Source organism: Aythya marila, assembly GCF_965140915.1.
Source record: "Aythya marila genome assembly, chromosome: 3".
In the NCBI taxonomy this organism is placed as follows: domain Eukaryota; kingdom Metazoa; phylum Chordata; class Aves; order Anseriformes; family Anatidae; genus Aythya; species Aythya marila.
This window is the reverse complement of record NC_139044.1, coordinates 17,340,901-17,627,079: the sequence shown is the minus strand read 5'-3', so window position 1 is coordinate 17,627,079 and position 286,179 is coordinate 17,340,901. Positions and strand designations below refer to the sequence as shown.

At 44.3% G+C, this 286,179-nt stretch overlaps 5 protein-coding genes and 1 pseudogene across 7 annotated transcripts; 4 read left to right on the top strand and 2 right to left on the bottom strand.

Annotated features, from left to right (window-relative positions):
* Window positions 1–240: 240 nt before the first annotated feature.
* On the top strand, window positions 241–72,450 carry XDH (xanthine dehydrogenase). 2 transcript variants are annotated; one of them, XM_082756546.1, is made up of 37 exons: window positions 241–806; window positions 29,865–29,922; window positions 31,743–31,839; window positions 33,037–33,145; window positions 34,154–34,280; window positions 35,122–35,183; window positions 37,020–37,088; window positions 37,816–37,884; window positions 38,293–38,379; window positions 39,613–39,754; window positions 40,365–40,457; window positions 41,150–41,301; window positions 41,975–42,068; window positions 42,899–43,008; window positions 46,705–46,889; window positions 47,407–47,581; window positions 48,158–48,247; window positions 48,896–49,065; window positions 51,549–51,672; window positions 52,212–52,331; window positions 53,832–53,928; window positions 55,910–56,034; window positions 56,759–56,892; window positions 57,330–57,417; window positions 58,042–58,128; window positions 59,547–59,738; window positions 60,238–60,383; window positions 60,930–61,011; window positions 61,637–61,732; window positions 62,188–62,316; window positions 63,345–63,419; window positions 64,352–64,404; window positions 64,826–64,940; window positions 65,634–65,699; window positions 67,415–67,603; window positions 68,108–68,275; window positions 69,229–72,450. In XM_082756546.1, the coding sequence occupies exons 3-37, from the start codon at window positions 31,802–31,804 to the stop codon at window positions 69,277–69,279; spliced, it is 3,909 nt and encodes a 1,302-aa protein (XP_082612672.1). In that variant the 5' UTR covers window positions 241–806; window positions 29,865–29,922; window positions 31,743–31,801; the 3' UTR covers window positions 69,280–72,450. The 2 variants fall into 2 exon arrangements, with proteins under 2 accessions (XP_082612672.1, XP_082612671.1); XM_082756545.1 differs by lacking the exon at window positions 241–806 and adding an exon at window positions 24,099–24,285.
* A 16,193-nt stretch (window positions 72,451–88,643) lies between these two features.
* EHD3 (EH domain containing 3) lies at window positions 88,644–116,794 on the bottom strand. The gene is made up of 6 exons (XM_082756544.1): window positions 116,291–116,794; window positions 110,690–110,866; window positions 106,807–106,904; window positions 93,397–93,809; window positions 92,168–92,332; window positions 88,644–90,679 (listed from the first exon to the last, which is right to left on the bottom strand). Exons 1-6 carry the CDS (start codon window positions 116,515–116,517, stop codon window positions 90,152–90,154), a joined length of 1,608 nt encoding a protein of 535 aa, XP_082612670.1. The 5' UTR covers window positions 116,518–116,794; the 3' UTR covers window positions 88,644–90,151.
* Window positions 116,795–119,725: 2,931 nt separating this feature from the next.
* Window positions 119,726–130,889, top strand: LOC309877084 (calpain-14-like; annotated as a pseudogene). Its single transcript has 8 exons — window positions 119,726–119,733; window positions 120,853–121,034; window positions 124,342–124,531; window positions 125,157–125,205; window positions 125,959–126,133; window positions 126,849–126,914; window positions 129,986–130,174; window positions 130,692–130,889. The product of its transcript is annotated as a calpain-14-like (transcript).
* A 12,126-nt stretch (window positions 130,890–143,015) lies between these two features.
* On the top strand, window positions 143,016–209,974 carry GALNT14 (polypeptide N-acetylgalactosaminyltransferase 14). The gene is made up of 15 exons (XM_082757180.1): window positions 143,016–143,239; window positions 166,341–166,510; window positions 179,835–179,933; window positions 185,488–185,555; window positions 187,293–187,358; window positions 189,057–189,178; window positions 192,178–192,265; window positions 192,948–193,032; window positions 193,809–193,912; window positions 196,870–196,996; window positions 199,213–199,305; window positions 200,609–200,692; window positions 201,628–201,772; window positions 207,409–207,528; window positions 208,101–209,974. The coding sequence occupies exons 1-15, from the start codon at window positions 143,108–143,110 to the stop codon at window positions 208,257–208,259; spliced, it is 1,662 nt and encodes a 553-aa protein (XP_082613306.1). The 5' UTR covers window positions 143,016–143,107; the 3' UTR covers window positions 208,260–209,974.
* Window positions 209,975–238,259: 28,285 nt separating this feature from the next.
* On the top strand, window positions 238,260–278,098 carry CAPN13 (calpain 13; the record flags this gene model as incomplete). The annotated part of the gene is made up of 20 exons (XM_082758165.1): window positions 238,260–238,496; window positions 246,597–246,666; window positions 247,470–247,588; window positions 250,013–250,146; window positions 251,893–252,067; window positions 253,025–253,093; window positions 254,060–254,145; window positions 255,528–255,602; window positions 256,428–256,594; window positions 258,654–258,802; window positions 261,928–262,088; window positions 263,243–263,279; window positions 264,377–264,439; window positions 265,496–265,553; window positions 266,533–266,600; window positions 268,158–268,226; window positions 269,225–269,303; window positions 272,171–272,287; window positions 276,158–276,213; window positions 278,072–278,098. The coding sequence occupies 20 exons, from the start codon at window positions 238,260–238,262 to the stop codon at window positions 278,096–278,098; spliced, it is 2,016 nt and encodes a 671-aa protein (XP_082614291.1).
* Window positions 240,194–241,471, bottom strand: LOC309876448 (heat shock transcription factor, Y-linked-like; the record flags this gene model as incomplete). The annotated part of the gene is made up of 3 exons (XM_082756719.1): window positions 240,194–240,269; window positions 240,515–240,588; window positions 240,944–241,471. 3 exons carry the CDS (start codon window positions 241,469–241,471, stop codon window positions 240,194–240,196), a joined length of 678 nt encoding a protein of 225 aa, XP_082612845.1.
* Window positions 278,099–286,179: the final 8,081 nt, after the last annotated feature.

Here is a 286,179-nt window from a genome sequence, read left to right as displayed (position 1 = left end):
GAGAGTCTTGTGCCGGTTACCGAGCTGAGGGCACACGCCTCAGCGCCCCAGCGCCTGCCCGCGCCCCGCCGTCCCGAGGCGAGGGGCGAGCCCCGTGTGGAGCCGGGGCCGAGGCGGGGCCGCGCTGCCCTCAGCCTCCCCTCCCCGGGGCCGGTCCCGGTGCCGGTCCCGCCCGTCTCCCTGCATTCCCTGCTGCAGCCCCCCCGCCCCCGGCAGCCTCCTCCCCTCAATCCCAGCAGTAGCGGCGGCTCCCGGGCTCGGCTCCCCGCGCTGCGGCGGCGCTCGGCGGCGGCTCCCCCCTCCCCAGCCGCGCCGCCATGTTGGGCTGCCGCGAGCTCGGCGGCGGCTCCCGCGTCTGAGCGAGGCCGGGCCGGGCCGCAGGGCGCCGGGCTGAGGGTGGCGGCGATGAGGGAGGGAGGGATGGTGCCCGCCGCCCCTTGGCGCAGCATCGCAGGAGCGTGTGGAGATTAAACCTTCGCCTTCCCTGAAGCGCTGACAAGCCTCGGGAGGAGACCCGATGAGCATCAGGAGCAGGAGGAGGAAAGGCAAAGCTCCCCACGACGGCACGAAGTAATTTTTGAACGAAGTAATGCTTAAAAAAGCCCCCCCAATGCAAAGCGAAACAGCCGTGTCTGGAGAAGTGCGCCTGAAGCAGCTGGAGCAGTTCATTCTGGATGGGCCGACCCAAAGCAACGGGCAGTGCTTCAGCGTGGAGACCTTGCTGGATATCCTCATCTGCCTGTATGATGAGTGCAATAACTCCCCGCTGAGAAGAGAGAAGAACATCCTCGAGTATCTGGAATGGGGTAAGTTGGAATAGGTGCGTTTGGTTTGGGTGCGTGTGCCCGTGTTGGTGTCTGCTTTGTGTTTGGCATTGATGGGTGAGAGGGGATTGAGTCTAACGGTGTGTTCCTGTGAAATGTTGTCAGCTGAACTGCACTTGAACATGGTGCTGGTGGTGCTGACAAGAGGTCCCTATTGGTTATTTGTTTCTGAGGTGTGTGTGTAAAATGGACTTTATGTTTTTGGCATGGCTCAGATTCTGGTACGTGAAGTGTATATACCCAGGTGTTGGGGTTTGTGTCCTGAAGGTGGTGGGAATAGAAAAGGATGAGGGACCAATTCTGTGATATTTGGAGACCAACAGCTCAGTAGGCAATCCTCGGTCTGTTGTCTGGAGTGAAAATGGGGATAAATACTTAGTTTTCTTTAACATAGTAGCATTGCTGACTTAAGGAGGTGAAATTGTAAATCAGAATGAAATGGTGTCCTCCCCATCCTCCATTCCATTCTCTTCCTTAGTTTTAGTGCAACATCACGGTATTTACAAGTTCTAAAGAAGAATGGTTGAATGACAGCAGTCCAGTTCTTCTGAAGTTGTCACAGAACTGGCTGGCTTCATTTTTTCCTTTTGATTCTTTTTCCTCCTTCTACGTATAGCTGGCAAAGAGAAGTAGCAGTCTGCCATAAGAGCCTTGATGCTAACCCTTACTGTATGTGACCTTCAAACTTCAAGTCTTGCTGTACTTCTGCGTTTCCTTTCAGAAGTATTTCTCACGTCTGGTTTGTAATAAATGCATCTGGAAGGCGACGTTTTCTTAAAAAGCCCATTTTCCCACCATAGCAGGCATTTGATGAATGGGCTGTTTGAGTCGTGTGTAATGAAGTCACCGAGGAAAGACGTTGTTTTGATAACTGATCTGACAACACGAGGCGTGTGTGTGTTGTGTGCCTGCTCCTTAATGGAGTCACAGTGACATCTAAAGGACATCTGACTCTGTAATTACGTTTCTTACACTGTTTGTAGTGCATTGCTTTTTGTTTTCTTCTTATTTAAGGGAATGGTCTGTAATTAATACATTCTAGCTAAGGAAGAAGTAGTAATAAAGGTACTTCTGCAGAATCTCCATACACAAACTGTTGTGTTATACGGAAGGTATGAAAGGCTTGGAAAATACGTTGGCTGACAGGATTATTTGAACGTGAGAGTGTAGTCTGTAGAGGAGTTGGCCATCTGACTAGCCTGTTCCCTGGTGTAACTGTAACCTCACCACGTGTCTTTTTCCCCAGAGGGGAACTGGTGGAAGTGGTTGATGACAAAGAGGCGAGATGTGGTTTTCAAGTCAGAATCACACCGAGCACTGGTGCAAGCGGGAGGCAGGCAGCCAGAAGTTGTAGTTTCTGTCCTCACCTCCATCAGTCTCAGTGCTTTCAGCTCATATTTGTTTGTTTATTTTTTCCAACTTCCCTACTTGAGCAGTAGGGAAAATAATGCCAGTTTTACCCCCAGGGAGTTCTGAAACCTCTTAAGTTTTGAATGTGCTGTATTAGTTTATTTCTCTTATCAGTGAACTAAAACTTGGAATATTCTGGTGGGTGTCACTCGCCGTTCTGGACCGATGCGAGTTTATGCCAAACACACATCTGTGTTACTGCTATGAGGAGTTGTCTTTGAGTGTATTGGAATTGATCTTGAAATGATAGGAACTTGGATGTTTGTGGTTTTATAGATGACAGAATAGAAATTTACCCCTAAGAACTGTTAATCTTCTTAAGCTTAAACTGCTTTTTTAAAAGAGTGATTTTATTCTTTTTTTTTTTTTTTAATGTGTAATTTGTAGCTCTTTGGCGACCATACACTGTTGAATGCAGTGACAAATGGTGTATTGGTACTTGTCACTGGTGCAGTGTAGAGGTAGGGCTGTTTTGGTTTTGCAGAGTTTTTCGATTTCTTTTTTTTTGTTAGTGGATGTATGTTTTTGTTTCAGCTCTTCTGGGTCTTAGATATTACATGCCTCATTTCTTGTGAGACTGGATGTTCATAGCACAAGGTGAATTTTTGGGCGCAGGGGATTAGGAGCTCCCCTAGCATGGAAAAGCTGATGTGGGGTTAGTGCAGTAGCCACCTGACTGCTGCTGGATTGAGGGGAATGAAGATGTTTTGTGCTGTAGGCCTTGCATCTTTTTAAGACTGTTTTATGACTAGTTCTAGAAGTAGTCCTATAACGTATTAAAAAGAATAAGCAGGGTAAAACAGGTGGGCGTCTGCACTGGTTTTAGGTATTTTGTTTTTGGGTTGCTGTTGCAAGCCAAACTCAGCAAGTGGCGAAAGTGAAGTTTCTGCCACGTGACTGCGCTTGACTTTTTGGAGGTTTTCAGTCTTCTTGAAATGCTTGAAATGAGTGTGGAGTATCAGCTTGATTCCTTTGTGGGTTATAGTCCGCATTGATTTTAGAAATCCTTTTTTGATGTAAAGTCATATTTACTTTAGCTGTCTTTATTCCTGATTTGTTCTCTGACATACTGCTGATTTGATATTGTTTATCATGTGTAGGATTTTCTTTCGGAGTCCCTGCCCATGACAGGGGGTTGGAATTAGCTGATCTTTAAGGTTCCTCCCAGTGCTGTTCTGTGGTTCTATGCATGTTAGATGTGAAGATGCCTGCAAAGATTGCCCATGTGTTTGAGCTCTGAGAGTTAGTCAGGGAGACTGTGTCTTGAGACGTTGTGAAAGGAACCAAACCCCTAATCCTGGCTTGTACATGTTTGATGGTAGTTCTCACTTTTATCTCTATTGACAGTTGTGTTTGTGATTTGGAAATGGGACTGGCTAATTTTAGTGACTGGAGCTTACTGCAAGAAGCTATTCTGTGTTCCAGGCGTTTTGCTTTTCCTTTCCTGTGTGTGGGGTTTGCCTCCGTTACTCAGGTGTGTGAGGGGGTAAATGCATGGTGCTGAACTCAGCCTGAAAGAAGAACATTGTGATGGAAAGGAGCTGCAGAAATATTTTTGATCTAAGAAAACTCCCAAACTCCCTTTACAGTGGCACTGATTTGAAAAGATTTTAAAAAGAATCAAGAACAATATTGCTCAGTTTTCCATCAATGGAGAAGTTGAGAGAACTCTTCACCATATGTGAAGAGATGGAGTAGGGAAGGTGGAGGCCACTGTGAGTAGTGGGAGATCAGTGACTTGGTTGCGTCTGTTTTCTTGTAGGTAAAATGTCAGCAGTCCTTTAGCACGTTTATTTCTTTGCGTTTTCTCCTCCTCTGGTATATGAATTTCACTGCTCTTGTTTCATCTCTATCAAAACTGAAATTTTTTGGTGGTACTGCTGGTATGGTCCCGGACTGGACTGCTGGCATTGCTCTTACACTTCTGTCATTCGTCTGCACCACATCTCTTCTGGCCATTGAAATTGCGTTAACAAACTCTTAGGAGGTTAACGTATTGAATGAGCATGGTGGAAACATGTAAAATTTTACAAAGCCAGTCTTTTACCAGGGGCTTTAATTACATAGGTATGAAGGACAGTAAATCAGATCTGTCTGATTACAGGTCTTGAACAAGTTCCAGTTATCGTGGTCATACAAGCAGCATTCGAGTGCCTCAGTAACAGCTTTCTGCCTTCTTGACTCAAAATGTATTCCATGGAAATTAGGGACTTCTGTGCAGAACATTGAAGTTAGAAATACAGACGTTTTTTTCTAGTTACTCGTGACCTCTTGGAGGCTCCAGAGAGCTTCCAAGCCAGAGGTTAAAGACTGGTGAGCTGGCAGACTCATCTGACCTGCTGGGGGAAGGAAGGGGGGAAAGAGAGGTGGCCCATCTTGTCGGTTCGTGTTTTGTTCGTGGCTATTATGGAGCTAAACTAAAGAAGGTTTGTAGGAACAGTCTCCAACTCTGACAGTGCTCAAAGCGGTCTGCAGACAGGAGTGCAGTAGTAAAGGGCTGAAGTTTTTTTTTCTCTTTGTTTTGACTCAAATAACTGGAGATACTCTGTAGTTGGAAACGCTTTATCACGTATTGCTGTTGCTTGGATTTTGGACAGTGTTCTCTTGTACGGTCCCAGACAAACAGGTACGTTCTGAGAGTTTTACTCTGGAGCTCTGGACCATTGTGGATATTCCTTTATCCAGTGGAAAAAAACTGCTACAAAGACGAAATAGGCAACATTTTTGAAGTCCAAAGAAGCATTCCCCAGTGAGATCCCCCAACTTAACCCAACTGTTTTATGTGTTTATGCCCACGTTCACTCACCCTGAACATGCAATCACAAGCTCAGCATGGCCAAGTGGGATATGCAGGTATCTCTAATCAATATCTGGATTATATTATCTGGCTTTCAGGCCTTTGAGTAGCAGGAGGATCTTCTCATGCTCTTTGGTGGCCAGGACAGCTCCATCTTCACGATTTCTTTGCTGTTAATGTTTCCTCTCTTAGTTCATTTCTGGTGCTTAATTAAAGTTGTAACTATGGAGCACTTTCTTATGTAGGTACCACGCAGCTTAAATATACTGATGTGTTTAATAAGCGTACCACAGCTGTGCTGTGGGTGAATGTACCCCATCAGTCTGTACGTTTTGTTCCTGTGAGGAAGTATCCCAGAGGCAAGTTTTGCCAGGAAATGTTCTGCCTTGCAGCTGTAATTGACTGGGCTTCACCAAGGAGCCTGAGACAGGTGGGTCCTGTTTTGGTCTGGGTTTGTAGGGGCCCAAGGTACTGGGAAAGAGGGAAAGGGATCCTGTGCCAGCTGAGTGAGTTGAGATGAGGAAAAAGGCTTGCTCCCACAACTCTGTGCATTTTAACTCCTGTTAGAACAACAAATCCTGTTCCAAGAGTTCTGTATTCTTTATGGGTTCTGTTGGTTGGTTTTGTTTTTAAAGAAGGCTGGTGTGCTTAGCTCTTGTGTCTTTTTTGAAATTTCATGCGTTACCATGTGAGGCAGAATTTTCCCAGGTCAGCCACCCAGCTTAAATTGTGAGATCTTGTTGAGGGCAGGAAGGAAGACGAGAGGTCCTTCCAGTGCCCAAGGAATAACGTGCTGCTGGAAGAGTTCCTTCATGGGGTCAGTCACATTACAATTAAAAACGAAAACTGGAAGAAAACACAATCAGTTGAAAGCATTATGACTAGAAACCTGAGTAAAGTTTGAGTAGTTAAAATCCTTGATGTATCTGTATTTTAATCTGGTCTTGATGCATAACAGGACCTTTCCTTTCGTTCTTTGAAGTGATGCTCAGTTTTGAACGTGCCCTTAACATCACTGGAGGAGTTGCTGCTTTCACAAGTGTGCCCTGTGTTGCATTTTTGCAGGTTAACACAAATGTAAATAACTGTTTGGTTCAACTTTGTGTTTGCCTCAGGCCAGTCTGTCCTTTACACGAGTAAATAGCTCTTTTTACTAACTGAATCAGGCTACTTTAACAAATGTGTGTGTATTCTCTTGTTCCAAGTCACCTACTATGACAGCCAACTGCAAATAGTATCAGGGTAGGAGTGAAGCAAAGTGAAACTGTGTTTGCACAGTGATCAACTGAGTGAGAAGTAAACAAGGATGGTGGAAGGGATGCCTGGATTTAAAAGTCAGGAGAAAATCTCCAAAGGCAGAGGTGATCGTACAAGGAGAAATAGCCTGTCTGTGCTCCAGTATGAACGATGGGATCCTGTGCTCCCAGCTTCATCCTAGCCCTCCATCCTTGCTAGAGTTAGAGGGGGACAGCTCTGTGTCCTCGTGGCTCGAGCACTCCTAGTAGTGTTTTCCCACATCGTTGCCAGCAGTGTAGACAAACTCACAGTTTAGACCCATCAGCAAGGAAAGCTGAATCCTCTCTTATTTTTCTGCTTACTTGGGAATGGCTGGGACATGCTGAGAGCTGAGTGCAGACCATCCGGATGAATTCCTCGTCACCCCTGGTTATTCTTGCACAATGGCATAACCTCCCTGGCTGGGGTTTGTCTGATGCAGTATTGCAGTGGTAGGGAGTAAACCCAGCTATAGGGGCGTCGTGGTTTTCCCCTGCTGGTGATTCCTGTGGCAGGTGTCCTCCTCTCATTTTGCATGAGGCAGAAGTATGTGTATGCATTTGTTCTGTTTGATCCCTGTAACTCAGTCTAATAAAAAGCATTACGATCTGCTGACTCTTTGAAATAGTTAGCAACTTTGTTCATGTCTCCAAGCTAACAGTCTTTCCAGGTCTATCGGTGATCAGACAATCATTTGATGCCTGAATGTGTAGCATGCTGATAGATGCTCTCCGTGAAGTAGTTGCTTTCCTGCAGGCCTGAGTTGTTAGCTAGATCAGACTGCTAAGGACTTGTTGGCTAAGGGGTGTTCTATAATTTTTCTCTCGTACTACCTACTGTGTTCACAAGTGGTTACTTGGCACGAGTGTTGCAACTCCATTAAGTGTTGGTTTGTTGTTTATATCTCCTCGCTTTCTCTGGGGGCCCAAAAGATTTTTCCAGAGAATTGTGCTGTTTGGGGCTGTTCTTGCAAAAAACCTTCTATTTGATGATGACTCATTCGTATATAAACAGGAGAAAAAAAACCAAACAAACAATTAGTATGAGCTTCATCAATATTGAATTGTGGATGAAATGGATAAAATGTCTTGAAAAACTAACTGGGACGTGCAGCTCTTTTGAAGCTGTGTGGAAATTCTGCCATCTCTAGTTAAGAATGACAGTGGGCAGAGAAGTCTTTTGTCTTTTTGCTGCCTCCAGAGCAAGGAAAATGTTTTATTTGTATTACTAAAACTTATCTCTAGGATGGAGTAGCAGAATGTAAATAGACAAGATAAAGCCCTTCTTCCCCAGTGCCTCCCACTCTCTTACCGTAACAGTGAAGTCCTTGTTGGAGGGTTTTTTCTAGTCTCAGGGCACTCCACAGTTTTGCTTATAAGCAGGACTGGGAAAAACCAGTTTACTTTTTCTGTAGTGTTCTCTTAAGGATGATCTCTCTGTCATTGAGGCTGGTTTGGGCAAAAAGGTTCCTAAAGGCAGTGCTGTGAAAGAACAGTGCAGTAGTTTTGCCACCCTGTTTGAAATCCAATGTAGTTATCTTAGCTGTTAGCTACGTTTTTTGCTTTTAAATTAAAAAGGGTGACTTTGAAAGAATAGCAGAAGTCACTCACTGGAAGAGAAGGGGAAAGAAAAGGATAGAAAAACCTGTACCTCCTTTTAGATGGCTTTCTTATTTGCTTTGTGAGGAAATCAGGCCAATCGTGTCAATAACAGTCACCTAATGTTATTGCTGAAATAACAGCCGCCTTGTTTCTGTGGTGTTTTTAACTCTTTGGTTTTCCAAAATAGAGAGGAACGTTCTTGTCTCATTCAAGAAACTCAATGGTTATGCTGGCAGCTGTATCAGAAGATTTCAAGAAGAAATCTTGTCATTTACGTAACCTGTTCAAGAGCTCACGCTGCTTGTCAGAGAGGGCTCATTTTCTGCAATGGGAATTTTTTTTTATTGTGTCTGTGTCTACTTATCTTCTGATTTTTGTTCTAGTGAACAATTTAGTTGGCTGAATATACTTTTTATTTCAGGAAACTAATATAACTTTATGTTGTTTCCCAACATTATGTTTATATTTTGCAATGTCTTCACAAAGTATGTAGGAATAGCAAAAATATTTCTTGCAACATAGGAGGGTTGCTGTTAAACTTGCTGGTAAGGTGTTTGCTTGTTTGTTTCTTTCTTAAATATGTAGTTCTGCACTTTGTGAATACAGCGTGATAGATTCTAACCGTCCCTTTTGCAGTAGGGTAATAGGAAAGTTTCACTGGGATGACTGAAATTTTTGCGTAGAGAAATATGGTTTTCTGTTTGTACAGAGAGATGGTTTTGGTTAATTTACTAGTCAAATTCTCAAGTGGTCAGTCTTTGGAATGAATGAAGACTTATTACTAGTAATCAGGAAGTCGTGCATGAGGTCTGGGCAGTGATTTTTAGTTATAAGCTGCTTATCAGGGAGAGAATTCATCTGGTAAATTGAAGGGACTAAAAATTTACCTTTCTTCGGAAACTGTGTTTTTCAATGCTTTTAATCTCTTCATGTTTTATCTAACTTGAGAAAATAATGCTGCAGACAAAATTCCTGCGTGCTGTGATATTTAAAATTAAACACTATTTGTAATCAATTGTTAAAGTTTCCTTGGTCCACTTCTTGTTTGTCTTTTTTTTTTTTTCTACCAGAAACGAATTCTGGAGATTGTTCCCAGATGAATGATTACCTACTTAAATCTCTTAGTGCTGCCTTGTCACCAAATTACCATACCACTGTTTCCAGGAGATCCATGAGGACTTCCTGATACACCTTTCAAAGTTGCTCTCATCTTATTTTAAAATAATCTTCTATTTAATTCTTCAGGTACAAATAGTTTCACAGAGGAGAACTATGAAAGACTGGAAGCTTTTCCAACACTAAATTTCTTTGCCTCTCCTGCCATCTTGTGGGATTTCGGAGAACATTCACTGTGCTTATTGATATCTAAGATAGTGTTTTTTTTGTGGTCCCACTAACTGCTGAGCAAAGGAAACACTGAGTCTAGCTGTACGCTGTCCTCTGCAACATGAGTTTGCCCAAGGGTAAGTGATTTAAACCAGCTCTGCTATACATGTTGCCTTACTGGCAAAATCAGGTTTGTTTGCAAGCTGTTTTTGTAGGAAGTGATTTATAGTTGTGAAAGATGGAAGATTTTCCTAAGCAAATCTGGGTCCAAGGCAAACTTTGACTTTCTTTGTAGAAAATGCTCTTCTAAATTTCCTCTAATAAAAGTAACCCCCCAAAAAACAAACAAACAAAAAAACAAAAACATTAAAAGTAATATTTTAGAGAGCATGCTCTATGACTAGCAGCTGAATCTGTATAAAAATCTCAGTAGAAATATTTCTTTCAATCCAAGTGCAAGCTAAGCTAGGCTGAGAGGTCCTTCTGTTAACTGGCTTTGAAGTTGGGCTGCTGAACAGTTTGGGAGAGCAGTGGTGGAGACGTTCGTAGATGAGCCACAACAAGATGCTGAGAGAGAGTAACTCTGGCCAGTATGGCACACTCGCTCTTCTCCTTTGATTCACCTGCTGCAGCAATCCTGTTACCTGTCCACAACAGTTATTGTAACAGAAGTTTTTCATGGATGTGATTTGTTGACACTGTCATGACACTTCATTAATGGAGGAAGGAAATAAACTCAAAACTGTCTTAAATTGTTTCAGATTACAGTTGACTCTGCACCTGTTTGTAAACATAGATTTGTAGGGTAGTCCCGGGTCTGTTATTTCAACACAGCACTGTTACCTGTAAAATCATTCTGACTGTAGTTGTTTATATTAAATAAATCAGGGAATCAAGTATGCGTAAACTGCACTTGCAGGCACACAATCTCAGTGTTAATGTCAGTAGGGCTTTATTTATTATACCTTGAACAGGATTAGAGTTCTTCAGGGTGTGTAAGTTGTTACAACTATAAGGAAAAGCCTTATATTTTGAGCTTGATGTCTATGACCAAAGATTTTGTTAGTGCAATTCAATGGCTTAAAATTTTATGTAAAATGTTTGAGATCAACTTTTAATCTTTGATCTTAAACTTTAACATTCAGATGTCATCTTGACCATGCCATAGTTGGCTCTAAAGTAAATATACATGAAAAGCCCATCATTGTTAACCAAAGGTTAATCTAGTATGACAAGGAAGAACCAGTATGCATCTTTCAGGTAGCAGCACATATTTCTGGAACCTAAGCTGAAATAAATCATTGATGTTAACCAGACCTGTGAAGTCCATACCGATGACTGTTAGGTTGTGAATATTATAAAAGGAACAGACCTTTAGGCAGAATTTCTGAAGACTGGAGAAAAAAAGGTAAGATTTAGGTACAGAAGAGCCAATGTAGCAGTTAGGAAGAGCTCCAGCTACCTTATAGGAATATGCAAAATACCAACTAGGAAATATGTACCTGTATTCGAATCAATGCAGCTTAACCACAAGATACTGTTTCTGAAAGGGCTTTCCTTTACTTTTTTTTTTTTCCTCTAATTTGGCTTTGAACCAGCAGCAATTTAACTATGGCTTATCATGCTGCAAAGAGATATTTCATCATCATCACTTTCCAACTATTAGGCAAACAAATTTGGAGGTTAAAATTACAAATAAGGGTTTACAAAGGTTGCACAATTGCTAATGCCTGGAGTACTGTGTGTAACTGCCCAGTTCCACAGCCTTTTGTGAAGGCTACCAAGGTTTTGCAATTTCTACGAGTGGTCTTTTAATAAGGTCCAAAGTCAAACCTTCAAAGGAGATGGGAACATTTATGGAAGTAACACTCTTTGTGATGGGAGTGTTCCAAGTGTTAAGCTCTGGAGTAGAATTTCTTTGCAGGACAATTCCTGCTGGACTGCCCTGCTTATTTCAATGTAGTTCTCATTGTCTAGGAAGAATTATGAGACGACAGGGCTGGGGGCTGACTCCCTTTTCCCTGAATTTATGTATGTCAGCTGTAACTATAAGGAGCACTCCGAAGCTGGCAGATGATATTCTGTAATAACAACACTGGACCAAATGATTTACTGATAAATGGGAATATAGGACTGCAACAGAAGTGCTAGATGATTGTGGGTAATGTCTGGAAAATATAGTCAACTGAAAAGTTTGCAGGACAGTGGAATGATGAGCTCTCGCTGCTCTCAGGGCTCTTTCCTTCTGCCTGTTGCTAGATCAGCTAGTTGACTCATGGAATTTCTATGTATGGAAAGCAGTGAACATAAGAAAAGGTGTCTTTCATCTGTGTTCCACCACAGATGGGAGTCTGAGAGTTGGAGATAAAGTCATGGGAATTTGCTTAATTTAGCTCTGCAACATTGCAAAGCTCAGAGTCTGTTTTCTGGTAAACAATGGAGAACTCTTTATTTTTCTTATGACACTGGAATAAATGAAATTCCAAGATACCAGTTTTGGCTGTAAAGCTGTAATACAAATTTCAAAAAATTAATTGGAAGATGTATTTTAAAGTAGTAGAAATAGTGGATGGTTTTGTCAATTAAGAAAAAAAAAGTAAACCAAGAAAGTCCCCTAGCCCAGATGCTGTAAAAATGGGAATACTTATCTCTGAGGATGGGGATTCCCCATCTATGGGATAATTATTTATCATATATTCCCACTCTATGGAGGTTTACTGACCTCAACCTCAGGGAAGTCAGTGGTGGTAAATGATTCAAGAAATTTTCTGACTGGGTCTGGTTGTCCCACCAGAAGGATTTACTGTGGGTTCTTTATCCTTACAGTTGTGATCTCAGCCTCCTTACTGTGTACCTAGGCTTCTTAGGAAATGCTACAGGGCTAAGAAATTGAGAATAGAAGTGATAAGGTAAATCTAACCTAAGCATAAAGGTTTACGTGGGGAAGCTTAGCTGTGCCAGAAACTCTTTCTGGGACATCTAGGTTGTATTATGGAAATAAGTAGTGTACTAAAACAAAACAAAACAAAAAAACTATAGAAGGAGACCAGTAACTTTGCCAGAGGATGGGAAATTGAGAAAGTGGTGAAGATAATGGGCAGCTAGATCATCAGTGGTCCATAAAGTATCAGGGCTTAAATTGACTAATGAAAGCCTAAAGGTAACTGGGACAGAAGGGACTGGAATAACACTGCCACCTTTTTGGAGACTCTAAACTGAGACTAGAGGATAAAACAATCACTGGGCAATTCTTGTACACACTCGAGGCAGGGACTAATTTGTTGGGAAGGGATTTGATGCTGAAATTGGGTATTCAGATAGTAAGTTGTCAGACTGGAGTAACAGTTTCAATGAAGTTATTGACAGAAGATGATGAAAAAGAAATAGACCCCATAGTGTGGGTCAAGGAAGGAAATAGAGGAGGAATTAATATCGCTCCCCTGAGGATAGATTTGCAGGAGGGACATGAGGCAATAAAGCTTAAGCAATACCCTATCTTAACTGAGGGACGAATTAGTCTTTAATCAGTCCTTTTATCTCTGATTTAAGATAAATTATTGGAGCCATGCAAGTCTCCCTTTAACACTCCTGCCCTTCTGGTGTAAGGAAGGCTGCTGGTTCTTGCCAACTGGTACAGGATCTATGAAAAATTAATGGGGTAGTGTGGAAGCGCCACCCTGTGGATCCAAATCCATGATGAGCAAGATCCCACATGAGCATAAGTGGTTCACTGTGACAGATTGAAAAGATGCCTTTTGGGCCTGTCCAGTGGACCCTGTGAGCAGAAGCATATTTGCCTTTGAGAGTTAAGACCCTGAAATAGGATAGGAACAACAATATAGATGGACAGTTTTACCTCAGGGGTTCCCAGAATCACCAAATTTATTTGGGCAAGTTTTAGAGCACATTTTAGAGCAATTCTGACCTCTGGAAGGGCTTTTACTGTTACAAATATGTGGATGATCTTTTTATTATCAGGACAGATATCATGAGAGAAGAAGGGAAAAAAATAAGGGGAAGAGGAGAAATTAAAGTTTGGTCAAATTAAATTGTACATACATGGTATAGAAAAGCGTCGAGTAGTTTGTGAATCTGTAGTACTCACCAGTGAGGAAATAGGAGGAATTAAGCATTGGGTAATAGGGAATATGAGATTATGATTTACTTTTACTGTGTGCTTCTCTTCACAGGACATCTGCCATTGCAGTTGCGAATAAATTAGCTTCACAGAAGACACTGTCAAGAAAATCATTGAGATATTTCTCATAATTTACTGGGACTGACTGTAATTGCTTGGGAGGGGAAAACACCACAGAGCCTTTCAAAGTACTGGATGTATTAGGAGCACTTTGTTTGAGAAGCTGACAATAAAAGAAGTTATATTTAGTGAATATAGTTATGAGCCATTCCATGATGAAAACTCACTGTCCTATAAACAGGAGGGAGGGGAAAAAAGCAGAATCAGAAGTCTAGGTAAGATACTAAATGTATATATCCCATAAATCACATAAAGCTCTCTCATTTCTAAGTAGTTTAAATGAGCTGCTTCAGAAGCCAGTACTGTTTATTTTATTTTATTTATTATTGTTTTTATTTTTTTTTAAGTATACTATTTATGATTTTTCCATGCACAACAAACCTGAATGCCTCCTCACAATGTGCTTTTAAGCCTAGCTGGACAGGTGTTGGGGTCTGTTAACTTGCCTTAAACAGAAAGGGAAACTTCTTTTGATTTAGTGTGAACACTAATTTTTGCAGCAGCAAAAGATGCCTGAATGAGTGCTAGATAAGAGAAAGCCAAATAGAATACATTCTGTTCTTTTAGCATGGTTCTTATGAAACAGCAACGGGATCTATTCAAGAAATGTCTTTGAGGCAAGCACCTGTTATCGCTTCTCTGGAAAATGAGTGGTTCTTTGAAAGACCTAGATTACTCAAAGAGAGAGAAACCAGAAGATTGCTGAGAGGAGTAAGACTTACACTCTTAAGATAGTTAGGTAGCAGTGTAAAACGTAAAACTGAAGGAAATGAAAAGATACACAAAGGAAGCCTTAGGAGCCATCTGCTCCAGCCTTTCCTTTCTCGTAAAAAGAAGCTATGGAGCCAGATAGAAATCTCCAGGTGACTAACCATAACCATAGGTGAGATGTCTGACTGTACAAACACTGACCTCTGCTGAACTTACTGCGGATATATGTTTTGCAGCTCGGGTATATCAACACATCTGAGTGCAAGGCTGCCAGACAGAAAGCCCTGTAAGGTCACATTCCCTCCTGGGGCATTGTTCAGCCCAGGCTGAATGCTGGGCTGTGCGACTGGCTGCAGAACTCTTGAAATACAAAATAGGTCATTAAATAATTGTCTTCTGACTTAGTAGAAGAAAGCTCTAGACCTGTTTACGGTGTAAATCATTTGTTGCACCTTCTCAGAGACCATCTGTGATAAGTGTTGCCTGCCTGGCTTTTTTGAAGTGTGATTTTTACCCTATTTACCCATGATGTCATCTGGAATAATTTCTTCTTTCACTTGAGGAAAGAGTGTTTTGCTGTCCTGCTGTAACTACTAACCAATTGTCAGCTCTTCATTCAGATGATCCTCACAATCAAAGATGGTTATTTAAAATAACGTGTGAGATGCAATATTAAACTGATCAGCAGTTTAATGGTCTTTAAAGTTTAATGATTTTGATACATCCTGTATATGGAAAGGGAACAACAAAAATTTGGTTGGATTTTTCAACTTGGAGCAAGTGAGGAGGTTTACAAGGTCTCACCAAACAATCTGACAAGAGGTTCTTCTGCAGTCGAGGAAATTAATATTGTCATTTGGATAATGATGTTTAAATGATTTAATAGTACTCAAAATTATGATTAGTCAGTTACAGTAGCATGGAAGCTTTTTGCATTGTGGTATATGATTGCAGAGATTTTACATATCAATATATCAAGTGAATATATGAAGTGCTGCAAAGATTTCTGAAGACTTTAAAATAAAAAGCATACAATGTAACTGCTACTTCTCAGATCACAAACTGAAAGGACAAAAGAGAAAACAAGTTATGTGGATTATTTACCCTGTTTATCTCTGTTACCATGTTTCAGATTGCTTTCACTTTTCTCAGTGGAATAAATAGAGCAAAGAACTGTTTTTCTTTTAGTTAAGCATTAGTAAGTCTATAATGAAAGACTGTCAATAAGTGACTTCTGTATTTTTTTTCTATTAGTCCTCTGTAGGCTGTCCATATTTGAATAAAATCTTGCTTATGAGACATTTATTTTTCTCAGTGCTTTCCATCATCAGTTTAGGAACTGGAAACAGAAAGGACAAAGGCAGCTGAGGTATGTTCTGAATGTCCCAATGTAACACTTGTCAATTGCATAAATGGATTTTGTAATCTGTTGCCCTGTTCCTTGCACAGTGTGGATTAAGTTAATTATTTATAGCTTGTCAGGGCAGCAGTTTAAGAGTCCTGTGTAACGCAGAAGTTGAGTACGACAGGAAGCCATCCTGCCCCGACTGGTCAGTCAGGGTAGGGGCTAGAAGAGTTTAAGTGATAGAGGTGGAATCATTTAGAGATATATATATATATATATATATATATATATATATATATATATATATATATATATATATAAAAAATATTTTTTTTTCCCAAAAGAACAAAATTACTTTCCCATTTGTCCCCTGAAATAATTTTTCTCATGATCATGAATTTTTCATTGTTTAAATGTTTGTGTTGCCCTTGTCAAGCTCTTTCTTTTCCCTAGCTTTAGATGCCTAGCACTGTCTACAAGCCTGTTATGGGCTGTCTTGAAATAGCAAGCACTAACAGAGTGAAGAGACCATCTCAACAATTTTAATGCTTAGTCACTAGATTGAGTGCCTTGGACTGAAAGGAGGGCGAGATCACATTATGCTCAGTATAGTGTATATACTCGCTTTACATTACTATTTACATAAACAGTGGAATGTGTTTTTTTTCCAGTTCCTTCATCTTTGATAATTTATACTTATGAGAGGATTTGCTGCATTTCAACTTGTCTCCACCAAGGCTTTGGGTGGTAGAGCTGCCATCAGTGGGCAGTCAATGATATCTCATGGCTGGCAGTCTCTCTCTTGGTTGTAGGCTGGACAGAGCAGGGCAGGTGAGGAGACAGCCCTACTGGGTGCCTTGCTGACCATCCCCGCCTGCCCCTCACTGGGCACGGGGCCCAGGCACTGACTGCTGGGCCCTTGACCCTACCAGTACTGCTGCCGATCCCCCCAGCAAACTGAGTTCAGGACCCGCTCCCTTTCCTCACCCAATAGGGACGTGTTTTCTGTGAAGTTGCTGCTGCGTCAGGCGTTCACTGATTAGCAGACCCTGAACATGGAATCTTTTTTTCCCCCATTAGTTTATCCTGAGCAGCATGTCATCCTCCTGCATCGAAACGTCTTCTGACATCAGTGCGGTTAAGAGATCAAGGGCAATAATGTTTTTTCTCACAGGCAATGCTGACACAAACGTTGTTTATGCTGCACGTTGAAATTTAGGAACAGGTCTTATAAATTCAAAGGCAGCATTAATAATGGTACACTCCATGCCTCCAAACTGGAAAGGAATCAATTTTATATGTAATATATTTTTTAGTTGTTTTAGCATAATAGCATCACCATGAAATACAGGTAAGATATGTAAATATAAATTAAACAGCTCAGTTTGTCTTAGCAGATTGCAACATTATCTGTATTAGTGAATACAGCTATTCAGCACTAGTCATTCAGTAATTCATTAACACATCACTGAATTGTTACAACAGAATAGTCTTTGAACATTCTGCTCTTGGTAAACTCTCCCTACTCACCAGATTATGTATTGTGGAATAAACTACTCTATAGCTGTTTCTTAGTCAAGAAAACAAAACATTTCCAGGAAAATTATTACTATTACATTGTCTTTTCATATTTATGTAATTTTCATGCCTTCCAGATCAGTGTGGGAAAACATTCAAACATTTATTTTATTTACTTTACTTACTTTTTATTTACTCACTTTTTATTGCTCTTTTATTGCATCCTTTTTGCTGGGACATCAACACCAATAAGTGTAAACAAGCTGTATACATGTTAAATTTCAGTCAACATTGCAGACAATTTGCATTCAGATTCTGATCTCAGTGAAACCAGGGGTGGTTTCCCACTAAGTGGAATTTTTCAGATATCATTCAGTGTTTATTTAACTTCTCTCCCACTGAGTCCGGTGAGAAAGCATTTGAAAATTTCACCCTTGGTGTCATCACTGTTTGTCCAGCTGTTTGGCCAGGTCATTTAACTTTTCTGTACCACAACAATTTCCTCCAGAAGATGAGAGAAAAGTCTAAATCTAGCCCTTTGTTACCCACATGAAAGTGGAGTGTGTAAAAAGACGGGTTTTCTACGAATCTGCCTTTGAAAATGATACTTTTATACACTTAAAATATTCTAAAAGCTAGGTATAGACTATATAAACAATTAACAAAACTGGAAATGTCCTTTTATACCAAATAATGGATGTATTCGTGGAAAAATGGAGATTACTCAATACATGACTCCACTCCATAGATCAAAATGGGGCTTTGAAGGTCTGTTTGTTTAGGGCTGCATCTCATAGGAAGAGACAAATAGGGTAAATGAATCCTGCCTTTAAAGGATAAAATGTAGCTTCCAAAGGGAGTCCAGTGAAAGCCTGTCTGCCATCAATTTCTGCTGTTTGTGAAATCGTCGTCATCGTGTATGAGACTGGTTTCCATTCCTTGATCTTACGGGTGTTCTACTGGACTGGGGTTCTTCTCTCCATCTTTGTAGCTGCTTTGTCTTCCACAGGGTGGAAGTGGTGGAGCAGAGCCTGCTTTGACGTACTGCTCATCCTGCTTTTCTTAGCTATCCTCCTTATTTTGGGACAGTGGGACCTACTCCCCACTGCTGTGCCGCACCATCACTTATGAATATGCAAGGTTAGGGGAATTCTCCACTGCAAAAACACCTATTGCAGAAACACAACTTTGTTTCCCATGGGGAATAAAAGCCTTTTGTATCTATTAAATCAAAGTGAGTAATATTGGCTGTCTGACCACTTAAACTTTAGATGCTTTGGCCAGATCTGTAGGATCTTTGAGAAATGACTGCAGAGGCCTCAGGTTTACTCAGCAGAAACCAGATAGATTTGTGATTGAACTTTCCTACGTTGTTAGTAACACAACTAGCAGCAAACACCTAGCAGTCCATTATCAGGGTGGATAATCCCAACCTCAGTAACCATTAGAACACCTTTCCCTTGTTTTGGGGAAAGTCGCTTTGAGAAGTCTCTTACATACCTCTTTATAGTTTATCTTAGTTTTGTTGTCATTTCCTCAAGTATTTTCTGAGCTGTGTTTGGTTAAAAACCATCTTAATGTCTAAGTTAGCAAGGCTGTTAATCATGTTTGCATCCAAAATACTTCAGCAGTGTTCTGCTGAAAGAAGAAATCTACACTAGCGATAGGTGTCTGCTTTAGTCATGCTGGATGTTTTATTGCAACAGCTCTGAAGATTCATTTGTTATTGGCAAATCACTCATAACCTTATTTTCCCTCCTTGAACTTTGTGAAATACCTTCCTGCCATAAAAACTGTTAGCTCTTCATCATGTGTTTTTGGATATAAGATAATGGAGAATACAAAAATAAAAAAATAAATAAATAAAATAAAATAAAATAAAAAGAGGGAAACAATATTCATTTTAAAATGGAAAACCACTCCAAACCAAAAGAAAATTGGTTCGGATTTATCATTAGAAGGTAAAATGGTAGTCACAGTAAGTGATCAGAAATATTTGAGATCTCTATTTCAGCATGCAAAAAAGAGGAAGAACTGTAATAAAGGGAATAATTAATCATTTTTTAACTGCCTTCTAAACAAATTAATGAAAATTGGAGGTAGTTTACGTTCTTGGACTTGAAGCAACAACTTTCAGCTCTTGCAATTATATGCATAACATCATATTATCCAGTTTGTAGACTGTTCAAGTTTCATTTTGAAAGCAGTTAATGTTTCTTTCATGGACTATTTCTTTTGGAAGGTAATTCTTCAATCTTATTGCTGATTTTAGGGCCTTGGAAATTTTCACTTCAAATCATCCATGATTTAAGAGGAGTCAACACAGCCTGGGAGGTAAAAGCCGGCCACAGTGGCTAGTTTCAGACAACTAGCCTATTTCAGTAATCATCTATTTTGCAATATACCTGTGTCTGTCATCTTGTATTATACTGATAACAAAGCCCTTCTGAAATTTTCTTGGCAACTGTCTTCTCATATTTGACTGACAACAAGTCATCTAGACTTGTCTGGTCTAGACAGGTCTACTGTTGAAAACTGTCAGTCATCTTAAGGGTAGAAAGCATTTGGGAGCTAGAAAGCAGTCAGAGCGTAGGGCACTACACGGAGTCTGTGTCTCTGTTTAGCCACGGTCTTTGAAGAGGCACACGCCGACTTGTGCAGTTGGAGACTGCTTGTGAACTTTTGGCATACAAATCCTTTCTAGACAAGACAGTCGAATGTCAGGTTGATCCAGGCAGCCTTTTTTTTTTTTTGTTAGCAAAAGCTGTGAAAGGTTTCTTGTCTTTTGAACAAACTGTCCATCAAAATGGTGCATTCTCAAATGAGAAGGTAATTAGCAGCAATATACACATGCCAGCCAGAAGACTTGTAGAGATAGCAAATAGTTTTATAGTATATTAGTATATTTGCTTAGGTTTTCAGAACAGGTATCTGAAATTTATCTCATTGTACCCTGGAAGCAAGAAAACTGATCGGTATTGTGTGAACTACTGATGAAGACGATGTTGATGAAGGCAAGGAATCAGGATTACAAAAACCTGCCTGAGGAGTTGCTTCTCAGGTTACCCATCTGAAACATCTTTTGACCGACACATTAGACCTGGGTTATGAAAGAAAAACTGCAAATGGATTGAAACAAAAGAGCTTGCTTTGCTAATTGTTCTGAAGACTGGTGACAACCGGTACATTTCCACAGGAGGCAGAATTAGCTAAGTTTGTTCTCCTCTTAGTGCTGTCAGAGGAAGTCAGACTAGGAAAATAACTATAATTAAACTCCACCCATCATCAAATGCAGGTGAAGAGGTCGTAGTTCATGAAATGCATACATGCTATTATAAAGTATCCATACAATTACAACCTGAACACAGGACAATTAGTGATTCACAAGTAATGAGCTAGTATCCTCTCAGAAACATCGGTGAAGTTCTCTAGTTTGATTTGTGACTATGATCTTTTTTTTCAGACCTGTATCTGTAACCAGAAAGGAATTTTAAAATGTCACTTCAAAACACATCAACATTGCCATTTTTTTTAACCTCTAGAAGTCCTCTTGAAAGAGTAACCAATACACTACTTTCATACTTGTATGGTAATTTTATGGATTTTTTTTTTTTTTTTTTTTAAAGTCTACTGCCTGTATGAAGATCCTGGGAAGATTGCAGTTCTTTGAGATCCTTTGGGAGACTTGGCTAATGAAGTGCAAATGTCCCTATAGAGTCAGATCAAAAGTCCATTTCTTTTAAGAGCCTGTCTCTAACAGGGGCCAACAGATCTCATAAGAGAAGAAGAGACTTCCTTGGACAGCATTCTTTACCTTAACATTCACAGTCTGTAATTAATACATCATTTTTTGTTTTTTGGTTTTTTATTTTTTTTAATTATACAGAGAATACTCATGACAAAGCAACAAAATTAATCTTCATCAAGTAGAATATATCGTATGTAAAGCCCCTAAGTAATCTTACAGCTGACGCTAGATTTCAGCAGGTGGTTAGACTGCAGAGGTCCTGAGATCCCTGAGAACAGGATACCAGTGCACGCTGCCATGAGGGATATCTGTACCAGCTGAAGAGAGATTTCCAGATCTAAAGCTTTCCAGCTTTCGATACATTGGGCATTGCATTATAGACCTGGGAATTTCTTCTTTTCTTTACTATCTACTTTTCCAAACTGTTCCTCATAAAGGCCTCCACAAAATCATCTTGATTCTTCTTGCATCTTCTTCAGAGCTGAGCCTGTCTTCCATCCTGTTTCCCAAAAGAGTAATGTGTGAACAAAATAATAAACCTCATCACTTCTGGGTAATCCTCTTCCTCATTACCATGACATCTGTTTGTCATTGTGCTTTTATGTGTTTACTTAATTCTGGTGGTGAACTCCTTAGGTAGTAATGGTGTTTCTATAAATTTCAGTGTCTTTATTGAGCTATGCATACGATCATCTGCAGAAGAGATTATCATTAGGATTGCAACAGCCAGATCTGCAGAATTGCAGAATGAGTCAGAATGAGAAAAGCTAGCTGCTTTTTTTCTTGATGATGTAATAATATATCAGCTACTCTCTGAACTTTTTACTGAGTTAATGAGAGCGTGGGGAATTCTGAACCTCTGCAACATAAGTAGCTCTCAGGTATGAATGGGCAAAGGGGTGATTTCTAAAATGGGAAACCTGCTACGCTTTCACTGGCTGCCAGGTCAGAATACTTTGTCTTGTAAGCAGTCTTTGTTTTTGACAAAAGTTTTTATTTTTATCTAACTTAAGGGATATCTATGCTAATGGAAATTTTCTTATGATACAGAAGTTTGCTGAGGTGTGATTTTTTTTTTTTTTTTAAATTTCTGGTAATCCTCTGTGTTGTTTAGAGCAGAATTCTCCAAATGGGCTAAGAGACTTCAATAGGAGATGCCTATACGTTCTAGAGTTATTTAGAGAACCTGGAAAATTCCTCTAAAAGGAGTATAGCATTAGCTAGAGAGAATGAATTGATTTGGTTTTCTGTGATCAGACCTCAGAGATGAGGTCTGAAGCTTTATATTCTCTGCATGTAGATGTCACTGTCACACATGTTTGTCTTTACATTTCGCTTTGTATTACCTGTATAGTTGGTTGATGGGGTCAAAAATAAAACCTGACAATGGTAAATCCAGAGATTCTGTTAGTGGCTTAAGCAGCATGGGATAGTTTAGCTCTATTAGGCTCTCACCATGGCCAGGTGTGGGATTCCTTAAACAAGTGATGGCGTATGATTGCAAGTGTTTCTAAGTCTACGAACAACATCTTGCATTATGGAAGATACAGATTACGAAACCACTTCCATTTGATTTTGATGTTAATGCTGTAATGTCTAGTTGCTCCAGGATTGCTGTAACGTGGTACCTGTGGTTATGAGTAATAATTGATATTTAAAATATTACAAAACTATTTAAAAGTATTAAGGCTGTGTAGACTAATTTTGAGATGGGCGCTTGCTATGTGAGGGTTGTTCTTGTAAATCTGCATACAGATAGAAAGCAGAAGAATTGAAGATTTCTTGAAGAGAAGTGTTATTTATCTAACGCTACTCCGGAGTGGGAGATGCCAAACAGTAGGTGTCAGCACTGCTTCAGTTAGGCACAAGCTCCCTGCAAATGAAGAGTAAGGCAACCAGAGTTAAGCACAAGTTTGCTGTGTGCTAGACTTTCAGCAAAATGAGTACCTGTAAAGAAGTGCTGAGACAGTGCCTGACACTTGTTACAAACGAGCTTTCTGGAGGAAGAGCTGGACAGTAGACCACATGAGTTGGAAGATAAAAGCTGGTATAAATAATCTGTTCTCACTCTGACATATTTCCAATATACTGAAGGAAAGACTTTCTGAAAATTGTAATTGAATTAGGTTTTGTTATCTAGCGAATTGACTAGAGAGGTTTCTCAGAGGGAGACTTAATTTCCAAGGAATATTAAGAAAAGTAGAAAATCAATAACAACTAATGAGACCTAGTATGCTGAAGAAGGAAAACAAAGACCCAGAACTCGGACTGCAGCAGATAGGATTAACTACTGTGCTAGGAAACTTCTGTTGCATTTTGGAATTGTGCAATTTCGTGGTGTGGTTTTAAACTGGAACTAAGTAATTAGAAATCTTATTCATGAAAATGATGTATGTCCTGTCTACGGGTCTGTGGACGATTCTGCAACAGTTTTGGGGGAGAAAAATCAGGAAGATTTAAGCAAGGAAAAAAAAATGTGGTTGTATAACCCATATGAAGCCAGAAGAAACCATAAAAAAAGGAAAAGAGAGGACACAAATTCTTCATTGGCTTTTCTGTCTCACTGGAGACATGCACCTGAATCCAGGATGTGATGATTAAACCACAAAAGGTAAGCACAAAGGCCTTTAGAGCCCAGTGAAAATATTATGATTTCAGCTCAGTGCTTCCTTTTAACGTGCTGAACCAGAGGTTCAGCTCTCTAGAATTGTTTTTAATCTGAATAAGTACATACCTGTGGGAATTACATCCTTGAAGGTGGGTAGCACTGTAGCTTTAAAAGTCTAAGATAAAATGGTCAAAGAGCCTTTCAGGCACTCTACTAAGTTGATAAGGAAGTGCTCTTACGAGGAAGACCTCACCGTACTGAATGCCAGGTGGATGGCTATGCACGGAGAGAAGGCAAGAGAGGGTTTTTGTCGTCAATACTCAGCGGAGAGTTGGGACACCCTTCTCCTCCACCTCTGCAAGCATTCTCTCCGGACAATGCCCCCCACCCAGACTTTGCATTGCGTTGCAAAATGCTGGGACTTCCTGGCAGCTGCTGCGGTGGCACCCTGAGTATCCCAAGCTTGGCAGCATAGCCCAAAGGGAATGCAGCTGGATCGTGAGTCAAGTTGATCTGTTGCTATATAAAAGGGGGCGGGTCACTTTGCTTGTTCCAATTCCTTTTCTGTTATTGCTGCTGCAGAAGCACCAACCAAAAGCAGCTGGCACGCCTCTTTGTTGGCCCTTATATAACGTGGGGCTTCACAGGTTACTTACGGAGAAATAAAGTCAGACGGTCTTCAGACAGACTCATATTACTTGTCGTGTCGCTGGTGCTCACTTCCCTGTTAGGTGTAGGGTTGCTCTTAGGGGGGAGAGGGGTTGGTGGTGTCCGTGGCCCTATTTGAGTCAATTTTGGAAGGTGTGCAGGATGGCGCCAGACGAGACAGGGGATGAACTTGTTTTCTTTGTGAATGGTAAAAAGGTAAGGAAGATTCCAGCATTCTTAGCTTGCTCCTTGATGGCTTGCTGATTACTTATTTTTCTAGTCTTCTTTTCTTCCTCTGAAGTTCTCTAATACCAGCAAAATTGCTATGATCACTTCTGAATATTAAACTGTCAAGGCTACTTACACTTACTGCTTTGCTTATTGGCTTTTTCCCTTCCTTATCTTTAGTTTTTAAATTATTCAGAGAGCAATATAATGTTCCTTTTACAGTTGAGATTTGTTGGCAATAATTTGCTGCAGTTCTGGGGCAACTACTTTTACTAGAAATATTTTCAGTAATTACAATAGATCTGGAAAATGCAACTCACATATAAGCGTCTCTATAATTCATATGTTCAGTAAGTAATTTGGCATTTGCCTTTAAGAAGTGACCTTAGGAAAATATTTATCCCATTTCCATTTTAGAAGCTAGAAATCTTTACACTCTAAAACCCATTACCTGATCCTGTTTTGCATATATCGAAAACTCAAGTATCACCCAGGTCAGCTGCAGACAATTCCCCCAGGAGTCGTGGTGCCTGACAGGAGGGTGGGAGGTGGTGCCTGCACACACTGCACACCTTTCAGCTTTTTCTCTCCAAATCTCATTTCTCTGCAGCTTTTAACAAGTCAAGACTACCTCTTTTGAAGTATGAATACAAGTTCTGAGTTTAGCCCAGTGTTAATCTTGCCCTGCCTCTTTCTTCTTTCCTGATACCTGGGTGGAGAAACTTGTGCAGAGCAGCTGGTAGCAGAGAACCTGGGGAGGGGAGAAGGTTGCATATCTGCAGTATAGTTTGAGGCCAAGTTCGTGGACGTTCCTTGTGCCTTCTTCAGGGGTAAATAAGATGCAGAACTAATTTTGGGCTAGAGAATTAGCCTTTTTAATCCCTTGAGGGATCACACGCTATTTTTATTTGGTTAAAAAGCTCTGTGCGCTGCCGTGAAGACTGGGACAGGATTCCTATCAATTTTGCTTTTGTTGATCTTGCCTTCTAATTTAATCGTGTGTAAATGTGGATTAGATTGTTGCTACGATCAGGGTGTTTTAGTTCTGAATTTGGATCCCAAGCTAGACTGGAATTTGAACTTTCCAAGGTTTTGTTAAAAAAACAAAACAAAACACAACTTGGAAGCACTGGAAAAAACCTGGGACATTTGATGTCAAAGCCTTGTTTTGTCTAATTATCAATTGCTAGCTGAATAATGAAGTTTGCATAGTATAGATTAAAAATTAATCCAAGGTCTCTTTATTGTAATACTGATGTAGAAGTCAGCCCTGGTTCTGAGCTTTTATAAAGGAGACAACTCCTGAAGCTTTGGTTGCACATTTCAGTAATGGTTCATGTCAGTGTTAACTGACTCTTCAGCTGTTAATTGTTGCCAAAAGGATGTTAAAAAGTTGAAGCTTTGTTTTAATTATGACCAGCTAATTGTGTCTTGTAAATGAGATCATGAAACAGTTGCATAGGATGATGTATGAATTTTCTGCTATGACAGGTGATAGATTTACCATTAATTTGTCTCCTTCTCTTTCCGTGAAGGTTTTAGTCACTTCAGATCCCTCCCTGTGAGCCCAAATTTTCAGAGTGAATTGAGAGCTTTTTTCAGTCTTACAACAGGGGATTGCCACAATCATCTATGGCAATCCAGGCCCTATCAAAGGCTATACTGTCATGTTTGGTGGTGGTTTTTGTATTTTAAGTATACTCAGATGGAAGAGAACTGTTCTTCTGGTGCTAGACGAGCTTTAGTTCATAACCAATACGCTGCTCATGGCAGCTACGGGAATGTTTGCTAACTCTTCATATCCAGAGATAGCTGGTGCTTCAGCATCAGTGATTGCTTAAGTATTACAGGAGCATTGCTCTGTGTCTATCAGTAGAAAAGTCTGTCTTCCTGGAAAAGACTCTTGGCTAACTCCTGGAAAATGTGTTGCAATCAGTAAAGCAGAAGAGAGACGTAGCTGCACCACGCTGGTTTTGTGGAACGCTTACAGATGTGGGGTGAGGCAGAGAAGGGGAGAAAGAGCAGGTGTGGGTCCTGAAGGCTGTCAGCTGAAAACAAACCTTTCCTTTCTATCTGCTCTGGCTATGTCCTGAAGTTAAAGAACATGTTGTGAATGTCGTCTTCCTTGGTGCTTTGTAGCAGTTTTCATGGAACCACAGGTCCCTGTTTACAAAACCGCATTGGAGCTGGCCTTGTGAAGAGTGAAAAGGTTTTATCACGTTACCTTGGCAGTCCTTGGTTGGAAAAAAAAAAAAAAAAAGATTAAAAAAAAAGGCAGGAAACCATAAGCCATTAATACTACCAGCAGTACCAGCTCGTTCCACATGTCGAGACTCTCTCAGCATCATTCCCTGCTCGCTCATGGGACCGCAGTTCCACCTGATCAGAGAGGAGGAGGAGGCCCAGAGCCTCCAGTGACTTTGTTTTATGGTTCCTTTTTTGGTTGTGCTGCCAAAATCATTTGAGCTATGCCCCCAGCAGATGAACGTCCAAGAAAGATAACAGATGATTGGACTCATTTGGCAATACAGTCTGTGGCAACAAACATGGAGTTTGCTGGCACACTTCTGCCTGTGAGAGATTGTGATGAAAGGAGGTGATCAGGAGCTCCTAGGCAATGCTGCTGAAACGCCAGGTAGCAAATCAGGGTATGGATCCACGTCTGGAGTCCTGACCAAGTATTCCAGTCAATTTGCTGGAGAGACTGAAAGCATGACCAGTGGGAAAGGTTACTGCTGTGTGTATTTGTGGCAGCTCTGCATTGCTAATGGGTTGCTGATATTCGTATGCATTTATATTACTGCCGTAGTACAAAACTGCACAGTAAGAGGAGGTTGATAAGACAGGGACTTTCCTGGTAGCCAATACTACTCTTTTGCATTAGCCCGGTCTGTCATGTTGTCAGGAAAAAGTCTCAGAAGAGCCGAATACCTCATAGTCTGGGTTGTTTATTTTAAGCACCTCTTCGCTGGGAGTGAAAGTTGACACACAACTATCACAAAGTTAACTTGGTTATATTGCCTGTCTGCAATATGATGGAAAACAGCACATACAGTTTACAGGAAATAATGGCAATTCTGGTTTCATCAACTGGAAGGTGTGTCACACATGTAGCATGTAATTTTAGTTCAAACATGCTCAATATTTGTATTTCTATCCTGAATATTAAGGGGGGTGAGGGGAATGTCTGTGTTGGAAACCACATTAAATGTCTTCCAAAGACTGTGGAATTTTGATTTCAGATGGAAGTGTACAAAATACAGGTATTTCTCTCAATCCATTCTCTGCCCAGCCTGTATTTGTGCTTGGGATTGCCCCAGCCCAGATGCAGCACCTTGCAGCTGGCCTCGTTGAACCTCATGAGGTTTGCACAGGCCCACCTCTCCAGTCCGTCAAGGTCCCTCTGGATGGCATCCCTTCCCTCCTGTGTGTCTAATGAATGTCCTCCAAGCTCATAACCCTTACCTCTGACCCCACGTCTCTGTCAGCATTGCAGATTCAGAGCTACAGTGGAGTTGTCTGAAGTTAGTGCAGTAGGAAACTGGGCTGTGAGTGTGAGCTATGAGTGTGGGGTGTTCATAATGTTGTCCTGCACAGTAGGAGCCACTTGCTGGTAAGGTTGATCCAAGGTTTGGCTATGATGGGACTCAGCACATGCTTGAGTACTTCACTAAAAGCCCATGGAGCTGAGTGGCTGCATGCTTTGCTGAACAAAGACTTAGGCTTGTGTTTTACTGTGTGTTAAAACAAAAAAAAAACTCTGTAAAAGGAACAATTTGCCAAAACTTCAGTTGCTCAGTTGGAGTACGTAGTGGAATGTTCTTTGAAAACTTTCAAGAAGAATTCTTGAGAGGCTTTCTTTGATCTAAGGATAGCATTGACGTGAATATTCTTTAAATATTCATCTGGAAAACTGTTCTGAAGGTTTTTCTCTATGCCTGGCTATCTTGGGAACTGGTTTGAAACGGTTTGCAATGGCCATTGCTGCAGACCTCGGGAAGGAACTCAACTCACAGTGAGGGTACAGATTTTTGGGGAAGGCTTTTAGCTTGGGAAATGTCTGTGAAAGGCCAGCAGTTCATGGGAGCCTAGGAGTCAGTCACAGGTATTTCTGTTGGAATTACCCGCTCGTGTCTATTTACTGAACTGATGCAGGGGGACTTATGTGCTTGCTCCGAACTGAATGGTCACGAGAAGACCAATACATGCTCTTACTAGCTGGTATGTATACAGGAGGCAAAGGTATGAGACCGTACTGCTTTGACTAGCAGCAGCACAAGTGCTGCGTGATTTACTGGAAGGCATCCCCGAGACAGAAGGAAGAATTGTTTCCTTGTGGATTATCCCCAGTGCAGAAATTAAATGTACAGAAACAAAACAGCCCCCCCGTATTGTGCCTTGTAGCAGCAACTGTATTAGATGGCTATAAAAATGCAGATTCAAGTAGAAAATATGAACCTTGTCTCTTGGGACTAGTCCTGTCACGTGTCAGGGACAAAAAATGAAGCAGTGCAGAGGGCTTTAAGCAAGAAAAAAGGCTTACACAAATGCCTTCTCTTTCATTTTGCCATTCAAAACTGGGAGCAATTAATTTATAGAAACAACATGTGCCAGGGTGGGATTTGGGTTAAAAGCAGTAGGAGGACTTGCAGTGTGTGAGAGCTGAGAACACGTGCTCCTGTTCTGGCACTCGGTGAATTTGGAAATGATTCTTACCTTCTGTTAATAACAGTGGCGCAGGAAGCCAGGCTCTGCAACTCGCGGGCAAGAGCAGACCTTCGGTTTCTGGCCATGGAGCAAAGGTCAAAGTAAAATCTCATTTTATATCTGATAGTTAACTGCTGGTAGTGTTGTTCACGAATGGATGAAGCCGACTCAAAACCTGCAAAGGAGATTTGTTCTTGGTTAGGATTTCATATTACTTCCTTTTGGATGTCAACTAATGTATGTAACACGAGTACATTTAACGCTGTCAGGGATGAAAAAGAAACTAAAGGCATTTGGTACGTGCTGTCTGACCTTTGGTACCTATAATAGGGTTTCTACTCTGCTTTTTACTTTCTTTTCCTGTACAGTCTGTTACCAGTTGTGCTTCTGTCTGTTTTCTGCATATATTCTCATTTTCTCCATCTCTTCTAATAGTAATAAGTGGAAGGGTCAGAGGTCAGCTAAGCCTGATCAATAAGGCTGATACGCAGTTTGTGGAGATACCAAGAATTCAAAACTCAAGTCCAAAACACTGCTCTTTCTTTCTCTGCTCACAAATAATTCTGCTTGCTATTTTTGGTGAAGGGTTTATTAGGGGTTGCCTTAGTGGGCCATGGCTGAAACACTCAGACCTACATGATATGTTTACTTTTTTCCCCTGTCTCAATAAATTCGAGGCATCATTGTGTCTGGACACATGTAACCAACATTGCTGAACCAAAGAAAGGGGAGTTTATCTGTGATTCTACTCCCTGCTTTGGAAAAGAAGTTGAAGAAACACTAAGCTTTCTCCTTGCAAGTAATGTATCCAGCTGTGTTGTAAAGTCTTCCCTGTGTAAAAAGTCTCTCCCTTCTTGCAGGTCGTGGAAAAAGATGTGAACCCAGAAACAACTCTGCTAACCTATCTAAGAAGAAAATGTATCCAATGTCAGAAGAAACTGCAGAAGGCGTTAAAAGCCTATAACATTTCATAACTGTTTGTTGTTTAACTGTGCACAGACCATAGGAGGGAGTGTTCTGCATAGCCTGGTACTATTTCATTCTAGAAAAGATTATAGAAGGTATTCCAAGCTTGTAGAACAGAAAAATACTTTATGTAATACTTTAAATAAACCTTAAATAATTTGTTAATACTTTAAAGGGCAATCTCTCAGAATTGCTAGCAATTGGAAGATAGAAATGACTACAATATTGAAGGAAATTTTTATGTGTTTCACAAAAACTGTAAAGAATTTTCTGGCCAAAACATTACAGCCACTTGAGTTGGTTGCAGCATCATCCAGTAATTTGGATATTGCTGGATCTATTATATCCAATAATTTGATTATCCCATGGAATGTGTATCATAGGGAAGGCTGAGGTGATCCAGAGGTCTGCACTTGGAGTTAAAAGTTTCAACCACATGCTACAGGCATGTTTACGTGAAGAGATGCAATCAATCATGTTTCACTCCTCTGAGATGCTGCTCACACATGACTCAGATTTGCTTCAGGAGCTGGGTAGCTATTACTACGATGACGAGGCTGGCTACACTAGATCTAGTTCTGTCGGTAGAGTCATTCCATATTTTCTGAGTTTTTGTTTGCCCAACTGGGAGTGGACGTGCTCTAGACTGCTCATGTCTGTGTTGGTGTATTCTTTAAAAAGAAGCATGCATTCTTACTCCAGCTTTGCTGCTATGCTCTAGTTTTCTGGGATATAACTCATGCTCTGTAGTTTCCAGCAGAACTATCAGCAGCCCTGTTTTATCTGTTTCTTGGATAGATAAATAGGGAAAAACAAGCCACCTGTCTCCTGTACCTATGTGTCTTTTTCACTGCTAGACCTTTTGTGCCTAAGCTTGTTAATATTGGATGTAAATAGCTTCAAAGGAAATAATCAGGACTCTGTTTAAATGTTCTGATCTTGTGCACGAGCATTCTGATGAACTTATTTTGTAGATGTCTTGCTAGTGACAGAGAAGAAGTACTTTGAAAAACATGTTTTATTGAGGCAGATAAGCACTATTACCACAAAACTTTGGGTCACACAAGAAAACTATATTTCTGCTGAAGTAGGCATGTAGATTCATGAACATAATAGCTCTGGCTCCCAGTTTCTCTCTCCTGCAGTCTTATGGAAACCGGGCTGCTGATTGTGTTCTTAGAGGCCATTGCTTGAGAAGCCACTGTAAATGGGACCAAGAGACATGCTGCAGTGGCCAGGCTCTTGAGATGCAGGTAGTTTGAGAGCAGTTCAGGAGCAGTGCCCTTGTCAGTTGTAAACTCTGGCCTACAGCACTGTGTGATTGCCCTGCTTGGGCTCCTTCCATGTGGCAGGAATCACCAGGTATAGGAAGAAGTCAGCCCCCACTGGTAAGGGGTGCTGAAGATGTCACCGTGTGTCTCAGGAATGTGGCTACATGCCCGAGCAACTCCTGCTCAGCTAAGAGCTTTGTCTCCCATGTCATTGCCTTTTCTGAGTCAAATGGAAAGTGAGAGGTGTTGAAGTTCAGAAATCATTGTTTATTCTGAGTTTATTTGATCACGGGCTGCTTCCTTATCAGGGCTTTACAATATTGATCTCAAAGCTCATGTTGCCAGCATTTTGAGTCTTCTTATGTCAAGTTAACTTATTAAGCAGGAAAAATATGAGTGCTTTGTTTCCAGCAAGAAATTGTTGCTGAGACTTGATTGACAACTGTGTGAGCAGGCTTCTGCCAACACTCTTCTTGTTTTCCTTGATTCCTGTATTCTCAGTGGGCCTATGTGGAACCAAACTAGGCTGTGGAGAAGGCGGATGTGGTGCTTGCACTGTTATGATATCCAAGTATGATCCGTTTCAGAAGAAAATCATGTATCCTTTGCAATCTGGACTCCGACAGAGTGTGAAATGAAATGGGGATAGTTCCAGGCTCTTGACATATCACTGTTTTAAAAGGTGTTATATAATGTATGCTTCTGCCAAAACATCATTTTTCATTTTCAGAATATAGACTCAGAAGGCTGAGACCAGAAGGTATTTTTTTCCAACAGCATTGTACAGTGCTGATGAAGAGCATTTCTTCTTGCCCTGAATTATCTAAACTTACTCCAGTGCAGTCTATCTGCCTTTTCCCAACTCAGAAAATGTTTATGTTCCATTCTTGCAATGCAGTATAGCTTTTTTGCTATGCTGACCCAAATAATGACAAAATCTTTACTGTGACTGTATTACTACAATAATCTGGTTTCTCTATGTATTCATTATTGTGTGGCAGCCTTCAGAATGTCTATTTCCTGAGAAATAAATTTTCTCCTCTGTTTAAATCATGTAAGAGTGAAGCAGTGAAATCAAACCAAAAAGAGAATGTAGACAGGATGGAGCAGAGGTACGGGTTTGTTTTAGTTTATTTAGTTTACTTAGTTTATTTTTCCTGCGGGGAATAGAAGGCCCTGAAATGTTGGATATACTTGTAATAATGCTGCTTGGAGATACTTTAACTTGGGATTATCTAACTTAATGGATACAAGCAATATGACCTTTGATAGGAGCTTTGATCTTTAGGGTCATTATTTCTGTCTTGACAGAAAAGAAATACAGCAGCTAGCTCCTGTAAGAATTTTGCTGGTAGACTGGAGTTTTTCCTAATGTGTCATCTAGAAATGTTTTTTTTTTTTTTTTAATTATTATTTTTACGTAAAAGATTAAGTGATCTGTGCTTTATGTATGTTTTTGTGCAAGTGAGTGTATGCCAGGTGTATAACATCTTGGTATTTGTAGTCTGTCCTCATAAATTACTTACATTAGTTCTGTAGCTTAACATGAGATGATGATGTTTAAATTTCTAGGTCAAATCCTGTGGTACATACTCAGTTTAAATTTTAGATGAAGTTGATAAGAACTTTGGTCGAGTAGGTACCATAGGATTTTGCTTCTAATACATTCAGTACATCTATTTAAGTTCTCCAGTCTAGTGTCACAGTTTCTGATTACTCTTCAGCCCTCCTGGTTGCCCTTTTCCTTTGCTGAGCAGCACCGTTGAATGAAAATGACCTTAATTTATCATTTTAGCCACCATACTGCCAATGCTTGCCTCTTCCCCATCTGTGCCCTGCATCATGTAGCTGTAACTACTGTTGAAGGCATAGGAAACACAAAATCCAGATTGCATCCAGTCCAGGTAAGCTATTAATGTTGATTTTAATTGTTAACCTTAGAACCCTGTATACTCACTTTCTTTTTATTCTACTCAGTCATGTTGCAGTGTATTGGGACCTTTATCATAATGTTAAAGCAAAGAGACTGTCCTCATGATCAGTCTTTACTTGCAGGAACAGCTAAGGGACGGAATCAAACTCCCTTGTCAGTTCTAGAGCTGTTACGCCCTAGCAAGTTAACTGTTGCTATCCTGGCCAAATTGCTAATGCTTTTGTTCTGGGGCTTTACTTAGTTCACATCTTTTATCAGAAACTGGGACAACTGATGTTGTGCTGAAAGCCTATGTAATGACTGTGAGCCAGGAAATCTGCATTAGGTTTTGGCCCTGCTGCAGTTTTCCATGAATGACCTTGGTTTCTCGTCCTGCATAGTTAGGAACCTGCAGTAGTAAGAAGGAATGAAAGGAACATGAAGTCTTGCTCTTCCAGCAAGGTGTTCTAGTGCACCTCTTAGGGAAGCACACTTCAGCATTAACAGAGATATTGCTCCTTTAAGGGAAACTATGATTCACCTCAGTTTGTACAGCGGGTAGGACTTGTACCAGTACTGTCTGAGAAAGCAAACAACAAAGAGAAAATGTCAGACATGCATAAACGAATGAGAGAGAGTCAAAACCTTCTGTTTTCATACCTCCCCTGAAGGCTCTTAACAACTGAGCTTTGAAATAGAGTTAGTTTTCTATCATGGCAAAGCTGAAAAACTCCCAGTCTCGTTGGAGGCTTACAGTTATTTTCAATTACTCTGGGAATTTGAAGCCTAGATGCAAGCTTTTCAGTGTGCTCTCCTCTTTGAAGTCTGCTTCACAGACTAAATGAACATCTAGTTGAAGAACACCTTAGCTCTTCCTGTAAGATTTCTGCAACATCTCTGTTTAATTAAAAAAAAAAAAAAAAAAGAAAAAAAAAAAAAGAAGTACAACTATGAACTCATTTTGATATTACAAGCTGATAGCTGCTGTTACTTTTCCCAGGAGAGAATAGCAAAAAGTCATGGGTCCCAGTGTGGCTTTTGCACTCCAGGCATTGTCATGTCCATGTACACATTGCTTCGGAACAAACCTGAACCCAACATGGAAGACATAGAAGATGCTTTCCAAGGTAAAACCCACGGTCATGCAGAGGTGCAACCAGTGCTGCTTTCATAACAGCTGTTTCACCAAACGGGTTGGAGGTGCACCTTCATTTAATGTATTTCATGAAAGATAGACAATTGTTATGAGGTTAAGAAATAACCTCATATTCCCCTAGAAGACCGATCAGGTGCTATGAAGTAAACAAAAATGTCCTATGGAAAGTCCCACAGAAGCTCATTTTGTGTCCTTAAGCAGTGGCAAGTGGTCTCAGGACTTCACTGAGCTTAATGCAACAAGTATGTGATCAGTGCCTTAGAGGTTTATAAGAGCCCTCCACATCTTGTGGAGGTAAATTCATCACTAGGACAAGAGCTTGCAAAGTGACAGAGAGCATTTGGGCCAGCCAGCCTCAGAAAAAGGACCGTGACAGCAATATACATGATGGAGTAGGGCAGAATCTGACTGTCAAAATTACCTCAGAGGATCCTGTTAATACTGAAATTAGAGAGCTATTACCAGGTTTCTGACAGTAGCCTAAAAGGAAATCAGATGCAAAAGAATCAATCTGTTTGCAGTTCAGGAGACTGGGTGGTTGGTATGCTGATTAGACTTGCACAATTGAGGTAAATGAATACTGAATAGGGCAGAATGTTTTTTCATTAAATTAATTTCAATTTAAAATTTCAGTGACAATGGGTGGTAAGATTGCTGCAAAAATTATTTATGAAATATTCCTCCTCCTGGCTTTTTCATTAGCTTTATCTATATTTGAGAAGCTATGGTGAGAAACAACAGAACGTTCTACAAGAGGATAAACATTCAGCTTAATAACGCTAAGGACTTTTCCTTTTGCTCTGGCTATGCAGGAAACTTGTGTCGGTGTACAGGATACAGACCCATTCTGGAGGGATACAGGACATTTGCTAAAGTAAGTGGCTTCAGATAGCGTTCAAAATATTCTGGAATTTTGGCTGTCTTTCTCTTTGTTAGTAAAATACAGCATGACCTGAAAAGGGGAGGAAAATATACGTGCTGTACCCCAGCTCCAACTTTGGACACACTATATGTGGTTTGTACATTGAAAAAGTAGGGATGATTCACTCACTACAGTTTCTCAAAGTTCAGTGCTTTAGTAAGATCCACCTGATGGTCCCTTTTTGGATCGCAAGTAATCAGATGCTGTAATTCTTTTCTGTAAGTCTGAAAACCTCATAATTGCTGAATAGTTGCTGGTGATCCCTGATGTGGAGAAGGTATAAAAGGGTGGTGCATGAATAGGAACAGACTGAGGGGAAATTTGATCAGACAGTTGCTTTCTTGAAAGATCACCAGCAGAGGTGAAGTAACTCTGGAAAGAAGTTGAAGTCACAACTATATAGCTCTTACCCTAAATTATTCTACTGTATAGGTGACAAGTGAAGCTTTGCCAAAAGTTTTCTCTAGTCCCTTTGTTCCTAAAAGACTTCTGGAGGCTGTGAAGAAAATTATTCACTAGGTACTTCTGTGATCACTAGCTACTCATGGGGCTACGTGGGTATTATATATCAAAAGTAAAACAGAAATTAGAGTACTGCCCATTAATTTCAGCTCATTATCCAGAATTAAGCTCAACATAAGAGAATACAAGCAGGAGTGAGATACGTTACAAATGGTTGATAAACCCAGTTGATATAGTCTACTTGGATTCCCAAAAGTCTTTTAACAGTGTCTTATCAAAGCCTTTTAAAGAGCATAAGCAGCCATGGGGTAAGAGGCAAGATCTCTGTATCCATGAAAAAAAAGGCAGGAAATGGCAGGTAGGGGAAAGTGGTGTGTTTTTGAATGGCGGAAGGTCACTGATGGAGTTTGGCTGTTGTAAAATCCCAGCCTGTTGCGTAAGCAAAGCTGTTTGAGGTATTTCTGAATGTGCTGGGAAAAAAAGTGCAGTGGTGTAAGGAAACAAGTTCACTGATGATATCAAGTGGGTTTGGATAGAGAAGATAGGAAGGGATGTTGAGGAATTTCAGCAAGACTTTATGAACCTAGAGTGGTGAAGAGAATGGGATACAAAATTCAGGGCAAAGTGATCCACAGAGGAAAATGTGGGGCTCATTTCATGTATAAAATGGTAGGCTGTGAGCAGCAGACTGTTACCATGCAGAAAAATGATCTTGGAGGTGTAGTAGATTATTCCGTGGAAGCACGAGTACTCACTGGCAGTCCAAAATAAATAAATAAATAAATAAATAAATATATATATAGCAAACAAAAGAGAAAACACTGTTACACCACTGCATCATAGCTCTCTTACACTAGAGTGCTCTGTGCAGTTCTGATCCTCTCATCTCTAACAAGGTATAGCAGAAATGGAAAAGATTCAGAGAAGTGGAATGAGGATCACAGCTACAGTAACCTGGCTTCCATACTAACACTGAGTAGACTGGGACTCCAGGCTTGAAGAGAGCAGAGTATTGGGTGTTGTATATACTCACCCCTTTTACTCTGCTCTCTGCACGTGCCTTCACAGCTGCAGCTGGACCAGAGTTGCTGACTCAGTTGTTAGGGTCTATCTGCAAGAACAAGAGGTCAGTACACTAGAAATGCCCTTGCCATCACACTGCCTTCCACAAGCAAGGGGAAACAACTACTTGCTTGGGACATCCCATCTCCCATTTCTGGTTTGGAAGTAGAAAATATGAGATTAATTTATCTCAAAAGGGAATAAAATCTGCTTAATTTCCTTAGAATCTGTGCATTTTTCTCAGAACTGCTTTTGTCCCCACAGAACTCGAGTTGCTGTGGCAGAGCAACCCATGGCACAGGATGCTGTCGTAGTAAGAGGGAAAACAGCATGGTAAGCTGAATTAAAGAAGCCATAAGCTCAATTTTTAATATTAGTAGACTTTTTATGTAATAGCCATTCTTCTAGCCCTGCTGTAGTACAGGTATTCAGAGATGTCTGAACTATTTTGCATGTTTGTCTTGGAAAAATACTGCTGTACTCCTGAGTGGCATGACTGGCCATCATGACATAGCTTTTAAAAGAGTGAGCCATGTTCTGGATCTGTGAGGTGAAACACCATGGTGACAACTGTAAGAAATGTGTAAGAAAACACTTCCAAAAAAACAGTTAACTCTCTGGTATGATCTTTCTCAAACTTCATAGTCTAATGATGAATGATTTAATGACCATTCCAATAAATTGTTCCATTGGATCTTCTTAGCATATCTGGAGTAAAAGGGCTAATTTTATGTACTAGTTGAGGTACAAATGTTGAAGGGATCAAAAGAAGGAATCCTGACATAAGGTAGTAGGAATGTAAAATGAATTTAAGAAGGAGAGAATAAAAAGAAATTATTTCTTGGAAAACTCCAAGGAATTCTTATGGATTATGGTTGTGTGAAATACTTTAGCAATTAAGATTACTTTGAGTTCTTGCATCAAAATGGTTTATTAGTGAAAAAATATTACCGAAAATTTCTCTTACCCAGGGATTGATAAAAGGAAGGAATGTAACTGTAAAAGCTGGAATTTTCTGACTTTGTGCAGAATAGCTGAGGTATACTTGTTTCTTCTTCAGAATGGGAGTTGTTGTGGAGGAAAAGCCAATGGTCCAGGCTGCTGCATGAATGAAAAAGAGGACAATGTGGTAAGGTGTTCCTTAAAGTACTTTTTGCCTCTTTCTCATGTTTTGGAACCTAACTCTGCTTTGCTCTGTGTCAAAGTCTACTGGTTGTAATTTAGCTTATTTAGCTTTTATGCTGGTATTAACTCAGAAAACGTTCCTTTGTCATCTAACATGCCAATGTGGAAGTGATGACGCTTGATTAGAAAAAAAACCTGAGTGTGTTCAGGTTTCTGATCACACATACTCTTAGCAGAAAAATACAACAGGGAGAACTTAGAATGCTGGTCCAGGTCGCATCTTTTCACTGTTTGCCATTATTTGCTGCATGAAATATTAAGAGGTGTTTGATTGGAAAAAGGAGTGAGTTAGTGTTACATGTAGATAGATTTCTCCTCTACCTACTATTAGTTTGAATTTTCTCTTTCATAGACAATGATGTCTTCCAGCCTATTCAATTCTTCTGAGTTCCAGCCATTGGATCCTACACAGGAACCAATCTTCCCACCAGAGTTAATGGTAAGTTAATTCCAAAAGACCAAGTATGTTGTTCACTGGCTTCATTTTTCCATGCGGAGTTTGAATGTCCCCAGGGTCTCTGTCCTGAGGAAACAGTAGTGCAAAAAATGGCTGCCAATAAAAGAAGCAGCATGGGCATAAACACTTCCCTCTTTATAAAAAGACCTTGTCAGCCAGAATGGCTTAAAAGATCCTGAGTCTTAAATGTCTTCCCCAGCTGTTTGGCTGCCCTTGAGTGCTCTTGGGTTGCCTTCCTTTCCAGTCACTGCCTATCTGGGGATGGAACTGTTGCTGACATCTGGATTTCAGTTTACTAGGTCATCTGTAAACCTTTATAGTGAATACAATCACATCTGAGCTAATGACCCGGTAATCCACTTTCAGTGTAGGGAGAGAAGTAGGAGCTATGGGATATAACTGAATATATTTGAACAAGGTAACTTCTTGAAAGCCCCAACTTCCCTCCGCTAAGTATAGCAAGAGGAAAAGCTGAGTGGCTTACATCAAAAGTTAGGTAAAAGACAGCTTCTTTCCATGTTTAATTTCTGTCTTTTTTAGGGTAGTATTCCCCAAAGAAACTGTTATGTAACGACAGAATTGTTCCAACCAACAATCATTTCCAGTGCATGGTTTGTTTACAGCTTCCTTCATATTTAAGAAGTGAAATCTCAGTTATTAATTCTGCTGTTGCACCCAACTCAATCCAGCCAAATGGGTCCTGAGCTACAGCACTAGCAAGCTCTCATGACACTGTAGCCCAATATATATTTAGCCTGAAGTAGGGTCCCTACTGTTTCTTCCCTAAAAAGTTCCCCTGTCTAAGAGTTGTTGTTGGGAGACAGCTATGTTAGTCTGTTTTCTTTGGTCACAAAATAAAGGAATGAAAAAGGGAACCAGAATCTGGCCTTATTACTTCTGAGATGGGTGAAGCTACCAGTATCTGCCACAACTCGGGGATGATGGAGCGTGCTGGCAGAGAGGTTGGTAGGGAGAAGTGGCAGCAGGATGCACCTGGCAGAATCAGGAAGGAAAAACTTTTGTCAGCATGACAGAGACTCTTGTCAGTGATAGTGGAAGAATGGAGAATGGCTAACTGATCAACAGTGTGGATATCACAGGTGCCTGTCAGTAACTTGACTGAGAGGGAGCCTGGCCTGGTATAGGCATGGGCAGCACATGAGAGATTCTTGGCTTGATGTAGGGTTTGAATACCATCTGAACTCATTTTTGCAGAGTCAGAAAAACAAACAGCAGAAGCAGCTGTGTTTCAAAGGTGAACGTGTAATGTGGATCCAGCCTACGACTCTCCAGGAACTGGTGGCCCTCAAATCCCAATACCCCGATGCCAAGCTTGTTGTAGGAAACACAGAAGTGGGTAAGAGGAAGAGCTAATGCTCTTTATCAGCAGTTGGAAAACTTTAAAAAGTTTACCTCGACCTCTGAGCCTTTGTACTAGTTCTGTGGACTTCTGAGAAGGGGGGAGTGGCACAGTATAAAATTTCCTTGTATTCAAAAGAACTTGCCTGTGAAACCTGTGTTTTGCAAGATGTTCAAGGAATAAACTCTTAGACTTGAAATCTTGAATATTTTCTCCCATAACATATACTTCTGCAAACATGAGGGGTGAGAGAGTTAAGACATACTGAGTAATTCTGTTATTCTGAACAATTAATCCAAAGACAGTCTCCCATAGTTTTCTGCTTCATTTCATACATTCTTCTTTCCTGAAGGATTATGTACAACAATAGGCAGATAACACAAGTGCTAAATAGTGTATTTAAGGTTATTGAGAGCCAAGAAAAACTTCTCTAGAACTTCCTGATATTGATAGGAAACAACTCTTAGTTTCTCTAAGACCGTACATGATCAATGTGTTAGATGGTCAGTGAATCGACTCATTTATAGGCCTGCTGCCATTTCACTGGGAAACAATTTAGGCTCTGTGTCACCAATATGTAACTGAAGGAGTCTTACTTTTCATTAAGGTGTTGAGATAAGGTTAAAGAACATGTTGTATCCGGTGATAATAGCACCAACATGGATCGCTGAAATGAACGCTGTTCAACATACTGAAACAGGTGAGCAAAAAAGAGGCAGAATGCCTGTTAAATGGGTGGGGATTCCCACAGAATAATAAAGAGGGTATGAAGGAAAACCCCCAGATTAAAGACTACTTTCTATCTCCGTTAATATTTCTCCCACGCCCCTGCAAGTGAGTCAAGTGAGTCCTATGTATAAATAATTTGAGAATCGAATAGAATTTTCAATGGAAGGTATTTTAAACATTTTTATCTCAGTTTGTATGGTGTTTTATTTGTATTGATTGGGTTAGTATTGGGTTTCAATGAGCAATCTTCTTATTTAGAAATATTTTAAAATGAGTAACTGGGGAAAAGAAACTGGATTTCACAGTCTGTGTGACTAAGTTATGTGTTGTATTTATATTTGTGGTGGAAGCAGGTCAAACTTAGAAATAGAAGTAATTGAGCTGCTGTAGTACATGGAGCCATCCTACAGTGAGGCAAAAGGGTGGTGGGTGACTGTCATATGAGAGGCAATACCAACATGAGCTGTAATTTAAAAGCGAATTTCTTCTGAGGATGTGATGTTTACATGCAGTGCATAAAAAGTGCTTCGAGTGTCTTCTCCAAACCCTTACTGCCTAATTAAATTAGTGGCATCTAAGCTTTGTAGACACGGTTATAACTGTCCTCCCATATCTAGACTTTTGGGAGAAGAAAAACAACACTTTTCATTTGTGTGTTTACAGGGGTCACCTTTGGCGCTGCCTGTACTCTAAGCTCAGTAGAAGAGGTGCTGAGAAAAGCAGTTGCAGAGCTTCCTTCTTACAAAACAGAGGTCTTCAAGGCTGCCCTTGAACAGCTACGGTGGTTTGCAGGGCCACAGATCAGGAATGTTGCAGTAAGTGATGTAGGAGTATCAAGGACTGGAAGTGAAAGCTCGGTCTGAGGAGCTGGCCTCCCTCATCCAGCATTGCTGTGCCTGGTGCTCCACATATAAGAACTCTGGCAAAAAAAAAAAAAAAAAAAAAAAAAAAAAAGATTACACATAAAACAACCCTGGGAATTGACAGCAACATGGGGTCTCAGATGGTGTCTGTGCTGCAGTGATATCACAGATTCAGCAAGCAACGGCAACATGGTGGATGTGCAGGTCTTCCATTACTGTTAATGGGATAAGTGGGGGAAACTGTAGAGAGGTTTGGCTGTGACTTAACCAAAAATATGTTTACAGAGCTGGAAAAAAAAATAAATCGACATTGTTGAGCATATGTGGTTTGAGCATAAAGTAACTCCAATGCATTACCCAAAGACTGTTCCTAAAATTGTTTCAGAGAAATGTTAGTTTTGATGGGACAGCAACTGGTTTCAGGGGTTTTCTACTTTCTTACTTCATTAAAGGCCTAAAATTGTTGAGTGAGCAAAAAGAATATAAAGGCAAACTCAAGCCTAGCTAACCACTAGTGCCTGAAGTGTATGTATGAAGTGTATGAAGTAATGTAGGATTACAAGAAGTTATTGTTGTATCTCGAGTTTCTTTTAATATTTATTTAATGCATTTTTGGTCACTCTAGGCTCTTGGAGGGAACATAATGACAGCAAGCCCAATCTCTGACTTAAATCCTGTGTTAATGGCAAGTGGAAGCAAACTGACCCTGGTATCAAATGGTAACTTACATTTTTTTATGACGCTGAGGTAGATGAAATAGTCAACTGTCCTTTCCTATGCATTAGGTCAGGTCAGAACTTTAAAATGCATGTTACTAATACATAAAATATTCTGTTTGACTTTATAGGGTTTTGCCCTTTTTACATTCAAGTCTATAGACTTAAGGCTGGTTTCCCAGAGAATTTTGAACTAGAATGAATCTCTAGTACTGTGCATGCACTTACAGAAACATCCTTGTGAAGAGCTGGTTGAAGGTGTCTATTCATGAAAAAAAGGCATATAATTGTTTCTGTCACTATCATACTTTGATACTTGTGGATTTTTTGAGATAAAGGTTAAAACCTGTATTGTTTTTTGTTTGTTTTTCTTTGAAGAAAACCAAATGTCTCAATTTGTAGTTGCTCTTAGGAAGATTTTTTTTTCATAAAGGATCCATTTGAGGAGCAGACTGACTGCTCAGTGACAGTCTCCTGTGATGCATGTATATGCAGGCTAAAGAAAGAGGGACTTTCATTGAAATGCTGGAAACTGATTCTCTTGGAGACTCAGCTTTCATTAGATAATGGAGGGAGAACTTTGAGAGATCACTTTTCATCAGTTCCTGTGCAGATAAAACTTCATATGTGCACCAAAACTGTCATAAATTACATCAGGACCAAAGTAAAGCTGAGAAAATCCTTCCTAATTTGGTGTAATTGTGTGGAGAGAAAAAAAAAAAAAGATATATGAAGAATCATTTGTGTAGGCCGAAGGCTCTTTCATGTGTACTGTTGTCATTCTTCATCCAAGTTAGTTATTCATCTGCCATTGATCTCTTCTTGCTCTGCAGAAGGCAAAAGGACTATCACGATGGATGAGAATTTTTTCACTGGATACAGAAAGACAATAGTGAAGCCCGAGGAAATACTTCTCTCTGTTGAAATACCCTACAGCAGGGAGGTAAGCTTGTAGGAGAAGATTTCATTGTCCATGGAATTAAAATGTTATTACCTGAATGTTAGTTTCAGTGTTAGGCACTTTTCCTTGAACACCGATCATGAAATGCCAATGTAGACCCAAGTGGATCAGCGAGCAAATAAATTATCTGGTGAAAAGCAAGCAACGGGAACTGGGCTCTCTGGTAAATACAGTAAGCCCAACTTTTTTCATGCAAGAAATATAAACTTCACCTTATTGTCTATGGCTTTTTGAGCACATTCAGTAGTGACTAAAGATGCCAATGTGATGTTCTCAGAAGTCTAAGTTCTGTTTACAAAATAGTACAGCAAAGATGCTAGCAGTTTGTGAAGTAAAATAACTTTAAGGTTCCTGAAGTTCCTGTTTCATTTCTGTGAAATGAAATGGGGGGGGGGGGGGGAAGGAAAGAGAGAAAAGTGTGGGGATAAAAGACAACTTCTCTTCTGCATCCTTGTCTTGCAAGCCTGAAAGCACTAGGACTGATTATTATGGCATTTTGCCAGTGGAGACTTGCAGCTTCAAATGAGCCTGCAAAACTTCTGTCAAGTAGAACAATGAACATTCCTCTTTTTTAGCAGTATGAACCATAACTAATTCAGTCTTTAAGGCAAATAACATCAGACTTTAGTTTGATGCCTGTGAAGGTATTTACCTTTTTAGAGCTTGTGACTACAATTTATAAGATGCAAGGATTCACAACGTAGTAACACATTTCCTTTATAAATGGAAAAATCCATTTACCTGAAATGTTATCCTGTTATGGGATAGAACTAATAAATCCTTTGTCTATCCTCTATATTTGGTATCTAAGCATTAAGAGAACAAAGGTATTTTATTGATGGTGTTTTTACATCTATTTCTGAGTGATTCTTCTTTGATCTTGTGGTAACTGCAAGCATCTCTTTTTTTTCCAAAATGAGAACCACATTTGAACGAGTCAGTGTAAAACACCACGCGTCCTTCCATTTATATAACAGTCATATGGCAGTTTCACAAGAAACAATAAATGTTTGCCAGCAGAGCAGTGGCATGATCTGTAGGTTATGTGCAGCTCATTCATGTGAAAAACTAGAACAACTTTTGAACTCTCTACTTCCTGGCTGATCGTGCTCATCAAGCATGAAACTAGGGAGACTGAAGTTCTTCAAGGGATGTCTGAAGTTGTTGACATGTGGCAGACAGTGTTCTGGAACCGTGATTTTCTCACAACTGATGTGTCAGCACATAGCTAGAGATGATTTTTTGGTTTGTTTGTTTGAAACTAATGTTACCTCTTGCATTGATGTGACATCACACAAGGTGTAAGACTGGCCAAAAACCAGAATTAGACCAAACCAATTTAGCAGATAACAATATTTAGTGTTACTGTAGAGTAACTGAGTTTATGGTAAGCTTTATCATAGTGAGACTGTTAAAGAAGAAGAGGCTACACATTTTTCTCCTGCTAGTCTGTCTGTCAGATATTTAAGATCTTCAGAGAAGAAAGATTGTTGAGTACTTACAAGATTGCAACTGAATGAGAACAGCATTTGGAAAAGGAAACAGCTCAATGAGTTAAAGTATAAACAGGTTCCAGAAAACTGCTTATCTTTTAGTATATAACAGGGCATTCCTAGAACAGGGAAGTTTTTAACATTCTTTTTTTCTCTTCTGGGCTGCTAAAGCATTGCCTGTGTTCCAGGTAAGGTTCACAAATGTTAGACACGATTTGCATTGTTATTCACTTAGTGACTATCATTTTTTATTATCCTTTACCTTGCATGCATATTTCTCTAGCACGTTTTTCACTGTTATGTAACTTCTACGGTAATAGTATTTTGTGTCATGAACACACTTGAGCAGTTTTCAAACAGAAGCAGCATTAACACAGTGACTGCATATGTCTCTCTTTAAAAGAAGTCTTAAATTTAACCTATTGTTTACTCAGTATTGCCATCAGGTTCATAGTATCACATTCTTGCTCCCCCGCAGACAGAAAGAGGTTGTGTAGTTTACTTCATCCTTTAAATTAGTATCCTCCAACCTTCATCCATTATTGACCTCTATTCTGTGGTGCTGGATTGAAAAAAATTCACATGGAAATGTTTTTGCAATTATGAGTATTGCCCGTGAGTCTTTCAGAGCCTGAGCATTTCTTAATATGCTCCTACTTGGTGTTGCCTCTTGGCCAGGCAGGGATTCATTTGGAGGCATCAAGAATCTGAGTCACTTGTCTTTCCTTTGAGATAGCTAATACCAGAAGCGTTCACGGTGAACATTTAGAAGGGACATGCTCTGTTGTTTTAGCAAGAAATGGGGCAGACATGGGCAGCTGATATGATGGCTACATAACCTCCTAGTGAGGAGGAGTAGTGAGTGCCTTTTCTCCCACAGGACTCTTTACCAGGAAAACTAAGATATCTTATGAGGCATGGAGGCAAATTTTGCCCTCATGTTGCAAAAGCTGAGGTGTGTAGTAAGAACACGCTGCATTTTCTCCTCTTTGAAAACTAATTACTTTAACAAACGTAGTGGCAGAATGTCCTCATTGAGAGGATGTTATTGATGTTATTCTGCTATTATCTGCTGGCTGTTCGCTCATTAGTTGAATTTAAGGAATTATATACAGACTAGTTATATTTTCAGTAACGAATCTCAGTGCACAAAACTTCCCTCTTGTGAAGCTGTTCTCATTGCCAATGATAGAGGAATTATTCTTTACAGGAATGAGAGAAGTGTTATCTACTTCAGATGAGAGTTAATTAATGGAACAGACCACTCTGCTCTGCAGAGTCACTTGGCTAAGCTATTCAGGAAAGAACTTGGCAGCAAACTGTCCACAATGGCCATGCCAAGACATCAGATCTGATTTCTCTCCTAGTCTGCAGGATGCCTGAACAGGAATTTTGTGATAGTCTGCAGCACAGGCAAGGGGAAAAACTGACGTTACTATGACTCCAGATTGACACCATCACTTGATGTGAACTGGTGGAGTGTTAATCTCAAGTTTACTACACTTTTGATAGGAGAGCTGTTGATTTTTTTTGTGAGTTGTATTTGCTGGTGCATTTTGAAGAATTTTCTCTCTCTGTGGAGACCAGCAGAGGATTCAGAATAGTTACTGAGAGTTGTATTTTTAGTAACAGACTGATAATAAGTAAGGTACATTCTGGAACTGTGAACGATTTGTGATTATTGATTTCAGTTCCTATAGAGTTTGAAGACTTCTGAAAGAGCAAGAAGAGAAGGGGTTTAGCGATCTGAGTTTTACTGATGAGGCTTAGCAGCTTTGAAGACAGGAACAGTTGCTGAGGAATAATAAGCTTGTATAGGTACTAAAAATCTGTCTTTGTTTGTCTCCTCATAGCATGGAAAAAAGTCTGCAGATCTCTGTCAAAACCCATTTTTCTGAACAGTCCTATCTTGGGTAATAATCACTGGTCTAATACATTAGACTTAATTTTTGAATCATATTAAATTTGGACTCAATGATCTTGAAGGTCTTTTCCAACCTATACGATTCTAAAATGTACAACAGTGCCTTAAAACACATGCCCTGCTTGGCACTGCAAGGTGAATCTACCTGATACAGTTCCCTGGAATAGCTCATCCACATAGGGATATGCTAAAAGCTTGTCTATATCCGTACTCCAAACCATGCCAAGATGGGGAGTAAAGAAATATATTTTTGTCTCCTAGGGTGAATACTTCTCAGCTTTCAAGCAGGCTTACCGTCGAGAGGATGACATTGCCATTGTGACCTGTGGGATGAGAGTCCTGTTCCAAGCTGGCACTAGCCGAGTGGAGGACGTTAAACTAAGCTATGGAGGAATGGCTCCTACAACAGTCCTGGCACTAAAAACTTGCAAAGAGCTCATTGGCAGGTAGGAATTTTTCTGCAGTAGAAAGGCTGGCTAGTGGAACAGTGCTGATTTTTACAGGAACAGTTAAAATACCCTGAATCATTCTCTCTTACAGTACCCAGAATGAGAAAGGGGGAGAATTGTAGGTGCACTTCTGTAGCAGTCTGTTTTGTGTGATACCTTTCTTCTATCCATACCCTTTACCCTCAAAGATCCATATTGGTCTCTTATTCACAGAGATTCTCTTGCTAAATGCACTTACCTAATGAAGTGTGCAGATGGTAGATGTGGATATGGCCTAAGGAACTGATTTATTTTTTTTTGAAATGAACTGAGAAATCTGCACCTTTAATAGCTTTGTCGTATTGTTAGAAATGTATGCTAGTCCAAGATGAGAGCAAAGCTGACATGTACCCTATAAACAGAGATAGAGCAGGTAGGCATCACAAGATAGATTGTGGGGCAGCCGTGTCAGAAGAGTTAATCTGCCCTGTTAATAGGCCTGAGAAGAGGCTGTGTCACCTGTGTTCTCTTGCAGAGACTGGAATGAGAAGCTGCTGCAGGATGCCTGCCGCTTGCTGGCAGGTGAGATGGACCTGTCACCCTCTGCACCTGGTGGGATGGTGGACTTCCGACGCACACTCACACTCAGTTTCTTCTTCAAATTCTACCTGACTGTCCTTCTGAAACTGAGCAAGCACCACAATGGCCCTGTGAGTGTTGCTGGGGAAGGACGAACTGCATGTGCAGTCTTTGTGGGGAAAGCATAGGGAGAGTTCACATTCAGGAAGACTCAGAGCAGAAAGTGGCCATGAAAGGATTTTTTTCCGATAACAAACTCCATGATGCAATAGCTGCCAAAGCTACTCTGCTGATTTCCCTGTGTGACAGGGACTAGTGTGTCTTCCTACTTGCTTCCCCTTGGCATCTTCACCTTGCTGTAGGAAGATGCTGATCTGTGGGCTCACAGGAGGATTCCTGGAGTTCTCCTTGAGGGTGCTGTAACAGCTCTAGTAGGTCTATGACTATTGTTTGCACAGAGCCTGAACACTACTTGCTTTTCACCTGGTAAGAGATGGATTATTTTCTCTGCAGGTTGAGCTTTGGGTTCTGCTGTACGGTTGGTGTGGGCTTCTGCCACTTTGTACCAACAACCTTATTCTCCTTTGTGGGCCACCATCTAGGAGGGGCTTCTGTGTCTTACTAAGGGAAAGAGAATATCCTGGATTACTGGGGAACGTGAGAAAGGGACTGGCAGGAAAGATAATTGTCTTTAATATTTTTGGCAGAACAATCTGTGTGAGCCTGTCCCCCCAAACTACATCAGTGCTACAGAGCTGTTTCACAAAGATCCCATTGCAAATGCCCAGCTCTTCCAAGTAAGTAGCAGTACCTGCATGACCTTTTCTTTAGCTCAAACGATTGCTATCTTGTTGTCTCTCTGAGTATAAACAATACATGAACTTACATAATGCCATTCCTGAGGCTTGTATTTGGGTCTCAGTCCCTTCATTGCTTTAGGATAAAATGTTCTTTCCTGTCACTGTCCACGACTGCTCCTGACTTGTATATCTTCATAAAATTTGCTGTAGGTAGCATTTTCCTCCTGCAACCAGCTCGATACACAAACTGAATCTGCCCTCCTGCTTTCCACAGTTAGTCTCTTTGCATCTCTCAGGCTTCAGATTTGGGATACGCATCTCCTTCCTTATTTCTGTGCTAATGACCTGTTCTCTTTAGCTTTGGGATTAGAAGCTAGCTGCAGAACTTGAATGTTTTTTTATGAGCTGCCATATCAAAGCTTTCTCCTCCCTAGCAATTTCAAAGAACTGTGTCCCTTTCACTTCATTCTCTGCAGCCCAGTACGTGTAGCCAGTCCATCTCATTTATCTTCCTTTCCCAGAGGACTGAGTGCCTGTTCCCTTATACATCTCACTAGGATGTCTCACCTTGCCTGTTGTTCTCCCATCAATGCTTCTGTCCCCTGCACTATGAGCAGCAGTAATCAGTGATGTGTTTTACTTCAGGAAGTGCCAAAGGGGCAGGCAGCTGAGGATATGGTGGGCCGGCCTTTGATGCACGTCTCAGCAGACAAACAAGCGTGTGGAGAGGCTGTGTACTGCGATGATATCCCTCACTATGAGAATGAGCTGTACCTAACGCTGGTGACTAGCACCAAAGCCCACGCTAAAATCATGTAAGTGTTGCTCCTGAGTTTCAGATGTTGCATGTGTCTAGTGCCTGCTGGGTTAGAAAACCTGTGGAGTTGTGGATAAGGGAAAGGTTCTTGCGTTAGCGAGACCTCCAGTTCATTGCACATTGTTACATGGAGGTGAGGTGTGTGTTACAGCTGCCTTGCAAGTCTGTATTAGTGGGGATTAACAACAAACTCAGAGCTTTGTTGGAGCACAAAGGTCTTGGCCCTAGGCAGCCTTCTTACATGTCCTATCACTTTCTTATACTCAAACACAAAATTAAAAAAGAGATGGGTGGGAGAGCACCACACTGTCTTAGGAGATGTTTTAATCCCTCACCAGAGCATGCACCTTTTCTATGCGTCTAAAAGTTTAGCTTGAAATGTGCAGTTCTGCCACAGCACTCCTGGTAGTGTCTAGTCCGATCTGTGTACTGTCTTCTGCGTTTTGCCTTGCACTATGCTTGCTTGCCATGGCCGTGCTCAAGCCCTCTGCAAAACCGTGCTGTGTGAGAGAGATCCAGTTGTTAGATAGAGAGCTATTTGTGCTTGGCTGTAACAAGGTGGTTAGGTCAACATTTGGAAGTTTAGATGTCTAAAAACATCTCGTCCATAGAGAGAATGACTGATGGAGAATTTATAACTAAGGTGACTAACAACCTCTAAAAAGTCTGTCTTGGCAGGTAATGTCTTCTACGTTCTTTGTATACATTTTAATGCTGTTACACTGCAGTACTGACTTACCCCCACGCAATCCCTAATTGCACGTGCACTGTGGTGGTTCTTCAGGCTCCCACCTGCTTTGATGTGGTACACTCTGCAGTGCGTTGCCTCATGAGAGCCTCAATAGCCTTGTGTTGTGTCATTTGTTCCCTAAGCAATACTTCCTGCCTGTTTAGGCTTCCTGCCCAGAGGTTTCCCACAGTGGTCTAACACAGGACAGGCAGCATACAGTGGTCATTTATGCACAGGTGTAGTAGTTGACTCCCAGATTATGAAAAAATTATTCTGTCATCATGGTTAAATCTTAGGTGTTGCAATTTTGGCATTGATGAGTGCCAAAAACATATAAGCACTGTTACTATTACCAGTGCAGGTGGGGCAATAGAGAAAGCATCACATCTATGCCTATGACCACAATGTGAATTATTTTCTAGAGGTTGCTATGCGCATTCTCTTGCACCTGCATTGCACATTCACGTTTCAAGCTAAGTCAGTGTCATTCTGTAGAGGAAGTGGCAGTATATTTCATCAGGTGACAGAAGTATCTCAGCCTATGATTACGTTGGCTAAAATATTGACTTTGAAAACTTCACTTCAAATGAGTCAGGTTTTGACTACCAAATGTAAGTTATAAATTATCTGCCTCTATATTATGAAGGAAATGGATCAGGGGATTCTTTCTGAGACATTGCTGCAAAAGTGCACAAAAGTGAATTTTCCAAAGAAAAACACCATTTTCTTCAGCTCCTGTTGTCTGTCCATATGAGGGAGTTCATCCGCACATTTAATGTCTTTTTTTTTTTTTTAAATAAGTTTGTAGAACACTGGGGTACATAAACAACTACTTTCAGGCATAGTTTGTATCAGAATTTCAGATAAATCCAAGCATGCTGGAAAAAATTGCCGCAATTTAACAGAAGACAGTAAATCATTCAGCAGACACGAAGCCACAGTTCTTTCTGCAACAGATCTCTTGTAAAGCCAGCCAATTGCATAGCTAATGTTCACAATATTGCATAAAGCTGGCAAGTTGTTTGTATTGTAATTATGAAGAGCTCCATATAAAAATATAATGCACTTTTTTTCCCGTCTTGCTTGTCACTTCTAAATCTTTACATGATTATAGCAGACAAACATTTTCATTAGATACCTCTTTCTGATTACCTAAAGAAACCTTACATTAAGTTGTTTTTTTTTTTTCTCTCAGAGCTTCATTGCTCTTGCACCCTTTTAAATACCCTGCAGCTTCATTGTGATTAATACTCAACTTCTCCCAGACTCACAGCCACATTTTTCTGCAGAGGTGAACAAACCATAGATAAATCTGCAGTCAAATCTTAGGTTTGTCAATATACAAGGAGGAATCTTGCCTTCATGAAATCATGTTAGCTAAGATGGCAGTGGAGACATACCATCACTAACACAAATTTCTCTTTGGTAAAGGGTGTCAAGAGATTTTTAGTATACGTGACAATTGGATTAAATTCAGGTATGTCTCGGGGAAAAGGTGTATGATGCAGTATAGTCCAAAGCAGCAGGTTGGTGATCAGCCTGACAGTCAAGATTCAGGTTATAATATAGTTCCCAAATGATTGTAGTTGCCTTTCTGCCTTGGTCTTACATTATATTGATATGACAAACTCCTCTTTTGCATAGTCAGACTTTATGGAGTCAAGCCTGAAGATTTATTGGTATCTCATATGCACTTACAGAAAGAAAAATGAGGAAGAATAACTGTCTCTCCTTCCTCTTTCTTCCTTTAGTTCTATAGATGCATCTGAAGCCCAGAGCGTTCCTGGGTTTGTGTGTTTTGTCTCTGCTAAAGATGTTCCTGGCAGTAACATCACAGGCATCGCTAATGATGAGACTGTCTTTGCTGAGGATGTGGTATGTGGTTAAAAAAATAACTGTTTTCACTTACGCTGTCCAGGAGATAAGACTTCGTATATGGTCCAGTGAAGTCCTCTGCTGTGTACAGAGACAAATTCTGACTGCACTGGAGTCAATAGAAATCTTGGTGCCAAATTCAGTAAGGCTTGCCTCATGCCCCTCTTCTCTAGCTGCATTATTCTCCTCTAAGCTGCAGACTGCTGTGCAGGCTTACACTTGTTCAGTTAATTTCCAAAGTTATTTGTGATCAGAGTTTACCTTGACCAGTTGTGAATAATTATGTCTGTATTCTGTGCAGACATCTCTTACACAGTGAAGACAAACATGCTCCTCAGAGACACCAAAAAACTCCAGTCTGGCTACTCAGATAAAATTGTACTATTCCTTGCTCCATTCAGAGTTCATTTTACATAGACTGGTCCAATCAAACAGAGAAAAAGTTGCAGAAAAGGATGATTGCAAGAGAATTATTATGAGTTGTTCAGCTACTGCACATATACACAGTAAATGATGGTGGGTCTAAATCTGGCTTGCAGGTCACTTGTGTTGGTCATATCATCGGTGCAGTTCTTGCAGACACACAAGAACATTCCAGAAGAGCAGCTAAAGCTGTGAAGATTAAGTATGAAGAGCTCAAACCTATTGTCACAATTCAGGTAAGATGGCTCATATCTGCTTCTGCAGTTACCTCAGAGCCCTCTGATATCTAATTAACTTCTCTTTTCTCAGATAATTATTTAGCCGCATGTTGTGTTAGTCTTTATGATGCAGGTGCAGCAGGATATGGATAGAAGGAATAATTTATATATTTAAAGAGGACACACCTCCTTTGATATGGTACTGATTAGGAGTATATTGGCTCTGTATTACTTAATGCTAAAACAAATAAACTCTGGGAGATACATTGCACCCTTCACAAATTTGTTTAAATTAACAAGGTTAGTGCCAGTTACGTTTTTATCCACAGGTGCTTGCTTTCAATATTGTCTGGTATAACCTTGCTGGCTTCACTGGTATTTATTCATTCTTTTCTCATTTACAACACTCAATAAGAGAGTGCAAAGAAGTCCCCTCTAGCTCAGCCACAGCACTGTTTCTTGGAGATTTGTGCAGACCGTTTGTAAAGTTTCTAAAGCTGATGGAATTAAGTTTGAGGAGTTACCTCTGTTGTGAATATTTCTACTGGCTGTGTGGATCCTTAAGTTGGTCCTCTCAAAGCTGAAGAAATGCATGTCAACAATTTGTAATTATTTTGTGCCTTTTTTTTTTTTTTTAAAGCATATTATTTGTTGACAAAGTTTCTTTGTGAGAGTGAAAGCAAGTGGTAATATCTAATACAGGATTCACATGCAGAAATTGGGAAGAAAGAAAAAGTATGAAACCAGAGAGAAATTAGAACCGTGGAATTCTAATCAGTTTTTATACAGGTCAATATTTCATACCATGTAGTTTGTAACGTGCATTGCATTCATGCAAGTACAAAGAGTCCGTGCCTTGTCTCGTACAGACAGCAGTGCTGTCATCTGTGAGCAGAAGCTTTGATTTGTTTACATGACAAGATTTACAAACATTGTGCGAGAACTTTTCCTATTCTGAGGCTTCTATCTGCTTATTCAACCTGGGAAGATGAGACTAGAGCTAAAAATGTGTTGATTTTTGTTGTTCTTTGATCGCTGTTTTGTTCTGTTTTAATTATGGAAAGTTTTTGTTTGGCAAAAGCAAAATGCATTTACAGAATTTCTATAAGGAAGCTTGTGATTTGGCTCAAAAGTGAACTATTCGTGCAGAACTTCTCACTCCATTTGGGAGATTTAGTTTCCTCCTCTTTCTTTTCTTTCTCTCTTCCCCCCTCTTCAGACCATGAACTGTAGTTAACACATGTTGCAAGTCATAACTCTGGTGGCTATGCTCTGGATCCATAAGGTAAAATGGATCAGAAGAAACAATCTAAGATTATTCAATAGTTTATTGTGGATTATTGTGAAACTGCTGTTATGCCAAAAAAAAAAATTACTGTCTAAGTGAAGTCATTTGCCTGTTGCCATAGTTACTGTCTTAAACTTGTGCTTTTTATCTTAAATATTTCTACTCCAGTCAAAAGAAGCTTTGCTTTCAGTGTGCTTCCACAAAAATGTCATTGTGTCATTGTTTCCTAGGAAGCTATTGAGAACCAATCCTTTTTTAAGTCTATAAAGAAGATTATTAAGGGAGATGTGAAGAAAGGGTTTGAAGAATCTGATCACATTTTGGAAGGTGAGAATAAGTGTTAATACTTTTACAATAGGATAGTCTGTGACAAAAGAAGTGAAGCTGTCAGCCCCGTTTCTATGCATATGATACCAAGCTCACTCAGGTAAGGCTTGCTGGGCTGAATTTCACATTAAATTTCAACTAACTGTTTACATACAAATAGCTCGTGAAAAATTTAATTTCAGTTTCAAAAGGACTTGGATGCTTTCAGCTATGCCCCTGTAAACCCCGTCTTCTAACGTAAGGACACATTTTTCTTGAGCAGTTATTCTACAATGTGATTCTTTTTCCTGAAATGTATCATGTAGAAGCTTTGCCCTGTCCAATCATAGTCTAGTCTGAATCTTGGAGACTATCAGTTTCCTTAGTCCTGATATATAACTGTGTCTTATTAAAACAGGACATGCATGCTTCTGAAAACCTGATTCACCAACTTTGGTGGCTGTAGGTATCATGAAGAACATGGGAACTCCTTATAACACTTTTTGAATGTTGTTTGTTGGCCTGTTTTTTCGTATGCTCTTGTCTCATGCATCTGGAGTCTGCTGGGGAGGTTACAGAAGCATGGATAAACACCGCAATTCTCAACAACTGTTTAACCCTGTAAGGATTAGGAGGAAATAGTGCCAGAGATGTGAACTAGAATACTCTGTCAGATCCATGTTGTGTGCCCATGAGAAACAAAGGGTAACTTGCTTGGTATATAGCACTGATCAGCAGCTTCCGTAAGGAAGAGTCACATACATCAGACCTTCTGGAAACTATGTATTTATAAAAAAAAAAAAAAAAAAAAGAGGGTGTTACATCCCTCTTCCAGATCTGAAAACAAAGTTAAGTAAGGCACACAGATGAGGCCTGGTATGAAGAGGTTATTCCTAAAGAAAACAGAAGTATTGTCACCCTTACCTCCTTGTGGGAGAAGGAAAGAGCTGTTTAACTGAAAGACACCTTTCTAGTTCTGTTGCTTGCTGCATTTTGCTGTGCATTGCTGAGACTTTTCTCTGCAGTCAGCCATTGGCCCTGGCATTTCAAGGGTGTCATAAACTCTCGTTTACTGTTCCTTAAGGAGTGCTATATTATATAAAATGAAATCATTGGGCCAGGCAAGGCAGAAATTGTTCTGAGCTAGAATATGAGATTATTAAAAAAAAAAACCCACAATACTGTGCAAATGCCAAGCCTACCCCTTTGAGCAAACAAGGGAAAAACCCTTCTATGTACCAGAGTCTACATCCCAGAGTAAGCATAGTCTCACACAAGTGTGCATTTCTCACTGAGGTGCCTAAAGAAGGCAGCTATTTTGTTGTCACTAAGTTGAACAGGAGAGGAACAGCATCTTGAGAACTGCTCTGAAAATTATTTTTTGTGGCAGCTGAATAGGTCAGGGCTGTAACTGAGAAAAAAGGTTGATTCTGAGACATAACAATATGTAGCATGACTTAAAATTGCACCATCAGCAATGCCAGATAAGATGTCCTGGTACAGAGTCATGTGCAGCAGCAGAGAACTGATCATGAGTTAGATCATCTTAAGGCATTTGGGGTTTCTATTTTTGTTCCCCTATTTTAAAGTCTGTAATCCTGCATTTGATCTGCTCAGCTAGACTATGCTTGATTTATTTTTATCCTTTATGTCAGTGGTGTTATCAAGGCAGTCTGAAATGCACCGAAGTCTAAATTTTAAAGGATGCTAGGTCAATGGTGTGGGGGTGCAGGCTTATTTTTGAAACGCCAGCCACAAGTGCTTCAGACTGAAGATTTCTAGAAAGTGGCTGTTGCTTATTTGTGTTTTTTGTTTTGGTTTGTTTTTTTGAGATGAAACGGGAAGTGCCAGTTTTAGAGCTTAAGATATCCAGTGCTGGGCAGCATGAAGGATTCTTGTTTAACACATCAAAAGAGCAGTGTTTTGCTTACAACAAGTGGTGGGCAACTTCTTACAACACCAGAGGCACCTTACCTATGGGGCATTTCTTTCCATTTTCTAGGAGAGATGTACCTTGGTGGACAGGAGCACTTCTACCTGGAAACACACTGTACTGTGGCTGTGCCAAAGGGAGAAGGTGGTGAGATGGAACTCTTCGTGTCAACCCAAAACTTAATGAAGACACAGGTACTACCTCATTGACCTGATACCCAAAACACTTTTGAGTCTCAGTGTTAGAGTAGATAAACAGTTGCTTTGCAGTTAGTCCTAGCTTGCCTTGTTTGTGTGTGGGGGGGCACTTAGGCTTAGAGGTGGGTGTAGGATCAAAGTCCACATCCGTCGTATTGGTGTCCTGAATCCACTTCCAGGTAAGAGATTTCTCTTGGCAGCACCTCTCTCTTCCCAGGGATTACGTCCTTAACCCTTGATGGTGAAGCCTGGTTGTTGGATGACGTGTCAGAAAGGGAGGGGGTGCAAACCCTGCCAATACAGACCAACTCTGCCATTTTGTGGGATAGGCTACAGGCACTATGGGGTATCTTTGTCCTGTTTACAGACTGACTCACCAAGACTATCCAAAAGCCCCCTAACTTAGTGAGGAGGATGGATAGAGTGGTACAGATGTTAAATGTTGTGCTAAATGAGACCCGTATCTTGGTAACCTCATCTGCTGCAAGTCTTTCTAAATCTTGTGCTGTTTACTGAAGGACTATATGCTATCCCACCTCAGAGATGAAATGATGGGCTTATGGGTTCCAATTGCAACTAAGTTAATTGCAGGACTGATAGGACCTGGAGCAGTAACAGAGTATTTCCACTATTACAATGGCTGCAAAAGGCAACGTGTTTGTGTCTGGTTCTTAACACCAGGACAGTTCCATACATGCTCTGCTGTCCTGTTTTTCTTCAGGAGTTTGTTGCTAGTGCACTGGGAGTCCCATCAAATAGGATTGTGGTTCGAGTGAAAAGAATGGGAGGAGGATTTGGAGGAAAAGAGACTAGAAATACCATTTTGACAACTGCAGCGTCTGTGGCAGCCTTCAAGTAAGTTTCTATGTGGGGAATAGGACTTTTTCCTTTCACTTCACCTGGTCTAGGCTGCCTCTTTTTGGAGCACAATCTGCACTGGAGCAGACACTTCATGGCTTTTTACTGTATAGCTTGTAGCAAACCCAAGATTTCCTAAAGGAGGCGTATAATGGTCTCTGAGCTGGAAGAAAATGAACCTGTTCAAAAGGACTAAGCTTATTCAACAATGTCAGCTTTTAACAGAAAAGGGGGGGGGACTTTTCTGTTCTTGTGTTACATATATATATGTACTTTTTATGCGTACACACAGCAAGATATACAATCTAGGCAATTTATCCCTAATGCAGATAGCCATTGCCACCCTGAAAAGACTCTGAAAAGATTTGAGTATGTCTCTGTAGGAACTGTACCCTGCAATTCAGGGTTTGCCTGATAAATGTATCCTTTAACAGAACTGGACGCCCAGTAAGATGCATGCTGGATCGAGATGAGGACATGCTTATAAGTGGTGGGAGGCATCCCTTCCTCGGAAGATACAAGGTATGCATACACATGAAATGAATGCATGTCTTCTTGGTGTCATTTGAAACATCAGAGAGCAGTAAGATATAGCAATAAACTTACTGCTCTGATTGTTTCACTGCTGATGTCCCCTGCAGCAAATGGATCTATCAGCCCAGTCACGGCATTCTTTCTGTTAACGTCCTTTTGCTTCCTGAAAAATTCTGCTTCCTGTAGCAGTACTTTTGGTTTGGATGGTTCCCCTCTCATGACCTCTGTGTGAGTACTTCCCTCTTCTTCCAACAAAGAATCTTCCCCTTGTGGACAATCACATTGATCTTAGATGGCTCCCAATTGGTTTAGAGTATTGTACTCCTAATTGTCTTAACTTTCTCCTTCCATTCCTTCTTCAGTCCAAGTGCTTTTATTTTTCAAGGCAAAAGATCTGTTAAGGTTATTGTGTGTTAATGTGTGGCTGTGACAATTCGCCTTTATTTTCAGAAGAGTTTTCTGGAGCAAGATTAAGATGCATACAAACACTCTTTACTGGGAAGCTTCCTCAGTAATTACTTTTTTGTCTGCATAAGGTCCATTCAGTTTTTGGAAGGAAGTACAAAACCACATTCTATAGAGAAGACGTTACTGACAATATTCTCTTGACAGGTTGGTTTCATGAAAAACGGGAAAGTGAAGAGTCTGGAGGTGTCATACTACAGCAACGGGGGCAACTCTGCAGACCTCTCTTATGGTGTAAGTACAAGAAGTTTTCTGATAGTTAACTATGTAGAAGATACGTTTCCCTGCGTAACCTTTTTCTCTGATTTAAGAGAACTTACCTACAGCAATGCTTACACATCCTCCACGCTGACATGATTGTAAGCAGATTCTGATGAGTGTTGTAGCTTCTACAACTTCTGTCTGAGCCAACCTACTTGTCTTGACACGTGCCACACAGTTTTTATTGATGCCATAGTAACTTGCATAGGGCAAAAGGGTCAAGGGGGTTTGCTTTGCCTTACAGAAGACTGTTATGGAAAACTTACTGCACAATACAAGATGGCTAATACTCCCCCAGCTTTGGGGAAAGCTAGTTTACTGGAGTAAGAAATGCCAAAGTCAATAGCCTGATCAGGGCAGGCTGCCTAAATCAACAAGTTTGTTAAGGAGTGAACAAAGCTAACAGAAGCTCAGCATTGGAGTTCAGAAGCAATAAGGACAAGGTTGGGCCTGATTTCAGAGTTCGTTTTCAAGAATTTTTGCACTGTTCAGTAGAAAATTTTATTTTTCTGTTGTGTGTGTCCAATCCATTAGCCTAGTGTCAATCATGCTCACTTTAGTTCTCCTTCCCCAGTCTGCTGAGTCTTTGAAAATTTTCTGCAAAAATGAATCCATTTCAGCGAGAGAGGACTGCAAGTACTAGAGTCACGTTTGACACTAGCAATATGCTTGGTGCTGTACAGAGAGGAATGTCAGGCATTTGTCTTTGCATAAACTGTGGGCGTGGCTGGGAGTACATACACATGCGTTGTCTGACTGTTTGAATTAGGAAACTGGGAAGTGCTCCAAGTTGAAATAGATTTGAGATGCGCATAATCTCCTCCCTGCTGCTGGGAACAAAAGCCAGAAAGAAGATCTGGCCCTTTCTCAGTTTGGACAATTAGTGGACAAAGATCTGAAATCTTGTGGGTTAGATGTAGTTATTGAAAATATTTATTTGCCCTTACTACTCCCGTAGCCCAGCTGCTGAGTCACTTGACATCAGCAATACGTCTTTTCCAGGAACAAATTACTCTGTATATTTAAAAGAAGATTCTTGAGCTTCCAGGCGGGTAATGGCATTTAGTAACAGTTTGTCCCAGCAAGAGCCCAAGGCCAACAAATAACTTTGAAGCTCAATCTGTTCCAGGACCCTAAATGTTAAGAGAGAAGTGTGCTTATCTTCCTTTCTGTCAGGAGAATGAGGATACTGCTTGACACTCCAATACAAACAGGAAGGAGTACTGGCTGCACCTCAGTGCTCATTCATGTTAACTGCAGACCTGTGGGATGCAAGAGAAAATGATTCTTGTATTGCTTTGCACCTTTCCAGGCTGTCTTTGGCAGGTGATCAAAAGTCTGACATGTAATTCATGTAAAATGTATATATCCCCGTCCCTTCTCTTCACCAGGTTATGGATAGAGCCCTGTTTCATCTGGATAACTCCTACAACATCCCCAATGTTAGCAGCGTGGGCACTGTCTGCAAGACCAACTTGTCTTCCAACACAGCTTTCCGTGGCTTTGGAGGCCCCCAAGGAATGATGATTGCTGAGTGCTGGATGAGTGATATTGCTCAGAAGTGTGGCCTACCACCTGAGGAGGTACAGATCCCCTGACACGTTTCAGGGCAGTGCTGCCTTTGAACAAGCTCTGAGAACTGGATAAAACCACAGAAAATTATGAAGCATAAGAATTTTTTGCTTCATTTTCTGCTGAGTCCTTAGCAGAATCTCAGGTTTTCTCTTTGATAGTCACATTATAGCTTGGTTCTTCCTTCTAGCATCTTCTGCTTCCTTATATTCCCTAAGTAGCCTCAATTGTGTAATACCTGTTTTAACAGTAGGTATTCAGAAAAACCCTAAAGGTACTAAGCACCTTAATCTTACTAACAATATGCTAACACTTTCTCTTGAAAGTTCCCAGCCTTAATGTCTTCCATTTTCCTGTAAACAGATTTGTGTCTGTTAATTCTACTGCTCTGTAGAGTGAGCAGAGGAGGAAAAACTAGGAACCAATGTTCTTTTGATGACATCCATTAAAAGGACCTAGTTTGAAACATTAAACTTGGCACATCCTTTACATGTCTTTTTCTTTGGGAAGGTACGGAAGCTCAATCTTTATAACGAAGGAGACCTCACTCATTTTAACCAAAAGCTGGAGGGATTTACTCTACGGAGATGCTGGGATGAGTGTTTATCAAGCTCTAGCTTTCATGCCAGGAAGAAACTTATTGAAGAATTCAACAAGTAAGTGTTCTGCAGCTGTGGTGTTACTGGGTGTACCTGTTGCCTTCTAACTTCTGGTATTCTCTTAGCAACTTGAGCGATGTGAAGTTAGTCCATGTATTTGCAGACTGACTTCTAAAAATTCCTCTTTTTGAAATTCCTACAGGCCCATTGTGTGAAAAAAACTTTATCAGTGGTGTGGTGGCTTAGATGAGGCCTAACATGACATGGTTTTGTAAGGGAAATGTAGCAGAGGAGAGATGTCTGTAGAATCTAGGCTTTGTTTGTCTTTTCATATGACTGTCTTTCTTAATTGGCTTGTATTTATAACTAGGTAGCTAATAGTCAATACAAGTGCTTCTCTAATGCCTAGGAGGCCATCTTCAATTCAGATTTCTTCCTGTACCCATAAACAAAGCCATTCTCTCTTAAAAATTACTGATTAACTCCAACTGTGTTACATTCATGTATTTAAATTCTGCTTTGATACCCAATCTGTCAGAGTGATATGGCACTAAATTTAAATGAAAGCTTCATGACTATACAAAAAATACTCTTTCCTTGCAGGCAGAATCGCTGGAAGAAAAGAGGAATGTGCATTATTCCTACCAAATTTGGCATCAGCTTCACTATCCCATTTCTGAACCAGGTCCGTGTCATTCATCTTTTCAAGTAGAGGAGATAGATTTATGATGTCTTTCCCAGACCCTACTCCCTTTGTACTTAACCAGAGCTTTTCAGAGAAGTGGTTAAATCAGTTAAGAAAAAGCACAAAATTTTTGAACCAAAACGAGCAACGCAACAGTTACAATTTATACAATCCAAAAAAAAACACCACAATGCAGCTATGTTGTTACTGTATTAATTTCCCTTCCTGTTCTCTCTTCCTCAGTGGTGGAAATACTGTGACATTGAAATATGGTCACTGTCATTCATATGTTTAACCTGATTTGATGGACTGTCAGTGGTGTTGGCAAATTCAAGTGCACAGTGCATCTCTGTTTTACAGGAGAGGTTTGGGTTACTTCACCTGTTTTCTCAGGTGAAAATACTGGCTGAGGTTTGCCATGTCACTGGAATTTCTGTTGAGCTGGTGACACTAAACCAAATTCACCCCAGGTGTAAACTAGTGGCTTTAGTTACTCGAAAGATCAACGCTGGTCTAGTTCCAAATTCATTCTCTCTGTAGTTTTTAACTGGACTCTGCCAAGCACTTCACTACTTCATTTATGATGACACTTGGAATAAACTTGGAATGATATTCCCTTTTATAGGCTGGAGCTCTGGTCCATGTATATACAGATGGCTCTGTGTTAGTTACACATGGTGGGACTGAGATGGGTCAAGGACTTCACACCAAAATGATCCAGGTAATAATGAATTTGGACTTAACCGCATGAGAAATATTTTCAGCTAAATTATACTCATTTTATAGCATTGCCTCAGACATCCTGACACCTCTTTTGTAGGCATGTGTAGGGTAATAAATCATGACTAATTCCTTCAGCAGCAGTGCTAGGTTTCCAGAGTATTATTACAGCTGAGCAGGAGAACTAGAATCCTCATAATTTTAGCTCTTCTTATTGTAGATAATACAGCTTATGGATTGGCAAAAGTGTATATGTATCTACTTGGACAGTGTCTGTGAAGGGCAAACTTGATTTTCTGGCTAGCTCTCAAGCACCGGGTCAACTGATACCCCAAGAAAGATGAGATTTAGTACTGGAAGAGGGTGAAGGCTGCAATGTGGACCCTAGCAGTGTAGGCAGTGAATGATCATGCCCTCCTAAAAGCCACTTACCAATTGTTTTCCTTTGTTCTGCAGGTTGCTAGCAGGTCACTGGGAATCCCCACCTCCAAAATTTACATCAGTGAGACCAGCACAAATACTGTCCCAAATACCTCCCCAACAGCTGCATCTGTCAGCGCAGACATCAACGGAATGGCTGTCCATGTACTGAAACCAAGTTATTTAAACAGTTGGGTCATGAGCTGGGACTCCAGAAGATGAAAGTTGATACATGTTTATCTATAGCTTAAGGAAAATAAAACATTCAAAAGGGACTTGCAGGCAAAGGATACCTCCTAATTACTGCTATAGCTACTGGGGGTGTTAGATAATGAATGACCATAATTTTTTCCTATTTTTATTTAACTCTCTCTTTCAGACTTTTTGTAGTCATAAAATACTGTTTCTGTGATTACTCAAAAACAGAACAAAGCATCTGTTTAAATGGCTAGCTTCTTAGTAATTAATGAGACCTTATCTATAACAATGTATTACGCTACAGATACTACTTGCAGCTTGTTTGTGGGCTGTGCTCCAGAACCAAATACCTCTAAGTGTTAAACACTTGGAGCAAATAGCCTTCTGTGGCAATGGCATGGTTATGATTGTCCCTGACATGGTGTGGAGCTACCAGTGCATCTATTTGCAGGGTGTGTGACACTTCCATTGAAAAGAGGAATTTAGTCTTGTTCAGTCTCTTGCTTGAAGAAAAGAGGATAGATAATCTCAAAAGTAAAAAAATTAAATTAAATACTCGTGGCTTGATTCAGTAGATTGGGCTCTGCACAGCTTGATTCAATAAGCTGAATTTTGGCAAGAATATTTTTTCAGTGTTATTGCATCATCTTGCTGCATATGGCAATGTGTCCCACTATGACTTGGTGCAGGTAAAGTTGCTGCACAAACAAATGGACTTGTGATGTTATGCGTCATGGTCCGGCAAGTTCTGTGCTGTATTTGGGATTCTCCTCTGCTATCAGCAGAGACGATCTGTTTTAAAATCCTATTCAGTCAACATTTCTCCTATGCAGCAAGCCTTCTGTTAGTGAACTTTGATCCGTTTTATGATATGCCAAAGTCCTGGAGGCAATATTGATTTAAACAGAAGGTTCTTTGAGACTGGTATTACACTCTTAATACTATAGGCTGACTTTTCAAGTCTTCTAATACTGCTTTTCGTTATTTGTTTTTAGAATGCATGTCAGACCATCTTAAAACGACTTGATCCAATCAAACAGTCTAATCCCAAAGGATCCTGGGAAGACTGGGTAAGCTGTCTGTATATGTCATGGGACAGGTGGGCATTGTCACAGGTTGTTTGCACTGACAAACCCTGTATACAAGTTATCCTCCAGGTCTGCATCCCACTAGAAAAGATTTGAGGAAGAACAGCAAAGCAGAAACCTGGCAAGGGAAGTAATTAAAGCTGGCAAGGGTTCATTCCCACAACATCACCTGTGACTTTAATACGGAGATTTCCCCAGATCCTGGGGCCTGCCTATGACAAACTTTATCAAATAAGTTTTGAGTGGTTACATATATCTATGTAGTCAGGCTCCAGTCCCTGACAGGAAGAAACCTAATTTGTAATGATGGGATTCTGTGACAAAGATGACTTTGAGTTACCAGCCACCTTCTGTAGTGCTTCTTGGCTGTGATTTAGATAATTATAAATAACCTATAAAATATACCTATAAAACCTATAAATAACTTATAACCTGAATAACTCTATAATCTCAATAACAAGAGATTGGTGTGCTGTAACACTCTAAAACTATTTTCAATAGCAAGCTTTAAAGATTTTATTTCAATAGAAGCTCCTCTTCAGAGGAGGAGCTTCGATTTTGTGATTTGGATGTCAGGACAGGATTTCTCCTGGCCTCAGTGAAGTCAAGGAGACTGATAGTGTTTAACCTTTGTCTCTGAGCTTCAAAGACTAATCTGTTGCTGAGAGACAAATAAATAAGTCTTACACCTCTGCTGCTATACCTTGGTAGCTGCTGACGAGGCTATCTGGGGAAGCAAGATGATGTTTCCCTTGGCAATGTTGGTGCTGCGTAGTGTCACAGCTGTCTGTCATTGGACACCTTCTGTTCGTGCTCTCCTTGAAGTGTATTTGGGAATGATGTATTTGGGGTAGCTGTTTTTCCAGGCACTAGTTGGACTATTATTGTTTTCAATTTCTTATTCTCTTTGGCAGATTAAAACCGCCTATCAGGACTGTGTTAGCCTGTCAGCCACGGGGTTTTATAGGTGAGTGAATATTCACACTACAGAGACACAGTTCTTAGTTGCATCCAGGGAGATTCTGGGAGGATTTACAGCCCTAATCCCCCTGTCACCGTTCTAACCCAGGGCTGTATGCCCTTTGCTGCCTAGAATCATTGCAAATGACCTCCAAGAAATGTTCAACTGCATTCAAAAAGCAAAGGATTTGCTACTGGATTTATGGCAATGAGTCCATAATACTCACCCTAAGATCTGAGATTCGTTGGAAAATAGCTAAAATAGTTTCAATAAGGTTTGCGAATACAGGGCAGCTTTAGGAGATTTCTATTTATAGTTGTTTATGCTTTTCACTTCTGCATGGGTTCGATGGAGGAGGTAAAACACGAGTGAATAAAGATTTTAATTTGTGGAATGAAATGTGCTTTTGTTTTTCTTTTGTGTCAAGAATTCCTGACCTTGGCTACGATTTTGAGAAGAATGAAGGGAAGCCATTCTGCTACTTCAGTTACGGTGTTGCTTGCTCTGAGGTTGAGATAGATTGCCTGACAGGTGACCACAAGGTGAGGGGATCATCAGTGAAATAGCCTTTTTTTGTTTACGTATAAGAAACGTTCAGAGGGAATTAGAACAAATAGTGGGTGTCAGCCTGTTCCTAGCTCAGTCATTGGTCCAGCGTGACCTTCACTGGATTTCTTAACTCCTGTGGTCCACAGTGCAACAGTCCATAAAGTATAATAAATTGAGAATTATCTGACCTGCAGGGATACTAGGAGGCTTAATGAATGATTGCAAAAGTTATTGGATTTGCTTATGTAAGAGATATCAGCGCTGTGTTAGCACAAAGGAACAGCAACGTAAGAGAATTGAGTTAATCATTAAAACTAACACTGGGATCTTTTAAGGGTGAAAGAGGGAGGGAGAAGAGGGGGTTGGGTGGGAGAGAGAAGGAGAGAACACGATTCATTAGCATTTGGCCTAATTGGCTATGCTTAGGTAAAGAGCACTGACACTGGCAGTTTTAATTAATGCAGATTGGGTCTGATGGATCTTTAGGGAAAACTGCAGTGAATTCCTTGGTTTTACTTCAGAGATGAACTCCCTTCAAAAGATAGTATGAAGAATTGAGCTTGACATAGATTGTTGAACAGTGGCCAAGTGTGGATACTGGTGGATGCATTACGCCTCCTCGTATAAAACCATGGTGTGCCAGTTTCAATGTCTGTGCCAATTTATTCTTTATTTCTGTCTTTTAGAACGTTCGCACAGACATTGTCATGGATGTTGGCACCAGTCTCAACCCAGCCATAGATATAGGACAGGTAAGTGAAAGAGTGTCACTAATTTCACTGTGTTAAAGTGATCACATTACCCTCAGGCTTTTCTAGATGAAGTATTATCCCACTCCAGCTTGTACATTTACAAACAGAATGTTTTAAACTTAAACTGGATATCCAGAGATGCATTTTACGATGGTTATGAAAGTTTGACCCACAGTTAACTATGCAATAGGCACATAATTTTGTAGGGAAATACCTTTTTAGTAGTAGTAGTATTGGATATAAAGACTACAGCGTATTCACCACTTACCACTACACCAATGCTTTTCAATGTATACCTCACCTAAGAAATTAATCCAGAGAATATTAATACAATGGAATAACCTCGTCCTAGGGCCATCTTCTGCTATGTGGCATGTCTAGGATAAATCCCACACCCTGTTTCTATACTCCGATTTGTCAATGTCAATTCCCATTTAATTAAGTGAAAGTTCTTTTGTGAATAAAGAGTTGGGGCAGTTGTTTCTGTTCTCCAGCTAGTGCTGTGCAGGGATCTCAATAAGAAGTTGGACGAATTACTTAGCTTGCAAATTTTCAGGCAGGTACAAATGTACTTTTGTATTTTGTACAGTAATAATCACAATGAAACTACCCAGCAAGTAAAGGTAATAAAAACAAGGTTGTCTGATATACCGAGAGGTCTATCTAGACATTTGCACCTGTTTACCCAGGCAATGCTGCCTTGCTAACTCTAGGTGTCAGTACAGTGCAACTCAGTGATGCTGCTGCAGGAGTTATTTCCAGAACTCAAGGTGCATTGAAAGCAGCATGTTTTCGGAAAGAGACTTTTTTTTTTTTTTGGAAGTGGCCAAGGGGAAATGGGGCTTTTCTGTCTTCTCAGCATATTAGATTGGGGCTGGGAATAAAGATACGGGCTATGTGGAACCTGTCAGAGAGATGGCGGTTTCCTGTGTCCTTCCATGTATCACTGCAGAGAACCTTGGGGACAAAAGTTGTATGGCTGCAGGATTGCGAGCACATGGAGCTGGGTTAAGGAATGTTTGTGCTGAATCTTTAGAGTAGTCTGTTTGTCAGATCTCTCAGTGGGCACAGAGAGCAGAGCTTCCTCATATAGGGCTGTTTGAGCGCATCCTCCTCTCGTAGCTGCTTTCCTTCTTTTTTTTTTTTTTTTTTTTTTTTTTCTTTTTCTCCTAAAATTTAGAGTAGAAAAGTTATGCAAAGAAGCCTTTAAGAGTTGAATGGATATGGGAGTGTTATTGCATGGGTCTGTACTGGTAACTAGAGAATATGCAGTACTCAGGAAAGCATTCGTACTGAAATAGCAAACATAAAATAGTTTGTTTTCAGATAAGTTTACTTCAGTCCTTTTGATCTTCTTTGAATTATCAGCAAGTACAATTCATTCGGTGCTTATCTGCCTGTGAAGGAATCAATATTTTGGTATTGATTTTTTTCCCCTTGTTTCATCAAAAATATCCTGTCCTGCATTTACAGTATATGTGCTTGCTGTATAGACAGATTGCTTCATCTGCCAGGAAGATGCAGTCATATCTATATTGGGAACACAGAAGTTGCATAAAGGTGCCAAACCACTCAGCAGAAGGGACAAGGGTTTAGAGACAAAAAATAGGTATTTAGCTAGGAATGGAGGGTTGGAAACTCTGGCTGAAATTGTCACTGCTTGTTCAACAACAACAATGAAAAAAGAGTGTAACCTTGTTTGGATGTTTTTGTAGATAGAAGGAGCGTTTGTCCAAGGACTTGGGCTCTTCACCATGGAGGAGTTACGCTATTCCCCAGAAGGGAACTTGTACACACGAGGGCCTGGAGCGTACAAAATCCCTGCGTTTGGAGACATCCCAACAGAATTCTATGTGTCGCTCCTCCGTGACTGTCCAAACAGCAAAGCAGTTTATTCATCCAAGGTATGCTTGCAAGATCTTGCAGGCCTCTTACTGCTCTAGACTTCTCTAAATGTGTGGTAAAGTAATGATGCATGTGTCAGAAGAGTTGATTTTGTTATGCTGGCTTTACTCGTGGGTCAGGATGCTTTTCTATTCCTTACCAGAAACATGTACACTGCTGTTCATTGTACAGAGGACCAGAAGTAGTCTGCACATTGCATCCCTGATTGGCCAGTAGAAAGAACTGAAGCAACATTGCTGTGCTAGAAGCTCTCCTCTAACAGAGGCTGCAAGCCTTCCCCTGCATGCCAACACCCTTGCTGTCATCTCCCAAAGCCCTGATTACCTTTCCCTGGCAGCAGAACCACCACTGTGAACGACATTTCTAGTAGTACCATTTCCCCAGGTCTGATGCACCAAGATCTTGTGTCTAGGGCCTGCTCATCTTTCTGTTAGCCCCGTTAGTCTCTCTAGAATCAGGACTGTTTGGGGCTGCAGCCTCAATCTTGCTTATGCTCTGTCTAGGCTGTGGGAGAGCCGCCTCTGTTCCTGTCTGCCTCAGTGTTTTATGCCATTAAAGATGCCATCTACTCAGCAAGGAAGGAGTCCGGCCTGACTGAACCATTCCGGCTGGACAGCCCTGCCACCCCAGAGAGGATCCGCAATGCTTGTGTGGACATCTTCACGAAAATGGTAAAAGCTTCTGGTTTCATAGTCTGCTCCCTGACCAGCTTGTTCTGTGTGTGCTAGTCACTGTGGCTCAGGTCTGGGATTAGGGCAGTGTGGGGGAGCTATGGCCCTACTTAAGCATCTGGTTTTTATTTCATGAGTATTATCCTTCACTTAACATGCCACCAAATGAAAGACAAATCCACTGACCAGCACCATTTGGGCTGCCATTGCAGGAAGGGCTGTCACATAATATTTCTGAAATTGTGGTTCATCCTCTTAAGTGCAGTCTATAGAAAGTACTGACCTGTCCTGCTGCTCCTGACCCTCATCTTTTAGGGGATCACAACTGTTAACGCATACAGCAGGTCTACTGTGTGATTTATTGGCCTCCCTCCAATAGGGAGAGCAAAGAAGTGTTACTGGAAATGCTCACTTCTGCTGGATGTTATGACCTTGGGAGTCTCCTTAGAGGGTGTGGGCTTCACCCGAAGGAATGCAAGATTTAACACTGTCACCATCTCCTCATGGGTTTATTCTCTGTCATAGTGCTGCGACAGGGCTGCATAGGATTATGTCCTGCACAAAGTCCTTCTGATTCCTTTGTGACTCCAAAAACTTCACTGTCTGTTCACATGGGCATCCACCAGGCTTTTGTCAGCTTGAACCCTGCTGTTGTTAACAGCAAAGCCTGGATACCTTGGTTCTCCTCACCAAACACCTACATCGCTGTCTGAGTAGGAGGACTCAGAAATAACTGTGAGAACGAGGCCTCCATCTAGAGCCAGGAACAGCCTTTAGCAGAAGTGCCACGAGACAGACATCTCTGTGTTTTGAAAGACCAATATCTGAGCTCAGATCTGAGTGGTACAGAGGCACTTAACCCAGAGGAAGCATGGTGGGGCACACTGAACTAGATCAGAACCTTCATTTGTTGTTGCTGTTGCTTACTGTATTTTTTTTTCTTCTCTTTACAGTGTCCTTCTGCTGAGCCAGGGACCTTTAAGCCATGGTCTGTGCGTGTGTAAATGGAGAGTTTGCTCCTCAAACTCTTCTCGTGAAACTGCCCTGTGGTCCCTCCATTGTAAACCCAGTAGGACTATAATGAGAAAAAAAGAATCGGTGCTCATGTGGCTCCTCTATTTTGATTCATAGAGCTTTCACGTTTAATTGTTCAATCATTGGTTCCTCTAGGAGAGAGGATTGCTGCCAGATTATAGCTGTGATTTTTTTTTTTTTTTTACTGTGGGGAAAAGAATACACCTTCTGCTGTAATGCCAGGAAGGACTTAAATGCATCAAACCCCCCAAAAAAAAGTCCTCTTGCGGACATGGGGAAAGGCATTAGGGGCACTGAGGGCTGGACCCTATCATGTTGCCTCAGCACACACAGCTAGCTATATATTAGAGGAAGATGAGGAATTTTGACATTAGCTAACTGTGGAGAAGGTCTTACATGTGTAGCAGCCATCGTTCAGAGGGCAACCCTGAAATGTGACTGATAGCCGATTTATCCTGTTATATGAGGATTGCTTTGTCTACAGCAGATCTGTAATGATTTTTTAGTTCATGTGCTGCCTTATCTTCTCCAGTTGAAGACAAAAACGAGAGATACCAAGACTTCCAGCAAGATGCTGATTCATTCACATGTTCAGCATTTTTCCTCTTCATCTTTCCTTCATTTTTTTAAATAGCAGAGGAAAGGACCTTGGAGTAACAAGAAGTTACTGATCGTTGTTCCCAAGGCAATTTATACCACCCTGGGTGAGGGAACAGGACAAGAATGGACAAAGCTGTGGGATTAGTTGGCTCTGTGTGTCCTCTAGGAATAAATTCCTTGCTTTCATGCTGTGGTCTTGCTGCATTTTCAAGAAAACTCTTAGTTTTGCTGAATGTACTGGAATTGGGTGTATTGCTACATGGATTGCTTGTCCAAAAATGTGCTAATGATGTGATGACCTCTTGTCTTTTGAGTTCAATGTGTTTTTAATGTTGGATTGAAGTCTGGGCATCCCTCTTCACAGGTTTTGTTACTGTCAGTACCACGGTGACATCACGTTTTCTCTAGATGATGCCAGCCATGTACTGCAACTGCTCATCACATGCAAACTTTTTCTATTTCTCTGGCCCACAACTCTATGAAAATGTTATATATTTTTTTTTATTCTAACACTCCTAGGGACAACAAAAATATGAGGCAATAGGATATAACTTAATTGTCTTAAAGGAAATTTTGCTTACATACATCCTGCTTAATATTGGCTGCCATCTTAGGACTTAACAATGTATACAGAGTTTGAAATATTTTTTGAAGCACTCCAGGGCATACAGTTTGGAAATATGTATAATATTTCAAGCTGAGAATTATATCTAGTTCTACCATCTGGAAAAAGAGCATTTTTATATTCCAAGTTACAGGAAGTATTTTGTGCCTGCTGAACTTGGTATCTAATTGTTTTATTAATTAAAATAGATTATGGGTGTTTCTCTACTGATCAGGTAGTGGGTGAGAACACATTCTTGTTTTATTCTGAAAGCTGGCAATACGTTAAAAAAAAAAAAAAAAAAAAGGCAAGAACTCTTAGAAAAGGAAAAAAAAAAAAAAAAGTAATCACTTGTGTGCCGGAACAGCTAGCTATTGGAGTCTGTGTATTCATTGTCTTTGTCCAGGAAGGGATGCAAAATACCAAGTCTGTGAGGTAGATAGGCATCAGCACTCCCTGCATTGTTCCACCTCACGAGATTGTTGGATGCGCTCATTCTACCCAGGCCAAAAAGAAACAAAAAGGGACTGTAAAATGTGTTAGAGGCAAAGAGTGTGACACCAGTGAGCTTCCAGCATCATTTAAGTGTTCACAAAGTGTCGCTGACAGGGAGCACATCCCCTGTGACGGGATGTCACCCAGCAGGATGAATGTGCTGTTTATCTGCTGTGGTTCTGGCAGCACCTTTTTCATGATTTCAGAACGGGTTTGTGGTATCTCACATAGCCATGCTGACTGCCTAGTCAGCTGAAATTCTTTAAGGATTTATGTAGTTTCACTTTTCTTGCTCATTTCATGCATTAATCTGATGTATATTTGCCAAGTTATGTATTTATGCAGTGGTCAAAGCAAGCTAGTTCAGTGCAGGCCTTAGCCTGTGGAGCCAGTTCTGCTGCAATATCTGTGATCCACAGTTTCAGGTACCAGTCTTTGCTCTCAGGCCCACCTGAGCTTAGGGCCCACTTATTTTACCCTTCCACAGCCACTGGCTGTCAGGAGGAAGAAACGTCTTCCTTTTTGAAGACACTGGAATTGAAAGGAGATGGTATCAGACACCAGTGTTGGGGAGTGGTATAAAATCAAGGTTACAAAATAATCTACAGAAACTGGTTTTGAGGGTAAGGTTGGAAACCAGTGGGAATTTACAGAGATCAATGTAACACCTGGGTGGGCTATGTGAGCACTGAGGACCCTGAAGAATATGAAGCTGAGATTTTCATTTAATTTTTCTGAGTGTCTTAACATTTCATACATTGCTTTTCCAAGTGTCAGATAACCCCAGGGAAGGACTGGATCCCTTTGTGTAGGGCTGCAAGGAAGAGATAATACTGACAAAGAATAGTCCAACTTAAAATGTGGTCTGTGCTACTAAACTGAGAACAACTCTACTATTTTTAGTGCACATTATTGTCCTCTGATAGATGCTCTGTCAGATTTCTTGATGCACATCTCTCTGCATAGGATTTCAGCTTGCAGTTGCTGATGGGAAATCTACTTCTAAAGATAAAATATTTCTTTCCTAGTACTTTTCGGTGAAAAATAGTACGGATGCATGGCTAATGTTATGTATAATTGGAAATCTGCCCTGCTTCTCTCCTTCCAGAACTGTATCCTTGGGAGATGAACCATCTTGTTAGACTGTAAATTGTAATGTGCAATAACAACATTTAAGTAATCATTGCAGTAGCTTGATAGTTTGTGGGAGGGCTAAAGGAGGTCATCTGATCTGATGTCTTAAATAACATTAATTGCACATCCCACTAAGAGAGATGAAAGCTGATCTTCAGTAATTGTTTAAGTTCAATTATAATTGGCAGCTTTCGCTATCATTCTTCAATGAACATAGTCAAATTGGTATCTCTGTCACATGAATGTGCGTGGAATTTTCTGTGAATGTCACAACATTACAAAATAAAACTAAAAAATATCCTGGAAATCAGTATGCTACAGTAAAAGTCCGTCACAATTTGAAAACAGGACAACTTCAGATCATCCTTTGTTTTTAACAAGGATGGACCCTTCTCAGAGGCTGCAAGGCAGGTCAGCTCCATGGCTGACAGATGGTGAGGGTGTTGCTCACCATCAGGTTGCCAGGCAGTACGCTGCTGGACTGCCTCTCTCTGGGCCATGCTGGCAGTCAAGTCCAAAAGAAAGTAGGGTCCATGGTGCTTCTCCACCAGGAAAATCTTACAGTAGCCACGTCCCGTTTTTACAGGAGGATAGTGATGCATCCTGATGCTTCTAGCCACCTCTGCCGGGCCCATCAGCTTTTGAAAAGGTGGCAGGCACTGCACAACGTAGGCAGTGGAGAGCCTGCCTGCACCACAGGCTGTCTGCATGGTGTGACAGGTACCTGGTCTAGATGGCTGTGTTCTTAAAGTGCAGCTAGTGAGTGCTGGCAAAAACTAAGCTTGGCCCATTTAAAACAGCCTTGTAAAGGGGAACCTGTTGTCACTCAAAACTTGTTAGTGGAGCAAGCATCATGTTACATTCCCGGCGATCTTTTAAGTCTGGACATGCTGGAGATGTGGGGTCATAAAATAGGAAACAGTCCACACAGAACAGTTATGAGCAAATGACAGGCGAGGCCTGGACTTCCCAGAGCATGAAAGGTTTGGGAACATCACCAGTGGTTCCCCAGTAGGGTCTTCTGCCACCTTGTATCATCTCACCTACGTTTGTAGAGTAGATGGGCCTCCCCACCATGCAGTTCCTCAAAAATAGGTGTGCAGTTCCATAACTTATCACTGGTGGGCCTGGTTTTGTCCCTTTCCCCCTGGAAATCTAGTTTAAAGCCCTGACAATCAGCCCTGCTAACTCATGGGCAAAAATCCTTTTCCTCCTAAGGGAAAGGTGCGAGTCAGTAGGCTTCCCACCTCCCACAGCTGTGCTCTCTGCTGTCATTATGGTACTGGCATAAGGGTAGGGCACACCCAGCAGCCTGACACCCGGGTGGCAGCAAGTTCCCCCTGAACCTCTGGTAGGCTACGTCAGCTCTGGTGGGTGCTGAAGCCTTTGAGCCTTCTTGCCGGGTGGTCACCGTCACTCCTGGGGCAACCTGGCCACACTTCAGCACCCTTCCTGCTCACCCTGCCAGCACTAACAGCTACACCATGCCCTATTTGCCTGCTCAGTTCACTGCCCTTCTCCTCACTCGTGTACCCTAGGGGGTGCCTTTGAACAACTGGGGGTGTGGGGGTGCTTCCACTGAATGCATCAGCCCCGCTGCCAATGGGCTCAGCCAGTGACTGTAAGATGGTGGCTATGCCCCATGTGAATAACCTGCTGGGGCTGCTTCTGGCTCTACCAAGCCTCATCAGCTACCTTCACCAGGGCTGCCAGGTCCTGGTCAGCTACCTTGAGCGGCCTGGATGCAGGAAACCCTCTGCACACCATGATCCTCCCCTACGCTGCAGAACGTGTCTGCACCCGAATTGGTCACCTCAGTGAGTGCCTTTAAAATGGCAGCTCCTTGTTTTTTTTTTTTTTTGTGGAACTGGTTCTTAAACAAGTGCTTTGCTGGTCTACAATTTTGCGGTCGCCATCTCCAAGGGGGGTTGTCGTGGCCCCTCCGTCGGTGTTTCAGTCGCAGCCCGGCAGGTGCATCGTGCTGAGGCGATTTTTGCTTCCCTGTGCAGCCGCTTCGTGGTGCCCTGCTCCCAGCAGAGGGACGGGCCGGGCCCGGCGCCATGACTGACGGCCCCGTCAGGGCGGCTCGGTCCCGGAGCTCAGCGCCTCGGCTGAGGAAGAAATTCTTCACTCTGAGCTACCGGGAGCTTCCCATTTTATTTCTCCTCCAGAAGCTGCTGCCATCCCTCACCCCTGAGAGTAGGAGGGCTTGCGCCTTCCACCTGTTGGAGGCACGGCAGCTTTGCTCGACTCGCTGCAGAAAGCGCTCACTGAGGTGCTTTCCTGAGGTGCTGCATGTGAAGGAAGGTGTCCGGCATCAAAGTGAAATAAATCTTATTAGCCTTGGCGGCCAGGTCACCCAGAGAACACTGAACATGGTGAGGGAAGCCTGTAGTGGAGCGCTGCCACAAGCCAGCAGCCCAGCACAGGGCAGGCTCTTCTCCACTTATTCCCATTTCATGGGGTTATAAAGAAGTGTTTTTTGTGTCACTGAGCTCGCTAGACTGCTAGAGCTGACAGATGCCCAGACCCTGCTTTCCCCGGTTGTGGTGTTCAAACACAGATCCTGACTGTAGCTTCGTGCTGTGCTGCAGGTCTCTGCTAAGGCAGCGCTTCTGGTGTGAACTCCTCAGCTGCTGCTCAGCTCAGCTGAGGTGAACTTGCAAGGGGGAAACACAGCCAGAAATATTTCGAGACCAAGCAGTGGCAAATTGGTTTGTACATACAAATGCACAACTCCCTGCAAGCAACGGCCTTCAGATCTGTTAATTGTTTAACATCAGATATTAAACTATGCCAAGCAAAGGAATTACTCTCCACAGGTAGGGTTGATTTAGGAACCCAAATGACATTAGCTTCTTGCATCAATTTGGCATATGAAGTTTGTTTGTTTGTTTGTTTGTTCTGAAGGAAAAAAATCAAAAAGCAAACAAAGGCCAGAGAACAACAACAACAACAAATAGGTAAAAGCACATAAAAGGAATCAATGGCAGTTGCTTTTATTTTGTCAAATTTCAGCTTTGCTTTGCTCCTTACTTTTTATCTTCTTACTGCTAGTGTGAAGAAACCATAGTGAGTGAAGAAACCACTGCTCACGTGAAGGCAGAGCTGAATGCCTCCCTCGCTATATACTTTTGGTAGTAGCACGTGTCTGGCTCATCTGCCTGGTGTGGGCATTTGACAGCCTTGGGGGGGATCCCTAGTTTGATAGTTTCTTGTGGGTCCTTGGGAAGTTAAGTATTTTTCACTGATTCAGGGATGCTTCCACACAGGGAGATAAGCTCTTTTCAAAATTAGGAAGAAGGGGCAGTGGGAATGCAGGAGTGACTGAAGCTATCCCAAGGTCACCTTGAATACACCCAATCTCAGACCAACAACATTTGCAGCATACAGGTAGGCTTTGCCCTGTATTGTCAGGGACTGGAGGGAGCAGGCATTTTTCAGGCAGCAGATGGACTGGTTTACTCAGCCCTGGCCCCCTCCAGCTCCCTGGTCCCCCCATCTCCCCACACTGAAGCTTTCAAGCGTTACCTGTAGGCTTGCTAGGCTTTCCTCACTCTTCTACTATGGGCCTCTTAGAAATGGCCAACAGATTGCAGTCTGAAAGGCGTCCTGCTCCATCTTGTAGGGGGGCAGCACCGTTTTAAGGCTAGAGTTTGAGCCAGACAGGAAAATGCACTTGCATCTCACTATTTAACACAACTGTACAAAGGAATTAAGGAATTTATTTGAAGTTTCAGCTCTAAGTCCTTATTTAGGAAAACTCTTACTGCTAAGAGTTTGATAAAAAGTTATTCCCTGATTCTTTAAACCAGTAAAAGGATCGCTTAATTATGTCCAGATTAATTAGCCCCACTGATGGCTCAAGCTGGGTTGCCTTGGGCTTAGGATTTTTTTTAATTTTTTTTTTTCTCATAGGATGCAAATGCTTTGGAGATACTCTTCTATGTCAATAAACATTCTTGTTTTGAGCGTTCTCACATTCCTCCTACACTTCAGAATTTTGCAGCGCATTGTTTTGCGTGACCATGACCTGACCAAAGCACTGTGCCGATCCACCTCCATTGTTCCTCCATGTGCCAGCCTCTGTGGTGCACGTGTGTGAGCAGAGGAAGGCAGATCCTGCTGCCTGCTTGTGGGAAAGTGTTCTTTTTTAAGTGAGGGTAAACACCGCCTAATTCAGCAAGAGATATTTTTACATTGGAAGCAAAGGAAAAGCAAAATAGGAAGCTTTCTTTTCTCCTGTTTTTTTTTTTTTTTTTTTTTTTTTTTGGAAGGCTACTGTTTGGAAACTTACAGAGGACATCCAAGCTGGACCAGTCACTGCAGAAATTTGGGGGCAGCCAGGGGAGGAACGAGCTGCCCTGCTCCTAGAGCAGACAGTTGTGGGGTGAGCAGATCTTCCCAGTGCCCCAGGCTCACATCCATCTTTTCCAGCACTCGTAGCCAGTGCTGCTACTGAGACAGCAGTGCTAGGTTGGTTGGTGGTGGGTTAGGGAGGTGGAGGGTTGGGTTGGAAGCAGCACACTGGGTTTGGGCAGGTAAAGCAAGCAGGAGACAGCCACCATCCTATGCAGCAGCAGCATCCTGGGACTGGTCAGTGCTGGATCAGAAAGGGAAGGGAAGGGAAGGAAAGGAAAAAGTTCACATCGCGTCCAAGGAGTGGAGCAGGTAGGACAATGTTCAGAGGGGTTGTAGGACTCCAGCGCTTCCTGTTTTCCTGTGGGCAGGAGCTGTGATTGTCACATTATTCAGCTTCTCATCCTGGGAGGAAGACAGTATCAGGCTGCGCCGGGGCAGCAGGATGTTTATGTGACAGACTGAGTCAAGGTACTGCTTTTAATACTCTCTGGAGCAGAGTCATTGGGGGAAATGTACATTTTAGATTATATTTGTTTTTTTTTTTTTTCTTCTTTTTTTTAAAAAAAGGAGTCATAAACATCCACAGTGCTTTGCAGCTGCCATGCAGGCCGCACAGCTAGCTGCCAGCACCGAGTGCCTTCTTTCTAAAGCCACTACCTGAGAATTGTCCAAGGTGCCGTGAAGCATTGTAATTTACTGAGGGTTCACATGGTTAGTGACGTTCAGTTAAGAAGCTTGGCTTAATTACTACATCAGCTGTTAAACTGGTCATTGTCTGCGGCCACACAAGCACCACACCGTAGTAGGGAGGGGACTGAGATGGGACTGGGGTCACAGAAATTGTGAGGGGCTGGAAAATCCTGGATTTTCCCTCACAATTTCTTTCTCGTTTATGTATGAAACACATATGTATGTATGTCACCCTGTCTGTTGTGTTCCTTAATATCATGTTGCTGAGGGTGGGACCCTCGGCTGGGCATTGCTGTCAGCCTGGCATCTCTCTCCTCGTGTCAGAAGTCCTTTCCCTTTTTTGGGACTCACAGCTGGGGTTACAGCTGCTCCCCATTCAACACTTGGGCAGCTCCTGTTGCCCCGACACTGACCTTAGCCCAAATACTGGGTTCAGCTGTCTGTGACTGCTCTGGACCCATCCTAAGGGACACCGGGATTTATGTGGGGAGCCAGAAGGCTGAGGCTGAAACACATGAGGGGTGTTTGAACCTCCCAAAACTGGTGCAGGGGCAGGGGGCTGCAGCAAACCCTGGGGAATCGGTGTCATCTTAGCCCTGAGATGTCTGCCCATTGCTCCTGGCCTTTCCCACGGGAATAATGCCGGGTTGCTTGCTGAGTTTTCTTGGTTGCTCGTTCAGCATCTTCTCCAATACTCGAAGATCTCTGCTGTTGGGGTGATTTTTAGGGAGAGGCAGGCTCGGGCTATCTCCACACCTGGCATTGTGGGATCTTATTGCTTATGGGTGGGTAACATTTCTAGGAACTTGGGAGAGTCTGGTCCCAACTGTGTCAATTTGTCAGAAGTGGCAGGGGAAAACAGGTTTAAGATCTGTTTGGTTTACTTTTTTTTTTTTTTTTTTTTCCCAGACAATAACCCACCAAATATTCCCAGGTCGTTTATATTTAGATAAGGCTGTGCAGTGTCCTGTGAAAGGAAAGTGACACATCTGCTGCTCTGGGGGCAAGGCAGCGTGGGACAAACAGACCTGACTGAAGCGAGGCACGGGGACAAGAAATTGGTGCCCCGGATGCAGGAGGGTGCCTCAAACACAGAGGCCCTGTGTGGGGACACCCACCCGTCCAGGGCCAGGTCTGTGGGGTGGAGCTCCCTCCCGTCTGTGCAGTGGGATGAGATCTCTGGATACACCCTCCCCTGTGTGCTGCCACACTCCTGGAGACCAAGTGCATACTTCAAATGTCTTTGTGGGAGCAGCCCGGTGTTGCTAGGTACGAGCAGAGAAATTATAAAAACAACCCCACTGTTCTGTTGTTGTTTTTTTTTTTTTTTTTTTTTTTTTTTTTTTTTTTATTGCTCATAGAGTAATTGCAGAGCCTTTTGCTTAACAAGGGATTGGTTATGAGGCAAGGAAAAGCTTCTAATTCTTCTTCTTCTTCCTCTTCCTCTTCTTCTTCTGCTTCTTCTAATTCTGCTTCTTCATTTCCCATTGACCATTGCTCTTACCTAAAGCCTTGCAGCCGGCTTTGCCGCTGGGAGCAAAGACGATGAAGGCTCTGGAGAGGCCTGGTGGTGGAGCCGTGGTGTTGGGCTCTGCCCCACACAAACTGGCCCCTGGGGGAACGGCACACGTCGCTTCTTTTTGTTAAGGGTGGGCAAGCCAGGAAGGAACGGGAGGTGGTAGTGGAGCCTCAGTGCCAAAACAGGATTTTTAGCAGCTGGGCAGTATGAGCTCCTCTCACTGCTGGGACTGATTCGGGAGTGCTGCCCCAGCCTTGGACCTTCAGGTTTAACTGGAGCACTGCAATGCCTCTGAAAACCTGTCCACAGGATAGTTTGGCCCCACAGGCTGATTGCTGCAGTACATTCCCACTCCTGTTTTCCCTCTGGGGCAGCCCCTTTGTGCAGAGCGATGTGGGTGCCCCGTGAAAGCTGCCAGTGCTGGCTGCACCCGAAAATACTCCTGCTCTGAAGGGGAGAGTTGGGTCCCAGCAGCTCAGCTCTGCCTTGGGTAAGGTGAGCACTGTACAGGCACTGCCGGCTGTGGGCACTGCCACGAGAGAGAAGCAGCTGTGACAAACCTTCCGTTTTGATTTTCATCTGATTCATAAAAGCAATGCAATCGCAGCTCTTTGATACATCAGCATTCTGGGGCAGACCCGAAAGTCTCCGTTTCACCATTTTGCGGAGCAGGGACTGGTTTCTATCAGCGTGAGACTTCCCACGGTTACAGGACACTTCCCCATCCTCTGAGGGGCCAAGGTTTTTCTGAGGTGGTTGATTTCACATGAGAGAAACAGGATTGATTTTTTAAAGGAGAAAAAAAAAATAAAAAGTTGTACACTTCTCAGGGAAAACTGTCAAAATCTTTATGTGCCATTAGGAAAGGCTTGCTGGGAATTGAGCGAACCAAAAGCTTTGTGTGTCTGATGGAAACAGTGGCAGTAGGGTGTGGGGAGTGGGCAGACGTGTCCTCCCTACATAGCACGTGTTGTCAGTGTGTGGGAGAGCAAAACCCACGATGGTCCCATTTTACTGTGCTGCAGGAAAGCTCAGTGCCTGCTGTTGTGCCGAGGTTCCCTGCACACTGCAGGGCTTTTATTTTTTATTCTTATTTTTTTTCCAGAGTGCTTCCCAAAGCCCCAGAAGGGGATCCGCCCTGCAGCAGGCTTTATTCACTGCACCTCCTCGGGCAGAAGCCCTGAAGCATGCACAGGAGGAGGGCCCATGCTCAGCCAAGCACTGATGCTCACCATCAGGTGGGGGCTGTTTTGGGCTGCACGCCCTGTCCTCTGCTTCTGCAGCACCCTGGAGTGGCTCCTCCTGCCCCCAAAGTGAGCTGCAGGCAAAAAAAGGGAGGCAAAAACGTGGGGAGCAGGGGCCAGGAATGCATCTGTGGGGCTGTGGTGGCAGCAGCATACAGGAGTGTGGGGGCTGGGAGGGATGACTTCTCCAGCACTCTCATTTATCTCCTCCTTAGTGAGCCAGCTCAAAGGGCAGGACGCAACTCCAAGCCCGAGAAATTCCTTGTTTTCTTTTGCAAACACCTACCTGAGAAGGATGCAAAGCTTAACGCCACTTCTAAAAATATTCGGACAAAACAGATTTTCTGAAACAGTTCTGGAAATGCTAAATTTGGTTGTTGTTTATCTGGGGGGGGGGGGGTCACATCTGCTTTATTATTTTTTCCCCTAAGGCAAAGCAGAAGCAGTGTCAGTACCGACCGCTGCTCGTCCTTATCCTTTCTGCTGCTGCACTTTGAAGAGCCCATCAATAATCCTACGGGCAGCAGCTTTGCAGGGAGATGGCCCCACAGAAAAACAGGAATCCCTTATCGGAGGGCAGGAAATTCTATTTTTACACGGGAGTTCAGATTAAAAATAAAAAGGGAAGATCTGCACAGGGCTCGCGGGCTAAAATTAAACCTTTATATTCTCCTCTCCCCTGCTGCTCTCCGTGTGGAGCCGGCAGCGATGCATGCCAAAAGGAGGCTGCTGGCGCTGGCTGCGCGTGGTGGGCTTTGCCCTGCTGCAGTTAGCACAGCTGAACAGCTTTATGAGCGTGCATTAATTAAAGCACCCTGAATCTCTGCTGGTGGCACCTTGCTCATTCTGCTGGGGAGCCGCCAGCTCCTTCCAGGCTTCCCTGCCCTGGCTCTGCAGAGCTGCACCGTGTCCCGAAGGCCTTTTTGCTCGGCTTGCAAAAAACAATTAGACCATACCCAGCGAAGTCACCCTGCACGGGGTGGCATCTCCTCGCTGATCACGCCGATGTTTTTTTTATCCGTGTGCGGTTTATGCACGTGGGTCATCTGCCGCCTGCCAGGGAAAGCCCCTTGCAGATGCAAATGGGAAGCAGGCAGGTTTCTGAGCTCAGCTGGGGGCTTTTCACGCTACCGGAGTTTCTGTGAGAGATGCTGTGACCCTGCTGGGGGCCCTAAACAGCAGAAAAGGGTTCTCGCTGATATCCCCTGCTTGCTTCATCAGCCAGGAGCGTGCATTTTGGGGCTTGGAGCACAGCAGGTTACATTGACACAGCCCCGAAAAGCAAGGAGTCACCAAATGGCAGAGAGAGGGATGCAGGAGGTGTTCGGCTAGGATAGCACGGGCAGCCTGGGTGTCTGTAAGCCCAGCAGCAGCTCCTGTGCTCCCCCGGTGCCACCAGCCAGCTCTGGCCACGCAGTGCCCCTGCACAACACCAGCTCCGATTTCTTCCTTCTGAGAGGGAAAAAGCCAAAGCTGGTCTGAGCGTGAGGACCCAGAAGTGCTCTCCTGCAGTAAAACTTTGCTCCGAGCCTTTGGCTCACAGCCTCCTTCAAGGCAGGGAAGCCCAGAACTAACAAAGCAGCTCAGGGCAGCCTGAGGTGGCCAAATGGCCACCAGACAGAGGCCCGGCTTGCCAGGTGAGCGAGGGTTTGGGAACAGAACTGTTTCACCTGTGCTGCCCTGCCCCTACTTAGCACGATCACAGGAAGGTTTGAAAAGGGAGGAGGGTGCATTTTTTTTTTTCCTTCCCTCTGTAGAGAGCCAGGTTGTGTGGAGGTATGAGTGCTAAGGTAAGATGATTAACTGGCGGGAGGAATGAGGAGGAGAAGGTGTTTGGTGCTGGTTTTTTTGGAAGTACTTCACAGTCCCAGGCTGGAGTGGGCTGCTCGGTTTGTTGGTTGTGGTGCTTGCCGTGCTGTTGTTTCTAGAAGTTAGCCCTTTATCACTAGCAGGTGGTGTGGCTGCCTTTTCACTTCCTTGGCCTTTTTAGTACCACTTTTGAATTTTAATGCCACAACATCATTTTCTTCACCTGTCTTCTTACACACTGAAGCAGGTATGCAGCAAGAGCTACTGCTGCCTTTGCTAGCCTCTGTGGGCAAGAAATTAAACTGTGCTGGGCAAACCCATGTGTGAATAACTGTGTGGTTCGCACACAGGTGAAAGTGATTGTCTGAAAGCATGAGAAATGCAGGTGTGAGATCCGTGCTGCACTGTGCAAGCGCTCTGCGAGTACTTGCTTCGGTTCCTTGCTGTAAGATGGGGTGGGGAAACTTGATGTGAAGAAGTGATGCAAAACAGTGTCTCTTAAAAAAAAGCCCTGATCAGAAGGCTGCTGTTCCTCCAGGGGGGTGTAATCTATTTCAGTTTTCACACTTCAAAATTAGCTTGTTTGTGCGTTTAAAATTTTTGATTTGCAAAACGTTTCTTGGATGTTTTGCCTGCTTGAAATCAGTTTCACGGCTGTGCGGGCTGCTCCTGGCTCTAGAGAATTTGCTGGTTGTGCGTGTGGCTGGTTTCTGCCTCCGCTTTTCTGAGCGACAAGTTATGGGCTGGATGAAAAACAGCATTTTGAAAAAAAGAGGAAAAAAGGCACTTTTACTTCCCTTTCTGGAGTGGACTGAATTGCAAATTGATTATTTTAATGAGAGGTGACTTCAGGGGATTAAGTGTTAAAACCTAATGCGTGAATCTGCTAATTGTAGGGAGAGGTACCACTCATCAGTGCTTAATGTTGAATAAAATGCATATAATGATTTTTTTCTTTTCTTTGAAGAAGAGATATTTGTGAGAACATTTATCCAGAGGTGCTTGTGAGCGTGTTGGAGCTGGATGACCTTCAAGGTCCCTTCTCTGATAAAACCTTTGGGCTGGGGTAGGGGCAGGGGCTGAGTTCTCCAGCAGAAATCCCTCAGGTAGGCCAGCATTTAGGAGGAAGGGTCCGACAGCAACGTGCTCCTGTCTGTGATGCAGCCTGTTAGGCACAGACCTGCTGTGGGACTTGTAGTAGTGTAAAAATACAGCATGAGAGAGGAGAGGGGTCAGGAAAGGACTGGCGGTGTGTGCAGAAGTCACCCAGTCACCCCTAAGCAGTGGTGGACGTGAGCTGTGCATCTCACCTGCTTCCCAAGTGGATGTGCTTGGGTTTTGATTTTTGCTTTTGGAGTTGGTTTCTGCTTCGTGTTCAGCCATTATGCAACACAGCATGTTCGGGGGAGGCCAAGTAAACTCTATCTGCTTGCCCTTCCTTTTACCAGAAGGTTGAGAGAGTTGATTTTTATTAAAAACCAACAGAACAGAAAAAGCTCCTGCCATCCTGAAACAAACCAGGAAGCTCTTATCAGCCTGCCAGGAAGGCCTGCTGCTTTGTGGAAGTGTTACTGGGCAGGCATTGCTGCCTTCATCGCTTGTTTGCAAAATAATTTATTGTTTTCAGATGGGTGTCAAATCTTCCATGCAAAGCAGGGAAGAGGCCCTAAAGCTGCGGAGGGTGGCTGTAGGAGAAGAGGGCTGAGGGGAAATACCATGGGACAGGATTTGGATTATCTCCCTACATATTTTTACAACGATAAGAATTTCATTGTATTCTGTTGTAAGTTATGATCCTGTTTTTGTTCCCTGTTCAGATCAGGAAACAACAAACCGATGTCTTAAAAATAATAAAAATAAAAATAAAGCCTAATCTTCAGTGACGCGGTCAGTCAGCAGCAGTAACCAAGGGATTCGGGATGATGTGTGATTTCTGAGTCGTTACCCTATAAAACGCCGTGTGCTTTTATCCCCAGTGTGTGCGTGTCTCGGTGTGTGAAGCCACCCAGCTCTTACAACCTGTCGGAGGGGCTCAGCTGCTGCTCTCATCCCCTGCTTCTGGTGTGCCCCTCTCTGACAGAGGGCTTGGTAATGTCCAAAGAGCGCTTAATTTAAAACCATGTTCCTCTGCAGCGTCTCTTGATTAAAAAATAAAATAAAATAAAAGTGGGGTGGAAGAAAATGATTGCAGATGGAATCTGAATCTCCTCGCCCCAGTCACTGCCTGCCCTCCCTGCAGCAGGCCAGGGAAGTGAGCGCTGCTGTGGGCATTTCAGCAGCAGGGCTGGCTCAGTCTCATTGCAGGCAGTGGTGGCACGCTTGGAAATACAGATATGCTTACGGGCTTCTTCAAATCCCCTTCTGAAAAATATCTTTAAATACAAATATCGATTTTATTCCTCTCGCTTTTAAAATGGTAGCCGTAAAACCAGAGCTCTGCGTAAGGAGGTGAGGATACCAGCGGTCAGTGCTTGTGGAAAATGGGGTGATTCCCTGTTCGAGCCTCTGGTCAGGCCTAGCTGGAGCACTGACACGAGGCAGGGTGTAACAGCTGCACTCGTGTGTGAACCCATTATTCCCTCTGTGTGTGCGCTGATCTCTAACAAAGCACCTGAAGAAACCCCCCCCCGTGTGCCCCGTGCTGCCCTGACCCTGGCAGCCAAACCAGGGCTCTGCTACCTGCCTGCAGCGAGGCGCTGGCGACCTGGGGATGGGAGCGGGGCTGCCTGCACGCGCCCTGGGCCGTGGCCAGTGGTGTGTGGGGAGCATCGCCTCGGCTTCTGTCCCCAGCAGCCCTCCTGGAAGGAAGCGGTGAGAGGCCGTGGGGTCTGCCCCTCGCTGTGAAAATAGCGAGGCAGGCTCTCCGAAGGGGACTGCTGGAAATATTTGTTGCCTTAGATTATCCCGAACAGGGCTGGGGTGGAGTTTGCCAGAAAGGACGACGTGTCCCCGTTTGTCACGTTCGCAGTTTACGATCTCCTGCTCCGCGTGGCTTGTTTCTCCCTCCCGTGGAGGAGATGCCTGTGCCTCCTGTGTTATACCAACCCCTCCTGGAAGCACGAGCAGCCTTCAGGGAGCTCTGCTTCCAGCAGCCTGCTCACACACTGCACCCTGGCTGACTTCCAGCATCTTTCTTTCCTCCTACCACCTCATCCCACCTCCAGGTTGCTGCAGCTCCCCTCGTGCCTTTGGCGGCAGTTCCCAAAGGTTGGGGTTAGGAACAGCTCCTGCTGTGTTGTTTTTGGGGTCCTGCCAGGGGCTGGCTTTCTCTGAGGGCCAAGAGGACAATGCTCCATCAATTCTGCCTGTCTCGGAGGGTCTCGCTGTTGTTTTTTCCCCCCAGCACAGGGTGGATAGGGGGCTGTACTTCCCCACTTCCCTTGCGGGAGGAGGAGGGCAGAGCGGCCTGCGAAGAGGAATTGCTACGAGCAACCACAAACAAAGCCTGGAACGGCTCCTCTCAGGTTCTCCCAGGAGCTTTCAAATTCTGACCCGGGGCAGGGAAGCGCTGCCAAGACTGCGATGATACGCTGCTTGGAGCGAGGTGTGTAAATGATGAAGGGGGAGGGAAAAGCCTCGGCTTTGCCAATCCATAGGCCGCGGGGGGGCTGCGCTCTGCTCTGTGCTGTCCGAGGCCTGAACGAGCATCCTCCCGAGCGTCCTCCCTCACGGACACGGGACTTGTAGGACTGAGAAAGTGCTGGAGCTGAAGGGCTGGGGCGATTGAACCAGCAGGGCCTGAAGGCAGGCCTCACTGCCTCAGCAGCTGCTGTTCCTGCGAGGTGTTTTCAGAGAGAGGCACCATGAATGTCGCAGGGTTGCACAGACAGCTGCAGGCCTGCTTTGATGGTTATTGAGACTGTCAGAGGCCCAAGGACTGTGGTCCTGGACGCTTAAAGGCACGTGCCCCCTGCCACAGGCCTCGGCTGAGGCATGTGGGAACCAGGGGAAAAAAAAATAGGTCCTCGTGTACAGCAGTGTTTGGTCCCTGGGAAGGATGCAGCCATTTTTAGGGTATAATTTGAGCCGTGGTTTCTTGGAAGGCACGATGGCCATCACCCTCCTCTTCCCATTTGGCAAAAAAATCCAGGGGAACTTTAAAGATAGTTGGATGTGAATGCTGGTGCTTATTTACCTGATGCAATGGGCTGCTTGTTCCATTTAAAACTCTCTCAATGCTTACAGTGTTTGTGCTCCTGAGCAGCGCAGGGAGCAGTGGAATGGGTGTGCCGTGCTGAATGCGAGCCATGCCTGCTGGGGCTTTCTTCCACATGGGCAGAGATGAATTGTTTCAAATTACGTTCATCCCACCTTAAATAGTGGCTTTGATACTTTGTCTGCGCTGCCTGAGGGATTTGGGAAGCTACCCAGTGATTGACTTGCCTGCGCTAGCTTTGAACTCATTAGTAGGTCAAGTTTCTAAACCGAGCCTTGTTCTCAGCCTGTGTAAGGAGAACAAAAACAGAAAGGTCCCTGAGCGCAATGGAGGAAAGGGAAAAAAGATGCTGCGCTGTGAAAAATCCACAATAGTAACGTGGATGTTGTAATCGAGCTGTTCCTCTCCTCAGCGCAGTTCTCCACAAGTGTCTCCAAGCACACACCTCTCAAGCTCTGAAGGATGTGAGGTCTTAAAAGCCTAAGAAGAGGTTAAATAGTTAATTGTGTCCCTTGATCTGTGTAAAGATGGAGTCACCAAAACCCTCCTCCTACAGCTGTCCCTATAGTAAGAGAAACACTGAAATAATAGCAGAGGAGAAAGTTATCAATGAGGTACTCTTAGATGAGTTTTGGAGAAGTTTTTCCCCAGTTTCCCCTGGGCGTTGTTGGAACGATGTCAATCTACGTAAGACCAAATCGTCTGTAACTGTGTTCCCCAGCCAGAGGCTGTTATCATATGGACAAAACATTAGGGAGCAGCGAGAGCAAGTTAAAGAACAGTTTCCAGATTTAAATCTGAATTTCATTGTTGTACGAAAGTTTACCTCAGAACTTAAGATGATGGAAAAACTGATTCTGACCTTTTATGTTTGATTGCAAATCCCTCTGAACGCCAACGTGCTGGCCAACTTCCAGCTCACAGAGGTAATGGTTCTTGTTAGACTACACCCCTCCTGAGGCTTTATTCAGTGAATGTAGTGTAATTACTGCCCTTCCCCTCATATATATGGTTGCGTAGTGCTGTTCAGCCAAACTGTCTGTCCACAGTGGAGATCTTCATTTTAATGAAGTCCATAGAGCATGCGTGTTCAGATTTTTTTCTCTAAATCGTTCCCAGAAAGGAACAGAAAGAGGGAAGAGCAGCTCTGCTTCCGACTGGAAGAATGGGTTTGTTCTGACCTTGTGAAAGTTCTGCCTGAGGACGGGCGGAGGGGGGTGTGAGAGGATCAGAGTGATCCCGGTGTGTTCACGTGCTACAACCCCCTACCCACAGCCGTAAGCAAACGCATAGGTTCCTCTGTACAACTTCCTGGGGAAACCTCGTTCAGTGGCTGAGAAATGCACCTAGAAAAAGGAAGCACCGCTGGGCACACGCAAACACTTTCGAGAGCGTGGTTCTGTGACCTGGCAAGAACCCCGCACAAGGCTGCACAAACAGCCCGGAGTCCTGGTGTGCTTAGGAAGTCATCATCTTTCCCACGTGTGTGGTGAGCAGTGCGAGGTTACCCTAATAGTCTTAACTCCAAATACGAGAAAGGGGGTGGGGAGTGATGGCGGCTGCAGCTGCTGGCTGTGGAGATGGGCACAGAAAAATGTGCACCTATTAATGGGCATACTATAGGCTCCTATTTTTTTTTTATTATTATTATTTTTTGCATAGAGAATCTCATGATACTCGAGTTACCTTTTACTTCCTAAAGCACTTAATAGGATTGAAATCTTCTGTATGAACTTGTCTGAGTATGGCGGACTGTATGTAAATGGCACCTCTGGAAACAGCATCTCCAGTTGCTGTCCTGCTCCCTCTGCTTTGAGATCTCATGTGTTGCTGCTGACCCACAAAGCAGTCATATTGAGTAACTGTCACTGAAATGCTTCTGGTTTTGTCCTCTGAGATGACCAGGGAAGTTCCACTCTGACAGTGCTAAGTGGGTTTTGAACACGTGCTGGAGGAAACCCCCCTGCACAGTGCTGCGGTCTCACTTCGTGCACTTGACCTGAGCTGTCGGAGTTCCAGCGTTCGCTGATGTGCACACAGTGCTAAAACTGGGGCAAACTGGATTGAGAAGACAGTCTGCTGATTTCTCTCTAAACCTTTGTTTGTTGCCTTGTGCTCTCCACCCTACGATTTCCTCCCTCTCATCCTGTACAAATGCTGAATGGAAACTCTGCTCACACCCTCTTTTTCCAAGTGCTTTCCCAGGACTATTCCAACTGCTCTCACTCACCCAGTGCATCTCCCTGTCCTTTTCTGGGAATAATGACCACCATATGTAAAGAAAGAGTGATGAAGACAGAAGTAAAATTAAAACTAGCAAGATTTAAGACCAAACTTTTTTTTTTTTTTTGGGGGGAGGTGTTCATTCTAGATCTTGATGAATCTGTAGTATTTTCATCTGCGACTGGCAGGAGGAAACTCAGTACATTCCTTTTCCTACCGAGGTACTTGTTTAGATGTTACCTCTCCACTTCTGTTGAACAAGGTGAACCTTGGGTACAGTTCGACCAGCTACAGCAAGTACAACCCACGCTTGTGAGCAGACTGCCAGAAAAGGAGATGTCTGCAGATGCTAGCCAACCGTTCAGCACTGCACACCAGGCCAGCAGGGCAAATCTGTACACACGTTTGGGAATGTGCTAAACTCACTTTGTTGCACGCAGAAATCAATTTTGTCTTTTCAGCTGTATTTAATTTTGTTCTGTAAAGAAATAGACAGATCTGGCCTTTCTTTTTAATAATGTTTTAGGATCAGGGTACAAAAACGGTTAATGTATTAATTTTTAAGACAAGTGATAAATGTAATGCAGTAAGCACATCCTACATACACAATATATTTCTCTATATAATATGAACACAGATATAAAATAAGTTATACTTGTATTGTTTTTTTCATCACAGTAGGAGCTCAGCTTATATAAAGTGACAACAGGAATTGGAACAAAATGCTGCTTTAAAGCAACAAAAAACAGAAGTGTCCGTGCAGGGGTGTGTGAAACAAAGTAGGAAATCTAGGTATTTCTGCCAAAATGGGGTCTTGAAAAGAGAAATTTTATAGAGCATTCAAGAGACGGGGAAGGTCTCTTGGCTCAGGGTAGAGGTTCTGAAGGGGATGAAGTGTTACTGTGTGGTGAGGAGGAAGGTAGATGAAGGCTGTTGATGTCTAGGTTAAATTTGTGGGGGCACAGGTAGCAAAGCATGCTCTGCCCACTGTGTTGTCTGCTCTCATGATGAACCATCTACCCGACAGTGCTGTGTTCTGTGTTCTCGTCTTTACAGTAGGAATGGGACCCAGTAGCTTTCACTGCACACAATGAGTAACCATCACTTCACAGGAATGATGAACAACACCCTTGTTCAAAGGCTTTTGAAGGAGAAAACACTATCCACTTGTGAAACAATCAGTGAGCCAGGGGGTAGAGTCCTGGGTTTCTCCCCTTCCAGCCCACCTGATGCCTGACTCTAGTATATTCTCCTTCTGTTTCACTCAGGGTGGTTGTTCTCTCGGCTATACTTTGACAATAAATCACCACCAGGGAATGGATGAGAGGTGCAGGTGCTCGGGAATTCCTAGTGCCTGTCCCACAGTAAATAACGAAGAACTCAAGATGTCCAATTGAGAGCCATTTCAGATTGCTTTATTTTTTTTAAGGACAGGGAAATGCTTGTAGAACTTGTATCTGACAGTGAACTGGATTCCTAAAATTCTTAACCCAGGGATTCGAAATTTGGAATTTCTTATTAATTAGGAGGTACTCCTTAGTCTGGCCAACAGCTTGGAGACCTTTTTGTGGTTTCTTCTTTGCTATCAAGGATCTGTCTCATTAGGTTTGCAAGACCAATAAACAGCACAATGTGCAGTCAAAGCTCAGGAGTGACACTGGTGGTTAGCAGATTTCTATTAGTGCCAATTCCACTCTCAAAAGATGCAGCCCACTTGAGGTTTTCTTTCTGTCCTGCTTACCAGGTTATCCTAGTCTCAGTGTCCTTTCTTCACCTTCATGTTTACAGACTACACATTAGAAAGCAGGGACATTACACTGGAAGAGTGAATTGCATATCATCATGAAGAATGATTGGACTTTTTTTGTTCTGCTTTAGTTTTTTCTTCATACAGCAAAATAGGTATAAATTGAAAGGTGACCTCACATCTAAAGGTATAATTTAAGTAAACATGTTTTTCTAGATCTTTCTCCCCTCCCTTTCCCTCTCCCTTGCAACCCTGCTTTCATTCTGTTATTTTCCTTTTGGATGGAGGGAGGAGATGGGAAGGTAGCTCGTTTGGCAGCTCATGACCCTCCAACTTGACTTTAATGAGATGATTTGCCAAGGCAAACTCCTCATCATCCAGCATGCCATCTTTGTCAATGTCAGCCAGTTTCCAGATCTTTCCCAGCACTGTGTTGGGCAGCTTAGACCTTACCATCTCCTTCTTTGCATTGGCACCAGTTATTTTGCCATCAACGGGTGAGAGCGTATAGAAGATCTCATCATACATGGGCTTGTCCCTGGCCACCACCCACTCAGCATCATCGATCCCTTCGCCAGCGCCTTCGCCGTAGCCATGGCCGAAGGGGCCATGTAGCGTGCCCTCGAAGGCTCCTCCCTTCACCATCTGGGTGGGTCGCTGGGACTCCTCCTGGCGTACGAGCACCATGAGCTGCGCGATGTCGTTGGCCAGCATGTCCTCCACGGTCTCCAGCAGCTTGCTCTTCAGAGGCTGGAACTTGCTGAAGTCTTGGGCCTGCAACTGATCCTTGAAGTGGGACAGGGGAGCAAGAGGTGAGTGACACGGTTGTGCACAGGGCAGTAACAGCACAGCGTGGGCTCTGTTTGGCTCAAAAAATCTACTGCAGAGGAGGAGTGGGGAGCACAGCACTCTCCTCCGACAGCCCTGTTCCTCAGCATGCAATAGGGTTTCCCTGGCTGGCCATGCTCTCACATACTCTTTAAGTCCTGCAGAGAACAATCTCCCCTGCTCACAAAGTGGGGCTGGCATGGCACAGAGAAGGGAAGTGATTTACTCCGATTTACTCCAAGACCTGGATGATGGCCATATGCGAGTAAGACTTCCTTTCTAGGCCATGTACAAGTGTTCGTGAGGACCAAATTGTTCAAAGCAAGCTGGTTGTGCAGCTCTTGCTGCACCTTCTAACTGGTGCTCTGCGCTCTGGTAAAGAAGTGCCACTTTGGCAATACACTGTTTTACAGGTAAATCCCTTGCTATCATGCAGTACATCTTTCAGATGCCATAAAGACAGTAGAACTTCACAGAATAACTCATTTTTTGTGGTTTTTCACAGCTAAGCAAAAGTGGTTTGAGCAGGGACTGCAAAAAATTCTCTTTTAAGAGCTGTAAAACAACCTACCACTTTATCCTTCACCCTACCGATTAAATCCAGTCTATTCACTCCTTATGGAGTGGTGTAATTATTTTTTAAATATTTAAACACATTTTAACAAGCAGTGAATGGCATTTTCTGTTGGATACACTCTGCAGATCTCATTCCAAAGAACTTAGGTGAAATACATTTTTCTTAAGAAAGATGAGCAACTGCTGTATTTCCATAGGAGCTTATAACGACTTCAACAGCTAGTAACTGCAACGAGGTTTCTGCTTGGACTGAAGCCACAGAGCAATGTAGCCTTGCCCAGCATTGTTCGAGTATACAATATAAGGCCCTGATCCAAGGTCCTCTGAAGTCTTTGACTTGTATGAACACTGAATCAGGCCTCAGCTTTGCAGCTCAGAAAAACTGATTCTCTGCCTAAAATAGATAGGGAGCTTTAAGTTTTCACTGCTTCCTTCATCCCCAAGTCTTTCTAGAAACAGAGTGAAGTAGAGGACAAAAAGATACAGCTCCTGAGGGGATGCATGTATATAGGCTTCTGGAAAATGTATTTTTTTATTTAATATAGATTAGCAGTATCCTTAGGTCTAGAAAATCTGAAAATGAAGCCTGGACTTAAAGAAAAAGAGGAAATCATTTGTTGTCAAATGCTGTTTAGGCAAAGACTTGAGAAATGAAGGCAGCTGTAGTTTCGCATGAGCTCTATGTGCAAAAAAAATGTTTACATGTGTGCCTAAACATGGCCTGCACACAGTTCAAGGCTCACCCCAAGATTACAACAGGCCTTTTGCACAGGCAATGATAATAAAGGTCTGTACTGTGGCTTCTGTCATATTCCCTGCAGTTATTCTTTCTTTGTATGTTTGTGCTCTGGACAAGACGCCACCACTTACCTGCATCTTTCTCAGGTTAGGGAAGTCTCCTGGTGAGATCTGATGCTCCCGTTCAATGCGGGCATAAATATCTCCCAAGTTGTTAACAAGCTCTTTCTTTTTATTGTCTTTCCCAAACACGGAGGGCATTTCCTTCTTTAGAGAGCTGATGATGTAGGCATGGACCTGAAGGGCATTACATGATATGGAATGAAAAAGACAAGTGCTAAAGAACACATCATGGTCTTCCCAACAGACAGTACCTGTGTGTAGGAGTCAACCCATCTTGTCCCATCCCGAGGAGCAAGCTTAGCTCCTCAGCTCGCCTCTATCTGCTGATTATCACTCTAGTGCTAAGTGCTGCTCAGCTGTGTCCAAACATACAGACTCTGGAACTCCAGATTTTGTTTAACGTGGGAATGAGCCTTTGACTTACAAGACACTATGCTATTGAGTACTCTGTACAAGGACTGTACAGAGCCAGAACAACCATTTTCATAAAAATCAGTTTATATTATACTTCCTGTTAGCACTGGTGATGCTGGAAGGCAGAATCTATTCTAGTATCCCCAGCAGAAGTGACTGATGGCAGTGAATTTTGTATGCAATATTGTGACACATCTTTATTTTGTGGATGAGGGGGTGGGGGAAACTTTTTCTCTTTCATAGAAAGCTTTTGGGCATCTTTCAGTCTCTCTTTCTCAGTTATTAGGGGTCTGTTCCCAGTGCTCTGGAGAGCTTAACTCAGCTCATTCTAAATAATCAGAAATGCAATTTCTGGCAGTGCCCTTGATATATACCTGTGTGTGTATATTTCATGTTCATGGCAGGCTTATCTGCCATTCTTGTCACTCTCTGCATCCATCTAGGTTTCTCTCTTTAAGGCAAAAGACCTCCAGACTCTTACTTCCCTTGGTGTGTGATTCTGACACATGGAATTGGTTTTAATTCTGAAGTTGCTAGCACAGTGCAGCTGCTTTCTGCATCCCCTCAAGTGCTACCTTCTTTGATCTGTGAGCAACTCTTCACTCAGGCCTGTTGTGACTGCTGCACCAAGCAAAGGAGGTACAATCTTCCTTGAAGTGCATAGGACAAACACACACTAGGCCTCTGAGTGAAATAAGAAGGGGAAGAGGAGAAGTAGGATCCACCAGCTGTGCAAGCTAGACCAGCCAAAACCACTTTCCCATACCCTGTATACTGCGGATGGCCCAAACTGAGTGTCCGGGCTCTCCCGTGCCAGTACCCACCTTGGCCAGCCGTGCCCGCTTGATGAGGTCGTTCAGCTTCCTTAGGGCTGCGTTGCGGGGAAGGCTCTGGATATCCCTGAACAGGTCCTGCTCCTCTGCCTCAAACAGCTTTCGGTTGTCAGGGATGAGCAACGGGTGGGACCAGAAGGAGCCAATGTAGACCCTGATGACCTCAGGAGTGTTGACAATCTTTCCCAGGGACCACATAAGGGCACCGTACACCCTCATCAACTGCTGGGTCTCTATTTGGTCAGCTTTGTTGAGAACAACTCTCATCTTGTCCTCGTGGTTCTTCAGGGCCTTGATGACCTCAGAGAATTCATCTGAGATGTCCAGCTTGTGCGCATCAAAAAGAAGAATGATGCGGTCGACCCGCTCTGCAAACCACTCCAGGACAGCAGCAAAGTCGTAACCTACAAGGGGTGGAGGAAGAGCAGAGAGACACACGCACAGGTGTAGCGAAGGCTGGTGGTCATACCTGCATCATGCTGTCTGAGGGTAAGCTCGCAGAGAGAAAGCTTTCCCCCGGCAGCTCAAGTAGCTTGATAAAGTGAACAAGAAACCTGATTCTTTGCCACAAAGAGGGTAGAGAGGGAAGTGCTCTTCATTATGAAACATCTAAGACTTGCACATTTAAGGAAGGTTCTCATCTTCTCCAGATTAAGAGATCACCCAGGAAGTCCTGAACTCATGCTACAAATGCTTCGTTCAAACGTACATCTTAGCAGTTTGCCTATGTTCAAACAGCTACTGCAGAAGTCTTGCACATAACAAGACAGGGACGTCTCATTTCTGAATTACTGGCCATCAGCAAAGCCTACAAATGCAGCAGAAAGCTAGATAATTAGTATTTGCATCCAGACTGGTTTGAGATTTGTATCTCTACTGCTTAATAACGCTCAGGTCTAGTCTAGTTGTGTGAGACTGTCCCATGCAATTCAAAGCCCAGGATGCAAATCACCTGCCATAGCTGAGTAATCATCCTCTCACATCTGCTGCATGTGCACGAAGCAAAATGAATTGTTTGCTTTGCTAAGTACTTGCTACTTAGGCAGCATTGCCATGAACAGCAGAGGTGGACTCCAACTAAACACACTAGTTTCAAATTTCATTACTTCAGAACTAAGGATAAAGGCATGATAAATAATGTGCGTATGTTTTAAAAATGACAGCAACAAAATAACCCTTTTTTCCTAGCTCTGTGGTGTTTCTTCATCTTTTTTAAAGCCTCATCATGAGATTGGTGCTCCCTCTCCACTCTTTTAAGTCTCTCCTATACTGTGCAAGACTTGGGGTTATCTGTGTTGCCAGAGTGCTGTCCTCATTAAAACACCCGTACTGGTTCTGCTTTGCAACACAGCTTTTTTCCTGGTGGGCAGGAATCATCAGGACAGATCACGTGCTATTTGCATTCAAATCCTTGAACATACTTTTTTCTTCTTAGCTTTCATGAATTAATGTGTAAGAATTAATTCACTGCCTTCCCCCTCCCTGTTTTTCTCCCTTTACCCTCTCATCCTTCCTAAAGCACAAGTGATGCATCCCGCTCTTTAGGTGAGGGCTATGGAAGGGAGGACTGCAGAGCTCTGATCCTGATTTTTGCCTTTTCCATCTTGTGACTTTAAGCAAATCAGGGTGAAACCCTGGCTCTGAAGTCAGGAGCAAAGCCCATGTGAACCTTTCTCTTCAGATACATAAATTCATGTTAGCTGTTTGCTACTAAGAACTTCTTTACGTGCTAGGTACTATTACTGGGCTGTGTTTTATCTCGGTCATAGTTCGCTCATAACAAACAAACAAAGGGGTGAAAGAAGACAAATGTGCTCTGGAATTTAAACAGCTTGCCCTGCTTTCTTCCATGGGATCCACAGAAATCAGAGAGCAGGAAGCCCCTGGCCTGTCACTCCATTACCATGCGGTGGTGTCTTCTCCAGCAGCCACAAGTGATACTGGTCCCCAGCTCTTCACTCACCTCACACTTGATGCTGAGAGCTTCAGATAATTCAGCTAATGTTACCTTTATGGGAGACCCACTCAACACTCAATAAATTATGTTTTTACATCCTGTCCAGTCCATGTGTCTGATCTCACACGTTCTCATGAATCAGACTTTATAGTTGAAATAAAGGTGGTTCTGCTTGCTTTCAGATGTCAGCAGTCTTCTAACCTTAGATATTTTGCCTGTAAGGAGCTCATCTCCGTGGGTCTAACTGCATAGCTGTTTTAAAGCTATCCTTATTTCTTTTCTAAATTGCACTAGGCCATGTTGGCAGCAGAACAGCATCAATACCAACACCTTATCTCACTTGGACTTGGTTCAGGCTCTAAGTTCTCCCTCTGAGGAGATCAATGGATTTGCAAGGGGGGAAAAAAACACTAACTTTGCTAAATGTTGGATGCACATCTGTACCTAATGGTCAGTTTGGCTTGGGCTGTGCTGGAAATCAGTGGCAGGATAGCTTATTCTGCATATGCAGCCATCTAGCTTGCTCTTTCACCACAGAAACAATTAGTGTGACTTTGTTCAGAGAAGTTGGTGCATTTAATCTGATGAAGTCTCCTTGACTGGGATGCTTTTTGTCAAGCTGGCATGTGTTTGAATTGCACCATGACTGCTTCTCCTAGCCTTTCCTTGGAAGATCAAAGGAGAAACTGAGTCATACTCTCTTGGGCACCTAGTGATGTTACAGTGATGTCCTGTCTCAGGTCAACATGGATGGCTTCCCTCCACCAAGAGTAACAACTGCTGCTCTTCAGGGTGTTTACCAGGGGCTGGGATGAGGTGGGGAAGGTGTCTGCACCTGACTCTCAGCACAGCTTTCAGTGATTCAGTAAAGGTAGGGAGCCCTCTGAAAAGAGGAAAGAAAAAGAAGTGGCATTGTAGTTTTGGTATTAGCTGAGGTCTGCCCGTTGATCTGCCTGGTTCTTGGGATTTGTCTAAAAGGATCTTTAGGTGCTTAGCTCCAGTGATCTGCTGACATTAAGATGTGTCAAGCCAAGATCTGCAGCAGCACTTCAGGCATCCGCTCTCTGAGTCTCTATTTCCTATCCACAGACAAAAATGTTGCTCTACCCAAGAGGAAAAGGAAATTAATATCTGCTGGGATCTTGGTATGTTCCTAGCTGCTACAGTAACATACAATGTGTGTAGAATGTCCTTGTAGACTTCATCAAATGTCTAGATGGATAGGCAGAGCACCTTTCTTTCCCAGCTTCTTTGTGTGTTTAGAGATAATCTGCTGACAGCTGTCCTGCACATCTCTATTACAACAGAACAAAGCCCTAAGAAGTAGCAAATATTGATGTTTCAGAGCAGTCACAACAGCATGGGCTGGCTTACATCCTGTGCTGGGAAAGAAACCTAATCCCCAGACACTCCTTGCATGTGTCCCACTTTTGGCACTTATGGGAATGTGTGAGGCCTTTCCTCTTGGTGCTAAGCAAGAAACTTCTCTCTGTGTGCAACTCTACTTACATGTAGTCTGACAAGAGGGAAGGGCAGGCGGGACGGACCTGTGTTTACAACCATCTACTTGGAGTCAACTCTCAGAGCTCTGTGATGGTATTTTCCCACACAGACAGCTGCCTAGGGAATTCCCACATGGGAAATTTGTAGGGCTGACTTTCTTGTTTTGCTTTTAGCATATAAAAGAACAGATTTGGAGCAGAGAAGCATTTGGATAGCAGGGAGACTGGGTATAAAACTCTAAGGGGAAGCAAGCTTTTAGTGAAGATATTTAAAAGTAAAGTTAAACTAATATTTTAATGTTTAGTTCAGAGGACTTTTCTATAGCATAGAGAACTCAGGATGTTTTGCCTGGCTGAAACCAGAGCTGGAACACCTGAAAATGCAAGGCTCATCCTGTAACTAAATTTAAGCATTATAGCCTCACTTCGTATTATTTTGTCCATTTTTTATGTTGCAGATTTGCAGGACCTGACTCTACATTCTTCTGGCAGTTTATTTCAGTGTGAGGTTAGACCAAGAACTCGTCTTGACCTACCGTCAAATTAGGAGTTTTCTGCCCGGAGTGTCCCTCTTGATTCGCAAAGTTGAGTTAATAACTCTGCGGATGCGTTATGTTTTTTTGTGCCCTATCTCGTTGTTGTAGAGCGTTGCTAAGGCCTCTCACAAAGGCAGCCAGATTTGGCAGTGTGTCACTGATGGGCGAAGCTATCCACATACCACAGCAGTTTATAGTGAAGTTAAATGGCATTTGGGAAGCCAACTGCTTGCCTAAGTTGCATAAATGCAGAAGAATTATTACAGGGATGTTCACACAAAATGTGAAGGGGAAAATTTTCTCTTCAGTAATTCCTGGTTGTTTGTGGTTACACTTCTGCTGTTGAAAACCAGACCTATTTAAACGTGCCTTAATATCGCTGATGTGGATTGTTTCACAACCTCCAGAGAAGGCTGTGAAGGAAGAACACATAAGGACATGAACAGAAAATGAATCCCATCTATGCAGTGCTAGAAGAAATGGGCAAGATGACCGTACCATTTCCTTCCATCAGATATTCTTTCACGGGGGTAGATTTCATTCTGGCAGCATGAGAAGGATTCAACAGATTTAACACAAAGCTGACAAGTCAGATGACTGCCAGTAGATTCATCCTGTAGAGGAAGCGATTTTCTTGCAGACACCCTGACACCTAGACGCTGCAAGGCAGACTGTGGCTTTATGAATACTTGTCTGTGTGCTGCTGGAATACCTGGCAGCAAGTATTTAACTAAGATACGGCAGGATTATGCAATTACTTTTCTGTCAAGTCAGACAAAGAATGACACAGTCTTTACGTTGACTCTGTGCAGACAAATGATACCAGACCCAGCATCAAACCTGCCTGCCTGTAACATTTTAAAGCCATTTAAACCAGCAATGAGTGCTCATGTAGTAGCTCAGCATTGCTTTTGGCTGATGGTAAGCACACCACTGAATTGCCTGTCTCGTGGAACTATGGGCACAGACCCTGTGGTGGAGGTCAGGTGGGATGGAAGGAGGAAAGTAAGATGAAGAAATGCTGAAAAACACAAAGCTGCTTTTTTAAACTGTGCCACTGCTGTTAGCAACTTACCTCATTCCTGGTGAGTTTAGTCCCTGGGAGCTCCCTTCGTACTATCCACCTAAATCTGGGGTGTTCCAGAGACTGAAAGCCCACTAGATCACAGCCCTCAAGACAATGTGATGGTCAGGTGGAGGAAATAAAGGGAGGAAAGGAGGAGGAAGGGCTACACGAAGTGAGTAGGACACACAAAGTGAGTGGGAAGCAAGGCAGGGGTGGCTGTTGTGAGGCTCAGGGAGGGATGGTACAGGTGTGGGTGACAGAAACCGAAGCAGGGGAGAGTAGAGAATAGGGATTTGGTTTCTGTCAAGGTGAGGAGCTGGTGAAACCAGCAAGGAATGGATTAGAAAGGACGATGAAAAGCAAGGGATGAATGTTGCATTTATCTCACTGCAGCTCATCCTAAAGCATCTTTGTGAAAAAGCTGCTTCCTTTCTGGGAGTGGCTGCCTTCCAACGGGATATAAAGAGATTTGTGTAACGCGTGTCTGTGGGTGTGTTGGGAAGTAGAAATTCCACAGGATGAGAATACTTCTATGAGCGATATGTCATAATTTCTAGAGCAGGTTTCTAGAGCTTGCTGATTAATTCTGCCTTTGCCTATACCTGAAGAAATCATCTGTCTTAGAGCTGGTGACTCACAGCAATAGGAGCTGCATCCTCCTGTCAGGGCTCTGCACGTCCTCTCCCTCAGTACCAAGAATTAGTGGAAATGTTACATCCATTTCGGAGGCTTAAAGGTTTCCAAAGCAAAAGTAAAGGGACTCAGCTCTCCACAGCAAATCTGCATAATGTTCTCAGCTAGGAAATGTGGGCTGGTGTCAAATTTCTAATGCTAACATTTACATTAATAAGTGGAGTGGCATACCAGGGACTTTGGCTTTCATGTTGTTTAGAGCAATGGTTTCAAGGTTGAGAAGAGACGAGGAGACTGACGAGGCTCCTGCTTTATGTCAGTGCAAGCTACATGAAATCTATCTCACTAGACAAGTTCAATTCAGGTGGACTAAAACTGATGAAAACATTGTCCAGAGCCAAGACTTCTTACAACTGTAAGCTTCTGTGTACACACAACAGAACTCTTCCCCTTTATCCATTACTCGTTTGTATCTTTGTTATTTCATGGAATGCTAGGGATTGGAAGGGACCCTGAGAGATCATCTAGTCCAATCCCCCTGCTGGAGCAGGAACACAATTTGTGACAGATGGACTGAGCATCTCATGGCATCTAGGCCAATCCTCAAAACAGCCCACAGCCAGATTTTGACACCTCAGGAGGTATCTGAATCCAGGCTAGGTTTTCCAGAGATACCAATTGTCCAGAGCAGTGCTGATGCACAGACTATAATGAAAAACCTCATGGAATTCTGTCTGTGTCCAAACACAAAGTGAGTTCTCAGGACACTGCAAGTGTACGTGATGTGCAGAAATGATGCAAACTGAGATACTGATGGGCATGACCCTCCTTCCTTAATAAAGGAGATCCTTAGGGAATGTCTGGAGTGCACAAGGGGCAGACAATAAAATGTACAAATTCAACAGTTCTAAAAAAATCAAACTTTTTTGGTTTAAAAATAAAAAAAGAGGACTTGCCAGATATTAACAGGAGTTAAAAGAAACAATAAATAAATAACATAGACCTTTCTATTTCCACGACTAAATACTTAATCTCATTTCTTTTGCATTATTTTTTTCTTCCAGTTCTGGAAATGCAAAACAAAGCAGTATTTCCACCCTAAATCATGAGGACAGCTCCTCTCTCTCCACATCTCCCTCAGACAAAATGAACTCGGTCTCCTCAAAAAAAACACATATATATAGTCTTGAGTTTTTGTTTGCATCCTGCTTTCAGGTTAGATGAGTTAGTCATGCTCGTGGCTTCAGATATTTCTACAAATAAAAAGGGACAGATGCGTGCAGGTTTTCCTTACATTTTTGTCTTTACAGGAAGCCCAGAGCTATGTCACTGTACAACTATGTGACTGCCTTTCAGTGGGACAGCGTGTGTGTGAGACTATGCTAAAGTCTGGGAAGTTGGCAGCGTGGCTGCTGTGCTGTAGTCATGGAAGTGGACTGCGAGGCCACAACTGATCACGCTGCACTTTCACCCTCCTGGGTGGAGTGAAACACAAATAATCACAGGGGACTGTTATAGCAAATGCTTGAAATGCCTCCTTTTTAGATGCTTTCAGGGTATATCATGCTGTTCCCAGAACACGTGACAAAACTCTAAGGTCTTATCTAACAAACTTAATTTCCTTCTACCCAGCTGGTTGACCAAAGCCAGTTGATGTGATCTTACTGGATTTCAGTGAAGTATTTGATACTGTCTCTCACAGTATCCTTCTGGACAAAATGACCAGACTATAATTAGATAAAAGCATAATAAGATGGGTGAACAGTTGGCTGACGGGTCGGGCCCAGAGGGTTCTTGTAAATGGGGTTACATCAGGCTGGTGACTTGTCACTAGTGGGGCTCCCCAGGGCTCCATTTCAGGACCAGCCCTCTTCAGTGTTTTCATAACCGATTTGGATGAAGGACTTGAGGGTTTTTTGAGCAAGTTTGTGGATACCAAACTGGGTGGAGTTACTGACTGTCAAGGGTGGGGAGGCCTTGCAGAGAGATCTGGACAAATTAAGAGAGCTGAGCTGGGCAATCACCAACAATATGAAGTTTATGAAGAGCAAGTGCTGGATTCTGCACCTGGGAAGGGGCAACCCTGGTTATACGTACAGACTGGGGGATGTGATGCTGGAGAGCAGCCCCACAGAAAAGGATCTGGAGGTTTTGGTCGGCAGCAAGCTGAACACGAGCCAGCAGTGTGCCCTGGCAGCCAGGATGGCCAGCTGTACCCTGGGGTGCATCAAGCACGGCACTGCTGTCAGTAGAGGGATGGGATTGTCCCACTCTGCTCTGTGCTGATGCGGCCTCACCTCAAGTACTGTGTGCAGTTCTGGGCACCACAGGATAAGAAAGATATAAAACCATTGGAGAGCATCCAGAGGAGGGCTACAAATATAGTGAAGGGTCTAGAGAGCAAGACACGTGAGGAGTGGCTGAAGTCACTTGGATCGTTCAGCCTGGAGGAAAGGAGACTGAGGGGAGGCCTCATGGTGGTCTACAGCTTCCTCACGGGGGGAGCGGAGGGGCAGGTGCTGAGCTCTGCTCCCTGATGACCAGCAACAGGACCGAGGGAATGGCTTGAAGCCACAACAGGGGAAGTTCAGGCTGTGTATCAGGAAAAGGTTCTTAACCAAGAGGGTGGGCAGGCGCTGGGACAGGTTCCCCAGGGAAGTGGTTACGGCACCAAGCCTGACAGAGTTCAAGAAGCATTTGGACAACGCTCTCACACACATGATCTGATTTTTTTTTTTTTTTGTGGTCCTTTGGGTACCCAGGAGTCAGACTTGATGATCCTTGTGGGTCCCTTCCAACTTGGAGGTTCTATGGGTCTATCGGACCCTAAACGTTTAATGAAGTGGGAGAACATCATTCTATGATAACATCAGTTCTCTTGGTGCTTGCTTTCTCTTCCAACTATGGCTGTTCAAAACACAGTCTGAGAGCTCTGCGATTGCCCAAGACTGTTTGTTATTCGTTTACATTTTTCCTTTCACTGTCAGGCTGGTAACTGAATATCCCAGAGTGAAGCTACTGGTAATCGGGAATTCTTCCTTCCCAAGAGGGAGAACGAGGCTAGTATGTTTTCCCTTGGCTATGGGAAGCCTGGGCTGCATCACAGTCAGCAGATGGAACTGGGTGGAGGGCTGGAAAAAGGCTGGAATAGGCTGGAAAAAACATGCCCTAATGAGAAAGACTTGAGGGTGTTGGTGGATGAGAAGCTCAACGTGAGCCAGCAATGTGCGCTTGCAGCCCACAAAGCCAACCATATCCTGGGCTGCATCAAAAAGGAGTGGCCAGCAGGTTGAGGGAGGCGATTCTCCCCCTCTGCTCTGCCCTCATAACACCCAGCCTGGAGTACTGCATTTAGCTCTGGGGCCCCCAGCACAAGAAAGACATTGAAGTATTAGAACAAATCAAGAAGAGGGCCAGAAAGATGATCAAGGGACTGGAGCACCTCTCCTGTGAAGACAGCCTGAAGGAGTTGGGATTGTTCAGCCTGGAGAAGAAAAAGCTCCAGGGAGACCAGGAACTTTTCAATAACTAAAAAGGGAATATTTGTCAGCGGGTCCTAGTGATAAGACAAAGGGGAATGGCGTTAAACTAAAAAAGGGTAGATTTCAGATTAGACATTAGGAAGAAGTTCTTTAATGTAAGGGTGGTGAGGTTCTGGAACGGGTTGCCCAGAGAAACTGTGGATGGCTTGGATCCCTGGAAGTGCTCAAGGCCAGGCTGGATGGGGCTCTGACCAACCTGGTCTAGTAGTAGGTTTCCCTGTCCACGGCAGGGGGATTGGAGTTAGATGATTTTTAAGGTCCCTTCCAACCCAAATCATTCCTTGATTCTATGAAAGAAAGCTGCTGGGGAATGCCACTGACAGTCCTCATCGCTTGACTGTGACCTTGTGCTCACTGCTAATAACGCAGGAAAGGGAGGAGGTGACAAACAGCGGGTGAAGATGAAGTGTTCAGCATGTATTCAGGAAGTATGACCCTCAAACAGGGATCAAATACTATTTGGCAATGGCATTGTTTAACTTGGCGGACTTGGACCTGCTTAGCTCAGGGCATGTGTAGGTCAGGACTGATGGTTAGCAGAGTTTGTGAAGCTCCTTGCCCAGGGATGCACTGCTACTGAAGTGCCTGAGCTGCTGTTACCAGGTGGCTCAGTTAGCACAGCAAACTGCACGAGATGATGAATTATGAGTAAGTCCTAGCTCCTGTCTTGGCTCTGCTGTACTGAATGACCTGAGGTCCTCCCCTTTGTCCTCACTTATTTCAGTACCGTTCCTCCCTTTCTCATCTTCCATCCCAGCAGGATGGTGAGGGCTCATCATGTGACACCTGAACAGTGCTTTGCAAACGGATAGCATCTGTGCTGTTACCAAAATCGTCCAAGTAACCCAGGCTCTGTTGCATTGGTACCTACAACTCTCTCTCCTATGAGAAATTCCACAGCCTGCTGTTGCCTTATGCTCTGCTGCAGACCATAAATGAAACAACCAACTAAAAAGGGACCTGGAGTGAGGGACAGGGCAATCTGATGACATTCTGTATGTGAACGAAGTACGTGATAAAGACTAGAGGAGAAATGGTTGCTCTCTAGGCAAGGTGAGTACAGAAGCAGTGATGGGGAGGATGCTTTGAGCAATGACATCCTGGGAATACTTCTCACCAGGCTTGTAAATGTAAATCTGTGTATCCTAGGATCTAGCTATTGTACCCACGGTACCATGGGTGCCTCTCACAAAGGATTGTACAAGTCACAGGAGCAGTGCAGGCAGCTCCTTGGCTACACCTTTTTACCAGAATCTGAGTGCAGCAAAAGCTGCGTCGATGCTGGTGATCTCATTGCGTGTGCTGGAGATGTGGATTTCAGATGACAGCTTGCATCCCCCTTCACTGCTTGACAGGCCCAGACCTGCAAGTCTGCTCGCAGGAAACAACACGGGCTGCTCCGTGTGGGGAAGATGGCACATATGATCACGTAGTGCTGTCCTGGAAGAGAGCCAGGGCAGAGTTCTGCTTCTGCCTTACGTGGCTTTCCTTGGAGGAAAGTTTGCCATCCGTTTGCAAAGCCCAGCAGCTGGCTGGACGAAGCTGCCTGCTGCTAGCTCCAACACTGGCGCTCAGTGCTGCCTGCCCACTGGGGAAGGCACTGCATTTATCTGTCACGGTAATTTTTACTACAGCAAACAGGCAGTGAAGTTAAGTCAGCGTAGTCCAAACTGACGAGGAGCTTCAGAACCTGGCCTTGGCCTCTGAGTCATTCCTGGAAAGACAGTTTCCTTGCTCCTGGTCCCTGAAGCATGGACGCAACAGGGCACATGATGAGCCCTGATGGATTGCTAAGCTGGCACTGTATAGATTAATTAATGTTCTTAATAGGAAAAGAGACAGACTTCTGACGTTCCCATCGAGAGGAATTTCCTATTTTTAGACATGCTGCTGGTTCACATGGGATGGGCAGGGCAGGAATGCCTGCCATATCTTCTGTATTTGTACTTTCCCTCTCAAATTTATGACAGAAAGCTGCTTTGCTACCCCTTCCCTTCCCTGATTCTCACTGGCACTCTGATCTGAGGGTCTTAAAACATACATCCTACTGGCAAATAATGGGGGGAGCAGAGCTACCCTCCTCCCAACAGTTAAGGAACTGGGAGGTCTCTTGGGAAATCTCTCCCAGGTTTTGCGACATTCCCAAATGAAATCTGAGCAGGCTGGAAGGTAGAGAAGGGCAGAAGCATTTTGTTGCATCAGCAGTTTTTGGCACCGTCTTGTTTTCTGTCTAGAAAATGCATTATTGCTCTGTCTGCCTCCGAAACCAATCTGCTGATCAGGGCAGCTGGCTTGCAAGCCTAGTGGCAAATGCACCAGCCTCACCACTTTCTGTTTCTCTGCCATGACAGGCAGAAGGCGAGCACTCCCTTTCAAACACTGGCTTCCTTGAGAAAAGCTTAAGCTAATCCCTGGCAACAGCCCTTCCTAAATTTAAGCACCTCAGCCCTCTTCTGACTTTCTGCTCCCTGGGCTGGATCCCCTGCAGACAGAAATCAGTGGAGCTCTCCCAGCTTCAACAACGTTATGTTGATCTAAACCGGATGAGGAGCTTGTCCTCTAGCTATTGGAAAGCCACCCGATGTGGCCCACGGAACCAGCTTCGGGCTGTCCTGGCTATGTGTGAGGGTGCAGTGAGATCCCACCTAACCTGTACTTTGGGCTGCTCCCAGATGCTCAGGGAGGTGTTTGTTGCCCTGGGTCAAAGTGCACCACCCGTAACTTTCCTAACAGCACACAACTGCGTACCAGCTGTGTTCTGGCACTGCTGGTATTTACTGGTGTAGCCACAGGAATGGGACACCAAGGCAGCAGTTGTGTTTTGTTTTTCTTAAAGAAAATGAACAAAAGTGGTTTTTCCTAAGCAAGTTTTCATCACAATAATAGTTCCAGAGAGAACTGTGCGCTTTCTGTAGCTTTTTTTTTTTTTTTGACTGAAAAATGTTTATACCATATAAACTTTGATTATCTCTGCTTTGAAACATTTTCTGTTGAAGGGAAGAATGCTTACATACCTCTGATGAAGGTGTGCGCATCTTGCTACCTTCTGACTGTCTGGAAGGAATTCATGATCTCCTAGCAGTGCTAAGACCCATGTTGGAAAAGCTTAATGTGAGTCTTAACTAACTCTAACTATCTTTTATAGCTTTATTGATGCTTCTTTAGTTGAGCTCCCTACGGTGGAAGATCCCAGTAAAATGAACAAGGGCTGGCTCTGTACAAGGTAGTTCCTTGATTAAAGAGAAAAGGAAGTTTCCAAGAGCAATTTCAATGCACAAGTGAGTTATAAAACTGAATCAACAGAAATCTTATGGGACAGAACACTGAGATACGGGAAAGGCTTCAGTACTTTTGAGTAGCGCCTGTGCTGCTGAAACTTAATTGTGCATTGCTAATAGGCAGTGTGAGTGAGAACTGATCTCCTCAAACTCAAACGTGTGTGTCGTCATCATGTTTTCACTACTTTTGGCTTCCTTCCACTAAAATGCTGTACAGTTATCAGGTTTATCTCAGGAACCTGTGAGAAATGTGAGCTATGCCACCATCATCCTACAGAGTAAGGAAATGACTGCGAACAGTAGGTTCAAAGTATGGAGATGTTGCCCACTTCAGAGGGTCACCCTGAGCCATTTAGGAACTTGGAGCTAGTCATTAGTATTAGTATAAAAATATAATTTAGTATCCCCACTATTTCCAGATTTGCAACTGCAACAAGGAATGTGAGTGCCAGCTTAGCCCTTATCCAGTCCAGCACTACATTCAGGAAGCGTGGGCACTGTAAGAAACCTGCGAGGCCGATTGGAAAGAAATCAGGTTGATTGCCATGCAAGCCTTGCCTAGGGCTCATCAATAGGTCGCTGAAAGCAATTGCTTCTGCGAAGTAGACAGGTATTATTTGACACTTTCTGATGGAAATCTGTTCTACTAGGGAATACCAAAGAGATATAAGTATTGCTGACACTGTCAGCAACCTTACCTAATAGCATTTAAATTCTCTGTGGCAGATAGCAAATTAAGTTCGAAGGAACATCAGTAGTCATGGCATCTCTCTGAGAGGCCCCGACTGTTGTTTCTGCCTAGAATTTGTACAGCTTCAGAGGAAACCCACATAGTCCATTCAATTTTAACTACCGTGATTTGGAAAAGAACTGAACTTGGGACTTACCTCTGCTAATCCTCTGCTTTTCTCCAGAAAGGATTCCCGGTGTATCAATGACACTGATGCTCTCTAACACAGGGTTAGGTAGCTGGGCACATACAAACCTGTGCAAAAATAATTCGGTTTAAAATAAAACCAAAAAAGTACTCGTGATGCATTGAACATTACAGGCAACATGGGACAATCCAGGCTCTGATCTCACAAGTCTTCAGTTAGAATTAGTCTTGATTTAAATAAATGAAAGAGCTGCCAGAACTGAGCACTTTCTCTGATTATTTTGGCTTTTCTGGAACATGAGTCTCTGTCATGACCTATGATATGAGTCATTTTTTCTATGTCCCCAAAATTGTGAGAAAAATAATTCAGAAATCCACTTTTGTTTTTTTTCTGTTCATATTTTAGCAAGAAGTGGTATTTCATTTTCTTCATTCTGCTGCAGGGACGTGAACTCAAATGAATTGAAATAACTCATTTAAATAAATCAAAGTTGTAGGGTTTTTTTAATCTACTTTTAAATCTGGTCTTAGAATGCGTGCTATTCTTGCACCATGGAAGCCCTAAAGTCTGAGCAACATGAGATCTCAGAAACCTTAGTCTGTCTTCCTGCTTCAAAGCAGATGTTTGTCTGAAGTGTTTGTCAAACCCATGATGCAGATTCAACAGCCTTTGCTGGGACTCTACTCCATTTCTTAATTATCATTACAGCAAAATCTTTTTCTTAATGTCTAATCTAAATCTCCCATGCTGCAATGCATTTTAGTCTCAAACACAGTAGACAAGGTTTATTTTTCCCCTCTTGCAGCAACATATACCTATTGTTATTGCATCTCCCCTCAGCCTTTCCTCTAAAGAAAACCAGACTCTTTTCCATCTCTTTCAGTTCCCTGTAGCTGCCCTTCTAGTTCATTTTCCAAGTCACAGAAGGCCTTTGCAGCTTTCCTTCAGATTCTTCTCAAGTTGTTCCACATACATCTTCTGGCACGATGTGGTACTCCAGCTGTGGCCTGGCCAGTAGTGACCAGATTGGATGAATTGCTCCTTCTCTCTTACATAAGACATTTCTGTTTGTATGTCTCAGGAAGGTATTTACTTCTCTCACAGAAGTATGACACTGTTGACTCACACTAGGTTTGTAATTCACTCACTCGTCTCCCCTCCACAGCTCCATTTCTGTGCAATTCCTCTTCACCTAGTTGTTCACCATCTTATGCCTACACAAATCCCTAGCTGAGAAGAGCACTTTGTGCTTATTCTTAGAGGGCTGCAGCTCATCTCTTTCAGTCATTGCTAACAGCAAAAACATACCTGCTCGCATGGCTCCTGGTTGCATTTTGTGGACAGCCTTTTTGTGACAGCATTCCGAGCAGCTATAAATATACGTGTGTCTATGTATGTATGTATATTAATAGGCTGGTGTAACACTGAGGCATAAAAAATGGTGCTGTGGGAGGAAGCAGAACCACAGAAGGACCGGAGTTGACATAATGGCCACTAGATGAGTCAAGGCAGCCAGAGCCTCTGCTGGTTTCTGATGAAATCCCTGCAGCAGTGAACTCCTCCACAACCTCACCCCAATTTTTTCCACTTGTAGGACTCTAAGATCATTTTGACAAGAATGAATCCTTGTGGGTCAGAGAAGTGCCTTCATTCCTACACTATCGGATATTTCAGTGCAAATATTTCAGCCTCTTTCCACCATCCACAGCTTGACAGGTGGCAACAGGGAGCATCTTTGCACCTTGTGTAGAAAAGGGGGCTGGCTTAGTTCTCCTGATAGGTGCCAGCCTTAGCAGAGAACAAAGGCTCCAGAGGTCACAGGCAAGGGGATCTTCCATAGGTTTCTCTAGGGAAAGTTCTCCACAGGAAACTGCAGATAGAAGGTCAGAAGCTAGCTTAAGAAGTGCATTCTGGCTCTGTTGGCAATGTTCTTAAGGATGCTGTCTTCCAGCTGTCCCCACAGAACTGCAGATACCTCAGGGAGCATGACCCAATTCTGTCCTGGACCGCACTAAGGGATGCATGTGGTGCCAAACTGTCCTTTCATTACCCCTACAGGCAGAGTATGGGAGTGAGGAGGAATTGTTATCCATGATGTCTCCTGTTGCAGACAACAAAAAAGCAGAAACAACTCTACCTTAGCTCCCTAAGACAGACAACGAGGGTTGGGAATAATTTTGCAACCATCAACCAAGCCAACATGATACCAAAGCAATGGCTGGTATCCCTGATTTTCTCTGATGGGACCCCTCCAAAGCTGGGATACTGCCAGCACAGCTGGAGTGAGGAGAACAAGCCCTTCTCTCAATGCCTAGGAAGCACCTGGGGCAAGAAGAGGGGGGAAAGGAAACAGGGTCAGAGCATGGTACTGCAGAGCTGTCTCTTTTCATCTCAAGACAGCTTGTCAGCCCCATCTCTGCACAGAAATCATTACACCATTCTTTTTCTGTCTGCAGAAAAGGGGTTAATTAGCTGTCATGGCTACTCTCCACATTGCTAGCAGGACTGCACTTCAGCTGCTGCTGAATCCCTGCTGCGCCCCTCTGCCCTGCCGTCCTCACGTGGAGAAGGAGGAGCAGGAGGAGAGAGCGATAGCACAGCATGATGCAGCGAACTAGGCTAACAGATACATAGCAACACCAGAGATCCCTTGTTGTATTAGGAGCAAACTGCATTCAGGATGTGTCCATCAATCCAGGTGTGCTTGCTTTTTGCACTCCATGCCTGACCTCATTACTCCTGAGGTTGCTTCTCTTCTGCAGTGAACTGTCGGCCAGGTACACGTGTTCCAGGCCTTGCAAGATGTTGAAAACTGCTGAAAATCTGTCTAGTGAAGGACCATGTTGTAGTATTTGAGCCTGTGTTGTGATCAGATATTGCTTCTACGGGCAGTGAGGCTCTCTGCATGGCAGTAACTCCAGCTAGGTCCCTCTTCTCTCATCAAGCTTCTCCCCAGGTCTCTCTGCAGGCCCATGCCCTTGCCTGCCTCTCTGCAGCCTACGCTGGCATTCCTGTGGTTAGAGTTGGTAGGGGACGAGGCACTCTCTGGACAGACACTCCCAAAGCCTGGAAGTCAGAAAAGGAGTCCAAGCCCAGCTTTCTTGGTCATTTGGCTGAACAGTTGGCCGTGTCTCCCACCCTGTGCTAGCAGGGAAGGCGCCAGTGACAGGTGTAGTCAGTCTGTTCCCATTTCCCTGCTGTAGCACAGGCTGTGCTCCCCTAGGACATGGGTGTGTGCTGCTGACTTCCTGCAAGGCCTAGATCCAAAATTGGATGGTTGGGTGAGGTCTAGGGAAGGGAAAGGTTAGATTCCTGATGTTGTGGAGCTACTGGTCAAAGCCCCTGGACAGTTTCCTGTAGGAAAGAAGCACCTTCAGAGCTGTTACCAAAATATACGTAGGTTACATGTATATGGCCTCAGAATGCAGAGACATTCAAGTAATTATGAAAGAAATGCAAGAAAGCAAAGATGTGCGTGTTGTACCAGTTCCACTCTACCGACTTCACTGGCTGGGTCTGGTTGGACTCTTTAGCTTCAAGGAACTGAACTGACTGCAGAACAGAAGCAGCTAGGAATATAAGAACAAGGGACAGTGAAATGTAATGGAGAGTATTTACCTCTGGACTCCTACAGCATGAACGTGACAGGCTGGGCTTTATTCTTTGTTTTGTTTGTTCAGCTAAAATGAAGTTTTGGCCCACTTTTTTAATCTGCCCTTCAGTGAGTGACTGATGCATGCCTGGTAGGACTGGGATGGCTTTGTAATTGCCACGTGGATGGGGAAAAAGAAGAGGCAGAAGAAGAGTGTAATGCCTTACCCGTTTAAATTGCTAGCTATGCTGCTCGTTAAGTTTTAGCCATATACTCCAGAGCAAGTTTTTGATTACTGACCTGTTCAAAAAGGCATTGCCAAAGGCATTGAGTTTCCTGAATGGTTTTTTAGGATCCACCACCAGTGCATTTCCAGGAACAATTCCTTCCACATCTCCTTGCATAACCGCTATAAAGGAGTCAGTTGTAGGCTCTGGTCCAATCCTCATTCCTGGGAAATCCTGCTCCAGCAGGTACCTGTAGGTGAAAAAAAAACAAGGTGTGAGCATGACACGAGATCTGCCTAAGTCCTAATTGAGTTGTCCTGAAGATCCCAGTGAGATTACGTAGCTAAAGAGTATAGATCCTTTCAAGAATATTTTTAGCACTGTCACTGATTTTTTTGATAGGTGTCACAGTAGCTTTTCTACTTGGAATCTCCACTTTTAAAGCTTTTACATTTCAGGAGGATTAAAACTTATGAGAAGATTACAGCTGCTGGCAAGGGATTCTCATCATGTTTAATCGTTTTGTGTAGTTTAATCTTCAAGACATTTAGAACAAACTTAGCTTAGTGAGGTAAAAACAGCAGTTCACTGCTATCAGAGAGTTAATCCTGAAACCTTACTGGCCTTTGGTGCCGATATTACTTCACTGCTGCTCATTTCAGCAGAAAACTCATCCAACTGATGTGCTTAGCCCCCAGTCCAAATCAGTCACTCAAAGGCCAGCTTCTCCTCTACTTGGCTGTTGAAGTCTCCACTCCTTCCTGCACACTCCTGTAGCACAGCTCAGATTTGCTATACAGAAAAAGGAAGTCTGGGGAAAATGTACAGCCTGCTGCTGGATGGGGCAGGCGTGCTGGTGATACAGGATAAGAGAAGGCAGAGTTGCTGAATGCCTTTTTTCTGCAGTCTTTAGTGATAAGACCAGCCCTGGGATGGTGTTGGATCACCTGGCCTGCTGACAAGCTCTGGATTGTTACCTGTGGAATGTGTGACTACCAGGCTGTAAGAGTTAGTGTTGCTTGTTGACATCAGATAGCCTCTTCTCTCTGTTAGCCTCTTCCTCTTCTGTTACTTTAACCTCATTTTTATGATGAGCCAGAAAGGTAAACACAAAACTGAAAGTGATGTTAAAAGCGGTTCTGGGGGAGGGGAAAAAGGAGAGGAAGGGAAGGAGTGGTGATTCTTGACAACTGAGATCAGCATATGCAACAGTCAGCACTGGTTCACTCACCTGAGTCTTATCAAAGTTCCTACGTGAGGGACTACAGGACCTCTGCTCTGGCTTTGTACTTTGCTTTTGGTCTAATCTTAAGAGTGATATACAGGTGAGCATTCACCTTACCTATAACAATGAATCTTTTGAGTTCTCTCCTTGCAAATATTAGAAATAAAAGAAGCAGGTAGTAATAACAAGCATCAAGTGCAACAAGTAAGGTGCATTTGAAAAACACCTTACTCCATGTGACAGGTCTCAGCCTTGCTGAGACAGTAACCCACTTATTTTATAGGGGTTTGAGATGCACGTGCAATGACACAGCTTTTGAGCAACAGGGAAAAAAAAAAAAAAAGCCTGGGGTTTTTGTTTGTCACTTACAGACAAGGCTTCTGAGAAAACCCAAGCAAAAGTGCCGTATATAACAGTCCTTATCCAGCCAGGCTGACTGAAAGAATTTTATCACAGCTCCACTGAGCTCATGTTTCAAAGCATTTATTTCTTGTATACAACAAAACAAATCTCAGCAAACATCTCAAACTATGAGAAAATGTTAATTGACTAAATGTGCAGCAAGCAACATGAAATCAGAGATAAAGATTGGCACTGTCTGGTATCACAGCCTCTGTTTGAAGTCAAGCTTCTCTGGGGGTTTGGGTACATTGTGCAGGAGGGCGTCTGCGGCACTCAGCCTCATTGTACAGCAGTCAAACACAAGGGAATTATTGACACTTGTCTGGGGAGGGGGAGGCAAGCTGCTGCTAGGCAGTGACAGAGGCTGCCTCTGCTAACAGAAGAGCTGAAGAACACGTGATTGTTCCATTTGTGGGGTTCCTGGGAGAGGACAGCAAACAATGACTGTGGGAGACACCAAGTGAGAACAAGCAGCAGCTCCAGAGCAGTTTCCCCAGGCAGAGCAGCGTGCTTCACTCTGCGCTGGGTACGCCATCAGAGATCTGGGGAGCAACCTCTAACCAGGTTAGGAAGGTTGTGGAAAGCACCAGGCAGGAGGCAAGCATTTATTTACGGCCTATCTGCTTTTTGGAGAAGCATCTGGAGCCTGTATCTGATTAAGAGCATTGCTCTGCTTGCCCCCCTCTCAGAGCTGTCCCCGATCCTGCTGAGAAGGTCAAGGGGGAAGGGCGGAGAAGCTGCACAAGGGCTGACCCGGCATGGGGCATCCTTCCCACCAGGTTTGGAGTAATGTAGAGCAGTCGGGCTCTCCAGGCAGGAATGCCTCACAGGATGTGGGGGAGGGAGCCATTTGCTAGTGATGAGTCACGGAGGAGCCCTGCAGGATGCTGTGGCAGCAGAGGTGATGCATGCCGGAGAGGATGAGGAAAGGGAAGAAGGGGAGAGGGGGAGGAAGTGGCGAGAGCTGCCCGGTGGAGGCCAAGATGAAAGGTTCAGGGCCACGCAGGGAGGTGACAGAGCTGCCCAGTGCACACAGTGACAAGCAGGCCGGAGAGGCCAGGACATGTAAGCCATTAGCTGTACGGGAAAGGAGTGGCTACACTGCAACAGCAAACCACACTGACAGTCAGTAGAGCTCGGGCTGGCTTGTTTATTTTATTAACAGGATGGCTGGACAGAAGCCAGGATTATTTTTAGAGAAGATCACAGAATCTAAGTGAATTAGGGGAGTAATGTTCTGTCCTGCATTCCCATCCTCTTACAGGAAAGCTTAAGAGCAGAAACATTAGATGCAGGCTTCAGTGGCATCCTGCTGTCCCAAGGAAGTTAGCTGCGAGATGTTCCCAGGCAGAGGTGTGGCCCCGCTCCCAACACCCAGGCCTTCCAGAGCCCAGCCCTGCAGAAAGGACTTGGCTAAAAGGATGCTGACAGAAACGGGAGCAAGGAAAGGGGATATTGCAGTACGCAGGAGTGGAGAACTGTCAGTGTCACTCACGCTGCATCTCTCACACAGCAAAACAAGGCTCAGCTCCCCGGGTCTCTACAAGGAGAGAGCACAGCATTGTTTAGCCCGTGTGCTGGTCTCACTTCGCTGCCTCTGACCCACGCAGCTCACCTCCCTCCACCCCCTCAGCCTCCAGGAATGTTTCTCAGTGCCCTTGACTGCTTTGCTTCTGCCACTTCCTCCTGACAGGAGGGCAGCCTCACCACAAGAAACTGCACCTAGGTGCTCTCTCCAGAGAGGTTCTGGCTATTTATTGCCTCAGAAGCTTGTGTTTCTTCCCTGCTTTGCCTCAGACTCCACAGGAACAAAGGAATGAAACAAACCCATGTCTAGGATAGGTGAACAAAGCAATGTTTTTGTTTTAAAATGGTGCCCTGGGATTCAGGTGCAAATTGAGATTGAGTTCACTTCACAAGTGTTTAGCAGCACTAATCAAAACCTGTAAGTTGCATTGCAGTATGCACAGGATGCAAGAAAGGAAGGGACACATAGGGAAAGATGTTAAACGCCTCTCATCTGGACAACATTTTATGGAAGAGATGCTGAGAGATCATTTCGTGTTTCACCCTGGTACCAAGCCATACCGGCTGTTTCCCCTTTTACCTCCTCCTCCCTGCTCCTAGCCTTTAACTCCTACTCACCATCCCATGGTAACTCTGGATGCTAATCTGCTGTTTATCCCAGCTGCCTAATGACCAGCACCTGCAGGCTCATGCTGGAAGCCTATCACAAGCAGCACAGCTTTCTGGCACCTCCTGCCTTTGTTTGGCTGGGAACAGGCTGGAGTGGTGGGCCCTCACACTCCTCCTGCTGTCAGAGGCCCACGGGTTCTTCAACAGCTCAACTTTCACCTTCTTAAGCACAATTTTAAATAGAAAGAGCCTCCACCTTCCTGCAAATGGCTTGCTCATGGCCATTTTGCACTTCTGCAGAGCACCAGCTCCTGGTCACTTCTGCCTGACCGTAATCCCTGGGTAAACGCATCCCTATCTGTGCACAGAGGGGCTGGGAGACGAGGGCAGAGGCTGGCTGAAGGAAGGTTCCCAACAGCTTGCTGAGCAGAGAGCTGAGGGCTTTCTGCCTTCCCACAGAAGTGAGGGCTCAGCTTCTCCTTTTGCCTGGAACATGGTTTAAGCAGCCAGACTTCTGAAGAAAGCTTCAAAACGAGCCCAGGCTTACAGAGAAATGAACAGAAGGGGGCAAAGGCAGGGAGATTGCTAACAGCATGCAGGTGAGACTGCAGGGAAAAGCTGATGCTGGCAATCCAGAAAAGGATTTGGAAGGATGCTCTAGTTACACAGCCAGCAACCTCAGGAATGGATATGCAGCAGCCTCCTCACATTCAGGGAAATCTCTGCTCAGGAACATCATTAACTGGAAAGGCAGAAAGAGCCTTTCAAATGGGTTTGGTAACAAGTCACAGAACAAAGATTTAGGGTGGAACCAGACAGCTATGCTATACGAAACATTTTTTTCATTTTCAGAAGAGCAACTCCCTTTCCAACCACATGTCAAATGCTTCTGAGGGTCATTCACATTCCTTCATCATATACCTGAGCTGCTAACACGAGAAAGGCCTTGTCATTGCTAAATTTCATTTGTCATCTGCGTGTCTGACAACATAGCAGAAATGCATGCTTTTCTTGGTCCTGAGTGGTGCAATAAGTAACAGGAATATTACACAAAAACACCCTGCCGTTTCTCAAGGTCACTTCTGGAGGGGCACTGTCAATTTGATTCACTTCTCTCTAGAGCTCCTTCCTTCAGCGAGAAGTGCCGGCAGAACAATGGGACTCGCTGCTTGTGGCCTCCGTCCAGATTTACACTGGGGTAATTCCGGAGATTTCAACACAGCCACACCAGAGTTACGCTGGAATTTAACGCTAAGCCCATGAATCACGTAGGAAATGCAGACAGCACAGCTTCAGCTATGATCCCCAGAGAAAGGCTGCTGCAAGCTGAGCTAGAACTGTCTGAACAGAGATCCCAGCAACAAAGTCCAGCTGGAAAAGTTTAACCCTTTTACAGCTTTGTATCAGATCTGCTGCTGGCAATTCAGAGCGAACTTGCTGCTCCCACTATCGCAGCACATCAGGACACAGGTCTTTCCTCCACAGGCACATGCCCTAGCACACGTGCTTCTCCAGCTAGGATCCCCGTGCTGCCTCTGGGCACAGTACAGAAAGAGAAAGAAAGGAGAGACGCAGGCCAGTACAAACCCAAGAAGACACTTCAAGTTTTCCTAGGTGGTTGCCACAGTGCTTGGGCAGCAGGGAAGTTAGAAAAAAAAAAAGGTCCACAGGGGGATACCTTGACCTGAGCAATGACAGGGGTTCCCCTCTTTGGGGCTTTCCACAGCTTCACACTCTGAATGATGAAGAGGGCCTGAAGTGACTCATTTCCCCACAGCAATGCCCTGCCCTGGGCTACTTCTTGCCACCCTGACGTTTCACCAGGTGCCTCACCCACCCCGTCCTCACGAAGCAGAGCCGCTGAGGCTCCTGCAGGGGCAGCCTTCAGACCCCAAACTATCCACACGTTACCTGATGAAGGTGGTCTTCCCCGTGGAGTACTGCCCCACCAGCAGCACCATGGGCTTGTTGTCGAAGTCGGCATCCTCCAGGGCAGGCGAGTGGAACTCGTGGAACTTGTAGTGCTCCTCCAGGGGCAGCAGCTTGGTCTTGTAGAGCTTCTTCAGCCCCTCGCTCACCGTCTGGAACACCTCGGGGTCCTTCCTGCGCCGGTCGTCGGTGCCCAGCCAGCTGAACATCTTGGGGCCGCCCGAAGCCAGCTCCGCAGCGACAGCCGGGGCCGGGGCCGGGCAACGCAGGGCAGGGGGCGGTGCGAACGGGCTGCGGGCAGGCGTTACCCTCGCATAGCTCCCTCAGCAAGGCTCCAAGCGGCCGTTAGCGGCGGTTAACGGCTCGGCGGGGCCGCCGTTGGGCGCCGCTTCAGCCCTGCGCCAACGGCTGCCGGCGCGGGCATGCCGCGGGGACGGCGCCCTGTGAGGGGAGCGGCGCGCGGCGGGCGGCGGTTAAGGGGGGCGCCCGCCAGGAAATGGGCCGGCGCCGGAAGTCGGCCACTCCTGGCAAAGCGCCGCCCGTGCTCCCCCAGCGGGTGAAGCCGCGCTGGGCGGCGCCATGTTGAGGCGCTAAGGGGTGGGAGAGCCCCGCCGGGTGCAGCGCCCCCTGGTGGCGCCCCCCCCCCCCCCCCAGTGCAGCAGGGCGCTGCTGCCCGCCCGCCATTTTAGCCCTCGTCTCCCTCGCCTAGAAGCAAACGCCCGAGTGGGCAAACGTGACGGGGGAGCCGCTGTTTCTGAACCTGAATGTGTCCCTGCCGCCCACAGCAGCTCCCTCAGTGCGTGGCTTGGTCCTGAAGCACAGCACTTGCTCAGGCTGCCCATCAGCACGTTGTGTTCAGTCACTGTTAGCTGAGCTGCACCTTGCAGAGCTGGTGTCCAGCAGGGTGGCTGCCCTCTGATAGCCAATGCAGGTTGATAGGGACGGTCTTGAATCACAGAATCATCTAGGTTGGAAGAGACCTCCAAGATCACCGAGTCCAACCTCTGACCTAACGCTAACCAGTCCTTCACTAAACCATATCACTCAGCTCTACATCTAAACGTCTTTTAAAGACTTCCAGGAATGGTGGCTCCACCACTTCCCTGGGCAGCCTGTTCCAGTGCCTCACAACCCTTTCAGTGAAGAAGTTCTTCCTAACACCTAACCTAAACCTCCCCTGGTACAGAGGCAGTCTGCACCTGGGATAACTCACTATTTATCTAGGTGAGACAGACAAAGTAGCCACTGTCCATGTTCTTTTATTCCTTCGCAAATTAGGGTGACAGGAGAGCTGAAGAACAAATGGTGCTGTACTTGCCTGTGGCTGGGCTTGTCCCCAGGACTGCCCATCTGTAATGCCACACTGCCCTGCTTTCTTAGCTACAGCTGGTCCTCTGGGATAAAGCATTGCAAGTTAGGAATGTTTCCTGAAATATCTCCAGGCAGCTTTTCACTTGAGTTTCTCCATCAAGTCCAAGAAATGTGGCAAGAGGCAGTTCTGGAAGAGTTTCCACCATGTCAGGGGTCCCTGCCCTTTCCCAGCCATTTGTGTCCAGCACAGGCTGGGAGGAATTCAGCTCTTGCAGGAGATGAGATGCAGAATTGCACTAAAAGTGGCTGATTTTCACAGGGGAACACTAAGGTACACATGGTCCCTTGTGCCTGCAAACAGGTACTTGGCCTTACTGTTGAATGAGAAGAGAACAAAGAAAGGGTAATAAAATAGTTTTCACTGAACGTGTTTCTCCTTTCTTGGCAGCTAGGGACCCTCCTAGGAATGACAGGATTTATGTGTGCTTTTGGGGTCCTTATTTATGCATCTGATTGAAGATATATTTTCACAATTTTGTGATGGGATGCATTTGCACAGATAGCTCTTCCATGCAGCTTGACTGTTTTCTTTTTCTGGAAGAAAATAGCAAGTTGACTGTATCTTCTGAAGGTCAGGCTCTTCTGCTTCACTGCCAATGCCTAAAGCTAGTCTGAAATCAGAATTAATATTTTAAAACGTCTTTAAGATTCATTTCCCTCATTACTTTATTATTTTTTAAAAATATAAATAGACTGAGATTTTGGCTTTAAGAATTTGATGAGTTATTTCTAATGAAAATTCCTGAGAAAGACCCTGTAGAAATTGTTTGGCAAAAAATCCTTGTTTTGTAAGAAAAAGTTGCTTTCATCTTCTAGATAGTTATGCCATTTAAGGAACTTTGCTCCTCAGAGGCTGTTCTGAGGCTCCATATACAGCTGTACACTGCTGCTAGAAGCCATTGCTCTTCAGTGCTTTCTTGTGATATTCTCAGAGCTGACAATAGGTCAGGCCAGGAAGCCTTTGATGGCAAATTTCCCCAGACCACCTTGATACCCTTCCCGAATGCAGGGAATGTGAGAGAAATGTGAGCTTTTATTTCTGAAATACGCCACCATATTTAAGCAAAGACTTTAGGTTGTACCTGCAACTGCACATTTCATAATGTGTGTTAAGAGACTAACAAAGATTAACAAAGCCTAATGCAGTCACATTTTCATTTGACCAACCAGTGGTAATTTCTGCAGTTCATGTTCTGCTGTATAGTGAGAATGGCTGTAAAAGGTGGCACTCCATTGTTCCTTCTGCTTACCTTAAAATTTACTATTTTGCACGCAAATATTTGTTTTATTCCACACAATCAGGAGCAGCTCCTCAGCCCAGATACAGATTGCCTTGTTAAATCAGAGGAGCTGGGCTGAGCTGTCAAATGCAGCCTGCACCAGTGTTGTCTGAGATAAATCCTCTCACAGAGGGAGTAAGTGCCTGTCAGAGAATTCCTTGATGGTTCCGTACTTTTACCGAAAGTGAAGAATTTCCCATGAATTCTTCAGATTCTTATTTTAAGACTGAGGAACCAGCCAGTTCATAGTACCTAAGATGATGAGCAAGATCAGGGGAGATCATAGGATAGTGATTTATTGGAAGGAGTTACATTAGATGGCAAACATACTAAGTAGGGTAATGTGCAAAGAATAGAGGATCAAATCCATCTAGCCCACCAGTTCACAGCTTCCATCTAAAGCTTGTAACCTTTGTCTGTTATGCTTGGCTGCTTTCCCTTAGAAATTATGAAATGTCTGGAAGAGACATGTACACACTCTGCTCCACCCATGTCAGAGGACATGGTGGGAAACCGTGTTTATATATATTGCTGACAGTCTAGTTCAGTAACATTGCTGAGTGGAGTAAACGTGATTTCCAGGTATATTTCTTCATATACTGCTGTGTCTGGGTCCTGCTTGTACACAGGACGGAGGCTAGGCAACAAGCAGAAACTTAAAAATAAGATATGTGTGTGCGGGTTCAAAACATATAAAGTAACTGCATCACTGACTCACACACACACAGCCAGAAATTCTGGCTCAGTTTCTTAGAAATAAGGCTACATGTTCAGGTAATTTAAACCTCCATTTTTGAAGGCATAATTTTTTCATACTATCTCTTGGTTTCAAAGCTTATTTGTAAGATTTAACTGTTTTACAAATACCAGACTGAGGTATGAACTGGTAAAAGGGTTGCAACGATTTTATCAGGCGTTGTGGATGTCCTGCACATGCAAAAAAAAGTCAGATCTCAAGTATTTGCTCTTCAGTATAGCTCAAAATATGTCGATTGCCCACTGGTTCTTTTCCTGGGGAGCAGCAAAATGAGGATTTCTTCATAAACACGTGCTTTTACTGTCTGTCTTTATGAAGTGCTGTCAGTCTCCAGGCCTTTTTTTTCCCCTCTCATTTTTGTATTAACTATATCTATCTGTCCACTGTTCATGTTGTTGTAGCTCTGAAGGTCAATGGCTATAAAAAAAGGCAAGGTTTGGAGGGAGAGACAACACTTTTCATCTGGAGAAAAAGTGTACACGGTGTTAGGCACTTAAATCCTTTAGCTTTTAAATTTCTAATGTACAACAGAAAATAAAATTTTTGTTTCCAGGGTTATATTTTGAAGACTTTTCTTTTGTTTGCCCTTGAGAATCAAGCCTTGTGGATCACTGGTAGAGTGGTTTTATAACAAATGAGTGCTCTCTGTGGGAGGACAACATAATCTGTGTTCGTTGGATTTCTCACTGCTGGGTTTCTCACTAAGAATACTTTCTACACTGGAATGTAAAGCCTTGAACACACAGAGATCGGTGCTAGGTTACAATTAAATAGAGCCCCACTTCTCCTGTAGGCGCCATCCCCCTCTTCTGACTAAAGAGAAAAATTTTAAATCCACAATTTACTTCTTACACTTCATGATCAGGAACTCTTATGGAAAAGACACACCTCATCCTAAAAAACAAGGAGTTTCCAGCAGGACTGAGCAGGGCAAGACTCCTCAAGGGAAATCTCCTCAAAGGAAGAATTTATCCCTGCCAGATATCTTATGCAGATAGCGCCATGCCTTTGCTGCCCTCCCTGAATAAAATAAAATAAAATAAAATAAAATAAAATAAAATAAAATAAAATAAAATAAAATAAAATAAAATAAAATAAAATAAAATAAAATAAAATAAAATAAATAATAAATAAAGTCACCTGTGCTCGTTTCAAAAGCACAACCCATCTGCCCAGCAGAACTACCAGGCCTTGCTGGAGATGTGCTTGAAGAATAAACCCCTGCTCACAGATGAGAATTTCCCTGCTCACACGAGCTCTATTAGAACAGGAACACTGTGAAAGAAACTGCAGAAATTTACAGTGAAAGAGGCTACACGTAAATGATTTTCAGAGGTCTCATGTAAGTGGGTGATCAAACAATAGCCAGTGAGTAGTGTTAGCATTGAGTGAACTTACTTTTAGACTTTAATTTAGGCAGGCCTTAATGCTGTCAGAGATGACACTTACAGTAGCAGCTGTAAGTTTGGAAGTTGGAGTACATACAGGTTTATAACTGTGTTTGAAGCATTTATTGTCAAGAAATAGAACCAACTTCATTCAGCTTAGATCCAGTAATTGTTGGAGCAGGCAGGGGGAGCAGGTGAAGGGAGTGGGGTTGCTCGTGTCCCTGGTACAAGCGGCGTGCCAGCAGTTCTGATGATCCGGTGGTGATTTTGTGATGACGGTTCTCATGGTGATAATTCCTCTCCCAGAATTCACGATTTTGATATTTTAGAAAATTTCTGAGTTTCTAGACAGTTCTTAACCTTCGGCCCCTGCCCCTTTGCCCACGTACTGTTGTGATGCTGGAAGCTGTTACTTTCACAGGCAGCGGCAGGTGCCTTATCCCCTTGCTGGTCTGTTCTTTTTTCTTACTTAACTGTTTAGTCTAATCTTTCTCGGACGTGTGGAGTGTTTTCCCAGCCCCCAAGGTTGAGCTTCTGCTGTGACTAAAAACTGACCTTCAGTGAGTTGTTTTCAGTTCTGGAGCATCTATATTCATCTTGTGCCTGTTTTTCTAAGGCCTTTCCTGCTATCAAACTGTTGAACTGGATGTCACAACAGATGCTTGGTATCAAGCTCTGAGCAAGTTCCCATAACAAATGGATAGCAAGTCTTGCTAGCCAGGACAGGCTTCTAGCATGGTTAGATAAGGTCTGTTAGCTCTAGCCTGTTAGTAGGAATGGTGATATTGTTCTTACTGAGCTGATGAGCAAAACATTGATAACCCAATCATCCTGAAAGCAATGTATGCAGTCATTTGAGAGTTTCAGGCCCACATACTCTTTACATTCCTGTGTCTGTAAGGAAATACTGCTGGCAATAGCAGATAGCATCTCCCAGCTAAGCCATTTTCTAGTTAGCAGATTCTGTCAGATTTATCTAGTTTCTTAGGGACAAATTTCTCATAAACTCATGAAAATCAATAGGAAGGTAGAGGCACGTTTACAAAATAAGCAGGAGGGCTTGGAAATAGCAGCCCTGGTTCTCAGGGTTTCAGACAGAATTGTGTCTTGCAGATGGTTTAAAGTCAGGATCTTGCTGGCAGAGCATGAATGCCATCCTCAGGTGCCTGAGCTGAGATATGCCGGTCTCTGAGGCTGAGAGAGCTGAGACAGCATAGTGTGTTTGGAAGGGAAGGTCAACACAAGTCCTGGCCTCTGCAAAGGCCTTCAGGTCTGTCATTGTGTCCCTCCATGCCAGGTATATTGGAATGGGCTTGAAACCTCCTCTTTCTTTCAGCCCACTGTTCTGCTGCTCTAAAACTGCTGTAGGAAGGCTGCCTTTTGCTCTGATGCCAAACTTAGCCCAGCAAAGACTCTCTGAGGACGGATGCTGCGCATCCTTCAGTCCCTTTGCTGCAGAAGAAAACGTTGAGATCATGCTGTTTGGCCTGCAGGCTTGTAGCTTGCTGGATCTGTGACTGATGGCCTGCAAAACGAGCACCCAAATTCACCAAGGATAGGAGCCGGTGTCTAATTACTGTCAAGGCCTTTTGAGGGGTTGCCATTTCTCTGCTACCGCCTGAAGGGGAAGCCAACAGTGAGAAAATTAGCCTGAGCAATTTGTGTCTCACAAGAGTGAAATGAAAGTTTGATGCTTAGGTTGTTGATTTGATCCAAGAGGCATCTGTGAGGGGAGAAGAATAATAGCATAATTTCTGCCTGAACGGTTGGTCACGAGACACGCTTGTCAGGGCAATAGAAACTTCTTCAGCACATATCAGTTAATCTGTCGCTTGATGGTTGTTCAAATTAGGGAGACATTAGCCAGGTTAGCAGAAAGTTTAACAGTTACAGTCTGCCCTTGAAGCCTCTTTGACTGAAACTTGTCAACAATAATGGAGGGGCTGGGCTGGCAGCGCTGAAGGGTTGTCTTCTTAGATACTCATGGACAATCACACTGATGTGTCTGAGCTCCACTGGTTTATCTGAGACCAAACTCAGTGTAGACCAAACACAAATGTGTGCCCAGGCCGCAGAAGGAGTGTTTGCATCATTTACTTTTTTTTTTTTTTTTTTTTTTTTTCATTCCAGACTCGAAATTTACTGCATCTCTCATCTCATGAGATTGCAGCTCTGCAGACAAAGATTTACTTCAAGATCAAAGAGATATTAGTGACTTGTTTTTCTCTCTTTTTTTTGGTCATGTGCTTCCTAGGCTTTGCGCAGAACTCTGGTATTTTAGGATGCAAAAAGAAAGCAACTGGATTTCTGCCAAGGATTGATGGGCAAGGAAACTCCTTTGTCTACATATGTAAGATTTTTTATACAATATAACATTTTGGGTGGAATATTGACTGTACATGTATAAATCCTGGCATAGAATAGAAGATACACACACCCTTATTGTTTTACTTTGTGTGGTGTGGATGAAGCAATTGTTAAGATGGGACAAGCTCAGTAAAAATATTGACAAGCTTCTAGGTTGGATTGGAGGTTTGAGAGGTGTCTCCACCATCTGAAACCAACACTCTTTTCTGTTGCTTTTCTGTCTGCTACTGCCTCAATGAAGAGTGGCCATGTACATTTGGTCTATAATGTTGCTGCTTGACAACTGAATGGAGACTACACAGAGGCAGGAAAATCGGAGTCTTGCAATCTTCACACCTGAGACTTAGTGGAAGTGCATTCTCTTCTCAGCTTTACAGTTGGAAAAAAACATTTTTATACCATGTTACCTGAGGTAGAAGAACATACTGGCATCTCCAAAACAGGTAGGGCAGGACCAAATTGGTTCTTATTAAGTTTTAATTTTACTTTAAGCCCTTGAATACAAAGTGCAACTTTGCCTGGAAAATCCGTTGGAAATTATTTTTCTCATCTGAAAAAGTGAATGCTTTCAAAGGAAAAAGGGAAAGTTTTTTTTTTTTTTTTAATAGTGTAATTTTATAGACAACATAAAAAATGTGTAATTCCAGTAAAAAACAATGTTTCCACTGACAAGTTGTTCTTGTTAAATTTGTTATTTAAACAAATAGTATCCAAATGAAAAGATCATGAGAGAAGAATTATAGAACAATCATGGTTTGGTTAAATAAAGCACATATCTGAATTGTCGCATTTTATATTCATGGTTCATTATAATTTTAAAGACATCAGCACAATAGCACTTCTGGTATCTTCATGGTGCTCTGAATTTAGCTGGCAGGTCTTGTTTTTCTGCCAACCACGTTTCCATTTGTCTTGGCACGGAGAACTGCTGGTGCTTGGTGGCCCTGGAAGCCCTGACATTCCATCAGGGCTGCAGTAGTGCCACAAAACCAGCATTTTGAGAGGAAACATGTTGGTGTTTTCCACTTCCAGGTACATTTGCTTCCTGAGGATTCAGGAGGTCTTCAGAAATCCTCTGTCATGCTTTGTTTCACAGCTTTAGATAATTTCCACAAGGTTTCCTTTGGCAACTTAGCAAGTGGCTAGGGAATATCCTGACCTGAAGGGTCATCACTCTGAACCAGTCTGAGCATATGCCTTAGTTTGGCCCTTCTCTCCAGCTAGGCCCTATCCATATTTTAATCCAGACAAAAGTCTTATGTGCTGGCAGAAGTCAATGGGGCTTGAACACATTTTCCCAAATTTAGTCTTGCTCAGCTCTTGCAGCCTGCAGTTGGGAACTCCTTCCCCAAAAGCCCTGCTTTGCCTAATTTCGCTATTTAATATTCTTTTACACCTGACACACGCTTCATTTTCTCCTCCATCTGGGTGAGGCTGATGAGTTGGATCTGTGGGTGTCAGTACCTCCCACTGATCTAATGCAGCCCTCTCCCAAGACAGCTCATCCTGGGCCCACTGCTAAGCAACTCTTCCTTTCCCATTGCTTCAAAGGGATGTTCCTCGTAAGGGAAACATGATCTTGTTCCTTTCCCCCGACAGTTCTGTCACATCGTGAATGGGTTGAGGTGGTTGATGATCACCTGCCAGTGAATGGGGTGAGGAAGCTAGTTTTATTTTTTTTTCAGTCTATAAGAATGTGTTTTGGGGAACCCTTTTGGAGAAGGTAAATGCTAAGTGATTCGTTCCAAGTCATGCAAATGGTCTGTCTGAATCACATTGTTTTGTGGCTATGCGTTTTTGTTTATAAAAGCATCTTCTAGGCCTTACCACATTTGGAGCGTTGCGAATGGTTCTCATCTTCCTATTTTTAAACAGTAAAAGCTCACACTGCAGTAACTGTTGCTAATTCAGGCCCTTGAGTTTAAATCCTAAGGTTAAGGATATAAATGAAAGCAAATATATCCTGGGGGATTGTCCTCAGAGCAAGGAGTTTCATTCTGGGAATGTGTAGACAAATTCAGTTTTTATCTTGGTAGAGGTACCTACGCTGGGGTCTTACAAAACCTTTAACTTGTTAAAGCATTCAACCATTCACACAGTATGCTGAAAATACTGCCTTCTCTCTTTGGGTTGTCTTGTTTAGAGTGGTTTATTGGGACTAAGAATAAGGCAACAAGTCATAACTGATGGAATTTGTTAGTCATAGGCTAAAATAATCTAAACATGGTAAAATTAACAGAGCAGGGAAAAGTCCTAGTTAATGTTGAGAGAAAGATTGTACAGAAGGAGAGAAACTTCAGTTATTTTCACTTGGTAGCATTAAAACAAAAAGAGAAATTTCCTCTGCAACAGTGAAGAAAATCACTTTGGAGACTGAGCTTTCAAGGTATGGTGAAATCCTCAGGCAACATTTGGCAAGGCAGAGTTATTAAAGAACCTATCTTCTGACTATAAGCCTAAGAATATATTGATATATTTTTTGTCTAGACTCTATGGCTCCTATGAAGATCTGCAGATTGGGCAAATTTCAGACACCTTTGTGGATTTCACAGGTGGTGTTAATAGAAGGATCAAGCTTGCAACAGCTCCTCCTGATCTGAGGGATACCCTGAGAAGTGCAACCTACAGCAGATCTCTCATGGGCTGCCAGATTTGTTTAGGGGTAAGACTTAGTGTGACATCAAATGGTTTCACAGCTAAAAGCCTTTCCAGATATGTTTGCCTCTGCTCGGCTAGTCAGTGTTACTACTATAAAGTATCAAAGTTGCCACATGTGGTTTCCCGAAGAAATCACATTCTCAAGGTTAAAGATTGAACGTGGATTGGTTCCCTGCTGCCCTCAGCTCCATTGTGTTTAAGAACTGGTTTATCTATTGAAGAGTCTCTATTAAATAGGACCTATAATTTTCCCATTTTTAGTAAATAAATTTTCTGATTGTACAGGTGGTGCACTGAGACACAGACTCATTGAATAAGCTTATAGCCAAGACCAGAGAGGGGTGTGGTTCAGAACATAAATTCAAATCTTTGCTCCCAAGCCTTATGCTAATACTTCAGCTATTGGGAAGCCCTTAATCATAATCTAACCTAGACTTTTTAGAAGTGAAAAAGACAAAGATCCACAGTTTATGAAAGGACCCTTGCAATCATACTCCCAATTCCAAAAATGCTGCAAAATATGGCTGTTAGGAAAAATGTGTCTGTTAAGAGCTCAGATGTTTGTTTTGTTTTGCTTTTGCCATTCAAACCATTCTACATTTGCTTTGAGGGTCACTGCTTACACAGATGCATGTTTCTGAGACTGATGTGAGTCTGCTGTGTGAGTAGAGATAGAAAAAAAGGTTTATTTTCCTGCTGGTTCTCTTGCTTGTATACAGGCAACAAAGGCCTTGAAAAATGGTCTTGTTGCTGACTGTGCTAACACAGTAACTAGTATTAGAAAGGCAAGAGTAGCACTAACATCCTGGGTCAAAGCTTGTTTGCATGTCAACAATTTATTTATTTATTTATTTTATTTAATTTTTTTTTTCAACAGTAGGTTAAGCCCTTAATCAGGGCAGCTGTGGTATCTCTTCCCCCGATATCTTTCTCTTAGTCTAAGGCTAAAAAAGGCTTTGTGCTTTGTAAAGACTCCCTTTCAAGTGCATCTGGTTGAGTACCGTGACCTTGACAAGATCAGGATAACTCTAAGAGTGGGAATTATTCACAGAGCTCTGCTGAGAGCATCACCTACAAGTGTGTCTTAGCTGTTAAGGGTGGACGGGTATGCCTTTTGGTATGCTAGGAGGATGGGGTGAAACCTGCTCAGGGTAAAAAAGCCTTCCTCTGAAGTCAGAGGAGGGCCAATAGCGTGGAAAAGTTAATTGAATACAAAGGCCAAAACATGACAATTTGCAGAAGGAAATAAAAGTGTCTAGAGTAAGGGAATCAAACAGTACTCCTGTGCAGAGCTGGACCCCACTGATCTGTAGAAGTGTTATGAGGAACGCCCTAAAGATATCTTTGTAATGGGATAGAACAGTACGGTAATAAATCCCAAAGAGCTTCCCAAGCACAGCAGAAGTGCTTTAGTTACAGACTTTGTTAGCGATGTCTGTCAGTCCAACTAGCTCCTCTGATGGGGTGAAGGAATAGGCAGGAGTCAGGGGGTCAGCTCAGCTGGTGGAGCTGCTGTGCAGTCAGCCATTCAGCTGCATGCTGCCAACATAATTCCTAGTCAGCCTGGCTTCCTCTTTTCCCACTGTAGCATCCCAGTTCAGGAGGCACTAGTCTGTGTGGTCACCCCGTGTGCTTTCCCACTGCACTCTGCTTCGCTTTCACGGTGGCACAGCTCTGCTTCCATGTAAGCACAAAACGAACAGATGTTGGAAAGGAGGAGGAATTTACAGCCAAGCGCCCAAATTAGGAATCTGTGAGGCCTCAGGTTTCACTTCCAGTGAGGTAAGATAAATTATCTTGATCTCTGTGTGCCTGCATTCAGAGTTGCATGTTCATAGCTTTTATTATCATCCTTGCTAGCATTTGTGAGAACAAACAAAATCTGTGTTGCTGCCTGGCACAGTGCAGTGATATAAACCAGATGAGAACTGCTGAGACCTCGGTGAGCACAGTGTTACTGTGTTCTGCAGGTGACAAGTCAATATGGACCAAAAAACGTGGTGAGACTGTGAGATCTGTGGGAGAGAATTGAATGGAAAGGGGACTGGAGTGACAGGTGGGTTTAAAAAATTGAAGGCTTGATGCCAAGCGGGAGGGAAAGTTTCTTGGGGGAAAGATGCTGCCATCTTCAGGATCGAATTAGTGTGAAGAGGAACATAAAGATGAATTGCACAGACCCTCTGGTTTCAAAGCAATGACTCAATAGGTTTGTATTTCTCCAGCAGTGAGTGCTTGTGTAGAGGGACTCGCTTCACACATGCAGCTTCAACTGGTTTGGTTCTGCTTTTCAGTGCTTTCAATACCAGAGGAAACACAGTGTGAACTTCAGATGCTGCCCGTGTTGCTGCAATCTGGATGCCAGGAGGCTTTAAACAGCACGTTTCAGGGCCCTTTGTCACAGGAGGGGCCAGGCAAAGTTCTCCACATGCTGCAAAGTGTTAGAGCGAGGTGACTGTGAAGGAGTCCTCCATCCTGGCAGCTTGGGGTACGACATCAGGGGAAATAAGTTGAGACAAATGGGCTGTATATTTGCATCTGCATGGATTTTTTTGACAGGACCCATGAAAGACAGTGGTTTGTATTCCAGTCCATGGTCAACTCTAGACCTGCCCTGTTCCTCTTGGAAACAGAGCATGTTCCTTCTGTCCCAGCTTCTCTTCATTTGTGCAGGAGGCTCAGGGGTAGGGAGGAGAAGGAAAAGCACAGGGAGGTGTTGAGAATATTACTGACTTTCACCTTGTCTGCGGAGCAGTAACTTCTCTGGGTGTCAGTCCCGTGATGACAGCACACCAGCTATTCCTGTTGAATAGCATCATGAACAAGGTAATGTAGGCCTGCCTTTTAAATGACTCCCAGCTGCCTCTTCTGCTGTCCTACCCCTTCCTTCATTATGCCAAACACTCTTCCTATTATGCTTCCTTTGACAGAAAGATGACCAGCAGAACAGATCTAGATTTTCATATTTTAACTACTTGTATGCTGTGTGTGCACATGGAGGAACTGGCTGATGGAAGGGGAGCGTTTCTGGTTTCTGCTGGAGAAAACCAGAGCTGTTTAGCTATATCTCATGGGACCCAGTATGCTTCTGGAGAGTCTGCCATGGCTGAAGGCATAGTGGGCCTGTGCTCAGTGAGGGATAAACGTGGAGATACATGGAGACAGGGATTTGTCATCCTTTTATAGGGGAAGGCTATGTCCTCAGTCATGAATCTGAAGCCACGTGGGTTTAGTCACCCCTTGGTTTTGCCCTTAGCTTTTACAAACAGCACTTTGATTTCAGCCTGTGCCAGCTAGTTCAAGGTAAGATGTGACCTGCTTTAGAGCAGCCCTTCGTTGCTTGCTTGCTCTCCTTCTCTACTTGATGATGCGAGAGGCTGTGCTGATGTGGCAGAGATGTACTGCTCTAAAATGGCAGGAGTGAGGGAGAAGCAAGGCACTACCACATCTCCCAGGGCTTCTGGGGGCATCGACAACTTTCAAGAGCTTTTGTCTTATTTTTAAGGTAACTGTGAAGTTCTTGCCTGCTTTGCTTTTTCTTGTCGTTTCTCCAAAGCTTGTGCCACGAGGTGGCAATGTTGTCACCCGTGTTGTTTCACTGCAATGCCGTGGATGGTAATATTTTAATCTCAGTGCTGCTGTCCTTTTCTGAAGCTTTAGTTGTGCTTTTGCTACTGATAGATGCTGCTGTTAGAGCAGACACTTGCTTCTTTACTACATAATAAAATTTGAGGATTGCCATGTGTAACACAGAATGAGTCAGCTCTGAAGTTCTCTGATCTCTTTCCTTTTCTTTTTGTAAGCCATATGGACTAAACTAAACTGCTGACAAGATGTCTCTTGGCGCTCTTTCCCCAAGATGTCTCTGTGAAATTTTAAGATGCATTTAGTAGACCTCACGATCTGTAAATTAACTGCAGACTTGATGAGCCAGGGAAATGGGGAAGAGTGGATGTATTCCCTGAAGAGTGGGAGATGGGTTAAAGGGAGCACAGCAGGAGGAAGTCTGGGATTCTGCAATGGTGAGGGGTGCTTTGGGCCCTTCTGGGTGCCTTGGGCGTGACCCTTCTCTCTTGACTCAGTTAGTAGCACATCATACCCCTTAACACAAAATGGACAAGAGAACATGCTCTTCCTGCTTGAACCTGCACATGAACATCAGAAGTAAGCAGCTGAAGTACTTTGACTAGCTTCTTTCATCGCAGGAGCTGTGTTGCTTGCAAAGATAGAGCAGTGACTGGCATGAAATGGTCTGCAGGAGTCCTTGGATCACTTGGCAATACTGAGCTTCTTTGGGGCAATAGCTTTTCTGTTAAAATTTACTCCTTGGAAGTGCTGAAGATACCTGAGGATTTACCTTTAAGTGAAGTGACTGGGAACCACAGAGACTCAGCCCTTCTGGAAGCAGGGTAGGTGGGATCTGAAGTCAGTTAACCCATACACAGGGAACAAGAGAAGACTAATGATAAATTTGTAAACAAAATAAGCTCTTAGCTGCAGGTGAGCCAAAGGTGTGCCTTTTGTTCGTTTGTTCAGCTATTGCAGAACACATTTCTTCTTAACAGCACCAGGAAGTCAATAGAAAGCTGTCCCCAGCGTTCTTCACTTGGCATCACCTTGTGAACAAGCACCAAGTCTCGATGAATGGGAAGTGACCCATGACTTCCACCTGGAGCACGGTGTCTATTCGATCCACTTTGGAGTCTCAGCAGGAATCTGAATTCATCCTGCAGGTCTTCTCCAGGAGGCATGTTATTAGGTGAGATGCTGCTGCTGCTCCTCTGACAGCACCTGATTGTTTGGCATGGTGGGGCGATCTGGTCATCATGGTTCAGTGGGATAGCATGAGGACTATGCAGCACGCTGCCTCGTGGAGAGGCTGGCTGGGGGCCTTTCCTAGCTCGGGATGCTAGTGGCTAAAGCACCGCTTTTGGCCTTACACTTTTGGGAAGTGTTGAGCTAGGCCCACACAAGTGATTCTTGCAGCGTGCTTGTTTTTGAGACTGGGGAAGCACAACGCCTTTAAATGCACCATAGTTTTGCCAGGGGACCCTGCTGGCAGTGGCAGAGGGGCTGCTTATGCAGAAAGTGGAGAATGTAGCTCTGGAAAAATGTCTTCAATAACTGTATCTTGGATGGCCACATTTTTCTTCCTTATTTTTATTTTTCATTTTATTTTTGTATTTATTTAAAACCCTAAAGGCAGTTGTCGATAGGTGCGAAGATGAGATCTGGGAGGATTTCTTAACAAAGCGTTTTGAACAGGTAAATGTGTGCAAGAGCCACCAGGCGAAATTGCTCCAGAGCTATGATGCAGCAGTGTGAAAGTAAAAGCATGTGGATGTGCAAGGGATGTTTGGATGTAGAAGCACAGGGAACAGAGAACAGCCATGGGAGGTTGGGCAACATGTACAGCACTGATTCCATGCAGCAGGTTTGGCTACAAAGCTTGGGAATATGTTAACACTGGGGCAGACAAACTTCTATACAGGAGAAGCAATAAATGACTGGAGCTTACTGCCACAGGACACTGTGGATGTGAAGGTATCAGCGGGCTCAAAAGGCATTAGCACTCTGGTGGAAAGCAGGTCCATCAACAGATACTAAAAAACTATCACTGCCTGGAGTGCCTTGTCTCCTAATAAAAGAAACCCCAGTTCTGTAGCTGCTAGGCCCATGGGTGAAGGACAGGAGTGTGTGTGCTTGTGGGAACTATCTGAATGAATGTTCTTACCAAGCCATGACTTGGGAGAGTCATTTATGAGCATTCAAACCATCTCTTTTGCTTTTATAAGTCGGCATAGCCCTACTGAAGTGAACTTAATTTGTGGACTAGGCCTCCAGCTCTTTGCTGGGATGGAGCCTGTGATGCTTGCAGATCTGTTTCAGAGAAGCAGTGGGCTGGCTCTGCAGATTGAAAAGAACAATATAGTGAGAAGTAATCCCATATAGTCTTTAAGTCACTGGAGACTGGCAAGAAATAGATGTTCTCTGTAGCATGACACGGGAGCAGTCTGGCAAATAGACTTGTAGGACATTTAGATATTAGTTCTTTTCATAAAGGAGAGAGGGGGACAGAGATTTTAAGTGATGCAGGCACATGTAGGCTGTAGCGTTAGAGAATCTAAGTGCTTAATCTCATAAATACAGTTTTAGAGAGTGCGTGAGATTCAGGGATGAGAAGGACTCAGGTACATGCTTACTACTGCACTGAAGCTGCACAAGAATATTTAGAGAGAAACGCAACAGTGTATGTATTCCCTATCGGGAGGCATTAAACAATATAAACAGCGGTGTGCTCTTTATTCCCCTGAATAGCCTGTTCCTAACAGTATTATTTTCACAGGTTTTATGAGAAAATGGTTAGAACTGGATAGCTAGGTAACCGTATTTGTTGTTGTTTATAACAGATGATAGAGCTATCAATTATTAAGTGGCCCACTGTGGTGTCACTGGAGCCCTAGGGTTCAGACTGTGAGGCAGGACATGATAGAGGGAGCAGGGACATCCAAGGCCCTTGAGCAGATGTGTCGCAGTGCTACCATCCTGCCAGACTCCTGGAGAGGCTATTTTAGCAGCTCTCATCACAAAGCATGTGCCCTTTCCCAGTTGTCAGGTCTCTGCTCCCTTTTGTGATTTGCAGCTGAACACAGTGGAGCAAACTAACTAAGCCTGATTTAACTTGCACTCAACGCAGTGGGTGATGTTGTAAACACTGATTTAATATGTGTAGGAGCAGCACTAGAAGAACCAAAAGGTTGTCTGAGGGAACATAGATCTTGCTCTTTCTGTGTGCTTTGAAGATGGTCCTTGGTGCCAGTGGGGATGCCCCTGGGTGGCTAGGAGTGTCTGTGGAAGTACAGAGTTCACAGCAGGACTCTGCTGGATGTGATGGGGTGAAAATCTGTTAGTCCCAACTGTATTCGTTACACAATGGGTGTTATCAGCTCTGCAAGAATTATTTAAGGCTGAGAGTATGCAGGACATAGTTTAAATGTCCTCAGCCCATGTACAAAATGGGGTTTCAGGACACCCAGCTTCAAATAGCCATTCATTTTAATTCTGTACACACTGTTTTTTATATCACATTTTGTGCTTACTTACTTCATACCTATTTAATGCAGAGGAATGCAATTGCAAGGAGATTATTTTGCTATTGATTACTTGATCCAGGAAAGAAGCAGAATTCATGCCATGCCATGAATCACTAAACATTTGCAGCAATAAACTTTATAGAGCCATGTGACTTGCTGTTACAGAATTGTAAAGAATGCTTTACTGGAATGATTATACCAAACTGTGTACAATTCAAACTGAATTATCTGGCTCACAACAAAATGTTTTTGGCATGGCACCTACTCAGACACTGTGAGGCTTTTATGTTGCTAACAGAATAACATTTTCTGGGCAATTCTGAAGATAAATTACTCTTCATTTACAATGTGCATTGTAGGAAAAATGGTTTAAAAGGCTGCTGAAGGATGCATTTGTTTGTAACCACAGCATTTATAGAGATGCTGAGCTTTGCAGTGGGTGCTATTCATTTAACATGAAAGAAATGAAAGAATGAAAGAAAAGTGAGGCTGTGACTTGGGCAGGGTATTGCTAATAGAGGCCTGTCTTATTTTATTTTATTTTTTATTTTTTTGAAAAGACAGATGCAAATAACAGGAATGGCAAATAATGGTTGGCATGTGAAGAGGAGCTGGATGATGAAGTATACTGCGACAGCAATACTGACATGAAATTGAAAGGAACTCCTGGCAAACAAATTAATCAGCTAGAGCAGGACACACTACTGCATATGCTGGAGGTTTTCTGGGTATGGATATTGCACACATTAAGTATGCAGCTGCGGTAGAGGAGGTACTGGTCAGCCTCACTGCACGTGCTCTGCATTTTCAGGATTTCTGTCCAGATGGGCACATCTACTTAGAAAATACTTCTTCAGTGCCTGGAAAGGGTGATAGGCATGAGTTTAGCGTGGGGCTCTGCAGTCAAGACCTGATCAGAACCTCTGTCTCCTGGAGCCCAGCCTTGAACCTGGACAATGAGCTCCTCTCTGCCGTGTGTACTAGAGTGCTACTGCTCTGTAAGTCATGTACTGTTGTGAGCCAGATTTTTCTGATAAACAATGCTTCTTCCTCACTAGCATCCAGGAGCTTGAGTTATGATCCTGTCCCAAAGTCGGAGGCTTGCAAGGAGCCAGTGATCACTGGGCAGTTCTGTTATCTTGCCATCTGTGTATGCATACCCTCACATTCCTTTCTCCCCTCCTCCTTCCATCTTCCTCAAAAAAAAAAAAAAAAAAAAAAAAAAAAAAAAAAAAAAAGTTGAAATATTGCACTGAGAAAGGGGAAAAAAATATATTTTTTCCTCTTAGAGAAAGAAATGCTAACGGTTACCTTTGCCTTTCCTTTCTGCTGTGTCTTACACAGGATTAGGCCTGAAAAGCAGTAGCACCGAGCTTGAAGTTCAATTTATCAGTACAGTCAGGACTGATTTGTTACACTACCTGTTCTGGGGAAACAAATGTCTCCATTGCTCTCCTCTCCAGTCCAGGCAGACCTTTGTTTTGCTCAGATCAATTATCTAAGGTAGGAAGCTGATGCTCCACAGATAAAGGCATGAAAACTGCAAAATCCTGACTAATGCTACTTAGCCTGGCAGTGCCAGAGACCAATACTGGTTGCAAAGCAGCCACTTGTCATTTTGGTGGCTGCAGATATGAAGCAGAAAAAGTGCCCTTTGCCTGAACTTAATCTCCTACTTTTGTTGTTGTTGTTGTTGAAAATGCAGTGAAAAGTCATAGAAAACGATTCTTTGTTGAATTGCGTGTCCCATTTATCACTAACAAAATTGTAACTGGACGGTCAACTTCATCCTTGGAGCTCAAATTCATAGTAAGAGTCAGGTTGAAGATGAGGTTGTTTTTTGTACAAATTTTTGTCTCCTTTATGAGACAACAGAAATAGACTTTGCTACTGCTTTTGAAGGAAATCAGTTTTTCAATGAAAATTTGCTACTGTAATCTCACAATTATTATTCTCATCATTTAAAAAATGATCAGTTAAAAAAGCATGCAATTAAAAAATCCCTTTTCTCCCCAAATCCATTTTGATGGAATAGTTACAGCAAACCTTACAGAAATGTAGGATTTACATTTTCGGATTCAAAAGACCCAGCATGTGGATTGGTATGAAGAACCATATTAGAAAAGGACCCATTTTTTTCTGACTTGTTTCTAACAAGTTATACATGTGTCTCATGTTGAGGTAAGGGTGAATAGCTGAGCACCCTGCAGAGAGAGATGTGGAGATCCTTGTGCTCCTGCAGATGCAGCTATGAGAATGACGGCTGCAGCTGATGCTTATTAAGTGGGATGAAATGAAAGCTATAGGTGCTTTAAAGTAGCTGGTTTTCCTCAGCTGAAAGCAGCATTTCTTTCTCATAAATATGCCACAACTAGACATAAAGCGTCTACCTTGCACTACCTGCCTTTTGGTGACGCTATCAGAGTATTAGCCTGATGATGCTCATCCTTGGGGACCGTGGAACACCATGACTCCCAGCCTCTGTGGACAAATTCAGACCACAGAAATAGCCCTGAGCATCTCAAAAGCAGTTTGACCTGAAGGACTGAAGATTTTTGAACATCTGAGATGAACGCTGCTGACAACTCAATTTTTACTTCAGGCTGCTCTTCTTGATTTTGCAGGGCAGGGCGTGGAAGCAAGGCTTGGGTGCTTCACAGCCTCCAGTGTCTAGATCAGTGTTTTCAAATGTGCACAAGTTTTCAACAGTTTTTAAACTGCTGAATTTTGCAGAACTTTAATTGTATCAAATGCAAAAAGAAGATGACACTATACAAAACTAACATATAACTAGGCACATAAAGAATTTAGGGGCTGAAGTAACCAAATAATTCCTGTGCTGCAAGAACAAGTTGCTGAGAGCAGCAGAAGGAACTCTGATCTTTCTCTTCTCTCTCTCTCCTTTTTTTTTTTTTTTTTTTTTTTTTAAATAGTGCAGAGTACCTGGAAATAAATTTAAAAAAAAAAATGCAGGAGAAAATCAGTGGAAAGGCTGTACATGGATGCCATTTTTTAATACTACTCATTAAATTATGTAAAACGGTAGCAATGAATTTGGAGAACCACCAAAGAATTTCTGTTAACTCCAGTTTGTGTGCTGTGGTGTGGCATGGAGGGGAGGAGGTGGGCATACAGTGCCTCCCCCAGCTCAGGGGTCGGCCAGGCTCTGCTAGCTTATTCTGGGTTACAATTACCCCTCCTGGCTGTTTCCAGGCTGCAAGGACAGATCCAGACTGGGACCTGAGCCTCTCATCGCACCCAGCACGTGGAGGATAAAAACAAAAGGCTCTGTGCTCCCAGTTCTCCTGCCACTGGCATCTGTTTGCTGAAACAAAAATTAAAAGCCTGAGTTTCTACAAAGTTATTTTAAAGACAGTCAAAACCAGGCTCCCACAAGAAAATTAACCATTGCTTGGACTGAAGGGAGCTCATGAGCTCTAACGAAATGAAGTGATGAGAAAAATAGAGCTAGACCTGCAGAGTTTGATTTGATAAGGCAGGCTGAGGACAGTGGGCACGAGACACTGGCTAAATGTTAGTTTTTACTTGCAGCTGAGTTTTACATCTTTAGGCAAGACTTGATCTCTTCTACAAGCAAATAACACACTCATTTACATGAATAATCCACATTTCTTATGCAAATCACTTCCCTACTGCTGTTTCTACTGTGAATAATATACAGTATAATTACCACATTTATTTAGTGAATATATTTTCGCAGGGTAGCTCTCTGTCCATGAATGCTCTTCATTAGAAAGGCCCAAAAAGCAACGGAGGAGCCCAAGCTGTCAGTCACGTGCGCCCTCCTCTTTCTATTTCTGTTCTGATAAAGCATTTTGGGAGCATTTGAGATGCCTCAGCAAGAGCAGAAGGATGTCAGCATCCTGCCTCCATCCCAGGGAGACCACCTGCTGCTAATGGAAGGCAGCTACCACCCCGCCACCCCGCTCCCTCCAACCCTCCCTCCCCGCTAGCTAGCCTGCTGCTCTAGCTTCAGCTAACCATAATGAGGCAAGGCACTTTGCACAGTAACTTCCCTTTGTTTATAAGGCCATCCTAATTTTTGTGTGTGTTTAAGTTGGTAATTGCCGAGAAATTTGACAATCTTCCAGGCTTTACCACTCTTAATTAGGTTCACATGCATATGCATCATCTTCTTGTGTGCTCATTACTGCAAAGAGATCAGAGCCTGAACTTTTGGAACAGTTTCCTCCAATTTTCTGGCATACACAGACTTCCCTGTGAAATAACCCTCCTGCATGGGACAGCATACACTATTCGGAGCATGTCTTGTTGTCCCGAGGAAGCTCTGCTCTGTGCAGTTAAAATGTATTTCTTATTTGGTGTGCCTCACCTGCCTTGCTGCTACCTAGACTTTCCCTTGGTCATAGCACCATCTGTTGAAATGCCTTTTTGGTAGGAGTTGTTATGGCTCCCAGTGGAAAATATTTCAACTTCTTAGCATCCAGATCGATTCTTTACCTGCTCTGTTTGCATCTATTGATTGCTCTGATCCAACAAGAGCCTCTGGGGCTAACAAATTCTAACAGGTTTGAATATGTTAACGATGAGTTGTTATGTAGGGAAGGATAAATCATGTGTCCAATTAAACGTTTGTTTTCTGAACAGCAGCCTTGATGTTTTGTCCTACTGGTGGGAAAACCAAACCACTGCTTTGTTTTCTAACCAGCAACGATGATATGGTGAAGGGAAACAAGATGTTAGTGCACCTGAGCATGTTCAGCATAGAATATTGTTCCCCTGTAGGTAGACAGGATTTGTAGCAGTGTGTGTGTTTTCCTGTAGAACACAATGGATCTGCTAAGGTTTACATGGATATGAAACAAAAATTAAAAGCCTGAATTTCTATAAAGGTACATTAATGGCAGGCAAGACCAGGCTCCCAAAGGAAAATTAGCCATCACCTGGACTGGGGGAAGTTCGTGAGCTCTAGAAAAATGGACTTTCAGGTTATGTCTGCTTTCTGCAAAGAGTTACTGCTGGCTTTTAACTATTTTTCAAGGAGATAAGGGGTTTGTTGTTAGCACATTGGATCTTTTGCTTTGAGAACAGGAGATGGCCTGATCAAGTATCAGTCACTGTTTTTATACTTACAGCATTTGCTTGTGTATGGAAGAAATGTCTATTTCGAGACATGTCACCTAAACATTGTGGATGAAATCTTAAGAAGTTAGATGATGTGTAGCTCATTCCTTTTGTTTTTAAGATCTGTTGGAAGAAGGGAGGGCTGAATAGTCAGGCAATTTTCTATGAAAATAACTCTAGGAGGAAGAGGAGGGTAAAACTTGACATCCAGCTGTGAAAATGCTCCTTCTCACAAGAAGTTTGAGGCAGTATTGCATACTGCCAGCTGTGTTAATCGATGCCTAAATCCTGGTTGGCGTCAGGCCATGCTTACATATCACAGAAGTTGAGATTTGGCTCTGAAATGTGCTTAACACCTGCACACAAGTGGAAAGAGGAATTAAAGGTGATTTAAGGACAAAGTTTTGACTGTTTTTCACTGATCAATTGACTTGTTCTGTTGTGAATGTCACCTGTCCAAACTGCAATTATGTTCTCGAATGTGTCTAAGGGACACAGTCCTGCAGCTGGATAAAATGACTGATTCAATGTATTGAGAATAACAAGAGGATTTGCTCTGAATGCTGGCAAGGGTTCTTTGCTTTCTGTTAGAGATGGAGGATGTATCCATATGCACGCAGGAGCACCATCTCCTGGAGCTTGTTTTCCTGGGAACCAGCTGAGCAGTGCTGCCTCCTGCTGCCCCACTGCCTTCCCACTCTGCTGCTGTGGTATCGGGGTACCCTGGGAGCACGGGTGCAGCTGCAATGAGGACTGCAGGGTGCCAAGGACCCTGCAGGCTCAGACACTGCTGGTAAATATTCATCTATCCTGTACTGTGTTTGCACAGTGATTGCCCTCACCCGTTTGCCCTTGCTGTTCTCCCCCACTTTCTCTTTCTTTCTGCACCTTGGTCCATAAACCATCTACCACAGCAGAAGAGCTACCACATCTGGTCTTGTGCTTCTCAGCACGTCCCCCCAGCCACATGCTGAAGCCAACGTGTCTCGCTTCAAATCTCCCCCTGCTCTGGCCCTTCTTCCCACACCTCCTCTACTGGCACCATCCAGCCCCTGGGAGTGCTGGGAGTGAGTGGAAAGGCTGCAGCTAAGCCAGAAAACCAGTGCTCCAGCAAGTGGAGACAAAGCCTGGGGAGAATGTGAACTAAACTTAGTGCAAATAGTGGCTGCTTGATTACAGCTGCTAAAGAAGCAAAATATCTTGTAGTAATTGAGAATTTCTTGTGGAAGGTGGGGTCCTCCAGCCTCCTGATGGTGATGTCTTTGCATTCATCCCAGCAGTGAGGGATCTCAGCGTTTCCTCCATCGGTGTCACACAAGCTAGCTTGAAGGTGGGAGCTGCAGATGAAGCTCTGGAGGTGTTCTGGTTCCCATCTATTTGCAGAACAGCTTTTGTTCCTGCAACTGACCAGAGCTTTAATTAACAAATGCTATTAAAGTAACACCTCTCTTTTTTATGCATACTCTGTTCTGACAGTTTAAACCTTTAATTAACTGGAGATGCCATTGTGGAAAGTTTGCTAGAGAAAAACGCTTATGGCTTAATTAAAAAACCCCACAACTTTACAGTTACTGAAAAAGGTCTGCTTACAATTCCAGTGGTGCCAACGAATTCCTCCACTTCTCTTTTTGGATTGTAACTGTGGGCGAGGATGTGCAGAAGTGATATCGCTGCCCAAGTGGAGAAGACGCATTCAAAGTACAACTCCGCACCTAGGCAGGCAGCGCTGTCGAATGGCTTCTGAAGCATCCCCTGGGAGCAGGCTGGGGCCATCAGGGTGGTGCCAGGGCCACAGCCACGTGTTGGTTTGCTCCCCCTGCAGCCCCTGCTAGTCCCTGGCACCTTGGCTGCTGGGGGACAACGGAGAGATGAGCTTCTTGTGAGACACTCAGCACTTGCCAGAACCTCTGTTTTAGAGCAGCCTGATGTGCTCACACTTCTCCTAGCCCTGTCCTCGCTGTGGATAATTCAGTAAGCATAGAACACGCCCTTCCAGGGGGAATTTCCAGGGGAGTGAAAACAAATCTCTGTATTTGCTTCTTTTTCCAAGCCTGGAGCAGGGATCAGGGACCATAATTGTACTGTTGGCCACTGAATGAAATCCATTTCCCTGTGCAGCCGTGTATTGCCACAGTGACACCCTTAAAGGCACAGCCTTTTGTTTTTTAAAAGATAAAGATTAAAAACAACAACAACAAAGAAATTCCTTCTGTCATAACTGCTGCCACAAGCAGCACCTCGTCATGAAGAAGCTCTGCTGCCATAAACAGTGGTGAGTTCTATACAGACACTGGTTCTATACAAACGTATGGTGCTATGTGCTCTGCAGTTCTATACATTTGTGGTTGCCCATGCTAAACTCCCATTTCCTAGACTATTTCTTTCTGTCTCTGCTGCTGCTCTCCTGGAGATAGGTAGTATGTTATTAATCTCACTTGTGAAGTTGCTGAGATTGGCAGATGAAAAATTAGGAAAAAATAGGGAAGATACAGCTATCGGTAATAAAACAGAACATATTTTTCTTGCCATGTTTTTTACTGAATCGTAGTAAGATTTGCATATGAGTCTCTGGAAGTCTGACTTTAACACCTAACCTGAAGATTTGTACTCTTGCCTTATTCTTGTTTAAGTAGCCGTTGCTATTGCCTGCTCAATGCATTTTCTGTCCCAGCATACCCGTGCACACCGTACCTTCAGCAGTCAGTGGGAATATACTTTCCTAGAAGCCGAGCTCCTCAGATCTCCGTCTCCCTGCAGGACATCTGCACGAAGCAGCTCTGTCAGGCAAGGATTTATATATTGTCACCATGGCACGGTGACAGATGCTCCTTGCTGGCATAACGGTGGTGACAGCAGGGAAGGATGAGGCCTTTGCCCATTATCTCTGCTAGGTTATTCATCACCACGCTGAGCCCTGCCAGTAAAGCTTTCCCTCAGCAGAGGGAGTTGTTTCTCAAGGTAATAAGAGCATTATCTGATCGTAGTTCTGTCAGGTCAGCCTATTTACTATCTTTCCTGCAATCTAATTTGTAGTGTATTTCCTTGATATTTTCTGTATTTCCCGTTATATTTTATAATATATTACAAATGAAAATCTGAATTACAAAAAAAGATGGGGTTTTAAAATCCACCTCTAAATGATAACAGCTAGGCGCCTTTATCTGGAAAATCTTTTCTACTTCCTAGCATGGAGCAGCAAGGTCTGGTAGGGACCAGCACCCTCTGCAAAAATGCCAGGGGGAATGCTGCATTATATATGGCAGCCCAGGTAACTTTGTCTGGGACAGGAAAGCACTGCTGGCTATTTTCTACCTGGGGAAAGAGCATATTTGGGGCTTGAAAGTGATTCCTGTGCCAAAGGGATCAGAGGGAGGTATGTGAGAGGTGGCGGAGGGTCCATGTCTAAGAGTTGGGGTACGTGCAAGATAACAAGAACATAAACCAGATGAAAATCTACCACTGATGCACCTCAGCTGCTGGAAGCTTCTCAGGTGGTCTGTAGGTATGTGGCATAGGTGAGCAGTCCCTCAGTACAAGGTACAAAGCAATGGTTTGGGGAAGAAAATAGGGAGACCCGAGCCTGCCTGCTGGGCCTGGATTTCATCTTTCTGGTAGAGAATCTTCAGAGTCAGGTGGCCTGAAAACAAAGTGAAATTCCCCATTTGTGGATGCTAATGAAATCTTTATCTGAGCATGTATCTGTGAAAATTGGGCCTGAGAGGCATGGATTACGTTAGGGGAAAAGGACTTAGTGAGCCCTAGAAATTAATCAGAGGAGGACAGAGGGTGAGGATCACAAGTGATAAATTAGCAAGTGACACAAAACAACTGCAGGAAATAACAAGACTGCGAGCAGCGGGTGGGAAATGTATAGGAGAGATTGCTTACAACACGTGCATTGGACTTCCCAGCATTTGACATCTTATCTTTGATTCATTCCATATGTTACTTTATGCACGGGTTCCTGGTTTTATGGGGCTTGTTCTGTAGTTTTCATACGAACACAAATGACTCATATCTGCTCCGATACTTGATTTATTCTCTGACATCTTCTGTATGGAGAAGCACAGATGCTGCAGTGCTTGCCAGCTGAATGCAAGAGCTGCACGTCAGGTGGGTGAGGGGGGACAGCTGGGTAAGGCAACTCTTTTCTGGTGTCCTGTAGGATTTTATTTCTCTTGGCAATGCCTGTGTACCCCGTTTCGGGCTGCCCCGCACGGACAGGCAGGGTGTAGAGCAGCAAGGAGCTGTACCAGGCTGCGTGCAGAGCCAGCGAGGAGCATCCCCTGGGACAGGGGTGAGCACTCAGCACCGTGGCCGGAGGGGCTCAGGGCACCGAGCTGCGGCTGGCACGCCAAGAGCCGCTCCGCTGCGCATCCCTGGTTAGGATTTTATTTTCGAAGTGCTCTGGCCAGCTCCCCAGCCTCTCATCTTCCCTTCCAAACGCACCGATCCCATTTCACCTCCCCTCTGGCCGGGCCCGGCAGGTGGCTCCGGCTGCTCCCCGGCGCTTGGAGGGGGCGATGGCCGGGCTGGCACGGCTCGGGGTGCCTGGAGGGGGCCGGGCTGTGGGAGGGGAGCCCCTTCCCCGGGCTCCTGCCTCCCTCCCCACGGCGCTGCCGCCCCTCCCCTGCCGGTCCCTCCCCTGCAGTGCGTGCAGGGAGCGGGGCTCGCTCCGCTGGCTCGGAGGCAGGCGGCGGCACCCCGCCTCCCCTCGTCCCTCACCTCCCTCGCCTTTTTCTCCCCCTTCTGGACTTTTTCAGCCTCCCCCTCTCCCCGCTATGAGGCGGCCGCCCCGCCGGCTGACGCTGGCCGTGCTGGGGGTGCTGTGGATCGCCGCCCTCCTCCTCCTCTTCTTCGGGGCCAGGAGGAAGCCGGCGGCGGCGGCGGGACCCGAGGGGCGCACGGCGGAGGTAAGGGGGGGAGTGGGACGGGGTTAGGGGACGGGGCAGGCAGCCCCCATGGTGCTGGGGCTGCCGCTGGGGGTCGGAGGCATCCCCGCTGCCCGGGGAAGAAGTTGCCGGACATTTGCGGGACACCCCCGCTGCCAGGCTCCCCCGAAAGTTTGGCACCGGCTCCGTGCTGGCAGGTGGCGATGGCGAGGTGCGTGTGGGGTTTTTCTCCCCGCGGAGCAGTTCGTGCCCCCCCCCCCCCGGTGCCCAGGGCTCAGCCCCCAGCCCAGCTTTGCTGCTGGGACAGGGCACGACGACTTGTCGCGATTTGGGCATTTCCCAGCCCCTCCAAGGTGAGAAGAGAGCCCCTGCGCTGAGCTCTGGGGCGAGCCCCAGGGAAGCCGTCCGGGAGCCTTCGGGGGGTGCCTGGGCTGAGCCTCGGCCGGCATCTCCGCCGTGTCCCCGGGCTCTCGGCCTGGGTTTTGTGCCCCGCTGGGAGGCAGGGTGCAGGTAGGAGCCTCTCCAGCTCCATCTGGGTGGCAGGAGGTTGTGTGTGCAGTTGCACGGCTCCGTGGTGTGTTGTGAGCTCGGAGTGCAGCGGGGTGACAGCACGGGAGAAAGGCAGAAAGCATCTGAGCTGACACGAGGAGGAAAAAGCAGGAGATTCCCTGCCTGAACGATGTGCAAAGCAGGAGAGTTGCACGCAGCTTGTGCTCGTACAAGGTCGCAGGGTGTTTCTTCGGTAGTGGTGCAAGTGGCCTGAGCTAGGCAGAGGGTCAACTTCTGAGAGTGTACAGAGTACGATCCTGGTTTTAGTGTTACTGCTGTAAATAGTGAACAAACAAATCGGGTTACGTCTGGTTACCTAATCCGAGGCCTGCTGAAATTAATAGTTATCGTAGCAGAGCCCCTCAGCTTAGCTTTGCACCAGTAGCATCAACCTCAGTACTGTCCTATGGCTTGCAGCAGCCATGCATGCTGGCCAGGTCTTCACAGATTCTCACATGTATGTCACCTCTGAAACTAAATTAACAACCTTATTGGGGGAAAAAAGAAAAAATCTGAACTCTTAAAGCTTACTTTTTTTTTTTTTCTTCATGTGGAGCAGTTGTTTTTTCTTTTATTTATTTATTAAATGAAAATGATTGAATGGGTTCTTCAGGCTTTTGGAAACTTCTGTCCTAGCGGAGGTCACTGTAAAAAAAAAAAAAAAACACAAACAAAAAACAAACAAACAAACAAAAAACTAGAGAGTGCTCTTGTAACGGTAACTATGCTTTTGTGTAAATGGCCTTCTGTCAGAACTGTGCTCTTAAGGTTTTGAAAAATAAAACCTCCCATGCTTGCAGGCAGCTGCTGTGTTCTTTGCATGAAGCTTACTTCTTGCTCAGCACCAGCTGCTTCATTTTGCAGCTTCTTGGGACCTGCTCCTTGTAGCAGGCCCTGGTCCCATTTCCTGCCCCCCACACCCGACCTCCAGCTCCCTGACACTGTTCGGGGCCTGCCTGGGCTCCCACAGCAGGCAAAGCAAACTCCTCCCATCTCACAGGATCAGGCCCCAAGTTTTGAAGCTGCAGCTGCCAAGTTGCCATAACTCCAGCAATCTGACTGCTAAAATTGCCTTTCCTTCACTTCCTTTGAATTTTCCATCAAAACAGTGGCATCCCCTTGAGATTCACAGAGTACAGATTCATTTTTTTTAACGCATTACATTTTTGGCTTTGGGAACCGTTTTTGAGTAGTGTGAATTATGTGCTGGTTGTCATGCTGCTTCAGTTAACCCCTCTGAGCTGATGCTAGCGCTAAAGCCAGGGATGCTGTAGCCAGAGATGGGCCTGGCAGTGTGCATCCCGCTCCCTGTTTGATGGGACTGGCTGCCACTAACGAAGGCACGAGCAATTACAGAGGTCCTCCCAGCTTCCTAGAGCCAGCAGTGGAGGTGGTAGGTTGCTACAACACTGCAAACTTTGTGACGTGGTTACAGCTGAGAAACGGAGCAAATCCACATCAACTTTCCTGGCAGCATTCTCCTCTCTCAGTACAGCTCTATTTCTGTGCTCATTTGCACGCCGTGTATCATGCCTTGCATGGATTAACCTTTGGTTCCCTCGTAGTTAGGCTCCAGCTGGTAGTGCCTCGAGGTGCCTGCTCTGCTCGTGGCTGCCACAAGCTCCATCAGCGCCTTCACTGCTCATCCTTTCCTCCCTGTGTTTCCAGTCTGCCGCTCACCGTGCAGCCTTTTACCACGATTTCTGAGTCCTGCCCAGCAGTGTGATGTGCTGGGGCTGGCTTTGCAACCTGTGGGGTGCAGCAACCCCATGCGGGGCAGACGGTGTGGAAGAAAATAATGCACTCCATTTAGGACCACGAAACTTGTTGAAGAGAAGCTGTACACAGGACAAATTTGTCGTTTTGTACTGCTATTTGTGTGGGTATTGTTGCCGTCTTTTTTTCTTTCATTTTCTTCCCCGAAGGGCAGGTCAAACTCTATTTGTGCAATAAGCAAAGTCTCCTCTTGCCTTTTCTGAAGCCAAATAAATTCAGTGGGGTGAGGAATGGTGGTGGAGTACTTGGTTACTGGCTGGGGCAGCCAGCAGGACACGGCATGCATCCGCTGGGTGATCAATGCAGAGCACTCAGCTTTGCTGATTAGCTGAGACTCAGCGGTAATTCCTGCGCAGTCACTTTCAGTGTAGGGTTTCCAAATCCTTTGCAGGCATTAGTTCCAGCATGTCTCCCTGCCCCGGTGGTTTTCTGGCTGGATACATGGGACTTGGAGAAGTTAATTGGTCTTTTGTGTCCTCATGGCTCTCATTGACTCCAGGGGATTGGAGTGGCTCAGCCCACTTGCAAAATCAGGCTGCCTGAGAGTACCCTACAGGCAGGCAGAGTGCTGTGGGAATGTACAACTTGCAGAAATGCCTGGCCCGAAGTACTGCCAGCCCCCTCCCCTGCCTCCTGCTCAGGGAGCCTTTGCTCCCTGGCCTTTTGCTCTGCTTTGATTTGGACGGGGGTGGGGGTACACATAGAAATTAATAACTTAATTGCTTTGAGAAATAATGAGAGGAATTGACACATGGGATTAATTGTAAGAAATTTCCCAAACTGATACGTGAGGAGTGATTTTCGTGGAGAGGTGGTATTTCACCTACTGCCGGTGCCTTTGTAAGGTTGGAGCTGCACAGCCTTGTGTGATGCTGATGGAGAGCTGGAAAGTGCAGGTGACAATGCCTTGGTCACCTCATCACCTCTTTGTGCTGAATCTGTGCCCAGCTGACATGAGGAGAGAGCTGGCTACATTAGCAGAGCCCTGCCACAGTGAGGGGCTCCAAAGGATCTCAGCTCCAGGGCTTTGGGCCAGCATTGAGTGCAGAAGGGGTTGAAAGATGCATTTATGGTTGGATTTGGGATTTTTTTTTCCCTTTTCCATTCTCCTGAGAGTGCTGGCTTGCTTGCTCCGTCTGACAGCTGAAGCACAGCTGACAGCTGAAGTGGGTCCTTTTTGGGCTGGATTGTTGGAGAAAGGCTATGGAGAAGTTTCTTTCATTAAACAAATGACCTAAAACAAGATGCACTTGACTTGCACCAGTGTTTGCAGTGCAATAACTCCTTCCTGATGGTGTTCAAATGCAGCGGTGGGATGGCTCCCAGGATATGACTAGTACTGGGCATTTGGTGATGTCTTCATGTGGGGTAACGCCGCAGAAGTAGTTTTTGAGAAAGGGGAGAAAATAGTCCAAGTACTTCTGAAAGTTGGTTTTGCCATAAAACAAAAATAATTCAAAGGCCTGCACAGGAGGATGAAGAAGATACCATAAAAGCATCAATAACCAACTGATCCCTATCCCAGGGTGAGCTACAAGATATGCAGAAAGATTTTGGCCATCTCCCAGATGAGCACATTGTCACCTGGCTGCTCTGATGCTGGAACAATGGCATCGGTGGCTTGGAATTAGAGGGCATGGAATTAGAGGCCAGGGAAGCCAAGCAGCCGGGATCCCCCGCTAGGGAAGGATGCATTGACAAAGCAGTTGGAAAAGGGGCACAGGTCTTTGTCCTCCAGAGGTGACTCCTGGCAGGCATGAAGCAAAGGTATCCCTTCAAGGAAGATCTTGGAATATCACCAGAGGAGGAGGTGACACGTGCTGAAGAAACTCCAGGTTGGGTGCCAAAAAGACTGTTGTGGTTTAACCTAAGCACTACACAGCCATTTGCTCACACAGACCAGTGGGGTGGGGGTGCTGCATCCTCACTGCTTGCCCTAAATGCTCAGGGAAGCTCAGCACCTTGTGGGATTGGGCCTCAGTGCAAAGGGACGCTTGCCAGCTTTGCACTTGCATGCCTCGTAGCAGCCTGCATTTCCTTCTGCATTATCATCATTGAGGAAACAATCAGCACCTGGAGCTCAGCTGGCAGCCTCCAGATCTTAAATCTCTGTAAGTTTTATAACAGCAGAGCCACTTAACAGATTAAAATAACTGTTTCTAGCAAAAATTCAGATCTTAACAATTAAAGGATTGAAGTGCAAAGTCTGTCATGAACAAGAAGATAGAACAGAGAGGCTCTGTGCTCAGGGCTTGGGTAGGTCCTGGATGGGGGAGAAGAGGAAACTTGTGCTGTACTCTGCAGGTGAAAGCCTGCCTTGAAATCCCTAGGAGCAAACACAGACTTTCCAGAATGCCTGAGGTGTTGATGTACAAACAGTGCAAGAGATGCACAGGGCAGAATCTATTTTCAGTGTCCTGTCTCTATTTTTAGCAATAGATGTGGAAATATAAAACATTAAAACACAAAACACGTCCATCCCCTCTCTGTGGGTCGGGCTGGAGGTGTGAGGCAGGACTGTGGCACAGACAGATGATTGCTTTTCTTCTACTGGGCTTGGGAAATGGGTTTCCTCATCCTTCTCTTTCCGCAAATGAGCGTGTCCTTGTAGAGCCCACGTGAGGTGAGAAGTCCTGTCAAAGCTGGCCTGGCACAGCCTGGCCACCTTGGTGAATAAACCAGCCACGAACAAATGGCGAGCAGATGGGGCTGTACAGCTCGTTCAATTAATTCATTTACTGCCTGGGCATCAGCACGCTCCAAGAGATCTGTGAAACAATGGGCAGTAAATGAAAAGCCTTTTGAATTTTTTCACTGGTGATGAAAACCCTGTTAATTTTTCAATTCGCCGAGGGAGCTGGGTGGAGCTGTCTGACTGCGTGGCCAATTCAAAATGGCAGGGAGCCACCTACAGCCCCCCATAACCACTGACCAGGAGCGCTGGAAGCAGGGACAGGGACAGGGACGGGGCAGGGCGGTCAGTCTGTGTGGAAAGGCAGCATGCTCGGCCCTACAGCAGGTGTGGGATGCGGCCCTGAGGGCCTCCCTTGCCTCCCTAGGGGATGGATAGCAAAGCAGGTATAGTCATGGATGGGTGATGCTTGAACAAGACCTGTTGGCTGTGTGAGGTGGTGATCGGTGGGATATCCATCCATGCACCTGTCCTGGCTTTGTGCTTCAAAAAAAAAAAATAAAAATCAGAGGGAAGCACGGAGAAGCGTGCAAGGATGATGGTAGCTAAATGTCAACAAACATGAGTCATGTTGGTAAAAGCTGTTGAGAATCAAAAGACGAGAAATACTTTTTATCCCGCTCTGGAAAGACAGTTAGTGTGAAAAATGCTTCTGGTGCTCTCTGAAGGCCCTGAGCAGAGGTCACCAAGTCCTTGGGGACACTTAGGGATGGGCTTAACAGAATAAAAGGTCCATACGAGCCTTCTAACCAGGTCTTTTACATACCAGTCTTTGAACCCAACAGTTCTCTCCAGCTCACTCCTTTCCATTATAAGACAGCATTCTCCTGACTTACTTGAATGTAGTCAGGGCCCAGGGACTGTTTTGGCAGGGTTTCCTTATCCTGCTCTTCCCAGCTGTCTCTTGGTGCCAGGTCTGTGGTGTGATCTGTGCCTTCCCGCAGGTGAGGGGAGCTGGGCATGCCAGGTGCCAGGGTTACAGATAGCAATACTGAGTCTGGGGGGAATATCATGGTTCTAGAGGTTTGCTTTTCCTCCTGAATCTCAGTAGTTAGGCGTAAAGTCCAGGGCAGACTGCATCAGGGATGGTCTGTTCAGCTACTTTTGTAGGCCTACAACAGGAGGAGCGTGAGCAAGGACAGCACTGGGAGAACCCGAGTTACAAACAGCACAGTCTTACAAGCCCACATGAGAGTAGCATTACTGTCCTGACAAATCCTCAGATCCATGAGTATGGCTTTTGAGCTGAGTGTTTTTTCTGGGATTTGGAGATGTGCACACTGTTGTGCAGTGTGTAAGCAAAGGGACAATGCCTGCTCAGAGAGAGGGCAGGCAGTGGGAATTGCAATGACTTGTAGAAGGTGCTGATAGTGTTGAGTGTTCTTTCGATCCCCGTGCTTGTCCTCTTGGAGGACAACCTCTGAAATATACAGCCAGCCCACAGCCTGGAGTCACCCCTCACATGGCAAAATTCATGGGACCACTTGTCAAGGGAAGCTGGCACTTGGCTTGGTGTGCCTGTAATGTTGGAGTGGTCAGCTCAGGAGGGACTGGGCTCCTCTCTTTTTTTTTTTTTTTTTTTGCCATTTTAGTTCCTTTTTTAAAACACCCCAGCCTTCCCTGTAGGCATATGTCTAACTACGCAGATGAGCTCCATGGATGATCTGGGAGCTGGCAGCAAACACAACCCATGGGACCAGAGTGGTGCTTCCACATGTCTGTGTACGAGCTCCCATCTTTGATGTATGAGCTCATATTCACCAGTGGAAAAGAAGTTCCAGAGAAACCATAGAAATGCAAAAGCAACCTACTGCATCTGTGCGAAACACCATTATAACCAATTCCCTTCCACGAGGGCGGCGCAGCATTTGGTGCAGTAAAACCAGTTACAGAGATGTGTCTGTGGAGAAAGCAAAAGTCAGAGCTCTTTAAGAAAGACATTGGTGTGAAGTGGTAATCGTGTGTAGCCTAACAACAAAGGGTGCATTGGACTGACGGTTAATTGCAGCAGCTCTGGTAATGGCTGTTGGTTTCTTGCTGGCTTCCTCCTGTTTATAGAAGGAAAGGGGTGAGGACCTAATGAATCAGGGGGCTTTGCTCCCAGTCCCCTTTCTTGTGCAATGAAAAAGCCATTTTCTCCTATTTCTCTCACAGTGAAGTGCTCAGCTTTTGCCAGCAACACAGCACAGTTGCAATTACATTGATTTCTCACCCTCCTTCCCCTCCTTGTTTCCAGTCTCTCAGCAGGAGTTGGTTTTGTAGGAAAAGCGAGCCAAGGAAGAAACCTGAGGCCCCATCCTCCACTGCTCTTAATCATCACTGCTTCCCTCCCACTACGCGTTCCCGTACGAGCCATGCAGTTAAGATGCATCAGGTCTTTCCCAGGTGATGCTTGGAAAACCTCTTCCACAGCTGGGGATAGCTGGAGAGGTAGGTTTATCCCCCTACTTGCTGCTCCGCTGGGAGAGTAGTATTAACAGTTTGTCTTTCATCCTGCTATTGCAAAGCTCCTTATAAGCCTTAATTAAACCTTACTTCTTATGGAGAGAGTGGGCTTGGTGCTAGGGCAGAGGGCTGATGCCCTGTGGGGCGCAGACAGAACTTAGTCATAGAGTCAAAGAATAAGTCATATTCCTAATCACAGAATATCCTCAGTTGGAGGCAACCACGAGGGTCATTGAATCCAACCCCTGGGTCTCTCACTTCCCTGGGGAGCCTGTTCCAAGTGGCCGACCACACTCTTGTGAAGAACCTCTTCCTGATGTCCTGATATTGAATCTCCTCTGGCCCGGCTTCATGCCATTGCTTCAGGCCTGGTCACCAGAGAGAAGACATCAGCACGTCCCCCTCTGCTCCCCTTTGTGCGAAAGCTTTAGATCGTGATGAGGTCTCCCCTCAGTCTCCTCTAAGTTGAACAAACCAAGTGATTCAGCTGCTCCTCTAGTGTCTTCCCCTCTAGACCTGTCACCATTTTTGTAGCCCACCTCTGGACACTCTCTAGTAGTTCATATCCTTATATTGTGGTGCCCCAACCTGCACCCAGTGCCTGAGGTGAGGCCACAGCAGCACAGCGGGACAGTCCCTGCCCCTCAACCAGCTGGCAGTGCTGTGCCTGAGGCACTCCAGGACTTCCTGCAAAGCGGCTCAGGCTCCAGCTGTATGATATTATTTGGGGCAGCAAATGAGCTAATGATTGCATCTCATCTCGGGAAGTACAGCAGCAAGAGCAGGAAATGTAGTGCCAGGAGACGATTCAGAAGAAACGCAGGTTCATTTTCTGATCAGGCTAACAGACAAGGGAAAGATTGACTTGTATTCCTCCTCCTCCCCCAATATCAAGTGCGACGGAGGGTTTAGTTTTTCTCTCTTCTCCATGCCAACAATAAACCTGATCTGAAAGGGATAGGAGGAGAGAGGGGGCTCAGGCACTGCCAAACAAACGGGCTCTGAAATAAACCACCTTTTATTCTCTAAATATTGTTCGCAAAGCCAAGGAAATAGAGGCAGATTATTTTTTTTTTTTGAAGCCACTGAAGGAATACGTCCAAAGGATGTAATTTGACCCAATCAAGGAAAATAAGGCTGCTTTGTCCTGGCTGTCTGAATAGCTTTGTCTGCATTTAGACACACGCCATTTCCTCCTCAAGGACCGCTGCCATCGTCAGACAATTACAAACACACCTCATAACACATCAGTGCATGGCTTGCAAATACGAGGCAAGTAGAAACACTCAGCAGTGCAGGCACTGACCGCAGCCCCCTTGTGCTGAGGATGTATGGATCCTCAGATTGTATGGATCTTTTCTTTGCATTTTACTTTTAGTTAATTGTGGGTATGTTGGAGGGACAAAATACTGGAGTTACAGGTGGAAGCAGGCTCGTGGCTCATGCCAGTTCTTCTTTTTATTAAAGCATTGGGTTTTTGTGGCTGGTGGGTTCTTTTGATTGTTTTTTTTTTTTTTTTTTTTAAGCATTTTAGGACAATCAGCCCTATCCAGTGGGTTGATTTGGGGTGCTTTGGGATGAAAGCTGCTGCATGCTTTTGGAGTCTATGAAATATGAGACAACATGGCTCGGTTTCTCCTATGGATAAAATGAAGATGGGTTTTGCTTTTGTACTCTCCTGCATGGTGGTGGGAGCAGAGCTGGATGAGAAAGGATTGGGGAGGAGCCATTGCGTTTGCAATGCCCGCCACGTTTTTCTGGAGCAATAATACAGTGTCATTTGGATGGAGAGAGACTTGAATGCATTAACCAGCCATCTGGTCCTGCGCTGCCAGTTGGAACAGATGACTATCTGGGTAGCATTCAGGTCCAAAGCACGCCCGGCGTGTAGGCTCCACGCAGCACGTTCCTCCCAGCAGCTCGAGGTTCTTTGTGGAGCACCGACCTATCGTGCAGGACACTGACTGCGTGACACTGCTCTATCACCACGTGAATCCTCCATCATGTCCCTGAACATCCCTGCAGCACGCTGGGTGACCCCTCCTCGGTTTTGAAGCAACTATTTTTATGTTATTCCTTACCTCACCCTGCTGACCCTAGGTCCCATTACTGGGGCACAACATACTCACTTCCATGCAGACTTCTTGTCGTGCTCAGTGCTCTGGCAGCTGAGAGCTTTGTGAGCTTCAAGGGCATGCATCTCCTTTGCAGAGGTGCTGTGTGTGGGGTTTGGTCAACTCTAAAAACTTTGGGAAGATCAAGCCTACAGCCAGCCTGAAATCTGCTGAGACCTCACTGTTTTGTTTGTAGGAAGTGTTGTGATTTTGTGTGAATCAGCTTTACCAAAGGCTCCTTGAGTTACCAAGCTTGGTGATGTTCCTGGAGCAAAAGTAAAACATCCAAGCCCACCTGTCTGGTGTGTGGTCCCTGCCCCAGGCCTAGGAGAAGGAAGGATATTTTGATGAGGAGGTGACCAGGATTTCCTAACAGGAGCAAAACAACTTACTCCTTCCGTGGCTTTGTACACCTGCTGACCAGCTCGGTGTGCATGCAGTGTGGTTGGTTACCTGGAGCAGAGAAACCTGACCGAAGCACTATGTAAACGTGAACTGGGAACCGTGACTTTTGGTATAAGCAAGCACCCAGATCTCCTGGTACTAGCAGCAGTTTAGTGCCTTGGGCAAGCCAGCATCTGTCTTCCTGAATGCAGGATTAGGTCTCAGGATCTTTTTCCTGTCTTGGAGGAACTGGCAGCCTTTGCTGTATCAGAAATGTAAAGCAGAGTAACTCCCACTTTTTTTTTTTCCCCCCAATTTCCAGAAACTGTTTCAGGGCTGTAGGCTGTACTTTCCAACTGTGGGAAGCTTTTTAGAATGATATTCATCTACCGAGAAAATAAGAGCTTGAAAGAAGTTAGTTAGGGGTCTTGTTCCTGTGAGAACAGGCTAACACTTGACCTGAAGAACATGCTATGTATTTCTGAGGAGCAATTGGGTTCATATGTTGCTCAGAAATCCACCCCAGGTTCATTTTCTGTGTGTTACACATAGGTACAGTGGTGCAGAAATGAATTTGTTGAAGGCCTTAATGTTTTCTTGGTGTTACAGGACCCCAAGTCCATTTGAATGCTGCTGTAAGGAGCCATATGAGGCTTTATCACCTGGTGGCCTTAGTCGTGCTACCTGACTGTGCTCTTGCATCAGAACCACAGCTACAGGGGCTGTTGAGTGCCCTTAATATTTATATAGAGACCCTTTGCTCCTGCAGGCTCTGTTGCCTGCTGCTGTTGGCAGTAGCGTTACACCGACGGCCAAATTGCCAAAGTCCCTCCAGCCAGGAGGTTCAAAGGCAGCATTAAATCTCTCCCGTTTGCCCATCTCCTTTTTTTTTTTTTTTTTTTTTTTTTTTTTTTTTTTCTTTTCTGGATATCTTTTAGCAAACAAAATATGCAGAGGAAGGGTTCAGAGCATGAAACGAGATGGGAAATGAGCTCCTTGTGAACCACTTAAAAGCATGTTTGCTGCAAAGGAAAGCAGGGGTCAGAGTAACCAACTTTCAAGTGTGCCGCTTCTGTGCAGCAGCTCCTGATCTCTACAGGTGGCAGGGAGGCTTGGAGGGGCTCTGAGGATGTGTCAGAGAGAGCAAAGGTGAAAAAAGGGAGCTGTATATGACTCTTTTGGTGCTTGGGGTCAAGCCTGGATTGCATCTACCGGAGCTGAGCTGGTGGCATCTTTGCTGGTGGACAGTTGTCTGTCTGGAGCCAAGCAGAGCCTGGCAGCTCCCCCGGGCTGCCGTGTAGATGTTGGGTGGCAGTACTTTAAGCCTCTGTCGTCTGGAGATGAAGTGGCAGCGGTGTTGCTCTTTTTATAGAGAGAGACTTGGAGGCCCGGGAAGAATTAGTAGGGGATGCTTTGTAAAATCAGCTGCTTGGCTAAATTTTTGAGAAATCTTAGCCAAATCATATAAACTGAGCTAAAATCATTGCAGAACTGTCATTCTTGACAGGAAAAAGAAAGCAGGAGTCAGAGGAGAAAGCAAAGAGTTTGCAGTACTGGGAAAGCTGTAAGGCTGTTGCTTGGCTCATGAACGTGTCTCCACCTTGGGTGTGCTGCTGAGCTTTGGGCATCTGAACTGGCGTAGGTCCGATGTTGACAGCAGGTCAGGTGGGTGATGGAGAGTTACCTTGAGGGAAGGAGGTGGGTTCAGAGTGGGATTTCATTGCTGGGACTTGCTGCTGCCAGGTGTCTGTGGCATTCGGTGCTCAGCTGCTGCCAGTAAAAGGATTTGACGTTGGCATGGCTGCTCTGAACCTCAGTTTTCAGAAGAGGAGGACAACAGGTGGCAGAAAGTGTCCTGTGACTCGAAAAGGTCTCTCGACAGCAAAAGTTGGGGAAAATCCTGACTTGTAAGGAAGCTACGTGCAGCTAAGCAGCATGGTGGGTGTCTTCTGAAGCAACTGGTGCTGGTACCGAGCCAGACGTCTGCTCCGTGGGCTGCCTGGAGGGTTTGCTGGCTGAGGCCGGGTGCGGAGGAGCAGCGGTGTCACTGGGAGCTGTGCCCGTGGCAGTGCAGTCTTGTTTCGCGAGACAAGGGGGGAGGAGGGATGAAGAAAAGCACCTGAAGCTGAAGGAGGATGTGAAAAAGGGTAGGATGAAATTCTGTCCCATGAATCTGGCCTCCAGCCAAAACACCCCAGCGAGTGCCTGTGAGCTCCTGCTGGGTGCCCTGGGGTCTGTCACCACCGAGAGCGCTCAGGAGCTGTTCTTGCTGCAGCAGAGCTCAACCTGCCTGGAGACCTCCAGGTGCCAGGGACAGGACAGATCGCTGCAGGTGGACAAAGGGCTTGGGTGTCCATTTTTCCTCTCTGTCCCAATTTATGTTCTGGATAATTGTCAGCTTTATGGAAAATGATTCTTGGGGGCAATGCCACTGCCTGGAGAAGAGGGGGGAACCTCAAAGTTGGGCACCCAGATACTTCTCCCCTTGATGCAGGCAGTTTCTGGATATTTTCCCCTATCCATCCTGTCGTGGTGGAGAACAGTGCATCTCCTCCCACCCACAGGACTGCTCCAAGCCTGTCCCCAGCCTGACTCCAGCTCCCTTGGTGACGGGGTGCAGTGGCCCTTTAACTTTACCTTTGTGTGGATTACCAGCAGCTGACAGCCAGGTGGTTTCATCAACAGCCCCATTTCAGTGAGCAGCAGGTAGTTCACCTACAGTGTCTTCACTGCTCTCTCCCAGGTTATTAGAAATGGAAGTAAACTGTCAATGCAACTTCCATTTCTTTCTGCTCCCTATTTAAGCTTTCTTTTGTGTTTCACTCCATTTTGGCAGTGAACCTGCCTTGATTTTCATTGACAGACAGTTTTAGTTTTCAATTCCTACCCCTGCAACATGATGTTGTTACATTTGTTATTGCAGAACGCAAGGACTTTGCGGTTAAAAACAAACCAAAGCTATTCTTACTGAAGCAAGGCAAGAAAAAGCACAGTTTAAGGTTTCTGGTAATGCTAGGCTTTCTAAGGGCCAGTATGTGTGCAAATTTAGTGTTTGAGGATGAACACAGCTACCCTGGGAGGTGAGGGAATGCTTTAGGGGGCACCTGCAGCAGCCAATGTACCTTGGGGAGCAGAGGGGCATCCCTGTGCTTCTGGGGGCTTTACTGGTGGATCTGTTTGTCTCTGCTTGGAAAAAGCAAATCCATGGTGTTTTACCAGATTTGTTAGAATAGGCCAAATAATATTAAAGCTTGCAATCTTTGGAAACATATTTTCCCCCATCAGGAATTCCCCACAGTGGAAAATCTTAAGGTGGTTGTACTCTGAAAGGATGCTAAACACAGCAGACTTGTTGCCATGCTGCTAGAAATTCCCATCTTTTTTTTTTTTTTTTTAATAATCTTTTAATCCATCTGTGTTTTTATATGCATATGTATGTATTTCATTTCCCCTGGGGGAAAAACAAGTGTTTCAAGAAAAGCAGAGCCTGTAACAGATGAAGAAGAGAATGGTCTTGGAATAAACCTGGCTTTTCCCATTGAAGCTTCAGCTGAAAATGTGAGCTGAGCCCAGCTAACAGCTACAAGGCTCCTGTTGGACAAAAGAGCAGCTCTTTTTCCCCAGCTCATTAGACTGTCATTAGCTGCTTGCCTGCTCTGCCTGGGGACCACTAAAAGCCTCTGTTAGCCAGATAAGCTCTGATTTCTCCAAAGTGCTGCAGATGCTTAGAGCTTACCCTTTCTGCCGTGTGTGATTTAGGAGGCTGGAGGAGCCTGGGAGCTGGCAGCGAGCCCTGAGCTGTGCCTGGGGTGGGTGAATGCAGGTTTCAATGGCAGGGTTTGGCTCGTGGCAGTAACGCCATGGCCGTGACACCCACAGGCTAAATGTCAGCCTGTACGAGGTCGTTAAGTATATCTGGAGGAGGGATTTCTCCTCTCCTGCAAAGGTGTGCCCTGACTGAGGCTGCGACGTGCTTTATGCTGGAGATGCTCAGGATGTCAGCATCAGTCCTCCCCACCTCATTCCTGTGTAATTGTAAATTATCGTAAAAAATAAATAAAAACAAAAAGCTGCATTTCAGGGAGAGATAAGGGAGTAGTCCAAACAAAAAACCACAGCAAACATTCAGGGCAATTTATGGGGTATCACAAACAGTTTGCCAGGCTAGCAAGCTGCATACACAGAAAGAAGTCAGGCTGTGCATGGGACAGTTGTTCCCCTCTCCTTTTTCTCCCATCAGTCCTTCATTAAATGACTAGGACAGGTATAAAGGCTCAAAGCTTTGCTCAGCTTATGGTGGTATGGGTGGTATGCTCCCTGTCTCAGCCCTGCTCCTCTCTGGGGGAGGCATGGCCAGGGAGCAAGGCAAAAGGTTGCTTTGCCATCAGCTTCCCCTGCTTGGGGGGGTTAAAGCAGCTTGGTGGCTCCCGTGGAAGGCTGCAGCAAGAACTGTGCTCAAAGCAGGGCTAAAATCCCTTTTCTTTCACCCTTTGATTGCTTTATTTTCTAAATTTAACACATTCGCTCTTCATGAGTCAACTGACTTTTTCTGTAGTATTTTTTGCTCAGATATTTATTTGCGCTGGCAGAGGGAACGCTTTTAAAAGAGCCTTGCAGAGCTCTTCAGAGACGTTGTTAGTGCCTTCTTCAGGCTTCTCCTGGCACTGCTGAAGTGGTTGCTCACCTCTGATGTAGCTTGGGCTTTCACTGCTGCTTCTGAGAGAGCCAGCTTTTCAGAACATGATATCAAAGCACGGAGAATTTAATTCCCTGTGTTCACCATCACCACATGTGTCCCTGGCAATGAGGAGCCGGTGGTGTTAACTTGGTGCTGGCGGCAGAGCCCCGCGTGTGGTGGAGCCCCGTCCCGTCCCGTCCTGTGCTGGGGAACTGTGGCTCCCATCTGCATCGATGGTGCTGGGCAGAAGATGAGAGATGATCCCATGCATCACTTGCTTATCTCTCATTGCTGGACCTGTGAGGGTTCTGCACGGATTAATCCGGCGTGACTTGAAGGGAACATTATTGCCGTTGTTTTAAAGCAGACGTGAAGGTTGTTGGCAGACCAGAAGGATGTCTCTGCAATACAGTTGTTCGCCAGCTCCCAGCCAAGCTAGCACAAGGCACCGTGGCAGTTTTCATCTCTGTTGAGATGTTTTTCCTTCCACTGCAAAAAGATGGATGTGTTCACATGTGTTCAGCTGTACCTGGCAGTTCTGGATTAAAACTTTCCCTCCGTAGGAGGAAAAGTCTTGGCTTGTGCAGCCAGCTATTTCTGGTGCGTATCCCCAGACGTCTGTGGGCAGGAAAATATGCTGCAAATCCCACAGCCATCTGCGCAGCCTCTCACCATGCCAGATCAGGTGCTGCCCTTCCCAGGGCTGTGCTCAAGATGATGGCCTCGCCTTGAGCCCAGGCAGCCCTGGTGAGGATGGAGACTTTGTCCTGCGTCAGCCCAAGGTCCTTGCATGTGCCCAAGCAGTAGATGCCCATCGAGATTTCCAGGCTACGTTTTCACAATGAATAATTGCAAAAATCCTGCTTTCCTTGATGCAGAGAAATGCGCCTGTGTGAGAGAGAATCCAGGCCAAACTGAGGGTATTTTTTCAATAACAGCAACAAAGCACAGTGCCTGTTTGCTGGTTTCTCTCCAGATCCCTGTGCTTTCGTGAAGTGTTTTGAGTTTGCTTCACCATGTGACTCAACAGTTTTTTTTTTTTTATAATTATTGTTGTTATTTTGAGTGTTTTCTCTTTTTGTGCTTCTAGATATGTGCAGAAGTATTGCTCACACTCAGATGTTGCCAATAATGTGCATGGGGAAGGGGGAAGGAAAGGCTGATGCCACGTCTCTGGGCTGTGACACAGCAACGTGTTTTGCACCAGAGTCCTCCTAGGTGCAGGAGTTCCAGCGATACGTCCTCGGTGGTGCCACGGTCATCCTCCAAACCGAAGAGATGTCCTTGTGCTTGGGGGCTGGATGGCCTTGTCTTCCCAGGCAGGTGTCTGAGAGGAGCTGCAGGAGGACAAGATGCTTGGGGGTTAATGTTTGTGCCAGGGACTGGGTGAAGGACTGTGATTTTCCCAGCACTGTCTCCTCCCTCCTTCAGGGATGATCTCCCTGTTGTAGGGGAGTCTGTAAGGTGGCCAAGCCTCTTCAGGCCATCCCCTGCCACTCCTGGGCTCAGCGTGGCCCCTCGGCATCCCTGTGACTCCCTCAGCAGGAGCTGTGTTTGCGAGGAGGCACTGGGGGTGCTCCTCAGGGGAGGCTGGGGGATGTTTTTAGGGTGCTGAAGTCCTGGCTTGGACTTGCAGGGCGAGAGTGGAAGGAGGCTTGGGAGTGGCAAAATGCTTCATATATTTTTTCATGAAATGTCTTGCTCTCGGGTTATTTAACCTTTTATCACTTTTTTTTTTTTCTTTTTTTTTCCCCTCTGTGCTCCGTTCTATGTAAGATGGCTTGTGTGTGTCAGTGTCACAAAGCAGGGCTTGACAGGCTTCTACCTTTCTTCCCCCAGAAACCTCTCTATATCAGATGCGATTTTTGGCAGATAGATCCGGCTGGCCTGAAGCTGCACTTTGAAGCAAATCTGGTTTTGAGGTAAAACATTGCTCAGACCTCAGTCCAAGCTTAGACCCTTGCTGCCAGCCCCCAGGTTCTCCCTGCTGTGTGGAGACAGTGTGCTCAGGGTCCTTGGTCCCATGCAGCTTCAGCCCTCTCAGCAGTCCCTCAGCAGTCCCCTATAGCCAGACCTGCTTATTTTCTCATGATACCTTGCTCTAATGCATTCCACACTAGTCAGGGTATTTTTTCCCCTATTACTGAGCTGAGATGCAAGCAGGCTGGCTTGACGCACACTCTAAATTATGCCGCTGTATCTCTGCCGCTGTCACTCACGTTGCTGCCATCCCCAGGATCTCGCAAACTCTGGCAGCGTGTACCCAGGAATCAAAGGCTTAGATCAGCTCTTGCTGTCACGGGTGTTTTATATCTAATGCTTCCTCGAAGACAGTTCAGGGAGGATGGGCTGCTGGTGGTGGCACGTGTGTCCTGCTTCAAGGTGGCAGTGACCTGAGTTTCACCTGCCTCCGCCCGCAAATTGAGGACTCAGTGTGGGTGACAGAAACACCTTCCTTTGTATAAAACTGTTTGTAAGGTAAGGAGATGGCTCAACCCCAAATTTGGGTTAGTTCCGAGAAATGTTTTCCCTCTGCTCTTCCCACTTGGCAGGGAGTAAGAGGTGGGAAGGGTAGAGAGGCTGGGAGCTGCTCGGCGTGGGTGATGCTCTGTGGGGAGTCTTGCACCAAGCAGCAGCCTTGGGAGCTACTGATAGAGACGGGGAAAATGGGTCATGGCTGGGAATAACCTGAGCCTTGTCCAGAGCTGGAAAAAAGGTGCAGCTTTGGGGACTGGGAGAGCTTTGACTGACTGGGGAGCTTTGACTGACAGCATTTCTTGCTGAGCAGTAGCTCCTTGGTGCTGGCTGTGCCTCAGCACCCACCTGGTGAAGCTCTGCTCCTCCAAACCACTGATGGGGATGGGGGTCTCTCCTTTGCCTTCCTGAGGACAACTAGAGCAATGCACGTAAGTGTCCTGTGCATTTGCGATTCTTTTGTTTTGCTTGAATATTTATTTTCTTATCTCTTCTTTCTTTCTTCGCCCTGCTAGAATAAAACCAGGTAAAGCAGACTGAGCTTTCCCTCCCTCAGAGGCATTTTCCTTTCTCCGGCCATCATGTTTCACATGCAGCTGCCACAAATTGCCCCTCTTTGCTGCACGGTTTGGAAGGGGAAAGATAATGGCATTAGTTTCTAAAGCTGTGTGAAGGTCCCCACAGAAAAAATTACCACTGCCTTTGCTGCTGTGAGAAGGCCACAGCAGGTCAGGGATGCTGCGTGCGCCATCAGCAAGATCTCTTCCCTCTGTTCCCTCTCGAGAGGGCTCTTTTCAGAGCAGGACAAGGGCTGCTTTCTGCTTTACCCTCCCTCTCCCCACTCCAACCTTTGGCTTTTACGCAGAAGGAAGAGCAAAGCTCAGCTGGAGACTGAGTGCAGCCACGGGCTCCTAAATACCGAATCAGCTGCCATTCTTGCTGAAGCATGGGAAAGCTGCTGTGACCTTCATGGCTGGGAAGCAGCTCCCGTATGTCCTGAAAAGGCTCACAAGAAAAAATAAATGCTGTCTCGCTGCAGTAGCTTCCTTTCACCACTCTAGTTACTGCTCGTGGGTCTGTGCTGTTCCCAAATGCCTTTGACTCCTGATGATGTCTGGGCCAAACCTGGCTGGCGCAGGGGAAATGGGTGCCACCGTTCTTTCTTTCCCAATTAATGCACTGTCTAATTGCTGCCTACCTTTGGAGGATCACCATAGGGCTAGCCTGCCTGCTGCCCCCCACACTGTGCTCCTCAGGTCAAGGACAGATTTCTTTGCTGAAACCAAACTTGTTCGGGATGAGAAGTTTCTTGGGTGAGAGCTGCAGATGTCCTCAGCAGCTGGCCACAGCTGATGATGCAGGGGCACTGTGGGGTGTTTCAGCAGCCCCCACCATGGCAGAACAGGGCAGAGACACTGAAACATCCTTGGGCAGCATGCAGTTGTGAGGTGCAGTGCTGTTTAAGGCAGCTCACTGAGCTGCAGCTCTTTGCAACACGACAGCGATGAGTCCTCGGCACAGCATCCCTGACACCGTGGCAGAGAGAGGGGTGAGAGCCAGACCACTGCTGCAGGTGATTTAACAGGCAGGGTGCAAACATCCCCTCCCAACAGCAGCGCTGCTCCCCCAGCATCCCACAGCAATTTCTCTCTTCTCTCAGCTGAGGGAAGACCTGTCCAAAACTCATTTCTCCTAATTACTGCTTGCAAACCCATTAGTGAGGGTTCACTCTTGCCAGCAGGCTGGGGATGAAAACTACTGACCTAGCTCATCCTTTCCAGGTGGATTGTGGCAGAGCTCAGAAGTGTGCTGTTCTGGGGGATTTGGGTGTTATTAAAATTTAAGAAAAATACAATTTTAGCTTGGTGACGGGAGCAGCACCAGCCATAGAGGCTTGTAAAGTACAAACCCCGCCGGGATAGGGATGGGTTGAAGTGGGGAGGCAGACATCAGACTCAGGGAAAGGCTTTTTGAGAAAACCTCTGCCCAAGCACAAGTAGTTTAGAGTTGGCAATAGAGCTGAGCAGCCCCGCGGGGTCCTGGGGGAACTGCAAGCGGGGAGAGATGATGGAAAATCCTTTCCATCCTCCTGCGTGCCTCCTGGCGCAGACAGAGCTGGGTATTCTCTTCTCTTGTCAGCAGCTTGGTTTGTGCTGACCTCCTAAATATTCAGCTCATTATACAGCATAATATATAAATAAAACAGAAGCAGGCAGCGATATTCTCCAGGAGCGTATAATCGGCTTCCTTTTCTTTTTAATTACCCAGGGTTTGTCTTCGTGTGTCGGGCTGTCCTGTAAGCTAATTTGTCCAGCAAGGCGCTCCTGTGTAGCTGCACGTGCGCGTCTGATTTGGGGAGGTGCTGGATGAAGAGCAGCTTTCGGAGTGTGAATCCCAGGGAGTCTGCAGCTGAGCCTTGTTCCTAGAGGTCAGTGGGGTGGACCCTGGGGTCTAGGGCCCTCGGGCAGGGGGCTGAAAGCACTGTTCTGGCAGCTCTGCTGCAGGTTGCTGTAGGTTGGCAGAAGAGGTGAGCTGCTAGTGTGGTTTTGGCAGAGGCCGAGTGAGTACAAGATCCCATCTGTGAGCCTGCTTTGCTCCCTGCCTCCTGCGTAGCGGGGGATGCAGTGGGCAAGGTGACAGGGGAGCTGTTGGGCTGCTGCTCTGTGAAGAGAGCGTCCCAGCTGCCTCAGCTCAGGGTCAGCTCGTTGTACTGTAGATCTGGCCAGCACTCTGTGCTAAGTTCAGCTGAGCACGGGGCATTCAGGAAAACCCTTGGAGATCCAGCTCCAGAGCCTGCATGGGGACATTTCCATCTGGGAAGTGCTTACACAGGGGTCAAACTTTCATTTGAGCACATCCCAGTGACTGCCTGAGGAGATGGGGAGGAGGCTGGGGTATTGTGATGTGCTGCTTTCCCCTGCTGGGACCATTGCTCCTCTTACTGCCTGCTCTGGCACCGGGGTACGAGGAGGGCTGAGCCCTCTTCTGTGGGAATCATAATTATAATTCTGTCAGACAGCATTAGTGCCTCGGATGGTAACAGCTCTGTAACAGTCTCCTGCTCACAGGGGCCTGGCACTTTGGCACAGTGTTTAAATCTCATTTGTGTAATGCTTGGTTGCAGTTCCTGCTGAAGGATTACCCTCCGCCCCTGGTGTCCCTGAGCCACAGCACACAAACAGCTCGATTGCTGTGGCCAGCAGTGACGTGCCTCAGGACATCGGGGTCCCTAGAGGCCATTTGTGCCAAATAGATGTGAATTTTTTCTTGTTTCCTGGAGCTTTTGCTAGGCTGATGCATTGCCTGCGAGTGAATCAGGAACCACTTTTAGCTCCTGCCACCCATTACCTGAGGTGGGCTGGCGGTGGCCAGCCCATGGAAACCTGCAGCCTGTGTCTGAGAGCAGAGCTTCCCTGGGGGAAGCAATAGGCCTGCAGCAGGGATGCTCATTCTTCCTTCCCTTGCTCGAGTAATCCCTGCTGTCCTGTAATCACACAATCATTATGCCATTAATATGTCGTATTCACGGAAATCCACATAAACAAGGCGCTAACAGTTGCCGGAAAATTTTATTCCTTCCCATTAATGACCTGCTATCCCCCCACAGCAACACTCCCTGATTTTTTCCCCTCTTTTTTTGTTTTCTTTGTTTGTTTCTGAGCTGTGATTTAAGTAGCAGAAGAGGAAGCACGCCTTTGCATCATTGCCTTTTGGTCTTTGCTGTAGTGTTGCAGTGAATACCTCTCTCTGGGCTTGCTTTTTGAGCTGTTACTTGGTTTTGGGGTGTTTTCAACAGGCTGGGAAAGGAGGGGGCTCTCTCCAAGCTGCGCTTTCCATGGGGAGCATCCCTGCCACGTGGTGGGATGCAGTAGGAGATCTCTGCAATGGGTAAGAAAATGCAAAAGGCAGGGTTTTTAGCAGAGGCATTGCAAAGTGCAGCACAGAGGAGAGGGTGAGCTGCTCAGCACTTGTGTCCCAAGCTACCTGTTTGGCTTTGATATCTTTTTCCACTATTTCCCGTGGACTCGTTCAGTCTCAAACTCTTTAAGCTTTGACTGTGTTTCCTATAATTAATACTAGCTATTAAGTTGCAGTGCTGAAAGAGAAATTACCTAATTTGAAGGAAAAAAAATGAAAATTTATTACCAGTACACGAGAGAAAATGAATATGAAGCTTAGGGAGAGGAGCCATGTGGAAGACAGAAAGGCAAGTGGAGTATTGACTCGATCCTTCTCTAGTGCAAGGTAATTGGGCTTCTAAAGTGAGTTTGATCATAATAAATTAAATCTAGATTTTTGCACATCATTTAAATAACTCCCAGGATAGGACTCTGCTGTGAGGAAGAGATGATAATCCATGGCAAAAATATTACAATGAAGACCTCATCCAGCGACCCAAAAGTGATGTGCTACCCCTGGCTGGGTGAAGGGATTTTCTCCTTCCATTTCAACTTGCTTTCCCCCTCCCTGAGTGGGTGCTGAGGACCAGGTGAGTCTTCTGCCTGTGGGTCCTCCACTACAAAGGATGCTGCCTCGATTTTGGTCATGGTGCACGTGGGTATTTTCTGGCTGAGAAGGTGGGCTATCTATATAAAAGTATATATCTCCAACAGCCTCAAGTGCTATGTGACCACTTTTAATTCCACTTCCCGTATCAAGTCTGATTTAAAAACCAACCAGCCAAAAAACAACTTCTGGTTTTCTTCCCAGTGTTAACATTTAGGGGCTGAAACTCTGTGGCAGTTGTTTTAACAGAGCCATTCCCCCTTCCCTGGGGGTCATCATCTTTATCATCATCTTTATAACCCTGAGGGCTTTGGTGGTCCTGAAATGCAATAGGCTTACTCTTTGCTTATATTTTACTGTGGCAGCAAGTCATGTTTTGCAGGATGCCTTAGAAAGAACATAAATAATATTTATCACCCAGTCTCCATCAGTCCTCCTGAAAGCCTGCAGACAAGTTCCGTGTGTTCCTTTGCTTGTAAACCTGCTGGACTGCGGTGACCCGATTATTTTAATAACTCTCTTCAAGTCTTTGATAATTTTCTCCCTGTCCAACTGGTGGTTCAAGGGTTTCTTGGTGTCTTCCTTGCACTGGGGTAAATTCTGGAATAACTCCTGATAAAGCTGCTGGGTAAAGCAGTAGGAGAAAAACAACGCTGTACCTGGAAACCCTTGCAGCCCTGGCTGTCAGCTTTTTGGGGACAGTGTCCCTGTGAAGCAGGGTGCTGTTGGGTACCCCATGCTCCTGAGCTTGGTCCTGCAGTGGAGGCTGGTGGATGCTCCTTCCTCCCCATCCTATTAACACAGCGAACATGCTGTCAGATGCAAGTAAAATCAATTACAGGATAAAAATCACCTGTTTCAAAAGCTTCATTTTGTGCTATTAGCTGGCAAAATCATCTTTGAGATGGTGTTAACTGAAAAAAAAAAAGAAAGAAAGAAAAAAGAAAAGATCAATTATTGGATAAGACCACAAATTCCTTAGGGGCTGAGACATCTGTAAATGTTTGAATTTTGCCATGTTACGCGTTGGGATCAAAGAGCCTGTGCTGCTGTGATGATGTGATCTCATTAGCTCTGCGTTGCGCTCACCAGCTGCGTGATACTGAGGGGTGCTCAGCCCCTGATAGCTGCTGGAGTGGGTGAGCTGTGATGGAGGGCAGCTCCATCCCTCGTGCTTGGCACCCTGAGAGGGGGCTGCATGGCAAGGTCCTTCTATTTTTCTGTATTTCCTGAGACCGTGCTGCTTGATAGTAGGATCCCCCAGAGATGGGAGTTTGGTTTGGAATTAATTTTGAACTCAAATGACCAGATTCTCTTTAAAATGCTGCTTCGAGGCTGTAAGGGGGGGGAGGGAAAAAGACAAGACCTCATTAGGCTCCTTGTTAGCATCTTCTTCCAAAGCGGGGCTGCCCAACTTCTTGAGCGGGGCTGGGTGATGCCAAGGGGCTAGGCGGTGCCCCCTGCTCCTTCCTGTCTCTAATGGGGCTGACTTTGTGCGCACAGGGCTCAGAGGCGGACTGGGACGACCTGTGGGATCAGTTTGAAGAGCGGAGATACCTGAGCGCTCGGAAATGGAAGGGCGGCGAGGACCCGTACCGGCTCCATGCCTTTAACCAGCGGGAGAGCGAGAGGATGCCCAGTGACCGTGCCATCCGTGACACCCGCCACCACAGGTTCTGCCCTCCCTTCCTGGGGACAGCAGCTGGCCGGGCGTTTTGGGGGGACCACTGTTCTGGGGAGGGGTTATAGCAGGAGCACTGGTCAGGGCCATGGCAAGGTGAAGGAACACACTCGCTTTCAGTTTCAGATTGGTAGTATCATGCTTGGGTTCAGCTCACCAGCGACTGTGCAAATTCAAGGCAAATTCTTGCTGGTTACACTGCAAGTCATGATTTTTAAATGAAGGCAAAATGATTTTTTTGTAGTTGCTTTTTTTTTTTTTTTTTTTTTTTTTAAATTTGTGTGCATCAAGTAGAAGCAGGAGCTTTAAGAGAAATATTGAATAACAGAGGATTCACGGAGAAATCAGGTGAGGCAGTATCATTCAATCTTTATTTTCCTCATCTCCCTCAAGAAACTTCAATATGTGGGTGGATAGTGCTATACCTCTTCCCTGGTTTGGGGATGCTGGAGTGGGAAAACTAGGCTATTTGGCCATGCCCAGGTTGTACTTGGCTTTCATTCTGCTTGTATTTTGGGGATCAAATCTTTCACTTTAGTTGACTTATTGTCAAGTGTGGTGGTCCTGAACTTATACATTAAAATCATTACTTCCTGTATAAAGGAATTATTCTAGGATCATAGGGAGAGAAAAAAAAAATACTTTTTTTTTCTTCCAGAAAAGCAGAAATAGGTTTGTGTGACGTGTAGCAGCGGTAATGGGTGTCATCATCATGATGGACACAGTCTTCACTGGTGTTGGGAATTCTTCTACTGTGAAGGAGGCACTGAGATGGTGCAAGGGGATAAAACAGCAAAATAGGTGCTGACCAGTTGAAGAGAGAGGAATCTATGAGAGGCATAAGGGACTACTGCAGAGTGAATTGGAGAGGAAGAAAAGAACTTGCTAGGTTACTTCTTTTAGCAGCTCTAGCACCATCAGGGTCAAAAATATGCTTTGGCACTCAAAAAGGACCCAAAAGGATGGATACTGGGAGAACTGCAGCAAGATTTGGTTGCACAGTTTTCCTCCTTGTCCTCTGGGGACATTATATAGCCTGTGCAAACCCTCCTGAGGAGCCGTGTGTCTCAGCCTCAGGACCTTGCTGCCTGGGCAGCGTGTCTCAGAGAGCCAGCACCAGGAATGTGACCTGACTCTGAATTTGCATTGTTCCAGATCCAATGCAGCACTTGGGCTGAAATGCTGAAACAACGCCAGCTCTTCAGCCCTGTAGCAATCAGTGGTGCTCTTTTTGTTGTTGCTGTTGTATAATTAATTTTTCTAGCCCCTTTTCATAGCAAGGACCAGATGCTCCTTTCTCCAGAGTGGGGCTGACAGCCCTTATGGATGCCTGTTGGAGCTGATCAGAGCGTGAGCGTACTATTCCTGGAGAGAATTAATGCTGGGGCTATTAACCATCTGCCCTACTAAACAAGAAGGGGGGATCAGCTGCCACTTTGCTGCACCCCCACTGCTGTGACTGCCACCTTGTTCCCGGGCAAGCAAAAAGAAAAGTTCTCATTAAGGATGAAGCAAGGGCATAGCATGTAGGAGGGGCTGGTGCTAATAGCATTTGCTTCCAATTTCCTTAACCCACTAATTGGATTCTAATATACTGAATACGTCTGAACAATGCTGAAGATGATGCGCTGTTAGCCAAGCAGCGGAGCAGCCATCGAGCAAAGGGGGCTGCTGGATGCTTGGTAAAGGTGGTGCTGGAAAGGCTGGGAGAGGAATGGGGGAGGGAGGAAGGGACCTGTCATGCTGGACAGAGGGGAGAGGAAGGCACAGGATCTGAGAAGTCCCACGTGGAAAAAAATCTTTGTTCATGGTGCAGGTACTCGAGGAGTACTGACACCTCACAGCCCTCGTGTCCAGGACATGGAAGCGATGCTCCTCCAGCTTCCCTGTGTGGTGTTGCACCAGGATGGTTGCAGGAGATTTCCTTGAGTTTTGATTTTAATTTGCCAATCCAGCCAAACATCAAGAATTGCCAACAAGAGCTGAATGTACAAAACCTTGCCAAGTCTGAGCAGCAAGCTCTTTGCCAGAAGGTCACGGAGAAGGCAAACCCCACTGTGGGGTGGGGTGTGGTACCGGCAGCCAGTTGCATAGCAATGTTTGCTGGATTTATTTTGTTTTCAAATTGTAGCCAGTGGAATGATTTCAGACAGAGAGGAGTCAGTGCTCAAGGGAATTGGAGCTGAAGAAAACATAGCAGCTCTTGCCTGCCCCTGACTTGCACTCAGTTTGTGGGTGATTTCAGCTGAGGAAACACTGTGGCTTCTGGGGGCTGCGTTTTATGGCCAGAGCATTGTTCCTGCTGACCTGTCTGCACTTCCCCTCCTTTTAGTGCGTAAATGATGTCAGCCAGCCTCAGGCATCCCCTACTGCCTGATTTTCTCTGTTCACCTTGCTTTTTCCTCCACGGTTCTGATACAAGTTTTATAGTGCTGTCTCAAGAGCTGGCAGAGCACGGTGCTCAGGGATGGAGCCCTGTCAAATCCTGACATTAGACGATAATCCTCCGAATTTTTGCACCTCCCTCCCTGAGTCCCAACTGTGTTACGAGAGGCTGTAGCTTCCCAGTCGGGCTTGACTTTTACAGCTACTGGAGGCTGCATTTGTCTGCGTATGTGCATTTCTGAGAGAGAAAAGCAGTTGCTGAAGCCAAGTTGCAGAGGAACAGTTCTGCAGTTCCTGGCAGAGGAACTGACAGGTTTGAAAATCAGGTGTTGCATCATCTGCTGACACCGAGAGCATTCTGGCAGGCATAAACTCGATCACATGAACTTGTGCCCCCCTCTAAAGATCTCTTCCCTTGCAGTCTCTCCTATTCCCGTTGCTGGCAACAACACGCTGTAGGACCTTCCCCTTGTTTCCTCTCTCATGTGTTGCCAGTTGGAGGGCACCCCTCAGGTGGGAGAGCACCCAGGGCTGGGGGCTGTGCTTGTTGAGACTTCAGGGAGGGATGTGGCCAGGTGATACCTGTGATGTTCCCTCAGCTTGACTGCCACAGCGGGCAGAGAGCGTCTAAAGCCAGGACACTTGTGATTTCATTAAGAAATAAGATTTATCATGTTAGGATGAGACACTGTATGTGTGAGGCCTGTTGCTGGATGGCTTGCCAGCAGATATGCTGAGGCTGAATTAGTTGGGCAAGATTAGACCTGAGGTTGCTTTGCCTTTGGTCTTGATTTCCTTCTTATTCCTAACTACAGGCAGGAGCACAACGGGACATTGCAGGTGAGCAGTTACACAAATGAATAGCAGAAAATACATTTGGGCTGAAAGCATCTCCATTAGGATGCTGTGATTACTTTTCTTCTGGACACCAGACCCCAAGAGGTTAGTGCTTGACAGTGTATTTTTCCATCACCTCCTTAGGCTGAGATCTCCAGGGATAAAAGCATGAGAAAAATTCATCAAATGGAGCTGTGATCAAAGGCAAGAGCTGGTTTGCAAGGAGCCTGGTCCCATTGCTGGTTGACACTGCTCAGTGAAGCTGTGCTTCTGCCAGGTGATGTGGAGCGATGAGTCTTTGTATAAGGAACTGGCATGTGTTTCAAGCTTAAACTGGAGGAGCCCGAAGTGGCCAAGGTTTTGTTTCTGCCATCGATCAGCTGGCTGTTATGGCCCAAGCAGCTGAAAGTCATTAAGAGAGACAGATTTGGGCTCCCCATAGGCTGTCACCAAGCACTGATAAACCATTTGATAATCAGCTGTAGCATCTTAAGTAAGATGGGATCATCATGGGATGCCAGGATTTATTTTTCTTTTTAGGGAACTGTCATTATTATCTCTTCTAATCATAGCTATCCTGTTTTAAAGTACTTCTGGGAATTCAGACCTTGGCTATAGTCTGATTACAAAGACAGTCAGCTTTGCTAGCTGGGATAAATTGTTCGTTGCTACTAAAAGACCCAGTATTGAGCTCCTCATCTTAAAACCTACTGCCTACAGTTTTCTGATAGAGTTTATACCTGCTGTCACTTGAAGATGGGACCTGTACATTACTAGAGAACTGAGGCTTTTGAATTGACTGAAAGGTGGAGCCGAAAGGTAAATTTAGAGGGTGCAAACTGAGAAGATCCCATCTGTCCACATGTTTAAAGGTGAGGCAGTTTGAGCATGGGTGTGCGCTGTGTGCTCCAGACACAGCACACTACTTATTTTATATCTCTAGTTCCTGCTGGACAGCTGTTCTGGCACAGCTGTGATGGCCAGTTTGCTCCCCATTGCTCCCGGACCAACACTGGCTTTTGTGAGCCTTTTGGACAAACCTGACTAACCTATGATCGTAAGTGGACCCAGAGCTTTTGTCTCAGAGACAAAATTTCCCTGTATCCACTGTTGATGCTGCCTGAAAGAGGAGGGAAAAGATTCATTGGATCATTCTAGCACTGCAAAGAGCTAAATTTCAGATTCTCCTGTTTCTGCTGGAGTTGGCCTGGAGGTGCTCTACGAAGGGGAAGTAGTTTGTAAGCAGCATCCCTGAATGACATCCAGGGCTTAAATGCCTTTGAGACAGTTGTTATCTAGGTGAGCCTCACTGGCATCATGGCGAGAATATCCTCTTTCACACTGGTGTCAAAGAGATCAAAACTTGCTCTTGAGCTCCCAGGCTTCTTGAAAATGCTTTGGTATGGCAAAATTACTCAGCATCAAGCCTTGACTAACATGCTTAGAAATACCTGGAGTTTAAAGACCTAGCTTTTGCTGCTGTCTCATCCAGATGTGGAGGCTTGGTAAGAAGTTGGTGAAGTGGCAAGTCTCTTTGGGGACCCACGGGCTGTAAGTTGGGCTGGAAACACACAGTCCTGGCCAACAATTGGTGTGTCCAAGCCCCCATCCTGGGAATGGCTGTGGCCTCCCCAGCATGCGACAGCATCCGTGATGTTTCCTGCCCTGTGTCTTTTTGTCTGGTGGCCTGTGGAGGTGGAGGAGCAGGCCAGCTAGACTTGATGGTTTCTGAGATGGCCTGGTGGCTTCAGGGGACAGAACTCCATGAATTCCATGATCCTTTTCAAGCATCTTTTTCTACTCATTATCTTCTTTTGAAGACTTTGGTTTTTTTTGTTTTGTTTTTCATTTAGTGATGGAGGAGAATATGCTATGAGAATGGACTATATAAAATGTGAGATAGCAAGCTTGAGCACTGAGAAGTTGCAATTCCTCTGAGATAGCTGTCTGAATCTAGGGTGAGAATTGTTCCTGGTCAATGCTGCTGGCCAGACCATCATCCCAATGTTGTCTTGTCCCAAAGACTCTGTTCTTTCCTTCATGGGATGGGGTTTCTTCCAGGATCTCAGCTGCTGTGAGCTGCCACGTTTTTATGTCTTGAGAGATTGCCCAGAGAGAGGCAGGCTGAGGGGCTTTAAGTGGAAATGGTACTGGGAGGAGATGCTGGTACAGGGGCATTAGAGGCTGGTGTGTTTGTTCGGGAGCAGAGTTGTTTGTGAATTGATCACAGATGTCATGGGGAAATGGCAAATGGTGATGCTTATTCTGCCATTGTGTATTTGCAGTCCTATCCTTCCCCCTTGTTTTCTTTTCATGAGTGAAAAGGATGAGGGTGGGAAGGAGTTCAGGAGTGAGCTAGGTTGTATGAGGATCTCATGGAAATATATAGGTAAAGATTTTGAATACATGAGGATGTCAGTTCAGTGGATGTTACTCTTTTTTTTCTTTTTCTTTTTTTTTCTGTAAGGAAAGCTAGTTATATCTGAAAGTGCAGGAAAGAACTGTGCTGTGAGAGTGAGTTATGGCACCTGTCTGTGCAGCAAGGAGAAAGCACTCTTGAGCTCTGTTCTTGGCTAAAAGGTGTCTTCAGGTCATGGGGGCTCAGCAGAGCCCATCAGACCTCGGTGTCCTGCAGACCCTCAGCTCACAGAGCCTGAATCCTGGCAGAGGGGTGATTCAGAACTGATGCAGCAAACACCAGGGGTATGGCAGGAGGTTTCTTACCTCCTGCACCTTATGTTCATCCAGGTTGTCCCTTGCACCAGCCCTGCAGTGTTTCACTGGGTAGGGAGAATATCTGCGTGGGACAGGCATTCTCCTGAGAAGAGTCCAGGAGGGCACTTTAATTTATTTGAAGTAATACTTCACTTGACAAAAATTGCTGATTAAAAAAAGGTGAAAACAGCTGTTGTCCCTTCCCCAAATGACAGATTTTCTTCCCCCAAGTTATTTTGATTTTATTTCTCCATGAGACAGCTTTGATTTCACTTTGGAAGTTCTGCACCCTCCCCCACCACTGTTGCACTTTGCCAAGAAAAATGCATGCACAGAGCAGTTCTATTTTGATCTAAAATAATCCTTGCCTTGTCTTTTTCCTGTTCTTTCATTTACGCAAGAAAGGGGTAAAAAAAAAAAAAAAAAAAGTCTGCATCCCAACTCAGTTGTTAGCAGTCTTGTGGGGAGATATTGGATGTTGTGCAGTGATGAGCCCCTGATGAGGACTGCAGTGCAAGCAGAGTTTTCCCCCTATTAATGTTCTGCTGCAAGTTATCATTAAAAAGCAATTGCTGTTTAGAAGTGTTGTCAGCCCAAATTTGGAGTGGTGGCCATCTATCCACCAGTGCCACGTGTCTCTTCAGCCTCTTCTCTTTCACTTTGGCTCTCAGGAAACAGAAGAGCCAGGAGTGCCAAGGCTAATTATTTCTCCAAGCATGAGATATGAGAAAATATTAACCTTTTTCACCAACAGAGCCCAGTTAATTAGCTCCACTTCTGTGACACGTTAACCCAGAGATAAAAGTTCATCCCCAGGAATCTGCCTGCCGTGCAGTGATCTTTGTGGGTCATAATGCGAGGAGGAAGGTGGGTGGCAGGAAGATGAAGACAGCTGAGGATTTAATAAAAGACCGTGACCTGCCAGTCACCGTGCCTTGAATTTCTGCATTTCAAGGTGAGCAGCATCTGGGCACGGGTGCTGCTGCTTTTTGCTCAAGATGCTGAGGCTTGACAGGGAGGCAGCATGGGGGCTGGTGGAATCGTTCAGCTCACCTTGCCTGGGTCATGCCTGTGTTGGCAGTGCCAAAGTGGTGGGGGCTGAATTTGGGGACTATACTGATGGACAGAGCTTGGCAGGGTTGATTGAATAACCATATTTTGGTTCTTTTTTTCTTTAATAAAAAATAAAAACAGGAGTTAGCAATTCCAGGATAAACCAAAAGCAAAGCTCTTAGTGAATCTACAAGTAAAAATACAGGAAAGTATAAGGCCTAAGTGATCAGTTTTTCTCATCCTGCAAAGGAAAAGCTTTCATTTAGATCTTGAATGTTTTTTTGACACTCTTAGTCATCTAAAAATGACAGACTGTATTTAAAAGTGATTTCAAATATCAAAGTATGTGCTGAACTTCTAGGGAACAAATGACGTAGTGGAGCAGAAGCACTGCTGTGAGATCACCGGCATCTGTAGGAGCCTTTGGCAGGAAAGCATTGCACAGCTGGAGTGGCTGCTGCGCCAGAGAAGGGGAGGATTGGGGGCTTTTTTAGGGCAGGAGGTAGTGGGGGGGGGTGGTTCTCTCAGTTCATGGGGAGCAGTTGTGGCCTCTGGTGAGTCCCAGCTGATGGGTTTCAAAACACACACATTTTCTTGAGGTGTCCCAGGTGTGCTGATGGCTAACCATCTGTGGAGGTGCCCAGTCTCCTCTTTGACCTCCAGGTACCTTCTTCCTTGTGATGCACAGAGAGGATCATATATTCTTAAAGGGGAGAGAAAGCAGGCTGTAAACCACACCAGGGCTCACTGGTGATTTCAGAAGATGGGTATTGCTTCATCACCAAGTGCTTTGGTGCTCTCAGGTGCCATTGATCACTCTCTGCTAGAGCATCCTTTGGCCTTTGGCCACCAAAAGGTATTGACTGCTTGTCTTACAGCTATTATGTGCCATTGATTACTTTGGTAACTTCCTGTAAGTAATTTACAGAACCATGGAATGGCTGAGGTTGGTAGGGACTTCTGAAGGTCACGCAGTCCAACCTGTCTGCCGAGCAGGATCACCCAGAGCACATTGTGCAGGATGATATCCCGGTGGGTCTTGGATATCTCCAGAGAAGGAGATTCCACAGCCTCTCTGGGCAACCTGTGCCAGTGCTCTGTCACCTTCACAGCATGGAAGTGCCCACTCATATTGAGCTGGAACCTCCTGTGCCTCAGTTTGTGCCCCTTGCCTCCCGTCCTGTCACAGGGCACAACTGAAAAGAGACCGGCTCCATCCTCTTGACACCCTCCCTTCAGATATTTGTACACATTGATGAGGTCTCCCCTGAGTCTTCTCTTTTCCAGGCTAAACAGGCCCCATATTCTCAGTCTGTCCTCATACGACAGGTGCTTCAGTCCCAAAATCATCTTCGTAGCCCTCCTCTGGACTTGTTCCAGTAGCCCCATGTCCCTCTTGTACTGGAGAGCCCAGAACCGGACACAATACTCCAGGTGTGGCCTCTCCAGAGCTGAGGAGAGAGGAGGGCACAGCCTGCTGGGGTATCAGCCACTGCTCCCAGCTTTGTGTTTGCAGCAAACTTGCTGAGGGTGCACTCTGCTCCATCGTCCAGGTCACTGATGAGTAAATTGAACACCACTGGACCCAGTACTGACCCCTGGGGGACACTGCTAGCTTCAGGCCTCCAACTAGACTGCACCACTGAGCACAACCGTCCGAGTCCTGCCACCCAGCCCATTCTCAATGCACCTCACTGCCCACTCATCTAGGCCGTGCTCCCTGAGCTTGCCTGTGAGGATGTTACGGGAGATGGTGTCAAAAGCCTTGCTGAAGTCAAGGCAGACAACATCCACTGCTTGCCCCTCATCTAACCAGCCAGTTACCCCATCACAGGAAGCTCTGCAGGAACCTGCACACTGAAGTGTTTCTGAGCTATCACTGCATTGAGGTGGGTTTGGACTTCTCCAGATCTGACTAAGGAGGTGTGTTGAGAATGGAGACCTTTTCTGGTTTGGTTTGCTGTGTGGTGCCAGGAAGCTGTGGTTGGAAAGTGTTCTCCCTAAGGAATCTTTACATCAATGAAGATAGTCTTAAATGTAACTTGAGGTTATCCTGGCTTGTAAAGTTCTTTAGTAAATTTAGAAAATTTAGAAAAAAGATTGCTGTCTTTCCAGGAAGGTGCAAGGTAACAGATCTTGCTTTTGTTTTCAACAGGTGAAATCCTTTGATGTCCCAGTAGACTGACATCAGAAATTTGGTCACTGTTTAAGATTCTACTGAAAATGAAGTTATTTATTTATTTATTTATTTATTTATTCTGGTTTTATTTTTTCACATATATTAGTTCCTTTTTTTCTTTTTGTCTCAATTCTGAGAAAGGAAGGGTGGTATCCTAGTTTCAGCTGGTATAGAATTATTTTTTTCCTAGTTGATATAGTGCCCTGTTTTGGATTTAGGATGAGAATAATGTTGATAACACAGCTATATTTTAGCTGTTGCTGAGCAGTGCTTACGCTAAATCAAGGACTTTTCAGCTTCTCATGCTGCCTTGCCAGTGAGGAGGCTGGGGGTGTCCAAGAAGCTGGGAGGGGACAGGAGCAGGACAGCTGATCCAAACTGGCCAAAGGGATATTCCACCCCTTATGGTGTCATGCTGAACAATACAACTGGGGGGTGTTGGCTGGGAGGGGGAAGTGTGCCATTGCTTGGAGAGTGGCTGGCCATTAGTCAGCATATGGAGAGCAATAATTGTGTTGTGCAACACTTGCTTTGTTTACTCTTTTTGTTGTTACTGTGGTGTTGTTTTTTTTGTGTGTTTATTTTTCTTTCTTTTTTTCGATATTCTCCCCCATCCCACGGCACTGGGAGGGGGTGCGCACGAAGGGCTATGTGTGGTTTAGCTGCCTGCCAGGTTAAACCATGACAGGCAGGAGGGAGTCAAGAACCAAGACAGACCTGAAATCATTGTGGAGGGCCCTACAAGTCTGAATTATTCATGAGCTGCTTTGAAAATCAAGACCTATGGTCTGGTTTTCTGGTTTAACTTGGTTTCAAATGCAGCCATGCTATTCTCTCCTTCCATTGCAGTAGTTGCTAAGTAGCTTTTTTCCCCTCCCTTTTTCCCCAAATACAAAAATCCAGGTAATTTCTTATATATTATAAATGCATCATCTTGTCAGTCTGGCGTTTCACAGGCAAGCAGTACATCATGTGCACAGAAAGCTACTTTTTTTTTCCTTATTGCCTTTCCCCCTTTCTTCAAATTTAGCTTTTTGATGATTTTTTTTTTTTTTAGTTACCTATCTCGCAGGAAAAAGAGAGAAAGGAGAGGAAGGGAAGGAAAAAAAGGAAAGGGAAGAGAGGCAGCAAATGAGAGGAAATACTAATTGTGCACCACCTAAATATAGCAGTGTTTGAATATCCAGAAGCTATGGAGAAAAATCTCCTTATGGGTCAACCTGCCATTGATTTGACTCCAGTTCCCATGGGCAGTGCCTGCCCTGGTGGCAGTCTGAGTGCTGGTCATGCAGGCAGAACCCTTTTGACTGCCTGAACCCTTCTGGAGGCATGCACCAGGCTGCCAAGCCCTCTTTTTCCCGTGCGGATACAAGTTGGGAACTTTGATGTTAATATTAACTCTCCCTTGAGGTTGCTTTGAGATCTGTGTAATTAATTTAGTTTACTTTTTCTGTGACCTAAAAGGAACTTGTATGTGTTTACCTTTTTTCTACCAATTTCTTCTCTGCTCCTGGCACAGCGTCTGAGTCCGTACTGCTCAGCTCATGGGTGTTGTGCTGCTGTGACTATTGCACACATCTCTCAGGTGGCATGGCAAGCTTGGAGAGGTGACCAGTGTCCAGGAAAGTCACCTGGAAGCTAAAGTGCTCGTAGGTTTGTCCTTCAGCAGTGGTGTGAACACATCCCATTTCAGATGGGGGCATAATAGCATGGTCTCTGACCAGGAGCACAAGGATTAAAACAACATAAGAAAAACGTCTTCAAAATGAGGTCTTTGAATGTCTGTGACGTGCTGAGGAGCCCTCAGCTCTAGCACTGCCAAAGATTGGGAATTTGAATGGGAAATCTGAATGGGAAATAACCTTCAAACAGAAAAGTGAAACTTACCGTTAAGTGAAAACTTGACTTCTTGGCTTTTAGGAGGAAATACTGACTGTCTCTCCAGCTGGGCACTGTCTCTGGGGTGGTTGGAGTGGGAGCCTTCAGCCCCCAGCCTCATGGGTGCCAGCTGTTCTGAGCTGGTGCTAATAATATATATTTTATTTTTCTGTGTATTTTTAGAAACAACCTGAAAAAAATATATCCTTCAAGCTTTCTTTCATTGGTATCCTGAAAATGTTGTGGGTGTTCTGCTTTTTTTTTTTTTGGTTGTTGTTGGCAATTGGGTGACCTATGAAATACCATAAGCAGCACAAAACATTTATCTAGTGACAGCCTGAGGTGGCACAGGCAGCTCGTAGCAGGTTTATCTTCATTATTACAGCAATTTTAGGGCTGCATACTGCAATTTTCACTTGCAGTGAGGTATTAAATTGAAATTACCCCAGATGTAATTGTCACACAAAATAATTCTGGACATGCTGGATTTAATGCTTTTCCAAGCTGTGGTTTTTATTACCTAAGCGAGAGCCAAAAACCACTCGAAGTCAACAACTTAAACTGAAATTTGCCTTCTCAGGAGCCAGGATGTGTAGCTGCTGTTAAATTGTGGGTGGGGGGGAAGGGGGCCAACTGGAGGAAATACCAAGTCTAGGTGTTGATGGGGGTTTGGTTGGGTCTAAGTAGCAGTGCTTGCTGCACTACTGCACTCAGTAGTGGCAGCTCAGCCATCCATCCCGTCGTTGGGAAGTTACAAGCCTTATTAAACAGAAGTTAGAAGTGGGTTGTAGAGCTTTGGATGGGTTTGTATAGCAAGTTTCAGTGTTGCCTGCACGCATGTTGTCTAATTAGGATAATGTAATGTGTACAAATCTGGAGTTTTAAAGACAAGATATTGTAACCTACAAGGAGCCTTCATTGCATGCAATATCTGCAGCACTCCCCCGGGTGGCTGATACATCATGCATACACCGTGGCATTATTAGCTGCTTAACTCTCATAGTAACATATCAATGACTTAGTATTTTCCACCTTCCTTCATTCTTTCCCTGAAATACCTTCTGTTACTAGCTACACAGACTCCCACCACCCAGTGCTGTGTTGGAAGTGGGTGGAAAAACCCAGCCTGGAACAGCTGGCAGATAATTGTCTACAAGTAGTGCAGGGAGAGCAATTGTCCTAGTCTTGTCACCGCAGCTCTGCAAAGCACGGGAGAGTTGAGCCTGTGTGCAGCAAGCCACATGCTGCGTGTGGTGGCAGCAGTTTGGGTCTCATGAGGTTGGGTTGGCAAAATTCAGCTGAAGTGTGCTACTGACAACAGCTGATTTAGGGTGAGCTTGCAGATATTTTGTCTCACCCAAGATGTCTTTTTTATTATTATTTTTGGAATTATATAACCTGTTGAACAAGCACAACTGCAGTGATGGAGACCTAATTTGGCTGTGTGTGGGGCACACTCCTGCCAGTGGTACGTCATCTTAAGGCTGACAGTGACCTAGGAAGACAAGCCAAAACCTCCAGGTTGGAAAGCTTCAGTTGTCAAGTTTTGACAGCTCTTGGACCAGTCTGCATGTGTGTCTAGGAATGCTGGAAATTAAAGCTGCAAACTTGCATTCAGGAAAGAAAAAAGAAAAGATTTTGGAGGTCTCTGTTTTTTTTTTTTTTTTTTTTTTTTTTTTTTTTTTTTCTAAGTTGTTATCTCTGTGCTGTTTGTAGTTTCACAATTCTGTACTTGGCATAAATCAAATATGACAATAAACTATTATGAGCATTTATTTCTGTCCTGATGGAGTGCATATCTACAAAATGTCTGGTTCAATTTGAGGGCAAAAACTTATCATGATAACCCAATACTTTTGATACAACACCAGTCCCTGTGAAGCTCACGAAACCACTGAGATAGGGTCTGGTTGCAGCTGAACTTCTGCAAGAAAGCCTCATCTTTTGCACAAAGGATGTGTTCCCACTGCCTGTGAGTGTTGGAGCCTGATGGCCCCCCAAGAGCATGCCAGATGGGAAGCAATGGTTAGAGAAGGGTTGCAAGCTGAGTGGCTCCTTTCTCATTCCTTCCTAATAATGACTTTTTTTTCTGCTTTAAACCTCAGTGACTTGCTTTACGCAAGTCTGGACTCCTTCAAAAGAGATTCATGCAGATGCAGAATTATTATTTTTAAAATGGTATTAATGGCTTGTGTTAATGCTTGTGTTAACCTCTGCTCCCACCTTGAATTTCAGCACCTGAATGTCCTTCTCCTCTTTCTCTCCCCAGGTGTTTGACCCTGCGCTATCATCAGGATCTGCCGCCAACCAGCATCATCATCACCTTCCACAATGAGGCCAGGTCTACCCTGCTGAGGACCATTCGGAGGTGAGCTCCCTGTCTGTTGGAGCATATTGGTAAATGCTTTTAGAAAGGGTGAGCAGACTTGAGGTTTTTGTGAATAAAGTCAGAATGTGTTTGCACTCACTACAGTAAAGTGACTGGACCAACCAGCTATGATCTGAAACAATTATCAGGAGAAATTAGAGTGCAATCTGGTCTCTGAGAAGCAGGTTTTACGGTGAGATGCTCAGGAAGCAAGTAGCTGTGCTCTCTTTGCAGGGTCTAGCAGTGGGCACTCTTGGGGTAAAGGCAAGAGATTACACACAGCCTGGGGTAACAGCTTTTAAATTCAGCCGAGTCCCCGTGCTCGGCTCTGTGTTGTCCCCGGTGTCTAGAGAGGTCTGTCATTTTGCAGATGTCTGCTCTGGTATTGCTGCTTGAGCTTCTCCAGTGACATATCAAATGCCAGAAAGGCTTGCTAATTGAGAAGCTGTAATGGAGCGCATGCAGATGAGATTTTCAGTGATAGTTTCTTTGCTCTTCTGGCTTTGGAGTGCTTTGGGCATGTGGCCATTCTTTCATTTGTCAGTGTGTTCTTGTCTGGTTTTGCTGTAGTGGATAGAATAAAGACTTCACTTTCACCACACATTTTTAAAATCAGCATTTAATCCTGCTGTATGCTTTGATGAGAGTTCTCTTGTGGGAAGATTTAATGAAGTTTACCATACCTTTGGGAGGTTTCAAAGAGACCTGTTTGAGACCTGTCTCCAGGTCTTGGCTGCTGGCTTCCTGTATTGAAAGCTGATGTGTGCTCTGCTGTCTGCCAGTAATAAATGTTTTGCAGGTGTGTTTCGTGCACATGTAGTGAAGGCTTTGCTAGCAGCAAGTCAGGCCATAGAATTCAAGCTTCCATAGATGCCCAGGGGCAGCTCTTCTTTCCCCTTGGGGAGGAAAGTTAGCTGGGTTCAATGCAAAAGCAATCCAGCCTGCAGGACAGTTGTCAGTTAAACAATGACATTCCCAGGGAGCCCCTGCCATCATCTGCACTGGTCAGACTGGGTTGCCTAGGCAAGGGGGAGGCTTCAGCTGTGCCCTGTTTGCCATCACATCCTCAATCAATGCTCCTCCAGAGACAGCATCCTTCCTCAGGTGAGCACACCCAGTGCCACAAGCGAGTTAGACAGTCCTGAAATTGAATTCCTGCTTTGCTTTATGGTTCCCTGCCCAATCCCATCTCATTCACTTCACGCTTAATTATCTATCACTGCTTTCTCTGTCCTAGGGTATGCGGATTTTGGGTGGGAATAACACTGACACTTTGTGCTGTGTACCAGCTCCTTCACACTGGACCTTCTCTTTTACCTTTATGGTGCCCTGCATGGGGTTGTCATCTTCCAAAAATCACTGTAACAAGGGTGGTGAGGCAAAGCTAAGAACAGTCCTCTAGAGCATTTATAATGTGTGAAGCACAGACAGACTTTAGTCATGTCTCTCCCTATATCTTGGCACCTGACTGTTCTGACAGATATGGTCAGGAGTGATGCTGCCACATGGAAGATGTTAGACCTTATTCCTGGATCCCCCTGCCTCTCCCATGGCTGCCATCCTACACTCCCCTGATCTAGCCTCTAGGATATGATCCTACTTCTTCTGGTTCCCATGGTTTGGATGGGATCTCCCAGGAGCAGGGTTTGATGTTTTCCTCCTGGTTGCAGCACTCAGAGGTCTGCTTTGACCCCACCAACCCTAGGGCCACCAGCCCTTGGTGGCAAGTCTTGCTGGTGATGTGGCTCCTGCCCTGCTCCTCTCTGGCCATGGTTGTACTTGCAGTGCCATCTCCCTGTCTGTTTGAACCCGGTTGGGAGTTCATCTGCCTCTTCAGCCTCTGTGCATTAAGTTGCTGTGCCTTCTGACTGATCTGCCAGAAGCAAATGCTTTGTTTAATGAGGTCTTCCAGATAACTCCATCCCACGGTGGCTGTAATAACACGGATCATTGTCCATTGGCCAGTAAAAACAGTGTCCTCCTGACGCTATTTTGTGCCTTTTGGAGCAGCTCATGACCAGGTATCTCAAAACACTCTGAGCACAGCAGCAATTAAAGAGGCCCTCACCTACCCCTGTCTCATCGGTACGTCTCCATGGGCAGAGCGTGGTGCATTCGTAGTATAACCCGGGCAGGAGGTGGATGGGCTGAGAAACAGAGAGGTGGTTTGTCTGTGGCCAGTAGAAGAATTTTGGGTTACAAATCTGATTTCCTCAGCAAGTTACATTTTCCAACCTTGCTGCAGAATGAATACTGTCTATTAACCTTAGTTGCAGGAGCAAGAAATGGTGCAAAGGGAGATTGCTGGGCTTGTCTAAACCAAAGGGAGACGGGGCACCAGTCCTGCTAAGGGAGCACTTCTCACGGGACCATGTGTAAAGAGAAACTGAGCAGAAGGGATGTTGCTGTTCCAGGCTTGAGAGCCTGAAAGCTCACCGTGTGCTTAGATGGAGCTGCAGGCTCTGCAGTTGTCCTTGGCTCTTGGTAAGCGTGCAGGTGCTCTGCCTCATGAGGCAGGGACACTGGTATGTGGCCTCTGAGGTAACCCTCACACAAGTCACACTGCAAACATCTGCAGCATTTTGTTGATGAGTAGCGTGTGTCATTCAAACTACTGAGAAAAACTAGCGGGCTGTGTGGAATAATGAATGAAATTTCCTTTTCTCCTTCTCTCTCTTTCCCCCTTGTATCTTTCCACAGTCCTGTTGTTCCCCTCTGAGGGAAATGCTGAGCCTCCAGCACACTGACCTCCCACTGAGTGGCAGTGGAAGAACTGAACCCCATCAGCTGCAAACATTGCCGAGAAATGTGGTGGCACCCCTCCACAGGTTACAGTCCCATTTCCTCTGCTGAGCAAATCTATTTCTTCATCTATTTATTGCTCCGATTTGCAACTGGAGGCCACAGAGCAGGAATAGGGAGGCTTAATTATTTCCCTTATACTGGTAAACCAGTGCACATACTTTGGCAAAAGTCCTTATGCGAGGACTGTGAGCACTGCATCAAATATTCGGATCCTTAATTAGCAGGTAGAATACCACACCTCTCATTTTCCCAGCACTTGAAAGAAAAAGGAATGATGTCCTGCGCCACCAGCACCTTGCTCCTTATCCACGTGCAGCCGCCTTGCCTCTATCCTGGCCCTCCTGAGACAAGGAGATAACAAAGCCACGCACCTCCTGGCAACATGTTGGCATTGTGTAGGGCCTGTGTCATAGCTGAAACGAGTCTGATTAAAGGAGCAAAAACAAGCCAGGTGTTGCTCAGAAACTCTATAATTAGCACTTTGGGCTGACTTTTTTTTTTTTTTTTTGCTTAAGCCTTGGACTTTTTTATTTTGCTAATCATCTCTCATGGTTACTAAGTATACAGCCCCATAAGCACTTTTACCTTTTGATGTTAACGTAAGAGAACTCTTGAATTTCAAAAAGCACGGTGGGTATTTGAACGAATGAAATGCAAAAGCCACAGTGTAATCAAAGCTCATTATGATTATTCTTGGTGTGATGTCTCACTTTCTACATAATTAGGCATTCTGGGTTGTTGAAGCAGTTGATTTTGGTGAGCATTTTTAATTCTTGCTCTCATTCTGATCCTGATAATTGGGACCCTTGGCCCCTGCAATCCTCTATTATACTCCCAAAGGATTCATCTCTCTCTTTCTCTCCTTCTCTCTCTTTCTGTCCCCCTCTCCTTTTTTCTTTCTTAACCTCCCCCTTCGCACTCTCTTGAGCTCTCTCCCCTTTGTGCTCTTGCTTCTTTGCACTCCTAATTTTTCCCCTAACAAATCTCAGTACATTGCAATGGAGAGAATTAATGGGTTCCTGAGGATCAATGCCCACAAGTCACTTCTGCAATGCAACTAGTATTCCAGGTGATGACTGAAAAATGCTGACCTTCTGTCAGAGAGTGTCAGAAATGCTGTAAACATGCTGAAAACATTTTCTGCATTTTAGGGGTTGTAGAATCACAGAATGGCTTAGGTTGGAAGGGATCTTGAAGATTCAGTTCCAACCCTGCCATGGGCAGGGACACCTTCCACTAGAGCAGGCTGCCCAGGGCCTCGTCCAACCTGGCCTTGAACAACTCCAGGGATGGGGCATCTACAACCTGTCTGGGCAACCTTTCCAGTTCATCATCACCCTTTGAGGGGATAATTTCCTCCTAAAATCTGCTGTCAAGGACCTGGGTGCACTTGATGGGTAATTTAGAAGGATGGGGAAATCTGATGTGTATCTCAAGGGGATTTGATTTGGGGTGAGAATAGCCCGTGAACTGAATTTTATGGTGGCAATTCCTGTATCGGTATACCTATACAGTGCTGTATGCCATCACTGCTATATCAGTGGTCTTACAGTAAAAGTCATCCAAACTAATGAAGAAGGAAACTTTATGAAACCAAGCAAAATGCAGCAGTGATAGGACTGGACAAATAAAGCAGTGACGAAACCAGAGCTGGCTTCAGCATGCAACAATCCAATACCACACACTATCTCTCCTGCCCTGAAGGACTGTTACGACAGAGCATGATGAAAATGTGTTGGAATAGGAGGTGGATATCATCTTGGTTTCATCTGAGATAGGGTTAATTTTCTTGATAGTGGCTGATATGGTGCTGTGTTTTGGATTTAGGAGAAAAATAATGTTGGTAACTCACTGATGTTTTAGTTCTTGCTGAGCTAAGCCAAGGACTTATCAGCTTCTCACAATGCCCTGCCAGTGAGGAGGCTGGGGGTGCATGAGAAGCTGTGAGGGGACAGCACCAGGACAGCTGAGCCAAGCCCTGAGGGTTCTGCTTCAAGAAGTCAGCCTTGACCCTCTGGTGGGGCAGGATTATCCATATCTACATGTGGTTCTGCTGACCTCTGTGCTGTGTGAAAGAGGGAAAGAACAGGTCCAGCTGCTTCAATAATACAGAGGACCACATTGGTGTTGTAATTAAGAGGAGACTGTAGCTTTCAGCCACATTTCCCGGTGGCTGTACCCCTGGGGGGAGCTGTGGACCACGTCATCCAGCCTCTTTATTTTATCAAATAGGCAGGCTACAACCTGCTCTTATCCTCTCTGCAGCCCTGGAAGCACAATCAGCTCACTGATAAAAACAGTCGTCCTGCCACAGCTGTGAGCTTTGTAATGATGGGTTTTAGCTGAGTAATTTTCTCTGTGTTGGCCCCGCTGGCAGCGGACACCATGTCATTAGCCCCAGGAGAGGTGGAAGGGTGATGGAAAGGAAACTTTGTGCACCGTACAGATTGCTGAAGCCTCTTCCTCCAGGCTTTATGGGCTGCTCTGCTTTTGCTCACAAACGTGGTAAGGGTGAATCTCGCCTCTTTCCCGAGAATATCAGGTGCTCAGCTCTTGGGTCAGGCTGCAGAGAGCTGATACCTGGCCACTGCTGGATATGGGGTGGGGGGACTGGTTTCTTGGTCTTCTCTCGTGGAAATACAAGTCTGGTTGTGCTTTTGCAGTGATTGGTTCCCAGGCTTTTCTAACCCTGTTTGCTGGGTTGTTGAGTTGGTCAAGCACTGTCACAGATTTTCTCTTTGTTCTTTAGTGTGCTGAACCGCACCCCAGTGCACCTCGTCCATGAAATCATACTGGTGGATGACTTCAGTGATGATCGTAAGTGATCCTTTCTGTGTTAACCAGAAGCACTCATTGGTTTCCACAAATGTAAACAGGAGTGGAATAGGAATTCCTGCATCAGTTGCCAATTTCTGAAATGCATCATCTACAGCACTGTATGTGACACAGCCCACATCCTCCTGCCACTTTCTCCTGGTTGATAGGATGACTCAAGTGAAATCAATAGGTCCAATCTTCAGCAGAAGTCCATAGCTGAAGCCCTGAGGGCTCTCAGGGAATGTCCCTGGTTGTCCCCAGCTAAAGATCTTACCTGGCACAATGAGCTAGTAGAAGACACGGGTGCAGAGAGTAAGTGCTCAAAAATTGTCTTAGGCATAAAAAGAATAAAAAACTACACCTAGACCGAGTGGTCCATGGCACTCATGTTTCAAGGAGCTGCAAAATGTAGATATTTACTAGGAAATGTGAAAAACAAGCCAGATTTTTTTTTTTTTTTTTTTTTTTTTTTAAGGAAAAAAGTATATATACACCTTGCTCTTGGATATTGTAAATAGGCACTGCCTTGGAGGATGTTAGGGACAGATTTCACAGCATGTCTCTCTGGCATTGCTGCCTGCATTGGGAGTCACCAAAACCAGGAAAGGGAGTTGCAGTGATTGCAGTGAGCTTCAGAGCCACTCCAGTGCACTGGAGGCCAGGCGAGGCAAGTCTGGGAACTCTTGGCTGCTCAAAATCAGCAGTTCTCAGCTGTCTTACATCTGGCCCCTTCTTCTTTCTTGTGATAGTCTGAGCCTCCTGGAATATATTCTGCATACATTTACATAAAATACATACATTTGCATAATATGGTGTAAACATATGGTCAGCTTTTCCCTGCAACGCACTCCAAGCAATTGGTGCTTTTATCTCAGTCCCAGTGGTGTCTCTTCTCACATCTGTCAGCCCCTTAGAGTATCCTGAGTTGGAGGGGACCCACAAGGATCATCGAGCCCAACTTTTTGACCTTTTATTCAGTGGGATGCAGTTGTTCTGCACACAGATGGCACAAGCTCACAGGTTCCTGCTATTCCCAGCAACTTTCCATCATGTATATGTAGCAAACTTCTGCCACCTTTACTCCTCTGGTGCACACAGATAACCTCAGCTCCACATATAAGTTGTGGGGAAATACTGAATGATGATGTGTTTATAAGCAAAGATAGCTGAACCAGGATGAATATGTTCAGAGGAGCATGTGCAGGCAGGGACTGAAAGGGGGGATCGGGGCAGAGGAGCATGCACTTAAGGCTGCAGAGGTGGCAGGATAGGCATATGGAGGAAAAGGGGCTGTGCTGGATGTACTTGCCAATGCATCCAGCACCAATGAATCCAGCTCAGCTTGTGCTCTGTCCTCCTCCTGCTTGCTGAGGGAAAGTCAGGCTGGGAGCGTTGATGCAGGTCACCTCAGGAGCCTCCTGCCCCACCACAGGCTTATGATGCTCTGCAGTTACCCCAAATTGTCATTTGCATTAATGTGCAAAAGAACAGAACTCTTCAGCACTGACTTTATAGTGCAATTCAACTATCCCTGGTGTAAATGCCCTGGGTTTACACCACTTTTGTGATAACTGCTGCTCTGTCTGTCCTGATAAGCTGAGGGCTAAGACCACCGTGCACCACCTAACCGGTCACCCCACAGCAGGGTCTCCTCCCCACTGCAAATTTTTCCCTGGACTATTTCTGTGTCTGCCTGAGTGCTGCCAGGTGACATGGATTTCCTCTGTGCTTCCAAAGCTGACGACTGCCGCTTGTTGGCGAAGCTGCCCAAGGTGAAATGCCTGCGGAACAGACAGCGTGAAGGTAAGAGCCAGGTGCCCTGGGCCCATATGGGTGGTGGGGAACATGAATTTTGGGAGGTGTGAGAGTGATGGAGTGGGTGGCAGGGAGGGGGCCAGTGGTTCCTATGGGTGGAGTGCACCGATAAGTAAAGCACTGGTAAAGTACAGATAAAGGGGGATGTGATAGAGGACTGGGAACTTAAGTGGATTCTACCCTCTCTCCCCCCAAAAGTTGGGTCTATTAATACAGCCAAGGCAGCTCAGCTGTAGTTTATAAGCCGTAAAATTAGAATGGGCAAAATAAAGCCTTAGGTTTTCTTTTTAAATATGTTTGCTCTAATGAAAGGAATGAGAATTGCTCTTGCTGCTACTCAGATTTTTTTTTTTTAATGCAATTAATTATATTTTAAAGATTAAGAGGGGTTTATATATATATATATATATATATATATACACACACCCTATTGGGCTACTGCTTGCAAACTTTTAAGACATTTTCCCATTCAGCCCTATAGTCTGAATGGGTATTTTCAAGTCCTGCTTTGCAGTATTAGGCAAACAAAACCAGAAAAAGTTTTCCCATACTGAAAAACGAAGTCATGCATCAGGGTGTGTGTTGGGCTGGGGAGACAGCACTTTAGGAAATTTTGATATGAAAGTCAGTGACCTCCTTCTGCATGATGGCTCTCCTTCTGCATGGCGTGCTCCTTGCCACCCTTATATCTCTTTGTATTTGCTGCTATCTTGCATTACCTCTGTTTCTTCTTCATTCTTCTTCCCTTGAGCATCCTGTGTATCCTCCTGTGTGTCCAGTGGACTGCCTCCTTACATTGCAGTTCACTTGAGAATTGGACGCAGGCCGGAGTGATGGAAAGCCAGTTGACTCTTGTATAAATCGATGGTTTCCCACAGAACATCTTTAGGAGCAGTGATCTTGCTGAAGTCCATGGGACAATAATCAATTTCCTATGACCTCAGTCTTTGTTCATTTTTCTCTCTCCAACTCCTGTAGCAGTCCCTCCCCAGCTCCTAAGAACCCTACATTTACCTCCAGGGCCCTTATGAGCCAAGCAGGCTCTTAGCACCTGGAGACCTGACTGCCTTTGCTTGGTAGAAAATATGTTCCTGTTGAGCTGCAGGTCAGCAGTTCCCAAGCCGGCAGGCCAAGAAAGGTGTAACTCTGGCCCCAAATGCTTCCAACTTCAACTCTCTGCTAAGAGCTGTTGGGATTCCATTTGGGGACTGGGGGCACTGGAAGCCATGGTCTTACTGGGGAACTAGCTTCACCCCATGCAGGCATATGTGGTGGTGGGCAGGTGAAACGTGTTTAGGTTCCCTTCTGTCTTCTGGGGGCATTGTGAATGCTGCTAGCATCTAACATGTTGCATCTATGTTCGATGTATTACCTGCAAAGTAAGCATTTTGAGTCCTGTTTTTGCCACAGAAGGTAACAGAGGAAATAACCACACAAATCAAGGGTTGTCAGAGGTGCCATAAATCATTAATCTAGGTAGAGCCATTTATTTGCTTTGGTGACCTTGGAAAACAGTTGGCATGGCTTGCAGTGCTGGGAAGGAGGTGATGAACCTGAACCATGTTTTATCTGAATGGGATTTAGGTCGGTCAAAGACCATGGGGTGTGCAAGGAGCCCCTGAAAAGCTGCAGGGGGACATTACCGAGACACCTGGGTGGCAGCTGATGGGGTGTTTCCCGGAGCAGGTCTGATCCGGTCCCGAATCCAAGGGGCAGATGTGGCACAAGCAGGAGTCCTGACCTTCCTAGACAGTCACTGTGAGGTGAATAAGGACTGGCTGCTTCCACTTCTGCAGCGGATTAAAGAGGTGAGTGCTCCCTTAGGGGATGTGCTGCTGATGTTCATCCCCTCTTTTGTCCCAACAGCCTTCACCACCGTTGGGTGACCAACCACACGCAGGCATCTGCATAAGAAAGCGATGATCTTTTGGGGTGCAAAGTGTCTTTTTCAGGTCTTCCACCCAGCAGGCAAGTGGGAGAGAGTGTGGTCCAGTGGGACAAAGTGTCTCCTGGGGCAGTAGGGCTGTAACTTGGCAAGCGTGAGTTGAGCATTGAAAGGGGAATAACCGGGCAGTGCTCCAGCAGACTTTTTAATTAGGCTTATATAAAATGCTCAGTGCCGATGATTTAAAGAAGTGATGCCTCCTTGAATAGGGGCCGAATTTAATTTCATGCAAATTAACCACTAATAAATTGATTTAATAGGATTTAAATTCTGCTGATTTCAGAGCAGACAATGACACTCACCTTTCACTGGTGTAAATGCTGGCCTGACATGTGCACGGAGGCTCTCAGCAGCGCCTTGTCACTTGAGTTAGCAGGAGTCCTGTGCTGGTGACCTGGGGGGATGGCAGAGGGTGCCCGGTGTGGATGCACGTTCCCTTTGCTCTACCTCATTCCCCCACTGCTGCTCCACCTTTTGCTTCTGACTGCTGGTATTTGTTACTCACTAATTTTAGAACTGGTGAATTATGTTGAAATAGGGGCAGCTGAGGAGCAAAGAGGTAAAGCAAGGAAAGAAGCCAAGGCATTGGGTTCTGGAAAAACCTAGGCAGCACCAGGTTAGGACCTCTTGGTGGGCAATGGGAGTTGGTGCTGCTGGCACCCAGAGCACCGGAGGGGTCCCAGCCTTGGCCTGAAGGTTGGCCCATGGTGCTGCCTTTAAATAATAATGTAATAAAAGTGGTATTTCTGTGTTATCAGTTGCAGCTCCTGTGGAATTACGAGAATGTGAGTTGTGAAACCCCACTCGAAAGCAGGCAGAGCTGCTTGCTGACAGCTCTGGGAATGTGCCCCACATTCAATGCCTGTGGGGTGGCTGAATGTGGACGCCACGTGCAGAATCCCTACGGAAGTTTTGATGCGTTGTGGCAGCAGTGATGGCATCGTGGATCTGAGAGGCAGCTCAGGAAGTGTTTCTGAAAATGCACTTTGCTTCCTTTTAGTCCTGCTCGTTTGATGTTTAACTGCTTGCAAATGCAGCAGGATGGGGGCAGCAGGTGCTTAGTTTCCTCCTGCCCAGCCCCACTGTACCTATCCTTTCTGTCGGGGTTAACATTTTGATCAATGAGCTGTAAGAAATGTTACTGCTGCCACCTTCAGGCTGTGCGAGAGAGAGAGAAAGAGACCGAGAGAGAATGAAAAGGTAGGGTGATGGAGAGGTGTGTGCCCACTGTGCGGGTCCATGGAGCTGTGCCCAGGATGGTGCACGTCCAAAGGAGCCACAGCAGTGGTGCCTATTTTGCAAAAATATGTTTGTGAGTGTGTGGGCACATGCTGTTTTTACTTAGGGAACAAATATATCGAAAGCCATTAATGTCACATTTTGACTGAATAACATTCTAAAACTCTAATTGAGTGTACGGTGGTTTTATGTCATGAATCAATGAGCTTGCCCCCAAAATTGCATTTGCTAATGCTGGTGGGATGAAGCAGTGGATGATGACCTCCCACTTCCAGCCCCACACAATTTGGTGCTGTCCTGGAGTAGGGGGGGCAGCTAAAATGGTTTTTTTTTTTTGGCTGAGATGTGTGTTGGTCAGGAACCAGCAAGATGGAGAGAGTGTCCTCACTGGGGTGGGGACCACCCTTTGGCACCAGGATCTGTGTTGGCACGTGGCTGGAGAGGGCATCACCAAATGCCTTGAAGATCTCATCGCTGTTGCCTACGAGTGGCTCCTCACTGGGGTGGAGTTTCTGGACGCAGTGCATGGGTACAGCAGGCCTTGCTGTTTTAGTGGGTTGTTTGACTTGCGTAGAGCCGTGATGAGGTTCCTGACTCACCAGAAAATTACAGAAATACCAAAGTTTTGTAATGCTTATTTGGAAAACCTGAGCTCTCGTCCAACTCAGCAGCACAGCTTGTGGCATTCGGTTGCTGCTTCCTCTAGCTGCTCTCAAGTACTTTCTTGTTAGGAGGAATTTCTGAAACAAAACCATTTCAGAGTGGGAGAGGAAGACTGTGTGCTCTCAGATGCTTTTCTCCTCATGCCTGTGAAAAAAGATTTCATCTGGCGAGGGTGAAATCTTGAAGTTTGAGCTATAATTGGAGTTTGGGATTTTTGAAAAGGAAAAGGGAGATAAGAGACCAGCAAAAGCTGTCAGAGTCTATTCCTCCTGTTTTTGTTCATAATTGTTTGTATAATCCCTTTGCCCATAACAAGATGTTAATCAAATCACCACCAACTATTTAAAACAACTTGGCTCTTTTTGTTTTAACCCTTTCACACCTTTGGCTAATCTATAACTGTACCCCCTAATTAGTGTATTGAAAATGTGGTGGCACTACTTAACCAGCCGTGTTTTCACTCTGTCATTTCAAATGCCTATTTGTTGTTTGAGTTTTGAAATTCTATTAAATGCATTTAAGGGAGGTGAAAGGGGAATACCCTGATGAATATGTAGAAGGCAGACAGAGGTTTGCATCCAGCTGAGGTTTTGTTGCCAAGTTGGGCACTGAGCACACACCTAGTCCGAGGAGGGGGGAGTCTGTGGGTAAACCAAGAGTCAGGAGGGGGAGCAAGTTTGGTCCAGCAGTGCACAGTCCTTCACCCAGGTGTTCGCCTGTCCTGCCTCTCTTGGTGGCATGTCCCTGGCCTCCTCTGCCCTTTGGTGCTGCTCCTGCTAATTCCCAAGCTGAACTGATGTGACAGCAGAGGAGGAGACAGCGATGGGCACTTGTCCATGAGAAGCACAAACAACATGGAAGTTCCCCCTGCTTGATGGATCCAGGAGTTTGAGCCATCCCTTGGTCAGTTGCTGAATGGTGTGAGCTGGAGTCATGGGTCATTCTGTTTCTGCTTGCCAGGATCCAACCCGGGTGGTCAGCCCCGTCATTGACATCATCAACTTGGACACTTTTGCCTATGTGGCGGCTTCCTCGGACCTCAGAGGTGGTGAGTGAACACCATGGGCCCCATCCTCTAGTGTGAGTGTGTACCAGCCCAAGGTGCTAGTGTTTCCGCACTGCACTGCTGGCTCCAGCTGCCTTGCAAAAAGGGCATTAGCACTCCTTAGTGCTCCCTGGGCTCTTTTAAGGCTGGCTTAGAGATAGACAAGTGTGGCGTGAGGACTGGTGTTTGCTACAATGGGAAAAGCAACCAATTAGGATATAGGGTTGTGTCAAAGCCACCCTTTGCAGCACTGAAAGCCCGGCTGCTGAGGAGACTGGGGATGTCCAGACATCAAATAGTGCACGCAACTCTAGAGTTTATTAGTGTGCCTGTGCCATTTGTAGCGTGCAGTATCCATGAGAGTGTATCTGTGTGCACGTGGGGAAGACAAGGAAACCTTACAAGGGCAAGGTTTCGTCTGCAGCTTTAATTCTGACTTTCTCTGTTTTTGGAGTGCTTGGCTTTGCAATGGTAATGCGATGTGCTGTTTCTCTTTCATATGCAGTATGAAATGCATTAGTCATTTGACTAGTCTCCCAAGAGTTTTATCTCCATTGGCCTGAGTCATTTAAAAGTGGAGAAGATATTTCATCCAACATAGATTCTGTAGCCTGAGGGATTACATTTCCTCCCAATCCATACCCATTTCTTATTTCCCCATGGTACTTCTCTACTTTGGTTTTAGGTTTTGATTGGAGCCTTCATTTCAAATGGGAGCAGCTTTCCCCAGAGCAGAAAGCCAAACGACTTGATCCTACCAAACCCATTAAGTAAGTCTGGAGGGGAAAAGAGGCACCTAAGGAACATGGGGCAGAACAGGCAGCTTGTCTCAAGCTGAGCCCTGGTGCCTGTATCCCAAGCCATGAGGTGCTGGGATGGATGGCATGGAGGAGGCCCAGTGCTGGGGTGCTCAGGGTCCCAGGAAGCTTACAGGAGAGCAAAGCACTGCTTGTCCTGAGGATGCTGGCGTTAACAAGAGCTTTCACTGGCTGTCCTCTGGGTCTGCCCTCCCCTCCCACAAGTGCCACCTCAGTGCAGCTTTTCTTACCTAACTCAAGGAATGAAAAATAGCCCTATTTTGAAATAAAGATCACACAGCTAGTGATCACTTTTAAAAAGCCTGTCTGTGTTGGCTCTGCCCTCTCCTCCTCCACAGAATGGTGCTCTTAATAGGCTGGCTCCAGGCAAAAAAAAGCCTGTGTGAGTACCATCATGCGAATAACCCCCAAGCGTTAAGTGCATTTTCGATGCTGAAGCCTACAATCAGGGCTGTGAACTTTGGGCTTGTAGGAGTTATGCTGACGGGTGCATTAGCCAGTCATTAAGTGCCAGGCAATTTATGATTGACAGCAAAATACCGAGGCAGCAGAAAGAAAGGTTTAGATGCTTTTTGAGACATGTTGTCCTTGTTTGGTAAGAGAGAGATACATGGATAATGTCCCGATGATGGAAGAAGTGGTGAAGGGAGGAGTTTCTTCTGCACAAGCAGGTGCTGCAGCAGTATTTGAATGAGAGCGTGTCCCCTCTTACCTCCCCAACCCTGCAGGACGCCCATCATTGCCGGGGGGCTGTTTGTGATCAACAAAGCCTGGTTCAACCACCTGGGGAAGTACGATAACGCCATGGACATCTGGGGTGGGGAGAACTTCGGTGAGTCACCCTTCTTCCTTGTACCTTTGCGGTGTTGTGTTTTTTTCCTGAGTCGTGCCAGGTGGATACGATGCCAATTTGCACTTGGCTTCAAGCGCTCTGCAGTTTCCCTCAGTTACGTTCACAACTTGCAGTCTCAGGTGAGTAAGAGTTCTGCAGCCATGACAGGTGGGAATTGAGCAGTGGCTGGTGCTTAGGACCCCCTGCCTTCCACGCTACTTTGGTGTTCTGTAGGGGAATGCCCTGAGCAGCAGAGTTTTCATCTTTAGTGTTACCAACGGATGAGAGCACACCACACATACCGTCCTGCTCCTTCCTCATCTTATTTTTTCTCAAGGATAAAGCAAAGGCATGATGTCTGATGTCTAATGATAACGCTTCAAAGCCATGAATTGAGGCTTCAATGCCCTCCTGAATTTGCAGAGTACCTGCATCAGTAGCTCCATTGGCATGTTGCAGACTGATGGCAAGGTATCAGGGCTTCTTATCCTCTGTTACTGGTCAGCTGAGGGCTGTCAGGCTCTCCCCCACAACATCGGGTGTAGGATAAAGATTGTCTACCTAAATTAAGTCACCTGTGCCTGTTATCACAGGGCAGATGGGCATTAGGAATGCTTCTGCACGCAAACTTGATGGGGCAGATGAAAGAGGTAGCAGTCTGTCCCTTGTCCCCTGAGTCAAGCAGAGCTGGATCAGGCCGGGCTATTCTCTCTGAAGCTGCAGTGATGCTGCACGTCAGAGCAATAGACTGCCTCTGAAAGGAGGAGGTGAAACTTGATGGCAGGGAGGCAGATCCAAATCTGGCTCTAATAGTTTGTACCTCTGGGGACTGTGGCTAGCAAGGAAGGCAAAATCTTGTTTCTTAACACATAGCAGTGCTGTCAGCCATCCAAAGGAACAGATGCTGCCACTTTGCAGTAACCCATCCACTGCCTGGCACTGTTGTTTGCTTCACACTCCTTTTTCCTCCAGCATGCTTTATTTATTTGTATCTCATTGCTCAGTTGGATTGCTCTCCCTCATGCTTTCCCTTTGTGGTGGGTGTCTAGCCACCAGTCTGACCCAAAGCATCTGCTCCACTGAGGAAACCAAGCAGGCTCTGCAGCCTTCCCGCCTCCTCTGCTGAGCCAAGGGCCCAAAGAAAGCATGTAAGAAGGCAACTAGAAATGAAGACATGGTGCCTCTGACCCCCTGTCCATCTCCGCTTGTTGCTCTCTAACAGCAGCCAGCACAGGCTGCTCCTGAGACATGAATAGGCCCAGAGCAGCCTGCCCTGCAGGCATCTCAATCCTATGGAGACCCTCCAGGCATCTCTGTCTCAAACCCTCCCAGATCTGACACCTTCTCAGAAGTGGTTCCTTGCCCTAGACTGCTCTGTGGAGGCTGGAGGCCAGGCTTGGCTGAGCGCACAGGGAGATGCTGCACCACTCTATTTCATAAAAGCTTCTTGAAAGGTCTCTGACAGAACAGAGAGAAATTGAACAGCAGCACTGGATCTAAAGCAAGAAGAGCTGCCTGCATGTAAGAAGAGCTATCAGCAAGAGGCCAGGTTGATCAGCATGCTCACACCGCTCCTGTCTCTCCTGGGGTGGCTTGCAAAAGGCCACCAACAAGGAGACATCCCTTGTAGTCAGCTGGCCCCATGCTGTGCCTTTGGCGCTTGGGTTCTCTTCCTCCTGATGTGTTTAGCTCTGTCTGGAGACCTTGCTTGTGTGCTCCTATGGACAGGTCAGCCTTGCCTGCTGAAACCTGTGCTTTAATTGCCTCTGCTGGGGCTGGAGCAGGACCTGCAGGGAGCGTGATGTCTGACACAGGGAGCTCAGGCTCCTTAGCATCCCCTGCCTCCAAGCACCAGCTCACAACACATGGAAATCACCCCAGCTCACCTCTTCCTTAGGATCAGGTGCTGATCAGTTGTAGCTTGTCACAGCTTCTCTCCCTGCCCGAGCAGAAATACCAGCAGAGAGGAAAGTACAAAGCAATATCCATGCTGGTCATACCCAGCACTTAGAGAAGTGATGGGGCTGTGGCAGCTTTTGCCTGTAAGCACAGCAAGGGAAGAAGGAAAGGGGATTCTGGAAAGAAATGCTTCTCCTCTCTGCCATACTTTCCCACCCCAGCCTTCTCTGGCCCCTGCTGCCGGTGCATGGGGCACAAGCTGGTAAAGACAATGGGTGTCCTTCTGCCTGACTCTTGTGGTTAAATGTGATGGAGCAGTGAAAGGGAATTGGTGGTTTTGGAGTAGAGACATACAGATCTATGCTGCCAAGAGATCATAAAACAGGATGCGCAGAGCTGCAGAAGCCTTTCCTTTTTATTTAATTTCTTCTCCATGCTGGTTCTGTCTAAACATGACTGTCTGATGATACAGCTGCAGATTCATATCTTCACAGCTGCTGGGACCAGACAGACCCCTTAGAGCAGCTGCTCTCCCTGCCTGTGCCACCTCAGAGCTGGTGATTTCATCCAGCTCCCTGCCAGGAGCCCTGGTGTCAATTGTGGATTGTGCTGCAGGCGTGTTGTCCTGCTCGAGGGGACAGAAAGGTTCATAAAGTTTCATAAAGATAATGACTGCTGCCATCATCAAAAAGCAGAGCTCATGGCCTCTCTTGGTGAACTTGGCAGCCCCTTGTAGGGAAACAGCTCTAAAGTGGCCAGTGCAGAAATGATTAAAAAGCTGCATGGGTGGTTCTGTGCTGTGAGCAGGACTGCGTGTAAAGGGACTTAGTGTCTCACTCACCAGTGTGATAGGGTCTGCCATGCTATAGACAGGTTTCAAGTGTGTGAACTTTAAACAGATCACAAGAAGTTTTGAAATGCACTTTGACAGGAGTTGTGCCCCTCTAGTAATTGATTTACCCTGGTTTAATGTGGCAGAGGATGAAATGAGAGGTAATACTGGGATCCAGCCTGCTGTAGGACAGAAACACAACATGCTGAAGCTGCCTCTCTTGTAGAAATCTCTTTCCGTGTGTGGATGTGTGGAGGTAGCCTGGAAATCATCCCCTGCAGCCGTGTTGGACATGTCTTCCGGAAGAAACATCCCTATGTCTTTCCAGAGGGGAACGCCAATACATACATCAAGTGGGTGTTCTGGATTTGCTGAGTGTTCTTTGTTTTTGTGAAGCAAAACAAGCTGCTTGCAGGGAGGCGAGTAGGAAAGTCTGGTTGAAAAATTGTGACATATCCATGGGTATGAATTTCCTGAGCCAAAGCAAGCCAGTACAACTGTCTCCCTTAGGATTTCTATAGTGTCAAGAATATGACAGAGGTAGAATACTTAATGTGGTTCCTTTCATCACCACAGAAATGAAGGGACAAGCCCTTTAGCTCCCTGAGCCCTAGCTACAGCAACAACAAATGTTTTAGATGCTAAGGATATAAGAAAACATTTATAATGGCCTGAAGTCAGGATGCCAACCGTGTCTATCAGTATGCAGTAGCCTTAGCTTGGGGCTGAGTGGGACTTAGCAGAACCAGAAAATATGGTTCCTGGTGCCTTTGGGCATTGTGACTGAGCAGGAGTGGTGATGGGCTGCACCTCACTGGAAGGAACTGGGAGCTGCCAGGATATCCCAGCTGAAGGGGACCTGGCCTTACACCCAGGAACAGGGACCAAAATGGGTACTGCAGTGAGTGGCTGAAATGGGCCAATATCCTGGAAAAAAAGCAGGTGAGGTAGGGGAAAGGATGATGGGAGCAGTTGGTAAAGTCAGGAAGGATTTTCTCCTTTTTTTGAGTGCTAGGCTGAAGGTTATCTTTTAAGTAGATGACAGAGGAAGACACTGGGGGCACTTAATGCAGGGTTGTTTCCCAGATAAACTGCATTTGTATGTGCTCATGCACCAGGTGTTCCTTTTAGAGCGAATTTCCTGGTGTTTCAGTGAGCCAACAGAATTTGTGAGGGCCTAGGGACTTGCAGCAGGGCTGCCACTGTCTTGGGCTCTCTGCAGCTTCCTCATGCTTTGCGTGTGACAGTGAAATGAGGGAGTGTAAATTACACTTCTTGGTTATATCTAACACAACATGTCCAACCACACAGTGTGCAGGACAGGAGGGGAACTCTTCAGATGGGTCACTGAAGACACTTCATAAAGATGGTGTAGAGGGGCCCAGAGTGTTGCTGGCATCAAGGAGGAGGGCACAAATCTGAGAGTCACCACAGGAGGCTCTTGCTTTTAATAGTGAAATAAGGTTCCTGCAAAAAAGACTGGGATGTGGAATTTATGTAGGCCTGAATCAACACCCAGGTGTAAGCCTTGGCATTTATTCCCATTATTCCCATAAACCCAAGAACAGGAAGGCAGTCTGAAATACCCTCAACTATGGAGAAGGCTATATCCAGATGTAGACACTGTGACTTACACATCTCTTGAAAAAGAGCACTTAGAGCATGGGAAGCTCTACAAATTGGCAAGGGATTGAAAAGCAGTCTGGAGAAACTTATCCTAGGTATGAGGAGCTGGGTTTTGATTAACCTTACAGTATCTCTCAGGTTTAAATTTAATGTAGTATATAGACAGGGTGGAGAAGCAGTTTCTGTAAACCTGATGCTCCATAGTATCTCTGTAACAGAGATGTTATCAAAAATATATCCCCTTTTCTGCTAGATAATGATTTTTTTTTTTTTTTTTCCCAAATCGCCTCACACTTCCTTAGTGTGAGACACAGTTCAGGATCAGCATCAAGCTGGGTTCATGCATGGATTATCCTCTTCGGGGAGGCAGTGGCTTGGGCAGGACTACCCTGACCAGACAAAGATGGGAGGATTAGCACTGAGAAATGAAGTAATTTGCAAGGAGAACTACAGCTATCTGAAGTCAACTGAAAATCTCCTGAGGTTCATAAACCTGTGCAGAGATTTGTCCCAGTGAAATCCAGGGGTGCAAAGCAGGACAGCCCCTACAGAAGTGAAACAAATGAAATACTTGATTTTAGTCTTTGGTAAATATTGCGCCGCTCTTCAGTTCTCCATCCCATCCACTAAATAAAACCCTGGCCTCACTGGGAGATGGCACTTAAGAGAAGCCACGCTTCTGGGTGTGGTGGATGCAGAACATCCAGCTGAGCTGAAGATAGTGAATTCCCTGCCCAAGCTGTGACATCTTGTGTCTGGTGCCTGGACTAATGGGGAGGAGGAAGAACTTGATATTGAGGGCTGGACAGGCTCAAAGGTGGCTTGGGTGAAGACAAAGGAAGATGGAAGGAGAGGGAGCTGGAATAGTTGATGCATTTTAGAAAGTATGGGTGTCCCCTCAGAGGCTTCCTTTGCTTCATTTGCCTTTTGTTGCCTCCTTCAGAAACACCAAGCGCACGGCAGAGGTGTGGATGGATGAATTCAAGCAGTACTACTATGCAGCCCGTCCTGCAGCCCAGGGGAGACCCTGTGGAAAGTAAGTGCCCGTGTCCTGCCAGCTGCAGTTGGTTTTTGGGGTGCTGTCACCCTGCAGTGGAAACCTGCCTGCATTGCTTCTGCAATAACGCTCAATTAAATGCTAATGGCAGTCAGAAGCTACAAGCACAGCAATATAAAATGGAAGTTTATACGCGATGCTACTTTGTCCAGATGAGTAAACCAAGTCATGGTGAGGGAAACAGAAACCTCCTCTGCCCATGTCCTATCCTTAGTGTTAGTACAAGTACTTCTGGTCCCAGAGCTGAATTTGGGGGAAGAGTCCAGAGGTCTTGCTGGCAGCTGAATGTCATGAAAATCATCAGATTTTGGATCTAGTAAGGCTTTACTGGAAAGGAGCAAATGCTTAATATTGATGGAGTTTTCTATTCATAATTTGAACAGTCAGAAATATCTCCCATGTCAGGCGGATTTTATGTGTTTGTGTTATTTTCTCATTTTCATATGCTCTTCCTTTCCTTAGAATGTTTCCTTTGGAGCATAGCAGAGTTCAAAGCCAAAATGAAATTCATTCTGGCTATTCTTCCATTTCCAGGATAAATAAATTGAAATCTTGGAGATTAACCTGTTTCCACCGAATTCATATCCTCTTTCCATCTGTCAGAGTGGGATGAAGTAGTAACTCTGTCCTGCTCAATATATGAATGAGGGTGGAGAGAAGATAAATTACGCAAAGGGAAGGTACTGGAGGTCATACCAGCTCCCTAGGTAGAGGCAGGCCCGAAGAGGAGCTAGAGTGAGGGAGATGTCACTCTATACAGCATGACACCTAAGCAGTTTAGCCCTGATTAATGTAAGAAAGAAGTATATCACCATATGATCAATTTCTAGCGATTTAAAGGTGTATTTAAGTGCTCCTGTGAATCAAGGCCTTCTGTAGTACTTCTAAACTAAGAGTAACTTATAATAGCATATATTAATTTTGATTAATTTTCCCATTAATTGATTTTATTGCATGTAGTAGATAGCACACACTTGTTACTAATCATTTTTAAAAGGCTGTGATTTTCCACAAACCTTTTCATCCTCTAAACTCCAGACTCCTCATTAAAATGGCAATGTTATCAATATTTGGCAATATGCCAAATCATGGGATTTTACCAGGTGAGACCTCCAAAAGACACAGAGATTAAAGCAACAGACCAAGCTTATGTAGAAGACAGCAGGAAATAGCCCTGCTGATGCTCTGGTGTTTGCTGTCTGTGCATATCTGTTGGGTTTTGGTGCCTTGGGTTTGACTCTCACGATCTCCATTGTCACTCCACCATATTTTCTCTCCCCAGCATCCAGAGCAGAGTGGAGTTGCGGAAAAGACTGAAGTGCCATAGCTTCAAGTGGTACCTGGAGAACGTTTACCCCGAACTCCGGTATGGATGTCACATTTCCCGGGGGATGCCCTGTCCCTGCTGCCAGAGACATTTTCTCTGCCCCTCCAGTCTCCATGCCTCCGTCCTACCCAGAGACACCGACACCTCCTCCCTTGGGCTTTACAGCAGAGCATGGCAAATTTGGTGTATTTGTGAATTTTTTTAAACACTGCTCATTCGCAGTGTGACATAGTTCATTTGTGATCCTGCTTTCCATAAGCAGTCTTAGCCATGGTTCTCCATGGCACAAGGCCTCATTGTTATTAGAGTGTCCATGCTAGGAGTTTATGACCTGTATTCAGGTGACTCTGCCTTACTCATACCCTAGTGCTTTGTTTTATATGCACTTCCACAGCTGCTTTTGTGCAGATCCCTTCTAGTCACCAAAGTACTCCAGGAACCATTGCAGCCATTACCCTAGTAGCTGCCAGGAGGAGCAGAAAGGGTGCACAAGTTTTGGAGATACCTCCAGGGACCTGCTGGTGCAATGGCTGAGTGCGGAGTCCCAGTGTAAGAATGATTTATAGCCATCTTCTGGCTTTTTTTCACCGTGCATGGCATTGTGCAGCAGCACTGAAAAGGAATGCCAGAACTGTGCAGCAGTTTGTTATAAAGTTTCCCATTTCTGTAAGCTGAAGGCTGACCTTCAGCCTGCTCACAGTCTGCTCCTTGCTTCTCTATTTGCCTTGCACAGTTATTTATTCTTTCCCCTTATAAAGGCTGACCATCCATCTGTGAGTGCTGCTTCTGCAATGTCCCTGGCCATGCACTGCTTGCAGTGGTTTGATGCTGAAGTAGATCTTGCCTCTCATTTCCTGAATGTGAACTGGCATGATAACACCCTCCTCACCCCACTGAGCCTCCCTGGGAGTACACTACATGCCTGGGGGGAGCAGGGATGATTTTTTTTTTTTCTCTCCACGTTGTTCCCACAGGATTCCCAAGGAATTGCTATATCAGACCGGGATGATCAGGCAAAGGCAGAGTTGCTTGGAGTCGTACCAGTCTGAAGTCCAAGAGTTGCCCATCGTGAGCTTAAATCCTTGCATCAACAGCAAAGGGACAGCAGCAACAGCACAGGTGAGAAGGCTGGAGATGCAGGCTCTGGTGCAGCTTCAAGGTGATTTCTGAAGTCTGCTAAAGTTCTGTTAGAGGGTTACCCTGCTGCCAGTCCCTTTCCTGAGGGAGCATGTGGTTTAATCTCCTCGCCTCAGCAGAGGCCCTGGGCAGCAGCAGCGGCTGGTGCCAGAGCCCCAGTACAAGCTAGACCACTTATCTCTGTGCTAGTCTGCACTGAGCTCTTACTGCTGCCCATCTGCAGAGATCAGAGAAAGACAAAGAGAACTATAATTTTCTCTCATCTTTCAGCCTTATTTCTTTCAAAATGCTCTGAATTGCAATGGTATTTATAACTTTATAGTCTGCGTTCTCTCAATTGCCCATTAAACTATTGAGAATTTAATGAGGGTGATCTTGCTTTTTCAATCTCACTGAGGCAAAAAAAAAAAAAAAAAAAAAAGCTATGTGAATCAGCATGTGTTTTCAAAAGCATATTCTAGGAAATGTTAGAGCTGAGAGCTGGCATATGTGCCTTACTGTGGAGTCACTGGAGCAGGACCCTGAGGACTGTAGCTTCAAAACCTGCCTTTGCCTCAGGCTCCCTTTGTGATTTTGGGCATGTCAGTGCATTCTCTTACCTTTCCCATTTAAAAGCAGGGAGGATAACAATCATTTGCTTTTTTTGGTGTGCCACAAAATAATTAATTAGGCAACAGTATTAACCCTCATAGTTAAACATTCAGACCAGATACATGTATAAGGCCCAACCTGAAGATGTTGCTGAAAATTTCCCTAATCTGAATGTGCAAACAAAGTATGTCATTATGTGCATCTTTTTCACGTGTGATTGAATGCCTGCCTTTAGTCAATAAAATAATGTTACAGTCTGGTTTAAAAAAAAAAAAAAGACTATTTCAATTTTAGTCATTTCCAAAAATATAGTGAATATAACTGCAAGTGCCACATAGTCACAGGTCTTAAAATTTACCTGGTTTCCAGGTTTTAGAATTTTTTTTTTTCTTCTAGTGCTATATGGACTTACACAAACAGCAAGAGAAGTGAGCTAATGAGAACAGGTCATCATGTTTTGCAGGGCAACTTTGCTGAAGGAAAAAAAAAAAAACAGTGAAAATTGCAACTTCCAATAAATTGAATATTTTAAAAAATCTTTTTTTTTTTGGAGGATAATCAGAATGGAAAATACTGCTTTGAAATATTTTGAAATACTGCATGAAAAATTTCAAAATGAAATGGCATTGGTCTTTCCTGAGATACCAATTTTATATGATATATTACAATGAGAAATGCCATGCCACCAAGTTGGATTGTTTTATTCCCATCAAACATGTTTTGACACTTCAATGGAGAAAATTTGCAGAATTTTTCTTTCCATGAACTTTTTCATCTTCACATTCTGACTCTGCTGCTTTTTGCTTTCTGCTGGATGTCAACTCCATTTCTTGTGCATGTCCAGGAGTGCGGTCAGTGTAATTCTGCAGCAGAACAGAAAAATGCAATACAGCCAGACCACCGAATGGCTTCACTCAACAAAGAGGCAGGAATAGAGAACATTTTTATCCCTTTCATCTTTCTGTTTCTTTCTGAAGTAGTACTTGTAAACCACAGAGAACATTCCAGATGGAAGTAATGTGTTTAAATTTTCATTGTGGATAGAAGCTTATATTTTAATTGTACAATTGTTGGAAGACTACTTAAACTTAGGCATGACATGCGGGCTATAATCAAGCAATGGATGGATACAAACTCTTCAGGAGGGATAGGTGATACGGTGGGGTAGCCACCATGTTAGGGGATGTTTGGATTGTCTTGAGATTAATAATGGTGACAACAGGGTAAGAATCAGAGGCAAGGGCCAAGGAGGCAGGAATCCTTGTGGGTGTCTGTTATAGACTGCCTAACCAGGCTGAAGAGGCAGACAAAATATTCTACAAACAGCTCAGAGAAGTCTTGCAATCACTATCCCTTGTTCTTGTGGGGGACTTCAACTTACCAGATGTCTGCTCGAAATACAACACAACAGAGAAGAAATGGCCTAGGAGGTTTCTAGAGTGTGTGGAAGATAACTTCCTGAGAGTGAGCCAACTAGGGATGGTGCCCCTCTGGACCTTTTGGTCATAAATAAGTAAGGACTTGTGGGTGATGTGAAGGTTGGAGGTCGTCTTGGACACAGCGATTATAATAATAGAGTTTTTGACTCTTGGAAAAGTAAGGACGGGGATTAGCAGAACTGCCACCCTGGACGTCCAGAGGGCAGACTTTGGCCTGTTAAGGAGACTGGTTAATGAGCATGAGTTGGCAGTGTGCCCAGGTGGCCAAGAAGGCCAACAGCATCCTGACTTGTATCAGAAATACAAGCGGTCAGCAGGACTAGGGAGGTCCTGTCCCCCTGTACTCTGCTCTGGTGAGGCCGCACCTCGAGTGCTTTGTTCAGCTTTGGGCCCCTCACTACAAGAAGGACATCAAGGCCCTGGAGCGTGTCCAGAGAAGGGCTACGAAGCTGGTGAAGGGCCTGGAGCACAAGTCCTGTGAGGAGTGGCTGAGAACAGGGGTTGTTTGGTCTGGAGAAGAGGAGGCTCAGGGGAGACCTTACTGTACTTTACAATTACCTTAAGGTAAAATTGAGGTGGGGATAGGACTCTTATCCCAAGCATCAAGTGATAAGACAAGAGATAGTGACCTCGAGTTGTGCCAGGGGAGGTTTAGGTTGGATATTAGGAGAAATTTGTTTACTGAAGGACATGTGTGGCAGTGGAATAGGTTGCAGAGTGGTTGGGTCACCATCCCTGGAGGTCTTCAAGAAATGTGTAGATGTAGAACTTAGTAGCATGGTTTAGTGATGGACTTGTCAGCACTAGGTTAAAGGTTGGACTACGTGATCTTAGAGGTCTTTTCCAACCTGACTGATTTTATGATTCTATGATCACCGGGCTGTGTAGGATGTAGCAGTCCCAAATGGTGCTTAGTTTCATATTAGATGTAAGAAAAGCAATATTCTTGACTTTCAGTATACAGAAGTCACATCTTGCTGTAGCTTTTCACAGCATAAAATCTCCAGAGAAGCCTTTATGTCACAGGACCACTGAGGCCAACGTGGCCCCTGCCCCTCTGTGGTAGAGTAGTCATAGAGAAGAGGCCTGAGTATGGCCTAGCAGGAGAGCACAAAGGTGCCAAACCAGTGGCCATCCTTGGTGGCTAGTATGTCAAAACTGGCCCTGAGGAGACGACAGAAAGTTAGCAAAGAAATGTCGTTCTCTGGGGAGTGTGACAGCATTGATAAGGGACAGTTGTTCCCAGCATAACCCACAGTGACAGAGGGTTAGAAAATGCAAAAATACAGTTGTTTTTGTATGTTTTCCATATTGGGGCCACTGGGACTCAAAAAAGAAACTTGCAGAGCTGTTGCTGTGGAGGGGAAGATTTAGGAAATGGCAGGGCTTGTTCTGGGCTGAGCTGACAGAGCAGTGGGCTGGCCAGCAGCAGTGTCACTTCTGCACCTGGACTGCCACAGGAACCCTTTAGACTTTTCTTTCCCTCTCCTGAGATGTGCCTGAGCCCACATTGCACCCCAGAGTGCAATGAGTGGAGTGCTTGGGTATCCTTAGATGACCCATGCAGTCACACGCTAACAGTCTGGGGAACTCTTTCCTATTAATGTTAAGAAAGTAGTAATGAGGGGTGAAGTTGTTCCTGGCTTCTTCAGAAATGTTTTTTTTCTCTGGCTGCTACCCTGGCTTTAGGGTACAGCCGACCTCTTGTTTGGCAGTGGAGCATGTACTGTTCTGTCACATAACACTGAGCTTGTATCAAGCTGCTCCTTGCTAGGCTGAGAGGCTACTGTGCCAGGCTGAAGGTCACATTTTTAAAATAGTTTCCTCATTTCTGAATGATGCTGAGTAGCAGTGACAGGTGCCTGCTTGAATGATGCTAAATCCTTGAAAAATAATCACAAGCCTCGGGTGTGGGTTAGTACTAGCTGAAGCTTCAGAGGAAGGGGATTGAGAGGATTGCTGTTTGTGGTGTGCAGCTGGTAGTTCTGCTTTCCCAGCCCACCCTCTTCCTCTTCACTCCACCACCATTTCAGCAAAAGCTGTTTTATCTTTGAAAAGGCAAGAAACATTGATCTCAGTTTCACCTCATGTGTCTGTTTTTCCTTGGTGTCAGTGGTCAGCTCATAACCCTGCTGGCATCTACAGGCCAGCCTGCAGCCCTGGAGGCATGTTAGCTCCTTAAAGGTCTCTCTTAGGAGGACCCTGGGGATGCCCAGTTCACCACAACCCCTGGGGTGCAAGCCTCTGCCATTGTTACTGCTGTGCTGGCCACTGGAGTATTTGATGTGCCAGGGTTTAGAAGATAAAGTAGTTTCTCCTGGGGAAAAAAGCAGGAATTTTCATTCTAAATAATACAAATAAGAGAAAAAGTAGGGTAAGATAAAAATTTGTATGGCCATTTGCCTTTATTTTAACTCAAAGCTTTTCATGGATTCTGTGTGGTTCAAGTGCCTTTTTTTCAGACTTTCTCGATTTTATGTATCATTTTCTCAGGCTTTCATGTAGGGCTGAAAAGGGACAAGATAAAAACTAGAACTAGATAAAACATTTTCAGCAGGACGGGCTTCCATAAAAAGCCATTCTGTTGAAATAAAGAGCCTTCTGAAAATCTTTCAGTTTAGATAAAACAGTAGCACGACAGCCTGGGGCAAAGAGGGAGGATCTAATGTCAGCTGCTGAACTGATGCATACATTTAGCTTTGTAGGCCTCACTTCTAATGATGAATTGCTTAGGAGACATGGTTACCACCACCCTGTCTATCTCATGGACCTTTGTTGAATGAGAGGATGGTCCTGCCTTGAGACAGTGTGAATAAAGAGATGGCATGAACAAAGCCTGGCCTGGAAAAAAAGCATAGAGAACCTATGGGAGGAACCATCCTCTGTGAGGTGTTTCAGTGAAGTAAGCAGGTTATAGAGGTCAAGAAATCCCCTCATTGTGAGACCTCTTTCAATTCTTTTTCAATGGTCTTGTGTATCTGGCGAGGTCCCAGTTGACTGGAAGGTGGCAAACGTTATTCCAGTTTTCAAGAAGGGCAAGAAAGAAGACCCTGGTAATTACAGGCTTGTTGGTCTCTCTTCAGTGCCTGGTAAAATTATGGAGAAGATTATTATGGGAGTTACTGAAAACACCTGAAGGTCAATGCAGTCATTGGTCACAGCCAACATATGTTCACTGCCTAATTAACTTAATTTCCTTTTATGACAAGGTCACGCATCTAGCTGACCAAGGGAAGCCAGTTCATGCAATCTTTTTAGATTTCAGCAAAGCTTTCAATGATATTTCTCACAGTATCATTATGTCCAGCTAGATAAATACATAACAGAATGGATGAGCAATTGGCTGATGGGTAGGGCTCAAAGTTTTATAGTAAATGGGGTTGCATCATGCTGGTGGCCAGTCTCCAGTGTGGTTCCCCAGGCTTGAAGAATCCCTAGTGACCTGTCCTGGTGTCTCTTGAAGTCAATGAGGTTTGTGGTTGGTTTCATAGGGGGCAGGATCCAAGCCCAAGTGTTTGCTTTCCAGATATAGGAATACCAAGAATCATCCCTGATTTCTCACCACCTTTCTTTTATTCCTCTTTGCAGGAATGGACATACACATACAACCACCAAGTCCGTCAGCAGCAGCTGTGCTTGTCTGTGTACACCCTTTTCCCTGGTTCCCAGGTGCTCCTGTCACCTTGCAAAGAAGGTGACAACAAGCAGGTGAGCCTTTTCTTTGACACCCCATTTTCTTTGAAGTTCTCTTTCTTTCAGCATAATATAGAATCATTGAATTGCTGGTGTGCTTTGACATCATCTGGGAAGCACAGTCTGTCTGGAAGCACAGACTCTGGCCTGTTCAGCCCTTTGCCTTTTAAATGAATGTGTTGGTAAGGATGTCTATTAGTGCAAGTGGTGATCTGGATACTTATCTGCAGAAGTCAAAGTGAAACTGGCAATTTAGTCCACATGGCTGCCAGTCAGCTGGCAGATGCTAACATTTCTCTGCATTTAATCATTGAGCTGACATTTGAACCAGCGACCTGGGGAAAAAGCTGTTAGTGATATACTCACTTTCTGATGCCAAACAGAGGCTGAGCTTAAATGTGTGTTTCATATGGGAGAAATGCTCAGCATGTGCTCTGTTTGATGTAGGCTGGAGGAGCCCTGTACTTCCCAGCATCAGGTCATGAAGTTGTAGTGATGACTATCTCTTGATGCTGAACCAGTGTAGTAAAAACATAAAGAGGAGGAAGCTTGTTCACTCATGTTTCTCCTCTTCTGTATGTCTGCAGCGATGGAGTAAAGTTGGGTCACACATTGAGCACATAGCTTCACGCTTCTGTTTGGACACTGAGATGACTGGGGACACGAACGAGAATACCAAAGAGCTTGTCATCAATCCTTGCGAGAGCACAGCCATGAGTCAGCGGTGGGACATGGTGATGTCTTGACCTGCTTGAGGACTTACCCAGCTGGGCCGGGCACTGAGACTTGCTACACACAGCTGAGATGCACCTGACAGCACTCACATGCAAAACCATCAGGGTCCTTGTGTACTGTGGGACAGGAGAAGAATCACTCAAATAAAAAGGAGGACACAGTGCTGCAGGTTGAACAATGGATGTTGATTGCAAAGCATGTAGCTGCTATTGGTCTGTTGGCAGTCAAATGTTCAAAAAGAAGGGATGGCAAGAAACCAAAATGAAATGTTTTAGAGGGATACTCGGGGCTCCTGTGATGGGCCCTGCAGAAGTTCTGTGTGTACAATATTTATTAATCTCACTGGAAGCACAGGTAGAAGAACAAAGGACACCAAAAGGAGACTTGGACTCAAAAAAAAAACAAAAAAAAACAAACAAAAAAAACAACAAGCATGTCAATAGCTTTGGGGAATGAGGCAGGTGCATGAGGAGGTGAGGAGGGATGCGAAGAAGCAGCACCTGAGATCAAGTGGAAAATGCTGAATTACCTTGCACTTTTTATTGCTGTGATTGAATTTGTCTTCTGCAGGCAGCATGGGTAGGGCTGTTGCACATTCAAATTTGTATCCAATCCATGGACATGTATGTACACAGACAGGGCAGTCATTTATAGTTATGGCCAGGATCTAGCCATCGGGTAACAGGATTGACCACCTCTGTGCCATGTATGGGGGTGTTGAGTCTCTGAAGTCCAAGCAAACAGAGGATTCAGTGTGTGAGATTCAAGGATACAAGCCACTGTGAAGCTGGGAGGAGAAGCAGTAACATGATTATTTCTTGTTTCTGAAGGACATGGTTGAGCCTCAGTCACTGAAAACTTCCTTACAATCTCATTATGTTTCTCTCAGTGCTTCATACAACCTGGAATAAGTAAAATTTTAACTCTTCTTCCATAAAAAAAATAATATTTTCAGCAGTTAAGGGTAATTGTGTCATCTTTGTGTTTCTCAATTTCCAGACTACAGAAGAGGGGACTCCCATGAAGTGTTGCTACCGAAAGAAAAGGAGACTGCTCAGAGAAAGGAGAAGGGATAGGTAAAGGAATTGCCTGGTTTTGTTTCCCAGGTATCTTTTAGCCCAAGATGTGAAGTACTGAAGAAAAGGTTTAGGAATCCCCCAGTTGCACCTGAGAGTAGAGACCTTTGTATCACAAAATACCTCTCTCCCAGTGTGTCTTTCAAAGTAGGTAGACATGGCAGAAATGATTTCCTTGGGTTTTGGAGATAAATTACTAGACGTCATGTCAGGTGCTATGGCTATGTGACTGCTAAAGGAGATAAGGACAGAAGACCTCAGAACAGGTCTTAAGATTAGGAGAAACCTTCCCTTCAGAGCAGGTAACAGGTGGTGGAGCACAAAGAACTGCACATACAGCTTTTGTGTGGCAACAGCTCTTGAAGAGAAATTTCACAGGACTCCTGACTTGAAAAAAAAAAAAAACACAACCAAAAACAAAACACAATTTGTGCCTCTAAAAGCCTTAGGTTTTAATGAAAATCCTGTCCTTTGATCCCTGTGCTACAAGCTATAGGTAAAATATCATGAGACTTTGAAGCCTCTGAGCCTTCAAGTGCTTTCAGAATGCCTTCTTGAATAAATTGCTGGCTTTCAGAATTTTACTGCTTCAGTTTCTCCTCCCTTAGCACTGGGAGAAAGCTGTATGTGTAAATCTCCCTGGTTTTAATGACAGAACCAGTGTAACTATTTACAAAATGTTGCAGGGTATACTTCCGATGTGCTGTGGTGATTACTGCAATGAAGTAAGTTAATGCTTCATGGTGGTAGATTGCATTGTTTCCATGTCACCACCTTGCAAAGGGAAAGGGAAGCACTTAAAATGAAATGGATCCATTTCACAAGGCAGGGAAGTGACCCTGGGCTCCTATTTAATTGAACCACAAATATCACATCTACTTTTCACACTGATGATGACAGCCATGCTGTAACAATTCCCTGTCTAGTGTTAGCAAGGGAAATCACCTCTCAAGAGCTTGCAGCTTACTATGTTCATACCTGTGCCATGCCTGCAGCCTCAGTGCCAAGCAGCTGGTACTTTGATCCTGAACATTTAGAGACAAAATGCTGCTGCCTTGCGGCTGACCCAGCCATTAGCTGAAACCCTTGGCTTCAGTTTTGAAGTCCAGCACCTAGTAGGTACACTCTGACCCAGACATTGCAGAGAATCATAGAATCATTAAGGTTGGAAAAGACCTCCAAGATCATCTAGTCCAACCATCCCCCAACCACCAATGTCACACACCAAGCCATGTTCCTAAGCACCACATCCAACCTTTCTTTAAACACCCCCAGAGATGGTGACTTCACTGCTTCCCTGGGCAACCTGTTCCAACACCTAACCATTTTTTCTGAGAAGAAATGTCTCCTAATTTTCAACCTAAACCTCCCCTGGCACAACTTGAAGCCATTCCCTCTACTCCTATCACTATGGCCATCCTCCAGCTCCCCACACCTTCCTTTTAGGTTGTCGCAGAGAGCAATAAGGTCACCCCTGAGCCTCCTCCAGATGAAACAACCCCAGTGCCCTCAGCTGCTCCTCACAGGCCTTGTGCTCCAGGCCCTTCACCAGCTTTGGACTCCCTCTCTGGACACGCTCCAGGGCCTCGATGTCCTTCTTGTAGTGAGGGGCCCAAAGCTGAACACAGCGCTTGACATGCGACCTCACCAGAGCTGAGTACAGGGGACGATCACCTCCCTGGCCCTGCTGGCTGCACCATTCCTGACACAGCCAGGATGCCGTTCACCTTCTTGGCCACCTGGGCACACCGCTGGCTCATGTTCAGGTGAGCATCAGCCAGCAACCCCCGATCGTTTTCCTCTGCACAGATTTCCAGCCACTCTGCCCCAAGCCTGTAGCACTGCATTGGGTTGTTGTGGCCAAAGGGCAGGCCCCGGCACTTGGCCATGTTGAACCTCATCCCATTGACCTCTGCCCATTGACCCAACCTGTCCAGGTCCCTCTGCAGGGCCTTCCTACCCTCCAGCGGATCAACACGTCCCCCCAACTTGGTGTCACTGCAAACTTTCTGAGGGTGCACTCAATTGCCTCGTCCAAATCATAAATAAATATATGAAAGAGGATGGGCCCCAACACCGACCCCTGGGGAACACCACAGGTGACCAGTCGCCAGCTGCATTTCACTCCGTTCATCACCACTCTCTGGGCCCAGCCATCCAGCCAGTGCCTTACAGGCATGGTAGGGAGCTGCTCCACCAGTCTAACGCCTGCTCACACTCCCAGATAGTCCCTAATCTCTCCACCACCTCCCTGAGCTCTGCGACCAGGCTGATCAGATCCTCCACCTGCTTAGACCTCAGGCAGACAGTATCTCTGTCATCCACCACAACAGGTTCAGGCACTCCCTGCAGGTGGAGACCTGAACCTCGAATTAGGAAACGCTTTGCACGCCGCCATGATCCCCTGCTACATTGCGGAATGCATCTGCCCTGGAGGCCCAAAAGCTACCACGTACCTAACAAACCTAGGGAGCTGCAGGTGATTGTGCTTTATGCGTCTGTTGGCATAACCATCAGCATAAAGCATGTTTCATGGGCCAGGAAGTGAGATTAGCCCTATGAATCAGAAATGTTTTTGGGGAAAGCCTGAGGTATCACCCTGACTCCTGGGAAGCTTAATACAAGGGGACAATGAACTGGTAGTTTCTTGAGCTAGCCCCAGTATGGCATTTAACAAGTCTGATTAGCATCCCTAAAAAAAAGATCCTGTATTGTGTCAGGGGAAAGGCTAACTGCTACTGAAAGCCTACTCACACTTTTAGTTTTATTTAACTTATTAAAATACACTGGAGGCAGATGAACGTTTTTGCTTTGTATTTGTTACCTCCCTAGATGTTTATTATGATGCTATGAACTGATATACTTGACCTTTCATAAGCATATCTAGATGGGCTTCTATGTCTCTACCTCTTAAGCCCTAATGTCATTTGGTAGTAATGCTCTTTGGTAACATTTTTGCATTGATTTGAACAAATAGAAAATAAATTAGGAAATATGGTTCTAATCCTGGACATTGAGTTTTGTGACAGGCTTTATTATCTGTTATTATGATAAGTCACTTCTTGTGCCTCGGGGAAATCCCCTGCGAAAATTAGACTCGGCAGGAAACTCAGGTCTAGAACATCTACTGCCTTTTAATGAGCCAGGCAAAGCTATGCCAACACAACAAAAATCACCTTAGCCTTCCCCTCCCTTTCCGAAAGAGATCCATGTTCCAATGGGAAAAAAATCTACATGATTTTAATTGGGCTGGGGGAAGTCCTACAGATCCTACCTGGCTCATTTCCAATTATTTTGTGCTCATCCTCTCTGTGCCAGCACAGATAACAACACAAAGATAACAACACAAAGCATCAATGGTTGGAACCTCAGCTTATAACATGCAGATGTAGTAATTTAGTAGTAAACAGAAGGAAATTGAACTTGAACTTCTTTAATCGTTCAGTGTGGCAGCAGGAAAATGGGGCCGATTGATGAAGACTTGGAGGACTATAGTTTAAGACAGGCAGCAATCATGGAATCACAGAATGGCCTGGATTGGAAGGGACCTCAGATATCTAGTTCCATCCCCCTTGCCATAGGCAGAGATGCCACCCACTACATCAGGCTGCCCAGGGCCTTATCTAACCTGGCCTTGAACACCTCCAGGGATGGGGCATCCACGACCTCTCTGGGCAACCTGTGCCAGTGCCTCACCACACTCTGAGTGAAGAATTTCCTTCTAACTTCTAATCTGAATCTCCCCTCTTTTAGTTTAAAACTATTCCTCCTCGTCCTGTCATTATTGGATTGAGCAAAGAGTTGCTCTCCATCTTTTTTGTAAGACTCCTTCAAGTACTGAAAAGTCACAATGAGGTCACCCCAGAGCCTTCTCTTCTGTAGGCTGAACATCCCCAGCTCTCTCAGCCTTTCTTTGCAGGAGAGGTGCTCCAGCCCTCTGATCATCTTTGTGGCCCTCCTCTGCACCTTCTCTAATAGGCCCACATCCTTCTTAGTTGCCAGCCAGGGTTCATCACACCACACTGCCCTAAGCAAAGCAGGGGCTGTAGTGCAGCAGGTTTATCTTCTTCATGGCTGGGACTCCGATCACAACTGTGCAATAGGACCTATGCTGCTCAAGCTTCAGATCTTAAAAGCTTTAATGAAAAGCTGTGGTCTGGAATTGCTTGCAGAAGTGGTAAAGGATGCAAAATCAAACATCACAAGCTGCTAATAATGAACGCACGTGGCAGATGAAACTGTAGCTCATCAATTTTCTGGCTAACTTAATTTATCTGAGTGATCATTCCAGCCCCAGTTTTAGGTGGCTGTTTACATGTCTGGTATGGGTGTCCAGCCTACATTGAAACTTAAGACATGAGATCCAGTGGAATTATTTCAGGTTTACAGGTGTTTTCTGCATGTCTTCACTGGAAGTGCCTAAGAACCTTGTAAGAATAAAAATGTTACAAGCTACTTTGTCTCTAATTGAGTCTAATTAAGTTTCAAGTTAAGCTGCATTTTAGCTTGGAGCTGATGAAAAAAAAAAGTGTAAACTTGCAGGTAATAACATTGCTTTTGCAGTGTAGGGATGCTTTGTTTTCTCTGATATTACTTGGGTGCTAAGGAAATCCAAGTTGTGTGTGATGTATAAAAAAACATGACAGAGCTTCAAGGTTGGACCATCCACTGCAACAGCTAATGTCTCTTTTTTTGGTGATTTATGAGAAAGAAGTGTAGAGACAAGACACTGCTACCGTACTGTGAAATTCACTTGTAAAATCAACCAACCAACATAGGAAAGAGGGAAAAAAAGGGAAAGTGAAAGGAGTATTGAAAGTTTATATGTAACCCCATACATGAAATAAAAGATGAATATTGCAAAATCAGGGCTGTTCCAAGGCCACAGGTTATGGAGTCAAGTAGAAATGTGTTTAAGCTCATTTTTAAGATAAGGGAAGAAAAAAGAGATCTTCACTGTGAACATGTAATGATTGTTAGCATTTTTTTTCTGCAGTTCCTGTGGCCCAAGCTTTCCTACCTTGTGCTGTAAGCTGATTACGGATAGCAGTGTCCTGGCTAGCCTGTTTCTACTGCTCAAGCTGAGAAAACCAGGAAGAAGCAAACTCCCACCTAAAGGTCAGGTAGATACAAGTCTTAGTTTTAAAAATTCTTAGTTTTACTGTGTGTGAGGGAAAGGGTTGCTTCCCCTTCAGAGTAGCAGCTCTCTTTGCTGCAGCAGGGACTCCTCTGTGAGGACACTCAGAGCACACAAGGCACAGTAATGCTCTGCCAGGGTCCTGTGCAAACTGGAGGTATAACCTGGCCATGGGCTGGGCTGGCTGTGCTTTGTACAAGTGAGCTGCAAATCCAGGCCCCGTAACTCAGAGCTGCACCATGATTTGTAACAGAGCACCAGAACAAAGTCCCCTCCACCCTTGGTTTTCTCACTGAAAAGAGCAAGTGGCTCAGCACTGCTACTGCTTATATCATGTATGAAATACTCACTACATGCTCCAAACTAACTCTGATCATGGAGACAGCCCACTGTGGTGGTTTTACCTTGCTGGGCAGCTGAACTCCACCACAGCCGCTCTCTCACTCCCCCTCCTTAGGAGGGGAAAAAGGAAAGGAAAGAAACAACTCACAAGGTGATGTAAGGATAATTTAATTAAAGGAAAAATAATTATTAAGGGAAAATTATCATTAAATAATTTACCTAAAGGGAAAAGGGAAAGGGGAAAAGGGAAAAACAAACAAACAAAAAACCAACAAGCAAAAGCCATGTGGAAATGCAGAGAAAGCACTGTATGCGCCGCTGCAGGGAAAGTTAACTCCATCCCAGCCAGCCCCAGTACACCGATATATCTGTTTGTCTCTGCAGGAGAGATATACAATGCCATGCCTTCTTTTCTCAGCTAGGGGAAGTTGTGTGAGCCTGTTTTACTGTTGGACAGTGCTGCTAATCCTCATCTTGAGGCTGTTTTCACCTCCGTAGTAATCCTTGGAGAGTGGCGTTGGGGAAGGTTGTGCACAAGCTGAGCTAAAAGGGAGTTTTCTGGAGGTTTAGCACTGGTGGGAAGCACTGGCAGCTGGTCTGACAGACACAAGAGGTGCCAGAGGGCAAATGGAGTGAGTTCACAAGATGCTCAGTGAGTTGCGGAGCTGTGAGGCTTCTGCTGCAGCAGGCCAGGTGAGACTGGGGAGTAACCAAGGACATTACAAATCAACTGAGCGTGACACCACGTACTCCCAGGAGTGAGTAGGGCCTGGGTAGATGTTGGGTCAGCTCTCTGCACTTCGAGGTCTTTTTATGTTTAAGGCTAACTGGTCCAGTGACTTAAAATTGCTGCCCCAGAATGATGTAGGGGTTAAAATAAATTTGCTTATTGCATTACAACGTGTTTTTGCTTCTGTTAGTGAAACTGTTGTTTGAGGGGCAGTGGATTATTCAGTACCTTGGAGGTCAAACTTTGATCAGGATACAGCACTACGTTGCCTTGTATATCACTTGTCACGTCTGCACCTTTGCATTGCCAAACATGTTTGCAATGGATGTTTAGCTTGAAAGATCACAGCCACTGCAACTTGAAATTGATTTTTTTTTTTTCTGCACAGAGGTGCTTGAAGCAGAAAACCAATTTGGTTTGTATAATGTTTGTTAGATGTAAGAAGATATCCTTTAGAGTACGTAGGATCACCTTTGAAGCCATTTTCACCCTGCCATGAATAATAAGTTGCACAATAACAGGAATTTCTTACAGCCAATCTAATCTCTACCCAACCATGAGTTGGCTCTGAAACAAGATAAGCCTATCTGCTTTGATTCAGGACAGGTGTCTCATATTTCCCTGTGACATTACAGAGACTCATGATGCCTGGCAGTGTAACTCAGAGCATACTACCAAGGCAAGTGAGATAGATCTGAATGCTTTGAGGGGTTTACCTAGTGAGTAAGATGCCAGGCTGCTCCTGCTGCATTCAGGAGGAATCAGCAAATCGGTCTGTGAGATTCCATCTGGGCTGCCAGTTGGTAAACGGTGTCTTTGGAGGGTCACACGTGCACCTTGCTTTTCTTTCTGGATAGACACAGTATCTTGTATATCTTCACCCCTCCTCTTGCCATCAGTTAATAATTTTGTCCTTAGAGCTGATACTTCCAGTATGGATACTTCCATCCTTACGGGCTTCAAATACAATGGCATTCCATCCGCCTTGACTGGTGGCTGCCTGTTTAGGTATTCTGGTAGTCAGCCTACAGAGAGAACAGCAAAACAGAATGCATGCTTTAAAGGCAAAAGCAACACGGAAGAAAAAAAACAACACAGTATCTGCCCCCCTGTTGCCCAGCCCTCTTAGTCTTTTGTAATGGGCTTTCCTGGTGTCTGTTAACATCTAATTTTTAGGACTTTAAGAGGTATGAGGGCCTTGGTGCTGGAGATACAGATGCATTTGCAGTGCAACTCCTGTCTGGTATCGTCCCCTTTCTTCTCTCAGCACAAGGCTGCTAGCCTCAGCTGAGGCAAGACTGCATATGTTTAGCTGGTCCTGCATTGCCTTTTGTCCTTGGCAGGAGTATCAAGGCTAGGCCAAAAAGGTTGGTTCATGAGCACAGAGCAGTTATCCCCAAACAGGAGCAGATTGACTCCTAGCAGTAGATGCCATCTCAGGTTCTCCCTGAGACAACTGGAAAAAAGGCCCTGACTGACCCAGCCTGGGACAGACACTGGTCATTCTGCAAGGGGCAGGGTGATGGTCACTGCCATGCTTTTTACCTGCAGTGGCAGAGAGCAAACCTTCTACTGGTTTGCCTGCATGTGGCTGTGAAAATGGATGGTCCCATATCCATGTTTCATGAGAATTAAGGGTTCTTCCCAAAAGATGCCTGAAAGTGTAAACATCCAGAAGGGAAAGGAGAATATCTGTGGTGCTTCAACTGGATTTCTTAAGAAGTAACTGGAAAGGGGAAAGAAAAGGAACATGACCTTAACCTGACTTCAGCTTTTTGTCACAAATAACAATAGCAGCAGCTGTGAGGGGGTGGATGGATGAGTGTAAAGGAACTACTAGCTATCCAGTCTGTGACTTAAATGGCCAGTCCAGAATTATTTTAATGTTTCCATTTCTAAATCTCGTGCCCTGTGTGTCCAAATGTGGCCCTGTTCTATCCATGGCTGTGCTGGGGCCTGGGGAGATGTCCAGGGTGCCTATAAGACCCTTAGGGTCTTCCCAGACTTATTGTAAAATCTTATGAAGGATTGCTGGAGGCATGCTGTGCATACTTTGTATGTGTTACAGCTGCTGGGTATAACACACATTCCTGAGGAAACTGATGACAACATCAGCAGAGCCGGTGGGAGCTCGTTTCCCCTCAGTGAGGCCCTCATGGAAGGAGAGGCCGGGTCTGCTCAGGCAGCTGCGAATGCTTCCTCAGAGGCTGCTCTATCTAGGGCACTTGGCTGTCTGGTGCATCCCACAGCCTATTTGTTGGTATATTATCAACTAATTTAAAATGACTCAAGCCCTTATCAAGCACATGAGAGCAACGTATTAGTGGGCATGATGACAAGGAAGAATTTATGAGCAGCTTCATAAAGCCAAATCCTCAGGAGCTGCTGAGACCTTAATTAGATTTGAAGATAATATGATCTTCCCTCCGTTCCCACTCCACCCTGCCACCCCCCTTCTTGCTTTCTAATAGCAAATCAAGGAAAAAAATACAGCACTCAGCTCATTCTCATGAAGTCAGCGTGGCTGCAGGCACTTTGCTCAGCAACACAAAGGGATTACAACTTGATACTGCGTGGCCTGGGAGAAGCATATGCACGGAAGTCTTTTGCTGTAGACTCATGTGTGTGCCTTGAAGAGGCCTCACAGGCCTTAAGAGCAATCAATAATGAAATCAATTAATAATAAGATCTGCAATGTGAGCAGAAAACTAGTCAGTATTTTGTTAACAGGTAGGAAGTGAGCAAACCAGCAGGGGACATGCTGATTGTGTCTGATTCATGTTGTCTCTATAACTCCAACGGAAGTTTTAACAGCACAAGAAGATGAATCACCCACTCTAACAAACAAACAAACAGATCAGCATGGGGTTTATTAGAAACAGGCTGTCATTTAACAATGTCAGGAGTGTGTTTATCATTAAGCAGTAGATTCCAGAATCTAAATGGAAAGCCATTACCCCTCCTTGGACAAAAAGCAAAGTACAACCATAAAGCCACTTGGTCAATATATTGCATGCTTGCATGAACACATAGGGTTTGCCATTAGTATAAATTTGTTTACTCAAAGGGTTGTGCAGCATTGGAATAGGCTGCCCAGGGAAGCAGTTGAGTCGCCATCCCTGGAGGTCTTCAAGAAATGTGTAGATTTAGAACTTAGTAGCATGGTTTAGTGGTGGATTGTCAGTACTAGGTTAAAGGTTGGACTAAATGATCTTAGAGGTCTTTTTTGACCCAAAGGATTCTATGATTCTGGGTACAGAACAGAGAAATTGGTTAAAAGAGATTGCCTATGGGCCAGGGTACAAAAAACATACAACAAAACTCTGCACTAGAAAACCAAACTGCCTTCTAAAATGCACTTTGTATTTTTAGCCTAAAGATTGCTCAGAGTCCTTCCCTTTTCCTTGAGACTGCTCTCCTTGTCTGTAGGAAGACCAATCAGTAAAACATATGGTAATACACAGCAAATAACTTGGTTTCATTTATCACTGTGTTATGGTACCCAGCAGGGAAGCATAAATGATAGAGATCCAGAAGACTAGCACTTAATATAGCAGTGTTTCAAGGTGGGTTTGTGGGAAAGGCTTGAGGGCTGGCCATGTCTTCAGCCCAGTTTTCCAGGTCCAAAGTATTTCTATTCAATGAACATACAACCGTCTCGACTTGTAGCACAGCCAAAGAACGCTACGCATTTGTTTTGCAGTTCTGCTACTGCTGCACATTCAAAATGGCAATTATAGCAATAATTTTTTTGGTCTAAATATGGGGAAAAGTTGCTGGGCACAGCAGTCTGATTGATGTGACTGTCTGCGTTCATGGGCTGTCACAATTGGCTTTAATCATCACCAAAAAATCTTTTTGCAATTTATAAGGCTTTCTCAGCATATTTTTAGCATGTTCTCCTAATTGCCCTGATGAAAGAAAGCTTGAAATATGACAAGGCAGATTTTCAAAATTTAGAAGCCAGCCTACAGAATGAGCTGAGAGCTGAGGCAGCCATGGAATAAACGTGACAGACTATGTTCACCTCTTCCTGCTACCCTCTTACTCCCCCGCCTTTTATTTTTTTACCCAGCTACCTTGGGAGATCTGATTTCTGAAGTTTCAGAAATATACAGATTTTTTAACTATTCATAATGCCACTTACAATTCATTTCCTTCATCTCTGAAGCTGGGGATTTGTCAATACACTAGACTGGCAGTGTGAGATGTGGGTTATGCAGAATTAACACAGGTCTTAAAACTTGCTCTTCACCAAAGGTTGCTTTGTAAAAAGTAAAATGAGACAATTGACTTTTCTGGTCCTGTTTCTTGTCATGTATTTGGAAGGGGGAAGCACCAAAAGTCCATTTGAATGTACTGGAAACTGGAGCCAGTCCATGCAACAGGACTGTGGGCCATAAGGTCGGTAGTTGGTCTGGGGCACAGATCTGCAGTGTCTTGCTATAGCAAGACTATTTTGGTTATCCTCACTTGTATTGCTCAATTTGTGCAATTAAATTAATATTTTTCTCTTTCCATGCCTTCCCATCAGGCTGTTGCATTACTTCACATGGTCTGTTACTGTTCCCTAAATTCTCCATAGCCACTATTCACAATCATGTCATAAGAGCAGATTTGGTGTCATCTCAACTGGAATGGTAAATACTTCCTGCATTCTGATAGCTTGGATTTTAGCCATGCATAATTTTTACATTAATTATGTCATTACTGTTTAATTGCTGCAATTAGCAGCATTGCTTTCTCTGAGCCATCACTGTCATCATATGGCATCATAGGAGACTCTCACTTCTGCAACCAGGCTCTCAACTGGAGGGGCAATTTATGTTGTTTCTCTTGTATGAGATGTCTACACAGAAAATAAAATACATGATCCTGAAATGACAGGTCCCCCCATTGTCTGCTCCAACATAAATATGAGCATGAAGATTGTCTTCAGAGGATATCAAAGAACTGTGTTCAATTAACTAGCACATAGAGAGAACCTGAGCTGTTACTTCTTCCCTGGGAGGGCACCTAAAACCCTGCAAGGCAAGTGTAAAATGGCAGCTCTCTGAAATGTTTGTTCTTTATGTCCTCTTTGTGCAACTCAGGATAGCTACGCAAAGAACAGGGAAGCTAGAATTGGGCCTCCGAACCTTAAAATTAAGAAGCTTCATAAATGAATTCAGATGTCACCATGTGTACTCAGGAGTTGTCAGTAAATCCCACCTGGAACTGATATCCAGGTCATTAAGATCAGGAAATGAAGAGCAGGCTGGGAGTGTGTATCAGGAGGCAGACCAATGCTTACCTAATTAACAGTGGGATTCAAAAAGCCTACTGACATAATAGCCTGGCTGGTTACATAATGCAGAAAATGCATCAGCTCACAGCCATTTGGATGGTACTTCTGGAAGACTAGAGTGCTTGCTGCTGTCTGGTGAAGATGTTAGATGGTGGACTAGAGATGGGGGTGTTACCTGATAAGCTGCTAACAGCATTTTTTGAGTGTTGTACAGTACTACCCTCATCAAACACCCTGCTGAATCTGCAGTGGGGAGGCTCTCTGTGCAAATCCAGTAACAGGTGCTGGCCTCAGCTTTGTATGACCTTAGGAGAACCCTATCATGATGAACTGAATGGAAGCATCTCATACGCAGGTACAAGCTTCTTTGCATTCATCTTGTAGCAAGCCTGAACAAAGCTCAAACTGTTATGGCTGTCGGCTGTATCTTTGCCGCTTCTGACTTTCTGAGCTACAGTTTTCAGTGTTACCTTTTGTCAGTCTTCTGCACTAAATTAAAATCCATTTTGGGTAATGTCAGAAGGATGCCAGTGCAACAGGTTATTGGCTCATGATACTAGATAAATATCAAAGTCCACTTTTTCATTCTGCCGAACAAAGGGCTTGTTACTCAGAAGTTATTGCTCTTCCAGGAATCTGGCTACCCCTCAGAGACTTCATGAATTAAAATTACAATCTGATGCCCAGAGACAAGCTTAGATCTTTAAGAGAGAGTCATCCTTTGTATTGTGGTGGTTGGGCTCAGGAGGCTTCTGACTGCCTGAATCCAGTCTCTCCTACTCAGCATTAAGCTATCTGTTAGCAGCACCATTAGACATCATTACTGCATGACATCCATCAAGCAACAGACCATGGTATTTATTTAGCAGCAGGAGATCATTATCCAGTAACAGTACTCTTTGTGCCTTTAGACATTCTGCCTTAAATAAGGGTTACCCATCCTGGCAAATGCCAAAAACTTGCTTTACCCTGAGTATGAACACTGAGTTTGAGTAAAACAGGCAGAAATGCAACTTTCTAAACAGCTTTTAATTCTCAGTGATTTTGTTTTTCTGTCTTGTATGTGTAATCAGAAGGTTATGTGTGTTTCTGGAGACTTTTTTTTTTTTTTTTTTGCCATGGCAATTGCTCTGCTGGGAGTTCTTATTATTGTTATATTCATTTGAGTTTGCTTACATAGGCAAAAATCACTCAAGCAAAATCACTGCTGATCACTGCAAGCAGGAATGATGTTAAAGTGACAGCTATATGGGCTCAGTTGCATGGATATAAACAGTCTCCATTGGTTGGAAAAACTACCTTGGGATGGCCTTAATATTTTCATGCTTGCTTTTAAGTGCTTAGGAAGGCAGCAATTACAGAACGTGGCTTAGGGTCACTTTAAGTCACCTAATGATGAACATTTATGCCACATATTACCAGCTTTTTAAAAGGCACGGTTCTGTGCCAGTGGTTACCCGCTGTAGAGATAATTGTAAAACAAACTCCATATTCCAGCTGACACCCTTTCTAATTACATCTCACCTTCATTAGGCTATTACAATGATAAATGTTACAAATTGTACTGAACTCTACTGAAAACACTGCATGACGTGGGCTGACTGCAGTGTGAGTTACTTGCCCAGCAACCCAGCAGAACTCAGCAAAGCCACGGACAAAACAACAGCAACAACAAAAGCCAGCAAAATAGAGCTTGATGGATTAGAGTGCATCTATCAGTGAAGTCTGTACCTGGCATCAATCTGCTCCGCTGACTGGGGCCGATCCACCAGCAGTGAATGGCAGATTCTTTTTGTTTTAGTTAGATTGGTGCAGGAGGAAAAGGGAGTTGGTATACTAGATGCTTGGGAGTCAGAGCTGTCAGGTGTGCTTTGACAAGGAGCAGGGTGTTTAGAGCTGGCTCTGGTGGGTGTGCTGTGGTTCACACGTGCTCATGTGTTTTGGCTCACACATTTTTGCACATGCAGTCTCCCTTGGTGCAGTTTTCCAGGTATCTGCGTATATGGACACCTTTTTCTGTGTGTATGTAGGACTAAAGCATACACAGTCACCTCTGTTCTAGCTTGTGTGTGTCCTCAGCTGCATTAGATAGGACATGGGTAGGTACACGAAAAAATACCTTCTGTCATTAGAAAGCAATCACAGAATCACACAGAATCACAGAATTTTCTAGGTTGGAAGAGACCTCAGGATCATCGAGTCCAACCTCTGACCTAACGCTAACAGTCCCCACTAAACCATTTCCCTAAGCTCTACATCTAAACGTCTTTTAAAGACCTCCAGGGATGGTGACTCCACCACTTCCCTGGGCAGCCTGTTCCAGTGCCTCACAACCCTTTCAGTGAAGAAGTTCTTCCTAACATCTAACCTAAAACTCCCCTGGCTCAACTTAAGCCCATTCCCCCTCGTCCTGTCACCAGGCATGTGGGAGAACAGGCCAACCCCCACCTCGCTACAGCCTCCCTTGTGATGATGCTGTTAGGAGCTCCCTTCTGGATGGAGAGGGGAAGCCATGAGGAGAGTCCCCAGGTGCTGATGTGCCCATGGTGGGGCTGCCCTGGAGAAAGAGCTGGTGTGTTGTGGGATGCAGCATTTTGGCTGATAAAAGACCTCCCTGTTGATTGATATGGGAGAGCAGCAGGCTGGGAGTGTGGGAGCCAGGGAAGGGAGGGAACCGTGTGTGGTACCTGTTGAGAAGCATTCTCTGTGTGCAAATCTGCCTGATACTGATCTTGTAATAAATTTAATTTTTAAACCCTCACAATGCTTTATTATTGCTATATGTGCAGTTCATCTGAGAGATCAGCCAGCTAGTGCAGGAGCAGATGTTTCTTTCTCTGATGGATTCAGTAAACACAGAAGATGGAGTGATAGAGATTTTTTGTGTGTATGTTAAATAAATATGATAGCTTCTACAAACTCTTTCCTGTTTTCTGTTGGGCAACTGCTATTAGTGCTAAGAGTGTCCTGAACTGGGCTCAGGCTTACACAGCTGATCAGGGCTGTGTCTTGGGAGACAACCAGCCAGGGTTTTCTAAAAGTACAAATACTTCATTTCCTAGAGAAGGACAGACAAAGTAATCTCTTCTTATTGTTTCTTATCTTCTTGCAGACAGATTGCAGGTTTCTTAACTGTATTTGCTGTCTGAAATTATTTGCTGAATACAACCACTAGTCATTTCTGATTTATGATTTTTGCAGCCCATGAGCCGCTCCAAGGAAGGTATTTCAGATTCACAATCCTAGCTGTGCTGATGCGTTGATTAGCTGGTCTGAATGCATTAAGCTACTTGACGTGTTTCTATTTTCTGAGTAAAATGAGTACGACGTTTGAAAGTTTTGTACTACTGAAAATAATAAATCATTAAAACCCTTAGTATTTGGGCTATACTTTAAGAATATAATCCAGTGTTAGGAAGAAACAGCTGTGGGCTATGTATTGTCAAATGATAATGATGGACTTGCCTTCAGCTTCTTTCGACATGGGAAGCTTTTTAATTCATGCATTGCCTTGTTCTATATGAATATCTTGCAGAAGCTCCCAATGCAAATCGTTGGCATCTGTTACATTTGTCCACTTTTCCCAGAAAAGCAATCAGGTGGAGTGAGATGATTTGTTCTGTTATCGATGCTGTCTCCAATAAGCACTATTCTTACTGAAGTTTTCTGCATCTGGTCGGCAGACCAACAACCTGACACAGCACTCGATGGGACACAATCTGTCAATGTGGGAAGTTCCTGTTGTTATTCATCAAAGTGGTAGAAACTCATGCCTTTTTTGAGGAAAGAAAAAAGTTTGTGGTATGGGCACAATGCTGAATCTATTTTCTGTGCCTAAAGGTTTGCTCAGAATGCTATTTCTGATTATATTATTGCCAGTAAAATTGTTTAGAAGCACATTTGTAGAGAGATAACAAGGAAGTAGCATGAACCTGGAAAAGTCTTTGAAAAAGAGGAAAGATAATTCATCAAAAAAACAATGGGGACTACAAACCACTTCAACTGCATGCCAGCCTAGTGATCTGATTTTCAAACCAGCCCTTGCTGAACTATCCTCTTACAAGGAAGATGCTGAGTTGCTTGATGGTGCGCAGAGAAGAGCAATGCAGCTGGAGAAGGGACTAGGAAACAAGGCTTATAAGGAGCAGCTGAAGGAATCGGGGTTGGTTAATCTGCAGAAGAGGAGGTTGAAGGGAGACCTCATTGCTCTCTACAACTACCTGAAAGCTTTTGGTCTCTTTCTCAGCTGACAAGTGATAGGACATGAGGACATGGTCTCAAGTTATGCTGGGGAGGTTTAGATTAGATATTAGAAAGAATATCTTCATGGAGAGGATGGTGAAGCATTGGGATGGTTGCTCAGGGAAGTGGTGGAGTCCTGATGCCTGGAGGTACTGAAGAGGTGCATGGACATGGTTTACTGATGAGATCAGGTAAGTCAGGGCATTGGTTGGACTCAACGGTTGGAATTTTCCAACCAAAATGATTCTGTGATTCCATGACTTTGCACAGATACAAGTGTGAGGGCAGGGATTAGAGAGGTGTTGGGGGTGGGGGCAGAGAGAAGTGGTGAAAGTGTTAAAGTGTCAGGCTGGCACAAAGACAACTTATGTTGGTCTTATTGATATAATTGGAGAAGAAAGCAAATGGAGAAACTTTCAGGTGTTTATGCCTTTCTTCAGCTCTGAAACTGAAATTGTCCTACCCGAAAAGCTCCTTTTTCCTTGTAAGTAACAATGTTACTTCACTAACATTTTAGATGACCACTTGCAGATGCCTGTACTCTGTCAGCCTGGATCAAGATGCCTTTTTTTGAGAAGAAAAAAAAAAAGGTTTGTGGTATGGGCACAACTGTGCTGTGCTACTCTTCATTATCACCAAACTCATGCCATTGGTGTCTCCTCTTGTTTTTAATAACCGGGATGAAGCTTTGGTGTCTGTGGTTTGCTTGTGGTGTGGCTGCCTTACCCCCAGATATGTGCTCCAAGATTCATTAGAATTGCGATTGTCCCATCACATCAGTGGCCTTTGGGTTAGATCCTGAGGAGAGGGGGCAGTTCTGCATGGTTTTATTTGGAAATCCAGGTATTGCACTGCTCTCTGGTTAGAGAAACAAAACTTTCTGATGATCTGCGTTGTAGCTCTGGGGTGTGTTTTACAGGTTTGATAAAACAGCAAGTGTACACAAAGTCATAGAAATCTGCATAAAAAATTCTTTTATGATAATCACTTGGCTTTTCTACTCATAACTACACTCATTAATGAAATGCCCGGAGATTTATTAACTGATTTATTAATTGAACTGGCAGTTCAAAGATTTACTGCTCTGCAGTTTCCTTGTGTTTTGTATATACTTGATTGTTAAAACACAGTAAATATTCTTAATCATTCATCAATCCAACATGGAGTAATTGTTTGTTATTACTGTATGGATTACCTAGATTTGGATTATTACTGTTCTGGAGTACCTAGAAGCTCTAGTCACGAATCAGTGTTATTGCGTGAGGCACTGCACACACATAATAAATAGAAACCTGAAGCCCCAAATAAACTGGAAGATAAACTGCCTATACTATATCAGTTTAAGTTCATATCTCCCAGCAGTGCAGTCTCTTCTTTCTCTGTGAAAGTCTGGTTATTCAGCATGAAACCCACCTTTGTGACTTCCTTATATGATACTGCAGTGCTTTCTGTAGCCCACTGATAACAGGAACATTCATAGTGCTTTGGCAGGAGTATGCACAGGGAGCAGAGAAGGTAATTCTTTGTCCCAGGGATCCAGTCCATCACACCCCACAATATTTTATCTTCAGTACCATTCTCTGTCACTCACTAGGACATATATTGGGTTAAACACATCATAGCTTGTTTCTGTAGCTAATGACTGGGAACAGGTTACCCAGAAAAGCTGTGGATGCCCCATCCCTGGAGGTGCTCAAGGCCAGGTTCGATGAAGCTTTGAGCAACCTGGTCTGGTGGGAGGTGTCCCTGCCTGTGGCAAAGGGGTTGGAACTACATGATGTTTACGGTTCCTTCCAACCCAAACTGTTCTGTGGTTCTAGGACTCTATTAATTGAGTCACTATCATATTGTTTTCCAGGGAATTTTAGCTATTTTCAGACTTTTTGGGTGCTTCCAGCATAGCAGTGTACCAGTTCTGCTCACCTCAATCGAGAACAACCACTTCAAGTGTGCCGCTATGCTTGCTGAGCCTTGTCCACACCACCCACCCCCCCAAAAAAAGCGGGAAACTTTCAGTGATTGCCTTGTATTTTCCACATATTACTGGATGAAATCATTTTCACAGAAGTGATATTCTAAAAAAAAAAACCAAACAAAAAACCACACTTGAGACTTTGCCAATCTCTTTATATTCTTGTTCTGTATTTTGCCCCTGTTTCTGTGGTTTATGACTGTTACCCACAGCCTCCTGTGCTTGGCCACAAAAGTTTTATAGGCTTTAGTCCTCCCCATCCTCCTCCATGAAGAAGAAGCAGGTGTTTGGAACTATAGTGCAGTTAGGCTGGGAAAGTTAAATGTAATCTGTGATGCATTTCCTTGATCCATTCTATAATATAGATAACCATGGAAAAGTATTAGTTGAAATGTCAATTAGAAGTATCAGAAATGTTCACTAGGGACCATATGCTATTCTCTCTACTGATATCCTGCTCTCCCTACATGTGTTGAGCACTATTAAAGGGCTTATCTATCTGTTTAAGGTATTTAATTAACACCTCAGATACAATACCAATCCTGATTGTTCTGTGGTGGTGGAGCAGAGCCAAGAGAGCAGCTGTGCAGCTCTGAGAAGAGGCTTTCAACCTGAAAAAAAGAGCTCAGGGCTGGAGCTGCTCTGAAGCTGATCATACACATAGCTTGAGCCTTCCTCCAGGCAGGGAAGGTTAAAGTAACGAGCTGACATGAGAACTGGAACATGTACCCAAGGCACCATAGTTGTGTGGGAACAGGTTGGAAAATAAGTGCAAACACACAAATGCTTCCTTTTCAAGGCGCTCAGCAAAAAAACAAAACATACACACAACAAAAAACAACTATCTGTTTTGCTGGAAGAGCCAAGTCGTCAGGAGCTTTTCTTCAAGGCTTTTTTCTCCTTCTTACGAATTTCAAATAAGGAGTCAAATTCTTCTTCATTTTGATCTGATGCAATGCTACTGAGCAGGAGGGTGTTGCACAGTAACAGTATAGCCTCAAGGATATGCAGAGCTTCCTCCTTTATAGCTGGTACCTTGTTTTCTGCTTACTCTTGGTCAGATCAGTAAACAGAGATACCTGACTGCAGTGTTATCAGGATGTGAAACCATGACTGTACTCTGGCTGTAATGTTTGTTTCTTTTTTTTTTTTTTTTTTTAGACTGCCCAACCCTCTGACGCTGGCAAGTGCTGATTGTTTTTTCTTTTATTTAAAAAAGGCCATAAAATGGCTCTCTTTGTGGCCAAAAGCATTCTTATATGCCAAGAATGCTTTTTTTTTTTTTTTTTTTTCCCTCTCTCCAGACATTACTAGCAGGTTTCTGTGTCTTGGCATGTTCTTCATATTCTTTCAAGACAGTCTATATTTAAGCTGCTAGGTATGTTGCAGGTACGTGTTTGGGGGGCAGTTATGGCTTCAGACAAGGTCAGTTGTGTAGGATCAAGAAAAAATGAACCCATGGTCATTAAAACCAGCTGATTGCCATTTATTTCAATAACTCTTACATTTCCAATGATGAGTGTTGGTCTGAGAAATTAATTCCATTTCTCCTTTTCTCTCCTTTAATAGAAGAAATACATTTGAGCAATGTCTAACACCATCAGCACACAACATGCTTGCTGCTGCACAAGGGCTTCTTCAAGATAAGGCATGCTGTATGTCTGACTTCCAGTCACCACATGGTCTTAATTCCACTGTGACAGTAGAAGGGCTTGCCCCAGTTAGCTTCAGATCCCTCTCCTCCCCTAGCTCTGATTTGGATGGTATGCTCAGTACAGGGGCAGCTCTCTGTTTCACCTCAAATTGCTGCCTTTCCTATCTCCAGGTGTAAGATTTCTTATGGGAGCAAGGAGGAAAGGTGAATAGCAAGGTGCCTGTCTGGAATACTGACTGCACATCCTTGTTAGCATGTTACAAATGGCAGGATATCAAGGAAGAAAGAGTTGTGCTGTGAGATATATACATCTAGTCAGCAAAGACTTTAGGTGAAGATGGTGAACTGCATGTGTTTCTCGTAAACTGTCTGTGGAAGATCTGCAGACCAGGGATTCTTCATTAGAGGATGGCAGAAATATTTCTGAAAAAACAACATGTGAAACTGTTTCCGTCTGTTCACACTGAGGTAAAAATAGAAAAGCATGGATTGTGTTATCTCAGACCAACAGGGCTGTAAAAAGGGCGGTATGCAGAACTGCCCAACAAGGGCAAAGAACTTCATTTTTGTGTTCCTCTACAAAGGTCTGGCTCTAACAGCATTCCTGCTGTTTCACATAAACTAATGATTGTTAGTACCAATTTTTGAAGAGGTACACAAGGGACACAACAGTGAGAAGAGCAAAAGTGCACTTATTTTACTGAGAAGTTTGTATCAAAGTGTGGTAAAGCACAACAGCAGATCTATGACCAGGTGAATGGGTATTTGTATTGCTTGTAAGGATGTCATGACAGCTCTGTTTAAGACATGTTTAGGTATCACTGATAAGAAGGGCCAAGAGAGTTTTATGGGGAGTTTCAGTGCTAGCTGCTGTGGGGCCAAATCAGGCTTTCAGTTCTGTGGAGGTTCAGTACATGCAGAAGGCTTTCTTATTCTGTTCCTCATTCAAATGAAAAACAATGTCTGCAATTTCTCATGAAAGCACATTCTGAAAAATACTGTCAGGCTGAATGTAGTGAGCTATTGCAATAACATTTAGAAACTTTCTTACGCTGCCATATGTTAAATCTTTTGGATAATACAGACAGGTTCCTGAAGTAATGATTTTTTTTCCCATAAGCAAAAGATGAGACCATTCCAGAATCAAAATGGAGCCTGGTGGCATTATTGAAAATGTATTGTCTCTTCATCGTGGTGAAAATTCATTGCTAGTGGCTTTCATGTTTGACAGATTGACATTTTCTGAAGGAAAAACATTCCACTGGGACATTTCTAACCAATTCTAGAGCTAATACGAGCGTTGATAGCAGTCTGCTTGTTCTTTATTTTCATTTTTATTCTTTAAGGATCCCTACTGTACTTCTGAAGTCAATGGATTTTTGTCCTAAAAATATGGCTTCATGGGGAAGTATTATCCACACCAAATCCCCCCTCCCTCAAATGGCAGTGCTATTTAGCTGTACGGATTCGTTATGTGCTGTTAAGCAGCTACCACATTTCACTTTCAACAGCAGTTGTACTTCATTTAGAAGCAAAATGATGCATATCTGAATATGAGGAAAATACTGAACTCCTGGTTAATTTGTGTTAAGGGGAAGCTTGTGAATGAAGGCTGGGTAAAAGCAGATAGAGAAGTAGGTCTTTGCTATCTGCCTGGTAAGTTTTATGGTCATAAGTTTGTGTTTTCGAATGGCATATCCTGCCAGAAATTGGAGTGCATAAACACAGAGCAAACTAGATTGTATACTTTTTTTTTTTTTCCCTGCATCATAGCTAACAGGAGCAAATAATTGGTAGTGTTCTTCCATTAGTCCCATAATACAAAAGCGGTGGGACACCCAATCAAAATGACTGCAATGAATGTGAAGGTGATTGAAATAAGATTCCTTTTTTTAACATAAAAGGTAGTTGTGTTTTCTGCCTTGGAAAAATGTACAGCCTGATTTTATTTACCATAGTGTAAATTAGCACCTGTTAAAAATGAATGTGATCTTCACAAGGGTAACAGTAGTGGAAATCAGAAGACATACATCTGAAACATTGCAGAAGCCAACAGTCAATACTTCAGCACATAAGCCCTGTGGGTGGTGTGAGGAGAATTGCTTTTCTTCATGCCGAAGCTTCCAGGATTAGTTGGGCAAAATTATGCTGTTCTTTTCCCCCTGGGAAAGATGACAAAACCCAGAACGGCTTCAGGGTGGCTGCTGGCTATGCAGAACAGCAGCCTGCCCTCAGCACAGCTGGATGACGGGGTAGAAGTTAAACATATTCGGTGTGAAATCTCTTTGAAAAGAAGGTCACATTTTATATAGTTTATTCTAGGTCGGAAAGGGATAACAACTCATTAAATCCCCATATACATGAAACTGCGTGGTGAAACCTGAGAATTGCAAGCTGTGCTAGCTTCACAGAAAGCACGTGTTGAATAGCACCTCTTGGTACTTGCCCTTTGGTGCAAGTGCACCTTAGACTGGAGGAGTAAGTGCAGAGCAGCCACCCCTCCTAAGCATAAAGGGCCTTCTTCATTTGTGTGTTTAGCAGCCTTGGGGAAGTAACTGGCTGTGTAGAAGTGGTTTTATGTTTCCAGTGATCCCTCAACAACTTTTGCTTCTGAGTAGGTTGAGCTGCACAGCCACCCTCCGCTGGGTTGCTATCCCTGCTCTGTAAAAACAAACCTGAAGTCAGGGCAGTGTCGCACCTGCCAAAATATCACAGGGTAACACAAACAAAAAATGGCCCTGCTCTCCCAAAGCTTTGTGCTTTGTTAAATCCCCATAGTTTCCTGCAGGCTTCCACACACACGTAGGAGAGCATATAATCCAAAGGGTCATTGTTATACATAAAATCCCTGTGCCTTCTGTGTTTCCTTCTCTGGAACCACCGTGAAAATGGACACATCACATGGCTGTATGCAGCAAAGCTGACAAGCCCCAAATAGTGCCATGCTGCAGCAACTTAAATCCCCTGCCAGGCTGCTGATGGTGCTTTCTAATCAACTCTGCAATGAGTATTTCTTAAATCATGTTAATCCACCATTTAAGCAGAGGCATCAGTTCCAGACAATAAATCACCGTACCTGGAGGGGAACATACCTGTCATTTCCCCAGAGAAGAGGCAATTAACAGCGCGCTTGCTGGGAGATGAGCTAGCGACACTAGCATTTGGGAAAATCTTTGCTCCCTGCTTCTGGTGCAATCAGCTTTTATTTATGTAACCGTTGTGGCAAGCAGCTCTCAAAGGGAAACTGCACCAGTTTTACTCTCTGGAGCGGGTTTTACTCTAATTTACCTAGAAAATTTACACAGAGCGGTGGGCAGCTGCTGGACTTGCTGTGCTTTCAAGGTCCCTCTAATATTGAGCAGCCACAAACTGGACATATTACTTCAGGTATGGTTGCAAAAGCGCTATGCAGAGGGGGAAGATCCCATCCCTTGACCCATGGGCTATGCTCCAGCTCTTGCAGCCTAGGGTGCTCTTGGCTTTCTTTGTTGCAAGGGCCCATTGCTGATTTATGTTCAACTTGCTGTCCACCAGGACACCAAAGTCCTTTTCTTCAAAAATATGTTTATGGGGTGTAGGAATAGGCATGGGATTGCTGCCAGCCGATATGTCCCAGAGAATATGCTGCACACCATTCTGCTGGATTTTGGGCCTCTTTAGGCTATCTCAGTTTGGCTTCCCCAAAATGAAATATACCCCCCCCTTTCCCGTATAATTGCTAGTTATTCTTTAATTTGGCAAAACGGAGGACAGTCCCCTAGATGTTCTAATTATATACTTAGATTCCTTAGATGCCCTTACTTCCTCAGGCAGTCATGGAGGAAATAAATCAAGCTACCTAAGTGAGTAAACTGACATGATATTTGAAGAAGAGCCCAGTGTAAATGCTAATGGGTATTGGCTTAGAAGCATATGCTTCTTTTACTACTGCAGAAAGAATGGCACACAGCTCTGACAGCATGTCTCTGTGAATCCTGCCAGCCTGTGCCCGATAACGTTTCTGCATTTCCTGGTGTATGGGGGACAGCAGGTAGTGTGAAAGTGTGGGAGGTGTGAGCAAATCCTGTTTTCCCTTAAGAATGCATCTGAAACCGCAATAAGCCATGGGGAGACTTAACTGTCCAGTGAGGTATAGAGTTCATCTTGCATGGCTAATGGAAGTGTGTGTGTGTGTATACAGATACTGTGGTATAAGACTGTTACACCCAAGTCCTATTGTCTGGTTTTGACCTTGAACTCCAATTCAACCTGGTTATGTTTGCTAAAGGCAGGGTGAAGCTTGCCCTATAAAGGATCACACAGATAATACCAGCCTATCTGTAGCTCTCTTGGATTTGGCTGGAGAGTTCTACCGGAGGCGTTGCAGGTAAAACATCACTTTGCTGTTTTACTTATTACACTATAAAGTGGACAAAATATGAGGAATAATGCTAGAAAAGCACCACAGAAACACTCAGAGGGATTTGTCTTGGGGAGACAGAATAAACCAGTCCCCTTAATGTTACATGTAGGGAAAGAAAAGATGAATATGCTGTCCTACAATGAGCCTAACATTAAAATGGTAAGTTGGAAGAAGTTGGATCTGGTGAGAGTGGAGATCCTAAGAGGAGGGGGACTCTAATTTCTGTATGCTGCTGTTACATGAGGAAGAAACAAGTTAACGGGGAGTGTCCTATGCTATGTATGCAAAAAAATGACTTAATAGCCAGAAAGGAGTACTTCATAGACTAGTTGGAGCAAAAAGTCATATCAGATGCCACTGGGAAACCAATCTGTAGAAGGTTTGCCTGTCTTTGGTCTTAATTTTTGTGGAGTGCTCAAGGCTTTTGAACACTACATATACAAGAACCATCTGCCAGCTGGTTTGGGACATCCAAGTTCAAGTCCTTGCTCTGTCTCTGCAGTTTGCTGTCACTGAGGGTGAGCTGCTGAGAAACTTTATGCTCTCATTTGTTTCTTCTCTGAGTGCAGTGAGAACTAATAAATTCACTCTTTCCTTCACTATAAGACCATTCTGGAGCTGACTCCCCAAAGTTTTTACAATGCTCCAAATACATGAGTGACAGAGTCTTAAAGGTAAAGAGCTTGTATTACAGTAGGATATATTGAATATTGTGTGTGAGGTTAAATATACATTGATGTTTTGGAGCGTTTGAGAGGGAACAGTGGAAGAAGGGCTGTTGGCCTTTTGGCTTTTCAGGGATTCTTCATAGTGTTTGTGAATTCAGCAGTTCTTCCTGAAGTATGAAACCCAGCTGAACCAACATGTATCAGAAATGTTTTGAAAAAATAGGAGAGGAGAAGGTAGAGAGTTCTGCTATGAAGTAGACACGTTTCTAATTGCTTATTTACACTTCCTACACAGTGAGAAATGTCAGAAACCTTTGAAGGAAATGATGTCTGTACTCTGACAAAAAGCTTTTTGCAAAATGTAATTAGCTGTTAGGAGCATTTGCCACCACTGAGTACCCGATTATAGCAGTGGCTTGACATCTTTTGTAACCAAGAGCTGGAGAGAGATGATACATCCCCTTTGCCAGTGGCTTTTAAGTTTGTTTAATGCATAAAATAGTGGGTGCTTGGGGTTTCCAGGTTAGTTTCTGCAGGGGTCAACAACTTTGAGGGAGTCCTCAGACTCCCTCTTCCTTTCTATTCCCTCTAGTAGTCACAGCCCATCTCTTTTTCTCCTTCCCTCTGTGTTTTTTCCACTTCCCTCCCTCATCCTTTGTCATTCACTGCTCTTGGACGAGTAACAAGAAGGATTTCTGCTGAGAAGGAAGGGAGGGACCAAAAAGGAACAGTGGAAGCAAAGCTGGGTGCAATTCATTTCTTCATTCAGATAAAGAGGTATTAAGTTTTGGAGGAGGTCTCAGGACAAAGTAAATGTATGTGTAACCCGTTCTGAACAAAGTTTCCTTCCTAGCTGAGAGTCAGTCTCTCTCTGTATTTCCTCCAGTGTTTTACAATATGCCTGAATGGGTTTCTCTGATTGTTTGAAATTCCTCCCTCTTTCCACATGTCTCATGGCAGGGAATAGCCCATCTGAGACCCGTTGCATTATTTTTCCCCTTTCTCCTTCAGAGTTCAGCACCTGTAAGATGTTCCCCACCCAGATAGGCAATATTCTGCTTTAAAAACTGTCGTGCTCTTCTCCGTTGCTCTTGCACCAGTGAAAGTCAAGTGGAAGCAATCTGTGGCCAGGGCTCAGAGCTCCAAAAGAGGAGGCTGGCAGAGCTCAGGGAACACGGATCTAGCTGGGTGTGGATGACCCTAGCGGCTGTCACACAGCACGGTCAAGAGACAGAGCTCCCATTATCTGTGCACATGTGTACACAAAGCTGATGAAGTTACGCCTGGAAGGAAAATGTAGTTAAGTGTATTATTTTCTTCAGTCTGGTTGCTAAATTATTCTGGATATGTTAAACAATGTAATTAAGCACACACACGTGCACGAGCACACTAAAAGCTCTTGTTGTCTGTCAGAAGAGAGGGAATACATGTCAGCCCGAGCCTTCAAGCTCTGTTAAGTTTAATTTGGGTTTCAGAATTAGCAATCAGTTTTGCTGGAACACTGCTGCAAGAAATATATTTTAGCATGCATGGGGCCTGAGCACAGTTTCAAATGAATATTTGTTAAGAAGAAGCCATCCTTTTGTTGTGTTATGGTACATTACATGAGATTTATTTCCAATGTGTCAAAAAAAAGTGCAAGCCCAAGGGGAACATGCTCTCATCTTGTTGGTGGAGTGTGATTTCTGAATTCCACCTTATTTTTTGGTGGGGCTTTTAATTAAGACAAAGAAATGCAAAAACTCCTTGTTCTTCTAGGCTGTTGTTACAGTGCCAGAAAGCCAAGTGACTTGAAGGGCCAAGGAGGGTGATAACACTATGCGTGTGGCAAGGGGCCTGTATCATGACTTCATTGTGGCTGCTCTGTGTTCGCAACAGAAATCTGAGGCTTAGCTCTTACTGGAGACTCCTGTTCCCTTTGTACCAGACCAGCAACATATCAGATCCACAGATGTTTTTTTGGTAGGAAAGAGCCCTTTTATATATATATGTGTGTATATATATATATATATATATGTTTTTTTTTGTTTGTTTGTTTGTTTGTTTTGTTTTGTTTTTTTACTAGATAAAAAAAAATAAAAAGCAATGGCATGCAGTGGCTTGAAAATGAAACCAAGCAACCTCAGGCTAGCAATTTGCACAGAAAGTGAATGAAATAGGCGAGTGGTTTGCCCGGGGCATGTTGTGAATTTTCCATTGCTAATTGATGAGATGGTACCTCTTAAGTGTAAGCCAGGAGCTAGTGGCAGGGACTGCTGGATCAAGTGCAGTGGCTTCTGTCATGCAAGAAGTTGGAGAAGGTGGCTGCAGTGATCTTCCTCAATATTAAAAGTCTGCTAACACAGGCCTTTAACAGGGGCTTCTCTTTACAGAAGAAAAGGGATGAAAGTCTCATGACAGTTGCTTTTTTGGTTTTGTGATGTCAGTACCTGGAGGAGAAGGGTGAAAACCTGGACTGTAGCCTGACCCAGAAGGTACCAGAACTGAACAATCTTGGAAGTAGTGGAGTTCTACAGTTGGTAGAAAACACCAGAATTACCTAACCTGAATTGTGGCCAGGGTGGAAAAATACCAACTAAAGCCAATCATTTTGTGATCCAAAGAGCCCCTTTGAGCCGTCCAGGACCACAGCAGACCGTGACCTAGACTCTGTTCCTGAGGTGGGTCTCTTCTCAGGGCAAGACTACACGAGGCTCAATAATCATCCACTGTATAAGCCAACACAGACAAAAGAGAATCATTCACTAGAGGCCTGGCTTCTTAAGATTCAATGATCTTCTACTGAGTACACTGACACAGAGGAGGCTGAGTAATTCACCAAGAGAAGAAAAGTTCTTGAGTGCACAACTGAGTTTTCAGAAATCCCCAATACCTTGTTGTACAGAAATCCCTAATCCCTTGCTGTACAGAAATCCCCAATTGCTCGCTGTACAGAAACTGCTAATACCTTGCCATAAGTCTTGCATGTGAACCTTGCCATTTATGAATCTTTAACTTTAAAGTCACTGTTTCGATTGTAGCAAACACTACTGAATTATTCTGTTAAATAGGGTAATGATTAACTGATGTTTAAGTGCTACTGAAGACAAAATTATGCAATCTAATTTGTGATTTACTGTAAAGGAATTAATAAATCTTAAATTGCTGATACATCAGATCTGTGTAAAAATGTCCTCTGTGACACAGGGTGAACAAACTCTCTACTACTGCTCTGAAACCCGTAGCAGAGCTCTTTAACTGAAGGAAGCTCCCCAGGAGCTGGTGCACGTGTGTGTCTCTGTACATCTGTGTGGCTCTGGGGAGTGCACCTGAAAACCTCTGTGCTGGTTAGACAGAGAAAATTGCTCTTTTAAAGCTCCAGTGCTGCTGCCCCTCCAAATGTGCAAGCTTTCTACCTTCCTAAGCCTCTCTCCCCAAAGCCCTCCCATTCTGCAGTCCAGGGTCTCTGAGGAAGATGTGTTACCTCCCTGTGGAGCACAAGCAGGTCGTGGATAGCAGGAGTCCCCAGTGGAGTTGCTATCTCTTGGCTTCTTTTGTAGCTGTGCTAGCAGATATAATAGCAAGTCTGGCTGGTCTGGAGATTCACTGTATATGTGAAATGTTCATTCTTCCTAAATGAAATGTACCTTAAATGTACACACTTAACAAGGAGGGATCTAAACATGCTTCAGACTGGATTATCAATGGATGCCATGCAATGACTCCCCAGTTTAAATAGGAACCCGCAGTTCAGTTCAGACACTCTAAGTCACAGCTTTAAACGCAAGAGGTCACTCCTTGTGACCTATCGATTCCACTAACCCCAGACCTTGGAGCACAACTTTGTGAGCGTGTAGTGCAGGTGGGATTAAGGTCTGGATGTTGCAGCTCAGTCCTGTCTCAGCATTGTAGCTTTAGGGAGTCTGATGAAGTATCTGTGGAAGCTGGTAGAAAGCCATCCCACCAATCTGTCTGGGGTGGTTGGAACAGATCCCGAGGAAAGGGAAGTGTCTGCCTTATTTAGGTCTCTCACAAGGAGTGACCATCAGGCACTCCTGCTGAAATGAAATAAAATAACTCAAAAGATGCCCTGGGCCCAGACACGATCCATGGCCAGAAGAGTCCTGGGCACTTCTGACCAAACTCCCTGCTCACACCTCCTCCTTGAAGGAGTCTGAAGCTCCTGCTCCATCCTGCAGCTTGTGCTTGCTTGAGTTGCAGATATACCTCATCACTAACACAGCATCTCAGTAAGAGTTTTGTCCTTTCTGTCCTCAGGGAAGACTCAAAATCAAATCTATAGCGATGACAGAACTGATTTGAGATAAACCAGTTGGGATTTAACGACTCCTCTTTCCCCAGGCATTTCCAGCTAATAAGGATTTTGTCACTGTGACTGCCCTCAGCTTTGTGTACTCCAGCATCCTCTTGGGCGAGGGTTTGCTTTCCCACATGCTCCCCACTTTGTACTGGGCAATTAATGGTCATCTGTGTCTCTTCTCCTTTGCAGGAAGGGTCCACAATGCTCAATCCCAGCTCTGCTCTGAGGTCGGAGGAAGGCTGGCAAACAGCCGGGACAACAGGAAGCCTCCAGAACCTGAAAAGATTTAATAATCAAGACTTCAGCCACCTGCGAGCCTTGTGTCTGAGCCAAGGCCGGCTGTTTGAGGATGACACCTTCCCTGCTCACATCAGCTCCATCGGTGCCAGCCTGCTCCCAGAGGACCAGCTGCAGCAAATAGAGTGGAGGAGGCCAACTGTGAGTTATGCTAGCCAGGTTGTTTCACAGCACTGCTGCTGAATGGGAGTGCTGGTGGCCACTGGGTAGAAACCTTCACTGTGAGGGGAAGAGGTCTCTGCTAAGCAGGGAAGTACTAGAAGCACAACACTGAAATAAGGGGACCTTGGTGTGGGATGTGTGGAGGGAAGATAACCTCTTTACAGCATCTTCCTCTGTATGTCCAGTGTGAATTGCCCTTTGCAGGGCAGGGCAGCAAGGAGAAGGACACTGTAAAACACCTGAACAAACATGGAAGTTTGCAGGCAGCCCATGGAAGAGATCGTAAGTTCCATTCATGCCCAGAGCATGTGGGTGGTAGCAGAGCAACTCTTCTGCTGAGGTTCTTCTGTCATCTCTAGCTGACCCTTCAATTCCTGGACTTGCCTCTCTTCTGGAAACAAATAGCTTCCTCAATTTTAATTGCTTTTAACTGAGTAGTGACCTAAGTCAGTTAAGTTGAGATTTCTTTCTTGCTCTGTTAAATGTGTGGATTCTGACATTCCACCATTACAGGATCATGTGGCTTCACCCATGGCCAACACCTCTGTGCAGGTTTTTGTTGGCTGTGAGGATACACTTCCACAGGAGGCAGCCAGCCCACTGGCCTGTCAGATCTTGGGCCAGCCAGTTCTCTAGAGTTACAGGGCCAATTTCTGGCTACAGTTCTCCCCTGGACAAGGCAAGCATACATATATATATTCAGTCTTCTAAACTCTCACCTAGCCTTCTTTGCATTTTCTTTCCCTCACATCTGCCTAAACCCATCTCTCAGAGGGATGTTGCTGCGAAGGCATCTTGGACATTCACTGCCTCTGGATCTGTCCCATAGACCTAGAGGTACTAGGAGCAGATCTGACATGCCATGCACTCTGCCACCATGCTAATTGCAAGATTGTCCTTCCAGTCTGTTTTTGAAGGGGTTTTCTAGTCTTCTAATGGAGACCATGTTACAAGGCTAGAAATATGCAATATCTGGCTCAGTAAAAGAGAGATCTGCCTCTCTGCATTAGCATTTGTAACATTAATGACTTCATTAGATACATTATTTAGGAAGATTTTTTTTTTTTTTTTTTTTTTTTTGCCTGTGAACCTTACTAAAGCTAGAGTTCCCACTTTTGTCTGTTTCTAGATGACTATGCAAACCTGAAAAGCTCCCAAATTCTATTAAAGAGCTCTGATTTCTCTAATCCAAGCCATAGATGCAGCAATAGTTATTTCAAAGTAACTAGGATGCTTGCTGTTTTCCAGTTCGGGTTTAACAGGCTGATGTGATGTCATCTTCACTTGGCATATGAATGTTTAACTTGGGACATATAATCACATACATAGCCAGCTTTCTTATCCTAGGACCTGATGTTCCATCATCAGACTGCACTGAATAGCAATGCTGTGTATCCATTGCTACTGGTAAAGCAACTGGGTTAGCCACACATGGCTGTTTTGCTGGAGTTTACTGAGTGTGGTGCTAGTGCCTGGAGTCTTTGTCTCCCCTGAGCTGGAGCAAAACAGTCTCCCTGAAGGCAACCTCCATACTTAGGGTGTAGGAACAGTAGCTGTCAAACTGAAGAAAAGGAAACTAGAAACAGAACAGAAACCAGAAAATATTTTTTATTCAGACAGTTTATTCCTAGAACTACTACACTCTATTCACTTGGTACCTATCATATATACTTCCTCTAGTATGTATAGTGTTGATATCCAACCCTGTCACCTGCAGTACTGCTATCTGGTCCCAGCCCTGGTGGAAAAACACTATCATGTGGGGTGCAGTGTGGTATGGAGAAGCAGCAGTTTCAGCAGAATGCTCCCAGGGCAGCGTCCTGGATGCCAACCAGGGTGTGGCTGTGGTGTTGTGGAAAAAGGGATGGGGCCTAAGGATTCATCCTTGCACTGACCGTTGTTGAAGCAGGGCCTGACTATGTCTTCAGTGAGTTTCTTCTCAGGTGGCTTTCCTTCAAAGCCAGTTCCAGTGAAAATTCAGCTTTTTTTACACTCACACTTTACTTCGCTTGCATCGTCTTAACAGATGGGGATAGTCTCTCTTGAAATAGGGGTTATGGTAGAAGAGTAACTACAAAATGCAAAAGAGGAAAGTTAGTTACCACCATTTCAAGACTGGAAAAAAAAAAAAAAGATACGATAGCTAAGAATTAGAATCACAAAAGACAAACACTGAAGACACTCGGGGGCATTTTAAATGTGCCCCATGTGATTAACATGGTATGGCACGGTTCTGTTAAGCAATAACCACTTTTGCATTTTTGCCATTTGGGTGTAGCAGAGAAATGTAAGATTTTCAAAAGCATAAAAACTGGTTTGGAAACCCAAATACCACCAACTTTAGGCCACCTCAGTTGGGACTGGCTGGATACCAATCCCACTAACACATTCTGAGAGGTATTTCATAGGTAGGGGGACTAACGTACCTTGCTAAAAGCAGAGACTGCTCCTTTATCAGCTAGAAATTCATCACATGAGGAAGATCTTGTCAAATCCCATTGCATTTTGCAGAATCCATGAAGATGAAGCTGGCGAATGAAAGTTTTCATGCTATCGATTTCAAAAGTTTGCAGAGGACCTCTCCTTGTCAGCAATTCCATTTTGAAGAGTTTTTCCACAATCACTATGCAGTTCCCATTGTCACCCCACCAAAGGGACTGAAACCGATTACTTCCAACAATTTCCCAGAGTTTTTTCAGAAAGGATTGGGGTGACAAGTCATTGGCTTTGCCAGAGCTTTCCTCAGAAAAATTGAGATGTACACTTTTCATGTTTTCTTCTTTTATAGCTCCCAGGGCAGCATCATGAGCTGCTCTTTTATCACATATTTGAGGAGAAGCTGAGACTGCCAAATCAAAGGGCTTGTTCTGAACAGAAACATTTGATGTTTCCATTGAAGATGGCTCCATTGAAATTGTTTTTCTAGTTGGACAGAAATTTTTGTCCGTAGCCATTTCCTCAACCAACTGGGCTCTGTCCTGCCCAACCGGGGGATGCAGTGCAGCTGCACCCACCCGTGGCCTAAGGAGTGTGGTGGAAGTTTCCCCAATGTCACCATGGTGCCTATGCTGCATCACAGTGACATCACAGACCAGCATCCAACTGCCAGCAAAATGGAGCAGTGGCAGAATTGCTAAATAGGTTTCTTTTCATTGACAGAGCTGCAGATGCCTCCAGTCAAGAGTAAAGAAGTAAATTAAATTCTGTTTCAGCTTGGTGTGTCCTGGGAGGCAAGCACAAGGAGCTGTTCCCCAGGGAAGAAGGGGGAAAGCTACAGTGTTAAGAATAAAAGTGCATAATTTTAAATTTTAAAATTGCAGAATTGTGTCAGTTAGACACCGTCTGCACATACATAAATGTCCATACCCTCTTTGCTCTTAAGTTACTGAGATGGTAGCTGTAAGGAAATATGATCCAAGGTATTTAAACTACCTAAACGGATAGGCAAAAAGATACCTGTAATTTCCCCAAGGAACTTTGACATACCAGAATATGTGTCCCAGATTGTTAGTGTAGTTGCATCCTGCCTATAGAGCATGGCCAATTTAACACACATCTATTTTTCTCACCCTCTACCATTGGCTCCTTCTAACAGGAAAAAAAAAAAGTGTCTGGGAATGTACCTGTGACAAAAATGGCACCTTCAGCCTATTAATCTCTTAGCTTCCATCTTTGGAGTCGTATAGGATCTTGTTATTTAAGTGCATTTAATTTCAGATAGCAATTACATGCGCTGTTGTTGTTCCAGATACAATATAGCAGTTGAGCAACACGTTCCATCTATTTTACCTTGTGCATTGCCAAGAGAATTGCCGATTATGTTCAGAGTTTTGAGTCTTCATATCTGGTGGTAATGTATATGGTGGTCATGCACTTCTGAAGTAGTCAATGTGAGTTTCCTCTGCATCGTTACAATCTCTTCATAGCATCAGGGCACAGACTTCTCAGTATGTCTTATATATCTGGTGTGAGGAGAAGGGAAGAACAGTGTCTTTTACAAGGACTTCAGCAAGAGTCATACCTTGTTCCTTTAGCAAAGACTCAGGGAACTGTGCTACTGCAATTAAAAAATCTAAAAAATATTGGGGAAAGTCATATAGTCTGAGCTAATGCTTGTTTGCTTGGATTCACTACTTAAATTCTTTAAATTATCAAAGTGATTTGTTATTTGATCCAGTCACTTTGCAAAAGGGCTTGGTCACATTTTTACCTCTCTTCTGCCCTTTGCAGAGCAAATATAATCCTCTTCCAGGAATAGTGCACTTATCATGATACTGCACGATTTTGATGATGCTTTGTTTATCGGCATTTCATTTAATTCCCAGAGACTTCCAGGAAATAACTTCAATGTTAAGAAAATTTGAGAACAGAAACTGACAAAACCAAAATGGGACATATAAAAAATTGTGTTGGGGTTAGGATCTTTCCACACAGCTAAGCTGAGCTGGAGTTCCTACTGCATCAGTTTTGGCGTGTCTGTAGCTGGAGGGGTGAAAACAAGAGCTTTTATTCAGGGGAAAAAAAGAAAAAATAAAACAACAACAAAAAACAGATGTCAATTTGGAGTTAATCTAAAAATTTAGCCCAAATGGCACAGGGAAGAAATGAAAAACCTATCATCCACAGTGTCTCTGGGCAACCTGTTCCAGTGCCTCACCTCCCTCATAGTAAGGAATTTCTTTATATCTAATCTAAATCTACCCTCTTTTCATTTAAAGCCATTACTCCTTGTCCTCCTCCCTGATAAACAGGTTCTTTTATTTTTCTTAATTGTCGTGCTGTTAAAGAGGGAACACCCTGGCCAGTGAGGTGAGGATGTGTCAGGAAGCTGGGGCTGGGGCAGGGGAAGCAGCGCAAGGGAAAGATGTGGTACTGTGGCAGGAGCTGGTGGGAACAAAAGCAGGATTGGGAATTTGTTGCTGGGTTAAGGGATCTTGATCTGATAGGGCGGCAGTTCTGCAAAGAGTCATCCTCTCCCTCTTAATCCTCAGATTCATTATGCTGGATCAGAGGAAAGTCTGGTGGAAATGTGTCCATGGCCAGACCACCATACTGCATAGCAGCCTGCAATCAGACTGGCTTACACTACCCAGTAAATCCAACCCCAGGCTTTCAATTTTCCACAGAAATGTAAGACTGAGTCCTTTGCATATATCTGCATGTGCCCTACATCTACACGGATCATCACCAGCTTTGTAGCCCTTCTCTGGACATGCTCCAGGGCCTCGACGTCCTTCTTGTAGTGAGGGGCCCAAAGCTGAACACAGCACTCGAGGTGCGGCCTCACCAGAGCTGAGTACAGGGGACGATCACCTCCCTGCTCCTGCTGGCTACACTATTCCTGACACAGCCAGGATGCCGTTGGCCTTCTTGGCCACCTGGGCACACTGTCAGCTCATGTTCAGGCGAGCATCAACCAACAACCCCAGATCCTTTTCCTTTGCACAGCTTTCCAGCCACTCTGCCCCAAGCCTGTAGTGCTGCAATATGTAATGAAATCTTCACTGGGCCAGGGAAAACAAGTGATGATAGGTTTCTCCTGGGGAATGAGATCAGACAGAGCAGTTGATTTATAGCCCATATGGTTGCCCTCATTGCTGGACTAGTAGATATTATGAGAAGAGAACACGTGCCTCTTTGAGATCACTCTTTTTCCCCCTCAAGCTAATGTTATGGAAATCATGCAAGAGTCAATCACAATAACAGGGTTCAGTTCTAGGTTTATGCAATGGTAATAAGCAAAAAACAAAACAAACAACAACAAAAAAACACCACTTCTGCAGAGTTAAAGTTACAGCAACAGCTCAAGCTGTTCAAGAGTCCCCGAACAAAGAAATCCCTATGCAATTATGCCTTTACACTGTACATTCCCAACCCCTCACTCAATAGACAGGACCAATAGTAATATCAGGGTTGGAGGTCTTTCTTCTCTAGATTGGTTCCCTTCATTGTCTCTAGACGAGCTGTTCTCTCCTATTTTCGGGGCTGTAGGATCTGCTGATGGTTGCAGAGTCTGTCAATATAGTCTTCTTTACCTTCTTATCTTCCAGTTCAAGTGGGCTCTGTGGCCTTTCTTGTAACTGGGTAAAAATTCAATAGCCTATGGCCTTAGACTTCAGCAATGTTAGCTACTTGTGCTAAGCATGTTCTATACAAAATTCTTCTCTACAAATAGCATACCAAATCACACAGCACTAAAGTGGAAGAGTCTTGGGGAAAACGCTACAAGGCCTCATTATATTTTTTTCAGAGAAACAGAGCAATATTTCTGGACAGTTATAAATATGTAGTTTCTGTATTTTTCATGCAATTTGAGTGCTAGTGAATTTCAAAGGCTGCCCATCTATGGGCATAGTAGCTAGGCACATAGCTAGGTTTTGCGATAACAGGCAACAGTTTCTGGTGCTTTATAACTGCTGCATTTTCTTGGAAGGAAAAAAAGAAAAAAAGAAATTTGGAAACTACCTCTCCTCCCTTTCTTTCCAGTTAAGTATGCCCAGATTTCCAAATGCTGTTCCTGTCATGGATAGGACAGGACAGGATAGGGTAGGGTAGTTCATTCAGAAGAGACCTACAAAGATCTTCTAGCTTAATGACCTTAGGGCTAACCAAAAGTTAAAGCATATTACTGAGGGTATTGTCCAAATGCCACTCGAAAACTGAGACATGGGGCATCAGCCACCTCACTAGAACACCTGTTCCACTGTTTGACCACCTGCATGATAAAGAAATTTTTTGTTATATCCATTCTGAATGTCCCCTGGTGCAGCTTTGTGCTGTTCCCGCACATCCTGTTAGCAGGGAGAAGAGATTGGTGCCTCTGTCTCCGTGTCCTCTCCTCAGGAATTGGGAGAGAGCAATGAGGTTGCCTCTCAGCCTTCTTTTCTACAAACTAGACAACCTAAGTGTTCTCAGCCACTCCTCATAGGACATAACTTCCAGCCCTTTACCTGGCTTTGTTGCCCTCCTCTGGACACTTTCAAAGACCTTAACAGTCTTTTTATATTATGGAACCCAGAGTAGTGCACAATATTCAAAATAAATCACTTTTTGGAAATCCCCAAACTCCTCAACTAAGCGTGGATGGCTGCGTGACAGCAGCATGTCCCCATTCTATCAAGAAAGACACTTACCCAGACCATTTTCCCTGGTGTCACCAAGGCAGTGGGAGCATGATCCATCTGCCAGCCTGGAGAGACAATACTGTGTAGAACTCTCTCCAGATGGGGAAATTTCTTGAAGGGTTTGATCACCGTGAAGCCATTTCAGAAAACTGACAGCATTTGCTGATGCTGATCTCATGCAAACATGTGAGTCCTGTTTTGTGCTGGTCTCATGTTTGTGCAGCATGTCAAATTGATTGGGCAGAAGAAATGCCAGGGCCTGCTTAAGGAAGAGCTGCTGTATTAATTTTCTCAGTGAGAGGCTTTTTTTTTCCTCTTATCTCTTAATTTTCTTTGGTGTGCAGTGACTCTCTTATTTAAGGCTGAATGCTCTTTCAAAACAGAGCCTTATTCACTGGGAGTGTGCCAAGGGTAATCACGGGGGATGCTCAGGAACATCCTACCCAAGCACTCAGACATCCCAGACTAATAGCAGAGGCAGATGGGAGGATGGTTTACACTTCTGTGCACAAGACCAAACTCTGAAATGTTTCCTCCTTCACTGACCAAACAAGACTCTCAAAGAATGCAAAGAAAATTCTCCCTGAATTAAAAATAAATTGTCCAGGTCTGTGGGATTTTGCAGCTCGAGATTAAGCACTCTTCCTCACTAAAAGTGATGAAAATCAGCCCCAGCAGATCTGTATGAGTCTTGTGTGGAAAAGCTCAGAGCATAAAACTTGCACAGATCCAATGCTGAGCTGAAGTACAGTCCCTGCTCCAGTCTGCCTGGAAAGCTCTGTGTAACTGTCCCCCAAGAAACTGCATGGTTTGGCAGCTGAGGCCAGAGCCCTCTGAAAGGTGTTGGTAGCATCAGAGAAGCTCACATGAAAATCCAATGAGGGGCTCTGCAAGGGAACATGCTGCTGGCAAAGACTGGGTACCCACACTGTTCTCAGCACTTTCTTTCTTCCAGGAACTTCGAAGAAATCCCTGTTTGATCATGGATGGAGTTAGCAGATTTGATATTATTCAAGGACACATAGGTAAGGTTATGATCCTGTTTAGGAAAAGATTGGCACAACCCGATAACCTGTGGTTGCTTTGCTATGTTCTGAGTTCTTGGTGGAAAGGCATGGACCATGGTGCCTGCAGTAAACAAATAATTAGTGTGGGTCACTCCAGACCCCCACAAATCCCCACACAATTTATTGGAGATATTTAATGGGATTCCCAAATGTAGCAGCTGTTACATGCAGAAGCTTCAAGTACAAAGGTGAAACACAGTTACTAAGTAGGCACAGCTCCAACACGTGTAGGACTGCATTTTCTTTTCATCCTAATGTCTCCACATGGTCATTCTCAGTGGTTGTTGTTCTTTTTTTTTTTTTTTTTTTTTCTATTGATATTTCTCTCCATCTTCTATGACACTAAGATAAGTGTCTGCAGCTCATTGTCAGTTCCGTCTTTTTCTCCCAGCTCATAATCATATTTGTGTTTGTGAGTAGCTCTGCTCCGAGACTGAAATAAATGTCTTCCCATTTCTCACCCCAACTGATAGACTTGAAGATTTCCTAAACCACTTTCCAGACTGCAGGTCTCGACCACAAAAGTTGATTATAGAGGTAGCAAAGGATGGCTAGAGTTGCATCAGGGTTCATTTCTGGTGAATGTTGGTTGGTGTTTCAATGTTTTTGGGAGCAGAGAAGGAAGACAGAAGATTGCTGTTTTCTTTTAGCAAGCTGTTTCTTGGATGTTTAGATGTTGAAGTGTGCTCTTCTAAGGAGTTAATTGTGATCCACAACTGTAAATAACTGGCTGAATGTACTGGATTCTTCTCTCCCTTAAGGTGACTGCTGGGTGCTGGCTGCCCTGGGCTCCCTGACAATGCAGAAGCGATTTTTGGAAAATATTTTACCAAAGGACCAAGGATTCCAGAGTGATTATGCTGGGATATTCCATTTCCGGGTATGTATTCTCTGTTGTATTGGTACTGCTGGCGTTTGGCTGGTTGGATTACATAGGGGTCAAAACTGCAGTCCCAGATCTCGACATCTTTGTATGCTTTGGTTTTTCAGTGCTGAGAGCCAATTCAGGTTTTTTTCAGAAAACCCCAAGTTTTCTAATGGGTTCTCATGCTCCAGGTGGTACTATCAAACTTCAGGGGATTTGAAGCCCTTTTCTGAAAGTTATGACTTATGCCCAACTCCAGAGCTACAGCTACCAGCTGTTTGAACAGATCTGTGCACATACATGTTTTGAAAGACATTCTGAAGTCTGCTTTGATTTCGACTTTTTATTGTGACTGTCAATGCACCTGTGGTTTTTATCTATTTTGACATTTTCTATTTTCCAATATACTTCAGTTTGCCCTTTTAGCTGGTGGTATTTACTTGAAATTACAAATCCTGGGAAACAGATGAGATGAATGGAGATTTAATTCAGAGAGAGGAGCAAGCTCTCTAGTAAATTTCACTGTCTACCAACTCCTGAAATTCTCTGAATCTCCTGTGTGAGTGACTGGGATACTGGCAGTCAGGCCCTGGTTTCTTGTATCTGAATCAGCCAAGTATCTCACAGGATTAAAAGCACTTGCCTCCAGAAGCTAAACTGGAGGTAGAGAGAATCAGGATATTCCTTGGCCATTCATCATCACCCTTTTTTCACAATCTGTTATACGCAGAGAGCTCTGGCACTGGCACTTCTTTGACCCCCTGGAGCTCTCATGGAGCAGCACCAGGAGGATTATCTTGCAGGCAGTCTAAATTTTGCTCTGTTCCTTTGCCCTTCAGAATGCCAGATATTTCTGTCTTGACCCATTTCTAGCAAGCAGGGGTGCTTTTATAAGAGACAAACCAGCTGAAGGGACACCAGACTGCTTAAAACACATTAAAAGGATACAAGATAGATTTTCTTTCATGAGAGCTTTGAAAAGATAAGTTGTGAGCAATCCTTAACTCTTAAGCAATATAAATACTTTACAATATTTGAAAATGTCATCACACCTTCAAATCAATGTCACTGTTTCTGGATTTCCTCAAGCAGTAAACCCTTGAGGAATCTACTCGGAATGGAAATGCCTTCTCGGCAATGTCTTTCAATTATTCCATCAAAGATATTTTACTGCCATCCACAGGCTAAGCTACCAGTCCTCAGAAGAATCTCAAACAAGACATACTGTATACAAATATAAAAATTATAGCTTATAATTTTTTCCTTTCTGGATCTGGAGAACATTACCTCTCAGCATTACAAAGGGCTACTCCATGCTTCCTACACAACACTCAGCAGCAGGAGTTAAGGGTGTTAGGCACTTTATCAGCAGCAGTTAAGATGAGTGATGTTTTTTGTCTAGGGAATAATTACAGTGACATCATTTCACCAAGAATTAAGTTACACTTGTGTTTATGCAGGAATCACTTTCTCTGCCACAGAAACTCTGATGCCTCTGAGGTAGGGTGTGTTATGTATGAGTGAGAAGTGGGCAAGGAGCAGATCAGTCTGGGGAAAAAAACAGAAATGTTTCTTAGGAACTACAGGGGATTATAGCAGAATGCATCAACTTAAAACACGGGGAATCTGACCAGATCTGGTCTTGTGCTTTTCTAACAGAGCAGCTCATTTTGAGGTTTTTCACTGACCAAAGCTGATAAAATAAAATCATGGTAGACTAAATCTATTGCTAGCTTACTCCCACTCCCACTGGAGTCCTTTGCATTATTGCAGGTAAGAGCTTGGCTTCTTATGATTGAGAATCGTGCTAAGCTACATTAATCTGCTAATGATTCTGGAAATGGCTCCTTGAGGTCATCCCCATGGATCTTCTTCCATGTCTTCTCCATTAAAAGGTTCCATCAGCTGGATCAGCATGGGGGAACACCTGCTTTGTCCACATGGTGGAGAGACTGCCTGCATCCTCCTCTTCTATCAAGGAGATGGATAACACCTCAAAGCAGTCTTTAGTCACTACACTGTCCCTTTCCATGATAACACATATAACAGTCTTAATCGAAACACAGAGAAAGGTTCTAGAAAATCTAGAGACTGAATCTTGATAGAGGCAGGGGAAATCCAAATGCAGCTGAGGTGTGATTGTTCTTCATCCTCTGAAATGTTTGCTATCACCCAACAATATTAGCACATTTCCCATACTCTTTCCTCCCACTGATTGCAGGACTGTTATATTCCCAAATGACTGCCACGAGGAAATGCAGCCACTTGATAACTTGTTTAACAACTTAGACTGTTAGCCTTCAGAAGTTCAGGAGAGGACTTGCAGATACCCATGCTTTAGATTAATTCCTGTGCTGCTTCAGGAGGCTGTTGTTCTTTTCTCTCTTTCACTTTTTGTTCTCTCTCTTTCTTTTTTTTTTTTTTTTTTTTTTTTTTTAGTTCTGGCAATTTGGAGAGTGGATGGATGTGGTGATAGATGACCGTCTGCCTTTCCTAAATGGGAGCTACCTGTCTGTACACCCTCGAACATCAAACGAATTCTGGCCATCCTTGCTGGAAAAAGCATATGCCAAGTAAATATAGATGGTCTATTTTTCCACCCCTTGCCAATTGCTTTATATGGTTGGTTTCACTCTCTGATATACACAAATCACACAGGCTTACACTTGTATGTGTTGCGCTGTACTTATGTAAGGAACTGTGGCTGCGTGCAAACACAGGGCCAATATAACCTGGAGATGTACGTCTCAGGCTGAGGACCTAAATGAACCCTTTGCACTCTGGGATATTAATGCCTGGGAAGTAAAATGAAGAGGGTAATAGCTGGTGACACAACAGGGGCTGGGCTTCTCCTCCTTGCTTCAAGCAAATTTCTCTGCCTCTGTTTTCCCTTCTATATTTTCCACTGTTTAAAACTGCAGACTCTGAGCAGGGATTACCTCTGTTTGCAGTCACTAAGAGACCATGCAGATATTAGAAGCAGGCAACAAGAGGAAGCATGACTGAAGAGCATCCCCGGCACATGCACTCCTATGAGTCTCTGATTGGCTGAGGTCCTCAGGGTAACACAAGGTTAATAACAGTTAATAAAGACATAATGATTAAAAAAAATCCTCTGAGGAGTGAAGGAATCAGAATGTCATCCCTTAGCATCTGTAACACTACCCATTATTAAGTATGCTAAATAGAAATTCCCATGCTAGATGTAGTATGAAGGGCTGGGACTTGGCAGACATGACCTACATCAAGCTGCTGTAACGTGTGATACAGTAAAGAGGAGCTGAAGAAAAGGCCTAATTATTTTGGCAGACTTGGTCAAGAAGAGTAAATGCTAAAGCAGCATTTGAGTGACTCACAAATAGGATGCTTTTTGCCCTAAGAAATCTCAGGAAAGTTGACTCGGGACTCAGCATCAGTTTGCTGCATAAGATTTTAATTACAAAACAAAACAAACCTCTATTAAATCAAATTTGCAAGAAATGCCGTTTATGAGATTCCTACTTTTCCCTAGTGCCCATGACAAATTATTTTCATCCATGTAGGACAAGGACAACTCTTCAAAATACAATTAGCCACAGACTTAATTTGATTACGTGCATTAAATACAGTGTGCATAGTGGGGTTTAACAGCATGATCTACTTGCTCAAAGTATAGCATGTTTCATCTTATTTGTTATCTCAATAAAAAGCACATGATAAAAACACAAGGACTCTGTTGGCAATATTTAATTATTGCCCTATTATTGCACTCCAGCAGAATGATTTGGGAACAGTACTGAAAACTTTTTTTCTATCTTGCATTGTTAATATATGCTAATACCATGCAAATGGAATACTGGTCAGTTTTGCAAAGAGCCATGACAAAGCATTATGTAGAAACTAACAGTTCACCTCCACTTAGCTGAAACATAGAAATAAACCAGTCGTGCTTGGATCTTTTCTAGTTTAGAAGAGAGAAACAGGATACTTCAGGATGAGATTCAGCTCATCTCCCTAAAATGCCTCTATCAGCATGAGACACACCTTATTATTTCCCACTACCCGTAATGACTGTAGACAGCTGCTTCAGATGTGGGTGAATGCATAGGAAGAAGTCCCTCTGCCTCATTCATCCTACAGGGCATGTGTTTTATCTGGGCATCTATTTCAGTCATGCTTCCTTTAATTCCCTGGCCTCAATGTCTCCATTCATTACCTGATCCTAATGTCTCTGTCTCCACCACGATCACTGCACCAATGCACATGTCCATTTTGGAAGCCGTAACTGTGCGTTGTTTATTAAAACATGATGTAAGGACTGCTAACTTTTTTGTTTTCAGATTGCGGGGCTCCTACCAGAACTTGCATGGAGGCTACATTTCTGATGCTTTAGTGGACTTCACAGGTGGAGTCCAACTTCAGTTTTCATTAAAGAAACCCCCTCCTGATCTGGAGGAGATACTGAAAGCTGCTGGCAAATCTCAGTGTATGATGGGGTGTAGCACCTCAGGACAGGTGAGTCGCAAGGCCAGGAGCACACCTTTCTTGGTTTACTATGTTTGCATTAAGGGTACTCTTTTGAGTGAAGAAGGAAGTCCCCAATCACTCTGAGCAATAGTGACAGCTCATGGATGCCTGGATATTGGTAACAGAAAGTAGATATGGTTATGCAGTATCAAATGTAAAGGCTTCTGGCTAGATAGATTGAACGTGGATGAGAGATGTGGATAGAGGAAAGCCACATAGCCATCTCTGAAGGGCCTTCCTCCTATTTTGGCCTTGATAAGATTAATCACACAGCCCTCTCTGGGCTGTGTGGCTTCTCTCCTGGTTAAATCCACTGTGATATAGTAATGTCCTCTTGCAGCAGGGCTGATTTGGGCCTCAAAGCTTTGTGATTGAGTCTAGCAAGGCCAAAATGTGCCTGTCTTCTGTGAGAGTATGCTATTATCACACTGTGATTTGCAGGGTGCTGATATTAATTCTGAGAAGTTGCAAAAGACTTCATAATATTCAGTAAGTATCTCACTAGAAGAGTGTCACGGGGTTATACAGCATGTCAGGGAAGACTGCAAAGCATGTACCATTGCTTCTGTATGGACTGATTTATCAGGACAGAAAGATTGCTTATTGCAAACTAGTCAAGGACTAGCTCCTCAAGTCAGGTGGCTGATCCTGGGCTGTAGGTGGCAGTGAAATTTTGGATCCCTAATTTTCCCAGAAGCCCAGTTCAGCTCATCTTGCAGTTGCACTATCTCTTAGGATTAAAGAATTTGCAAATGTGGGAAGACTTGTACTTCTGCTAAATTTACTGGATTGCTTATAGGTACAGTGGGAACAGTCACTTATCTCTGGAGCCAGTACATCTGAGATACTGCTGTAGTCAAAACCAAAGCTCTTTTTCTGCCACGCCAAATGTGAGTTCTGGGAGTGTGGCAGAGAGCTAATAACTGTATTTTCACCCTTTTGCAGCTGAGGAACACAGAACTGAGGAATGGAATTGTACAGGGTCATGCCTACACTGTCACAGGAGCAGTGAAGGTAAGATTGCAAACTTGTTCCTGCCTGGTGGTCTCATATTGGTGGTCCACCACTGGGATGTGGAAGGCAGTCCCACTGCTGTTCCATTCAGGGTCATTAATCCCTCCCTTTAGGAGAGATTTCTAAAAGTATGTAGTTCAGATTTCAGGAGATGGAGGGTTTCTGGCACAATGGGAAGAGTGAGGATATCAGGACTGTATAATTTTTCCTAATGAGAAGGTTCTAGCTCACCCCAAATCAGGGGGTGGAAGGATCCCGAATCCTGTTGGAGAAAGGAGCAGGCTGTTTTAGGTTCCTGCTACTCATGATCTGTGCAGAAAGGAGAAACAGTCTTTGCCCCACCTTATAGGAGTGCCAAGGTGTCCAGTGGAGTGTCCTGCAGGAAAATGTTTAGAGGCTGACCTGGAAGTTGAACATTTGCATCTGGAAGAGAGTTGCTATGACATCTGTTTCCAATACTGCCTGTGTGCTTAAGGTGTGTTTCTGGCTTAAACCACTGACAACAAGAGGAGAAAAGCGCCAGAATCTCCAGCTGTTGGAAACTGCAATACTGTAGATGCAGAGACACAGATTCTCTTTATTATCATCTGTCCATATTGATTGTCAACATTTGCACCAGGCAGTCTGCTGGTCTACTTCCCCAAAGTCTCTGCCTTTGCAGCAGCCTCAGATGTGCAGAACTAGACACTAGATGTGCAGAACTAGACACTAGAGGTGTTGCATTCATCCAGTGTTGCAGGAATGCTGCCACTTCTGTCTGTGTCAGCCCACTGCTATTCACTGTCCTTGGGAAACCAAGGACTTTCCATGCATCATTCCTCTACAAGCAGCAAAAGACACTGACTTTTAGCTGCAGTTAAACCAGGCCCCCAAATTATAGAAGATGCATTTTATTACCTATCACTTCACTGAAAATCGTGATAGTGAAAAATTGTGACTGAGTTTGTTTTTCTTTCCTCTTTACAGATACACTACAAGAATGGCTGGGAACACATCATCAGAATCTGGAATCCATGGGGACATGGGGAGTGGAAGGGGCCCTGGAGTGACAAGTATGGCCTTAAAGCTTTCATCTCCTGAGACAAATCACTCTTGTATAGTCTTATTATAAAGGACATCTGCCTCACACCCATAATAATGAAACAGGCAGTTCCAAATCAATTAATTATAAGCTCTATTTCCAGCTGCAAAGCCACTGCTCACAGAAATCCAACTGAGAGAAAACTAATGCAGTATTTGTGTTATACATACTTGTCGCTAGGCCTAGCTCAGGTATCCCTTTTTGTCTGTGAGTACATGTTTCCCAGTGGGTAATTCCAGATAGGTCATGGATGAGAGACTTATTACTACCTGGAGTAAGGTCTGACCATGCCCCTAGATACTGTCTGGCTGCTTCTGATGAATCCTCCTGCACCACACATCTGTCTTCCTGCCCTCCCATGAGTCCAGCTCTGGGAGGAGGATGGTTAGCAGAGTCCATGAGAATAGAGCAGCATTGTTAAGTGGTATTAAACATAGACAGACAAAAAGGGTCTTTGGTTATTGCAAAGGCGAAGTGCCACTGGTTGGCTTGAACTTATCTTTTGGATCCTGCGTGCGGCTTTAGACATGTAAGGAGCACTTTCCTGCCATGTGTGCAAGCTTACTTCTCTTCCCCAGAGGAAGACTTGAAACAATTTTCTGTAAATAAATAAATGCTAGTTTGGCTGGTGGAGCTGTCAGTGTTCTTCTGACTAGAGAGATGTACGGGTATTACTTCTAGGTGATTTAATAGCATCACACCTCTCCTTGTTGCTAGGACCACTCATGACTTCTCTACTGAGAAAGCTCAGGCTAAAGTGTAGTGTCTGGATGGGTTGATGGGTGGCACAGACATGTCCAAGGCTAGGATAATAGACAGCATCTTCCTGTTTTTGAAAGCTTACTATAATCCTAACTGTAGTTCAGAAGTCAGTGGAGCACATTCATAGGTAAGCTGCATGGGTCAAATTATTTATTCATGCTCTGTTTATTTGTCTTACATTCAGCAGAAAGTACAATTATCACTTAATTATAAACATGCTGCTAGGAAACAACATAGTTAATTGGCTAATGTGCCCTCTGCACGTTGATGTAATATCAGCACTTAGGAACATTAAGCCTTGGTACCTCACTAACCTCTTCAGTGTGGGGACAGGCGACAAGTGCTCTGAGGGCAGAGGTAAGATTCCCCATTCTAGGACGGGTTACTAAGGGCCAGGCACAGCAAAGGTGCAGTGCCTCGTTTGCTGGCCTTGGCTATGAAATTGTTGAGCACAGTCCTGTTCCCAATGTGCAGTTTGCTTACCTCTCTTGATCCCTCTCAAATTGATAGGCTGGGTAGAGGAATGGACTGGCTGGAGGGATGGAAACTTGTGCCTCTCACAACGCTTTGTTGATTTGTTCCTGTTCACAGCTCTCCAGAGTGGAACTATGTTGAGCCTCAAATCAAGGAAGACCTCTGCATAAACAAAGATGATGGAGAATTCTGGTATTTCCCTATAAATTCTTCTGTCTACCATGTTTTCTATTTGCATTCATTATGAAAGAAAGGTCATTTAGGCATTTTTTTCTCTGCTTTTATTGATGGCTCAAAGCGGCTCCGTGTTAATTGTGTGCAAACAGCAAATTGGAGGTTGTCTCAGAAGAAATGAGACTTGGAGAAATGAAACCGGCCAATATTATGCAACAAACTGGTGAAAAAAGTGAAGTAAATGAAGTGAAAATACAGCTCACTGAGACCTAGTCCCTTTGACACATTTTCCTTCCCCCTAAAGAGACCAGCTTGAATTTCAGCTGCTCAGAGGAATAGGTGGCTGGAGCTTATGCACTTGACTGCTCTGCAGGTGCCTGTGGCTTTTCACAGCCTCTGAATACTCTGAAGTCCCATTTAACCATGGGTTAGACATCCTTTAGAAGACCTATTATTCTTCAGAAAGTCCACACTTACCATGTGAGGCTCTGGGGAATGCAGGGGAACAGCAGGCTGGGCTGAGATGGACACTTCAGGCTTTAGTGAAGCATTGAAGGCAGGACAGGATGTCACAGAGGGACAGAGGGACACCACAGCACAGTTGTGCTCGAGACAGTAGGACTCCACCTAGGCACTGCTAAACATATCCTGTAATTTCAGTGGGGGTTTAGGTGTAGTTAGGGCTGTCCAAAAGCACCAAGGGCTGACCTCTTCTGCACGGTGTCAGCCCGCTCGGCTGTGCTGTGCAGCACTGCTCTAACCCTACTTGGAGACATAGGGGGTGAACGCGAGTATCTCACTGGTGTCTCAGACTGAAAAATGAGGCTTTCTCCATCTTTGCAGGATGTCCTGTGAAGACTTTTGTGAGCAGTTTTCCTGGCTGTGTATATGTAACAGCACCCCAACGTTTCTGGACTTTGGAGATCAGCATGGCACGACATGGTCCGTGGACAGGCACATCGACCTGTGGAGTAATTCACTCTCCACAGGCAGGAACAACTCTTCCCTCGGTAATAAATGTTTACTGCTATCACCCAGTCCTCTCCTCCTCTGCGCTGGTGATTACACTGAAACGTTCAATGAGAATCAAATAGCAGAGATATTGATTGCCAGTTATTAAGGCCTGCTCTTTCCCATTACACCACCTATCAGCTAGAGAGACAGAAATAAAGCAGCAGCACTTGCTGCTGAGTTAAAAAAAGAGGGCTTGTGATTTAGAGACCCTAAACTCTTTAAATCAAAACATACATCAATATTCTTTCAGGTAGTTTCAGCAGGTGCTATGGGGATCTCAACAGAAAGTCTGCTACGGCAAAGATGTGGCTGGTTTCCCAGAACAAGAAATACTCTGAAATTGAATGAATAAGAAATGAAAGAATTGTGCTACAAAACTCTGTTTTCAAAGGTAGAAAGTCCATTGACCAGAAAAGACCTCATTTATTTTATTGGGGTGCATTAAACATAGCATAGCCAACCATTCAAAAGAGGTGAGCAATGGTGCAGCCTGATCTTCAGTATTGTGCACAGCTCTGGGCTCCACAATATAAAAAGGCTGTTAAGAACCTTGTAAGTGTCCAGAGGAGAGCAACGAAGCTGATAAAAGAGTTGTATTGCCTTTCATGTGTCCTGTGAGGAGAGGCTGAGGACATTTGGGTTATCTAGTTTGCAGAAAAGGAGGCTAAGAGGAAACCTCTCTCCGACTTCCTGAGGAAGGAAAATGGAGATAGAAGCACGAATCTCTTCTCCCTGCTAACAGGATGTGTGGGAACAGCACAAAGCTATGCCAGGGAAGGTTCAGGTGGATATAATGAAAGATTTCTGTACTAGGAGATTGCTCAAACAGTGGGACACTAATCCTAGTGAGGTGGTTGATGCCCCTTTCAGTTTTCAAGAGGCATTTGGATAATGTCCTCCATGCCCTACTTTAACTTTTGGTTAAAACATATTTTTGACTTGAAGTGGTTAGGCAGTTAGACTAGATGATCTTTGTAGGTCCCTTCCAAGGGAAGTATTCTAATTCTAGTTTCAACTGCTTCTCCAAGTACTCCTCTGGCACTGGAAGCTCTAACTATTACTAGTATTTTTTGTTATATTATTTTTTTCTGCTGCATCACATTTGGGCTCTGTCTCTAATCTAAAATGGTAGCACATGGTCTGTGATGGAGCTACTTTTTTTTTTTTTTTTTTTTTTTTTTTTTCTGCAGTGCTGATCCCTGACTTAGCAGCAAACAGGTTTTGTCTTACAGGTTTTTGTCTCCTTCTCCTCATCTTCACTTCCACCTCCAAGTGGTGGTTATGAATCATGGCCTGTGCTGCAGCATGCCAGAGGCACTGGAACTGAATGAGGAGGCGCAGGGCCTGAACTTGAGAACATGTGGGCAGAACAGATTTCCTTGGAGCTGTTTTGCCACTGGCCCTCTACTAGAGTTACTGTCTAAGTACAATTTTGGGCTAAAATGTAGCTTTCAAGGCCACCAAACACAACTTAAAGTCTAGACCAATTTAAGCAGATGTTGTGCACAGCTCAGTCCTTTTCCTGCAGTTTGTACATTTCTCTTCTTGTCAGGGATGCTTCTTGTTAATCTAAACCTTGGCCAAGAAGAAGTCTTTTTATTCTGGTCCTCATCCCTCTGTCTTCTCCATCATAAACACTGGCAGGAAGGAAAGGGAGGATAGTTTTGGATCATTTTGTCTTTTTCTTTTATGTGCTTATGATCTCCAAGACAGGGTACTTTTCAGCTCAGCCACTGGGTCAGCCAGGTGATTAAAAAATCACTTTTTTCCTGCCTTGAGGAAAGTGTACCCTGTAGGTGAAACAGGTATGTGGGTGAGAAATCTGCCTGGCATTTATCACTTTGCCAGAGATTTCTAAAATGATTAATGGGCAATTAGTTTAACTCCAGATGCCTCAGCTCCTACTGATAATATAGAGAGTGTCGTGCTCTGTCGCATCAAAAGCATCTCGGAGCAGCTACCTCTTCTTCTGGGTGTATATAAATAAGACCTAACACAACACGCTACTACTGGGATATCTGTGTGGTTACTACTAATCTAATAACGCTTTCTCAGCAGGTGCAGTTTCGAAGAACCCTAAGTATTTCTTCGAAGTGACAAGTAATGCTCCCCAAAGCTATAATGTGGTCATTTCACTCATGCAAAAACATGCTGAGGGTATGCAGGATGCACAGACATCGAGGATTGGCTTTTCAATCACAGAGGTAAGCACTATCAGGTATAATACAGATGCTGTTTTCTCTGTGGGTTATTGTATCTGTACATGTAAACAAAAGACTGAATTGCCTTTTGGGCTGTTAAAGGAGAGCAGTCAGTATTGGAGTGAATTTCTGGATGCTTTCTTTATTAGGAAGACACAGGAAAAGTAGGGCTAAGCAGGCTTAGTTTCCTTTATTCATATCTTGAGAAGAAAATTTGAATTTTCAGTTTTGTTGCATCCTAAAATACCCCTGGGAAACTCAGAGGATCCACAGGTTACACAAGATGCTAGGGCAGTGACCTCTGTGTCCAGCCTTGCTAGTCCAGCAAAATGCCTGGCAGCCAGCACAAACCCCAGTGCTCCAAGTCAAGCAAAAAAGAGAACGGGCTCTTGTTCCCCCTGAATGGGCATCACAGAAATGCGGTGCAAAAAACATTTGCAAAACACTTGGGAAAGCTTTGTGCAAGACCAATACAGAGCTAGTCTAGTCAAATAAATGGGACCTCCAACTAAAATTTCCCCCCTTTTTTTTCTTGGTGACTGTCTGGGCATGTGCCAGTTCAAGGACAATTACTGTCAGAGTATTACCAAGCTTACTGAAAGTGCAGTTGCTGGTAGAGATGGCTGCTAGCATTTTTCCAAAGTGTTTTTGTTCTTGTCGTAGGGAGATTGGAAGGAATTATTCTTAACCCGAAGAATAAAAGGAAGCAAAGATTTCTTTGATCCTAACTTCACATTCGCCCTAACTTCACAATTCTCCTGATCACTGGAGAGTTTTGCCTTAGTCTCAGACTTTGAATAATTGATGCCGTAAGTTTAACAGTTCCTCAGAGGAAGGAAGAGAATGGCTTTGTAGCTCATAAAAACAGTATCTTATATCTGATGAGAAATACAAAATGTAATAAAATGACCATTCCTTCAGGGAGTGGAACTCATTATCCTTACTCAAGAAGATCCTCTGGTGCAGATATCAGCCCTGCAGGATGCTGTGGTGCTCAAAAAGAGCAGCTGCTCCTAGTACGTGGGGAACTTGCTCCTTCCAGCATTCTCATCAGCTGCCCCAGCAGTCACCTGACATGGAGGCCCCTGACTGCTCTAGTATGGTGCATGCCATCTTGATTAGTCACCCATTTTGACAGAAAGTATTCTCACTGAGTAGTCACGGCACAGTTCTGGCATCCCTTGGAAAGGGGGTTTTGTTTAATCAGGAAGTAGACCAGGAGACAGATTTGGTTCTTGCTTTGTGTTAAAACTTGCTTTTTATCTTTTTTTTTTTTTTTTTTTTTTTTTTTTTTTTTTTTTTACCTCTAATTGATGCTCAAGTATGTTCATTTCTTTTTTTTTTTTTTCCTGGCGCGTTCCCAAGGTCAGATGAAATTTGATGAGTGTGTCGAGGCTGGGTGACATGACCTCTGTGGGGTGTCAGCCCATGGCTCACCTCGTGCACAGGTTGGGCTTCTGGTCCAAGGTCATCTCCCATGCAGGAGCTGGAAGGCGAGGCCAGGCCAGGTGATTACCAGGGACACTGGCATTGCTTTGGAGCAGCTGGTCAGTGAAAGAAAGGGGACAGTCATGCTGTCCCGTCACCCCATGTCTTTCACAATTGTAATGAGGTTAGTACAAATGCACAGAGAAGATTATACAGAAAATAAGGACAAAGCCTAAACATTTTAACAGGAGAGCTGCTCTATGAACTCCTCGCAGCACTGCCTCCTGCCCTGGTAGCAGTAAAAGCCAAGTCTAGGAGCTAAAACCAGGGTGGTGTACATTGCTGTTCCCTCAGTTTATTTCCCAGTGTCTAGCCTCAGTGCCTGAGGGCAGTCAGAGGTGGCATCTCTGCTTAAAAAGTTTATGAGGGGGTTGTTTGAAGAAGGGGAGTGCAATTGCTAAGATTCATGAGGCCTCACTTTTCCTGCTTCAACTGCTTTCGTAGTTGGCACTCATCAGCGTCATCGTTCATTGCTCAGTATTTATTTGAGACTCATCATATTGTTGCTGTAAAGTAAAAAGTGCATCATCCATTGGCAGGATGAGGGGAATGCAGTACAGGCAAGGATGTGAACCCGAATGGACGTATCTGATAGCTCTAGGAATCCTTTGATTAAGTATAGACATGGAGCACTAATACATAGCTGTGAGGTAGGCTTAATGTTGTGTGACAGAGCTGAGCAACATATAGAGGCTGATTCTTATCTCACACCAGTTTTCACTCCTTTGAGATATTAACCTGCTTCTGCTTTTTTACCAGAAGAAACGTCAAATGAGGCCCAAAAGTAAAAAAGATTGTCATTTATTTCTTTGCAGCACTGGCCATTTCCATCTACTCAAAATCTGGCCCATAAGGCTTGGCAGTCTACATGCCTCCTAGTCCTCTGTAACAGTCATCTTTTTTTTTTTTTTTCTTTTCTTTTTTTTTTTTTTTCTCCCAGAATAGCAGTTTTATGTTATTTTCTCCCAAAGGCATGGCTCATAAATAACTCTGCCATGCTTTATAACCATTCTAAATAGAATTTATACATGCTGATGTATTTTGGGGAATATGTTTAGTAAGTGTTTTTTTATTACGCTGTCTTTACATGTCCTAATAGTAATAGCTGTTGCATTATATTAGTTTCATCTCAGCAAAAATACTGGAATGACAGAAGAAAGATCAGAATGTTCTGTTTTCTCGTGACACTTGCTGGAAGGTTTGAGTTGTGATTCTTGAAGCACTGTCATCTGGGTGAGATGCTTACTGAGCTCTCTGATGACTCTGGGTTATGTTAGGGAAGCATATCAGGGAATCATACCAGCTATCTCAGGGAAGTTTTAGTAAAAGTAATCATCCTTGTTTCCTTGACGAATTCTAGTCTGCTTGATGTTAATAGAATTTCTTATGAAATCCACTTAAACATATTGCTCCTTCCTTTCCTTCCCTTCCTTCCCTCCACCCTCTTGTGTTATTGGTGTGTTCTCGGACAAAGTTTGTCTCCTAGTCAAACTTTGCATGCCACTGGGAAGGTTAAGGCGTGTTAGATGCCCTGTAGATTTAGAAAGCAGTGGGTAAATAAGGCTGCTGCGAGTACAGTTACTGATTTACTTTGATTCCTGAGAGGGAGAGTGAGATAGCTACCTGTGTTTTTCTTTCAGGAGAACTCCAAAGTTCTGAAACAAGATTTTTCTCTTACTCGAGATGTCACCAACTACTTTACTTTGAGTCCAGGAACCTATGCTGTCATTCCTGCTACAACAGCGCGCCAAGATTTTGAATTCGTCTTACGAATTTTCTTGAAGAATGAATGCTACAATGAGTAAGATAATGATGAGTACTCCAAACAGTCCCAGACTTACAGTGTGCCATGATCTAACAATTCAATGTCAAAATAACTAATGTGGCAATTTGTTTTTAATGCACTCTAGAAGCATGTTGGGAAGCCACAGCTTTGTGTTAAGTGCCATGTTGAGGGGAATCAGCTGTATACAGTCAGATGCACAGGTGGCCACTGCACAACAGGGCAATAGCTCATTGGCAGCCATCGAGGGTCTCAGCTTTGGTACAAAGAGCTGCACAAATGAACAGCAGTTCTGATATACGCTCTGCCAGCTTGTGGGGAAATCTCTCTTAAATAAAAGGAGGACCGGGAGCTTCATTTTCTTAACAGCCATTATATAGTTTTGTATGTTGTACCGGCTGGACCCTGCATAGGTCATGTCCCACTCTGCTCAGTGGCAAAGAAGCAAAGAGCAGTTAGAGGTTTTGATCCCTTCACACAGCCAGCCAATAGTCAGGCCCACAGGAGCTCCCTTTGGGTATAAGAGAGGTGTTGAAGGATAAACTTAACAGAAAAATGATATCCTAGATCATCCAAAGGCAGCTAGTATCACATTTGCATATAAATATCTGGGTGTGCATTATTTAAAGAGCATACCACAGCGCTCAGTGCTACCAAATAAACTTCGAGCATCAGATATCAGTGCCTTTCCCTTAGTAAGCTTTGTAGTGATTGCCAGTCTTACGTCACAGGCCCATATCTTAATAATGAGAATGTTTTCTGGGCTTTGGCCTCTGGCAAAAATGGCTCAGAAGAAATTAAGGCAACTCCTTAGTTGTGGAAAACAAATGTGAGAAGTCTGTGCTCTGGGCTAGACTGCCTTCAGTGTGATGATTCATGCACAAGATGGCTCAGTCCTTGGATATATCTCTTTCCAGGAGAGCTTGTGACCCTTATACAGCTTATTCAGTGAGGTAAAGCATGGGTGTGCTGTTCCCATGGGTCTCTGTAGCAGTCACAGCACTGAGAGGCTTGTACAAGGGAGAAGGGAGCATCATCACCATGTGATCAGAGGACACTGTGGGTTCTTGTGTGGGACACTGTATTCTCTGTCCGGGGTCTGCCATGGGTGCAGATCAATGCTCTGGAAAGGCCCATTTTCTCCCAGTGTGACCCATTCAATTGTTTTTCAGGAACTCAGACTCCCAGATCAGCCCAATGCTGCCAACGGTAAGAATCCTAAAAACTGATATAGATACTAGTGGTGGTGAATGGTTCCTAGGGAAAGCCACCTCTACTGACTCCCCTTCCCCATACACTGGATATCACTCTGCTTTTCTTTCACCACCCTGTTACTGTCCCTCTGGCACCTCAGTTAAAGTGGGAGAGCAAGTGTGTACAGGCTGAGGTACCTCTCTGGAGTGATGAGAGTCACAGCAAAGATCTTCCTCTTCATTTGTTGCTTTCAGAGCCTGATTTCTGAAGGAAACAAATCTTATACGGTCCCTTTGTTGGCCTGACTGTCCTTCCCACCTTGCCACCTTTAATACATTGAGCAACCAAATATAGCAGGGGGGAAAGCATTTCAAAGGTAGTCAGTTCTTGCACTGTCTAGATAATGGGTATATATCCAAGAAGGAGATGAGGGAAAACTAATTAAAAACTCTCAAATCAGTGTGATCACTTTTTAAAAGAACTCACACCTGAGAGAGGGGTTGTACATGCCTTTCCATGGGAATGGCTTCATTTAGTGCCTGCACCCTATAAAGCGTAGGAGTCCATAGAGGTGGGGCCCAAAGCAGATTTCTTCTCATTTTCACCTAGATATCTTCACAGATGTAAGGGAAATTACACTTCAAAACCGGGTATACCTCTAGTTCAACCCGCATTTCAGCCTGTCCAATCCAGTTACTATCTGTTGCTGGACTTTCCTTACTGTAAACTGTGCAAGTTGCCAGACCTGGACCAGTCCATGCTGCTGTGTCACTGTTTGCTTGTAAAACCATGCCACTGAGCAGGCTGTTACTTACAGCAGTGCAAAGTCCTTCCCTTTTGATTCATTTTCCAGCCTGCAATTAAGCCCCATTAGAGGCATAGCATAAATAGCGGCTTATCTTTTTCCACTGACAAGCTGTCAGTTTACTTGGCTGTTGTCATTAGCCAGTGTTTTGACTGACAAATTATGGTACCCCCACTTTTTGCTCCTGCTCAGGCAGCTGGGCTGTTCTTTCCCTGCCCTCTCTAAAGCTCTATTTGGATTTGCAGACTGCTGCCTCCAATCGTTTTGTAACTGAATTATTTACGTGCATACTTACTCTTTCATCCAGGTTGTACCAAGACAGAACCAGGACAGCTCCTATAAGGCTATCTTCCTAAGATATGCTAAACAGGTACACTATCTAAAGCATCTTACTGAAAAATAATAATATTAAAATTGGCACGTGGACTTGCAAAAAGAACACTAATCTCCAATGTTTATACCAATCCATTTAGCAAAATGCTTTTTGGAAATGTAGCTTCATCTTCAAGTGAAACCCCCCTGGACACAGTATTGATTTACCTGCCAAAACCCCCAGAAAAATGGAACATTCAGTTGGGATAAAATGTCTAGCTCCATATTTCAGAGGAGGACTGGAGATTTACGGTTGTGCTGGTGATGGGCTTGCATATGTACTTTATTTGGCTTTGATCTGTTTATGTACAGAAAGTGATTAGAAAGCTTTGTGTATCCCCCCTCTCATCAGCATCATTTTCCCTTTGCCTTTGCCGCAGTTGGAAATCAGACATCAGTGAGTGCTTGAGTAATTGATTCCTGCTTTTCCTGAGCCAAACCATGTGCATTCACAAGAGATGCTTTTAATGGCTTAATAAACTGTTATAAAAAAATGCTTGACTTAGTCAAGAGAAAGAAAAAAAAAAAAGTCTGCCAAAAGTCTTTGCACAGTGGACCTCTTGCAGTTAATAGCTGTATCAGTGCATTAAGGTGAAAATGAACAAGGGCTGCCATGCTGAAAGCTCTGGCAATGTCTCGGACAGGGAGACAGTCTGGCTTGCTGCTGGGTTGGGCTGCTCAGAGGGAAGCAGGCAGTGGTGCCTGTTTTTGCATCCCACTCACCCAGCTGCCTGATGTCCTGCCGCTTGGTGACTTCCCAGCTTGGCGGCTGGTGAAGAGGATGTGGCTGAAGTGAGCAAGTGTTCCCACCACCACTGAAAATACCCCGTGTTGGTGGGCAGGCCTGTAACTCCCCTGCACACGCTCACAGAGAAGGGCAGACCATGGTCCAGTAGCAAGAAGTGCTTTGTTGTGCTCCTGAGGGGATGCTGCTCATTTATCAGCAGAGGTCCTTCTTGGTTGCCATGATGCATGAGAAAAGGTATTTGGGGCAAAAGTGAGGCAGGAGAAAACTTTGCGCTCACAGATCTCTTTGCATTTTATTCTGTGTTAGGGCTCATCTATTGATGCCTCGCAGCTGCGACAACTCCTTAATGAAGTGCTCCTGCAAGGTAAAGCTTTTACGACCCAGCTAACGTCTTTGGTACTTCTCTATCCTTAGTCTACTGTAAATTAGACAGAGGATTTAGTAATGTCCTGATGGTCTTCAAAAAATCCTCAGTGTGGCTTATTACAATATGGGATCTTGAAGAATGAGAAATGTCAACACCCATCTTCCTTTACGTGCACAGCAGTGTGGTTTTATTAAAATAAATAAATAAAATCAAAGTAATGGTCACATGAAGAGGGCAACGCAGTCCAGGCTGGCTGCTGGCAGACTCTTTAATGTATGGCCATTAGCAAAGCCATGCATCTGTGTGACACCTAAATTTCACCCTCCTCTCCCAGCCCTGCCCTAGGAAGAGCCCGTGCTCCACAGACCTATGCTGCTCCATTCTGATCCCTGAAGTTCCCACAGTCCCCATGAGCCCTCCTGCCTGCTCCATGCCCCACCAGTTCTAGCAGGAACTCAGTCCCCAGCTGGGCTGCTTCAGCAAGGACCACAAGGAGCTGTGTCCCTTGCTCTCTTCACTGTCCCCCCCAGTTTTTCCCAGCTCTGCCCTGGCCTGTGTCACACCTCTGCAGAGGCCTCAAGCTGGCTTTCAGCATTTCCCACACTTCCTAACCTACCCACCTCAAAAATAGCGTGAAATGATCATACACAAATCTCAGACTGCTTTAGAGCTCACTAGTTCAGCATGGCCCTTCACATCACTGCCATTTTAATAGTCCTTATTCCAAGAGTCTTCTGTTTCCATGCAGAGCAGCTATCTGTGAGCCCCAATGGGGCACCTGTCCTTCAGGAAGGAAGCCGTAGAGGCATCTGAGACACTTCAAACTCCTTCAGTGGACCTCAGCCTGTTATGTCACCCTTTTTTGTTATGTGAGCCTTCAGACTAGTGTCCTCCTTCCCTCCCACTGGTGGCTTGGATACACATCTGGCACCCCCCTCACTCTCACTGATTCCATCTGTTTTGTCAATCCTTGCAGATGAAATGGCCAGCCTTGGAGGAAAATTCAGCTTTGATTCATGCAGAGGCATTTTAGCTCTGATGGATGTATCCTTTCAAGCAGAAGCAATAAACTTCCCAAGTGCAGCCCATCCTTTCCTTGAGTTATGGCTGAGCTGAGCCTCCCAGTGTAAGAACCTGCAAGTAAATATTAGCCTCATTCCTCAATAAATAACTCTCATGGAGGATACGCAGGACTTTGCCATGCATGCCCTAGCTCTGGGAAGTCTGCTACATCCACCTAGCTGCTAACTCTTGGCTTTCACTTCCCAACCTGTGGGACCCAGGGTTTTGCTAAGCTTCACCCTCAGTGCAGGCCACAGACAGGGCCTGAGGTGAGGAGGCCATGCAGAGCCTAGACACAGCTCCGTGTTCTCTCTTCCCTTACAGCTGAAACCACACGAGCCTGTGATGGCAGCTTAAATGGCTTGCCAGCATTGACAGCAAAGCTGGGGAGAGAAGCATTGCCCCTGTGTGTGTGTGTGGAAGTATCGTCACTGCCCAATCACAGTCACATCCATGCCTTACAGGCTATTCACCCTGTCCAGTGTATCTTCCCTGTTTAAATGGATCACGGTCTTTTTACTGTTAAAAAGGACAACATTGAAAATACATTACTGGCCATTGTAAAACAAGAGGGCTCCTTGATGAAAACATTAATTCTCCCTTGTGTGTTTTCTCCCACTTACTAGTTCACTGTCTCTTTTCATCCATGCCATGGCATAACTTTGAGATATTGTCAGACTTCTAGAAGCTGCTAGGGAATGAATGAAACTCACCTGCAATTCCTCTCTCTTTCTAGCTTTCTGCATCTAGCAAGCAAAAGAGATTTTTTCCCCCTTTCCAAATCCCCTTCTGGGTTCAGTGAACACTGTGAATGCATGGCACGTGCAGGGAGCTGATGAAACCACTGCTCTGCTTTAATTCAAGATGGATTTTTTATTCTCTGTACATACAGCCTAGGTACAGTGTGACCTATCCTGGCCTGCAAAGACAGTATCAGCTTTTTTTTTGCAGTCAGTTTTCACCCCTGGGCTCCTGTTGCTCATGGTAGGGAAGTGTTCTCTTGCCCGCAGCATATGCATGGCTCAAGGGCTGCTGCTGGCTTCAGAGAGCAGGCACTAGGATCTGCTCCTTTGTACTCTTGGCTCATTCCTTGCCTGTTCTTCCAGGAGGATCCAGTCAGAGCTGATGTTGTGCTGCCCCATGCACAAAGGCACCTCAGTGTGCGCACATGGCCTGGAGCATGCAGTTCTGTTCCTTCCCAAGAGCTGCTGTACTCTGTGGCTAGATGTCAGCTGAAGTTATCACTGCAGGACCCCTTGTGGTTAAAGACATCATACAAGTAGAAACATTTTGTTTGTGAGCACAGGTGTGAGCAGCTGTACAAATTGCCGGAGGAAAAAAAAAAAAAAAAAAAAAAAAAAAAAGTGAATTTAACTCCTAGAATAATGGAGACCAAAAGAGATCTCAGCTTTCTCAACACAAAGTAACAAACAGAAATGATTACATCTTCAGACTTTATGTGAAGACAGCATTGTCAGGAATAAAGACATGATCAGTTTTAGCTTTCATTAGCTGTTCAGTTCTTAACTAAATGCACAGACGAATTCGAATGGACGACTCACACTGCAGGAATTTGGGAGCCTCTGGCAAAAGCTCACCAAATACATGGTATATGGGGGGGTGATCTCTGTTTCCTACCTTACTGTACTCCTGGGTTTTTCATCACTAGGGTGCAGACACTCTGTGATATCAAAGTACTGCAGGGAAAAATGTTGTGAGGTTTACATATCTAGTGGGTCAGATTTCTATCCTCTCATGCAAAGGCTGAGAGCTCAAGAAGCAGTGAGGTGTGAAGTGCTCTGAACAAGCAACCGAGGGTTTCATAAAGCAGGGAACACTGAGGAGGCAACTTTTCTTAATGCTTTCTGAGCTGAAATGAATTATTGAACAAAGTCATCTGAAAAACATCACTTGTTGTAGTTTGTAGCAGAAATGTGTAGGATGTGTTGAAAGTTTTCTTGAGATAAATGTCTCTGCTCCAAGACAAGCATTAGCTCTGGAACCAGTGAGAACAATAGCTTGGTATTTAGGGTCCCACCTAAATTCAGGCAGCTTGTCTGAGTCAGGTTCTTCTTCCTCCAGTTTTGCTGCAGGAAGGGAAGATTTCCTGAAGCCTCAAAGTTTGGTGGGATGTACTTTGTTTCACCCTCTCTCGGGGTAGTCTGAGGTCACCTAGGACAATAGGGTGCCAGTTCCCCATTGAGCAACAATGCCCTTCCCACTAAGAGCACCTCAGGGGTGGTTTGTTGGGAAGGATGACCCCGTGCCATTCTGGCATGCAGGGACTCCTGGCAGATTTGGTGTGTCATAGACAATGTCTTTTTGTCAATGGAGGTGTAAGCATTCCTGTTTCTGCCTGTGCATGCAAACCAGGGAAAGTGAGTGAAAAGGCTTCAACACACCCAAACGTGGGATTTCTTATGCTGTAATATATTGATCAGGACTTGTAGTAATGGGTCTTTGTCAGGGTTACTCTATCTTGTCTGTTGCATTTCCTTACAGCAAATTTATTAAGGAAGGAAAGCATCCTACATAATTAAATGTACTGGTAAATTTGGGGAATGGTGATAATGTATTTGATATCTGCCATTATACTGTTTTTTCAGGATATCTTCAGGAGGGAAGACAAAAATAATTCTGGATTTCTTGACATATATGAACTGAAGAGTGCAATACAGACAGCAGGTATGTCCAGATAGGCTTAGCAGCTCCCTTTCCTGTCTTTGCAGGAAAGGATGAAAAAGAGAGAGGATGAATAAAGTGGTTTGGATTACACAGCAGTGCCAGTTAGATCACAGCTCTGCTTAGAGGACTGCATTATTTCAGGGCATTGAGACAGAAAATTCATTTCAGGGACTAGTCTTTTCCTTGCTGCACAGCCTTGTGCCCACCCATGCAGCATCATCCACCCTTTGCACTGCAGCAGGGGAGCCAACAGAGAGATGCAGAGAAGCACAACATTGGCCAGAGCCTGCAGGGTCTCTCTAGGTCATGGACAAAATACACATCAGGGGAAAGGAGCAAGGAGCATGCACATAACCCAGTTCCTGCAGTTACTGTCCATGGCAGTGACCAAGTCTGTAAGGGAAAGCCACAGTGACAAACATTTATTTAGTTTGCACTGACCTCTGTTGGCTACACAAATGCTGAAACTTGCAGTGAGTGCATGGTACCCCTTCACACAAGTAAGACATTTTAGCTGGACCATCTCTCCAGGGACGTTGTGCAAGAAATACAGCTCATAGACATCAACCCTCTTGTAATTGCACAGTAGAGAAACTCCCATTTGGGTACCTGGAGCTTGGTGTGGTGTTGTCCCGGTGAGGAACCTGGTGCAAGAAGCACTATCCGTGGAAACCATCAGCTCAAAGGATGTGTAAATTTTTGTTCCTGAGAGGTAGGCAGAGTGCTTGTGTATGACTAAGGAGTGCAGCACTAATGTGCTAAATGTCAAAACAGAAACTGCCAGGGCAGTTCTGTTAGAAAGGCACTAGTGTGTAAAACTGTGAAGTCCTGGCAGACAAAACAGTGCAGCTATCTGAAGGGATAAAAAGGCATTATTAAATGGCAAGTTCATTACATGTTAGGTTATAAGTAGTTCTGAGTGGAGAGGGGAAAGAAAGTTGTAAACTCATTCTTATCATCTCTTGAGCCAGGCAGCTGCATTTGTATTTGGCTACGCGTTAGGATGATCTTGGTCCTACCTTTGAAGCAGGAAGGAGTGGGCAGCCCCCGAAAAAGTCTGAGAATGGCACTAATGTACTGAAATACAGCTCTAAGTCAGCTGTGCCCTGAAGTGTTCAGTGACCAGCTCTTCCCAGTGAAAAACTGGAGCATGAGCTTAATTTTCACTGTCGTCCTAATGCTTCAAAGCATTATAGGATGGGTCAAATCTTCCAGAGTAAAGCAGGTTAGCTGCATTAACAGCAGTGCTGCCCTGATGTGCAGGAGCACTGGCCTTGGATATTTACAGACACCTTTCTGGCAATACCAAATGCATCAAAATAATGTAAAATAGGGAAACATAAAGTCACTATCTTCAAGTTTGACTAAAACCAGAGCAAGGAATCCAACAGAGAAAAGGTATGGGAGTAAGCTCACAGAAAAAGCAATAGCACATAACTGAAATATCTTGGAAACGGAGAGGATTTACACTTCAGTATTAATGGGGTTAATTGAGAGACATTGCCAGGTGAGTACATCTCAAAGCAAGAGTATCCCAGACTGAACATGCCAAACTGTCAGTGTTTTACTATTGTAAGATGGAGTTAGAGCATCTCTCAAGCAACACTGCCATGCTTACTGGAATCTGTTTTCCAAAGAGAGTTTGAATGTATTCCCACTGCCTTCAAAGGGTTAAAAAAGAGATTTCTCACTGCTACAGTGGTTCTTGGCAGGGTTTAAAACCAAAATTAAAGAAAAAAAATCATTAATGATATATTTTTAATTACTAAATTTTCCTCATAGAAAAATAATCTAGAATCAGGTTTATTTTAATTTGAAGCATAAATGTTTTTCCTTTATTTAAATATTCAGCATTGTGTGTTCAATTCCTGCTGGAGGCATTCTCCAGCTATGCTTATGCAACCAGATTTTGTCAATGCTGGGTGCTAACCCACCTCCATCAGCTGCATCTCCCCCTACACAGGTGCAGAATATAATTTTCTTCTTTTCTGCTCACTCAAATTGGCTCCATTATGAGTTCATTAAAATTGAAAAGTTTAGAACTGGTTGGAAAATGGGGAGAGCCACTTCACTTGCAGCTGAGCTGCTAAAAACTGGGGCTGAACAAATGAGACTTTTTCTGAAGTCTCAGAGAATGCATGAACTGAAGCTATCAGTCCAGCCCTCTGCAGAAAATTTCTTTTATTTAGTAAATCAGCTTTCAGACCAAAATATATTTAAATCATTTCTTGTGTATCCAGCACATTTAGAGTAGTTTTATTTAACTAATAAAAGGCTCATTCTAAAAGGCAATTTTTGTTCATTCGATTGAATATCAATTTCCATCCAAATAGACTGTGACACAAATACTGAATAATCAGCTAATAAAAAAAGAAATGAACACTTTACCATTTTCTAATATAAGAGAAAATGTAAAAATTAAGAATCCTGGGTATGCTATACTGCATAATAGCATAAGCACATGGTATATCCCCGCTTAGCAGAAAATGCCAGTAGCATTGTGCTTTGCTCAGACTTTTAACAGTCATGCACAAAGAAAATAACCCTTTCTAACAGAAAATAAAAGCTAACATTGCAAAGTAAGATAATCCTAGAATATTTAGTTGTGTTTCTTGCTTGCTGACCTGCACCACAATTTGAGTGAGTGACTAGAAGGGCTTTGATTTTCCATCACTCTACCCCAAATCTTGTTCCCAAGCCCGAGGGGAATGCAAGATGCCTTGCAGGGACTCAGAGGAGAACCAATCTGGCAAGATGCGAGGACTGAGGGGAGGCCACAGCTTCTTTGAAGGGTGCACAAGACCAGTAGGGCCAGCCTGTCATCCTGCAGTGAGTCCCAAGTGTTGTCATTCCCCTCTTCTCTACAGGTCTGGCCATCAACGAGCAAGTCCTGCACCTGGTGTCCCTGCGTTTTGGTGATGTTACCAGGAGAATTGGCTTCTCTGACTTCATGTACTGCATGCTGCGCCTTGAAACCATGACCTGTGAGTCTTGGCACTTGGGCCTGGGATTAGGCAAGGGGCAGGGCAGCTTTATCACAGGGGAGCCTGCAAAACCAGACAGAGCAGTGAAAGGAAGCAAGGGGAAAAGTGCTAGACGCAGTAATGCAGGTCTACAGATTAGCGTGGAAATAATGAACCTGCCAAAAGTCCAGGCATGGCCCTGGCATCCCTTTGGGCAGGCTGTTTGCCAAAAGCCAGGTTCTCCTCCTGCCTGTGGGGGAAACCAGTGTGGTGCTGGAGAAAAGGGCTGGGAATACAGCAATGGGTGCACTAAAAAGGGTCAGGAAGAAAGGATGGCCCCCAGGCTCCCATCAGATCCCATCAGAACACCTGTAGCCTGCTGCAGCACCACGCTGCCCAGCGCAGCAGCAAACATAATGTATTTTCAGAGCTTCTTCAGGGGCTACTGCTGACAATACTTTTTGCTGCATGCATTTAGCCTGACCTCTGCAGGCTTATTTTGGAGCTCCCATGCACTAAGGAAGATTAATTTTTCTAAAATGTCCCTGCACTGGTGCCCTTTAACACAAGCTTGAGCATCCTGTTCTGCAGCAGAGCTTTCTCCAGGGTGGCATTGTCAGTACCATAGAAAGGACACTACCCAGTGAGGAGGAATGACACAACTGGGGTGGTTTTACCTTGTACTGTACAGTACAGTACCTTGTACAGCCCCAGTACAACAACACGTCTCAAATGGAAGAATGGAAGGCTTTTTGTTTTGGTTAAAAGTCAGGAAGTCTAAACCACAAGAAGAATAAGTGCCTTTTTTATTTTTTTAAACTGGAGAGATGTTCCCACCAACTTCAGTACAGTTCTCTTAGCTTTTTGGTAAGGAGAAGGTGTGAGATCCTTCTCAGTGAAACACAAAAAGCGATGTAACTTTCCAAGACCCATTGACTCACTTTGGAGAATTAGGAAGCAAATATTCCTAATTAACAGTGCTGGGTACGTGGGAGATGGTACTTACTCGATATACATATTCATACAAATTTCCAAGAAAGGTCAGGATTTATGTTAATGTTTCCGAGAACTTATTATTATACATGTATTGTTCCTCCTACTTTCGTATGCACAGTACCGTCTGGTGGTCACACTTTGGGGTCTTTCTGATGAAGGCTCTTAGCCTTCTTCACCTTGTACATTTTTCTTTCCCATTTTGCACACTCTGTCATTGTTGACCACTTCAGCAGTTTTACTTTTTTCAAACTCAACTAAGTCAATTGTTTGAGTTTTACTTTGGGCACCGTGTTCCTTCTTCAGCCTTGATTTTATGGCTGGAGCTGAGTCTTGTTGTGCGAGGCTGATCCAACAATTTAACAATTTCAGCAATCTCTTCAGTTTACTGTATTACACATTTTGTATTTTATACTCATTGTTTCATCGGTGAGAAAACAAATCCATTTCCTGTGTTGTGTCTCTCTATTGTCTGCCAAGGAAGGAGTGGTTGTAAACAAAAGTGCCTACAAGTAAGGGTATTCTTTTTACAAAAACATAGTTTTTACTACTATAATTATAAGCATTTTGACTAGAAATACTGATAGTTAAATAAATCCAGCAATTGTAACCCATGTGCTAAAACACAGTGACACCAATTTAGCTCATCTTTGGAATGAGCTGGGTTTCAGTGGCCCATGGAAATGAGCATTCACTTTTGCACGTGTTTTACCAACGGTGTTTTATGGGCTCCCAGTGGTCAGCAGATCTGCCTGGGTGATGCTGCCTAAATGTCCATTTTAAGAAAGTACAGAAGCAGCTCAGAAAGTCAGAACATATCCTGATTTTAATACTTTCATTAAAATCAGGCAAGTTTTAAAGACCCATATTTTTATGATGTCACTTGCTGTAGATAAAAATTCTTATACCTAAAGCAGTACAATAGCATATTTTTTTAACATCATAAAAATATCCTCTTACATTTTAAGTGCCAGAATAAAGATAACTCCTTTAGACTGATTTGGAAAATAATCTCTGAAGTTTCATTGCTGTCTGTAATAAGTGTCTAAAATGCTCTCAAGTCTTTAAGTTATCATTTTACAGAGGGTTTAATATGGAATACATTTTTCAAATCATTGTGGGTAAGATTTTTAGAGGAGAGGAGGATAAGGGAGACAAATCTGAATAAAAGACAGTACACCTTTATGATGATGTGAATGCAGCAGTGGAGATAAACCTGTCCCATTAAACCGTTACTCATCCTTTCAGGATAGCCAGTGAAGAGATGGGACTCAAACCAAATGTAGCAGCTTCTTTCTGTACTCTATTTAACTGGAGGTAATGAAGTTGTAAAGGGGCAATTCTGCTTAAAGGTAACTTCAGCACTGCAGTTTGTTCCTAGAAAGACTACTGAGTGCAAGCAGCCCTGCAAATATGTCCTTGTCAAGGGACTGGGTGCAACATGGTGATTATTTTGTTCTATACTCTTTCTCCAGAACAGTATATAACGGTTGTGTTTCTGTTAGCCATGCCTTCTCTCTGCTCTGGGTCATAAAGGTAGCTCTGGATGCCTGTGAGCCCAGGAAAAGAGTGTCCTAGGGGGCTGATGAGGAATGGGCCCTTATGCCCTCTTCCTATACCCTCCCAGCAGCCTTCCATTTGTCTATAGCTGGATAGGCTTTGAAACATTCATGAACTTACAATGCCCTTTCTATTTGGGGTGGGAAACACGCTCCTAGAGAAATGTTTTTGCTGTTTACACCAGCACATTTCTAAGAGAAAAGTAATATCAAAATAAATAGGAACTTGTAATACTGTTTCTACTTCATCTAAATTATTGGGTTTGAACATTTCTTCTAGACAAACAAAAAGAAATATGCTCATAGAATATCAATATTGAATAGATTTAAATTTTCTGATGGCAACGTGTACTGCTAGAAAACTTTAAGCAACGTTAATTTCAAATTCCAGATGAATAACAGCAGCATCTGCATTTATATTCCGTGGAAAATGCTTGTAAGGCATAATAATGACTTCAAGAGAATCGCTTTCCTCAGGCCACACCGTGATTGCTCACTGCCGGGGAGGATGGAAAACGACCAACAGAAAGTCTCCCTGTGGGAAGATATTTTTCATTAGTTCACCATTTTCCTGTCATTCTTCAGGCACAAGGTCCTATCGAAACAAATTATGAGTAGATGAAAGCAGTTGCACTGAGCACTCCTGTTCCTACATTAAGGGCAACGAAGCTGATGAAAAGTGTAGAAAACAAGTCTTACAAGGAGCAGCTGAGGGAACTGGGGTTGTTTAGCCTAGAGAAAAGGAGGCTCAGGGGAGACCTTATCACACTGTATGATTACTTTAGAGGCTATAGCAAGGTGGGGATTTGTCTCTTTTCCCAAGCAGCAAATGATAACGTGAGGGGAAATGGCCTCAAGTTGTGCCAGGGAGGCTTTAGTCGGATATTAGGGGGAATTTCCTTACTGAAAGGGTTGTGGAGCATTGGAATAGGCTGTGTAGGGAAGTGGTTGAAGTGCCAACCCTGGAGATCTTAGAGAAACATGTATACGTAAAACTCAGTAGCATGGTTTACTTTAGTACTAGGTTAAAGGTTGGACTAGGCGATTTTAGAGATCTCCAACCTGAATAATTCTATGATCCTATGTTTTTTTCCAAATTCTGGACCTGTAGTTGGGATGTTTTTACAGGCTGTGATGCAAGGACTAAGGCAGAGGGGTACTCAGCACAGAAATAAGATCTGGGTAGGCAAGACATTGCATGTGGATCCCTGAGCAAGGCAGAGAATTCCAGCACAAGGGCCACAGCTCTGCTATTCAGCTGCTATGAACTTATTTTGCAGACTGCATTGCGTTCTTTCTTCCTCCTCACGAAATAAAATTTTCTTTGTTCTATACCTAGATGCATTTCAAAACTTAGCAAATGGTGGACCACAACTTTTCGTGACGGCAATGGAGGTAAGGCTGCTTGTTCCTTCTTTCCAGCTCCACAGTGGGACTATGTTAGCAGGATGAAACTAAAGGTGGTGTGGTAGCGCCACGAATGTTGCCACGAGTTTTGCTGCTGACGCCAACAGTGGGAAAGGTTTTGCTTGGCTGTGTGTGCTTAATGGACAGCCAGGAAGTATTTCTCTGGGGCTCTCCAGCCACAGTCATGCAGCCTTGCTGATGTGAGGACAGCTCTGTGGTGGCCATCCACGTCCAAAACACTTGGTCTTCCCTTGCTGCCCCCATCCTGTCATCGGTGGAAACATTGCATTGGGGCGAGACAAAACCTGCACCCCCCAGGCCACAGGGAGGAGGTTGGAGGCATTGACTTCATGCCCAGGGTGCATTTTGGGGACAAGGTTTGCTGATCACCCAAAAACTCAATGCACTGGGGCTTCATCAAGGTGAGATACCAGTGGAGCGAAGCAGACAAGGCCAGGAAGGTGGCAGCTGTGCCCAGAGGATCTTGGCAGAATAAAGTGGGTAACATGGGGTCAGCTTGCAACAGGGAACCAGGACTTGGTGAGATATGGCTGCTGATGAGCAGCAGGTGGTGGCTGTAATATTTACCAAGGAGGTTAATATTAGAGCTGCAGCATTCCCCAGGCACGGGTTATGTTCGTAGCTGCGGTGATGCTTGGCGCAATGAACAGCCTGTGTAAGAGCATCATGGTCCTGTCCTGTAGCCTGAGAACCTGTCTCTGCCTGAGAGCACCAAAATTGGTGTCTTCAATGAGGTCATCACGCAGGGCTGAAAAGGGAAGAAAACTGGCTATTTCCTCCTGAAAAGTATCCAGTCCAGTGGAGTATGATGGGGGTGGGAATGGTCAGAACTGCTGGGTGTCTCACACTGCTGGACTTTTCTGGGAATAAATTCATACAGCAACCACCAGACAGCATCGTGGCATGGAATAGGCAGAACATGGGGAGGTTTCTGGCTCCTTGGGGATTTTGGTGGGGGGGAAAGGGTGTCTGTGTGGGAGTGCTTTGTGGCAGGGATACACAGAGGCAGGAAGATTTAGGGAGATGGCGTCATTGCTCCAGTGCTTCACCTTCTGGTTGTGCATTTTTTCCTTACATTTTATTTTTTTTCTTTCCCTTTTCCTTCAAAATACATATATAGCTTATTTATTTATTTCTTTATAAAGCTTATCTACTGTCTTCTGTTCAGGCAGCCTGCCATTGCTTTACCCTCAGCACAGCTCCTTCTATCTGCAGCTGATCAAATGGCTGGTGAAAACAGAATCCTATTTAAAACTATTGAGGAAAAAGAAAATAAAATCACAAATGTGGCCTGCACAGTTTGGTGTGTGCCACCAACCCCGGTTTCCATGGCAACTGCCCGCCCCACACAGGGCACTCTGGGAGTTGTAGTTCCTCCACCACCAGGCCATGCTGGGGAGAAGATGGTGGCGAACCCCCCAACGCCCATCCCGTTCCCAGAGGGGGAAAAAGGGTGTATCGAGAGATTGTGCTTGGTTTTGTGCACAGTCCGTGCTTCCCTCCATAGGGTTTGTGGTCCCTGTGTGGACTGTGTGTGTTTGTGTACCTACAGATCCACAGGTGGGGGCCACAGGTAGATCACCATCCCTGCAGTGATTGCTCCTGTTGCAGCTACTGCAATTTGTAGTGGAAAGTAACTTATAGAAGGTTTTTCTGCACCTGAATTGTAATAATGGAAAAAGACAGTCCCAAAACCCAATAACGGTTCTGTGCAGGACAAAAGGACTACAGTGACTGGGTCCCAGCCTGAAGGTACCAAGACATAAGTCTCAAGACTTGGTGTATCATTACTACCTAAATGTGCCTTTCCTTTTTCTCTTCCCAGTGGCTGACGCTTGTCATGTACATCTGAAGACTTGTCCGAGCTCAATGTGGCTGGTGAGAAATCTCCTCAGTACTATACACACTGGGACGAAAGGGGTAGGTGCCCTTACGTTGGCCACTGTGAACATGGGTGGGCTGCTTTAGCTAAAGCTCACCCTGAGTTATGGTTGGTTTTGAGAGGTAGAGAAAAGGTGAGAGCTGGGGAGAGGTTGCCAAAGGTGAGTGCTACAAAAGGAATTGGACTTCAAGCAATTTTTTATTTTGAAATAAAGTGAACTGCTGATAGCGTTATCAGTTGCTCAGACCACCAAGGGCTCAGTTAGCCACTTGCCCTCTCTTTCCTCCTAAGGTGATACATGTTCAGTAGATCAAGTAGTAGAATTTATCTTTTTTGTCTTCTTTTGAGAGATGGAACTACTCCTTCATATCTTACATAGAACCTGCAAATTTAAAGCCAACTAGAGGGTTAAGGATATAACATTTTTAGCCAGTCTGTTTTTATGTTTTTAACCAAAGTGTGTAAATTAATTTAGCTTTGAACATCAATCCCCACCTTGTGTTTCATTTGATGTTTATTCCTTTCATGTCAGGCCTGGAGAGTTTACCTGAATTTTCCAACTTTGCTAGTTGGTTCTAGTGAAGGACTCTGCTTTTTCCTACAAAATTTGTCCAGTTTATTCATCCATAACCACCTCAGTTACTGTGCTTCTGGTAATCCACTGGAATGCAGCTGTTCCCAGTTGCAATGGTAAAGCATTAGTGCTGGTCCCAGACAGTTAGCACTGAGGAGAAAACGGGGACAAAAACCCAGTCCTTAGAAAAAAGGCACAATGAAGAGCCAGAAGCCTCCTGCCATTGTGTTGAGATTGAATCCAGGAACTCACTGAGCACCCTTGGGCAAAGTCACTCACTTGTCATACCAACCCTGATCAAAACTGAGTGAAGAAAAAAAAAACAAAACATGTCCCCTCTTCCCCCAGGATCTTAACTGGAATTCAGGGACTGCATCCATATGAGTCTTCTTATAGTCAGGTATTGTGATAAATTATAACACATAAGCAGAATTTCTGGTATCTCACATCCTATTTCTAAAGGTCGTTGACATTGGATGCCAGCTTCAGTGAGAAGTTAAAGGAGAAATACATAATCTATTACAGGCCCCAGGGGAGAGAGCATGGTGGATTCAGACCCAAGGCAGGGACAACTCTGCGTCTTTCATCCTTGGCTTCAGGACATCATTCATGCTCAGCTGCTCCTCTGTCTTGTCTGCTAATTGCATCTGGTAGACATAACTGCAGCAGCAGCTGAGCTTTACTGCCCATCACTGTGAAGCTTTCTCCCCTCTGAGCTCTGCTTGTACATAGTTATTTACCTAAATGTTTGCCTTTTGCAGACTTGCCTTGGACAAAACACTTTCCCTTTGTCACAACAAATCTGTATTTTGATGTATTGATGTTGTATAGAAACACGTTATTCATAACACAACACCTGCCCCTTGCACCACACAATGTCATTATGTAAATATGAGACTCAAAGCACCTTGTTTTGGGGGATGAAGTTGCTTAAATTGCTGTCTGAAAAAGATATTCATAGTCTATTTAGTCTCCTTTCTTCCTTTCATGAATCATTCATAAACTGATCATAAGTTCTGTAAATATATCATTAATCACAACTTTCACTTAACAGTTTTGAATGAAATTATACCTTTAGGGTGTTCATAAGCAGTTCACATCAGCAATTTACCAGTTGCTTACAACTGGTGATAGGGCAGTCACAGCATGGGCCCCTCAGAGAACTGAAACTCTATCAATTAGAGCCTAAAAAATAAAGAGTGATGTGATGACGTGGATTTTGTTGGAAAAAAATCTGTTTGAAAAAGTACCCTCAATTATTTCTAAAGACTGGTGTCCAGCTGTCTGTGTTCTGAATGAGTCTCTTTGTCTTAGTTTTAGGTGGCTTTTCTGCTCCTTGGTGTGAGACAGCTTGAAGCCATCCCATACAGAAGCCATCTGTGGGGCTCTTGAAAAAACAATAACTGTGAAGGCATGAGGTCAGGCTTTCTTATGGATAGTCACTTATGCTCGACGGCACTCAGATGTCTGGACTGATAGCCCTTCTCAGGTGAACTGGAATTGTTCTGGAGAGAGAAGAAAGAGATCCATGGGGAAGCTGGTAGTACCTAATGGCCTAGGCAGGCTAGAAGTGCTGACTGTAATCGCCTCTCATCGTTGTGTAAATAGTATGGCTGGTTTTCTTGCTTCACAGAAGTCAGGAGCAGCTCTGTTAACTCCCTTGCAAATAAGAACAGAGTCAGGCCATTTATTTGCAAGGACTGTTTATTGCTTAGGTAATAAAACCAATTACGACAGTTTTTCTGAATTAATTCTTAATTTGCTTTTGTGACATTTCTAAATGCCACAAAAAGGTTGAAGAAATTATTTGTAATTAATAAATAGCATCAGGAGCTTTGCAATTTTTTATTTATTTTTACACTTTATTAAAAGATAAAGAAATCTTGTGTATGTTCCTCAGCTGTAGGGATTCAACTTTACTTGCTATGTAAATGAAGAGGCATATTAGAAACACAGAACATTGTTCAGTGGGCTTTTTTTGTCTGATTTCCAGTGTGTGCATCAGGACTGTTTGGGAAGAGACAATTTTATCTGAATTGCATTTTCTTTCTCTGTCCTGAAGTCTTTAAAAGGGCTTCTTCAGATAAAATTGCTGCTCAAATATTTAACTTAAATATGCTAAGTAACTGTAGCCTCTCAGTAGCCCACACACAAACTCCACTTCCATACTTTTATCATGATGATAAAAGCAAATCTAGCGATCTATTCCATTCAACTATTGAATAAAAAAATCTCTGAAGTCTCTCTTTGTGTAAATGCCAAAAAGATGGATGCAAATGTTGATGGATGAAAGCAATTCAGGGTAGTCATGGCAATATCATTCATACCATGCCTCACCCAGACCCTCTGCGCAATTTTCCATCAAGGTATCCACACACAAGCCACAGATTCACTCGTCTGGCAGTAAGGCATTACATGCTGGAGCAACAGCTACATCACAAGGTAAAGTTATTTTTCAGCAATGTCTCATTCTGCAGCTTGGAGAGCAGTCTTACGCAAGCAGGGCTGCTGTATCCACCATTTCACAGAAAATGTGGGGCAGAGGAAAATCAGTAAAATTAGACTACTACGATATCTTTCAGTCATTTTGAAACAAATCAATAAAATTAGTGCATAAAAAGCAATTGTTAAAACCCTATTTTGCAGACAATATATTACTTTTCCTCCATTTGGATATATGGATTTGTATGGAAGGTAATTCTGCCTGTCATGAGACAAAGATCCTTGGCTCTAATAACTTAGTCTTGCCACAGACTAAAATGTTTTTTATCAAAAAGCTAGCAGCAGATCACAGACATCCCAGGTGAGAAACATCACTGATGTGTAAGGTTGAAATATGTAAGAGGGAGGTTGTCTCCCCCTCCCCAGACAGTGGAGATGGTGGCTCTTCTCCTGCAAGGGGCTGCACTGATGCACATGCACAGAGGACTTGCAGCCTGTGGCTGCTGCAAACATAGCTGGATAGAAGCTGCCTTTACCTGCATCACACCAACACAAAGGCAAAACCTTTCTGGCAAGTGTGGTTTGTGCGCACCAGAGGTCTCAGTGACGAACCTACATCCTCATCAGGTTTGCAGCAGTGACCGCTGTCAAGCTGTACATAGCTGCCTGTTTGTAGCATTGGAAGAATTGGTATTCCACTTGATTTACACTTCCAACTGTTCCTGACAGAATCACCAAGAAACTTAACTACGTTTCACAAATGCAAGTGCCCACATTAAAAGCAAAGGCTGTCCAGATCAGTGCGGTGTTAGAAAAAGAGGGGAAACTTTCTTATCTCATACAGCTTTGCATGATTGAGCTGTGAAGGCCAACTTTATGGGGATGGTGCACCTAGAATCACAGAATAGCTTGGGTTGGAAAGGACCTTAAAGAATATCTGGTTAGTTCCAACCCCCTGCCAGGGGCAGGGATGCCACCCACTAGGTCAGGTTGCCTGGGGCCTTGTCCAGCCTGACCTTGAACAGCTTCATGTGCTCTTCAGAGTGCCTGATCTGATGGGTGTTCCCACAGCATGCAGCCTGGATTACAGCTTTAAAGCTGTAAAGGTAAGGTAAAGGCTTTAAAGTTTTGATGTCCACACCCCGATTAACCCATACTACTGTGGTATGAGAATCCAGGAGGGTTCAGGGCCAGTTCTGTATGAGCTAAACCTCCCTTTCTACCTTGGGCTGTGCTAACAATTTAGTCAGAGGCGCAGCTCCCCCTCGTCTTTCATGGGGAAAGAAGAAAGAAACTGCATCTGTTTCTGTGGAATATATAAAACACTTCTCAGGCCACAAAAAGGACACATTACCTTGGACTTGGCTGAAGGGGGAAAGACTGTGTATGACCCTCACTGCCTGCACACTAGTGGGCAGGTATGCCTGTGTTCTGCCCAGAGGGACATCTTCGAACCCAGTAGTACTCAGGTTATGCTGCTGCCTTCAGTCAGAAGGTGACCTTTTCTCAAAAAGAGGTATCTCTCTTTCTCCCGGTACCCAGGCTCAGGGAAACATGGAAAGCTGGTCAACGATGACCACCTGTGCTCAGGTAGCTCAGCAAGAACACGGCCTGGCTTTTTATAAGTCAATAGCAGAGCAATAGTCAATAGCAGGGTAGTCAAAAGATTTTTAAAATTTTTTTTTAAAGGGTAGCATTTCCAAAACTCCCATTTAATTGACTAACTAACTGGAAAGCCTTTAAAAAGGCCTGAGGTTCAAGAGTCATGGTAGAAAGTTAGCAGCAGCAATGTTTAGGTCAGGAACAGGTTCTTTCACTTTTTTAGCAATATCTGCTCAGATTAAATAAAGTTCCCTGCACCACTGATAGGGAGACAGACACGCCCCTGAGACTGATGTCATCTTGATTTGTTATTTAAGGCGTGTGTTTTAACTACTCAGTTGTTAGGGAAATGACTTTATCTCATTCACAGCATATCCATTCCTCTCAAAAACCTATTTCTCCTGTTCTCATCCCTGGGAAGTTTAAACTTAGAAAGCTAAACTGAGCAGATTATTTAAAGAAAGGGTTGTTTACTCGTTTCCAAATGCTGGCTTGTTTATGCAGCAGCAAAGCTTCCAGCAGTTTCAGACGTGGGCTGCAGATGGCAGGATTGAACAGCACACTTGTTCTGAAGACCTGAACTCTGGTGTGCTCTCCAAACCTGCAAAAGCAAATATTTTCAAACAGGAGACCAATATACGTGGAGCTTCTTGAAGGTGTGCCTTGTTATACAATGTGCAGAGAAAAGCACCAAAGACAATCAGCTTCTGAGCATCTTCTGGTTGAGGAATCATTAAATAAATTGGGATTTTTTGGTCTGGAAAAGAGATGACTAAAAGAGAGAGAAGAAAAATTGACAGGATGTAGCAGGTACCTAAGAAAGACCATTTATTGTCTCTGTTACATGTGAACCTAGGACAGCAAATAGGTCAATCACTGGTGTGTTCAAATAGACAGAAGGAGGTGCTGCTTTGCACCCACTGTTGGTAGTAGGGCTCGTTTCCACATATCAGTGTTAGAGCTGCCAAACCCTTGCAGCTCTTTGAAAAGCAACTGGACATCTTCATGAGAAAAGAGTCAGTCGAGGGCTATCACTCTCAAAGGCATCTCCTCTGGTCAGCAGCAGTTGCCTTGGCCTGGGCATCCAGGCCAGGGGATGCTGTGAGACACCCAGCTTTTGCTGCCAAACACCTGCTGCATGAGAAAAGCTGAGCCTGTGACCCAGCGACGTTTCCCAAGCTCTGGGGCCTTCAAGCGCAGAGCGAAGCTGGAGCAAGTAACCCCTGGGCTCAGCATGTCTTTCCTACCAGAGTCTGGTTAGTGGATCTGCAGATCTATGTAATCTGTACCTCAGGTACCTCTTTGGAGGTAAACATTTGAGACAGCACCTTTCTCAAAACCTATCTCCCCTTTAAGGAAAAGTAATTCTTTCCCCCTCTGTAATTGGGCTTTAATAGCAACATGGAAACGGCCCTAATTTGCTGCCACCTCCTGGCAGCTCTAGATTTCCTCTTTGCTGTTAAATACTGCCGGTGTGGTAGGAGTGATGGTATCAGCAGCTGTTAAAGCCAGCAAAGGAGGAATAACATGATCTCACTACTACACTGCAGATGTGCACAGCAAGGCTGCCCAGGCTGTGAAATTGAGCACTCTGCAGACCCTGACTGTCATTATCACGAGGAAACCAACTGTGTTGCCTCTCAGCAAGGAGAGAAATGCAAACCTGCAGCACGGTGGGCGAGGGAATGGCAAGGGCTAAGGAGCACATTGGTTTTCTTAGAGGAAAAAGTGAGCAAGAATGACCTCAATGGAAAACTATTTTCTCTCCCTTTCTTTCTGCCTCATAGACAAATATAGCCTTACAAGTTATGCAAAGGCAGTTATCAAGCATGCTTGGAATGAGCAACTTGGGAGGTGATTTGTCTTTACCCTTGGTTTTGGGCTTTTATTCCATTTCCTCTTGCCTTCTTCCCTCCAGCATGATAAGTCTCTGGCAGCTGTTACAGCTTCGAGCCAGCACAGCCCGTGCAGCATCTGCACTGAAGCTGTCCCTGGCCCCAGAGCTGTGACAGTTAGCCACGAGGGCATAACTCGAACAGTGACGCTCAAAGCAGAACCACAAGCCCATCACAGGGCCAGGCAGGGGCTTCCCTGGACCAAGAGAGAAAGGAGGACCCTCGAGGGGCAGCCACCAGCATCCCCTGGCCATTGTGAGTGCCATGGGAATAACTGCTGGTCTTCCAAGCATGATCAGTGAGGAAAGATGGGTTGAACTGTGGTTAAAAAAGATGCCAAGTGCTTGCACTGAAGGAAGAAATGTGTAGACTGAATGCTACTAAGACTTGTCTAACAGTAAGCAAATGCTGAACTAGCCTGCCTGGAGATCTCGTGGAGCCAGTTAAAAATATCTGCCCACAACAACACAAGCACACTGCAATTGTTCCTCCTGGCAGACTGCTCAGTGACAGGACAGATGCTTTTCTTGCAGCCCTCTTTCTGCATTAGTAAGTGGGATGAAAGCCCCAGCATGAAATTCATTGAACATTTTCGCCTGGAGGTAAAAGGCTGCAAGTGCATGGAGCTGCTCAGAAAATAAATAAATAAATAAATAAATAATAATAATAATAATAAAAAAATCCATTTGCCTTTGTTCCCTGGACAAGCATGGTGCCAAGCACATGGAATTGCTTTCTCCTCCACAGAACCAGTCGTGCCTGACTTCAAGAAAATCAATCAAGTGGGACAAAACTACAGCAAACAGATCAATCTTCAGACACAGATTGCTCAGTCTTTGATAAACTAAAAAAATGGAACAATTGCCTTCCCTAAAAAGTAACAGCAAACGTCATCCACCAGCATCATTGCTTTCACTCCTGGTGGGGAAGTGGACCAATGCTGCTCACAGCTTTTCCGTGAATGGGCTGGGAAGCAAAGCAATTAGACAGATGAGAATAAACCATTCATCTGAACACAAAAGCCAGCAGAAGAGCTGTTGTAAACAAGGTCGTATTTCCTTCTCTGTGTGGTTTTGAGTGCTCTGCTTTTCTGACAGTGGTGATGAGACTGTGGGATGTGCAGTGCACCCAGACAGCCCCCTGCACAGGGCTGAGATTTCATGTCTATGAAGCATAAGAATAATGTGATACTTTATTTATGGTTTGGGCAGAACGGGAGCTTTTGGGTGCTCCAGCTGCGCCACCAAAGGGCCCATCGGCAGTGGTGCAGCTTCATAATGGGTAACAAATACTCTACCACATTGCTTCCAGTCATTAGAGCAATTTATTTCTTATAGAAATGCTGCCTCTTTGGCAAAAATAATGTTTCTTGGCACCTCAGCTTTTAGTCCTAAATATTGGTTTGGGGAGAAAATGCTGAGCAGTCCCAATGCCCCCGCTTGGTCCATGGGCCTGGGGCAGACCTGCGAGCTGAGCAGAAGCACCATCACAGGTGGTGGTCCTCCAAGAAATTATATGGCCAAACAGGATGGGGCAGG

Excerpts from the sequence above, each read along its gene's own strand:
- XDH (XM_082756545.1), top strand. The coding sequence starts at position 24,232 with ATGGCGCCAGACGAGACAGGGGATGAACTTGTTTTCTTTGTGAATGGT. Across the intron at positions 38,380-39,612 it reads TCTTCCCACCAGAGTTAATG|AGTCAGAAAAACAAACAGCA; the intron begins GTAAGTTAATTC and ends TCATTTTTGCAG. Across the intron at positions 64,941-65,633 it reads GCCTGACAGGTGACCACAAG|AACGTTCGCACAGACATTGT; the intron begins GTGAGGGGATCA and ends TCTGTCTTTTAG.
- EHD3 (XM_082756544.1), bottom strand. The coding sequence starts at position 116,517 with ATGTTCAGCTGGCTGGGCACCGACGACCGGCGCAGGAAGGACCCCGAG. Across the intron at positions 110,867-116,290 it reads GGGAAGACCACCTTCATCAG|GTACCTGCTGGAGCAGGATT; the intron begins GTAACGTGTGGA and ends TTTCACCTACAG. Across the intron at positions 90,680-92,167 it reads CTAACCTGAGAAAGATGCAG|GATCAGTTGCAGGCCCAAGA; the intron begins GTAAGTGGTGGC and ends TCCCACTTCAAG.
- GALNT14 (XM_082757180.1), top strand. The coding sequence starts at position 143,108 with ATGAGGCGGCCGCCCCGCCGGCTGACGCTGGCCGTGCTGGGGGTGCTG. Across the intron at positions 185,556-187,292 it reads GGATGACTTCAGTGATGATC|CTGACGACTGCCGCTTGTTG; the intron begins GTAAGTGATCCT and ends GTGCTTCCAAAG. Across the intron at positions 193,913-196,869 it reads CTGGGGTGGGGAGAACTTCG|AAATCTCTTTCCGTGTGTGG; the intron begins GTGAGTCACCCT and ends CCTCTCTTGTAG.